At 60.9% G+C, this 256,253-nt stretch overlaps 32 protein-coding genes, 1 long non-coding RNA gene and 1 pseudogene across 62 annotated transcripts in view; 11 read left to right on the top strand and 23 right to left on the bottom strand.

Moving 5' to 3' along the window:
* Positions 1 to 13,219: 13,219 nt before the first annotated feature.
* Positions 13,220 to 33,653, bottom strand: RND2 (Rho family GTPase 2). The gene is made up of 5 exons (XM_074892254.1): positions 33,488 to 33,653; positions 33,308 to 33,395; positions 19,503 to 19,612; positions 15,570 to 15,704; positions 13,220 to 14,702 (listed from the first exon to the last, which is right to left on the bottom strand). The coding sequence occupies exons 1-5, from the start codon at positions 33,587 to 33,589 to the stop codon at positions 14,454 to 14,456; spliced, it is 684 nt and encodes a 227-aa protein (XP_074748355.1). The 5' UTR covers positions 33,590 to 33,653; the 3' UTR covers positions 13,220 to 14,453.
* Positions 33,654 to 41,616: 7,963 nt separating this feature from the next.
* VAT1 (vesicle amine transport 1) lies at positions 41,617 to 50,725 on the top strand. 2 transcript variants are annotated; one of them, XR_012631965.1, is made up of 7 exons: positions 41,617 to 41,950; positions 43,335 to 43,542; positions 43,891 to 44,061; positions 44,147 to 44,236; positions 45,169 to 45,410; positions 46,446 to 46,676; positions 48,693 to 50,725. XR_012631965.1 is itself a non-coding variant. In XM_074892464.1 (6 exons), the coding sequence occupies exons 1-6, from the start codon at positions 41,645 to 41,647 to the stop codon at positions 46,545 to 46,547; spliced, it is 1,119 nt and encodes a 372-aa protein (XP_074748565.1). In that variant the 5' UTR covers positions 41,617 to 41,644; the 3' UTR covers positions 46,548 to 50,725. The 2 variants fall into 2 exon arrangements, 1 of the variants encoding a protein (XP_074748565.1); XM_074892464.1 differs by having other exon boundaries at positions 46,446 to 50,725.
* Positions 50,726 to 51,078: 353 nt separating this feature from the next.
* LOC141953680 (uncharacterized) lies at positions 51,079 to 57,097 on the bottom strand. Its single transcript, XM_074892462.1, has 5 exons — positions 56,838 to 57,097; positions 56,604 to 56,707; positions 52,758 to 55,652; positions 52,213 to 52,421; positions 51,079 to 51,759 (listed from the first exon to the last, which is right to left on the bottom strand). Exons 1-5 carry the CDS (start codon positions 57,016 to 57,018, stop codon positions 51,690 to 51,692), a joined length of 3,459 nt encoding a protein of 1,152 aa, XP_074748563.1. The 5' UTR covers positions 57,019 to 57,097; the 3' UTR covers positions 51,079 to 51,689.
* A 271-nt stretch (positions 57,098 to 57,368) lies between these two features.
* IFI35 (interferon induced protein 35) lies at positions 57,369 to 60,491 on the bottom strand. The gene is made up of 9 exons (XM_074892463.1): positions 60,329 to 60,491; positions 60,135 to 60,245; positions 59,764 to 59,922; positions 59,317 to 59,430; positions 58,877 to 59,021; positions 58,524 to 58,657; positions 58,137 to 58,326; positions 57,787 to 57,893; positions 57,369 to 57,609 (listed from the first exon to the last, which is right to left on the bottom strand). The coding sequence occupies exons 1-9, from the start codon at positions 60,341 to 60,343 to the stop codon at positions 57,418 to 57,420; spliced, it is 1,167 nt and encodes a 388-aa protein (XP_074748564.1). The 5' UTR covers positions 60,344 to 60,491; the 3' UTR covers positions 57,369 to 57,417.
* Positions 60,492 to 60,946: 455 nt separating this feature from the next.
* Positions 60,947 to 63,051, bottom strand: RPL27 (ribosomal protein L27). Its single transcript, XM_074892264.1, has 5 exons — positions 62,960 to 63,051; positions 62,752 to 62,834; positions 62,427 to 62,596; positions 61,759 to 61,869; positions 60,947 to 61,037 (listed from the first exon to the last, which is right to left on the bottom strand). The coding sequence occupies exons 2-5, from the start codon at positions 62,830 to 62,832 to the stop codon at positions 60,989 to 60,991; spliced, it is 411 nt and encodes a 136-aa protein (XP_074748365.1). The 5' UTR covers positions 62,833 to 62,834; positions 62,960 to 63,051; the 3' UTR covers positions 60,947 to 60,988.
* A 340-nt stretch (positions 63,052 to 63,391) lies between these two features.
* Positions 63,392 to 67,644, bottom strand: RUNDC1 (RUN domain containing 1). The gene is made up of 5 exons (XM_074891765.1): positions 67,261 to 67,644; positions 66,806 to 66,964; positions 66,334 to 66,532; positions 65,964 to 66,071; positions 63,392 to 64,956 (listed from the first exon to the last, which is right to left on the bottom strand). Exons 1-5 carry the CDS (start codon positions 67,591 to 67,593, stop codon positions 64,091 to 64,093), a joined length of 1,665 nt encoding a protein of 554 aa, XP_074747866.1. The 5' UTR covers positions 67,594 to 67,644; the 3' UTR covers positions 63,392 to 64,090.
* A 122-nt stretch (positions 67,645 to 67,766) lies between these two features.
* On the top strand, positions 67,767 to 69,948 carry PTGES3L (prostaglandin E synthase 3 like). 4 transcript variants are annotated; one of them, XM_074891773.1, is made up of 7 exons: positions 67,767 to 67,908; positions 68,295 to 68,408; positions 68,491 to 68,557; positions 68,881 to 68,979; positions 69,386 to 69,475; positions 69,576 to 69,629; positions 69,784 to 69,948. In XM_074891773.1, the coding sequence occupies exons 1-7, from the start codon at positions 67,901 to 67,903 to the stop codon at positions 69,793 to 69,795; spliced, it is 444 nt and encodes a 147-aa protein (XP_074747874.1). In that variant the 5' UTR covers positions 67,767 to 67,900; the 3' UTR covers positions 69,796 to 69,948. The 4 variants fall into 4 exon arrangements, with proteins under 4 accessions (XP_074747874.1, XP_074747873.1, XP_074747872.1 ...); XM_074891772.1 differs by having other exon boundaries at positions 69,557 to 69,629; XM_074891771.1 differs by having other exon boundaries at positions 68,824 to 68,979.
* Positions 69,949 to 70,065: 117 nt separating this feature from the next.
* Positions 70,066 to 75,373, top strand: AARSD1 (alanyl-tRNA synthetase domain containing 1). 4 transcript variants are annotated; one of them, XR_012631901.1, is made up of 14 exons: positions 70,066 to 70,197; positions 70,268 to 70,390; positions 70,461 to 70,620; positions 71,022 to 71,103; positions 71,455 to 71,611; positions 71,705 to 71,821; positions 72,464 to 72,594; positions 72,770 to 72,836; positions 73,023 to 73,114; positions 73,587 to 73,641; positions 74,184 to 74,278; positions 74,434 to 74,565; positions 74,801 to 74,941; positions 75,025 to 75,373. XR_012631901.1 is itself a non-coding variant. In XM_074891767.1 (14 exons), exons 1-14 carry the CDS (start codon positions 70,078 to 70,080, stop codon positions 75,085 to 75,087), a joined length of 1,407 nt encoding a protein of 468 aa, XP_074747868.1. In that variant the 5' UTR covers positions 70,066 to 70,077; the 3' UTR covers positions 75,088 to 75,373. The 4 variants fall into 4 exon arrangements, 3 of the variants coding, with proteins under 3 accessions (XP_074747868.1, XP_074747867.1, XP_074747869.1); XM_074891767.1 differs by having other exon boundaries at positions 71,046 to 71,103; positions 74,801 to 74,837; XM_074891766.1 differs by having other exon boundaries at positions 74,801 to 74,837.
* Positions 75,374 to 76,355: 982 nt separating this feature from the next.
* On the bottom strand, positions 76,356 to 80,351 carry G6PC1 (glucose-6-phosphatase catalytic subunit 1). 3 transcript variants are annotated; one of them, XM_074892259.1, is made up of 6 exons: positions 80,084 to 80,351; positions 79,240 to 79,349; positions 78,358 to 78,466; positions 78,007 to 78,122; positions 76,991 to 77,425; positions 76,356 to 76,882 (listed from the first exon to the last, which is right to left on the bottom strand). In XM_074892259.1, exons 1-6 carry the CDS (start codon positions 80,311 to 80,313, stop codon positions 76,722 to 76,724), a joined length of 1,161 nt encoding a protein of 386 aa, XP_074748360.1. In that variant the 5' UTR covers positions 80,314 to 80,351; the 3' UTR covers positions 76,356 to 76,721. The 3 variants fall into 3 exon arrangements, with proteins under 3 accessions (XP_074748360.1, XP_074748361.1, XP_074748363.1); XM_074892262.1 differs by having other exon boundaries at positions 76,748 to 76,882; positions 76,991 to 77,516; XM_074892260.1 differs by having other exon boundaries at positions 76,741 to 77,516.
* A 3,918-nt stretch (positions 80,352 to 84,269) lies between these two features.
* On the bottom strand, positions 84,270 to 88,291 carry LOC141953557 (amine oxidase [copper-containing] 3-like). The gene is made up of 4 exons (XM_074892219.1): positions 86,717 to 88,291; positions 86,334 to 86,619; positions 85,450 to 85,579; positions 84,270 to 85,289 (listed from the first exon to the last, which is right to left on the bottom strand). Exons 1-4 carry the CDS (start codon positions 88,278 to 88,280, stop codon positions 84,987 to 84,989), a joined length of 2,283 nt encoding a protein of 760 aa, XP_074748320.1. The 5' UTR covers positions 88,281 to 88,291; the 3' UTR covers positions 84,270 to 84,986.
* A 1,131-nt stretch (positions 88,292 to 89,422) lies between these two features.
* LOC141953556 (amine oxidase [copper-containing] 2-like) lies at positions 89,423 to 94,722 on the bottom strand. Of its 2 annotated transcripts, none has more exons than XM_074892217.1 (4): positions 92,919 to 94,722; positions 90,891 to 91,176; positions 90,550 to 90,679; positions 89,423 to 90,026 (listed from the first exon to the last, which is right to left on the bottom strand). In XM_074892217.1, exons 1-4 carry the CDS (start codon positions 94,486 to 94,488, stop codon positions 89,742 to 89,744), a joined length of 2,271 nt encoding a protein of 756 aa, XP_074748318.1. In that variant the 5' UTR covers positions 94,489 to 94,722; the 3' UTR covers positions 89,423 to 89,741. The 2 variants fall into 2 exon arrangements, with proteins under 2 accessions (XP_074748318.1, XP_074748319.1); XM_074892218.1 differs by having other exon boundaries at positions 90,550 to 90,680; positions 90,973 to 91,176.
* A 2,350-nt stretch (positions 94,723 to 97,072) lies between these two features.
* LOC141953435 (amine oxidase [copper-containing] 3 pseudogene) lies at positions 97,073 to 98,719 on the bottom strand (annotated as a pseudogene).
* Positions 98,720 to 104,559: 5,840 nt separating this feature from the next.
* PSME3 (proteasome activator subunit 3) lies at positions 104,560 to 109,546 on the bottom strand. The gene is made up of 11 exons (XM_074892321.1): positions 109,384 to 109,546; positions 108,758 to 108,790; positions 108,371 to 108,433; positions 107,782 to 107,886; positions 107,425 to 107,473; positions 106,687 to 106,799; positions 106,086 to 106,154; positions 105,782 to 105,849; positions 105,573 to 105,627; positions 105,246 to 105,332; positions 104,560 to 104,779 (listed from the first exon to the last, which is right to left on the bottom strand). Exons 1-11 carry the CDS (start codon positions 109,423 to 109,425, stop codon positions 104,699 to 104,701), a joined length of 765 nt encoding a protein of 254 aa, XP_074748422.1. The 5' UTR covers positions 109,426 to 109,546; the 3' UTR covers positions 104,560 to 104,698.
* A 52-nt stretch (positions 109,547 to 109,598) lies between these two features.
* On the top strand, positions 109,599 to 114,395 carry BECN1 (beclin 1). Its single transcript, XM_074892319.1, has 11 exons — positions 109,599 to 109,898; positions 109,981 to 110,048; positions 110,133 to 110,191; positions 110,635 to 110,725; positions 110,995 to 111,131; positions 111,554 to 111,748; positions 111,964 to 112,110; positions 112,572 to 112,721; positions 112,803 to 112,863; positions 113,328 to 113,470; positions 113,790 to 114,395. The coding sequence occupies exons 1-11, from the start codon at positions 109,661 to 109,663 to the stop codon at positions 113,956 to 113,958; spliced, it is 1,458 nt and encodes a 485-aa protein (XP_074748420.1). The 5' UTR covers positions 109,599 to 109,660; the 3' UTR covers positions 113,959 to 114,395.
* Positions 114,053 to 117,842, bottom strand: CNTD1 (cyclin N-terminal domain containing 1). The gene is made up of 7 exons (XM_074892320.1): positions 117,671 to 117,842; positions 117,493 to 117,568; positions 117,077 to 117,251; positions 116,428 to 116,590; positions 115,788 to 115,932; positions 115,309 to 115,405; positions 114,053 to 114,787 (listed from the first exon to the last, which is right to left on the bottom strand). The coding sequence occupies exons 1-7, from the start codon at positions 117,840 to 117,842 to the stop codon at positions 114,626 to 114,628; spliced, it is 990 nt and encodes a 329-aa protein (XP_074748421.1). The 3' UTR covers positions 114,053 to 114,625.
* COA3 (cytochrome c oxidase assembly factor 3) lies at positions 117,841 to 118,955 on the top strand. The gene is made up of 2 exons (XM_074892322.1): positions 117,841 to 118,429; positions 118,525 to 118,955. Exons 1-2 carry the CDS (start codon positions 117,841 to 117,843, stop codon positions 118,635 to 118,637), a joined length of 702 nt encoding a protein of 233 aa, XP_074748423.1. The 3' UTR covers positions 118,638 to 118,955.
* A 180-nt stretch (positions 118,956 to 119,135) lies between these two features.
* WNK4 (WNK lysine deficient protein kinase 4) lies at positions 119,136 to 132,205 on the bottom strand. Its single transcript, XM_074892317.1, has 20 exons — positions 131,674 to 132,205; positions 126,035 to 126,207; positions 125,327 to 125,547; positions 125,083 to 125,240; positions 124,351 to 124,439; positions 124,058 to 124,277; positions 123,651 to 123,981; positions 123,322 to 123,452; positions 123,183 to 123,250; positions 122,965 to 123,106; positions 122,769 to 122,885; positions 122,541 to 122,696; positions 122,225 to 122,279; positions 121,962 to 122,114; positions 121,279 to 121,856; positions 120,955 to 121,051; positions 120,432 to 120,846; positions 120,113 to 120,315; positions 119,902 to 119,999; positions 119,136 to 119,810 (listed from the first exon to the last, which is right to left on the bottom strand). The coding sequence occupies exons 1-20, from the start codon at positions 132,091 to 132,093 to the stop codon at positions 119,793 to 119,795; spliced, it is 3,843 nt and encodes a 1,280-aa protein (XP_074748418.1). The 5' UTR covers positions 132,094 to 132,205; the 3' UTR covers positions 119,136 to 119,792.
* Positions 132,206 to 133,731: 1,526 nt separating this feature from the next.
* LOC141953382 (uncharacterized) lies at positions 133,732 to 135,474 on the bottom strand. Its single transcript, XR_012631911.1, has 2 exons — positions 134,643 to 135,474; positions 133,732 to 134,474 (listed from the first exon to the last, which is right to left on the bottom strand). It is a non-coding gene; the product is annotated as an uncharacterized LOC141953382 (long non-coding RNA).
* A 2,817-nt stretch (positions 135,475 to 138,291) lies between these two features.
* On the bottom strand, positions 138,292 to 141,144 carry VPS25 (vacuolar protein sorting 25 homolog). The gene is made up of 6 exons (XM_074891919.1): positions 141,051 to 141,144; positions 140,696 to 140,841; positions 140,563 to 140,616; positions 140,117 to 140,205; positions 139,519 to 139,594; positions 138,292 to 138,991 (listed from the first exon to the last, which is right to left on the bottom strand). The coding sequence occupies exons 1-6, from the start codon at positions 141,095 to 141,097 to the stop codon at positions 138,879 to 138,881; spliced, it is 525 nt and encodes a 174-aa protein (XP_074748020.1). The 5' UTR covers positions 141,098 to 141,144; the 3' UTR covers positions 138,292 to 138,878.
* A 306-nt stretch (positions 141,145 to 141,450) lies between these two features.
* RAMP2 (receptor activity modifying protein 2) lies at positions 141,451 to 144,785 on the bottom strand. 3 transcript variants are annotated; one of them, XM_074892258.1, is made up of 5 exons: positions 144,686 to 144,785; positions 143,840 to 143,911; positions 142,777 to 142,887; positions 142,299 to 142,401; positions 141,451 to 141,841 (listed from the first exon to the last, which is right to left on the bottom strand). In XM_074892258.1, the coding sequence occupies exons 2-5, from the start codon at positions 143,898 to 143,900 to the stop codon at positions 141,586 to 141,588; spliced, it is 531 nt and encodes a 176-aa protein (XP_074748359.1). In that variant the 5' UTR covers positions 143,901 to 143,911; positions 144,686 to 144,785; the 3' UTR covers positions 141,451 to 141,585. The 3 variants fall into 3 exon arrangements, with proteins under 3 accessions (XP_074748359.1, XP_074748357.1, XP_074748358.1); XM_074892256.1 differs by having other exon boundaries at positions 143,840 to 143,990; positions 144,134 to 144,772; XM_074892257.1 differs by having other exon boundaries at positions 144,134 to 144,772.
* Positions 144,786 to 144,984: 199 nt separating this feature from the next.
* Positions 144,985 to 147,166, bottom strand: LOC141953573 (uncharacterized). The gene is made up of 6 exons (XM_074892255.1): positions 146,939 to 147,166; positions 146,515 to 146,553; positions 146,315 to 146,341; positions 145,854 to 146,016; positions 145,653 to 145,746; positions 144,985 to 145,534 (listed from the first exon to the last, which is right to left on the bottom strand). Exons 1-6 carry the CDS (start codon positions 147,003 to 147,005, stop codon positions 145,052 to 145,054), a joined length of 873 nt encoding a protein of 290 aa, XP_074748356.1. The 5' UTR covers positions 147,006 to 147,166; the 3' UTR covers positions 144,985 to 145,051.
* Positions 147,167 to 147,585: 419 nt separating this feature from the next.
* On the top strand, positions 147,586 to 162,543 carry EZH1 (enhancer of zeste 1 polycomb repressive complex 2 subunit). Of its 3 annotated transcripts, XM_074891707.1 has the most exons (21): positions 147,803 to 147,872; positions 148,484 to 148,604; positions 149,121 to 149,249; positions 149,545 to 149,664; positions 150,705 to 150,825; positions 151,439 to 151,612; positions 152,504 to 152,606; positions 152,849 to 153,012; positions 153,849 to 153,940; positions 154,685 to 154,865; positions 155,695 to 155,891; positions 156,287 to 156,378; positions 156,915 to 156,955; positions 157,349 to 157,474; positions 158,463 to 158,641; positions 159,122 to 159,217; positions 159,588 to 159,669; positions 159,822 to 159,902; positions 160,297 to 160,381; positions 160,500 to 160,601; positions 160,688 to 162,543. In XM_074891707.1, exons 1-20 carry the CDS (start codon positions 147,862 to 147,864, stop codon positions 160,558 to 160,560), a joined length of 2,256 nt encoding a protein of 751 aa, XP_074747808.1. In that variant the 5' UTR covers positions 147,803 to 147,861; the 3' UTR covers positions 160,561 to 160,601; positions 160,688 to 162,543. The 3 variants fall into 3 exon arrangements, with proteins under 3 accessions (XP_074747809.1, XP_074747808.1, XP_074747807.1); XM_074891708.1 differs by lacking the exon at positions 147,803 to 147,872 and adding an exon at positions 147,586 to 147,604 and having other exon boundaries at positions 160,500 to 162,543; XM_074891706.1 differs by having other exon boundaries at positions 160,500 to 162,543.
* Positions 162,544 to 163,375: 832 nt separating this feature from the next.
* On the bottom strand, positions 163,376 to 171,753 carry CNTNAP1 (contactin associated protein 1). The gene is made up of 24 exons (XM_074891705.1): positions 171,624 to 171,753; positions 170,174 to 170,275; positions 169,710 to 169,903; positions 169,459 to 169,606; positions 169,031 to 169,234; positions 168,775 to 168,959; positions 168,546 to 168,689; positions 167,952 to 168,213; positions 167,723 to 167,872; positions 167,483 to 167,654; positions 167,287 to 167,393; positions 167,062 to 167,181; positions 166,721 to 166,924; positions 166,473 to 166,629; positions 166,213 to 166,340; positions 165,928 to 166,095; positions 165,642 to 165,860; positions 165,325 to 165,564; positions 164,998 to 165,234; positions 164,706 to 164,833; positions 164,529 to 164,622; positions 164,176 to 164,409; positions 164,000 to 164,047; positions 163,376 to 163,907 (listed from the first exon to the last, which is right to left on the bottom strand). The coding sequence occupies exons 1-24, from the start codon at positions 171,700 to 171,702 to the stop codon at positions 163,717 to 163,719; spliced, it is 3,915 nt and encodes a 1,304-aa protein (XP_074747806.1). The 5' UTR covers positions 171,703 to 171,753; the 3' UTR covers positions 163,376 to 163,716.
* Positions 171,754 to 174,282: 2,529 nt separating this feature from the next.
* CCR10 (C-C motif chemokine receptor 10) lies at positions 174,283 to 176,219 on the top strand. Its single transcript, XM_074891974.1, has 3 exons — positions 174,283 to 174,365; positions 174,431 to 174,677; positions 174,826 to 176,219. Exons 1-3 carry the CDS (start codon positions 174,283 to 174,285, stop codon positions 175,906 to 175,908), a joined length of 1,413 nt encoding a protein of 470 aa, XP_074748075.1. The 3' UTR covers positions 175,909 to 176,219.
* Positions 176,220 to 178,508: 2,289 nt separating this feature from the next.
* On the top strand, positions 178,509 to 185,802 carry PLEKHH3 (pleckstrin homology, MyTH4 and FERM domain containing H3). Of its 3 annotated transcripts, none has more exons than XM_074892244.1 (13): positions 178,509 to 178,777; positions 180,863 to 180,918; positions 181,583 to 181,671; positions 181,838 to 182,032; positions 182,233 to 182,390; positions 182,519 to 182,642; positions 182,822 to 183,119; positions 183,228 to 183,435; positions 183,674 to 183,801; positions 183,926 to 184,046; positions 184,168 to 184,617; positions 184,690 to 184,881; positions 184,963 to 185,802. In XM_074892244.1, exons 1-13 carry the CDS (start codon positions 178,622 to 178,624, stop codon positions 185,134 to 185,136), a joined length of 2,349 nt encoding a protein of 782 aa, XP_074748345.1. In that variant the 5' UTR covers positions 178,509 to 178,621; the 3' UTR covers positions 185,137 to 185,802. The 3 variants fall into 3 exon arrangements, with proteins under 3 accessions (XP_074748345.1, XP_074748344.1, XP_074748343.1); XM_074892243.1 differs by having other exon boundaries at positions 183,674 to 183,810; XM_074892242.1 differs by having other exon boundaries at positions 183,674 to 183,810; positions 184,168 to 184,881.
* Positions 185,803 to 186,691: 889 nt separating this feature from the next.
* Positions 186,692 to 194,073, bottom strand: TUBG1 (tubulin gamma 1). Of its 2 annotated transcripts, XM_074892310.1 has the most exons (12): positions 193,942 to 194,073; positions 193,640 to 193,752; positions 192,919 to 193,086; positions 192,604 to 192,672; positions 191,325 to 191,404; positions 190,616 to 190,742; positions 189,798 to 189,884; positions 189,419 to 189,568; positions 188,804 to 188,851; positions 188,047 to 188,199; positions 187,606 to 187,767; positions 186,692 to 187,373 (listed from the first exon to the last, which is right to left on the bottom strand). In XM_074892310.1, the coding sequence occupies exons 1-12, from the start codon at positions 193,988 to 193,990 to the stop codon at positions 187,176 to 187,178; spliced, it is 1,404 nt and encodes a 467-aa protein (XP_074748411.1). In that variant the 5' UTR covers positions 193,991 to 194,073; the 3' UTR covers positions 186,692 to 187,175. The 2 variants fall into 2 exon arrangements, with proteins under 2 accessions (XP_074748411.1, XP_074748412.1); XM_074892311.1 differs by lacking the exon at positions 188,804 to 188,851 and having other exon boundaries at positions 193,942 to 194,072.
* Positions 194,074 to 194,262: 189 nt separating this feature from the next.
* Positions 194,263 to 201,466, top strand: RETREG3 (reticulophagy regulator family member 3). The gene is made up of 9 exons (XM_074892312.1): positions 194,263 to 194,466; positions 195,285 to 195,391; positions 196,611 to 196,641; positions 197,740 to 197,866; positions 198,561 to 198,645; positions 199,073 to 199,210; positions 199,759 to 199,838; positions 200,192 to 200,324; positions 200,827 to 201,466. Exons 1-9 carry the CDS (start codon positions 194,291 to 194,293, stop codon positions 201,258 to 201,260), a joined length of 1,311 nt encoding a protein of 436 aa, XP_074748413.1. The 5' UTR covers positions 194,263 to 194,290; the 3' UTR covers positions 201,261 to 201,466.
* A 625-nt stretch (positions 201,467 to 202,091) lies between these two features.
* Positions 202,092 to 204,917, top strand: PSMC3IP (PSMC3 interacting protein). 3 transcript variants are annotated; one of them, XM_074892315.1, is made up of 8 exons: positions 202,684 to 202,829; positions 202,907 to 203,013; positions 203,090 to 203,179; positions 203,248 to 203,359; positions 203,491 to 203,636; positions 204,099 to 204,152; positions 204,375 to 204,434; positions 204,505 to 204,917. In XM_074892315.1, the coding sequence occupies exons 1-8, from the start codon at positions 202,796 to 202,798 to the stop codon at positions 204,562 to 204,564; spliced, it is 663 nt and encodes a 220-aa protein (XP_074748416.1). In that variant the 5' UTR covers positions 202,684 to 202,795; the 3' UTR covers positions 204,565 to 204,917. The 3 variants fall into 3 exon arrangements, with proteins under 3 accessions (XP_074748414.1, XP_074748415.1, XP_074748416.1); XM_074892313.1 differs by lacking the exon at positions 203,248 to 203,359 and having other exon boundaries at positions 202,092 to 202,829; XM_074892314.1 differs by lacking the exons at positions 203,248 to 203,359; positions 204,375 to 204,434; positions 204,505 to 204,917 and adding an exon at positions 204,253 to 204,365 and having other exon boundaries at positions 202,092 to 202,829.
* A 180-nt stretch (positions 204,918 to 205,097) lies between these two features.
* MLX (MAX dimerization protein MLX) lies at positions 205,098 to 209,614 on the bottom strand. Its single transcript, XM_074892316.1, has 8 exons — positions 209,186 to 209,614; positions 208,928 to 208,964; positions 208,741 to 208,830; positions 208,291 to 208,397; positions 207,944 to 208,043; positions 207,588 to 207,687; positions 206,991 to 207,192; positions 205,098 to 206,550 (listed from the first exon to the last, which is right to left on the bottom strand). The coding sequence occupies exons 1-8, from the start codon at positions 209,228 to 209,230 to the stop codon at positions 206,494 to 206,496; spliced, it is 738 nt and encodes a 245-aa protein (XP_074748417.1). The 5' UTR covers positions 209,231 to 209,614; the 3' UTR covers positions 205,098 to 206,493.
* Positions 209,615 to 209,750: 136 nt separating this feature from the next.
* On the bottom strand, positions 209,751 to 214,765 carry COASY (Coenzyme A synthase). The gene is made up of 9 exons (XM_074892309.1): positions 214,115 to 214,765; positions 213,510 to 213,724; positions 213,132 to 213,263; positions 212,702 to 212,891; positions 212,182 to 212,246; positions 211,309 to 211,393; positions 210,583 to 210,680; positions 210,346 to 210,492; positions 209,751 to 210,089 (listed from the first exon to the last, which is right to left on the bottom strand). The coding sequence occupies exons 1-9, from the start codon at positions 214,734 to 214,736 to the stop codon at positions 210,033 to 210,035; spliced, it is 1,611 nt and encodes a 536-aa protein (XP_074748410.1). The 5' UTR covers positions 214,737 to 214,765; the 3' UTR covers positions 209,751 to 210,032.
* A 153-nt stretch (positions 214,766 to 214,918) lies between these two features.
* Positions 214,919 to 217,299, bottom strand: HSD17B1 (hydroxysteroid 17-beta dehydrogenase 1). 5 transcript variants are annotated; one of them, XM_074891959.1, is made up of 6 exons: positions 216,626 to 217,299; positions 216,345 to 216,506; positions 215,876 to 216,055; positions 215,695 to 215,788; positions 215,398 to 215,581; positions 215,077 to 215,327 (listed from the first exon to the last, which is right to left on the bottom strand). In XM_074891959.1, exons 1-6 carry the CDS (start codon positions 216,720 to 216,722, stop codon positions 215,157 to 215,159), a joined length of 888 nt encoding a protein of 295 aa, XP_074748060.1. In that variant the 5' UTR covers positions 216,723 to 217,299; the 3' UTR covers positions 215,077 to 215,156. The 5 variants fall into 5 exon arrangements, with proteins under 5 accessions (XP_074748059.1, XP_074748055.1, XP_074748056.1 ...); XM_074891958.1 differs by having other exon boundaries at positions 214,919 to 215,581; XM_074891954.1 differs by having other exon boundaries at positions 214,919 to 215,327; positions 215,695 to 216,506.
* Positions 217,300 to 217,440: 141 nt separating this feature from the next.
* Positions 217,441 to 221,165, bottom strand: NAGLU (N-acetyl-alpha-glucosaminidase). Its single transcript, XM_074891953.1, has 6 exons — positions 220,768 to 221,165; positions 220,321 to 220,468; positions 220,094 to 220,240; positions 219,823 to 219,908; positions 219,325 to 219,581; positions 217,441 to 219,130 (listed from the first exon to the last, which is right to left on the bottom strand). Exons 1-6 carry the CDS (start codon positions 221,148 to 221,150, stop codon positions 217,914 to 217,916), a joined length of 2,238 nt encoding a protein of 745 aa, XP_074748054.1. The 5' UTR covers positions 221,151 to 221,165; the 3' UTR covers positions 217,441 to 217,913.
* Positions 221,166 to 222,610: 1,445 nt separating this feature from the next.
* ATP6V0A1 (ATPase H+ transporting V0 subunit a1) lies at positions 222,611 to 251,546 on the bottom strand. Of its 7 annotated transcripts, none has more exons than XM_074891946.1 (23): positions 251,442 to 251,546; positions 251,193 to 251,334; positions 250,947 to 251,025; positions 250,568 to 250,665; positions 249,879 to 250,007; positions 245,060 to 245,163; positions 244,130 to 244,256; positions 242,751 to 242,833; positions 242,006 to 242,099; positions 240,496 to 240,708; positions 239,665 to 239,815; positions 239,300 to 239,439; positions 238,894 to 239,051; positions 238,350 to 238,440; positions 237,474 to 237,592; positions 236,956 to 237,172; positions 236,231 to 236,338; positions 235,416 to 235,490; positions 232,910 to 233,017; positions 232,273 to 232,290; positions 230,314 to 230,431; positions 229,726 to 229,897; positions 222,611 to 224,004 (listed from the first exon to the last, which is right to left on the bottom strand). In XM_074891946.1, the coding sequence occupies exons 2-23, from the start codon at positions 251,307 to 251,309 to the stop codon at positions 223,911 to 223,913; spliced, it is 2,613 nt and encodes an 870-aa protein (XP_074748047.1). In that variant the 5' UTR covers positions 251,310 to 251,334; positions 251,442 to 251,546; the 3' UTR covers positions 222,611 to 223,910. The 7 variants fall into 7 exon arrangements, with proteins under 7 accessions (XP_074748047.1, XP_074748049.1, XP_074748048.1 ...); XM_074891948.1 differs by having other exon boundaries at positions 245,060 to 245,142; XM_074891947.1 differs by lacking the exon at positions 232,273 to 232,290.
* A 4,025-nt stretch (positions 251,547 to 255,571) lies between these two features.
* The window catches only part of CAVIN1 (caveolae associated protein 1), an 18,724-nt gene continuing 18,042 nt past the window's right edge, over positions 255,572 to 256,253 (top strand). The window contains exon 1 of the mRNA XM_074891945.1: positions 255,572 to 256,161. Coding sequence (XP_074748046.1) covers positions 255,742 to 256,161 — 420 coding nt within the window. The 5' untranslated portion in view covers positions 255,572 to 255,741. The remainder of the gene's footprint in view (positions 256,162 to 256,253) is intronic.

Below are 256,253 nucleotides of genomic sequence, written 5' to 3'. Positions count from 1 at the left end.
TGAGAATCCCCTTTAATACAGCTGCCAAATTATGTCAGTTTTCACTGCAGCCTGAACATTGCAGGATGGTGCCAGCACACTGCTTTTTCCACCTCTGACTCTGCATCCTGATTGGTAGACTCCTCAGTACACAGGGTAATTGGTGTTGGTGTGGCTGTTTGCTGGGGAACACCCTTTACATTCCTGATAGGTTGTGGATGGCAGCTTCTGTTCAAAAAAGAGGTGCAGGCAGGGCTTGCTCTCTGTGCTATAATGTAGAGATTTTAAATGCATCTCCTAGCAGAGCACTGTAGTCATTATGCATTGTGAATGCACTTCTTTGAGGCTTGCTCTAAAAGAATATTAAAGTGGCAAATCCATTTAGCATATGTAGGAGGCAAAGGAAGGAGGAGACAGCAGCTGGGATTCCCACGGCAGGCTCTGTTCTGATTTGGCTGTATCTCCCTTGTTCTTTCCTGCTTGGGGTTTTAGTGGGGTCAGAGCTCTTTAGCGTGCGCTTCCTGCCTTGCCACTTCACTTTGTCATTGTTTGGAAAGGGAGTTTACTGCAAAAGTGCATTTTTAATTTATTGGAAATCTAGCTTGCCCGCCTCCTTCCCTCAAAGGAGCGGTACCTCCCTGCTGATGGGACTGGTGGCAGAATTTGGGGTGTGTGTGTGTTAGTGTGGCCCAGGGCTTCCAGAAGGGAAAGCTGGATTCCAGTGGGGTCGCAGCACTGTCTGGCTAGAGTCTTTCTCTACACAGCCCCACAGCAGAGACCTCGTTGATTTACAGAGAGTGCCTGATCTCTCCGGCACTGGGGCTGGTGCAGGCTGACTGAAGGACGGTGGGGCTGGCAAGCACGTTGTGCTGGCAATGCCTGTGGGACAAGGGCCGATCGTACAGCAACCACATCAAATGGTGGATCTCAAAACACTTGACAGCCATGTTCCCCTTCTGCTTGAGGCTAGATATTACTGCCCCTACTTTGAGTTGTTTCTGGTCCTTGGTAGATCAGGAGCATTTCTGTGTACAGGCTGGAGGCATCCCAGCCCTAGATAGTGACCAGCTGCTCCTTCCCTGTGAAAGGAGACTGACAGGGGCTTGATTGTGGCTTGGGATGGAAGGGTTTTGTTCAACAAAAGTATCTTTTGCAACAACTTAGACTGGCTTTTCTGCAGGTGCCTTAAATTTGAAATAGAGTTCCTTTTGAATTCTGTACAGTTGTATGTATTTCACTACCTGACCTACTAATAGCACTGATGAGCAGCAATGACTACATGTACAGCTTTTTGCTGAAGTAGTTTACTCCTTAAAATCCTCCCTCTGCATTTGGATCCATATACAAAGAGTTACTTCCTTCCAGATCTGAAGCCATTTATACGAGAGCAGCTTATTCATGGATGCAATTAGAACACTTGTCTGACTCATTACTAGAGTTAATGGTAAATCAAAGAAATATTCAGTATGTTCCTATAATTATTCTTGGTGATTTGCTGGATTGTTTTCATCTTGGGTCTGGTGTCAGTTTTATTTTGCTGGTATTATGAATAAAAACCTTGTGCATAATCTATAATGACCCATCTTGGTAGAAAATGCCCATGAATTCACCTGGTTCGCAGGACAGATAATGCGAGCTGAGGCTCAGCAGTGAAGGTAAGGGCTTTGTCTTCCTCTCCCTACCTTGTTCTGGGTGTTTGCTGGATCTCCTTTAGAATCTTAACTATGATCCAGAGACTGCAAAAGGACTGTTCAGACTCTCCAGGTTTTGTGCAGGGATTCTTTAGTGCAAATTGCACTATGTGCCTTTCTTTGCTGGAGATGTATGTTAAGCACTTGGCTTGGATCAGAGCTGAGTCCTGAAGAAGATGAATTTGATATCATGTTAATTGGTTGCAGTATAGGTAATAGCTTTTCCTGAACAGGCAGTAAGAACAGACACCTTCCCAGAAAAGAGGTGAGAAGGGCTTTTCTGAAGGGATTTCAAGACTCATGCTTACGGAATCAATGCAGCACTTTCAGACAGGTGGGGGAATATGTGTGGGGGCTACCTGCAGGGTAAGAGCAGGAGGACTGAAGGCTGGGGTAGAGTACAGGCTGTTGTTCTGGGATGGCAGAGGCAGTTGGAGACTGTTCTGCAGTTCAGAGGTGGGTTCATAAGGTGCCATGTAGAATGCCTGAATATCAGGTCTTTGCTTTAACAAGTCATTCACCCATGAAGCACAGCTCTGTGTTTTCCAAAGGTCAAGAAATCTTGATTTCTGTGGTGACAGTGTGACTGTGTCCTGTAAAAGCTGCTGGAGCAAAGTGAAACTGTGAATTGTCCCACAACTGGGAGCAGCTGGGACAGAGGTGCTGCTGGAGTGGAGGTGGATGTGCCTGAGGAGGTGCTGGGGACATCTCTTTTGCAGACCACAGCCTGGTGCAGAGGTGACAAAGTGGGCCTGAAGAAGGTAACTGCAGCAACACAGCCTGGTTCACCAGCCCGCAGTGCAGAGCGAGCCCCGCATGCTTACAGACCCTGGCCAGACCAAAGCTCACCCTTACCTGGGGCCAGGGGCTTTGCCGTGGCTCCTCTCATCCAGGGAGCTCTGGGGCAGGGTTACAGCAGAGGGTGGGGGGGCTGTCTCAGGCAGCACGCTTCAAGCCCAGTGCTGCTGCTTTCCCTTGGGCAGGACTTCGCTTGGAAAGACTCCCTGAGGTGTATTGCAAAGAGGGCTAGAGCCTGCTCCAGCCTGCTGCTCCTAGTGCGAGGCTATAACTACCAGGCAGCAGGAGCCACTCTTCTGTCTCAGTTACCATTTCAAAGCAACATGGCAGGCTTGTTCCACTACCTGGATGTTAATAAGCTGACTCAGAAAGAAAGAGGAAATTTCATCTGTGGCGGTAAATCAAGGACCCAGTATATATTCCTGTAGCACAGGCAATAGCAAGAACTCAGGGATGAGGTTCTGTTTATGGAGCCTCCCCATGCCGGGGCCTGGCATGCTGTTACCTACCAGAATAAGCATGTTTAATTACCTGCATTAATATTCAGGCCATGAAGTCATCAGCATTTGTATTTATTCATTTATATAAATGGAACAAGCTTTTCAGAGCACTGCTGCTGACAGCACGTTCCCTCAAGGCCTTTCCTGAGAGAAGCATTTGCCATTTTGCATACATACATTTCAATTAATTAAAAGGCGTTGATTGATTAAATGAAATAAGATGATTAATTAAGTGACAGTTGTAGAAATCAGCTGGGGTTGGAGTAAACACATGTAAAAGACAAGTGGTTCACTTGCAGTTTGATTTTTTCACTCCAGATCAATGGTTTTCTGTCATTTCTTATATATGGGAGTTCTGAGCACTTTATTGGAACAGTGCGCTGATAAAAGAAGAAAGAACTTTGACTGAGACAGACACTGTTCACTGAAAAACGAAGCCATGCTCTTGCCAGGAACTTCTCTGTGCTCTCCTGGCCTCAGGTCCATGCTCTGAAGTAGGCATTTCTTTTTCACATCATCTATTTGCCATGACTCTGAATGGTTAATGGTACTGGTAAGAGCTCAGAACAATCACTGATGAGCTTTGATTTGTTACTAAAGTGACGGGTTTCCAGGGGAAGGGGGCTCATTCTGACAACACCTACAGAAGAGACAAATAACCAAGGGGCAAAAAGGCAGCACACCAGCAGCACTGAAATCACAGTAGCTGCTGGAAACCATGACTTTCAGCAAAGTTTGCAGAATTGTCTGACCGCAGCAAAGCTAAGGCAGCAGCCCCACTGCTCCTGCCCCTGGCAGCTGGCTTGGTGTCCCTGTGCTTGTCATGTTCCACATGCAGAAGGCACCGGCTGTCGGGGCTGTCAGTGAAAACCGCCCCAGCACTCAGAGCCCACGAAATTGTAGGAGTGGGAATGTCAGCACGGCCCATCTTTGCCTGCAGAGCTTTCCTACCACTAGAATGGAACAGAAACATTTTCTTTCTGAAAGAGAATTTGGCATTTTTAATGTAAATGTCAAATTACTGCTGGCTAATTAGATACCTTAACCCCAGAATTAAGACCTAGGGTAGGCTGGGTGGAAAGGTAAAAGCCCAGCTTGAGAAACTGCATAATGAGCAAACATTAACTATCAGGCACAAACCTAGAGGAAGAAAGGGCAGTGTGAGAGTCTGATAATCTCACAGATAAATATATGGGTAGACACATTAATATGTAGGTAAACATTACTCTGTTCAATATACTCAGTAATTATCTCAGAGATCGCCTAATTTATGTCAGAATTCTCTTTGATTTAGCTCACTTCCAAGCTACTGTATAAAAACAATCAGCATGTTATTCCTGATTGTCAGATCCAATACCAGATCTCTTGGTCTAATGAACTGCAGGCAACCCTCTGAGACTGTTCTACTTACTGGGGGCAGACATGCAGGTGTGTCTACACAGTCAAACATCTGTGCCGCTGGTGAGCAAAACAGGTACAAGAAAAGGCACCAGCCCTGCTTATTCCTGGGCATTTCAAATAGGCTGCTACATGCAGACTGAAGACCTGCATGGTGCTGCTGAATGTACCAGGTGTACCCAGGTGGCTCATACAAGCTGTGAGTAAAATGTGATTAGTCTTGTAAACAGCACAATTCCCTGGGATGCTATTCAGGTTGTTACACCACTCTTCACTGTTATCTCTGGGTACTTTCCAAAGGTCTCAGGCAAGTTCCTGAGCATTTATCTCATGCTGAAACCGGCTTTACCCTTGCAGGGGGTGAGCCCTTTTCTTCAATTGGAAAAAAAACAAAACAAAACAACAGTTTTGTTTCTAATTCTTATGCCAATTCTTCTTTTGACCCTGAACGCATCCTTACGTACTTCTATTCCCACTTGTAAGGCATGGAAAAAGGTATTTCCTGACCTTTAGGGTGGTTTGTAAGGATAAATTCATGGTTTTGCAATGGTCAGCAGCAGGGGTCACTGACACCTGTGAATGAATTCAGTGATTTGGATACACTCAAGAAGAAGCTGCCTCTATCAGCAGAAAGCTGGTGTTTTCCAGTCCATGGGATTTCTGCAGCCCTCCACTCTCCTTGTTCCAGTAGCTGCTCTCTCAAATGCTCCAGTGCTATTTTTTGTGTCACCCTTATAGTTAATGCTGACTAGTAATGCAGAATGCATACTGGCTTAATGATGTCAGATATGTTCATTAATTATCACCCAACTGGCTATAAGAATTATTACGAAGACCTAGGATTTTAATTTCCTTAAAACCCACTTGGCAACACCAGGAACTGAAGAAGCTTCCTCATGTAGACATTTAATGAGCTAAACCACTTCTGACAGCAATTACACAGCATCTCATACTTATATTCCTTCTTCAGACAAAGACCAAGGTCAAATCTGTAATTAAAGCTTATCAGGAAGCCCACATGAGGGGGATGTAGAGTGAAGCCTGCCTTCAGTTATATTTTCTTGCATTTTGACCAAGGCACACTATCAATGTGTTCTTGGAAACTGCTAAAAAGGCCATTCTCTTATGAACTAAAGAGATAAAGCAAACAAATCACAGGCAAATAATTCTTGAGTCCTTAGTCTGTGATTTTTTTTTTTCCTGTTTGACCACTACTGCGTATACTTGCTGTGCTAATCAACAGTAATAAATATTCACCTCTGAATCAATAACACATTTCCAGGAGCACACCTTGCAATGCAGAAAGGGTGTGTTGTGCTCTGCTGATCTGCTGGCACTTGCTCTGCATTACACCATCATCTCGCTGCAGCAGGTCTCCAGGCAGCCATCCCCCAACTCTGGTCACCTCCTCTTCCATACATGAAAGCTAAGGCGGCACACTTCTGCAACAGCAGGAAAGGTAGACTAGATGTATTCAAATAGAGTCTGAATTACATTTGGTTTATGGCTCTCTCCTAATGGTTTCTCCTTACCATATCTTATGCTAAAAAAAATCTTAAGCTAATGGAGAGGGTCAGAGTTAGATAAAATACCAGCCTAATGCTTAAATGGAGCTGCAAATTTCTTAGTAGTTTGTGGAGGTTTAGGAGCTTCTATTTTTGGAAGAAAAAACCCTTTTCTTCCTACATTCCCTGTTTTCAGTCTTTCTAGGAAGTAGAAATCCCATGGAAGCATGCAGATGTGCTTTTCTTGTGACCTGGCGAGCTTCTGAATCCAATGGGAAACTTATATAGGTGATGGGATGCTTTATCAACTCTGCACCCCCTGCAGAGGCTGGATAAGCAGAACTCATTTAGGGTAAAAGAGAAACATCTGGACAGGCTATAGCAGCCCTTCTGATGTCCGATAAGAGTTGGAGTGTCAACAGCACTGGACTGACGAAGGGAAAATAACGACTAGAGCTTCCCCTTTGCATTGCTTGCTGCAGTATGTGTTTGGGGTCAAGTGCCTGGGGAGCAGCTCTGCTGCTTTGTGATCCCCGGTCACTGGTGCACCAACAGCTTGTCCTAATCAACCTGCTTCTAGGATGCATAAGGAGCTCCTGTGTTGTATCAAGGATATAAATCCAAGAAACCCTGCACAAATGCAGAGAGAAAAGACCTTGTTCCCTGCCGGGGGCAGGCACAGCACTGGGAAGCTGCTTGCAGTGTGTCCCTCTTCCCTGGGTGACATTAGGGGTAGAGCAAGAATGATGATTTCTACATGCTAATTAGCTACAGCAGCTTGGTCTTAGGGGCTGCAGACAATAGCGCTGTTGTGAGTGAAACCAGCACACACAAATGCACTTTTCTCAGCGTGTGAGATAACGTAGTGGCCTTTGCTCATCACCCGCCCAACACCCCTCTCAGACTGGCCGCCTGTTATCAGCTGGAGGGGTGCACGCTGCTGCTCGCTGTGCAGGGACCAGAGGAGCTCTCTGCTTTCTCACATCAGACTTCCCATTACTTTCAAGAATTAACTGTTTCTATACACCTGCCAGTCTCATACCATGAGGTGAGAGAAGCAACACATGCTGCACCTGGTAAAAGTGCTTCAGTGGTGAAGTATAGATGGTGTAGATGTCCTCTCCTTTCCTACGGGCAGGGTCTTGCCTTTTCTGTAGCAGACCTAATTGGTCTGTTTTTCTGAGATGTGACTATTCCCTGTAGTAAGATCCTGATGACAAAAGTAATGAGAGAGTTATGTACATAGGGTATAAACATATTTTGTGAGGAAGGTAATTTACTCCTAGATACCATGGCTACCCAGAAATCACCCCAACAGGAGAACGGACCTGTGGAGATGGGCAGGCAGCCAATGACACAGGTTACTGATGCAGGCTGGCAAGAAGCGCCTGTTCCTCCACGGTCCTGCAATTACTGCGGTTAGTCGTGGGACTGTTGGATCCAGAAGCAACTGCTCTGCCAGTTTTTGCGCCTGTGCTTTGCCTCAGTCCCTTGAGTCAACCCCCTGCTGACCCCCAGCCCAGCGATCCATGCAGCCTTGGTGCCAGACCACATCTCTCCCAGGACGTATCCCCCCGCAGTGGGGCATTGCCTCTGGTGCGCAGACACCCGCCTCCTTCCTCAGGAGCTGCAGCTCCTATGATGGGGCACTGTCCTTTCGGAAGCAGCCGGTGCAGAGCTCTCCTGGGAGAGCTCTGAGCTTTAAGAGAATTATCAAGGTACTGCTCTCAGGAGCAGAATGGTTTCTGTCGTGATCCGGGCTGAAGAGGGTGTCTGTCCGTCACCAGCTGCTCGCCATACCCCATGGCTATGGAATGCTTTTTTAGGCAGGACACCTGCACTGGCAGTGTTGCTCATTAATTTTTCTGCAGGCACTAATTAGAGGCCTCAAGTCCTCCTCGCTTGCTACGTCTTTCATGTGTCAGTTCCACTTCTTCCATCTGCTTGTTTTTGTTTCTCTTTTCTGTGCTGACTCATCTGCCAGAGACAGCCTGTGCCTGTCAGGGGACTCCTGGGGAGGCCGGTGGCCGCTGTCCTGCAGCGAGCTCTGGAGGCGGCCGCTCCTCTTCTGCACCTGTGAGTCAAAGATCTGTGCGGTGCCGGCGCGGGCGGGCGAGGTGTGAGGTTGGAGTTCAGGCAGCCTAGAGGGTGTGGGGAGTTCACACCGTGGGAGCCAGACCAGCTGCCACAAGTACCAGCACTCCTGAGTGCTCTCTAGGCTGTCGTTTAGACCAGAAGCCGGCTTTGGTGATTTGAGTCATTCCTCTGGGGAACCTGATTCCCTCCGCTGGCGATGCAGCAGCCTCGGGTACCGTCTCCTCAGCTCACCCCCGCCCGACCGCGAGGGCGCCCAGCCTGCAGTCAATCAGTTCCTGCCCTCCCCACGCTTGCCGGACCCTCCTTCTGTGCTCAGATGATGGTGGAAGATGCATCCACCAAGGTTGGGTCCGTGCGCCTTTCTCCTGGCTGCAAAAGCTGGGAGTTGGAATCCCACGCTGTGGCACCCAGCTGCTCCTGGTGCACCAGGTTGTCCGCGCTTACTGAGTTACCTGATGCTTTTTAACAGAAACGCGGTGCCTGGCACTCTGCTAGGTAGTGAGGGACGCTACCTCCCGCACACAAATATATCGTCTTTATTTATCCAAAAATTACCTGCTATTAACTTCAGCAGCTTCCTTGGAGCTGTTCCCATGCTGAAAAGGGGAAACACCCCACCCCCGATGCTTTCATTGTCTACTTTTCCATCTACTCCCTTATATATATAAAAAAGAAATCTCCTAAACTGCTCCCAGGCAGGTTGCTGACTTGGTTTGGAGGAGTAGGGACCCAACACTGGTTTTATTTGCTCTGTTCTGTGGCTGTGGCTCTCCTCTTCTCCTTCAGATTTTTTTTTTTTGCTTTTCTCTACTTCTTTTGATTTTGCTTCCTGTTTTATCTTGTTTATTCCTCTGTAGAGAAGGAGAGCGAGGGACAGGGAGAGGAACTCCTTTGAAAAGTCTGGCTAAATGAACCACTGTGGGAGTCCAAATACTCTTTATAGTCAAGCAAGCTGGTGGAGAAGTGAGTGCCAGAATATTAAGCTGCATGCTGAATGGTGACTGCAAAGAGCAGCCCTCACAGTCCCCTTAGGAGGGGGAGAGAAGGGGCCGGGGACACTCATTTTCCCAGAATTCAATCCCACTCTGAAGTCACAAGCCCAAGCCTTCAAAGAAGGCTTCAAACAGTTGATGTCCAGGTTGTATGTGAGTGTGGCAGACGCAAGTTTTGGGTTCAGTTTAGCCACGGCAGCATCCAGATTTTGGTTTTCACTAGCTTCTAGTGGGCTGTACATTTCTGTGTCTAGCCCTGCTTCAGCAAGAGCTGCATCTGAGCTCTGCTCTTGCTCACTCTGGCAGAATGCACATTTTTTGGCTGCTGCATGTTTTTTCATTTTGGTCTTTTTCTGGCTGTTCTAGAAGCAGCTGGGCACAAACTACTTTCATTCCAATAGCTTCATTTTCATACCACAGGCTTCCAGCTAGTTAGAGCTACACTGAGGAGGGGGGAGCGGGGATAGCAATGACATTTCCCTTCGGTACGGAAAATAAACAAATTCTCAAAACCAGAACCAGAAGCTTTCAAGAAAGATCCTGTCACTTTTGTGCAACCCCGAACACCAGCTGCTTCTCTGGCACAGCAGCTTCACCTGCAGTGCTGAGCGCTGAATATGCCTGGGAGATGTCACCTGAATGTGTCTGGTGGAAAGCAGCAGGAGGACCATAAATAATACAGCTGCCTCTTCATAGAGGCAATTTTGAGTTTCATGTCCTTCTTCCCTTACTTGGGGGGATATTGTGAGAGTGGGCACTGTAGATTCCCCAGACTGTAACTAACCTTGTTCACGCAGCCCACTACTTCTGACCTGCAAGTCTTGATCAACACCTTTGTCCTGTTTTCTCTAGTCTTGACAGCAGTGTAAGCCAGCGTGCCTACACCAGCACAGCATTCAAATGGTAGAAACAGCGCTGTAAGCTGAAACAGGTGATGCTGAGGGCCCACCTCTCCACAGTTTGCTTTGGGACCTTCGGGCTGGTGTGCTGCGCAAACGCTGCGGCAATGCGCGTGGTTCAAGCCTCTGGGGAGGCGAAGCTGCCCCTCGCAGCCCCGCTCTCTCACTGTGGCCCCTCATGGCAGATCCTGGGAAGTGTCACACTGTCCCTTTGTCTGTCTCACAGCTCATGGGGGATGGCAACGCATCCTCCTCCCTGTCAGAGCCCCACCACCACTTCCAGCCTGTGAAAGTAAGCCTGTGTTTGTTCCTGCTTGGACTGTCTCGGAGCAGTGCCGTGGCAGCTGCTGCTTCCTCCTCCCCGCTCCAAGATGGGGCAAAACACAGGGGCAAGAGCTGTATGGACAACCAGCACAATCAATCCCCTCTGTCCAGTTCAATGCATTCAGGCACCTGCCCATACAACCTTTGCAGTGCTCTAAAACCACGGTGCCTGCAGCCAACAGCAGCACTGAGCGAGTTAAGGGGCTCAGGCTCCCAGACGAATGCCCTGTAAATGCTCTCTTGCCTGATTGACCCGATACAGCTCCAATTTCTCCTGTCTGATCCCTCCCGCTTAGAGGGCAAATAGGCCCTATACACTGTAGAGGTAGCAGCAGAATATTGACTGCTTGCTACTAGGTCAGGAGGACCATCAGCTTCCTTCGTTCTCTGCATTTCTCAGTGCCTGTGAAAAGACAAGCTGCAGTGTGAAAGCTGTGATTATTGCGGCTCCCACCGCCCGCTGCCCTCCCAGCCCCATCACTGATTCACAGAGGTCGGGCTCTTTCCTGCCTTGTGCTTTTGATCTGTAAAGCTTTGCTTGTCAGCAGTGACCCAGACACGTCTCTGCACATTTCCAGTATGCTGGGGCAGCCCTCCATGACTGTCAGTTTGCATGTGGTCCTGGGCCTGTTAACCTTGACCCCCTGGCCCCAGCATGGGCTATGGCCATTAAATCTGGCTGTCCGGGCTTTCGTCACCACGTGGATCGTTTCCGCTGGTGCTCGTGGCTTTTTGCCGGTGGGGGTGATGGTGGGCAGGCAGGTCTGCACTGCAGCCGTGCGCGTGCTGGACACCGCTGGCACCGCAGACCCCCGCGTGCCTTCTGCTCCCCAGGCACCATTCACCCTCGGGTGCAGCTGTCTCCTCGCAGCCTGAGCCACAGCGAGCTTTCTCTAGAGGGAAAAGCTGAGCTCAGAGCTTTCGCAGTGGCTTTGGCAGCTCCCCTCACTGAGCAGGGTGCACCTTCTCTTCCCTCGTGGCTGCCAGCGCACATGTCGCTAGGAATCCTCGGGCTGTAGTAGCCTTCTCTGGGTTTGCCAGTCGCAGCCTCCCGCCCCTTCACGTCTCTCGGCTGGGAGTGTGTCGGGCTGTCCCCTCTGAGGCAGGCAGGAGGAAAGCCTTGGTCCATGTTGAGATGCTCCCAGCAGCACAGGGCAAATGCCCCCGAGTGTTCAGAGAGATGTTGGGTACCGTGCAGAGGCAGGTGGATGCAGCAAATGCACTGACACAGCTGGACTGCAACGCTCCATCCGCCTGAAAACCCCTTCCTTAGAGGTCAGCACTCTAAAATACCTTGGGCTGCCCTGAGTACTGTTCCTGGGCCACGAAGAGCTGCAGAAATGCTCATGTGCCTGCAGGAAAGGAACCTGCTGATGGAAACCGAGGGTATAAGAGCTTAGCCCCATGGGTTTTAACATCTTTACTTCACCCCACCCAAGGATCCAGCTCAGATATTTCATGATAAATGGTCTTGGAGGCTGTTTCACTCGCCTTAGTCTCTTGCGAGGTTTTGGTTGCTGTTAATTCTGACTGGTTCTTCCAGAGCTGCTGCTGGGACGTGTGTCTTTACGCTGCCACAATCGATCCCTGAGGGCCATTTGAGCAGCAAGAGCCTGGGACACTCAGTGTACGAAATCTCCAGGAGCAGCAGCGAGGGAAGCTCTGACAGCCAGAGCGCACAGCTCTGCGGGGGCTGCCGGGCAGCTTCAGCCCGTCCCCACCGAGCACCAGCTCCACACCAAGGGGCGCACAGCACCCTCGGGAGCAGCGTCTCCTCCTGCGGTGAGGGAGGGGAGGGTGGTGCAGCCGCAGCCCCTGGCTGGGCAGGGCGGCCAGCCGGTGCCTGGCACGCGGGTCCTGCCGTGCAGGCAGGGGGGATCCTCTCTCTTGCCAAACCAGTCCGCTTAGTCTGTGACGCCTCAGCCATCGCCCCTCCTGCTTACCTCCACGCTGGCTGAACAGCCGCAGTGCCTCTGCAGGCTTTGCTGGTTTTCTTGCACGTCTCCAGACCTCTGCAGGAGTTGGAGGGGAACAGGCACCCAGCTGACGTCCCAGGGAGGCTTACAGCCACCACAGCCTGGTCCTTCATCTGCCTCTATTGGGCACAGCTCAGGTTTGGCAACTGCTACCCACTACAGGAGATTTGCTTACAGGGTGAGCTAAGAGTTAATGTAGAGCCTCTGGCAGTTTAAACTAATCAGTGGACAAGAAACTCCATTTTATAGAGACTGCCAGATTAAATTCAAAAGCCTAAAAGATGCTAGATGATAGAAAGAGAGGGATGTGCTTGCCAAATACTGCTGTGCTTACGCAGAAAGAAGGCAGACACAGTGATCGTATTACATGAGGATGATGAGAACAAATGCACACAGGGTAAGAGGACTTGGTAGTGACACTTGTGAGCCACTGGCTGCTGTTGTTCAGGCAGGGACATGGTTTTGTTCACTAATGTTTGCAAAGGCTCTGGGGACCCTGCAGAGTAAGAGAAAAGCATCGTGATGCTGAAGGCTGTTCTTGGCACAGAGCCTTGCTCAGTTCCTTTCCTCCCAGACTGCAGATGGGCATTTTCATGCTCTGGCAACCTGCACCCAGCACAACAGCATTCAGTCATTGCTTGAGCTTTTCTTGTGCTGGTAACTTGGCTGCTCCAATTCCCCAAATAGCCTTCACGATGCAGCTGAAGTCTAAGGCCTGGGTGGGAGAGTAGACACAAAATACTAAGTCAAAAGCTGTCTTCACTTGCAGCTGCTGACAGTGAGGACAGAGGCAGCTCATGTCAGCTCAGACTCGTGCCTTGGGCACAGACAACCTGCAAATGCTCCACCGTGTTTAAGGATTCAGGATGGAATGAGAGGTTATTCAAGGCAGGTGTTTCGGCTCCAAAATGAATACATGCAGCTAAGTCCTCTGCGTTTTTCACTCAAGTGTATTTCAAGAGCTAGAGAGATACATTAGGACACAAATAGAAGTTAGGCAGTAAGACATTTTGAGAGGATGCCTGGTTTGACTATTAAAAACGAACAGAGTCAAGCACTATGCATTTTCCAACAATGTTTATTTGTTTTCTGTAGCCCACTGACACAGCTGGATCTGGCAATGGAGCAGATTCTTTTTTCTTTAAAGTGTCTATGTGACATTAAGTCAAGGCTAACACTGTAGTCAAAGGCATTTAGAGAGGGCAGCAGCAGAAGCAATGAGAAGTGTTGGGAGGAGGCTGTACAGCAGGGCAAGAGGGGCAGGGAGCACCTTCCCTCCCACTGCCATGGTGGAGACAGGGTGCAGAGAGGCTTATAATCTTTTTGGTTATCTGTACCAGACAAACACAGCACCATGCAACACAATCAGCAGCTGGAAATGGGTGGAGAGGAGGATATGGATAGTTATTGCAGTCTGCTTTTTCAGAAGCTGTGTGCCTCGGAAACGCAGCTGCCCGTGGCAGGGAGCAGTCTGATGAGTAACCAGGCTGTCAGCAGCTGGGACACAACCTCCCAAGTGGCATTTGCTTGCTGAAGGGAACCACAATTCTCAGGATGCATCTACCAGGATAGACCTCTCCCTTGGAGCCAGATCCACTCTGCTGCATTTCAAATGGAGTTCAAGTATCTAAAATACCATGTAAAGAGCCACCTATGTATTTTCTTCGCAGGAGGTGAACTACCATGGTGTCTGGACAGGTTGAGGCTCCTTCCCAGGGTGCCTTCCCTCCCAGCTCTGGCCCAGACCTGCACCTTCCATGGCGATTTGCTGTCCAGCCCAGCTGAAGGCAGCACCACCTCAAACATAATTTCTCTTCTAAATGAAGATTGGTAGAATACCTTCTCCTGATCACACTCTGCTGCTAGCAACTACACCCACCTCCTGCCCTCCAGCCCAGGTCCCACAGAGCCCACCGCCCTGCGCTGTATGTGCTGTACAGCTGCACACAGGCACAGCGGCTGGGCCGTGGGTACGGGAAGGTGGCACACACTCACAGGATCTCTCCCTTTTGCTTTGTTTCACCCAGTCACAGACCTTCCAGCACCTGAACGCTCCTCTGCCAAGTGGTTCCTTCACCCCAAGCAATCCGCACAGCAGCAGCCAACCCAGAAGTCTCCATGGTGGGGGGCAACTCGTGCACCCCGATTTGCAGCTGAGACCTTTGCTCAGCCCTAGAGACTGAGAGAAAGGCTTTGGAAAGACAGGCTGGCTCCTGCAGCCAGCACCATGCCCTTGTCTCAGCCAGTTACTATACAAAATGGACAACACACACACATTATTTACAGCCTGTTTTTCACATGATGGAGCAGCTCTTGGCTCGGTCTTTCCTGATCTCTGTGTCATTCAGTAAGTCTGTCCTGCCAGGCATCTGTGATGCCCGCTTCAGTCCCCGTTTGGAGTTGCTGCGCTTCAAGTTCTTGTGCACCCTGTTGACCGAGGCAAGTGTGGTCACATGAAACACATCCCGTACGCTGTTCTCCGAGACCTTGGAGGAGCACTCTGCGTAGGCCACCGCCCCAATCTGCCGTGCCAGCGCACTGCCCTGCAGTCCAGAGAGAGTGGGAGGAAGAGGGAAGAAGGTTAAGACACCAGTGCTCTGCAAGGAGCATCCTTTCACATCACCATCAGCCCTGCCTGTGCTGGCAGCCCTGTCAGAGCACCGTCTCTCTCACAACGTTTACTCATCACCTCTATAAACAAAGTGCAAGCGTCTATGAGAGCACCAGACGTGAGGATGGCCTCCCAAGCAGCCAGTGCTGCCAGGCGCGGGACCCTGAATCAGTTGCACTTTCTCACTGACGCAGTGCCACCCCTGCGGCCGAGGGCCTGGACGGCTCCTCTCACCGGGACAGTCATCTGGGACCTGCTCTGCACACACCAAGCCAGGCACAGAGCAACCCTGCACTGTGCCACTGAGATGGGACCCCTGGGCCGTCCCGGAGGGCCTGCTGGGTCCACTGGTGGCCACAGCAGCCTGGCAGCAGACCCTCAGACCCCCCAGCTGTGGCTTGTCCCCCCCGGCAGTGTTGCCCCAGCACAGAACCTGAGCAGGAGAGTCACTTGGAGCAGAAAGAGCTGCACTGAACTAGGAGATGCAGAAGCACAACACTCCCCTTTTTCCAGTCCAACTTGTCCAATCAGGATCTCCACCGCCTTTGAGGAAAGACTTTTGAGCTACTAACCAGGGGGCTGTTCAGCAGAGCATCAGGGCAAGGTCTGCCAGAGCTGGGGAAAAGAGTGCTGTAAGCATGAGCAGCTCGGAGTCCGTGAGCCAAGATCAAACCAGCTTCAGACCAAGACCTGGGCACAGCGGGTCACTTGCTGCTGAGCTTCCTTGTACTAGTAGGTGCTGCAGAGAAGCCCCCACATCACCTCCCCAAGCCCTGCAGGGACGGCTGCTGAAACACACCTGCTCGTGCGTCACAGGGATGAGGCGCTGCTTGGAAAGCTCCCGGAGCGTGTTTAGGTCTGTCCGCATGTCCAGCTTGCAGCCAACCAGCACAATCTTCGCGTTGGGGCAGAACTCCTGAGTCTCCCCTTGCCACTGGGGAGGAGACAAGAGGGAGAAGGTGCTCAGGGGCTGCTGGTGTATGAGACACTTCAAGAGGCCCAGTGGCACCTCCAGGTCAAGTTAATTTTGGCAGCAGGCAGCCTGCAAAAGGGTCAAGGCTGGGACAACAACGGCAATCCCAGGGTCTCAGCTCATCGCTCCCCTCTAACGTGGCCAAGAGTCCCATCCAGGACTCACTGGAGGCGGGGACAGGCCAGGAGAGTCACGTCATCAGTTCCGACCGGACAGCATCACCCAGCCAAACGCCTCCGTGCCTCACCACCTCGGCAGAGCCCACCAGGCTGGCCCACAGCTTCTCCTGCTCCCACCAGCAAGCGGCAGAGGAATGACGACTGCGGCGGTTCGGGGTCCCAGCACCTCCTGACCACCAGCACGCGCTGCCAAGCTGTCCTGGCCTGGACCAGTCAGGGTACCAGGACAGCTACTGGTAGCCACTGCAATGCCACTTTTAGCACTTTTAGGTCTCTTGCCTCAAACCTATGGAGCCCAGTGCCATTACCAAGGCTGGTTTTGGCCCTGCTGCAGCCTGTACACCCATATTTCAGGATGAGGGGAAGGGGCACGGGCAATGGTGGTCACCACGGTCAGCAGGGGCTCTCAGTGGCGACACAGGCCAGGAGCAGCTCTGGAGACTGTGCTGCAGACAGGAAACATGGGGACAGGCAGCTTTTGGTGTTCTGAATATAACATGAGGCTCTGATGGGATCAGGTTTGGAAAGCAGACTTCAGAGGCCAAAACCAGGGACTTTGGTGTGTGTGGCTTTTCCAAACAGGGGTCACAGCTGTTTAGAGACTGATTAGCTCATCAGGGCACTTTAATGACTGCCACAGGCAAGGATGGGAATGCTCAGAGTGCCTCTCGGATAACCGTATGCTCACTTGTTCCAGATATGCCCTGCAAACCTGTTTAAGCTGGAGTCCCCTGCACTAGGCCATGGGAGACCACTCGTGGGTATGACCATGGAAAATTAATGACCACACAGTCTGGGGCACAGATCTGGGACTCCGAAGGTCAGCCTCGCTGGACCTTTGATCCGTGGTCAGCAGGGAGCTCTTTGCACAACATACTCATCATTTGTTTATTATTGGAAGCCACATGTTAAAGACATTAAGATATTCAGAGCATAGCTACAGCCAGGGAAATAAAGAATTGAAGGAATGGAAGGAGAAGGCCAGGGCAAGCATCCACCTCCTTTGCACTAACGGTCCCTTTCAGAGCTCCAAAAATTAATGCCCAATGTGCAGCTAAGTGTCCACAGCAGTAAATAAAACCATCACCTGTGACCTCCCCCAGGGGAGACCTGTACAGCCCCATCAGCATGTCAACACCCTTGTTACTTATCTAGTGTTTCTGAAGTTGGAGGCAGATGATAAATAGAGATTACCCAGGCAAAGATGTCACTTGGAATTAGCAATTTCCTGCTACACTAACTGATGGTTAAGCGTATACCTTAGGCAATTAGAAGGGGAAAGAAAACCAAGCCCACAGCCCTGTTCTGGGAGACTTCTGGTGTCACAGCCACACAGCGTCAAGGGCTAACACACCCACCAGAGGATGACGATGCAGCTCTTTTGGAGCTGGAACTGAAACACCCTAATTTACCTGAAGGATGAAAGATCTCGAAGGGACTGACCTATAGGGTCTGTTCTTACCAGGCAGAGGTCACGGCTATCTGTAATGACATAGGGCTCCCCTGCCTGTGGAGAGAGGTGCGACCCTCTTCTCACATGACTGATGTCTTGGGGAGCCTCAGATTTGCTCTGCTATCAAGAATTGTCAGAATGAAGGCACCACCCCACAAAAACCTGCTTTGTTTGAAACGAAGAGCTGCTTCTTTGCATTCTCTCAGATGGCTCCTTCCCTTCAACTGTACACGCTGTACAGGCAGTCCAGGCATCAGAAGGGCAGCAATAATAAAGATTTCCTTTGCTGCATTAGCATTTTTGCCTGAGGCTTGAATAGGGAGTGTTATTTTCCTTATTCGGCTGATATCAAAAGCTAAAACCCATTTCAACTTCATGGTGTCTTAGGAATTTTCCTCACCTCCATAGGCTGCAAGCCTGCACCAAAGGAAACAAGGCATCTACTTGGAGGCACTTAAGAAATCCCCTGTGATTTAAGGTTTATTTTAAGTCACCATATCAAAAAGACATTGCCTAACAGTACTCAAAGCATCTGCGAGGCTGCGCAGGGAAGACCGTGCATTGAGCAGTGAGGACTCACATGAAGAGTGTGCAGAGACACGTAAATAAATCCCAACCCCAGCTAATTATTGATGGGTTTGCATCTCATTAAGGTAGTGATTTGCTTGCATTATTATTCTGCTGACTCCCAAGCTGAGCAGAGAACTCTTTCAGTCCACATGAAACACGCCTCCCTCCACCCAGCACACTTGGTACCCGGGAGCTGCTTTGGAAATGAACACTGAGCCATTGACCAAGTTATCTGAAGGGTCTTTGTCCCCTCACCAGGACACTTCTGAGACACAGACCCACTTCTCAGCCCTCCCAGCAGCTGAGTAAGAGGCACTTGCTTCAGCACGTTTGGCAAAATGTGGAGAGGCCAAGAGGGCAGCCAGTACAATGCGACTTGTTCAGACAGTGGCCAGTCCAGCCCTGGCAGCCTGGGGCTCACTGGGGAGAACAGCTCCGGGAATCACTGCTCTGCAGAGCTTTCCACGCCTCAGTGTCTCAGAGAGCTTCACAAACGAGATGCCAGCCGAGACTTGCCTCTGGGACAGGGTGCAGCCGCCAGTGAGCTCTGCAGCTCTGCTGCACGGCGGAGAGCTCCCTGAAACCACAGCTCCCTGAATTTCACAGGAGGAGGCAGGGAACAGCCAGGACCAAGGGATGTGAGTGGCCAGGAGGCCATTTAGCCTCTCCCCTGAGCAGCATCCTGAGTTGCTGGACTTCATGGCACCTCGGAGCAAAGCCTCACATGGGAACCTCTCCCTGGGTGCCATCCAGAGCGTGGCGTGCAGAGATCTGCTGGGCGGCCAGCCAGTGTGCTCCGAGCGAATCCCCAGCCTGGTGGGGCTCTCCAGGACCTGCCAGACCTGGCAGCTGGAAATACCTGCTTTGCTGAAAGGCACTGACCTGCAGGTAGAAAACTCTCGGCTGCTAACACAGAGCGTGGCCAGCCAGCTCTGCCAGGGCAGACGGTGTTCAGGGCCCTGCGTGCTATCCAGTCCACTGGCACTGTGCCATCTCGTTTTATTCATTCACAGGCTTAAAATTCAGTGCCACAGCTCATTATTCTTGTTGTCAAGCTATGGGGAACTGATTGCTGTCTTTCTTACTGTGCAGATGCTGAACTGAGAGGACAGCCAAAAAACTGAGCTCTCTACTTGCATGGAAACAGGCACCAGGGGCCCCTTCTCAACCACTGCAAGCAATCCACAGCACACTCCCTGGTGGTTACGCTAACGAGAGATGCACAATGCTGTCCAAGGTCGTAACGAAAAATAGAAGAAATGCCCTACATTTCTCTCTGTCCCCACATTTGTATGTGTGCATACACACAGTCTCCCCACACATGCTGCAAGCTACCATGAGCTACACCATTCACTGGGCTCCTTTCAAATGGAAATATCTTGCTTTCTGCACAGACCACGTAGGGATCCGCAGCAGCCGACCACCCTCATCTGACCACGCAAACTCCAGCCAAGGCTTGGCCACAGGGTTTCAGCCCTGGTGACAGCCCCAGGGAGGAGGGGCCCCAGGGCGACTGCAGAGGACCCACCACGCCGCCGCAACGCCCCGGGCACTCACCTTCTTGAGCACACTGTCCAGGGTCTCGGGGCGGCTGATGTCAAAGCAGATGAGCACAGCATCTGAGTCTGGGTAGGCCAAGGGACGGACATTATCATAATACGCTGATCCTGCAGAGAGGGGTGGGGGGAGAGTGGTGAGCAGAAAGTCTCATCCCACTGACTCATTACCTGAAGGGGCAGGCTAGGAGCCCCAGTCCTCTCTGCCAGGCAAGGAGATCTTTAATTCCAGTAAGAACTGGAGACATTGCAACGTGATGCAAACTGTTCTGTCTGAGATAAGGGATGTTGGCCCAAGCTTCTGACCAGTGACCAGACACCATCAGATTTCAGCACAGTTTGGTTTGCAGAGGATCTGGTCCCTCTGTTTAGGGGTGGAAGTCAGAGGTTTTGTCCTTGTGCTCTTACATTTATCCCTTTGCAGAGTGGAAATAAATGCAAGTTTTGTATCCCTCTCCCTCCCTAGTAAGCATCTGGCAAGTAAGAGGCGGTGGAGCTGTGCTGCCAGGGCACGCTGGCTCACTGCAGAGAAAGGAGCTTGGCAGGACTGTGATGCTGTGGAGCAGCACATGCCTCTCTCCACCACTTGCGTATGTGTCCTGTTACTTGTCATGCAGTTGCTGTACCACTAATGGTGGAAAGGTGTGGCTGAGAGAAGACAGGGAATGCTGCTGCTGGTTTTCATCCTCTCTTGCTATCTTTATACAGGAGATCTTGCTCACACAGATTGTGAGAATTTAAGACAGGTAAAAAAAGAATTGCCTTTTCATCTGGGTTTGTGCTGGAAAAAGCCAGACAGATGCTTTTTGGCACACAAAAGATGTGACAGGATTTGGTGAACAAGCTATAAATTGGAGGGGATGATTCTGTATTCTGCAGGATTTCTCTGTGCAGGCAGAGAGCCTAGCCTGAATCCTGCACAGCTTCTGCCACACACACACACACATGCACACACACCTCCGATGCAAATTTCAGGCATTAAAGTCATTGTCCCACAATGTTTTTATTTGAAGTGTGTTCTGTGCGTGATTGTAGATGCCTCAGTAAACGGTAACGGAGCAATCCACTCATCGCTACTTTAAAACACTGTTTTGGTTTTATATTTGGCTCTACAATGGCTTAAACTTCCTGGAGGGATGAGAAGCAGATGTTTATTTATGAAAAGGGGAAGCAGAGACACCAGAGTCCTTGTTGAATCCATCTCCTCCGAAAGAAGGATCGCCCACCCCAGGGCCGAGGAAACCGGATGCGCTTCCTGCCCTGGCCCCTCGGGACGCCTGGACCCGGCACTTTCCCACCCCGGAGGAGGGTGGAGCACCCAGCCCGGGTGTCAGGTGGCTCCTTGATGAAGTTCAGCACCTGATGAATTATGGATGATGGTGGCTTGTGTTTCCGGAAGGATGGGAATCTGCCTGGGGTAAGCACAGAGGAGAATAGGCTGATTCTCTGCAGGGGCTCTGACCCTGGCTCTTGCCTGCACTGGGGCTCACAACCGACGTACGAAGTACGGCACAGAGGGAGGTACAGCGTACGAAGTACGGCACGGAGGGAGGTACAGCCCCTCCAGCACAGCTCTGCACACCAGGTGCTTTGCAAACACCCCAGATCCCTCTGCAAGACTCAGCCAGGAGAGCAGACCTGGCCACGACAGCTCCTTCCTCTGCCCAGAGCCCACCCGGGGCAGGCCAGGCGCCCACGTGCGTTGTCTTCCCCAAACCTGCCCAGCTCCAGAGACTGGCCACCCCCCTCCCCGCAACACCAGCTCACAGCAAGATGCCAACAGCAGCCACCACGGGGGCCTCCACAGCCCAGAGCTCAGGGCGTGCTCCAACCCGCGCAGCCCCGGCTGTGCCCATGCAGCCCCCACCGCCCTCACGGAGCCTGGGGCCAGCACCCTGGGATTCGACATGCACATGGATTCACAGCAAAACCAGCTACAGGTATCTCCAGCTCTCAGACCCAGCCATGCTGCTGCCAGTCCCAGGCACCTGCACCCCCGCTCCCACCACTGAGAGAAGCTGCAGCCTCGGTCTCTGCTCCTGCAAAGTCACTGGGAAGAGATTGGGATCCCGCACAGAAGAAACAGACCCTGATCTCTGCAGAGCCCAGCTCTCTTCCTAGAGGGAAAGTCATGTTCCCTGCATGGAAATGAGCCAGTCCCTGTGGTGCCTTGGTCAGCTCGGGGGACAGGGGCTGCAGGCTGGTGCACAAGGCGGCACAGTAAGCCAGGGCAACCCGCTGTTGAGGCGTGGAGATTTCTGACCTTGGTCCAGGCTCAAGCTGCTGCAGTTCACGACTGGCAGAGCTGGCACTAGCGAACCCTCCCTCCTGTGCTCCTGCAGTGCAGCAAGGTGACCCAGTTCTGCTGAGGACCAGGCTGCTTTCCAAGGCAGCACCAAGCTCAGTAGCACCGAGCTCCCCTTTGAACAGAGCTTTCAGTCTGGTGTGAGTTTACCGATGGGATGTGAGCTCCAGCACTGATCTGCATGCTTGGATTTGCTGGGTCCTTTAACTGAGCCGCATTCGCCCCCCCACACACATCAGGGCGTCTGCCTCCAGACTGGGGCCCCAGCACACACTGGAGAAAAGCGTTCCCACACACATCCTCTCCCTGCAGGTCCTCAGCTTTACATAAACACTGCAGATAAATCTGCCCTCTCCCAGCCCAGGAACGCTCCTTTTGTAAAGGTGGTTTTTGGCTCCATTCAGCACAGACATTGCCACAGCCAACCGTATCATAGCAACCCGCTGCTCCCCGCAGCACACGGCCCCTCAGTTATCCTGCAGAACCTCCACCATCCCCAAGCATGGCCCCTCCGTTATCCTGCAGAACCTCCACCATCCCCGAGCATGGCCCCTCCGTTATCCTGCAGAACCTCCACCATCCCCACCGCCATGCCAGGATTCGTGCTCTCACCACCCGGGACCACAGGAGCGAAGATCCCTGTGCTGGCGGGAAGAGCTGAGGGAAGGGATGCACTAGGTCACGAACTTAATTTGCTTAATGAGATCAAAATGGCCTTTGCATTCATTAACTTTCTGCTCCAACTCTCACGAGCAGGAGCAGCCGCTGGCACCTTCGCTGGCAGCTCCGCTCCCCAGACACTGCAGCAGCGGGTAACAGCCCGCGCTCCGGCCTCGGCTGCGGAAGCCTCTGCCCCGTCCCAGGGCCCGGACGGAGAGGGCAGGGGAGCTGTGGTAACAGCCCGTGCTCCAGCCCTAGGTCAGCTCCGGCTTTCTTTAGAGAGGTCTCTACTGAATCAGGAAATGCTGTTTGGGGGATGATTATTCTACTTTTTGCATCTCTTGCTTTTTCATTGACTACCAATTAAAAAAACCCACAAACCCTAAAGCCTCAAGCTCCCCCAACCCCAGGTCTTCAGTTTCATCGATTCTGAGCACTTGACACCTTTCAGATACTCCAGCAAGACACCCCAGAGACCCACAGTCTGACACGTCCGAACACACGTGCACCAAGGCCCGTGTCTGCAGACCCAGCCTTCCTTTGCTGCATGAGTCATTCTCCCACTTGGCACCCAGGTTTGCAAGAAACAGGACCTATGTGCATCTGTTTGTGATTAAAGAGAGAAAATTGGAGCAAGCCAAAAACCAGCTTAAAAATAAAATCCATGCGGTTGTTGTCTGCAATTCAGGGGCGGATACAGCCATGAGTAGCTCTTCTTTCATATCAGCCAGCAGCCCCTCGAAATGCCTGGCACTGTGACTCAGAGATGCCCCTCTCAGGCAGGGGGCTGAAATGTGCAGTTTCATCTATACCAACATAGTGTTAATCTTCATTTGTTCCTTATTAGCTGTTCTGAGAGATAATGAGCCTCTGCACACGGGCACCCTCCCTCCAACAACAGCACATTACAAACCAGGAAAGCACATACGCATGCAGAGCCATGATCTGCTCTGCAAGGGGCTCCCGCAACCCCAGCCAGCTCTGGCTTGAAACAGAGACGAGCACTGCCAAGACTTAAATTTTTCAGCATTGCACTTGTCTCGGAGGGCTCGCTGTAAACTCTCCCCACAGAGCCAGCAACGCTGCGGCGCATGCTGCTTTCTGCAGGGACAGCCAAGAACATCCTTCACAGAATGAAGCAGAAATTCATCCCAGCTTTCTGGAGCGCTGCATCCACAAGCCCAAAGAGCTTCGGGTTACCTCCCCGCCCAGTGGTGCCAGACGAGCAGCAGCCTTCAGAGACTGCAGAGGATCTCCTCTCTGCTAGACAAATCCCACCGCCGGTTCAGCCAAGCATTTGTCCGGTGGACAACGCTGTCAGAACAGGACCAAGGCGCAGCTGTCTCCGCATCCTCTCCCTGTGCATGGCTCGCAGCCAGCATCGGACACGAGGAGACCATCCCCTCCGCTGCCCTGGGTCCAAACCGTCCCTCACCGAGCCCCACCAGCGCGTGGCCCTCCGGCGCTTCCCGAGACGGGGGCTCAGACCCTTGGAGCTGCTGTGCACCAGCACACGTGCTCAGCATTTCCTGAGGTCAAGCAGGGCTTTCTGGAGCTAAACTCACAGCTCCAAGCGGCCTTTTGTTGCAAAGAAATTCATCAGAGCAACTGCTGACTAGAGGCCAGGCCTGCGCGCGGGGGCACGGCTCCGAGCCCCTTCCCACTCCCCGGCTCCGCGCCGCAGGCGGGTGTGGGAGCAGGACGTCACGCTCCATCACCGCGTGCGCTCCCCCGCCAGCGCTCTGGCCCGGCTGAGACTAGAGGAGTGTGACGGCTTTCAGGATGCGTTGTTCCTCTGCTAGGGCAGATGATGATGAAGGTGTTAATAATAATAATAATAATGTAATTTATTTGTATTACACCTTTAAGATGGAAAATGAAATCTCTGTACAATTGGCAGACGGTGAACAACCCCACCAGCTGCTCCCAGATCAGACCATGGCGGTGCCGAAAGCTGCGGGGAAACGAGATGGCAACAGCCAGGGCCGAGCCGGGGGGTGCCCCCCACCCTCAGCCCCATCCTGCCCCACCGGGGGGCCAAGCTCCGGGGCTCAGGGCTCTCCCGGTGCCCGCAGCCATTTGCATGAGAAAGGCACCCAGCCCTGCAACAGCCCGGCCATTGTCTCCTCCCAGGGCCCACCGAGGCGAAGACATAAAAACGCTGGGTTGAAAACCTGGCCGAGAATGAAAGGCCCGAGGTGGCAGCTGTCCCAGACACCCCGGTGCAGCGGCGAGGCCAGTCCCCATGGTGAGCCCGCAAAAATCTCGGCTGCTTTTCCGAGACATCCAGGACACTCCAGAGCTGCCATTTCCTCTGCAGATGCAAAAAGAGGGCACGGAGTCACCCTGAAATATTTCCCACTGTTAGAAAAGGGGAAATCAGCCCAGAGAAACAATGGCAGAGTTTACGGCGGAGGGCGATGAGGAATTCAGCCGCAGGGAACGCTGGAGAGCAGCAGTTAAACAGCCCCAAAGGTCGTGCCCAGTCCCTCCATCTGACTGGGGCAGACTAAGAAGGAAACTTATCTTCCGCGGTCCTTTTACTCAACACAGCTCGGCCACAGAGCAGCGTGTCCGGCACTGGGAATGGGCAGGTCATGGGCCAGGCCCGGGAGCTCCCCAACTGAGCTCACGACCAGCCCAGGTCTCTGCTCCAGAGGACGAAGCGCCTGCGCTGACACACTGCTCGTGTTCACCGCCAGCCGCCGTGCCCACGGCCACCTCCACCCCCTGCGTGGTCGCAGCAGCCTCCCGGGGGGGTCCTGGGGGTGCATCCTGCTGGCCAGACCCCCCAAGACATCTCCTCCTGCGAGGCGCCGGTGGGAGCCAGGGAGCTGGGCCCCCCCGAGCCCAGGAACAGGCGTTGCCAACAAAGGGCTTCTCAGAGACGATCTCGCACTTAGGAGGAACCACGAGCACAGTAAACTGCAGACGCAGGTCCCTGCCTTGAAGGTTTTAGTTGCCTTTATAGAAAGGCAGAAGGCAACGTTTGAAGAGCAATAGCTCAGCATGCCTGGCACAGGACAGACCAGAATATGCAAATGCCCTCCTCATTGCCTGTATCCTAAGTGCTGACCAGCTTCATAAACAGGAGACCAGGAAACGAGCCACTGCAGCCTCCCAGACTGCAATAGCTGCACATCAGGGAGACAATGATCTGAACCATCACGAGTTCAGAGGCTGACTTCATCCTCCCAGCGTGAAATCAGACCCTCTCTCCTGAAAGAAAATCAGAGGATTTTTTTGTTTGAAGATTGATAAACCGCAGCAATATTCCCAAGTACCCTGCAGGTCCCCGCTCAGCTGGGGCTCAGAGACAGGTTAAGGATCCCTGACCCTGCCTGGCTGATTATTGTCTGGAAGGGGAGGATAATGCAGATCCCACTGATACAAAAAACATGCTTCTGACACTAATACAGTGCTCATTAGCGTCCAGCCCAGAGAGTGACAAGTGGCAGAGACAGGAATTAAAGCACTGGTGACAGACTCAGAGATACTGGTAACGATGAGCTCTGGCAGTACCATGGTCTGAAGCCCAGACCCAACAACTCCAGGGTCACAATTATGAAAGAAGCAGCAATTAGTGACATTAGAGGTTAAAGTGAGTGGCACTAAGAGCAAAGCAGACCTGGTGAAATAGTCAAACTGAGCCGCCATTGTGCCAAGTTCCGCTCCGCAGCAGAGCTGGCTGTCGGCACGCGAAATGCTGGGCTGGTAAAGACGCGCTGTCGTCCCTGCCAGCACCACGGGCCCTACGCTGCTCAGGGTCCCCTGGCTCTGCCCCAGCGACAACACAACCCGGCAAAGGCTGCGGCTTCCCTTGAGGCCACCCCCGCCACAGCCCCAGGGGCAGAGCTTTCACCAGCACAGCCCCTCCGATGGCAGGCTTTGGGCAAGCGGCGATCCTGCCACCCTCCCAGGCGGGGCCTCGGGAAGGTTTGACCCAAGTGAGGGTCACAATTTGCTCTTCAGAAGTTCGGGTATGACAGCCTCACGATGGGGAGGGCCCCAACTCTCAAGACCCTGATGGGCAGCAAGGTCAGGGTCAGAGAGTTGACTTGACAGGACACAAAGCCCTGCCTGCCAGAGAGAAAGTGGGTGAAACAAGGAGAGACGAGGACCCCCCCGAAGCTGGAGGGAGGCAGGAAGCAGCGGAGGAACTGCCAGCCACTACTGCAACCACCCCTTGTCCAGCCCTCCGAGGGACGCTGAACTTTGTCCCCAGGACTTCTACAAGTTTCTCTCATGCCTGGACCATGATGTTTCTCTTGTGTGTGCAACATCACTGCAAACCCCTGAAGTGTAGGGAAGGAGTAAACCATTCCATGATATGGAACAAACAACCGTCTGGAAAGTGCATGACAGAAACAACAGCTAGTCAGCTTGGACAATTAACCTCTGCTCCTAATTCTTATGGTGCATGGACAAAAACGAGTAAAGTACTAAACAGTCCAGCTGACATACCTTCAGGACAGACATCATCAGGATTAAGAGAATGGTATTTGCGCGGGCTGAGGTGGCATTTCTGGGCCCCTCTCCAGATCTTATTACTGGAAACCTGTCACTCGGGAGGAGGCTGTTCTGCTGGATTTACCAGCAGAGGAATCCCCAGCTCAGGCAGGCACAGGGTGCTTCTGCCTCATCCCAACCCTGTGCCCCATCTCACACATGCAGCTCACAGAGGTTCAGAGGAGCTTGCTCAGATGCAAACCTCACTCTGCAATTGGGAGGCAGCTCTGGAAGCTCCTTGTCAAAGTCCCTGCTGGCATCTCTGGGGCAGCAGCACTGAGTGTCTGGGGCGGGAGGGCTGCAGAGGCGGCAGCTCATTCAGGCTCCTCCCTCACAAGCACACTGGAAATCACACCTATGGCTCTGGCAAGGGAGACAAATGGGAGCCAGAAGTCCCTTCCTGGCACTCTTGCCACATCACAAGGGCCACAACCTGCCTGTCATCCCTTCTGTGGGGTACAAGGACTAGGAGTGGCAACAGATTCCCACAGCACAACCAGCACACGCTCTGGCTTTGGGGAATGAACACAATTATCTTTATGCAATGTTGCACATTTCAGGTTTGCTGTGCATAAGCAGCAGATCCTTCCCTGACTGCTTGACTACCAGATAAGGTTCCTCCCCACAGGGAAGGCTGGGCCTGTACACTTGTGAAGCTTAATCAAGTGATTTGATTTTATCTTCAGAATCTGGTGCAAAAGGAAAGCTGCATCCATGTCCTCACCGCGCATACGGGGCCCGGGGCACAGGCTGACCGGCTCCTTCAGAGCCAACCCTCCCGCAGAGCCTCCTGCCGTCCCCATCAGCCATCCCAGGCAGTTTGGTGGGGCGAGAGGGGCACCCTGAGCACCACCCCGGGTGAGGGCTATTAGAAAGGCAAGCCACCACAGGCAGAGGATGGGGTGTGACTGCCCTGCTCCAGGGAGTTTCTGCAGGTCTGTTTACGTGACCGCCTCGACAGGAAGCTTCCACTTGCCCTAAACGTGGGTTAAATCGGCATTAAAGCAGGATCAGGAGGTGCCAGGGAGCAGCCAGACTGACAGAAGAAACGGGGAGAGCAGAGCGGTGCTGTCCTGCCCCCAGGAGAGAGCGGGTCACGTCCGTGCTGGGGGAAGGGGTCTGCGTCAGGGCCGGGAACAAACCCGCCCCACAGAAAACCCTTCCTTGCCTACAAGGTCGCAGCAGCCAACAGGGCCGGCTGGTTGTTGCCAACGTCACCGTTCCTGCCCGGCACCCCCGTGACTCCCAGGACACCCCACAGCCCCGCAGAGGCTGAGCCGCCGGGTCCACAGGGGAAAGGACAGATGCTGCTGCGGGGAGGGGCAGGAGAAGCAGCCTCCACCCCTGAGCCACACAGCATCACAACACCCCTACACCGTGCCCAGCCCAGCGAGACGGTCCTCGGGGGACTGTCATGTCATGTCATGTCTTCTCAGGTCCATCCTCCACCCACTCCAGCACAAGCATTTCTGCTGATGTTTCTGCTGCAACTCTTTAAACTTCTGTCTGACTGGTTACTGACCTGCCTGAGAATGTGACCCAGCTGCACATATTTTTAGGCTTAACTACGTATTTGTGCTGAGGCAAAACACAAGTATGCTGGTCTCAGGCTCCCAGCCTCAACGGGGAGCATGGGAGGAGTATTTTGGTATGAAAGGGCAGCTCCACATTTTTTCTCTGCCTCAGAGTGCAAGTGGCATTGAACTCTTCCCAAGACAGAACTTGCTCTTGCACTTTGGAAGAGGCAGCCATGGCAATCCTGGAGCCGCACGCTGGGAATCCAGGCACAGACAGCCTCAGCATCCATGGAGATGCCACCACTAAACCCGGCCCCTTTCAGCTCTCCAATCTCATCAACATTCCTCTGTAGTTCCCCTAAAGAAGGATCTGTTATCGCAGCCTGTAGGTTCCCACACAGGCCATACCAAGGCAGACTGTTTGCTGAGTACAGGCAAAGAGGGAGGCGGAGGGGGATTTGCAACTCACAATGTTATTCTTGTCTTGAAAGCACATCTGCTTAAGAGACAGAAGCCCCAGCAAAGGACTGGCAGCCGTGCAACTCCCCTCTTGCGAGCTGCAGCCCAGAGCTGGGCGAAGCGGCGCTGCGGGACCCACAGGCACTGATCTTCGCAGCGTCGCAGGTTGTGGCAGACACGGCGGCTCTCAGCAGCAGGGCATCCCGCTGGCCCACAACGGACAGGAGAGTCCTCTGCAGCAGCCCTCCAAGATGACAGTGATCATGCGCAACACACAGTGCCAGGCCTGGGCCTCCCCCCCAGCCACTGGCACAGATGTCCCCACCAGAAACAGGCAGCTCTGCTCTGCTCCCGGGTCTGCACCAGCGGGTCACCGAGCCACAGGCCACATGGCTGCTCTGCCCGCGCCGAGGGGCCACAGAGACAGCAGGCAGGCAGAGCCTCCCGGCGTAAGGGTGTGTGAACCAAACTCAAAGAGCTGAGCCCAGGCTGGCATGCACAGAGTAGCTTCCTCCCTATTACTACTGGAAACAAAACCAAAAACCCAGGTGGAGGGCAAAGCCTCAGACCTGCCAGCACTGAGCCCGTCTCTCCCCCCGCCAGTGCCCAGCGCCAGGGAAGGGACTCTGCGGGGTCACCGGGTGGGCAGTGAGGGGTGGGCAGTGGGTCCTGGCGATGCCCACATCACCGCAGGAACGCACTGAGAGCCAGTCCCCGAGGAGGAACCAGAACCTGAGCATGGCAGCGGCTCCACTCCAGGCACGAGACCTCCCAGAGCGGGACAGACCCACGGACACTCCCTGATCCCACAGGGAAGGCAGCTGTCGCATCGCCCAGGAAAACCCACCTGCCCGGTGCACACCCAGTGGGAACCGCACTCCCCTTCACACCTCTGAAGCACCGAAGTGAAACTCGCCCCCTCTTTGCAAAGTGTTGCTAGTGATCACAACAACACCCGCCCTCCCTCCACCTGGCTGCCAGGAAGAAAGCTCTTCCCGACAGGTCTGGGGCACCAGCACTGCGGGTCTGGGAGTCGCCCAGCCCTTCGGGAGCAGCGCTCCCAAGCCACCAGGCATCCCGTCGAACTGGAGTTTCCCCCTGCCACAAGATCCTGGCGCCATGCAGGGGAGTTGTTCCTGTGCCGAGCACATTCGGCCAACAGGCAGCAAAAAAAGAATCTGCCAGAATGAGAGCAGGAGGAGCAGCAAAGCACCATGTGCTCCATAAGACTCATGAGCAGAGGTGCCAGGGCATGGCAGCCCACCGGAGCCAGAGCCCTGTCCACCCAGGACAGCTCCGCACCCCTTCCCTCACACACAAAGATGTCAAACTGCTTTTTAACGGGGGCTTTAGAAAACAGCATGTGGCACAGGCTTTCATGGGGACGGAAGGGATGGGACATCCCACCCCTGCTGTGCTGTGAAATGGCACCTGAAGCAATTCCACTCTCATGGTGTGCCAGAGGTGGGACTAACTGAAACAGAAACAAACGTGACATGCACCCCGGCACAGGGGTCAAGTTCAACCTTGGTTCACTTTTCTCTCTGGTAGGCTCCTAAGGCACTTCAGATGGTGCAGAGTCCTCGCATTTGCCCTGAGTGGCACAGATTTCATCCTCGTGAAGGATTATCAGTGCTGGAAACTCTCCAGAGTCACCCTCCAACCTCAGAAAAACTAATCAATGGACAAAGGGTTAAAAGACATTTAAAGGAAATCAGAAGCCTCAATACAATTTGGGAGCCATTCCGCTCTCCATCACTTCTGTCCACTCTATGGCAATATTTCTCTAACTAGATTTACTGCCTGCCCGCCAGCTGCTAATGTTGTAGCCTGCATTTGCCACTTAGCAAGAGGGGCAAATTCAGCCTGAAAGGCTGCATTTTCCAACACACTTGTACCAGCCGGTACTACAAGCCCCAGGGAGCATCCCAGTCTGTACAAAGATTACCAGCAGGACTTCCAAGCGGCCAGGTAGGCTGCGGCTGCGCTCGGTCAGCAGAAAGGGAGTTTTCCAGGCAGGCTGCTCTTGCCCCACATCTGCTGCTGGATGAGGCTCAGCTCACCCTGTGCAGCTTCCAGAGCCTCCGACCACTTTCACCACTAACTACGGGGCAGGGGGGAATTGGGAAGAAAAAAAAAAAAAAAAAAAATCAGCAGTCAGCTTCTCTGCCCAGGTCTCTCTTTTGATTTCTGGAGGAGACCTTCAGTTCCAATTACTTGTCAAAGAGATGGCAAGTGTCTAAAATATAAAGGGCGCTCTTGACAGGAGCAGAGCAGTTTCCCAGCACCTCCCTTCCCGCTCTTGCTGGGATGGAATTTATCATGAACAATAAGCCCCTGCGTGCGAAGCTGCTTAAAAGAGACAGGAGGTAGCACAGAGACAAGGGAAAGTGCGCCCCAGTGCCTGTCCTTCTGCATGAGGAGGGCAATTAGCCACTCTCAATCCCTTCAGCTCAGCTTCTTTTACTGTGCAAAACTTCTTTTACCAAAGCTCCTGTTTACAACTCCCAAGGGTAGTGGAAATCAACAGCAGCTTGCAGCCCACAGCTAAAATGTATCAGCTTGATTCCTAGAGAAAATGCTGTGCATTGCTTTGCAGGACTGTTTATTGAAGAACTAGCTCCTATGTATTTCAAATCAAAGCTGCAACAGAAGGGAATGTATCTGAAAAACTATCTAGCAAATATCTACAACAAAGCTGTTAAAAGGTCTTACATTTTTCATAAGGAGAAAGGAGAAAGAATCAAAGTCCATTTGCTCTTGGCTATAGAGATAAACATGAGACAAACTTCTATCTTTTGTTGGAAAGGGTAAAAATGAATGTGTGACAGCATCAGATGCAGGCATCAGATACATATACACAGCTTTAAAGACCTTCTATTGTGTCCTTTTCTTTTAACATTTGTAAGATCAAAGACAAACATTCTGGAGAATTCCTAAAAAGCAGACAACGCATCAAGTGTGCTTCCGCACCCTCAAAAGGTGAAGTTTCTCCTGTCACATAGAGACACTCGCACAAAGCCATTCAGTGCCTAACGAAGATACCCCACCCAGTCCCCTCTCACAGGCCGCACAAGTCCACGCCCTGGGAACCCCCCCAGCCACGGGGTGATCCAGCTGCGGGTGCAGGCACACGCAGGGTCTGCCACCCCTCGCTCCCGGCGCACCCCAGCCCGGACTCACCCCGTCGGAGCAGCTCCAGGGAACCCTCTGCAGGGGAGGCCCCGGGTCGGCCAGGACGGCTTCGCTGCCCTCGTGCCTGAGGGGCTTCACGCAGACACGTCAGCCCAGCGCCGTCCACCAAGCACTGGCTCCCACCTGGCAGCCACCATTCCGTGCTTCCAGCACAGCTCCAGGCAAGCGCGGAGCCAGCGCCTCATCCCGGCTCCAGGAGCTGCCCTGGGAGCCGGCATCCTTGCAGGCAAAGCAAGAGACCCTTTTTGTCTCAGGGAGTGAAAAACAGCAAAGGTGAGGCCTCCTGAGTCAGGAAGCTCCAGAGCAGACTCAGCCAACACATTTCACATGTTAGAGCTAGTCCAAGACTCAGTAAAGCCACTGCTCTAGGTAGAGCTGTGCTGATCTTACACCTATGATGGATGTAAAAGGAATTAGAGTGTGCAAGAGCAAAGAAAGTCCTAAATCGCGTTTTAATTTACTACTGCTCTTGGACACCGAGAGGACTTCATTTGTCATAAGGACTCCAGAAATTACAGGGAAAGCGCATCAGCCTGTGATGTACGTACACCAGAGCAGAGCGCTCGGCCGCGCCATGTGTGCACAGACTCCAAAAAGGTTGTCAGAGGTAAATCAAAAGGTGCGCATTAACTTCGCTGGATGCCAATATTTTTATTAGCTCTGCATCAAGCACTTCCCTTGCCTGCACAGAACGACAGCGTGAAGTTTGGGAAGGGTCCCGGCGCGCTGGGACAGCTGTGCCCACGGATTCCTGCAGAATCACAACTGAGGACACAAAGAGGCAAAACCGAACCAAAAAAACCCACCGCAGAGAACCCCAGACGCTCCGTCGCGGAGCGCGATGAAAGGACAGCGCATTCCTCTCCAGGGCGAGTTCTCCCTCCTCAAGCTGCGCCCCGCCGCTTCCCCGGCGCCGCCCCCGCACCCCGGAGCCGGGTGGGCCGTTACCGGGCTGCCCCGGGCACCGGCACGGCCGGGGCCGCCCTGGCAGCGCCCGAAGGCAGCGGAGCCGCAGCGGGAGCCTGCGGAAGGGCCCGGAGCGGCGGGGGGGCTGCCCGGGGAGCTGGCAGGAGCCGGGGCGCAGCCTCCGGGGAAGGGGAGACCCTCGGCCGGAGGGACGAGCCCAGCGCCGCCGCCCCCCCCGCGCAGCCCCCGGCCCACCTGAGGTGTCCCACATGTTGAGCTCGGTGCGCTGCTTGTCGATCTCGAAGCTGGCCGTGTAGTTCTCGAAGACGGTGGGCACGTAGCTCTGGGGGGACGGAAGGGAGAGCAGAGGTGAGCCCAGCCCAGCCCCGCCGAGCCGAGCCCAGCCGAGCCCGGCCCCGCCGCCCCCCGCCGCACCTCGGGGTAGCAGTCCTTGGCGAAGACGTGCAGCAGTGCGGTCTTGCCGCACTGCGTGTCCCCCACCACCACGATCTTGCAGCGCGCCAGGTGCCCCTCCATGGTGCGGGGCCGCGCCGCCCGCGCCGCCGCTTTACCGGGACGGCCCCGGCCTGGCCGCGCCCCCGGCCCCGACGGCACCAACCAGGCGCGGGGCGCAGCCGGCGCTGGGCTGGGCCGCGGCCCCGGGAGCCGCCCCCCCCACCGCCCCACCGCCCGCCCCCGGCGCGTCCCCCCGGCGGCAGCCGCGGCTCGTCGCGGCCCCCCCCGGGACGGAGAGGGGACCGGAGCGGGGCCTCGACCGGGACGGGGAACGGCCGCGACCCCGCGGGGGCGGACACCGCCCGCCCGCCCCCCGGCACCTCCCACCGCATCGCGGCGAGCGGGCCCGGCCCGGAGGCCCGGGGTGGCCGGAGCCCACACCCGGCCGGTCCCCCCCAGCGCCGCGCTGCCGGGGGGTGCGGAGCTCCGCTCCGGAGCGGCCGCAGCGACCGCGACCACGACCCGTGGCGCTGCCCCTCCCCGCGCCGGAGGTGCCCCCGGCCCTGGCTCTGCGGCAGGAGCGGGGCTGTTCCCCGGGGAATTCGGCGGAAAGGGGCACACCCGGTATTTTGGGCAGCTCTACGCCCGTTTGAAAAATCCCGCATCTCTGGTGTCCGCAGCTGCGTTGCTCTAGCGAGGGCAGGAGACTTTTGTCCAGGCCGCCTTCTGCAAAGGGGGCAGCAATTTCTGCTTCCCCTTCCTCCCCGAGCACAGGCTGTGCATCTATAAATTACAGGCAGTGATTGTAATTAGCAGAATTATCGAAAAAGGAAAGGCTCCTCTACTGCTAATATTTTGCTGGCCACACTCCAGAGAGATTTACTGTAACGGCAAACTTTCATTTGTCAGAGACAAGCTGTTTGTCACAAAATGCAGCAAAAATAGAGACAATGAAGACAAAGCAAGTCTGAAGAAGTGGAAATTAAAATGTTTTGGCAGTGAAACCAGATTTATTAATGGACTGAGGGGGCAGTTTGTTTTTGCTGAAATCGCAGTCATTTTTCATACATAAATAACGGCGCTGTGCGCACAGCCGGGTGAGTACGGAACGGAGACGTGGTGCAGGGCATGGCGCCGTACGGGTGCACCCGGGCTCCCAGCGCTGCCTGGCTGCCGGCTGAGCTCCGGCTGGGACGTCCTCGGCCGGCGCTGAGGAGAGCTGGGCTGCCCGCGCTCCTCTGCGTGGTCGTGGGCCACACAGCTCCGTGTCGTGCGTGGAGTGCACTCCCGGGGCAGGGGCCAAGGGTGAGCGGGGCTGGAGGTGTGTCCTCAGCACATTCAGCTGGTCAAACGAGAATTCAGGTCCCCCCTCCTCTTACCACATGCCAGGTAAGACCTCAGCCAAGGGGATGAGGCTGTCCTGGGGCCACCGTAGCATTGCTCAGGTCCTCACCTGGTCTGACTCCCGCGTTACACGGGCCAGGGAGCTGCTGTCAGTCAGTTCCTCGTCCTGTAGCTCTGCCATGTGTGTTGCTGCAGCAGCTCTGTGCCTCCTAGTCCTGCCTTAAGCGATGTGATGAGTAACTGTCACATGCTTGTTTCCTTCCATCCTCCCCAAGGAAAGGAGCTTGTGCAGCACTGTGTCATGTTTTGTAAGCCCTGTAGGGTTTTTTTGGCCTTCTTATATATGTGCATGTTGCTCAGCTTTTATGTGGAGGAACGGACAGCAAAGCTCATTGTGCTTGCAGCTGCAGGTAAAGGAGTGCTGGGTGGCCACGGGTGTCACCTGGAGCGAGCTGTTCCCCCGGCCAACACCCTTGCTTCTGAAAGCTCTTCACTGTATTTCGTAGTAGGAATTAGTTTTTTGCTCCCAACCAACAGATTATTGTGACCCTGCTTCAGAGGAGGCAGGAACCTTCTGTAGCGAATACTCAAGACCTCTGCAAACCCGCCAGCCGCGTTCGACTTCCCCCGGGGGGCGAAGAGCAGCCGAGAGCGCCTTTTGCTCAGAGCCACTTGGGGCACTGTCACTGCCGAGCCCTGTGTCCCATTTGGTGCAATGCACCTTTTGGCAGGCAGCACTTGCGAAATATGTGAGGCAACCTACAGTCACGGTGTAAATTCTCAGAATAGGATGCAGAGAGAGACATGCTGTGACTATCACCACGTATGTGAGGCAACAGATGGCTCCCACACATTTGCTCCTGAAAATGCTTCTCCAGGGGCTAGATCCTCCCTTGCTGATCCATGCTCTCAGGGATTTTAATTGCTATTATGAATTAACTTTACTGTGTTATATTGGTGTTATTTCCCATACAAAGAAACTAGAAGACATCCTCAGGACCCGTACCGGGAGAAACCAAGCTTTACCAAAGAACCCAGAGCCTGAAACCTGGAGCCTGTGACGACTTGTTCTTGTGCCTGCACAGAGCCTCAAAGCCTGGTCCTCCACAGCCAGTCACAGCTCTGGACCTAATTTTAGACGTGACGAAGCAGATGAATGTAATGAGGGAGGAATCTCCTGTGCTCTGTTGTATGGCCGTGACCCCTGCAAGATGCAGGCACGTACCTAATGAGAGGTGCCTGAGTGTCACCCCTGAGGACACAGACAGAGCTCATGCCCATCACATTACGCAGTGACACTTTCTCTGGATTGGTGCACGCGTTGTTAACTTGGTACCTATCTTTTCTGTGCCATTTGTCTCAGTCTGCAACGTCTTGCTTCCACTGGTAAGCCTCTAACTGGGACAGAAATAGGGGACACACTTTAATTTCTCATCAGACCTACTCTTAAGTATCTTTTTGGACTTGTCAAATATGTGAAAGAGCTAGAAACGTGCTAGGCAAAACTGTACAGTATTGCTAACTGTTAACACTCAGCAGTTAAATCATTTAGTCCCCAATAGTGTGTGATTTGATAGTTTCCCCTAGAAGATGAAGAGGTGGAGCAGCAGTAGAGTTTGAGCACACACAGCAAAAAGATACAAATCAACAGCAATTAGGAAGGTTAAAAGAAAAAAATTCCAGCCAAATCCTCTTTCATGTGTCCAGTCTGTTTACATTCTGTGCTAGAATAACGCTGATCTGACTCACTGCTGGCATTAATGAAGTTTGCACCTCTGGGTGAGCAATTTAATTTATCTCAGCAAGCCAAAGCTCATTATAACAGTCCATAAATGTTATCAGATGAAAGCAGCATCCTTCAGCAATCTCAGGGATTAAAGCAAGGAGGCATTCAACTGACGAGGCTTCTGCTGGAAAGACTGCAGTCAGAGCATGGGTGTTACAGGCTGAGGAGGCACAAAACCTCAATTACTGCTGCGGATTTCTCTGTAGCGAGTAAGTGATCTGGAGCCTCTGCAACGGTCCTCTGGAGGTGAGCAGCTCCCTTTTTCCCCCCTCTCTCAGGACACCTCTCCTTAGGATTCATCAGGCCCAGCAGCAGCTGGACAGACATGTGGGGGTCGGGGGACTCCACAGGTTGGCTGCAGAGCGATCACTGTCCTGCGGGGCACACGAGGCTCCTTGGAGGGGCAGGGACTTGCAGCGCTGAGGGCACACAAAGAGGGTCAGGGTGGGAGGAGGAAAGGGGCTGATTCTCTCATTCTGTGCCTTGGGACGCACATGTGCCCTCCCACGCCAGATCCAGCTACTCGAAATGCAGCTTCCACCGCGGCGCTGGCCTCCCCGCGCCCTGCTCCGGGTGCAGGCGCTGCAGCCCGCAGCGTTGGTCCCATGGCGCCCTTGGCCGGGGCTGCCCGCGCCACCAGCACCGGCCGTGGGGTGATGGGGAGAGCCCAGCCCCACGCTCCCTGGCAGAGTGCTCGGTGGAAATGGTTTCTCTAGCAGTAGGAGTGATCCCCACCACCTTCATGTTTGAAATCACCCATCAAAATGAAACATTTTCAGTTTTGCAATTGTTGATCACGTGGAGAGTGGCAGAGATGGGGAGGGCAGGGAACAAACAGAAATGAACCCTCAAAGCTCCAGTTCCTTTTCCATTTAATTTCAGACATGAATTGCACATCCCAAACACAAACTGGGGAAAAGCGGTTTTCTTTTTAAAGTCCCTTTAAGCCAGCCCGAGGCAGCGAGGCAGCTTCCTATGGGCTGTGTGTGCCTGGGCCCGGTGGGGTCCCTCCCCTGCACCCAGCAGGGCCGCGGGAAGGTGCCTGCTGCGGTCTGAGGGATGGGGCTGCCCTCGGAGGCTGCTGCAGAAGGGTCCTGGGCTCTGCTGCCCCGCTGCTGCGCCCCGCTGGGTTTCAGCACCGCTCACTTTTCCCTGCAGAGCCGCTGATGTGCCCGGGGCGAGCCGGGGAAGGACGAGCCGCTGGCACTGTCAGTGCAGGGACTCGCCAGGAACGGTGGCCCTGAGCAGCAGCAGCGTTTTCAGTGGTGCAGAGAAAACCATCGCCCACTGCAACGCACACACTGTGCTACCCCGTCCCGCGTGTCGTACGGTTACCCAGTGCCCCGAGAGCCACGGGGAGCACACTGAAGGGATGTTTGTGCGTTTTCCATGAGGTAAGACTTGCTGACCAAATAATTGACTTCTAATGGGTGCACAGCACGTGGATGTGCTAAGCCTGTAATTCTGGGACTATAATTGTCAGTAAATTATCAGTGCTGCGGTGGAAGGTTGAATTTAAGGAGAAGGATTCCCCTTTCACAGATTTCGCTAAGGCCCGCAGTCAAGCAGGTGCCTGCCTCCAGAGGAGGACGTGGTGGGATCCTGTTCTCTGCGCACCTGGAAACTGGCCTCGCACCGGCCGTGCCGCTCATCTGTGCTGCTTCCGTGGCCTCTGCAGTTTGGGTTTGTGTGGGGAAAGACGTGGGAGCAGCCTCAGCCCAGCTAAGGCAGTGTTCTTTGTGGGAATGATACTCTGTGCTGGGAGGGTTTCTTCAGCCTGCTGTCACCATGAGGAGTGAACCGAGACGTTCGCTGAGCATCAGCTGCCGCTTGACAATCGCCTCCATTGTCTCTGTGATCAAAACAGCAGCGTAGGGGAGTGTGGCTGTGAGTGGCAGGTACATCTGAGGGGTTGTGTCAGATCTCTTCCACCCGCTGCTCTACCTGCCAAATCTAAATGCAATTTACTGTGATACAGGCACGGTGTCATCCAGGAGGCACAGCATTCCTCATACGTGTGATGCAGCTGGGAGATCTTGTCTGTGTCTGCCTCTGCGCGCATCCCAACGCTCTGCAGACACGGGTGAGGAAGAGGCAGAACAGAGGCAGGAGGCATCTTTCTTCTGAGTTCCCAACAAACCCAGGTAGATGGATCGAGGTCAACACTTGCTGTAGATCCAGGATGCCAAAATAAACAGCCCCGAAAACATCGCTGTGGGCCCCGGCACCCCGTGGGGTCCGACTGCAGCCCCACAGCCCCTTCCAGAGCCTGGAGCGGGAAACCAGCTCCGAGTGCTTCGTGCTTCGCCTGCGGCCGGGTGTGGAGATGCCCCAGGATGGGCAGTCGGCCTCTGGCCCCAGCAGGGTCTTAGGCAGCCTCGCAGGGTGAGGGAAGGCTTCTGTGGGCCTGGCCCTCCTGGGGTACATCCTGAGTGAGCCCTGCGGCCAAGGCCGAGCTCCCACAGGCAGCTGACTGCTGACCAGCAAACCGCTGCCAGGCCTTCTTATCTCCTGCCTGTTCATTGTTCCGGCGTCCTTGAGAGCAGAGCAGAGGGACTGTTAGAGCCCTGTGTGGAAATAAAGGGAGGTGGAACAAAGCGCCGGGCAGGGCGTGCTGGCAGGGCTCCTGCTGTGGGCACATCCTCCTCACGCCCTGGCAGGGGCTCAGAGGGAGCAGCTGGAGGCTGTGAAAAAGCAGGCAGGGAGCTCAGGATGAGGTGCAGGGCTGTTGGAAAGCTGAGTGTCTGGGAGAGAGATAATCAGAACAGTTTCCTCGGTGGCCTGTGCCTACCCCTGGCTGTAAATCACAAGTCAGCGCTGTTCAGAAGGCCCCAGCGTGCTGCTGCGAGCTCACATTTGGAAAGCTCGCTGAAAAATGGGCTGGTGGAGTAAGCACCAATTCCACTGGGAAATCATGTTGTTTTCTCTGGCTAACGCTTGCCCTTGCTAGCCCACGCCAGTGTCCCATCCCCAGGAGCAGCCACCAGCCACTCTGCTGTGCTGGGGATCGCAGATCTGCCAATGCCCGGCCCCAGCACCCACAGCGGCACCTCCCCGCCTGCCCCCCGCAAACGGCAGCGCTTCACCCGCACCCACGCTCTGGCAGAACTGTCCCTCTGAAACCTGCAGCTTAATCACAGTGGAAAAACTACCACAGCAGAACACAAACTGAACTGGGTAAAGTAAGATTTGCAGGGAAAGTGTTACTGAACTGAGCTGGTAAGGAAGGGTTGACTCAGGAGCACAAAAGAGACAAAGGCAGCGAGAGCAGCCTGCCCAATCAAACAGAGCTGCCACTACACAGAAGTACCCCTGCCTAATCTGCTTCAGAGCTGCATAGAGCCAGGGAAGTCTAGCAGAAGAGGAATCTGACTCCCAAAACCCAGTGCCTTCATCTCCCCCTTTCTGAGCCTTTGGGAGTCATTCCCTTATCTCAGGTGTCTATAGGGGCTCTCTCCCAGCCAGCACATTTCATCCACCACAGGAGCCCTGACAACGGTGAAGATAAATCACTCACAGGACAAATGCTAGGAAAGCTCCTCAGAAGAGCACTAGGAGATGGAGGATTATGCTTTGACTGCTTCTTCCTAATTTGGGGCGTGGGAGATGCCCAGCCATCAGGAAGGCACATCTCTATTTCTCAGAGCTGAGCAACAGCAAAGGTGTAAAGCAACTGTCCAAGCCAGACTGCGTCCTGCTGTGCAGCCGGACACGAGCCTCCTCCTCGTCCCTCTGCAGCCGTCCAAACACCCAGAAACGTGCCACGCTGCAGAGCCAGATGCTGCGCAGCCCGCCCCAGGCCTCTGCCCTCCTGGCTGTTTTCCTGCCTTTGTGCTCCGCTTCCTGAGCAGCCCCAGCCCGCCCGGCCCAGCCTGGAGCGCGGGACAAGGCCACGGTCGTGCGCAGCTCCGCTGGCCTCGGCCTGCGGGCTGCCCGCGCGTGAGGAGCGGGGCTGCGGTCACCAAGAGAGCCCCTGGAAGCGCCGGGGTTTGCTGAGCCGCGGGCCAGAGCTGACGTCGATCGCTGTCAGCAGCGCTCGCGGCCCGCCCGAGGCAGGCGTTGTGCCGCTTTGGCTTGGCCTGGGAGCTCAGAGCGCTGCGGTGGCCCAGAAACTCCCCCAGTACCTGTTTTGATTGTCCTTCGGGTGGTCTTTGCTTTCTTTTGGGGGGTGGATGTTTTTCTTTTCAGGGGCTTTGTGTGCTTGAGCAGTCACCCTGCAGCGGCTGCGGGCTATCAGGGACGAGGCGCGGTGGGGGTTGCCCAGAGCCGCAGCCTCGATGGCGGTTGTGACGCGGGAGCGGACACGAGCCGAGGAGCGAACTCCCGGGCAGGGCAGGGCTGCTGTCTGCTGGCAGACGCCTCAGAGCAGGAAGAGAGGCTGGATCCATCGATCTGTCTGCGCACTCCGCCTTATTTATTTATTTTAGTCATAGGACTCGAGCTCTGCTCCTGCCTCGTGTCCGTGAGCCGCCCGCGCCTCAGCCCCCTGCGAGCAGCAGAGACGTTCGTTAACGCTCCCTGCGAGGGGCAGCGGCTACTCACAATAACCTGCAATAACTCAGCGAGGTGAGCTCCGGCAAAACCGCCACCTCGAGCGCGTCTCCAGAAGGGACGCGCGCAGTTTCTTTGCCTGAAAGGAATCATTTAGAAAAAAAACGAGAGAAAGGTGGTGCGGAGTCAGGGACGGAAGGTGCGGGCCGGGGCGGCGGCCCCGGGAGGGTCCGTTCGTTAACGCCCCGGCTGCCGCGGCTCCGCGCGTCCCGGCGGGGGGTGTGCGGGCCCCCCGCCGCCTCCTCCCGCCGCACCGGCCCCGGAGCTGCCGGGGGGGCGGCCCCGGGGCGGGGCCTCCCCCGGGGCCCCGGGCTGCGCAGGGGCGGCCGCCGCCGGGCCCGGACCGCGACCGGGACCGCCCCGTCCCGCCCCCTCCCCGCCCCCGGCCGCGCCCCGGCTTTTCCCCGCCCGCCACCGCCCCGCGCCCGCAGCCGCTCCCGCTGCTCCGCTCCGCCATGTCCGCCGAGCCGGCCCCGGCCGCCGCCGCCCCCGAGCAGGGCCCCGGCCCCGAGCCGCCCGAGCACCGGGCGCTGGTGCTGACGGGCTTCGGCGGGTACGAGAAGGTGAAGGTGCAGGCGCGGCGCGGCGGCAGCCCCCGGCCCGGGGAGGTCTCGGTGCTCGTCCGCGCCTGCGGGCTCAACTTCGCCGACCTGATGGCGCGGCAGGGCCTGTACGACCGGCTGCCGCCGCCGCCCGTCTGCCCCGGCATGGAGTGCGCCGGCACCGTGCGCGCCCTCGGCGACGGCGTCCGCGACCGGCAGGTGAGGGGCGGCCCGGCCCGGTACGGTACGGCACGGCCCGGCACGGCTCGGTACGGCCGGGCACGGCTCGGTGCGGCCCGGTACGGCCCGGCCCCGCCGCACTGCGGTGGCCCCGCCCCGCCGCCCAGCAGGTGCGGCCCCGCCCGGGCCCCCCCGCCGCCCGTCGGGCCCGGTGCCGGCCGCCGCTGCCCCGTCCCTCGGCCGGGACCCGCTGCCCGGGGCCGCCCGCCGGGCCCCAGACAAAGCCCCTGACAAAGGGACCGCGTGGGCAGGACGTGTCCGGCCCGTCCCCGCCGCCCCCCCGAGGGCCGCGGCCGCCGGGTCCGTGGTGGGGGAGGGCTGGGAGCGGCCGCGTCCGTCGGGGCCGCCGGGTGGGTTGAACCTACAAAACCCGCCCGTTCGAGGCGGGCGCTGGGGGGTGTCGGGGCTGTTTCTGAACACCCCGACCCCTCGGCCTCGCGAGCGGGGGGCAGCGGCTCCGCAGAGCGTCCGGAGCCGTCTGGGGGTGGCAAGGGGGGCACGGGCAGGTTCGCTGGGTTTGTGCTGCTGCATTTCTGGCGACTTGGGCGACAGAGGAGTTGGCTCTGCGTATCCCAGACCTTTAGGTTTTAGGGCTGTTGCAGTTACGGTGCTCTAAGATGATTCTTGGGTGCACAGCTAGCAAAACAAAGCGTCTCAAAAAACCCCCGTGTGTCAGAGATGATTCCCCCCCTCCAGGAGAACATCTTGGTTTATTCAAGTGTAAATGCCAAACCCACAGACTAGAGCAGAGGGGCCTTGGCTCTGCCCCTTCTCTGCTGCTGATACAACTGCTTCGCGCTTTGCCGTCTCCCTCCCGTTGCGCAGCGAGCAGATGTTTCTTGCCCAGTGGAATAAGAGCAGATTTTGGGGGATGCCTCAGACTCCAGGCCTGAGGCGTAGACCTGGGATGTTTTCCTAAGGCTGGATGTGCTTTTTCCAGGGTTGATCCGGTTAAGCCCTGCCCCAAGCCTCCCGCCTGTTGGCAGAATGATCCCTACAAGGGGCAGCAGTAATGCTTCATGCTGTTCAGGCTCCTGCTCCCAGCCTGGGCAGGCACGGCAGGACATGGCCCCCATCCCTCCGGCCTCGCCGGGGGTGTGTTGGTCTGGGCAGTTGCGGGGGCAGCTGGCAGTCGGGTCCCTCCGAGGCTCCTGGCGTGGGCCAGGCCTGTGACGAGAGGCTCTGTGTAGCAGTTTGCCCGATGCGCTGGGCACAGGCCACGGGCGCCCACCCGAGCCCAGGGGCGCCGCGGTCCCTGCGGAGCACAGCGCACACCTGGCTCTGGCGTACGAGGGCGGGGGTGTCACGACTTCTGCTAGCCCGCAGCTTGTGTCAGAGCGCCTTGTCCTCGGTTTGATTTTAGGTTGGCGATAAGGTCATGGTCCTGGCGAGGTCAGGGCTCTGGCAAGAGGTGGTGAATGTGCCGGCCAGTCAGACTTTCCTGATGCCTGAGGGGATGAGCTTTGAGGAAGCGGCTGCTCTTCTCGTCAACTACATCACTGCCTACATGATCCTGTTTGACTTTGGAAACCTGAGACCCAACCAGAGTGTCCTCATCCACATGGCTGCAGGTAAATAGTTCTGGCCAGCCTGTGCTGAGACTCCTGGTCTTGACATCCAGCTTCCGAGTGGGTGGCGCAGCCGAGGAAGCAGAGCGGGGCTGGGCTGACCAGACGTGGCCTGCCAGCGATGCAGGCCTTGCGCGGACCCGGGCGCTGGCGAACGCTGAACCCATTTCCCAGTAGCTGGGCTTGGTCTCCCCCAGCGTGTCACAGGCATCACCTGCCCCAGGCAGAGCCTTTATTCCAGACCCTCCCGGCGCTGTGTGACTGGCACAGGCAGGGATAATTTACCTAACCAGGGGTTTTCTGACTGCTGGGGCTGTTTGCTTCCAAGTCTTTCTCACTGCTGGCTTTCAGGTGGTGTGGGAACTGCTGCCATTCAGCTGTGCAAGACCGTAGAGAATGTCACCATTTTTGGCACAGCATCTGCCTCCAAGCATGATTCACTCAAGGAGAGTGGGGTCGCTCACCCCATTGACTACAGAACGATGGATTACGCAGAGGAGGTCCGGAAAATCTCTCCCAAAGGTACCGTGTGGTGGGGGACTTCTAGAGCTGTCCTGTGTTTCTTTCGGGTGCAAAGAAACTTCTAGTTCCTTTCAATTCCCTCTAGGTGTTGACATTGTCCTGGACCCGCTGGGAGGATCTGATACATCCAAAGCGTTTAACCTGTTGAAGCCAATGGGCAAACTCATCACGTATGGTAAGTGTGAGCAGTGTGCCCAGCTCCTGCGCAGGAGGGACCGTGTGACGGCGGGGCGGGCGTGGATCCGCACGGGAATGCTCCGCGCGAGGGAGCATCGCTGTGTCGCTGGTCGCTGCTTGTGTTGCAGTTCTGCTACTTCATGAAGGTCTGTGGGATGCTTTGCCTGGGTGAGGCACTGAGGGGAGTGAGATCTGTGCCTTGTCCCAGGAGCTCTGGTCACGGGCTCCAAGGCTTTTCCTTCCCACCGCAAGATCTCTCTCCGAGTATGAGCTGGTGCCTGCAGGGGAAGCTGGAATGTCCTCACAGAGGAACGCTGGCACAGCTGCTTTGTCCAGGCTGACTTAATGCACAGCACTAATAGAGCCTTGCTTTTCTTCTAGAGGATGTGTGGGTGATGAGGTTTGAGGCTACTGAATACTTATCTCTTCATTCCCCAGCCCTGAAACACTGTGATTTTGTCCCGTAGACAAAGCCCTCACACAGCCCCCAGTGGGATTCCAGATCCTTGCACCAGTGTGCTGCTGCTGCTGTCCCGCTGTGGCAGAGCAGAGCGGGGCTCCGCTGCAGAGGCTCTAGGGGAAGGGCAGTGCTGTCCTGCCGGCCTGGCTGGGCAGGACCTGGAACCCTCTCGTCCTTGCCAGCGCTCCAGTCTAGCTGCGATGCTGCTGCCCTCCTGAGAGAGGAGTTGTTCCATTTTTTGCAGTATATGGGTGTGATAATCCAAATTCTGCGTATCTTGAGGCCAAGGCAGGTACCTGTTTCCATTGAAGGTCGACTGGGCAGATCCTGATGTGGTCCAGTTCCCACCTCTGTGCTCGGTCACTGTGAGCAGCTGTTACCCTGCGTGTTGTCTGAGCTGTTACGTGGGACGCCCACTGCCTCTCCTGTTGTGTTGATTCCAGCTCATCTGTGGCTTGCTTTCCTTTTAGGGGTAGCCAACCTGCTCACTGGGCAGAAGAAGAACCTCATGGCTATGGCTAAAACCTGGTGGAACCAGTTCAGCATCAATGCCTTGCAGCTCCTACACCATAACAAGGCTGTGTGTGGCTACCACCTTGGATACATGGATGAAGAATTTGAGCTTGTTGGAGGTGTTGTAGCCAAGCTGGTTAACCTGTACAGTCAAGGCAAGATCAAGCCCAAAATAGACTCTGTGTGGCCCTTTGATCAGGTGAGTCTGAGCTAACATAGAGGCTGGCAGCACTCGGAAATTACTGGGCAATTGTTTTCTGCACAGGGAGCTCTGGCTCAGTGTGAGCACCTTGTTAATGGGGGCTGAGCTGTTGCGAATGTTTAATAACCATCTGTTTGGAGGCATTCAGTGCCTTTGCCTTTTTTCTTTTAAGATATTAAGGAGGAGTAAAGTGGCTGGGTTCTTCTGCTCCAGTACACAGAGCTGGTGATGCCAGACAGTGTCCCTGTGGAACAGGGCAGGTGCTCGGCTGTGCTCTGTGGGCAGCAGCAGCCCATGGAGGGGCTGGTTATGGACGGGTGACTGCCCCGAGTCTGCACCCTGTGACTAACCAGACAGCTGGGAAGGTTGCTGCTGCCCTTCCAGGAGAGAGAGAGCCCAGGCAGTGAAGCAGAATGAGGATGTCGGAAGGGAGCAGCTCTGCTGTGCTCAGTGTTGTTGCTTCTGTGTGTCCAGGCAGAGTCAGGTTCTTTCCTTGGGAATCCTTTGCTGGGGTAGGACTTGGGGAGCAAAGGACTTTGTAACGATCCCTTGGTGTTAGTACCTGAGAACTAGGACGATGCAAATGCTTAAGGAAAACTCTGTTGATTCCAGGCCTGGCTCAGGTGCTGGTTTGCTTAAAAATAATAATAAAAATCTGGACATGTGTTGTTCTGGGGTCATGTAGATAGTAGAAGCGTTGTCCCAGCTGTGGCTGGGTTTCTGCAGTGCTCCCCTGTTTGGAAAGGAAGCTGTGGTGACACACGCTTCGCACAGCAGAGCGTCCCTGCGTACGGGACGGTTGGTCTCTGTGAATTCTTGAGGACAGTTTCCCGGGGCAGGCCGGGGTAGCTGCCCAGCTCTGTCCAAAATGTGTCTGTGCAGAGGCACCAGAATGCTTGGCACTTGCTTGGACTGCAGGAAAGCTGCCTCCTGGGTGGCCCTTAGACTAGTCTGGGGGGAGCGAGGGGTCCGGGAGGGGCAGGACTGCGCTGCCTGGGGGTGTGGGTCTCACCAGACTCCTGTTGCTTCCAGGTGGCAGATGCCATGAAGCAGATGCAAGAGAAGAAGAATGTTGGAAAGGTCATCCTGGTTCCTGAGGCACCCAAGGAAGAATCCAAAAAAGAAGAGAACTAAGAAGAAGATACGTGTGCAGATTGTGAATTCATGGTTTAACTCCCTGATCTCTTTGGGACCTGGAAATGGACAGATCAGTAGCTTCCATCTTCACCAGTGCAAGAACATCGTGGTTAAAGTTCAGATGAGGTTTGCATGCTGTCATTGTGACTGACCCTTTGCCAGATATGCCTCCTGCCCTAGCTCTCTGTTTTGAAGCCTGTTTATTTTGTATGCCTTTCTAATCACTTGTTTCTCTACCGAGTTTCCAAACTAACCTTATTTTTCTCTGGCAGCGCAGCTGAAGCTCCCAGGCAGCTGGTGGTTAACAACTGCGTAGCCTGTCACTGTAAAGTCGAGATGTGACATCCTGTATCAGCTGCCCAGTATCTCCACAGACAGTGAGCCCTGCTGAAGCGTTTGTGCTGTCACCTTTGAGAAGCTCATTCAGCAGGAGAATGAGCCAAACTTAGGATGTTTCCTCAACAGCCAGAGGAGAAGCTCGGCTGGCCTAGTTTAATTCTAGTGCGGGCTACACTTCTGCTCACACTAAGCACCCCGCGCCCTCACCTCTGCTTTCTTTGGCCTCTAACACCAGTCAGATAGTAACAGGTCATGTTGTCTTTGCCTTGTAAATAACCATCCTGGCATTTTGGAGTCTATGGCATATTGCACTTAATTTGCAGTCACTTCTCTGTGCAGCCGGCAAATAACCTGACAGGCTGGGCTGGGCTGTGACTGAATACAGAAGAAAAGTTTCAGTTGGGTAACTTGATCTTGTCCATTTTCTGATTCCAAACTGTGTAGGGAGATCTAAACTGTGTCTGATTTTTAGAGACCGTAAGGACTCAACTGTGTCTCAAACGACTGGAACAATTGATGTTGGCTCTGTGCTCTATTAATGTTGGGCTCCAAGCTGGTATTGTTAAGGCTAAACTTCACCCTCGTGTTTGTATTTCCAAGGGCTGCAGTGTTGAATTGGACTCCAGCAAGATGGGAACAAAATAAGCCCCTGTTACTGCTCGCTTTGTGCTGTGCCCTGTGCGCTGGGGAGGTGTTGCAGTTTGGGAAGCATCTTGCAAGAAGCAGTCCTGTGAGCCTGCTTCTGTGGCACGCCGCTCGGTAACGCCATCGCCACCGCACCGGTGGAGGCGGTGAACTGCCCAGCTCTCTGTCGAGCCCCTCGGCCCGGGCATCTTGAGCAGTTTAAATTGTGCATTCCATTCTCTTCTAGCTAGCTCGTCAGGTATCCACTCAAACCAGCTCTCGCCTCCTGGTTCAGTGCTGCCGTAGGGCTTGACTCTTCTTCCCCTGACACTGCAAGTCTTGGGACCTTGGGCTCTCTTCCAGCACCGAGGGTTTAGGAGCTGCCTGGGGTGCTCCTCCCAGACCAGAACTCGGTTTCTCTTCCTCTTTTCTTCCATGCATCTGGAAATGTGGCTGTGCCAGAGACCCAAGCCTAGTTCTGTGAGCACTTAACGTCCTGGGTGGTGCCCCCACTTCCTGCTGGACCCTGTTTTCAGCCCTGAGCGACTGTGGTGCCGTTTGTGCTTGCTTTAGGCTTTGTCACGGACTGTAGGTGCTGCGGGCTTTTAAGCTTCATTTTTGGATTTGAAAAGGTAAACTGGAGGGTGCCAAGAAGAGCCGCCCGTTATGGAAGAGCTCGGGCTCCAGGAGCAACACCTTGCTGCCAGGAGTGCTGCTGAACCCACCCTGGGGAGGGAAGGGTGCGAGGCCCCTCTGCTCCGAGCAGCCGAGCGCGGGGCTGGGGGTACCTGTGCTGGTGCAGAGTGTGGCCCTTCCCCTGCCAGCTCCAGCCTCCAGCAGGGCCCTGTCTGTCGGTGCAGCTTGTGCTTGGGCTCAGTCCCCAGTCCTGCCGCCTTTTAGCAATGCGTAGGCACAGCCTCTCCGGCACTTGTCCTGGCTACCTTTAAGCACCAAAACAACCCCCTTCCCTGCGACCTCCGAGGAGGGCTGGAGCCCTGTCAGATCCTTGTCAGTCCATCTCTCGCACTTGATACGTGAACTTCATAAACATGGTCTGATGAAACTCACAAGCACAACTTTGAACCTTTCTGAATCCAAAATCTTGCTGCCTCTCCTTTCAACCTGCCCTGTCGTGCTAATTTAGATTAAATCCAACCGTGTCTAATGCTGCTTTACCAGGTCTGACAACAGAAGGACTGTAAATTGCTGAAATGGGAAGTCTGGACCCGTTCCTCCAAGAAACTGGTCTTCACCTTGATGAAAGAGCAGCGTGCTCAACGGCACACGGCCCTGCACATCTTCAGTCTCTGCACACTTGTGAAGGGGAACACTATCAAATTGTGTTTCACAGTAACATCCCCTCCTTGCTTTCCTCGGCCAAGCGCGTGCTCAGTGCCTTACTCGGGCCTTGGCTCCCGGGCTCCCGCGGTCGGTCCCTCGCGGTGCAGCGCGGGGGAGGAGAGCGGGAGTCCCGCAGCTTCCCGCAGGACACCCCGACGTGCTGCCCTGCGCCACACCACGGAAAACACTATCTCAGTGCCTTCTTCTACATGCCTGTGAGGACTAGGAAGTCACTGGAGCCTTTTCCATTCTGGCCTTTCAAAGTATTGCCAAAAACCTGTTCTGCCTCCTGCTAGCTCTGTTCTGTGAACGCCGCTGATGTAGTTGACTCGCTGTGAAGGAGACGCTCCCTGTCCCTCACTGCAGCCTCTCCAGGGCCCCCTGGTCTGGAGGAGACGTGGCAGAGCCCTGGTCTCCCCCAGGGCAGCTGTTGGGCTCTGGCTGGTCCTCGAATGAGGCTTTATCTGCTGCCCCCCCCTTGGCTCTCGGGGAACAATCCCAGCTCCTGACTCTCTTCGGGAAGCTGCTCACGTATCTACCTACAACTTCCTGAAGCCCTGATCAGGGCAGGAGCGCTGAGCAGTGACTATCTGTTAGAGTTTAGCACTGACTGGTTTATCTTCCTTGGTAGCAACAATGTTTTCTACAGAAAGACCAAGATTAAACATAACTTTGCTCTCCACTGCCTCGCTGATCAGTGCTCTGCTCTGGGCGATTGTGGTTGGTTGTTTTCTGGTTTTGTTGTACTATTATTTTTTTAATGGACAAACATTTCATGGGCCAATAAGTATAGAACCAATGTAAAACAACTTCCAAGTGTCTTAATTCAATAAAGTTAACCAGCACGTTTGTATACTAAGGACCAAAGCAGAGAACAAACAAAAACCCCAGGATAAAAATCATTCCACTCAATGTTGCTTAACTGTTTAGGGTGAAGTCCTGCTATTGGGGAAGTGGGAGGTTCCTGTGCTTCAATTGCCTGTGCTGTTCCAGCTCTCAGAGTGCAATTTAATGTTTATTTTAGTGATTGTCTGACCCAAAGGTTGGGCTGTGCAGAGTCCAAGGGGGAAGCGTGAGGTGGCCCTGGCCCTGCCCGCTGCCGGGGGCTGCTCGGCACAGGGTGCCTGGGCCAGGGCCGCTCCTGTCACTCCTGCAGTCGCCTTCCCAGGCTGGTACTGCGGGGCCTGGACAAGATGCGACTCCTTTGCTATCACCAGGCAGCTTTTGTCACGTTTTTCACTCTGGTTTCTCTCGAGTTCACTTGTGTTGCGTGCTAAGGAACTGCAGAAGGGGAAGGGAGCGGAAGCAGCCCCAGCTTGCGCAGAGGAGCACGACCTCTGCCACGTACCTCGAGGTGGGGAAGGAGTTCAGCTGTACATTGCATTTCGGACACCTGTGTTAAACCAGAGTTCATCGACCAGGGAGACGTGAGAAGCACTGTGGGCCTCGGGTTTTAACTGGTGCAGGATCCTGGCCCACTTACAGCTGCTATCATAGGTGTAAAACCACTCTTGTTGCCTAATGAAGTCTCCAGCGTGCTAAGCCCTGGTGATGGCAAAGTGTGAGGGGCAAGTACATGAGCGTGATGTGAAATGCGTTAGACTCTGAGCCTCTTGCAACATACAGTCTGGTCTGTACTGTCTGAGTCGTGTTGATTTGCTGATACGTGATACGAGTGATACTCATCCTCCAGACATATGGAAAGCCTTTGTTTAAAAAATATATTCTGCTTTGTGCGTGTAACCAAGTTGGACAGAAAGCAAATGTGCCAATGCTGTTTACATGACTATAATGTGTAATGCTCCTCTGTCTAATGTTACCATATGCCTTATGTGTTTCCAATGTTAATTAAAAGCATAACAAAACCCTCAGTGATAGGCTGCTCACTCTTCTGTTGGAATGATCCCCTCTGCCTGCAGCTCAGCCTCTGGGGTGCTCTTACTGCTTCTCCAGGCAGTCAGTGGGTGGACAGGTTCAGTTTATAAATTCTAACTCTCACAGGGTGAGACGATGCCTCTGCTCTCAAGGCCAACTGTTAACTGTTGCCTTGAGTGCACTTGAACTTCCACTGCCCTGTTCTGGAGAGCAGGGATGGTGAATTTTGTTTGCAAAACCCTTAGTTGGCCTCTGCACTTTACTCTCTGGGTGTCTCTGTAGGCAGTTGAGACTGAAACGGGGGCCTGGGGTGATGGAAAGACAAGGTGCGAACAACCACGACTAGAAATGCGGGAACAAATCTTGTTTATTTGTGTTTCTCCCCTTGGAGACTGTCCCTGCCTGTACATTCTCAGTGAGGCAGCTGTCCTGGGCCCCTAATGCTCACCCCAGAGAGCAGCAGTTGCCTGCTGGCCCAGAGCAGGTGCCGGGGAGGGGCTGCAGCCAGGGGCTGTCTGCTTGGGGCCTGAAATGTCTGAGTGAGCAGCTGAGTTCAGCAACAGCTCGGCTCTGGCACAGGCTCCGGCGCTGGCTGAGCTGGAACCTGCCTGTAGTGGCTGGCGGTGGACGAGCTGGGGTACAGGCAGGCTCCTGCCCGGGTGTGGGTTGTGCTGCCGAAACCCAGGCCAGGGCTCAGCCTGGAGCTGGTGCTGGCACAAGTGGGCGAGGACCTGTGGCCAGAGGAGCTGGAGTTTCAGGGAAGCTCTGATCTATGCTGAGGCTGGCAGGGGGTGGGGATGGAGGTTGCTGCTGTCACTAATGTGCAGATTTCTGGCTGCCTCTGGGGACACGGGAGCTCCTCGGACAAACACCTGCTTTTTCCTGAGCCGTCTGTGCTAAGCTGCAGTTCTGCCAGCTGGAAAGGAAGGCGAAGCACAGGCGGGGCCATGGCGGGGAGGCTCAGGCGATGCCCAGGCTCTTCAGCACTGTGCAAACCTCGCGGAGGTACTGGGCGTCCGGGTAGCCGCTCCTGGGGGGCAGAGGGGAGCCGTGTAAACCCTGCCCAGGGGGCTGAAACCGCTGAGGGGAGCAGCCATTTATTTTCGCCCCATCCCATCACCAGGGGCTGGGGGTGGAAGTCCTGCTCCCGGGGAACTGCTGCTGCCCACAGGCACAGCCAGCGCCCAGGGCTGGCGGCAGAGCGCTGTCACGGGCAGCGCCAGGACAGCTGGAGGTGACAGGGCCCGGAATTCCTGTCCCTGGGGAACTTACGGGCATGGGATGGGCTGGAGGGTGCCAGGGCTGGGCTGCCACACCACAGCTGCCCCGAGCTGAGCAAAGGGAGGCACCAGCTCCGCCATTGTGGGAGCCTGGCAGAGCCACCCATGTGGGATTTGTTGAGCTGAAGCCCACGGTTCTCCTCCTCCCATTGCTAAAAAAAACCAAACCCATGCCTGGAAGCTTGGGACAAGCTGGGCCATACCTGGCTTTGCCTCCATCCCAGGAGGTTTTGTGGGGGATAAGGCCCCATGTCACTCTTTCCTCTCCATTGCAGGACTTGATCTGGAATGTCAGCCCATGGTCAAAAGCTTTCTTCAGCAGCATTGCCGTCTTCCGCCCTTCCCTGTTGTCAGGCAGGAAGGCATAAAAATTTCCCCCTTTGTAAGGCTGTCCTGGGCGGGGATCACCAACCTTAGAATAGGAAAAAAGCATTTTAAACAACCACCTGAGTGCTGTGCCTCAGAGCTGGCTTCTGAGGTTCTGTCCAGCTTGAAAATACACAGATGACTGTGGCCCCCACGGGCTGCTGCCAGTCACTTTGAGCTAAAAACAGAGGTCACACTCTGCAAAAGCGGCAAGCTGCTCCCAAGCCTGGTGTGGAGATTTTTGCCTTCCACACAGGTCAACACCTCTGCTGCTCTGTGCGTGGGCCACGGGGCTGTAGCTGCCCTCCCCACCCCAGCCACACTGACAGAACCCAGCGCAGGTCCTGAGCGGGACGGGGAAGCCCCCGGCGTGGGTACCTACCCCTTGCACCCCATCAGGGATGATGTAGGAAACCTGGAGCGTTGGGTCTCGATAGTAGCCAGGCAGACTCTGAGACCGGGAGGAGATGCTGAATGTCCCTGAGATCCCGCAGCTCGGGGCCGCCCTGCAGCAAGCTGGCTGCGGACTGTCGGTGGCAAAACACATCCTGCACAAGGCGTGGCCGCAGGGCGCCTGGCAGGTCACACCCGAGCCCTGGCAGGCGTCGCAGTGGCCCGGAGGGCTCCTGCCGCTCTCCTGACCGGGGCTGGGGCCTCTTGCCTGCCGTGACGGGGGGTCGGGCTCCTCCTGCCCACTGCTCCTGCCCGCTGGGTGCAGGGCCCTTCCCGGGCCCTGGGGCTCTGCTGCAGGTGCCCGCTGGGTCGCAGTTGCGGGCGGCTCAGCAGCCGCAGCCCGGTACAGCCAGGCGGGCAGGGAGTGAGGGGCAGCGTCCGCGGCAGGCACTGGTGAGTGCAGCTGTCCCATCGCTTCACTGTGGCCTCCTCTGCTCCTGTCTCTCGCAAACTGGAATCTGTCTGGCAAAACCTGCTTTAGCCGTGCAATGTCAAGCTCCCCCACAGACAGTTTTGTCTTCACCTGTTCCAGGGACTCCCTCAGACCAGCAGGACTTGGCTTGTCCACTACACTAGGGCTCAGAAGGCTGCTTCCTCCTTGCACAGTCCCAAAATCAACACGGTCATTGCCCTCCTGCTGCCCCAGTGCCTGCTGGAACGCCCAAGGACTGGGGGGTCTCTTTTCCTCAGCCTCTGGCAGCTGGAAAGCCCTGAGCACATCTGCGTGGTCTGCTTCATCGGAAATGTTCAGGTGCTGCAGGCCCACCTGCAGGGACTCCAGGCTGCCGGGAAGGGCTGCACCCAGAACCGCATCCTGGCTCCTGCTTGGCTGGATGACACTTGAGTGCCCCATGCTCTCCTGACCTGGAGACAAGGATGAAGACTTCAGGGCGCGGAGCCTCCTGGAAGAAAAGATGCGGAAGGCCTCGGTAACTCCTGGCAGCACCTCCTTGGGGCAGGCAAGATACAGGTTGTACTTGTCTTTGCTGAGTCCAACCTGGAGGGAGTTTTCTCGCAAGAGGCTGCACAGTTCGCTCAGGGCACTGTCATCGGGACCATCGACAGCGAGCTCCGAGTAGCTCATACTCTGACACACAAGGTCAGGACACTTCTGCACAAGAGCTTCCACCTTCCACTTAGCCTGGAGAAGCTCGCTCCTGTCCGCTGCCCGTAGCGTCAGCACAGTGCAGTCCCCGCTACGACGCTCCGAGATCTGCACAGCTCCATCCCTGCACAGTTCATCGATGGCAGCGCGGCAAACGTCCTTCAGGTAAGACCACTGCAGGGAGTCCAGGCTCAATTCTTCGCTCACCCTGCCACCTGCCCTGCCAGGCTCCTGGGGCTGGGCGCTCCCCGTTGGCCTCGGCAGCGAGAAGCTGTTGGAGCGTCGCAGCAGAGGCCTGGGCCCAGAGGGTTTAGAGTCCAAAGCAGAAGAGGTCCCTGTCACATCAAAGGCACTAGATGTGCTGGCGAGGGGGTGGTGCTTGACGGCACCTGAGCCTTGAGAGTCCCCAGGATGCTGCGAGGTGCCGCTCCCTTTGCCCGCAGGAGGAGACAGAGCCCTGTGTCGTGTCAGCCTGGCACCACCTTTCACATGGTCCCATTCTTTGGGGTCCTTCTGCTCAGACTCCACTGCTGGCCCCAAAACCACCTCTCCTGTAGAGACACAAGGCTGCAACTGCTGGGTCTGCGCTGCTGGGTCACTTGGACCCAGAGCATCTGCCTCCAGTACGTGTTCTCCAGAAAGCTGTGCCTGTCCCGCTGGTGGAGAATCCCGATTCCGCGAGAGGGCCCGGCTGGCCTGAGACTTGTCAGCCCTCAGAGCACTGAAGCTGGCAGCCAGCTTGAGCTCACCCTTCAGCTCCGGCCTGCCTGGGCTGAGCCTTGAGGTTGAAGCATCCATGAGTGCTTTGGGCTCGTGCAGCACAGCCTCTGCGGTGCGGGAGGTCGCTGGGCGCGAGGGCAGGCCGCTGCTGAGCATGCCGACTGCGTGTGCAGCACCTCTTCTGGTGCCAAAATCCTGAAGGTACTGCTTGGCCTGGGACACATCAACGAGGTTTCCAATGAGATAAAGCTGCTTCTCATCCTCATGGCAGAGCAACTGGGGATACAGTTTCTGCAGCTCACGTGTCAGAGCCCCAAGTGCCTGGCTGTCCATGTGCAGTCCTTCCTTGGTGATCTTCTCCTTGCGCAAGCTCACCTCCAGCTGCTGGTAAAGCTGCTGCAGGGCCAGACGGGCTTGTCGCAGGGCGTCCTTGTCCCCAGACACACCTGCAGATGGCTGCAGGTACAGTATGGCGATGCCATCACTGCTAACATCCACCACGTCCACACAATGCTGGCGTAGCACACCTCGGTACTCGGCGGTACAGAACCTCTGCATGTACAAGTAAATGTCCGAGTCCATCACTAGGGAAAAGTCCTCCAGGTCTTCCACAGCTTCCCCATCCACCGGGCCCCGAGGTGAAGGGGCTTTAGCTGCCTTTTCGCACACCTGGTCCCAGTTCGGCAGCTTTGCTGCCTCTCGCGCTGATGCAGCGGGGTCAGGCGCTTGCGGGTGACTCTGCGTTCTGGTCTCTTCGGCCACGTGGCTGGATCCTGGCAGCAGGATCTCGCCAGCTGCTTGGCTCTTGAGGTTCAGGCTGCCCAGCAGGTCTCTGCTGAAGGCCTGAAGCTCAGTGAACGGTCCCTTGACTATGCAGTGTGTGTTCTTGGAGTCGAAGTTGAACTGCACGTTGCTGTAGCCTTTATGCAAGTTCCTCAGGAGGGTTTTGCCAGCAGGAAGTTTGCCATAGTCAACTATCATGCAAGCGCGTATGAAGATCTGCAAGTAGACAGCAAGAGAGTGAGAGAGCAAGGACCAAAACCAACCCCCCTCCAAGCACAGGGGGAGGCAAATGCACCTGACACTGGCCACAGCTCCTGCATTATTATAACAGAAGAGACCACAAGATCCACCACCTCCCTCTCAGCATCCTGCTGTCAAACAAGATGGGAACGTAGCACGGGCAGGGCTGAAAGACCCAGCCAGCCCAAGCAACTCTCGGACCTTGGACACATACTCAAAAGCTTTCTGCAAACAAGGAATGCAAAGGGAAAGTTGCACAGAGATGCGGCCCCACTTCTACATGCTGGGGGCTCTGCAAACAGCCCAAGCCCAAGAAATCCACTCTCAGTTGCCCTCTTGCTCTCCCAGAGCTTTGGCTGCACACCTTCCAGCAGCCTGGCACCACAGGCTTGCAGAAAGGTCTGCGACGCCAGGCTGACTCCCGTGCCCTTGTTTTCAGTGCTCAGACATGAAAACATGAGATGTGTCTGCTGCCATACTCTCCTGAAACTGGAAGAAGAGGCAAGAACTCTCCAGTGCCTCCCAGACACCAGCATGTCTGTCTCCTAAGCTCTCCTGAGAAGGAGCGTGTCCAGCCGATGACACGGTGTCCAGCTGATGACAGGGCAGAGGCATTAACCGGATCCCCCGTGTGTCACCAGATGGGCTGGGGGAAAGTGCCCCTTCCCTCCAGTCTGACTATTCCTCCTTGCTCTGACTGGCACAAATACCAAAGAGCTGAGCACACAGCCTGCCTGGCTGTCCCTGCGTTATTAGCACAGGAAAAAAAAAATTCCTGATTTGAATAAAACCGGATTTGCTCTAAGTGTAATGAAGGTTAAAGGAGAGAGCGAGGTCTCCCTTCCCCAGCGCGTCACCAGGCCAGAGCGGGTCTGGAGCAGCCGGGGCTGCCGCGCCGCAGGGACAGGGCTGCCCGCTCCTCGCTACCTCATCGGGGCTCAGCTCCGCGCCGTGCGCCGTCACTTCCAGCGGGTATTTCTTCCCTCCGATCGACAACACGTGGCTCTTGGCCTTCAGGATCCTCTGGGCCACTGCGGGGGAACAGCCACCGGGCACCCGCGTCAGCCCAGGCCGAGGCGGGGCCGGGGGACACCGGGCGGGGGTCAGGGCCGGGCGCTCGGGCAGCGCCCACGGGCCGTCGCGGGCCCCGGCGGCCGTTACCTTCCCGCGCCTCGAAGGTGATGAGGGCGCAGGGCCCGGAGCCGCCCGGCAGCACCCGGAGCTCGGCGATCTCGCCGCCGCCGTTGCGGGAGCGCAGGAAGTGGATGGTCAGCTTGTCGGCCACCCTGTCTGGGGGCAGGTCTGCGGGGAGGCCGCCCACCCGCACCGTGCGGCCCGCCATGCCTGCGCGGGGCCCGGCAGCAGCTCCCCCCGCCCCGCACCCCCCCGGCCCGGCCCCCGCCGAGCCCCGGCCGCGCCGAGCCCCGGCCCCGCTCCCTGCGCCCCGCTCCGGCCCCGCCGCCGCCGAGGGGAAACGAAAGCGAAACCGGGGCCGCCCCGCCCCCGGCCCGGCCCCCGCTCGGCGCCGCGGGAGGGCCCGGCCAGGCCCGGCCCAGAGCAGCCCGGCCTAGGCCGACCGCGGAGCCCAGAGCGCGGCCCAGCCCGGCCCGGCCGCGGAGCCCAGAGCCCGCCCCGCCGCCCCGGAGGGCCCGGCCCTGCCCACGGCCCCCCCCATCACGACAGACACGCCGCTGCCCGCAGATGCTTTAATCCCCGCCGTGCCCGGTGCGGGTGGCCAGCACTAGCCCTCGTCCTCCATGAAGACGGCCACCCCTTGTCGTCCCGCCGGCACGTAGGCCAGCGCGTCCACCTCTCCCCCGCCGCGGCTGGTCTTCTGGAAGTGGATCTCCAGGGCGTCCCGCATCGGCTCCTCGGCCAGCACATCCGGGATCCCCGAGAGCAGGACAGTGCTGGGGCAGCGGGAGGGCTGGAGCTGGGCAGAGCCGGGGAGAGCGCGGTGGGCCCGGTGCCGCGGGGAAGGGCCCCCTCGGGGCTCTCGCCGGGCGGGGGGGGCTGCTGGGCTCAGGGACCCGTGCCCTGGGGATCCCCGGCCCGGCTGCCTCGCCCTGGGCGGGCAGGTGCTGCGTGGCACCGGGGCTCGTGCCCTCACCTGCAGGCTAGCGACGTCTCCGGTCATGCACGGAGATATTTTGACGTGGTATCTTCCTTTCCCAATAAGCACCTGGATGTGTCCTCTCTCAATGAGCGGCTCTGCCACTGCAGAGGGAGAGGGAAGCCCTGAGCGGCCGGGCCCCACTGCGCCCCAGGGGCGGTGACGTCCCACACAGACACCGAGGCTGGCGCTGCCCGGCCCCAGCTCACCCGCACGGCCTCGGGGGAGGCAGGACAGCCCGGGCTCACGCTGCCTTCCCCGCTCCCCACAGCCACCGCTCCATCAGCTCTCGGGAGACGGCCGTGCCCCCCCTTGCCGGCAGCCCGAGCCCAGCACACCCCACGCACCTCCGTCCTGCGCGAAGGTCAGCACCACCTGGCCAGTGTTGTCCAGGAACTCCCTGCTCTCCACCTCGCCGCCCCCGTTCTTCGTCTTGCTGAAGAAGAGCTCCAGCTTGTCCAGCAGTGCCTCCTGGGGCATGCCCAGGCCTGGCAGGTCAGACACCACGATACTCCTGCTGCTGCGAGTCAGCCGGATCTGTGGGCACGGGCTGGTGAGAGCCAGGGCAGGGCAGGGCCGGTCAGAGCTCGGGGAGCAGCGCGGAGCTGCAGCACTGACGCACTGAGCTGGACAGAGACCAGCCTGGGCAGAGGCGCAGTGGGGCACAGCGAAGCCGCTGCGTGCCCAGGGCAGCTCTGTGGTGCGGGGTGGGGGCCGTGGGCCTCGGGACCCACCTCCAGGGCAGACGGCAGCAGCACATCCACCGGCGCTGCCTGCACGCGCACCCTGCACCGCTCCAGCTCCTCCAGCTCCTCCCCATAGCTCAGCTCCACCACGTGCTCCTTCGCCGCCACGATCCTCTGGGCCACTGCAAGCAGGGAGAGCGCCCAGCACGGGGATGGACAGCCGGCTCCGAGCACCGCGCGGGACAGGGCGCGGGGCAGCCGATGCTTTGGGGAGGGGGCATAACTCCCCACGATGCCGCAGAGGGACAGAGCTCCGAGCCCCGCAGGGAGGGGATGCAGGGCAGGCCCCAGAGCTGCCCAACCAGGACAGCCGGCTGTGGCAGCGCTCTTCTCGCTCTTACCCTCTGCCTTCTCAAAGGTGATGAGAGCTGAGCCCCCCGGCAGAGGGTAGTGGATCAGAGGGATGAGCATCAGCTTGTTTATGTCCTCCTTGTTTGTCACAACTCCCTTAAACACCATTTTCTTCTCTGGCAAGGTGGGCAGCATCTAGGTTTGAGTACACAGATAGCACCTGGAGGAGACTGGACCCTGCACATGGCCTGTCCCTGGCAATTCAGAGTAGAAATGAGCTCATGGCTCAAAATAAACAGCTGGAGAGCCTCAGCAGAGCCTCTCCTAGGGTCTGGCTGTGCCTGGAGTCCCAAAGCCACAACTGGAGCTTCTGGCCCTGGCAGAGGAGCCACCCGCTAGCCAGTTGTCACACAGCACCCAGCTGCATTCGTCCGCAGCCTCTCCAGCCAGGCTCGCACCCCTCATCAGCAGCACCCAGACACACTGTTACCATCACTGGATCCTCACAGAGGATCCTCTTCTTCACTTCTTCCAGCTTCTCTTTCAGCATCTGCTTCTCCTGCTCCAGTCTGTTCTTCTCCGCCTTTGCTGCCAAAATGCCCGCCTGGAAGGAAAGGCAGAAGGGGCAGTAAGGCAACCGCCAGGACGCGAGGGGCTGCAGCCTGCTCTCCGTTTTAAGCACAAGCACTCTTCTTGGACATGGCTCCACCCGCGCCGTTTTCCTGCTCTTGGCTGCCTGCAGCCCTGCCCTGGCTCCCCGTGTTTGATTACGGCCCTCGCTCCACTGCCCAGCACGAGCTCACTCCTCGGCACGGGCCCGACGTGAAACCTGTGCTGGCTCCAGAGCAAAGTGCTCCCAGAGCGGGGAGCCGAGGGGTGCAGCCCCCCCACCTGCTGCTGCCTTTCCGAGCCCAAGACGAGTCCTCCGACCACCAACCTGGCAGGATTTCTCTTCATCTCTGTTTAAAGACATTTGTTGTTCAAGATTTTCATAAAGAAGGTCTCCCTCTTTCCTCAGCTCTTGTGTCCTTTGCTCTACAGCTTTCTTGGCCGTCAGGAGCTGCACGTTCTCTTGCTCCAGAGCGCTACAAAGTTCCTGGGGGAGGCACCGTCAGACAGCGGGACCCCGCAGACCCGGGCCACCCCCACGGGCTGCTCCCCGGGCCCGGTGCGGGCTCCCAGCTGCGGGACACCCCCCTCGCCACTCCCGGCTCGAGAGCCTCCAGCTCCCAGCGCGCCCGGCCGGGGGGACCCCGGGGGGGGGGGGGGGGGCGCGGATCGGGCCCGACCCCCGTCTCAGGGACGCACCTTGCAACGCTCGATCTCCCACCGGACTCGCTCGGGGGTCCCCTCCGGGGGGGTCCCCTCCGGGCCGCCCCTCTCCGGGCCGCAGTCGCGGGACAGCTGGATGAGGGAGTCCTAAAGGCAGGAGCGGTGCTGAGCCCCCCTGCGCCGAGCCCCCCGCCACCCCCGCCCGCCGCTCCCCCCGCTCGGCCCCTCACCTCCGCCGAATCCATCGCCGCGGCGGGCCGAGCGCCGGGAGAGCCGGGCCGGACGCCGGGAGAACCGGGCCGGACGCCGGGAGAACCGGGCCGAGCACCGGGAGAAGCGGGCCGGGCGCCGGGAGAACCGGGCCGAGCACCGGGGCCGCCTCCCCGCCTCCCGCTCCTCCTCCCGCTCTTCGCTTTCGCTTTCCCTTCCGCAGCCCGGCCCCGCCCCGCCCGCGGACGGTGCTACCCGAAAAGCCGCTCTTTCGGCTCATTCCTCGCAGGGACGCCACCGCCTGCGCCCGCCCCCTCCCGCACTCGCTCCCCGGAGCGCCCCATTCCTCCCCCCCACCAGGGAACCCCCTTCTCCCCGCCCGGCGAAGAACATTTGGGGTGACCAAAACCCGCAGCGAACCCTCCGGCCGCCCCCTCCCACCCCCGTTCTATCCCGGGGCCCCGATGGGATTTCGGGCAGGAGCAGGAAGGGCCCCGCGGCAGAGCGGGAGCAGCCCGGGGACAGGCCCCGGCAAGGCCACTTCACCCCACCCGCCCCCCAGCTGGCCCAGAACAAGAGCATCCACCAGCCCAGGGCAGGGGCCCAGCGCCACTGCTTTGTGAATCCAACAAACAAAATGGTTTTTAATAAACATTTATTGATGCAACCTCGTTACGCCTTCAGAATCGCAGCTTCTGGAAGAACCACTTATTCTTGCCCGTCTTGTACCTGGAAGAGGAGCACAAAGGTTGGAGAAGGCTCCGCACCCGCACGCCAGCTGCCCGCCTTCCCCCGCCGACAGGCCGGGGCGCCCGGCTCCCCCGGGGAAACCCCCCGGGAAACGTTTAAACACCCAAGGAGAGGGAACGTCAGCTTCTGGATGTTGATCACATTCAGCCGCCCCACAAAGGACACCCGCAGCCCGGGACAGACGGACGGACACCCGCAGCACCCAAGAGGCAAGAGCAGCTCCTGGCAGCCCCACGGCAGCTCTCAGCGGGGGTGAGAACTGCCCAGGTCACGGGCAGGGCACTTGGGAACAGCCCCGGCCCTGGGCTGCCGCGAGGGGGGAGTTACTAACACAAAAGGGTGGGCAGGACCCTTAACCCGAGCGCTCCCGGGCAAAGCGTCGGCGCTGCCCTGTCCCACAAGGCCCAGTGACAGAGTGCAGATGAAGCGGCAGCGAGGCACCAGGAGATCATCCCCGGGCAGGGACAGGCCCCGCTCGTGCTGGCACGAGGCCGCAGCATCACCCTCAACGCCAGCCCAGGCCCGCAGCGGCGATAAGCTGTCCCCCCTCTCCAGCCCCCAGCTCCCTGAGCAGAGCTGTGTAAACACGCACAGCAGGTGAGAAGGAACATGCTCCACCCAAAACATGTCACCAACCAAGGCGGCTGGGGCAGAGGTGTCCAGCCTGGGAATCACCGCAGGAGAGCAGCTGCCAACTCACCTTTCCTCAAACTTCACCTTGGCTTCCCGTCTCGCTTTGCGTTTCAGAGCGGGGTCCCTGAACACGTCCTTATTGACCACTGTTTTGTCCAGCGGGATATCGACAGAATACCTGGGGGAGAGAGGAGGAAGGGTCGAACGAGGCCCCATGCCTGGCACAGGGGTGGAAGCGCCGCAGGCAGCCGGAGCTGCTCTAATGCACCAACTAAGGGACTTTGGCTCTTAAAGGCTTTTCAGTCTGGGAAACACCAAAACGCTGAAGCATCCAGAGACATTTAATTCATCCTGTAAAGGACACAGGTACACCCTTGACAAGAGACAAGCAGCTGTCTGGCAGCTGGCGGGAGCTCCAAGGGGACGGGAAGGAACGTCCCTGGGCCACAACGGCTCCGCCAGCACCCCCGACCCTTAGGGTTGTCTCAAAGCCTCATCCCCTGACATCCTGTCATCAGGGGAAAGGTGACTGTGGCTAAAGGCCACCTGCCTTATTTCAGAAGCGCATTCATATCCCCCCTCAGCCTCACGCCCCCACGCCCGTTTTGGCGGAGGCTGTGCTCCGTGCTTGTCACCAGGAGCCCCAACGACCCCCAGCGCTGGCTGGCGAGAACGCCGAGAGCTGCTGAGCGCAGACGAGGCTGCTCCGGCGCTGCCAGCGGCGGCCCCGCTCACCGGGTGGGCATCAGGTGGTTGTAGTTGTAAACCTTCACGAAGGACTTGATCTTGGACCTCTTGGCGATCTTCTTCTTGCCCATGGCGGCGGTCACCTTCCGCGGGTAGCGGTCGATGCCCGCCACCAGGGCGTGGCTGTACGGCCGGTCCGAGGTGCCATCGTCGATGTTCTGAAACACACGGACGGCGGCCGGCGATAGCACCGCGGAGCGCCAGCCCCGCCGCGCCCCGCAGACCCACCGGCGCCGCGTTTGCCCGGACGCCTCCAGGAACCGCCCGCGGGGCAGCGGCGAGGGCGGCCGGGCCCGGGCAGCGCCGCGCTCACCTTCACGATGACGGCCTTGCGCCCCGAATAGCGGCCGGCCAGCACCAGCACCACCTTCCCCGGCTTCATGAACTTCCCCATCCCTGCGGAGACAGCGCGGCGTCACGGCCGGGCCCGGCCGCCCCCGATCCCGCAGATGGCGGCGGATCCCGCGGATGGCGGCGGATCCCGCGGATGGCGGCGGATCCCGCAGCCGCCCCCCACTCACCGAGGTTCCCGCGGCGATGGCGGCCGGACCGGAAAAGGAAACGGCGACGGCGCCGCCAACCTTTCACCCTGCGTCGTGCGTCACTTCCGCCCCGTCTTCCGAGAGCCGCTCTCCCGGCGCCAGGCGACGCGGCCCCGTTGCCGGGCAACAGGCGGCCGTGCGGGTGCCCGCCCACCCCGCGCCGTGGCGGCTGTGCCAGGTGCCCACCGCCCCACCCCGGGCAACACACCGGGTGCGCGGCCCTTCCCGGCGGCCGCGGCACGGCCGGTCCCGCCGCTCCCGCGGGGCTGGAGCCGGGGCTGCAGTGACCGCGGTGACCGAGGCTCCGATGACAAACCCCACAACCCGCGGGAGCCGACGCAGCCTCAGCCCAAAGGCCGGTAATGGACACGAATCAAAAGACAGTGACGGGAGAGGGGTTCTCCCCCCGCGGACACTTGCTGAAGCCGTTTAATGCCCCCGTACAACACCGGGCCGCCGCGCCGGCCGCTGCACAAAAGCTTCGAACAGGGACCTGGGGGCTGCTGGGCGAGGCAGGGGCTGTCGGCCCCCAGTGGCAGCCTGAAGGTGGCCACCGCTGGGGCTTGCCGGGCCACTGCGGCTCAGCAGCTGCCCCTTGTTTCATACGCTCACGCTGGGGAGGGCAAGTCACTCGCCCCCGGGCGACCCCTGAGGCCACAAAGCACCTGCCAGCTGGCCTCGCTCCTCCACAGGAGGCGGCTCACGGGGGCAACATTTATAGCACAAACTCTGAGAAATAAGCCCTCGGCCACAGCGCAGGGGCCAAGCTGCACGTCCCAAGGGGCATCCCCCGCCCGCAGGGCCCGTGGCCAGGCCGCTACCGCAGCCAGGGAAGCCCCCCGCGGCCAACGCTCGCCGGCACAGGCTCGCCGGCACGGTTCTGCTCCTCAGAGCTGCACGAGAGGGGCAGGTGAGGGGCTGTAAGCGCGCAGCCTCAGCAGCTTTGCAGCGGCAGCCTTGGAAAACACAGATTTCCAGCATCAAGACACCGTAAGGTTTCCCTAAAAAGTATCAATTTCAAAGAGACAAACTTGGTCTTAAAAAAGCCAGGCTTCTCGAGCCCAACAGCTGCCTACTTGTGGAAAACGGATGATCTACAACAAAAGTACATCAAAAAGCATCTTTGATGTTTTTCAGCTGCCGGACAGCCAGGTCAACCGGGAGGTTGAATTTCAAGTTGCTCAGGCGGCTCAGAACGTTGAGCGCGCTCTCGAAGCCCGTGTTTGCCATGTAGCTCCACGGCTGGTAGTGGGACTGCACCAGGGCGCCGGACTTGCAGATCAGGTTGAGCCAGGAGACCAGGCGCTGCTCGTTCAGAGCCAGACACACCAGGGCCTTCAGCTCGGAGTCCGCGCTGCGCTTGAAGGGGTCGTGCTCCATCAGGACCGTGTGAATGGCGCTCAGCAGGCTCTGCTTGGGGGTCACGGCCCCTCCTCCTGTCACAGGCAAGGCGAAGGACTGGGAGAGCTTGCGGGCCGGGGATTCCACGAAGGCTTGTCCGTTCTTAGCATTGTAATACTTGACAAAGAGCTCCCAGGGGTGCATGGTCTGCGGCGACGAGGTGAAGGCAGGGATCAAGCACGCGATGGGGGCCAACACCAGGCTCATTCCTTGAGAAGAGGCGTAGAGCCCGTGAGCCATCAGGTCTCGCAAAGCCACAGTCAGCTCCTTCCGCACAGCGAGCGTCAGCTCGTCTCTGCCTCCTAAGGGGACGTCCTGCAGGTCGGAGGAACTGATAACATGGTCTTCCTGCTGGTGCTTCAAGGCCAGCTGCCTCACCCGCTCCACCGACAACTCCAGTTTCTGAATTAAGGGGGAATAGTCCTGGTTGGCCTGGTCCTTCTGCCAGAGGGTGCGAGGGATCTGGCCAGTAGCACAACCAAACTGACTGACAGCAAATATCTGCAGCACGGCAAGCATGCGACGCATGAGCTGCAGGCCTGTTTCTCGCATCTTTCTGGCATCTTCTGGGTTCACTGATCAGGTTAGAAAAGAGAAAAAAAAATATTCTCATTAAGGAATCAACAGCTCTGCGCTTTCATACACACAAAGGGAGTGCAAATGTCTGCTCCTCCTCCGCCATGGATTCTCCTCCTCTTCAGGAGCTTTCGTTGCTAAGACTGATGATATTTTTTCCAGTTTCAAAGCATTGAAGCCAACCAGAAAAACAAACGTTTGTATGGCCTTTTGTCAACGATCAGGTCATCTTACAGAGAAGAAACCCTACAACAGCTTTCCTAGTGGGCACACACACAGTGAGGAAAGACCATTCTTTAGACACGATGATATCACACAGATAATTAGAAGATACCAAAACCTTTGCTGAAGGAGATCTCTGCCTACCTTCAAGAAGCGTCTTGTCTCAGCAGGCTAACATCTGCCACTTACTCCTGACGCCATTATTAAACTCAGTTTGCAAGAGCAGCCACACTGGGTAAGACCCAAATTCCACCTGGGCCAGCATTATTATCTCTGACTAGCAGCAGACGCCTCAGGTTACAAAGGTAAAGGTATTGTAGTATTTCCTCTAGTATACTACTCTAGCTCCAATAAATTCATGTGATAAGTAGACAAGTCTCAAATTACCAAGAACGCTGGATCGTTGCTCGCTGGATCTGATCACAGCGCTGAGAACTCAACGAGCATTAATTACAGTGCAGCCCAGTGTACAAGACAAGGCTGCCCAGGCTGTCTGCGTTTTGCACTAAGCAGCAAAGTCCCTTCTATTCCCGACCTCCACTGAGGACCAATCCCACCCTCTGTGCCACACGTTTAGGTTCTGTGACTGCGCTAACGATCCCTTGAGGAAGGGAAGAGGAACTGGACACAGGCCTCCTGTCAGCGGGAGCAGCACAGCACAGAAACCAACTGCCAGGAAGAAAGCAAAGCAGCTGACGTGGCTGGATGCTGGTTCACGGTTGCTGAGCCTCAAGTGAGCGACAGCAGGAGCAGAGCTGGGAGCTCCAAGCCAAGCAGTGCCCACCTCTGTTTCCTGAAGGCCGTGTACTGGGTTTGTAGGAGCCACCGCCATCCTTTCTGCCCGTGCATTCACAGTGTCCATCTTCCGCCTTACCAGAGCTTCCGACTTCATCTAGAAGAGGAATTTCACACTATTGTTTCACAGTTGTGGATTTAAGCTGTGTACCCCAAGTATGAAGGTCAATATTCCTTAGACCTCTCTGCACCTTTTCTGTCAGTCTCTCATTCTCCCCATCATCAGTTCAGAGATCTGCACTTCCCTGCGACCCAGAAACCCTCCCTGCATCCTCTGACACCTGTGACGTCCCTCCTCATGACTCTGTCAGGGAATTACAAAGCAATTCAACCTGCTCATCTAAAAACCCAGCACTGACCCTGAATGAAGTTGATGAACATTTCGAGGTCCCTTATCTGGGTCTTCAGTTGTTCCACCAGCTGCTCCTTCACCCTGGCTGGGTTAACAATCTGTGCTATGGCAGCATCCACACGCTGTCGCAATTCCTCTGGAGAGAGCGTTGCAATATCTTCACTCAAGTCCATGTCCAGCTTCTTTATCAGCTCATTTATAATCATCTGCAAAACACAAGTCAGTGGTGTGATCTCACGGTGTGGTGCTGCTGCCCACGAGCTTCATAATCTTCCTTTACCCACCCATCACCTTGGAAACAGGCCACTTTGCTGCACAAAGAAAACTGCAAGAGAAGACACGGGACAGGTTTTACACGTGCAGACGAACTACTGATACTCTGCTGCAGCTGCTGGCGAGAAATCAGGACTGACCAACTCGCGGAGCCTGCGAGCGGCTCACAGATGCTCAGACAGGCAGAAGGGCTTTGTAGGCCTTACCCGTTGTCTTTCCATAACCACCGACTGCGGCAGCGAGTCATAGCTGCCCTCCTGGTAAGCAAAAGTCTCCAGGTCATCCAGCTGCGTCTTGAGCTGCAGGATCAGCTCCCTCTGCTTCTCCTTCTGCACCTCAATCTGCTCCTGCTTCTCTCGCTCACTCTGAGAAAAAGTTACGAGGAAATACAGCTGAAGATTTACAGTTTTAGCCAACGTCCAGAGAACAGGGCCGCGGTACGAGGTTTCCTTCAGCTCACGCGAACCCCGAGTCAGCCCGAGAAGGAGCCGCGCCCGAACACCAAGGACCCGGCCCCGGCTCCTCCGGCGCGGGAAGCGCCTCCCCAGACCCGCACCCGACCCCGCGCCCCGGGCGCTCGCCGGCGGTTCGGATCGCGGGTTCCCGCGCGGCGGCCGCCTCGGCACGGGGCGTAACGCACCGCGGGGCTCCGCGCACTCACCGGGGCGGCGCCGGGGCCGCGGGGCGGCGGCGCGGGGCACCCGCGGAAGGCGAAATCCTCGAGGTCGCGGAGGAGGCGCCGCTGCTCGGCCGGGCCCGCGCGCGCCACCTGCCGCAGCCGGAACTGCACCTGCGCGAAGTGCGAGGCCAGCGCCAGCAGCGCCCCCTGCAGGCGGCGGCGCTCGGCCCGCAGCCGCGGCACCGACTGCGGCGACCCCCCCGCCGCCGCCGCCGCCTCCTCCTCGTCGTCCTCCTCCGCCGCCGCCGCCGCCGACACGGCGCCCACGGGCGCCCAGCGCTCCCCCGGGCCCAGCGGGCCGCCCTCCGCCTCCATGACCACCGCTACCGGCGCCGCCGCACCGCCGCCATCTTGCCGCCGCGGCGCGGGGCGGGGCGGGGCCGGGCCTGGCGGGGGAGGGGCCTGCGCGGCGCTCGCGCGTCCCCCCGCGGCCCGGCGGAACGTGTCTGGGGGGTCCGGGGGGTCCCGGCGGTCTCGGCGCGGTGACCGGGCCGCGAGTTGACTCTGCCCGCCCCCGGCCCCGGCCCCGGCCCCGGCCCGGCCGACTCCCGGCCCCCGCTCCCGGCCCCGCCGGCAGCCGCGCCCCCGGCCCGAAATAGCGCGGGGCGGGGCCGGCACGGCCATGGCGAGGTGAGCGCGGCCGGGCGGGACGGGCAGCGCCCGCTCCCCGGGGCAGGGGCCGGTCGGGGTCTGGGGCGTCCACCCGGAGCCGGGCGGCGGCGGAGGCGCCCCGGCCAGGACCCTCCGGGCCGGCGCAGCGGGGGAACGGCGCCGGGAATGAGGGGGGAGCGCGAGGGCAGGGCGGCGGGCCGGGTCCCAGCGGCTGCCGGGGCGAGGGGCCGTGAGAGCGGAGCGCTGCGTGCCCGCGGCCCAGCGCCCCGCGGCCCGGGCGGGGCACACGCTGGGGGCACCGGCCTTGCCCCCGTCCCCGCCCCGTGCCCCAGACGCGTCCCCGCGGGGCGCTGGTGGGTGCCGGTGGGTGCCAGGGCCGCCCCCGATGTCTGCGCTTTCCCAAGGCAACCTGCAAGGACGCTGTGGTACGACCGCCCGCGCTACGTCCACCTGGAGTTCTGCGTCGAGGACAGCGCGGGTGTCGAGGTCGTCTTCGAGAGCCAGCGGGTGGTGTTCAGGTGAGGGACGCGGTGGCGCGGGGGACAGGGCACGCGCGGCCTCGGCCCTCTCCTAACCCAGGCTGTTTCTGTGCTTTGGCAGTTGCAGAAATGCAGACGGTGTGGAGTTCTACAATGAGATCGACCTGTATGCCAGGATCAACTCCAAGGTGAGGCTCCCCCCAGCAAACTGTTTTCTGACAGCCTGTGTCAGGCTCAGAGTTAAACCCAGCCTGTGCAGTCTGGAGCAGCACTGCCCAGCACTGAGTCCTGCCTGTTTCCCGAGACCCCGAGTGGGGTGAGCACAAGCCTGGGAGCCCTGACCCTGGGCCTGGCACTCACAGCGCTGTGTTGGGCCAGAAACAACTCATCCCCGTGGTTCTGTGTCCGCCGCAGCCTGGACGCGGCTGAGCTTTAATCCTGTGCGTGTCTGCAGTGGGTTAGAGAGGAGTCCAGCAGACACCGAGGTGCAGCACCCCCGCTCTCTTGGCAGGACTCACGGGAGAAACGCTCCGACCGCTCCATCACATGTTTTATGAGGAAGTGGAAGGAGAAGGTGGCCTGGCCCCGCATCACTAAGGAGAACATCAAGGTGTGTGCGGCGCCCGGCAGCCGGGACCAGCCTCAGCGTGCTTGCTGTCCCCAGGCAGCGCTGCACGGCTCCCGGGGACCAACCTGCCCCCAGCACAGACACCCAGGGCCCCGCACGTGTCCCAGCACAGCTGCCAAAGGGCACAACCTCACAGTCAACCTCACAGTCACCACCAGCCCTCGGACCCCTCCCTCCAGGAGGGATGCAGCCCCTCTTTCCCTCGATGCAGGCAGGCTCAGGGTCAGCACCCGCAGACGAAGGGACGCGCTCCCCTTCCTGCCTGCCCCAGCCCGCCCGTCCCCTTGCCCGTGCAGGAGCAGCCTGCGCTCGCCCACAGAGCAATCCCGGGGCTGCCCGGTCCCCTCCATGCTGCTCCCTCCCCAGAGGTTGCTCTGTCTGCCCACAGCCAGCCTGGCTCTCCGTGGACTTTGACAACTGGCGAGACTGGGAAGGAGACGAAGAGGCGGAGAGGGCCATGGTGGAGCAGTACGCGGAGGTGAGCCGGGCCGCAGACCAGGGCGTCCCAGGGCGTTTGGGGTGCTGGGGACGGCAGGCAGCGGTGGTCGGAGTCCCCCAGCTGTTTGTTTCCCGTCCAGCTCCTGGAGAAGGTGACGGACAAAGGCCCCCCCCCAGCCATGGACGACCTGGATGTAAGTGCTGCCCGAGAGCCGCTTCCCCCAGACGCTGCGGCCGCCCCCACCGAGCCTCCGGCCCTCCGCTGGCTCCGGGACACCGGCAGCGGCTCCAGCTGCTCCCCGGGGCTGCCTGGCCGGTGCCCTGGCACCCCGCTCCTCTCTCCCGTAGGACGACCTCTGAAGCCGGGGCCGCCGCAGGAGCCCTCCCGGCGCACCGACGAGCAGCGCGGGCCGGGCTCTCCGGGGAAGCGGAGCCGCCCTGGCTGGTTCCGCGCCGAGCGCGGCGGGAGCCGTCCGGCCTCCCGGTGCCGGGCAATAAACGGGAACTGCCGCCGCCTGTCGTTGCCGTCCGCTCGGGAACCGCCCGCCCCGAGAACTCCCGCCCCGCCGCCGCCGGGAACGCGCGCGCGTCACCGTGCAGGCCCCGCCCACCCGCGGCAAAGCGGCCGCGACCGCCGGCCCCATGTCCCCCCGTGGCCGCCGTTACCGCCGGCCCCGTGTCCCCCCGCGGCCGTCGTCACCGCGCCCCTCAGCCGCCGCCGCCATGGTGTTCCATTGCCAGCGGGACAGCTGGGCCCGGCAGGTAGCGGCGGGGCGGGCGGCGGGAGGGTCTCACGGCCCTCACGGTGCTGACGCCGCCGCCTCCGTTTCAGTTCGCCACCAGGGTGGTGTCGTGCCGGGCGGCGGAGCTGCGGCCCGAGGGCGGCGGGGAGCCGGTGCGCGGGTTCCAGGTGGTACTGGAGGACACCATCCTCTTCCCCGAGGGCGGCGGGCAGGTACGGGCCGGGTGCGGGGCCGGGGCCGGGGCAGGGGCCGGGCTGGCGGCACTGACACCCCGTGTCGCAGCCGGACGACCGCGGCCTCATCGGTGACGTGCCGGTGCTGCGCGTGACCCGGCGGGGGCCCGAGGCCGTCCACTTCGTGCCGGCGGCGCTGGAGCCGGGCGCCGAGGTGCTGCTGTCGCTGGACTGGGAGCGCCGCTTCGACCACATGCAGCAACATTCAGGTCCGTGCCCGGTAACGGCTCGTGGCCCGGTGGCCAGCAGTGCCGCGGGCCCCGTCTGGGGCGGCGTCACCCTCCCGGGGCCGGGGGGTGGCCAGTGCCCAGCTTGTCCCCCGCCCCCCAGCCAGGCACAGGCCACCCTGGGGCCGCCCCTGCGGGCCCTCCTTGGCCTGGGCACAAGCCCCAGCCAACAGCTTGGGAAGGGAAAGTTCAACCGGCTTTGAAGTGTCCACCGTGCCCCGTGCTGCTCTCTGGGCCCGAGGCCCGTGGCTGCCTCTCCCTGCTCCCGAGCCGTAGTGTGAGCCCCACAGCGCCCGGGCGCTCCCAGGTGTCACGGGGAACGTCAGCAGAAGAAACGCAGTCTGGCTGAAAATCTCTTTTCCTGTGTCCGGTGGCACTCAAAGCCGTTGCTTGCACGTCCCTTCCAGGACAGCATCTCATCACTGCCATCGCAGAACAGATGTTTGGGTTCAAGACAACTTCATGGTGAGCAGGGAAAAGGCTCCTTTCGACCCCAGTTTTACGTTGTTTGGTGTGTGCCACCGTGCTGGGCCGCAGGGAGCTGAACACTGATAAAAGCAGTTTGGACACTTGTCTCGAGCTCAGAGGGCCTGGGAGGGGTGACTGAACTGGAGAGAAGCTGTGCAAAGTATTTGCTCTGTCTTGTCCTTCTGCAAGTATTTGGCATGTGTCTGGTGCTCTGGAAATAACAGGGAGAGGAAGGCAGTAGGTTTCGTTTCAGTTGCCACATTCCCAGCAGTGGGATGGCACTTAGTGCTGCGCAGAGGGACCTGGGCTGGGCTTAGCTACAGCAGCAGATGTTCTTCGTCGGTGCAGGGAGCTGGGCCGTCAGCGAAGCGTCATTGAGCTGGACACCCCCTCCGTGACAGCAGAGCAAATGGGGGCCCTGGAGAGGAGCGTGAATGAGAAAATCCGGGAGCGGGTGCCGGTGGTGGTGAGGGAACTGGCTGCAGATGACCCTGAAATCGAAACAGTGAGTGGTGGGGAGAGAACCGATGGTCTCGGTGGGACCAGAGTCGCTGCGGCACAGCTGCCACCGTGTGTGCCGTTGTCCTCCTCTTGGCAGGTGAGAAGCCGTGGTTTGCCCGATGACCACGCGGGGCCGGTGCGAGTCGTTGACATCGAAGGCGTAGACTCCAACATGTGCTGCGGGACTCACGTCTCCAACCTGAGCGACCTGCAGGTGGGGGCTGCGGCCGCACTGCGCGTTCGGGCCGGGGACAGCCCGAGGCCCTGAGCCCGGGGTCTGCTGGGAGCTGTCCAGCTTGGGGCGTGAGCCCCGGCAGGCCGCACACCCGCCGGCAGCTCCGACCCGTCCACGGGCTCCTTCCCTGCCTGTGCCGGCGCTTGGCCCCTCGCCCACAGCCGGGGTGTTTTCTGAACCGCTGCGGCCTCTGCCGAGGGCACACGCTGCATCGCCGCTGTGGCGGGGCCGTGCTGGGCCACTGGCTGTCTGTCCCCTCTGCTCAGAGCTCCGGCATTTTTGAGTGTTTGTTGTGAACGAGAAATCCTCTGTGCAGGGAGGTGGAGATAAAGTTCTGGAGTTGCCTTTTTAGTGTTTCTGTCTTTTCAGTCACTTGTTGGAGTCTGTGTCCCAGCAGAGACATCCAGATGCACTGCAGAGTGCAGGCCATGACTGGATTCATTCCACTGTATCACCATCCCTTTTTTTTTGTATGTTGACCTTATGGCTGATTTTAATCAGTTTATTTTCGCTGGCAGAGACCCAATATTCACAATAAGGCATAGTCCAGGAGGAACTGACCACCTGTGTGAGTATAAGCAAGTACGGTTCTTTTCTGACCAGGGTGATTTTCTTTTTAAGGTTATTAAACTCCTTGGCACAGAAAAAGGGAAAAAGAACAAAACGAACTTGGTTTTCCTGGCGGGAAACAGAGTGCTGAAGTCAGTCGAACAAAGTCACAGTACTGAGAAGGCTCTAACCTCACTGCTCAAGTAATACCCTTTCCACTTTATTTCATCTTTACTGTTCCTTCTGACAAATAGCACATAAGCCTCAGGGTACCTTGTGTGGTGCGTTTTATGATGCTATCTGCTTTTGCTCCTTTAAGAAGTCCTTTCTTTGTCCCTCCTTTGTCCTTGGCGATCCAAATTCTCCTTGTTCTTTCAGAAATGGGCCAGGTGAGCACGTAGAGGCTGTGAAGAGACTGCAGAGTTCTGTGAAGCTGCTTCAGAAGGTGTGAGGATGGCTGAGAAAAGCAGATTGTGGCTGCTTCCCGCAGGGCTGAGCTTTAGTCATGATAGCTGGGAACTGAATAGTAGACGTCAGCTTTTGTGGACATTATGAGAACCGCTCCCATCTCTGGGAGCACAGCTCAGTGTTCACACTGACAGTGAAAACAGTTTATTTGCTTTTCTTTCAGAATAACTTGAACCTGCTTAGAGACATTGCTGTTTTGATAGCGCGGGACTTCAAGAGCAAACCTGCTCAAAGCCAGCTGTTTGTGTTACACAGGTATGGGGGAGTTCAGGGAAGAGGGTACAGTGGTATCATCTTGCACGTTTTATGGTGGTTGCGTCTCTCTGACGCCTATTCAAGCTTGTTTCTCAAGGAAGAATATAAACAAGGTGAACAGCCTGCTGGAAGCTTGTGTAGTTAACAGAAGGTGTTAGTATTCAGTCACTGGATTCTTCTGCTTTTATAGCTAATAAATAAGTGTGTCTATCTGATTTCTCTCTGCCCTTGATATTTTCAAATAAACCTGAGGAGCTCTATTTCTTAAAGATAAATAATTTTAAATAATTGTTAATATGTCTGCAGAGATGCACAAGGAGGAGTTAGATGTATAGTTAAAAACTAATCTCCATCCTAAGAGCAAGAGGCCACAGCCCCAGGCCTGATCAGGCCTTCAGTTTCTGATTTGTATTTTGGACTCTAGAGGGGATTTTTGCTCCTTTCTGAAGTGTTTTTTTACCCGTCCATACAGGAAAGAGGGTGACTCTGAATTTATGAATATCATCGCTAATGAGATCGGGACAGAGGTGAGTCACTGACGGATGAAGACTGACCTGGCACCAGCAGCTTCTTCCTGGGGGCCGTGGCGCAGGCAGGGCCGGGCTTCTGCCGCCCCAGGCCAGGTGACGGGCCTGTTCCTCTCCGGGGTCATGGGGGTTCTTGTCCCCAGCAGCCTCAGTCTGCAGGGGAATCCTCAACAGTCAAGAAATACAACAGCAAAAATTCAGAGCCTGTCCCCCAAAGAGCTGTACGGAACCTCATCGGCTGTTTTAGACTAGACTAGACTAGGACTAGACTATTTCAGTTGGAAGGGGCCTACAGCGATTACCCAACCCCAGCCCTTCACCCTAGGGTACCCCAGTACCCCTCTGTCCCCCACAACGTACGATCGAGTGTTAAGGCTCCAGCAGCCGCCCTCCCTTTTTCTTCAAGTCGAGCCTCTGCCTCAGTAACACACACGAGCTCGCACGTTGTTTGTGTCCTTGGCTGGGTCCCGTGGCCAGTGTCTCCCTCCCCTCCCCGGCCGAGGAGGCAGCGGTGGTTCTGCATGGGGCCCATCTGTCCGCAGGAGGCCCTGCTCTTCCTGACGGTGGGGGATGAAAGAGAAGCAGGACTCTTCCTCCTGGCTGGGCCTGTTGACGCAGTTGAGCATTTAGGTCCCAGGTAATGTGTTCTCTGGTTTCCCTAGAACTGGTGAGAGCTGTCATGGGGGGCTGAGCAGCTGGGTGGCGTTGGCCGGGCACAGCCCTGGGCTCTCGCAGCGGGTCGGGCCGGGCTGCTCCCCCCTCGGCCCTCAGCCTGCGCTCCGGTCGCTGCAGGGTGGCGGAGCTGCTGGGGGGCAAAGGAGCCGGGAAACGGGGCCGCTTCCAGGGCAAGGCAGCCAAGATGAGTCGACGGGGAGAAGTAGAAGCCCTGCTCCAGGAATTCATCAGCCATCGAAGCCCTGAAGCGTAAGAGACAGTTCCCAAAGTAGCGCGGTCTCCCCCGCCTCGCGTGAGCTCCGGCAGCGTCTCTCCCAGAGAATAAAGATGTAAAACCAACTGCCCGTGTGCGTGTGCCCTGTGCGAGGTGATTCGGAGCTCGAGGATAACGGGGAGGGGATCTGCTGTCCACGCTTTGCTGCAAGGGTTCTGTCATTTCCCCAGATAAGTGGTACACAGTAATCATTATTTAACCATTTTGTAGGCTGCTTAAAACCAGGAGAGCGGCCTTCCCCTCTGCAGTACGTTGTGGCTTTTTACTTTGTACCCGTTGCTGAGGAGTAGTTGCTTTGTGAGTGTGTTTGTTTGTAATAAGCTGGATGCATTCAGAGACGTGAGAATACTGGTAAGAAGTGGAGGGTTTGGGTATGATACTTGCCAACAAGTGCAGAGAAGATGAATCAAGCTTTTGCTGCTGAAATTTTGTAGGAAGAAGAAAGATTGAGATGTGGCAGGAGTTGGAGGAATCTCAGATCAGTAAATCCCCCTTAAAAGACCAAACTAAGCTGGTCACCAGTTCCAGCTGCCTGAGGTAGAGCTGGGAGGCAGGAGGACGAGCTGCTGTTGTCCAGCCTGTGAGCAAGGAAAGGAGGCGGCACCAAAGAACAACTGCGTGAGCCCTTCTCCCGCGAGCGGGGGTTCCCCCGTTTGTAGCCGGGAAGAGCCGCGCTGCGCCCGCTGCTGCCTCTGCATGGGAGGATTAAACGCGGATGGAGGCGGCCACCGAGTGCTTTGTTTTGCAGGCAGAAAAACATTAAAGTCGTGTGTTTGAGCTGTATATTTGGCGTTTCCTTCACTGCTGCTGCCAGCAGCGCCTGTCGGACTCTGCTGCGGCTCTTCCCCCCGTGGGCTCCGGCTGCCCGTCCCCATCCTTCCAGTCGGGACAGCCGCTCCCCAGCTGGAGGAGATGGGGACAACGGGCGGCTCCGCTGGGCACCTTCTCCCGAGGGCGGTGCAGGGTCCGGGCAGGGGAGGTGACATTTCTCAGGTGTGACAGCAGAGAACGCCGCTGGCGCTTGTAGCGGGGTGTGGGGTAAATGCTGCGGGAGCTGGTGTCTGGGGAGAGCCTGCACGTGCACACGTACGGTCTGGCAGGAGGAAAGAAGCTGCACCTTCATATCTATTTCAAACTATAGCTCAGACCGAGAGAGGATGTTTACAGAGTTACTTGGCAGGCTGCACAGCCCCTATGGCTTTGAAGCAGCGGGGGAGCCTGCAGCCGGCTTCCTGCTAAGGAGCGAGGTGCTGAGGCCGGAGGGCCAGGACGGGGCTGCCGGGAGAGCCGGGGGCGCAGCGAAGCGCTGGGACCCCACGTTGACACAGCCGCTTCCCGCGCCCCGGGCAGAGCCAGCGGTCGGTGCCTGGAGGCTGAGCCAGCGCTGGCCACTGGCCCCTGACCCCGCAGCCTGGGGGCTCGGCACAGCCCCAGCCGAGCCCATCCGTCCCAAAGCTGCGCTCGTTTCTGTAACACAACTGTGTCCCTGTTCCTGGCACAAGGTGCACCCAGAAACCTGGATAACCAGCACAAAAAGCAGCTTGACACCCCCCCCCGCCCCCGCTGCTGTGCTGGCCACATCTGAACGCACCCGAGGGTGAAAGGCGATGGCGCCCAGCGGAGCCCGGCACTGTCGTTCCCGGGGGTTTGGCCGTGTCCCGCAGGAGCGACGTCCTGCCTCCAGCAGCCCCCGCCGCCACCCCTGCACCCGGGAGCCAGTCCCCATCCCACCTCACCGGCCAGCGAGACATCTGACCTCACCGGCTGAACACACCTTCAGGTTTAATAAAACACTTCTTGTGTACAGACACACCCGTACGTGTACGTGTATGTAGACATGTGTCTCGTATATACACACATACATGTACCCCATGCTGCTTCAGTGAATACTGAACACCTCGGGGCTGGGGGGGGCTCCCGCAAGCTGGAGCTTTATCTCCAAATCACAGTGTCTGCCTGTTCCTGTAACAGAGCTGCCTTGCCAGCAGAGCCCCAGCGCCCCTGGGTGAGCACCCTGCTCCCCGCGGTGCCACCCCCAGCCCTGCAGCAGGGAGGTGGCGCATCCCCGTGAGCTGCAGGGGAGCGCAGGGTCTTCCCCCCACAGCCGCTGTGTCCTTGGGGTGTGGGGGGGTCAGCAGTAGAGTCCTGGGAGCACGGGGCTCGCTGTGCCATCAGCTGGCCGCAGACCGCCCGAGCCCGCAGCACGCCTGGCGCTGTGGGTCTGTGCCGCGGGAGCTGTCGGGCAGTGCCGCCAGCCCAGCCTCTGCGGGCTGCTCCCGCCGTGGAGCCGATCTGTGCAGGTTCAGTGGGGAGCAAAGAGTGGCTGGGGTGCACCCACGGTCCGGTGACTGCTCCCAAGCCCAGCGCCGGGGCGGCTGCCTGCCCAGGGGGCACCGTTACCTGCAGGGATGCCCCTAGAGACCCTTCTTGTTCTGCCCGGCCAGGAGCTGGGAGACGCAGTACGGGATGAGGCCGACAGCGGCCAGTGGCACGGCCGCGCTCTTGCAGAAGGAGAGGACGTAGAAGAGCAGCTGCATGTGGGAGGGCGGCTTGAAGGCGTCGAAGAGGTGCAGGATGAGGAGGGAGGAGGCGATGCAGCCCAGGCGGAAGGGCAGCTGCCGGCCCTGCTTCCTCCGGCAGCTGTCCAGGTACATGTGGGAGTTGAGGGCCAGCCCCAGCCCGAAGAGGATGCCCAGGTTCCGGAGGAGGCTGGCGAAGGGGGTGGTGTCGATGTGGACCCACTCAGGGTGGGCGCACCACCTCTGCGCCTTCTCCAGTGTCCAGAGCAGGTCCACGCCAAGCACCCGCAGCAGCAGGTAGAAGCCCAGGGCAAAGCTGAAAAGGAAGAAGGTGACGCCCAGGTACTGGCGGAGGCTGGCATGGTAGATGCAGCGGACGTGCTGGAAGGTCTTGGCCACGGCCATCCCTGCCGGTAACGAAGTGGGAGAGGAGGCAACGCCCGTCAGCAAGTGCTGGAGCCGAGTGGACCCCACGGCCCCGGGCGCTCTGGCAGGAGACGTGTGCCAGGGGCTACCCCGGTGCTCCCTGCGGTGCTGACTGCCCTGGCGGCCACCACTGTGCCCCACTGCTCACAGATGGCTGATTCTGCTCCCTCGCCCAGTGACAACCCCCAGCCTGCCCTGCCCATGCCTTCAGGCCACAGTCACTGTCCCTCAGAGCCCAGCAGTGGCTGGCAGTTCCCTCCCTGCCCAACTGGAACTCAGGTCTCAAACGGGACAGGGACAAAGGTGTGTCCTGGATGACATCCTGCCCGTGATGCCGAGGGCAGAAACTGCAGAGCCACAGATGCAGCTTTGCAACACGACCCCGCGTGTGTCCGTCAGGCCAGTGCTGCAGGAGCTGCGGTCCAGCACCCGGTGCCATGGGGAAGAGGACTCGGGGTCCGATACACTCACCTGATATGACCCCTGCAATGACCTGATGGGGGAAGTGGGCAGCAATGAAGACTCGGGACAGGCAGACACAAACCTGAACTGCCCAGAATCCCGTCCAAAGCACCGTCCAGAGCACCCTGCGAGGGACAGGCAGCCACGTCGGTGCCAGGGCCGGATCGTGCTGCCCAGGGTGCTGCCATCGCGCACCCCGAGCAGTGCCCAGCCGCCCACCGAGCCTGTCCTCGTGCACACCCCTCCCGGGGTGCCGTGCCTGGCGTCTGCCCGCAGCTTGGGCCCTGATGGGCTCTGTGGTGCGTCCCTCGGCGCTGGAGCAGCCTCTGCCCAGCACGGTGGTTTTGGCACACAGCTTACCAGTACTTGAGTGTCCTTGACTGCTTCTTCCCCATGGCAGAGGAGAGGAGGGCTGTCACCATGACGTAGTACACGCCTGCTGCGCCCATGGCGTGGCCGGAGGGGCTCCCTGGGCCAGAAGAGAGCCCCAGGTCAGACCCCCCATCAGAGCGGGCTGTGCCCTCGTGTCTGCGGGGCTCCGAAGCAGCAGCCCCGGCTCTGGGGGCTGCAACACTGGGTGTGCACAGCACCCAGCACCCCTCTGCCGCTGGCCACCCCACAGCAGGCACCCAGCTCCATCCCGGGCACAGGTGAGGCTGGAGCAGGGACCAGCAGAGCAGGGGCAGGGTGGGAGCACGGCTCTGGCTCCACAGCCCATCTGCCAGGCAGGACAGGGCAGAGGGCACTGACCATCCTCAACAGCTCGTGCTGGGAGTGCCAGGGATTCCTGCAGCCTCCCCTGGCTCCCGTGGAAAGCTGCAGGCAAAGCACAGCCAGAGCTGGGCAAACCCCTTCCCCACGGCACAGCTGCCCGCGTTTGGGGCTGGAGGGCAGAGCACGGCCGGGGCCAAGGCTGAGGCCGAGCACGGGCAGGGGTTTGTGCTGAACCGCCACGTCTACGCCAAGGGTCAAGGTCTGCTCGGCGCAGGGGCTGACCTGCCTCCACCCACCGCAGGCACGGCCAGTGTCCCCGGGAGCACGGCGGGGGCCAGCGCTGTGGCTCGGGGATAACAGCCCTTCTCAAGAGCTAGCCAGGGGCGAGTGCTGCTGGTGTGCTGCCAGCCACTGCACCGACCGTGCCAGCACACCCTCCCCGTGGGGGCAGAGACCTGGAGTGGGAAGCTGTGTGTGCAGGTCCCTGGGCAGGCGCCTGCTGTCCCCGCCAGGGCTGGGGGACCCTACCTGGGCCGGTCTCGCAGGTGAGCGGGAACTGCTGGATCTCTGGGGCAGAGGTATTGCTGTAATAGTCCGTCTCATGGACCCACCAGTACGGTCTCTCCCCAAAGAGGATCCTGAAAAGGAAGGAGAAAGGGGGCTATAGAGGTCCTGGGCACCAGAGCGGGTGGGCGCAGCTGCGGCTTCAACTCTGGCCCAGGCGCTGGAGGAGGCAAAGGGCCCATGAGCTGTCCAGGGTGTCCCGGCAGACACAGCGTCCAGCTGGTGCTTGGTCCTGACAGCTAAGGCTGCCTGTACGTGTCCCCATCCCCGGCCTGGAAAGGGAAGAGCAAGAACTGCCTGGGAGGGAGTCAAAGTGTTGAGAAAGACAAGTGGTGTCTTCTCCCTCAAAGTCTTTTTCAGGTCAAGAGCAACTGTCTCACGGTGGCACCGGGGCAGACCCCACCTGTCACTGTCACATGTGGAGGCAGCGCGGGCAGATCCACGCTGCGGGGCAGGCGCAGAGCCGGGGTGGCCAGCACAGCCCCCGGCCACACCGCTGGGCCCTGCTGCAGGGACGTGGGGCACAGCCCGTGTGCGTGGGCCATGCCAGGCGTGGGGAGGGGCTCTGCGCAGCCCTGGCCGACGGCAAAGGGCTCTGCAGGAGGGTCGATCCCTCTGCCTGGCTTCTGGGGGGGGGTTCGAGCTGCTGCCGCACGGCTCGGGAAAGAGCGACCCTCACCACTGCCAGGCTGGAGGCCGGACTCTGGTCCTTGTTTCACACCCGCGTCAAGACTGAGAGTGCACATCTGGCCTGCGTTAGTCCAGCTGTGCCAACGCCTGGAGGGAGCCGTGGCACCGGGCCACTCACCACTTGAAGACGAGGTTGAGCCAGTCACCGATCACGGCCACCCAGATGAGCCTGATGCCCACGGACTCGCTGAAGTGGAACCAGATAGGGAAGAGGACAAAGAAAGCGTTCCTGAGGTCGGCAGCGAAGGAGATGAAGAGGAACCAGTCCTGGGAGCCCTGGAAGTGCTGCTGCAGCCAGCGCGTCACCTGGACGCCCGTGTCGTGCAGGAGGTTCGTGGCGGCCTCCATCCTCCTCGGCGCTGCTCGGGCTGTCCCGCGCTCCACCGCGCCGCTGGGTTTTATACGCTGCAGGCTCTTGTTTGCCGCGGGCAGGTCGCTTGTCCCAGCACTGATCTTTGGACCCAAAACCACTTTTGCCAAAGGTGCATCAGCAGGGGGTTGTAACAAACATGTTTGGAACAACTTACGTAAAAGGGGAAAACAGGCTTTGAGGGCTCCCGGCAGGGCGTGGGGGGCTCCAGCAGCAGCACCTTAACCCTTCCCCGCCCCGTCCCCGCCCCGCGCTGCGCAGGGGGCTGCCTCGCTCGGAGGGATCCGGCAGCCCCCGCTCCTCCTGCCGCCCGGTACCACAGCTCAGCGGCTCCCACCGAACCTGGTGTTCGCCCGTTATCGGGGGGAGATTCAAGCCCCCGCACTCGGGGCCAACAGCGCTGCAGAGCTGCTGCAGCTCCGCGCTGCGACATTTCTCCCCTCCCTCTGCCATCACCCCAAGCACCTCGAACATCGCAGGGATGCCCAGGAATGTGGACAGGGTCACGCGTGGCGTGGGGGCAGGCTGCTCCGCCCCCCCCACCAGCTGAAACCTCCAGCTGATGGAAGAGCACCTTCCTGCCACGGCATTCGTGATTTAACCAGGACTCTGCACAGCGGGAACCTTTCCAAGATGCTTCTGGAGCTCCCCGCAGCCTCAGACAGCGAGGTCTGGGGAGCTCCTGGCTGCCAGCGACGTTTTTCTGGTTTCTGATGTGGGGTTAAAGGACCTTTGCAGATGAGGTCCCCAGCAAGGGAAGGCTTTCCTCCCAGCCCAGCTCCCCTGGGTTGAACCCCCCCTGCACCAAACTGTCCCGCCAGACCCCGGCTGCAGGGACGGACCGCACATGCCGCTTGTCCGGCTGCTGCCAGGCCCCTGCCCGTGGCCTCTCCCCACCCCAGCCTCGCCGCGCTGTCACTGTAACACACAGAGCTGTTTCCAGGAGTCTGCGGACACAGGAGAAACCTCCTTCCCCAGCTCTGGCCGGCCACCACGGCCGCTGGTGTGCGGACACGCAGCCCCATGGCGCCCAGCCAGAGCCCGCTGCAGCAAAACAGGCAGCTGCCCATTCCTGGGGGAACAGGCAACAAGGCGTTAATGATTAGCAGCCAGTGAAAATGCATCACTTATCTCCCTAGTCGAGAAAGTTCAGGTCAAGATCCTTGAACCGCTACCCGTGTGCCGCTACCCGCGTGCCGTTTGCCACGGCGCCCAGCAGGCAGAGGCCCCGTCCAGCGCCGAGTCCTGCCTGCTGACACCTCTGGGCAGCCAGCGGGGGCAGTGGGCAGCTTCCTGTCCCCTGCCTGCACGTGGCCCGGGGAGCCGTGGGCTCTGACAGGCAAACCCATGGCAAACCGCTCTCGGAGCTGCCAGGCCCAGGGAGAGGCATTGTACCTACAAACGCCCGTGCTCTGCGGGCAGCTGGATGCTCAGAGATCTGCCTCCATCGGCCCCGCACGGCTGGGGCTGCCGGGGCAGCTCCGCGGTCACAGAGCAGCACCGTGTGTGCTCTGCGGGCAGCTCGTCCTCAGCGCCAAGGGGCTGCTGGGACCCCCCCGCGTCCTCACGTCACCCCGGGGCTGGTGCTCCCAGGCAGCGAGGGCACAGCGAAGCCTGACCCCGCGCTCAGCACCCTTGGCCCAGGCTGGCCTGGTCCAACTCTGTCCCCGGGGCCGTGCCAGGGAGCGGGAGCGGGGCCAGGGAGTGGCCAGGGCTGCACGTGGGGGGAGGCAGCACCGGCGTGAGCCTGGTCCTGCCAAGCGGCGATTTCCCAGCTGCCGCCCATGAGCTGGGGACACACATGAAGGAGAGGAAAGTGCCCGGGAGAGAAGTGGTGGAAGCGCTGCAGGATCAGCCCCGACCGCAGGCGCGTCCCTGCCCAGCGCTGCTCCTCCCGCCCCTTCCAGGCCACCCTCGCTGCGCCCGGGGGAGTGGGACCCAGGCGTCCCCGTCCCCGGACTGAGCTCCCAACCTACAAACAAAACCCAGCAAAGCAGAAGTTTGCACAGAAATGGAATTACTCTTGCAAAACAAATTCCCCAGGAGCTCATTCCAGGGTCCTCAACTGAGAATGGCTTTGGCCAGCGTGAAGGAATGCAACAGACTTGGCTTCCGTGTCAAAAATGTTTTGAAACAGTCAGCGATAATTCTCCCTGAGAGATTTCACAGCAGAAAATGGGGGCAAAAGGTGTTGGGGGATGGGGACTAGCATGCTCCAGTCTCCTTGGAAAGAGTCACTGCGGGAAAACCGGGGCTGCAGAGGGGAGAGGCCAGGAAATGGGACGGGAGCAGCCGCCTCCTCCCTCCCAGGATGGTGGGGGCCGGGGGAGTGAGCACGGAGCTGTGCCGAGGGGAGAGCTGTGCCGGTGACAGGGCTGTGCCGGTGACGGGGCTGTGCTGGTGACGGGGTTGTGCCGGTGACGGGGCTGTGCCAGTGACAGGGCTGTGCCGGTGACAGGGCTGTGCCGGTGACAGGGCTGTGCTGGTGACGGAGCGGCACAGCCCAGCATCCCCCGGTGCCGCAGCCGGGCTCCATGTGCCCCAGGGCAGGTCTGTGCTGGAGCTGCCAGCGCCCACAGGGCAGAGGTTTCCCAGCGCCGGCTCCGTGCCTTGTGCTTCGAGTAAATCGCCGGCCCCGCGCGGAGCCTAGGCAGGCCGGGGCGGCGGAGGCTGCTGACCTGGGCACCGCAGGGTTTTGCATCCTGGCCAGTTTGGCTGCAGCTCTGGGAGTGCCGTGCCAGGCTCCAGCCCATCCGCCCCCTGCACCGGGCAGCCGTGCTGGCCAGGGACGTGCATTGTGAACTGGCCGAGGCAGCTTTCCTGGGGGGTGGAACGGGGCCAGGCTGGGGGTGCTGTATTGCTGCAGTGGGGTCTGTGGGCAGTGAGCCCAGGGCCAGCTGGCAGCCTAGGAGCTGGGTCCCAGCCGTGGCAGCGGCTCACTCCGGGACACGGTGTCCCTGCAATCCCCAAGGCACCGGCTGCAGCTCCTGCAGGTGCAGCGCACGTCGGTGTTGTAACGCAACACGCCACGCACGGTGCCAGTGTTTCATCCAGAAAGTTCCCAGCCTGCCACAAGGTCTGGGGCCGGGCAACGAGCTGGGTCACTGCCAGCACGGGAGCGTGTCCGGTCTCACCTGCGTCAGCACGCGGGCAGAGTCCAGGCAGAACTCGCAAACACGTGGGGACAGAGCGGCGAGCAGGGTGCCGGCCGGCCGCGACCTTCCCCTCACAGGGAGCATCCTGCCCGCTCCCCCCAAGAAATGCCCCTGGGGCACAGCCCCTGCTGTCCCTCCAAGGGCACCCAGGGACCGCTGCAGCCTTGCACTGAGCCATGCCCACAGCTCCCGTGGGGAGGGCTCAGAGGGGACAGACGCCCACCACGGCCCCAGGGACACAGGGGCCAGCGCTTGGCATCTGCAGCCATGTGCCAGGGTCGGGCCGTGAGGCTGGAGCTGAACCGCCCTCACCAAGGCTCTTGGTGTCCCCAGCCCAGCCTGGCACAGTGGGGACGGGCTCCGGAGGCTGCGGGATGCCACAGCCCGGGGCTGTGCACACAGCTGGGAGTGCGGGAGCAAGGGTCCCCATGCCAGCAACGGTCCCCACGCCGGCAGGGGCTGAGCACGCCGGGCAGCAGCCAAGGCCAGAGCCGATTAATGTGGCTCAGAACAGCCGTTACACATTAACTCCCTTGTTTGTCCCATATTCCCCGGCGGGAGCCTCCTGCCAGCACCGGGGTCCAAGAGCACAGCTGGTGCTCGCTCGCGCAGCCGTGCCGGGTGTGGAACCGGCCCCGTGGCCCTCGGGCCCCCGTGAGCACCGTGGATCCGAGGCAGGACCGGCTGTTACAGGGCACCAGCACCCGCAGCATCAGCAGTGCCGGGGCTCTGGCCACCAGCCACACAAGTCACAGCAGCACCCACGAGCGATGCAACAGTTTGGTCAGAAAAAGCACCCAAGTGCCTGTTTATTGGGGAAGGGTGGATGTGGGGCAGCTCAGCCTGGGGAGTGCCCATCCCGCAGCCAGGCACCGTGCTGCTCCTGTGGGCTCCCAGTGCAGCCCAGTGACCTGTCCCTGTCCCAGAGCTTGGCACCCCCACAGCAGCCAGAACTCAGCGTCACTTGGGCCCCAGCAGCCCTAGAGCTGCAGCAGCTCTGGGGCCAGGGTGGAGGCCGCTGGCTCCGCGCAGCCCAATGCCCCCAGGCAGTGGCTGGGCCATAGTGGCTGCCACGGCAGCTGCTCCCGCCACCCTGGGCAAACCCTGGGCTCCAAGGGGGGCTGCAGCTTTGTGCAGTGCCTGGCCCTGGCCCTGTGTGCACCGACCTACCTTGGAGAGGTGGCAGGAGCCCCGGTCCCAGAGGAGGAGAGCGGCCATGGGCACCCCACAGCACTTTGGGTGGCATCCTGAATGGAGTCTCCAAAAATCACTCCTAGGGGCTGTTTCTCAGAGGCTTTGAGTCCACCTTCGGCGGCGTCACGGTGCCGAAATGAGAGCTGAGCTCCTCTGAAAACCTGACCCAGAGCACACGACATCCCAGGCACGGGGAGGGCAGGTTCTGGTGTGGCAGCGAAGCCCCTCCAAGGGGGCACCCGGCAGCTAGACACGGACCATCTGCACCAGCAGGGACGGGGGCAGCAGCAGCCCCGGCCCCGTCAGATCCCGCCGGGTGGCCATGCCAGGCTGAGGTTGAGGAAGCCCCCGTAGCGGAAGGGGGGCAGTTGGGGGGTGCAGGCAGTGGCGTGGGGCAGGCAGGCGAGGGGATTGGCCCCGCACGCCCCAGCGTCCTGCTCGCTGCTGAAGTAGACGCTGTCAGGCGAATCCACTGAGGGATCCTCGTCGAAGTAGTTGTAGGGCCTCAGGAAAAAGCCGACGCCGTTCCCCACGGTCACCGTGTTGGGGACGTCTTCAGCGTGGGGCACATGCAGGAACCCCACGGAGATCCAGGCCACCAGGTCCTGGGCAGGAGGGGAGCCAGGCGCCGTCAGGCTGAGCAGGGCCCTTCTGGCCCAGCAGCAGCCCAGTTTGGCTGTGAGATGGGTGAAGGCTCCGGCCAGGGCAGGAGCCAGGGGGGACCCGCAGTGCTCAGTTCCCCTCTGCCCCGGGACCCCAGCTCACCTTGTTGGTGATGGTCTCGTTGTTGATGAAGTCAGCGAAGGCAACGGTGGGCGTCCAGGGGTCGTTCTGGTTGTAGATGCTGGTGCTGGTGGGCTCCTCCTCCTTCCGCCGGGTGACAGCCAGCTGGTACCTGCCAGCGAGGGGAGCAGGGGGGCTCTGGCACGGGGCAGGGGGGCCACGGCATCACCGGCCGGGGATGCACTGGCAAACGGGGCCAGATGCTTCCCTGGTGTGTGCTGGGGGACCCGGCCCATCCCGGGTCAGGGAGGGAAGGGGCTGGCAGGGACTGTGTGGCAGGGACAGGCAGCAGCCCCGGCACCTTGGGGCTCGCAGGGAATCGCTCACTGCCCACGGCCGCTCCAGCACAGCTGGGAAACACAAACATGTCCAGGTGCAGACGCTGCTGCTCGCTGCCCAACGCCCTCACTTCAGCCACAGCCACTTTTAACTCCTACAGCCTCCCCCAGAACATGAGCCATTAAATTTCACCCCGGCACTGAGCCAGTTCTGTGTTTATCCCAAGCTTCTTCCAAGAGACATTCTGTCCTCACTTGAGGATGTCAAGACCTGGGGATGTCAATGCTTCCCTTGGGAGTTCATCCCACAGCCTGGCTGCCCTCACAGGGAAAAGCACATGTAATTGCTCTAAATTAATCTTATCTGGGGTCAGATTCCTGCCTGCGAACTACTATGAACAGATGTCATTGAGCAACTTTTCAAGGAATTTTCAGAGCCAAAAAATACACGTGTTTGCTGTTTAACCCTTCCCTGCAGCCTGACACAGGCTTGTTGGGAGGCAGCGGCCCCCCCGTGCCACGAGGCAGGAGCAGCTGAGGCCGTGGCGGGGGGGCAGGAGCCGCGCACGCCCCAGCCCTGGCACCCACCTGCCCCAGCTGATGGATCTCTCCATGGGGCTGCTGGCGGGCAGGTGCTCCCCGGCGAAGCTGGTGATCTGGATCCGGTAGCTGCGCGGATGCCCCCACTTGTTGGTGAAGGGGCTGGCAAAGCAGAGGTAGTGGGGCATGGGGGCATTGAGCGGGAACGCTGCCTCGTCCTCCCTCTCCAGCCTTTCCCTACGGAGGTACGGCCGCTCGATGGTATTCTGCATGCTCCAGGGTTCTTTCACGAGCTCGTACCCCATGTCCTGGGTCTCCAGAGAGTTCATCTGCCCTGTGCAGCAGAAGGGAAAACCCTCTCGAGCTCCGTGCCCCTGGCAGAGCCACAGCCCACAGTGAAGTGCAGCCACGCGAGAAGACCCCAAACCTACCGTTGACATCCAGGTCCACCTTGTAGTGGATGTGGTGGAGGTGCATCGTCCCCAGCGTGTGCGGCCCAACCCGGTTGCCGTAGTCAGTGCCTCGGCCATGGAGGAAGGAGGAGCTGATGTAGCCAGTGGCGTGCACGCGGACCTCCACGGCCCCGCTGCCGTGGAACATGAAGTCCCAGATGTAGTCGTAGTTGATGAGAGTGGAGATGGCACGGATGACCAGCGTGTTCTTCCGCAGCCCGCCGTAGTACAAGGACTGAGAGTCAGAGAAGTGGCGCCGCAGAGGGAGGGCAGCATCATGCTCAAAAATGCAGAGCGAGTTTTGGTTGGTTTTGGGGGTCTCTGACTCCGCCAGGTAGTGCCGGTCCACATAGGTCGCTGTGTAGGGGCAGTCGAGGCCCCGGACGAGCTCGTAGGCAAACCTGCCGATGCCGAAGCTCCCGTCGAGGTAGCGGGTCGACATGCCCCCGGGGCAGTTGGAGCCGTACAGGGCTAAGGCCTCCTGGAGACTCAGCTCATAGACGATCCTCTCTCCGCGGTACCTGATGTCAAAGAGGCGCGGGCCGGAGTTGGGGTTCATGCCGAAGGCAACGCTCCAGCCCTGGAAGGTGATGCGGTTGCCCCTGACGCTGTAGCGGGGACCCTGGGGCTCGTAGTGCAGCGGACCCGGGGAGCCGGGCGGGTGCCGGGGTCTCATCGAGCCCAGCACCGTGTCAGCCTGGGGCTTCCTGACCCTGACGACCTCCAGCAAGTTGGCCACAAATGCGTCCTCCAGATCCCCTGTGCTGGCAAAGTACCGGCCGTTGTAGAAGACTTGGCGCAGCCGCCAGCGGGAGACGTGGAGGTCCTTGTGCTCTACCAGCACCTCCAGCCCCACCGGCGAGAGGTAGTAGCCGGTGCCGGCCACGTTGTGGAAGAGGACAAACCAGGTTGTGCGGTCGCCGGACTTGAAGCCCCGTGGGGCCGTCGTGAGGATGGCCAGGTCGGTCCCATCGGACTCGCAGCATGTGGCGAGGAAGCGCGGGGCCTTTCTCAGCTCCTGCTGGATGAAGGTGTTGATATCCACGTACTCCTTACCGGTAACGGGTCTGCGATAGTACGGCACCTTCCCCCCGTACTTCTGCACCGTCACATCCCGGTGATACGCCGGCGTCGGCAGCGGACCCACCACGTACTCGGTGACGTTGGGCTCCGGCTGGTTCCCAAAGTACAGCACGGCCAGTGCCTCCCGGGGGGGGCGAGCCCCCGCCCCGTCCAGGAACTGCAGCACCTCTGCCTTGGCGGGGACCTGCAGCTCGACGGAGGCGATGCAGCTGTCGGAGGGTTCTGCCCGCGAGGCATCGACCAGCCGCACCCCGAGGCTTCCCCGCAGGTACCGCACCACTTGCACCATCTCTTCGGGCGTCAGATCGGCAAAGACCAGGCTCTGGCCGTCATCGGTGTCCTCCTGCTCCGGGGGCTGGTGCTGGCAGGTGCCAGGGGCCCTACCTCTGGTCAGCAGCACACAGACTAAAGCAAATATCGTGGCTAAAGCCAGGACCAGGACGATGAGCAGGGTTTTCATGTTCGTGTCTCCGAGAGCTCCCACAGTCTGACAGGGCAGGTTTCCAGCGGCAGAATCCTCCCAGCAACTCGTCAGCAGAAGGGGCAGGGTTTGGTTGGGTTTTTCTTCCCCGTTTTCTCAACAGGGAACAGCCCAGAGGAGCTGGCGGGGAAGGCAGAAGGGGGTGTTCTCAGACATGCCCCGGATTTGCTGGGAGCTGCAAAAGGCAGCTTTGCTCTGCTTCCCCCAGTGAGTCATAATTTTAAGTAAACTTAATGCTTCTGCATCTGTCCTTCCCCTCTCATCCCACACGCAGACCTTGGAGAGGACAGATCCGGTCACTTGGGTGAAACAAATACATCTCCCTGCACCTCCTCTTACCCCCAGTGCAGGCCACAGGGGCTGCAGGATGACACTCCTCGGTGCTGAGCACAGCACCACGGCCCCATCCTGCCGCGCCCCCCCCCCCCCCCCCCCCAACGCCTCTGCAGCCTGCGCAGACACCGCAGCACCACTCGCTGCTGCCCAGCACCCGCACCCGGGGAGGCGCCGGTCCTGCAGCTGGGAGAAATGGGGGGACAGCAGCTCATCACCCCCCAAAGGTGCCTCTCTATCCTGGGCTGCGTCCTGGCATAGACGGGACTGCGAGGGGCGGGGACGAGGGCTCTAGATCGCACCCAGGATCCTGGCAAACAGGCAGCGGCCCTGGCCGTGCCGCACCGCCAGCAGCCGCGTGGCTCCCGCGCCCTGGCTCGTGTGGGCTCTGGTGTGACCCCGGGCAGCAGCCTGAGACGGGCTGAGCTGGCCCCCGCGCTGCCCGCGGGGCTGAGGCTTGGGTGCGTCACGCAGAGGCACCATGGGGACAGCAAGGCCCGTCCCTGCAACTGCCCCTCTGCTCCCCTCACCCGCACCCAGCAGCGAGTGCCCAAGAGCTGCAGCCCAAGCAGGTCCTGGCCCCGTTCCCAGCATCACCCCGAGCACCCGCTGCGCCCGGTGCCAGCGCCCTGGGACTCCTCCAGCCCGTCCCGCCGGCTGGGCCCTCCCGTGCCCAGACGGACACCCAGAACCTCACAGGAAACTTGGCGGAGACCCAGCATCATCCCCCCACCCAGCGGACGCTGCTGTAAGTCACAAGAACAGGACACTGGAGAGCGCACTGGACCAGAACCATTTTCATTTTTTAAACCTGAGAGGCACTACACAGCACTTGCTTCTACAGCAGAGGAACACGATTTTCTCCTCGGTTTCCTCCTGCAACAGACTCAAATTCAGCAATTAACAGAGATAATGCAGACTCCCATCTGGCATTATGCCAGAGAGATTACGCTTCCCTTTTAAAGAGCACTATTTTAAAAGCAGTGATAAAAAGTTAAGTCATTGTACAGCTGCAAATTGAGACAACTTCACTAAAAAACTGAAAATCTGAGACAGAACAGTCAACCTGGTGTCTCTGACGGTGTCTCCTAACACCGTCCTGTAGCATTAAAGCCTGCTCATGTTTTGGAAACCATCATAGGTGAACGGGGGGAAGTCTGGCAGACAAGAGGCGGTTTTGGGCAGGCACGCAATCGGGTTGACGTCACAGGCCGTGAAGTCCTGCTCGCTGGTGAAAAACACACCATCGTGTGAGTATATGGAGGGGTCGAGGTCATAGTAGTTGTAGGGTCTCAGGAGAAAGCCAACCGAGTTGCCCACTGTCACAGTGTTGGGAATATCCTCAGAGTGTGGGATGTGAAGGAAACCGGCAGTTATCCAGGCAACCAGGTCCTAGACAGGGAAGAGCCACAAGACCGCAGTTATTTCAGAAGCCTGAAGTGGCCAGAATCTGCGCAGGGGCCTTGGGAAGTTACAGGAAAGCAGGAGGGGAACTCCACAGGCTCCAGCCCAGCCGCGTTCCCACGTGCCGAGCTCCCCCTTCCTGGGAAAGGTCCCCTCCCTTCCCCAAAGACCTGCCCGCAGCCACGGCCACAGACACCCACCCAGAAGAAGGGCCCTTGCCCTGACCCCCGTGGCCAAGCTCCGGCCTCGCAGAGATTTTCCCGACCTTTTGCCAGCATTTGTCCATAGGGAGAAACAAGCTCCTGCTCTGCACTCTGATCTGTGCGCTCTGACCGAAGCACCGAGCAGATACACAGAGAAGGGGATGCTCAAACCCTGGGGCTGCCACTCTCCCCCCTGAGCCCAATGTCCTGCAGGACATGCCGGGGTCGCTCGGCCCCTGGGCAGCGCTGGGGCTCCCGCTCAGCCCAGAGCTGGGTACTACACTCCAGCCCGGGGGACCCCAGCTCACTTCGTTGGTGATGGTCTCGTTGTTGATGAAGTCGGCAAAGGCGACGGTGGGCGTCCAGGGGTCGTTCTGGTTGTAGATGCTGGTGCTGGTGGACTCCTCCTCCTTCCGCCGGGTGACGGCCAGCTGGTACCTGAGGACAAGAAAAAAGCTGGGAGCAGCCCCCTGGGGCAGGGCAGCGCTAAGGGCCAGCTGCCCGCGGTGTCTGCAGAGCACAGCCTGCTCCTGCGGCGTAACCCCGGCCCAGGCGAGTGTCCGCCCTGTGCCCCCCCACCAGGGACCGTCTGTGCCAGTGGGGCTGGGGGTGTCCCTGAGCACCTGCGTCCCAGCCAGAGCAGCCTGACCTTGCCCAGCTGATGGCCCTCTCCATGGAGCTGCCCTCGGGGACATGGTCCCCCGCAGAACTGGTGATCTGGATCCTGTAGCCACGCTGGTGGCCCCACTTGTTTTTGCTGTTGGCTGCAAAGTAGATGTATCTGGGCATCTTCGACTGGAGCCGGAAGGCAGCCTGGTCCTCCGTGTCCAGCACTTTCTTGGCGAGTCGTGGCCGCTCTATCTGCTGCTCTGGGCTCCAGGGAGCCCGCGCCATCTCAAACGCCATGTCATGGGCCACCAGAGAGTTTTTCACCCCTGAGAAGCAAAAGCAAAGTCACTGAGGAGCATTGCCCCAGTCCCCTGTTCCCCACGGACATCCCTGCAGCCAGAGCTCGCTCTCCCCATCCTCCCTTCCCGCACGCCGGGCTCCGAGCAGCGGGTCCTGCCCGTGAGAGCCGCCGCCGCTCCACAGCTCCACTGCACCGTGACCAATGTCGTGTACGTTTATCCCGGCAGTGCGACTGTACGTCTGTCTGACCCAGGCAGCACCGTGTTGTGGCAGACACCACCACCACGGGGACTCTTGCCCTCTGCAAGGGAGAAGGGGGGAGCCTCGTCCCAGTGCAGAAGAACAGGTTTTCTTCCTGGTGCAAGCACAGTCTCATTAGCCCAAGCGCCTGATGGCCCAGGCACTGTGTTTATCTCATCAGCACCATCCTGCGAGCTGGAAAGCACCAGCAAGAGCCCAGGCTCTGAGCACATTTGCACATCACAGAGCTGGAGCAGAGCTGTGCAGTCAGGTTTTTCCGCAAAGAAGAGCCAGGATCCAGAGGCTCAGATCAACAGGAGGGGCACAAGAGCAAATAAATCTGGGGACAAGATGGCAAAGAGCTGGCCGAGAGCACTCAGCGCCAGCGCGGGGCTGGCACAGGGGCCGGTGCCCAGCACCCGCTGCCTGTCCCGGCCAGGGCAGGTGGCGTAACACCCTCCCATGCCCCCCTCCCTCGGCCCCACGCGAGTTTCCAGCTCGTGTAAAGGCCATTTCAGACTGAACCTCTGGCCATCCCAGAAGGTTTAAGCAGCATCTTGTGCCTGAGCCCCGGGGCTGCCGTCGAGGCACCAGAGCCCAAGCCCCACGGAAGAGGATCCACACAAAACTTCCAACCCCACACCTCCCCTTCCAGTGACAGCAGTGACAGTCTGATTTCATCTGCCTTTTCCCTGTGCTTGTGGTTTTGCAATCCCCCGTTTTTAATTAAGTACTCAAAACTCAACCTAAAACCACATGGAACAGTCTTAACATTTGTGTTTCCCAATTAAAATGAAGTTGGGAAATTTTTAGCAGCTGGCAGGAGCACGCAGCAAATGCATTTTCAGCAGGAGGGCGAGGACAGGTGTGTGGCACAAACGGTGGGGGAAGACCGAGAAACTGCAGCCGATGCTCCAGCTGCTGCTGTGAGCAAAGGAGCCCCCGTACCCTGGCAAACGCCGCGCGGCCGAAAGCTCAGAGCTGGCTGCCTGCCCAGCCCCTGCCTGCTCTGCCCGCAGCCCCGCGGAGCGGGCAGCTGCCTGTCCCACTCGCACGGGAACAGCAGAACAGTTCGACAAAGCTGCAGGAAGCAGGAATGTGAGCGGGAAACCACGGCCCAACATCCGGCTTCACCAACTCTAACCCCCACCTGGGGCTCGGCCCAGCGGCAGAGGGAAAAATCCCAACTCCCGCAGAGCCCTGAAGGCTTCGAGGCCAACGGGGCAGGGCCGGGGCTGGGTCCGTCTGCGCAGGCCGCAGCGGGTAGAGCCCTTCCCAGCAGGGGCAGGGGCCGGGCCCACGGCGGTGCTGGCGTTACCCAGCCCAGGAAGGCGCAGCTCTGCATGGTGCCCGCGGGCAACTGCACAGGACGGGGGAACCCCCCCCTGTACAACAACAGCTTGTCACTGCTCTAGGAACGGGAGGCAGCTCTGTATCAGCACACCACGCCAGCCCGCGTGGGGAAAGAAAAATCTGTATAAGGACCAAAAATGCCAAGTTTTTGGAGTCTAACAGTACCCAGACCTACCTCCCACATCCAAGTCCACTTTATAGTTGATGGAATGGGTGTGTATCGTACCCAGCGTGTGCTCCCAGACCCTATTGCCGTATCTCAGGCCATCCCCGTGGAGAAAGGACGAGGTCACGTACCCCGTGGCCTGGACCTTGCCTTCGATGGCCCCGTTCTGGTAGAAGATGAAGTCCCACACGTAGTCGTAGTTGCCCACGGTGGCAATGGAGCGAACTACCAGAGCGGAGTTGACCAGCCCCCCGTAGTAGAGCGACTGCAAGTTGGAGTAGTGGCGCCTCAGAGGGGAGCCCAGGTTCTGCTCAAAGATGCAGAGGGCACTTTTACTGACTCGAGACACCTGGGAATGAGCCAGGTAGTGCACGTCCAGGTACGTTGCTAAATAGGGGCAGTCGACCCCTCGCACCAGGGGGGAGGCGTAGCGCCCGATGCCAAAGCTCCCGTCCATGTACCGCGTCGACATCCCTCCGGGGCAGTTGGAGCCGTACACTGACAGCGCCTCTTGGACGCTGATTTCATAGGCAACCCTCTCCCCCTTGTGTCGGACGTCAAACAGGCGCAGGCCCCTGTGCACGCTCATCCCAAAGGCGAAGCTCCAGGCCTGGAAGAGGACGTGGTTGTTCCTGACGCTGTAGCGGGGGCCCTGCGGCTCGAACTGCAGCGGGAACAGCGCAGCCGCAGGCGCTCGGGGCTTCACGGACGAGAAGTCCCCGTCCCGCGGCGCCTTCCCCACCTTCTCCACACTGATGCGACCCTGCACGTAGGCGCTCTCCAGCTGCACCATGTCCCTATAGTACTGGCCGTTGTAGAAGACCCTGCTCACTGCCCACTGGGAGATGTCCAGGCTGCTGTGGTCCACCAGCACCTCCAGCCCCACCGGGTGCACAAAGAACCCGCTCACGTTCTGAAACACGATGAACCAGGACTTACGGTCTCCAGACTGGAACCCGCGAGTGGCTGTGCTCTGAAATGCCACATTGGTACCATCGTACTCAAAGACTTCTTTGAGGAAGGTCGGGGCTGCAGCAAACGCCACCGTCTTCAAAAAGGTCCCAACCTGCTCGTACTCGCTGCCCAGCATCGGTCTGCGGTGGTACGGCACCTTCCCCCCGTACTTCTGCACCGTCACATCCCGGTGATACGCCGGCGTCGGCAGCGGACCCACCACGTACTCGGTGACGTTGGGCTCCGGCTGGTTCCCAAAGTACAGCACGGCCAGCGCCTCCCGGGGGGGGCGAGCCCCCGCCCCGTCCAGGAACTGCAGCACCTCTGCCTTGGCGGGGACCTGCAGCTCGACGGAGGCGATGCAGCTGTCGGAGGGTTCTGCCCGCGAGGCGTCGACCAGCCGCACCCCGAGGCTTCCCCGCAGGTACCGCACCACTTGCGCCATCTCTTCAGGCGTCAGATCGGCAAAGACCAGGCTGTGGCTCGTGGATTCCGTCTTCTCCACGATGCGGGGCTGGGACTCACAGCTGGGTGACTGCCTCCCCCTGCTCAGTAGCACGCAGGAAAGAATGAAGATTATCACCGCAGCCCCGACCAGGAGAACGCAGGAAAGTTTGGGGTTCATCTCTGTGAGTGCCGAGACAGCGTGCGACGTTCGGCTGCAGCATCCAGAACACGTCCCTCACCTGCAGCCCAGACTCTTAACTCGTTTGCAGGCTGTGGGCGTAGAGGCGTCGCTTGCGAGGCGGGGAGGGAGCCTGGAGCTCGCATGGGGCTCGGAGCAGAGATCACAGGGCCCGGCCAGTTCAGCCTGTTTCCTCGCCACCCCAGACAGCCCGAGGAAGGCATCTGGGGACCCGGCGTCTGACTCACTGCCCAAGCTACTGATGGGTTTCTCCGCTCCAGGGTGACACCACAAAGCCCCGGCCTCGCGCTGCCCAAGGGGCCTTTGCTTCTCCCAGGACGCCCCGTCCCACCTGGTGGGAGCACAGCGATGCCGCAGGAGCGGGCTCAGCCGGCCCAGTCCGTCCGCACGCCGGTGCCCTGGGACCGGCCCCGCTCCCCACCCAGACTGCCTCTCCAGGAGAGCCCAAGACCCGCTGGCTCCCCAGCACCTCCACGTGCCACTTCTCCCTGTTGCCATTCTGTCGCCTCCAAGTCCCTCCCGACCCCGAGGGAAGCGACCTGGCAGCTCCAGCCTGGCTCCAGCTGTGGGCAGACTAGCCAAGACGGGAGGAAGCTCTCGCTGAGAAGAGGCAGTGCCCGCCGAACCGCCAAACCAGTGCCCGCTGGCAGCAACTGCAAGCGACAGGCAGGACCTGGAGCGGCCGCAGCAGGAAGAGCAGAGGCTGCAGGAAAACAAAGAGGACACACCTGTCCCCATTCGGCCATCCCAACCCCACTCCAGCAGCCACGATCCTTGGACCAGGGCTGCCACAGACAGAAACAGTTACTGTCAGGAAACTGTTTGTAGTCCTGACGGCACGACGGACCTTCCCTGGCGAGCAGAGCAGCGAGCAGGGAGCCAGGGCACTGGGGCCACCCCACCGTGGCGTAAGGCAGCTGCTCCTGTGCAGCACCAGCTCCCACACAGCCGGTCCCCCCCACGCCCAGCCCCGCGGCGAGGCCGGCTGTCCGGAGATCGTGGTCCACTTTGCACCCTTCTGTGGGGACGGTCTGAGGCACAGGCAGGAGGGGCTGGGCAGGGACCAAAACCACTCCTGCTCTGGGTCAATTTACCACTCTTGTGATCATGTTAATTTAGGAACTTATGTTCTCATCCTCACTTCCAGCCAGGGATTAATCGCCCTTTTTCCCTGCTGGGCCCACACCAGCCTCGGATCAGGATCCAAGAGACCTGTGTGGGAGATGACCCACCGTTGCTGTGCTGCAGTTCCGCCGTCCCTGCACTCAGGAGGTTGGGATCGCGCACCCCGCACGGCCCTGAGGCCGCTGCTCGGGCAGGGCTGCTCTCCCTCGCTAAGGGGAACAAGTCTGGGGTTTTACATAACTCTTCCCAAGAGCATTTTGCAGCAGCCAGAGCTCAGACTCCATAACAAGAGCAGGGAACTGAGGGGCACGGCAGGCACAGAGAAGGACCTTGCCACCACACACAACTGTATTCTGGCGTGGTTTTGAGCCTTGCTTACAGGAAGGGCACAGTATCAGCCCTGTTTTCGACCATAATGACAGCAGCAGCAGCTTTCAAGGCCACACAAACCCCTGCAGTGCAGCAGGTCCAGGAGAGGACACACACCAGGACTGAAGGCTCACACGGGAGTCAGCGGCAGCTCGACATACCCAGGTCTCCAGTTACTCCCCACAGGCCAGGACACAGCACGGGTGTCTGGAGCTGCACTCCTCCTTGGGCCAGTACAGATGCAGTCCACTGCCTACCAGCGGTCTCTTTGGTCCCGTGCAGATGTAAAACCCTTTTCCCCTGCCTTTTACAGGAGCAGGTTTCAGTAACAGACACCTACTGCTGCCAGTCTGTGCCCCCAGCACCCACTGCCCTGCACCCTCCCGGACTGCAGCTACTGGAATGGCTTTAAGGGGAAGCAAAGCCGCCCTCGGGCTGAGCATCCCGGTGCCTCCCAGGGCGGGTGCCCGCACTTCCCTGCTCAGCCTGCCAGACGGAGCAGCAAAGGGCTGCTCCTGGACTCGAGTAACCCTGGGCAGGGATCCGCCGCCAAAACCGTGGCTGTGTGCAGGCACAGGGGAATTCACTGGCTCACTGCAGCGGCTTTGCAGCCCAAGACTCAGGATCCAACTTACAAGCGTTTCCTCAAAAGAGGAGCAGGGATAGAGCTGCGCAAGCTCGGCCCTGCAGAGCCCCGGTCCAGCTTTACACCAGGCAGTCGGGACACAAAAAGGACTTCCCCAAGTTCAGACGAGTGTGGGGACCAGCGGCAGGCGCAGGCAGCGCAGGCTGACACCTTCAGTGCTCAGACAGGGCTGCGTCTCCCCGTCTGCCGGGCCATGCCTATGGCAACATGCACCGTGCCAGACATGAGGCCTCAAGGAAACACAAACATTTTTCAGCTGCTACCTTTCATACTTTCCCCGGGCTGAACACAGAGCTCCCAGACAATTCTCACTGCCTTCAACTCCCTGACCTTGACTGACTAGTTTATACTTAGAAAAATAATTTTGCAGTGAAAGAAGAGGAGAGTGAAAAAGCAGAGTTCTGATGTCAGTTATCAGGGACTCTACAGAGCGGGAGACAATCCGCCCAAAGCTCTGGGGTTTCCAGTATGAAGGCAGACATTAAAGGAAGACCCAGACCTACCTCCCACATCCAAGTCCACTTTATAGTTGATGGAATGGGTGTGTATCGTACCCAGCGTGTGCTCCCAGACCCTATTGCCGTATCTCAGGCCATCCCCGTGGAGAAAGGACGAGGTCACGTACCCCGTGGCCTGGACCTTGCCTTCGATGGCCCCGTTCTGGTAGAAGATGAAGTCCCACACGTAGTCGTAGTTGCCCACGGTGGCAATGGAGCGAACTACCAGAGCGGAGTTGACCAGCCCCCCGTAGTAGAGCGACTGCAAGTTGGAGTAGTGGCGCCTCAGAGGGGAGCCCAGGTTCTGCTCAAAGATGCAGAGGGCACTTTTACTGACTCGAGACACCTGGGAATGAGCCAGGTAGTGCACGTCCAGGTACGTTGCTAAATAGGGGCAGTCGACCCCTCGCACCAGGGGGGAGGCGTAGCGCCCGATGCCAAAGCTCCCGTCCATGTACCGCGTCGACATCCCTCCGGGGCAGTTGGAGCCGTACACTGACAGCGCCTCTTGGACGCTGATTTCATAGGCAACCCTCTCCCCCTTGTGTCGGACGTCAAACAGGCGCAGGCCCCTGTGCACGCTCATCCCAAAGGCGAAGCTCCAGGCCTGGAAGAGGACGTGGTTGTTCCTGACGCTGTAGCGGGGGCCCTGCGGCTCGAACTGCAGCGGGAACAGCGCAGCCGCAGGCGCTCGGGGCTTCACGGACGAGAAGTCCCCGTCCCGCGGCGCCTTCCCCACCTTCTCCACACTGATGCGACCCTGCACGTAGGCGCTCTCCAGCTGCACCATGTCCCTATAGTACTGGCCGTTGTAGAAGACCCTGCTCACTGCCCACTGGGAGATGTCCAGGCTGCTGTGGTCCACCAGCACCTCCAGCCCCACCGGGTGCACAAAGAACCCGCTCACGTTCTGAAACAAAACGAACCAGGTGATCCGATCTCCGGACTGGAATCCACGGGGAGCAGCTGTCAGTGCTGCTAGACTGGCTCCATCGTACTCCATGACCTGACGCATGAAAGATGGAGCCGTGGTGAACACTCGGCTCTTTAAAAACGCTGCAATCTGCTTGTACTCAACAGCCAGCGTCGGTCTGCGGTGGTACGGCACCTTCCCCCCGTACTTCTGCACCGTCACATCCCGGTGATACGCCGGCGTCGGCAGCGGACCCACCACGTACTCGGTGACGTTGGGCTCCGGCTGGTTCCCAAAGTACAGCACGGCCAGTGCCTCCCGGGGGGGGCGAGCCCCCGCCCCGTCCAGGAACTGCAGCACCTCTGCCTTGGCGGGGACCTGCAGCTCGACGGAGGCGATGCAGCTGTCGGAGGGTTCTGCCCGCGAGGCGTCGACCAGCCGCACCCCGAGGCTTCCCCGCAGGTACCGCACCACTTGCGCCATCTCTTCAGGCGTCAGATCGGCAAAGACCAGGCTCTGGCCGTCATCGGTGTCCTCCTGCTCCGGGGGCTGGTGCTGGCAGGTGCCGGGGGCCCTACCTCTGGTCAGCAGCACACAGACTAAAGCAAATATCGTGGCTAAAGCCAGGACCAGGACGATGAGCAGGGTTCTCACGTGCATGTCTGCTGCTGGTCCCGTGGCGTCCACAGCAGCTTTCAGAGCAGGGTTGTAGCTGCTGCCTCTGTCAGTTTACGCTGCACTGGATGGATTAGCACGGAAAGTACAAAGGACTGGGAGAGGCTAGGGGAGGAGATCTGAAATTCGTGGTGACCAAAAGGGCAGATCTCCTCTCCCAGCTGCAGCCTTCTCCGTCCTCCTCCACGAGCAGTGCCCTGAAAGAACTAGTGGAGATGCAGGGTCAGTGACTCAGACAAGTTTCACGTAATTCTGTTACTTTTTCAGTCCAACCTAGCTTCCTGAGCCTGCCTGTAAAAACGAAGATCTTGCAGTCAGTCTGTGGTGGCTGGGACTACTGTGAGGCTCCGACAAGCTGGGAATTGTTGCCACACTGTAGAATTTCACCTCTTTGCAACTCACCGAATTTCCTTGTTTACCAGGCTGCTTCCTTGTAAACATTCTCCCTGGCAGCATGATTCCAAGCTTGGAGTTACTTTTTATTTTATTTTTTAAAATCTTCCACATGGAAGCCTTTGCTGAAAACACATCCACCTGTGTAGTAGTAGAAAACCTCTAGCAGGTGTGGAGAGATGTAGTTCAGGATGAGATTCAGGCCCCAATGCGCTGTGAACAACTGGCTCTTCGTTTGCACCTCTGAGCAGCCAATGAGCTAATTAATCCCCCAGCATTCCACTAAAAAGATCACGCAGCTTTTGCCTCTGCCTCGAAGATAAACTGAGGTGCAGTTCCCTCAAGGACAAAACCACCCCCAACCTGCGGCACCCAAGCGCCTGCTGTCGCGGTGCTGCCAGGCCACGGCCGCCCAGGCTGCGCAGCCGCCTCCAGGGTTTCTACCTGAGGTTGAACAACTGCCTCTGCTGCCCGGGGCAGGTCTCTGCTGGTCCCACAGCCCTGGCAGAACAAGGCGGCCAGACAACAGGACTCGGGGCTCCATCCTGCCACGCTGCAGGTGCCTGGGGCAGACAAGATGCTCCCCATTAGCTGCAGTCCCTGCCTGTCCCTGGGCTGGTGCTGGGAAGCACAAGGCATCCAAGAGAACCAGGGCTGGAGATTCGACCCAACATTTCCACTCCTGCTGCCAGCCTCACCTCACCTCACCCTGCCCTTCTCTTCCTCCTCCAGTCAAAGTTTCCTGGTGGGAGGCAGCCCCCCCGCAGTGCCTCCAGCTCTCCCTCTGCAGTGGATCCTGCCCTGGCCTTGGCTCCTCCGCGGTCCCTCCGGCCGTGCCGACCAGGCACCTCGCTGGCAGGCACGAGGCCACGTTGCCAGAGGCCACGCTCCATCATCCTCACCACCACGAGTAGCCTCAGCCTTCTCCAGCCCCAGCTGCAGCTGCACAGGCCGGGGACACGCACGCCCGCTCCGTGCCAGCCCGCGTCACCTCCGCCCGCCGGCCGGCGCGCCAGCAAACCCGCAGAGCCGCGGCAGCCAAGTCACGCGGCCACTGTGCCTGGAGAGGGGCTCGCTCTGCGGCACGGGCACAAGAACGGGGAGAGACGGAGCAGATGAAGGGAGAGCCCTGGCTACGCGGGATGCGACAGCTACAGGCGTCGGAGGCACCCTGCTCCCAGCGGCCTTCGACTGGCCTCCAGTGGCACAATCAGATGCCTCCCAGTAGCCCCAAATTAAGCAAAGAAACGCCAATTTCCCAGTCAGTCCTTCAATGCACAAAGTCAACAAGGCTTTGAGGACTACTTGGGGTTAGGCTTGAAAGAAAAACTCCCATTTGGCGTGAGCCTAGGACACGGTATCCATTCCACTCTGAGCGCAGAGAAGCAGCGCTGTGCCCCCAGCTGAGGTTCAGAGCAGAGCCAAGACGCGGCTCCTGCCCCTGGGGACGTTACATGCGCCTGTTCCGCTGCAACACACACCCACACCGCCAAGGCTACAGCACGCACCTCCAGGCTCGCTCGACGCTCACACTGACATTTCCTTAAAGAAGTACAAAAAGAGCGGATCATTTGGTTTTGACTTTGCTTCTTGGTTTTGCTTCCCAAGTCCCTAAAAGTCAAGGCACAGGCTGCAATTACAGATGGTCATTTCTGAGCAGCACAGCAGTAGTTTGAGAGAACTGGATAAACTCCACAGGCCTTACTGCCCCACAAATCACAGCTCAGCCCTGCAGCTCGCCTGGGAGACGTCTGAAAATAAAGTGTGGGAACACTCTCAGTTCTGTGCATGTCGGGTGTTTGGAAAAAAAGAGAAACACTAACATGTAATGACACCCCCATGACAAACCAACCCACAGCACACGCCCCAGGCCTGCAGGATACAGACGACACAAACGAAGCCTTCTGTGCTGCCCCCGCCCCGCTACAGGATATGTGCCACGGATGCCGTGTCTCATACCACCTTATTTAGCACCGTCCATTCCTGCTGTACTTTTCAAGCTGAGGACTTTTAAAACCTATTACAAGCAACACAGGAACCAGCCTGCACTTTCTGGGAGCTCTGTTTCAGGATAAACAGAACAGCCCTAAATCCATCTCCATCTTGCAGCAGAAATTTCAGGAAACAGAGTAATTAACTGAGCCTGCCGAGCCAGGAAACCCGTGCCAGTACCCTACTGATGAAAACCAATCGGGGATCTTTAAGGGCCACACATACCACTGAAGTGCTTGCGTACCTTCTCCAAAAGAAGCCTGAAGCAGCTTAAAGCTAACCTAGAATTTAAAAAATTACATGTCTCACTAACAGCAGCGTAACTTGTTTATGACCCATTTGGTGCTCATACCTCTTCCCACCACCCAGCTCCCCAGCCCGATCAACCCACCGCTGCCCCACTCCTCATATGGAGAATTCACATCCTACCGAGGGTTATTTTGGCTACACGGTTGCTTTGAGGTACAACCCATCTGTACATCTTATATTTGCTCTATTGCCCACGTCTCCCAGACAAAGCAAGGAAGAGAGGAGTTTGCTGTTTTTCACTCACACAGAAAGGTAGAGGTGGCAAAAAATAGTCTCTGAAATTTATAGAAACCAAAACCAGAGACAGACAGCTTTTGGCTCAGGGAAGCTCCGAGTCAGTGACTGCCAGACAGCCGGGTAAAGATATGGTAAGAAAACCCCTTGCCAACGCTCCTAACACGGGCAAGTCTTCAGCAGACCCCAAGCCAGAGCCCAGACTTTGGAAAACCCCCCCTCTCCCATCTCACAGGGTCAGCTTGTGTAAAAAGGAACAGTGGAAATTGCTTGACCCTTACCCATGTTGGCTGCATTTCTGGCAGTGTTTGTGTCTGCACACGACTGCTGTGCCTTTATTCTCCTCTCAGAGTTTTAACGGTCACTGCATATAAGCTGGGATGTCTCCGGAACCTGTGAATTAGAGACCTGAGGGCACGCTGCCACTTCTCCTGGAGAGCAAAGCAGAAACCACTGAGACGGAGGGGGGAAGGTCCCGGGCAACAGACCCTCCCCGGCTCCCGCGGATGAGTCCCGCTCCCTGCTGACACCCACCGCAACGACTGTCCCGGGTGCTCCGTCCTGGGCCTCCCGGGAGCTCAGTTTCTTCCGGCTGTGGCGGGGAGGGACCCCTCGTGCGACACCATGTCGAGTCCTGCCTCTGAGCTCTGGCACCGGCCGCCTCGGCCCCCAGTGACCTGTTTCCACCCTCCCCAGAGCGGCAGCGGCGGCGGCAGCAGGACGTTCCCACGGGGCAGGAAACACCGCGGGGCAGGCGGCTGCTCCGCTCCCCAGCAGCTGCAGTGGAGGCTGGACGTGCCGCCGAGCCCCGGCCAGGCACCCAGCTCGGCCCGTTCCGGGGGCCAGGCCCTCAGAGGGGGCTGCAGCCCTGCGGCGCGTGGCCGGGGTGCTGGGGGAGCGGGAGGGCCACCGGAGAGGTCTCTGCAGCCCAGCGGACGCGGGAGGAAGCGCAACAAGAACAAGGATGATGCCCTGGGGAGCTGGGGGACCGCGGCGCACCCCGTCTTTCCTTTGGCACTGCATGCACGGAGCGGCCAAGAGTTATGGGACCATGCGCCGAGCAGACGCCCCCGGCGCAGCACCCAGGCCGGCGGCACAGAGTGGCCACGGAGCGGGCTGCAGGCCCGGAGAGAAACACCACGCAAACCTCCTGCATCTCTTTTAACCGAGACAGCCCGAGTCCCACACACTGGGTTGACATGGGACAGGTCACATTAAACCCAAGACCGTGGGCCAAACTGAAGGCATGCTAAAGGAACAGAAACAACCTACAAAGCAGCACGTAGCAGTTCACAACACAGTCAGGGAGAGGAGCGAGGAGAACGCAGGGAAGGAGCAACTGGATGTGAGAGAGGCAGGACCGGAACAGACAGGAGCACTGCACAGCCTGAGACTCAGTATCACACACAAGGGGCTACCTTAAAAGAATTCCAAGTACCTTATTTTAATTTCTTGACATGGTAAAAGTTTACATACTTTCATCTGGCAAAGCGAGCTGAACAAATGAAAAGGAATCAATACAAAGAAACACAAGGGGAAGTGCTGCTCCCAGACGGCAGCTAGAACGCAGTTGGTTTGTTACTGAATATTTATTAGCGGGAAGACTAAGAGTTGACTTACTACAAACAACAACAGAAGAGTCTATAGCAAGGGCCAGCAGCCCTCCACACTCCGGGCAAATCCCTGGGAAACCAGCAAGAGACAACATGGCTCTTAGGTGTGGAAGCAGAAGAAACAAAAACAAAGTAAAAAAAGGAGTGGAGAAAGTTCAGTCCATTTGTCACTGTTGTTACAATGAGGTTAACACAACTATTAAGGCTACTGCACAATAAGAATATACAGGTGTAACAGCGAGACCCGGGAAACAGCGAGGTTCCTGAAACAAATGATTTAACGTTCCCTGAAGAGGGGACTTAAGTAGAAATACTATAAATAAGAAAATTTTGGAGCCTGCAGCGTTATGGGCCCACTCGCCACACACAAAAACTGACGCAACACAACCAGTCATTTCCAAAGGGGTTTGTAATGGACCATGAAACGTTCCGGCGGCTTAGAGGAGTCACCAGGCACGCGAGCGCGCCCTTTGCAGGGGAAAGGCTACAAGGGCTGCCACGGCCCTGGGTGGGTGTGGGCCACCCGCACCCCCAGGCACCGGCTGCAGCAGCCAGCAGCTCTGCCCGGGCAGCGGGAGGGGGCCAGGAGACAGCAGGTCCGTCCGGCCCCGCACAGCGACCACCAGGACCCTTGCACCAGCCCCAGCCCCTCCCCTCTCTCCACCCGGGCAAAGCACCTCATGCTGAAGGGGCACCAGGTCACACGTGAAGCGACGTGGTTTTAGCCAAGGAAGTGGCTCTGGTCAAATCGCAAACGGGAGCAGGAGCCACCTGAGCTCACGACCAGCCAGGACAACCAGCCCATTTCAAGCGCCGTCTCACGCTCTGCCCCGATCCAGCCAGAACTGAGCCGGCAGAGACAGGGGACGGGCTCTGCCGAGTCGGAACGGGCAGGGAAGGAGCGCCCGGAGGGAGGCGCCACACCCGGGAGGGCGGGTTCCCCCGTCTCTGCGAGGGGTGAGCACGGCAGCAGGGCCCAGCTCCGGCCGGCACCACAGAGTGAGCTCCGGCACCGCCCCGCGGCCTGCACTCGTACTGGGCTGCCTGCCCCTCCCCAGAGAGCCCAGTGAAGCCTCCAGCCAAGAGATGGGACGGGACAAGGGCTTGGTCTCGAGTGTCATTCCTACTCGGGTAGGAAGAAAGGCATGAAGGAATGTTCCTGCCTGGCTGGTGCTCTCACTCTGCAGTAGCCTCTAGGGCACCCCAAAGCAGCACGGCCTTCTCGTTACCAGTTACTAGAGGGAGGGAGAGCTCCTGAGACCTGAACAAAACCAATCACAAAACTAGGCAAGAATTTCTTTAGAGTTTAACTAAGAATGCAATACTATTTCCAGCCAGTTTCCCATCTCGATAGTCACGTAACAAACCAAGGCAATGACGGTCTTTAGTCGACTGAACAGTTCTCAAGTTCAAACGTTGACACTTAATAGAGGGTCTCAGCATTGCTGCTCCGAGGCCTCTTGATCTTCTCAATGTTTTTAAGGATCATGTCATGCAAAGTGACCTGCAAAAAGGGAGAACAGGACTCAGATGAGAAGGGTGAAGCTGTCCAGCGTTCAGCTCCCAGGACGAGCACTGGTTAGAGCAGCAGCACCCTGGCACCACCCGCCACCCCCGCGTACAACCGCACGCCCAGTCGAGGGCTTCTTTCAGCCGGACGCATCTAACACCACAAAGAGATTTCTCTACAGCCTCCAGGAACAGCTTGTACTGCCTGAAGAGTTTAGGATCACAGGTTCCCACAGAGGTGGAAGGAACATTTTGTGCAAGAGTCCTGTGGACGCTCAGTTGGAAACATCTGCACCTCCAGGAGACGGCGGGGAGGCAGCAGTTAGCTCCTGTCGTTAGAGCCAAAGCAGCGCAGGAAGGAGACAGGCAGCGTGCTGGGGGTGAGGGGGCAGCAGCAGCGGGACTGAAGGGCTCTCTCGGCTGCTGTGCAGGGAGCCAGCACCAGCTCATTTTTCACTTACGTATTGATTCCTCAGCTCTGAAATGATCAGGCGCAGACTAATGTACTCCTTCTCGTCGATCTCTGTCACCGTGCGGCGGTAGTCCTCCTGCGGAGAGCAGACATGGGGCTGAGCAGCCCGAGCTCAGCTGCGCCTCCCGTACACCAAGCGAAGGTCCTACCTTTGGCACAGGACTCCCCCCTCCAGCTTGCTCTCCTCTAACACAGGTGTCCTGCAGCCTTGTGTGATCCCCCCTTTTCCCCCAGAATCCTCAGCTCAAAAAGGCCCAAAGAGTCCCAAAAAGCAGCAGCATATAACATGTAAATCTCCGCTTCCCCCTTTACTCACCACATGAGGGTACTTAGCTATTTTGGAAACCAACTTTGCTCTTGTGATATAGTATCTGGTAGGAAAAGGGAAAGACTAAAAGTCAGATAAATAGCACCAAGATTTTTTTTTCCAGGCCCAAGCTGCCCTGGAAAAGCTGGGGGACCTTCCCCAAGTGCTTTATTTTCCCAAGGGGATCCCAAAGAGGAGGTCTGCTCTTGCATGCCTACCTAGAAATCTGGTCCAGGTAGGATGCTGCCTCACTCTCCACAGTTCGAAGCTCAGCAACTGTTTCCTCCTGCAGGGAACATGCGGAAGCCGTGAGCTTCAGGAGGCTGCAGCTGGCCCTCAGGGCTCCGAAAGCACCAAGTCTCAGCAGCGCCACGTCAAGCTCAGGTTTGGGTTTTAAAGCCTAAACCAACCCCATGACTGCAGCTGACGGGTGCCATCAAATGTGAGATTCAGAGGAACCCAAAAGATCCGTGTCCCCGGGGCGCAGCACGGAGCCAGGGCACAGAGCTGGCGGTGCCTTACCTGAATAGAAACACCAAAGTTGTTTCCATCTTCTATCCTGGGGATGAGAAGCTGCACCCACATTTTGACCTGCGGTGGAGAGACCACACCACCGATCAGTGCCAACACCTCCACAGAGACCCCGCTCACAAGTATTACCAAAAGCCCCCCAGGGCCCCGCCCTTGCTGGGCAGTTCCTAACAGACTCCTGCAGGTCCTTCACGCTCATGCAACACTTCTGAGATCATTTCCACACAGCTGGGACGCCACAAACCAGCACAGCACAGGCGCAGCTTCCCATGGGAAGCTCTCCTGGCTGGGCCACAGAAGCTCCCAGCAGGTGTCTGACTGTGCAAAAGGAGGGCAAAGAAAAGCCTCAAGGAAGGAGCCTCTGTCACAGACATCGTCCTCCTTGAGGTGAACTACAGAGTTCCCTGAGGGCTCGCAAAAACCTGATTTCCCTACACCTGCCTCCCAGCCACTTCTGGACACTGCAGTAGGAATCCTGCCCTTCCTCATCTACGGAATACAGGGGAGCCTGCTCCCTCCACTCAGAGCAGCTTTGCCTCTCCAGGAGCAAAAGCATCCTACTGCCTCCACGAGCTGCAGTGCCCGTACCCACCGTATTACACTTCTCAATAAGCAGCCTGATTTCTGGTTTCACTTTCTCAATGATGTCCACCAGCTGCTGGTTGCTCTTCAGCATCCCGTTGGGCATCACAAACACTTTGGTACCTAGCACAGAGGAGAGGAACACCTCGCGTCAGCAGTGCGGAGGAACGGCTGCGCCGGGGGGTCAGACCAAAGTTCCACCTGCGCGTCCACCTGCACAAAGGCACTAAGTGGACACTGAGCCAGCCACAGCTAACCTGTGGGGAAGGGGAAACGTGATGTGGGATAACAGCGGTTACCACAAAGGAAGGAAAAGAGAAAACACAGAGCAGAGACAAGAGCTGAGGAGCTCTGGGCTGCTGAAGCTGGGCGCAAAGGATTTTCCTGATGCACGTGTATGAGACGTTTCTGCCTCAGCTTAATCGAAAGCCTGGTATCTTCCTCCAGACAAGGAGAGCTTTCAGCACAGAGCCAGAGAGAGATCAGCTGCCTCTGTCAGCAGGCCAAGCTCAAGCAAGTACTACTGATGTCTATCAGAGAAGTCCTGATTATGCTTCTAGGAGCTGGAACCTGACTCCTCCCTCCACAACAGAACGTCCGTAAGTCAGGCTCCGCAGGGGACAGGCCCGCGTGAGCAGCAGCTGCTGTCAGGACAGGGCAGGTGGGGTTCAGGTGATTTCATATCCCTACGGCACGGAGCACTGGTTCAGGGGGCAGGCAGCAACACAAGAGACTTGGGGACTCTTACCCTGAAAGGTCTCTTCGCGGTCTTCCAGCTTCCTCTTTTTCATATTTGGCTAAAATATACAAAATGTTTTACTCACAAACTAGTCGTAAGCTGTAACAGTGTTGCAAAGGAAATAAGGAAAACTTTAGTGCCTCTGCTACGCTCCTGGTTTCTAAGTACCCTTCTTTAAAAACAAAGGAGGACTGCGGAGCACAGCGTTACCTCTAGCAGAGCTCCCAGGCTCGAGAGACCAATTCCTAAAAGCCTTTGGGAGAGCCATAGCCGGTTATTAAATAAGAACATCCTACTCCAGCACAGAGCAAGCCATGCAGTTTTAATTAACAGAAGTAGGGATCACAGCCAAGAGAGTAACCTTACCCCGTCCAGTCCATCATGGCTGTTCGTGAGGAGAATTGGGTCAGGCACTGGGAGGTTCATGTCCGAATGGATCTGAGTGAGATCATGAATATTGAGGATAGGCTCCTGGAAAATAAAACAGATTTGTTATTTAATTATGAACTAACAAATTCTGTCACACCAAACACAATGAGAAGACAAAAGATTCAGGCCTCCCTCTTACCCAACTATAAAATAAGGATGCATGAGAAAAAAAGTCTAACAATAGGCCTGTGACGAGGCCTCCCTCCACCCAAGAACAGCGTGCCAGCTCCAGACTGCGATCAAAGCTATCAACTGTCTGCAAGGCCGGAGTCCCTGGGAGCCCTTGGCATCGCAAAGGACAGCCCGGAGTTGCGGAATGCGTAAGAAAGATAAATGTGGTGATCACACAAAGAAAACTGGAAAAGGAAGCACCCCCTCTAGAGCTAACAGCACTCCAATGCAAGCGACTGAGCCACTGCCTCGCGTCTTTGTAACGAGGCAAAACACGCAGGGCAAGAGCTGCCATGGTGCTTTCAGCGGGTGGCTTGAAAATGAAAAGGGATACAGAGGACGACGCAGGCATTACCTTAAGGAACCCATCAAGTTCTAACAGCTTCTTTGGGAAAAAGTTTGCCACCAGGTCTTCAGCCTGAGAAAGAAAGAACAGACAACGATGTGAAACAGTGCTGTGAGGTTCCCGCTCGCAGGTGAGAACACCGGGGAAGTCAACTGTCCAGAGGCAGGAACCAGGAGAGAACACAAGTCCTGCCCGTGGCCAACTGTCCCGCCAGGCCAAGGTGGAAGGTGCCAGGAGGGCCACGAGGCTGCGTAACCTCGCTCCGGCTGGCGAGCAACTCTCTGAGCACCGCCAAGGTCCTGGGAGAGGCTCAAACGACAACCGAGCCCGTCAGGTACAGCCACACGGCCTCTGTCCCGTCCTACTGCGACCCGGGGCAGCGGCAGGGATACGCACCTCGCTCGTGATCCGCTCCCGGAAGGAATCCACCTGCAGAGGAGAAAAGCAACAGTTCAGAGCTGCTCTGGCACAGCAGGGCTCAGCGCGGGCTGACCACCGGGCCCTGCAGCTGCGGAGCCGGGTGACGGCCTGGCCCCGGGATGTCTCCAGGAACAGCCTCCTCCCCGCGAGGAGCGCCCGGGAGCTGGAAGAGCCCACGAACACCAAGCGGCTGCTGCCGGGGGCTGCGGAAGCAGATCCCGGACCGCCTCGCCGGCACGGGCCGGGCTCGGGAGCACGGTCCAGCGGGAGCGGGGGCTGCTGCAAACCGAGCAGCTCCCGCCACGGCCGGCTGCGGCGCGGGGGGCGCCGAGAGGAGAATCCGCCGCGCCGCGCCCGCCCGGCCCGGGGGCGACCGGGGAACGGCCCGGGGGTGGCCGCAGTTCAGCCCCGGCCCCGTTCCGCCCTCCCGGGGAGCCGCGGCGGGGACAGAGCCGCGCGGCGGTTGGGCCGCGCTCGGCGGCCACAGGACCAAGGGCCGCGGCAAGGCGGGAGGGCGGGCGGCGCCCCCGGGGCGGCCCCGAGCCCGCCCCGCCTCGAGGCCCGGACCGGCGCCGGCCCAGCGCGGCGGGGCGGCGGCGCACCTTAAGCTTCACCTCCGGGTCCACCTTGAGCAGCGAGGCCATGGCGGCGGCGGGGCGGGTGCGGGTGCAGGTGCGGGTCCGGGTCTGGCGCGGAGCCGCGCTGCCGCCTGCCCCCACCACCGGCGTCGCCGCCACCGGAACTGACGTCACGCAGCGCGCCCGCCAATGCCGCGCGCGCCCGCCGCCCGCGTGACCCGCGCGCACGCGCCGCCGGGTCCTGGCCGCTCACACGGCCGCCCCCGGGGAGGCTGCTTGGGAGTGGGGGGGGCGAGAGAAAATGGCGGCCGCGGCCCCTTTACACCCCTGCCAGGACCGTGCCCGGCCACCTGCGTCACATCCGTCGCGCGGCGATGGCGATGGCGGGGCGGGCGCGGGGCTGAGCGGCGCTATGGAGGGCGGCCGCCCGCCCGCCTGCACCGCGCAGGTCAGCTTCGTCTGCCAGCGCTGCAGCCAGCCGCTGAAGCTCGACACCTCCTTCAAGATCCTCGACCGCCTCACAGTCCAGGAGCTCACCGGTACCGGCGGCGCGGGGCGCGGGGGGCTGGGGCGGGGGCCGGGGCCCGGTCCCGGTTCCCGGTGACGCCTCCTCTCCCGCAGCCCCGCTGCTGACGGCCGCCCCGGCCCGGCCCGGCGACGCGCACGAGGAGGAGAGCGCCGCGACGGAGGTAGGGCGACGGTGGCGGGCGGCGGCACCGGGCCCCCCCCACATCCCCCTGGCCCCGCGGTGACCGCACCCCCTCGCCCCGCAGGAAGCCTTCGCCGAGCACCGGCAGGATGGCGTGTCCCGGAGGTTCATCCCGCCGGCCAGGTACGGCCGCCGCCGCGCTGCTCCCGGCCCGCCCCAGCCCGGAGCGCGGCCGCGGGCGGGTCCCACGCACCCCCCCAGCGGCGTCCCGCGGGCAGCCCGGGAAAGGGCTCCCCCGCGAGGCGTCCCCTCGGCCGCAGGGACACCCTCAGCGTTGGGCTTAACGGCCAGTTTGGGATGACCCCCCCTTAGAGCCCCCCCCGAGGGGTCCCCGCGGCACTTGGGCTCCTCAGCAGGCAGCGCCGCAGCCGGTTGAATTACGTAAATCCACAGTATTTGGGGCTAACGCAGGCGCCGTCCCTTGTGGGAGCCTCCCCCGTCCCTTTGCAAGTGCCTCTGTGTGTTCGTCCTTTCTGACTCTTGAACTAGTCTCAGATTTCAGTCTAGCGCTAGACCCGGCTCCCCCAGACCCTCAGCACTCAGCTCTCAATAAAATTCTTTCCAAGAATGATGTCAACAGAAAGCGCCAACAGTTTCACGCTGATCGGAGAGGCGTCAGATGGCGGCACCATGGAAAACCTCAGCCGGAGACTGAAGGCAAGTCTTACACGAGCTGGTAATCTTGGATTCTTTTGAGCGGAGCATCAGTTTTTCTAGATGCTCTGCAGGATTAAACTGCAGTTTCTCATAGCATCGGCCTTCCAGTATTTTTGTTGGTGAGTAGTTCGGTAAAGCTGGCTTGTTTTAAATCAAGATTTGACCTCCAAAAAATACTTTGCCGACTGAAGAAGCGCAAGCCCGCCTGTTGAAGACCAGCCGGCAGCTGCTGTGTCTTCACCCGCAGTAACGGTGAGCTCTTCCCGCAGGTCACCGGCGACCTCTTTGACATTATGTCAGGGCAGACAGACGTGGATCACCCTCTGTGCGAGGAGTGCACGGACACGCTGCTGGACCAGCTGGACACGCAGCTTAACATCACCGAGAACGAATGCCAGAACTACAAGTGAGTGATCCGGAGGGGACCTGGACCGAGCTGCTTGAGCGGGAAGCCTAGGGAAGGGGTACAGCCTCGATCCGGCTTTCGGGATCAGTAAGAGACGTCCCTGACTTCAGCGCTTGGGGTTTCCTTTCTCTGAGGGAGACGAAAAAATTATTTCTGAGAGTCCTGTGGTGCGCAGCTTCTCCAGCCGAGGTCTGAGCCCGTTGAATGACCAGCAGCGCTCGGGCCGGCGAGGGCCATGCAGAGACGCGACTGAGGGGCAGCACCAGGCCCGTGGTCCCCGTCTCACCCCCCCCCTCCTGTGCGCGGTCCCGACTCACGGCGCAGGGTCAGCGCGGGGAGCTCGGGGTGGCGAGAGGCGCACGGGAGAGCAGAGTCCCGTCTGCGCTCTGCCCCGTGTCGGTAATCCTGTCGCTCTCCTCCAGGAGATGTCTGGAGATACTGGAACAAATGAACGAGGATGATAAGGAGAAACTGCAAATGGAACTGAAAGAACTTGCACTGGAGGAAGAGCAGCTGATTCAGGAGCTGGAGGACGTTGAGAAGAACCGCAAGATCGTGGCTGAAGACTTCGAGAGAGTCAGGGCAGAGGCAGAGCGGCTGGAGCAGGAAGAAGCTCAGTGAGTAAACGACAACTGCAGTTTATGGCAGGGATTTTAGGTAGCAGATAAATGAGATTATAACGTAGAGAAACCGTTCAATAATGCCCAAATGCAAGTGGCTTGTTCCTAGATCAAAAAAACCCAGTATGCTGTGTGAGCAGTCACTTTTCTGTAAAAGCCTGCGCTTAGCATTTCTTGTCTTGCATTTTATTATGTCTTGATTTTATTAAAAGGTATCAGAAAGAATACTGTGAATTCAAGAGGCAACAGCTGGAGCTAGATGATGAGCTGAAAAGTGTGGACAACCAAATGCGCTATGCCCAGATGCAACTGGATAAATTAAAGAAAACCAACGTGTTCAACGCCACCTTTCACATCTGGTAACAGACACCGGAACGTTGTGTTGGTTTGCTCTGACTCTGCAGTGGGGGCTGTTGAAGTAATGCTGCATTGGCCAGGGAGGGGGAGTCAGTCAGGTCATAGTTGCCCCACAGCGAGGCAACCGGTCACGGCTCCCAACAGCATCCGCCGAGGGAGGTTTGTGACCCCGCGCAGGGGTCAGAGTAAACTGAAATGGCTCCTTCACCAACCTCATTAACAAACTGGGACCTACGCGCTGTGCCAGGCTCTGTAGAGCAGGTAGCTTGGGGCTTTGGTTGGTTTTTACGAACTCTGTCATAAAAGGAGGACAAGTGGTGGTACTTCCATACGCTCTTTAACCAGAGCCCCCCAACCCTCCTCTGGCTTGCTGAGCAGCGTGTGTTCTGTAACCCTTGTTCGGTTAGCGTGCTAGGAGCTGTTCCTGCCCCGCTGCGCTTATTTATAATTCCTCTTATCACAGGCACAGCGGCCAGTTTGGCACAATAAATAACTTCAGACTTGGCCGTCTCCCCAGCGTCCCTGTAGAATGGAACGAGATCAACGCTGCCTGGGGGCAGACTGTGCTCTTGCTACACGCCCTTGCCAACAAAATGGGCCTGAAGTTCCAAAGGTATTTGCAATACAGCACACATTTCGCTCCTGAACCGAAGGCAGTTGGACGCATCTGCCTGTGAATCCTCTCTCCTTTCAGATACCGTCTTGTACCCTATGGCAACCACTCGTATTTAGAGTCCCTCACGGACAAATCAAAGGTAAGAGATCCTGCACAGGACACTGGCTGTGAACGTCACAGAGCCCTGGTCACGCGGAGGGATGCAGAGACAAACTCAGCTCTTTATGAACGTACGGTCCAGGAGAGCCCCCCCTGCTCCAGCCAGGAGCGCCGGCTGCCCCCCTGCTCCAGCACAGTCACCTCTCCCTCCGTATCCTGTACCGAGCCCCTCCTCCATCCAGCAGCGTTAGACCCGAGAGGACTCTCCCTACACCCTGCCGCTGGCCGGAGGAAGATGGCGCCATTGGGGATGGTTGCTGGTGGTTAGCAACCCAAGCCTGCACGCGGTAGGCACTTGCCACAGAACAAGTCACGCTCATGATGTGCCACACACCATTTCTAAGCATTCTGTGACAAATTTAAGCCTCGCACAAGACTAAGGAGCTGCGGTGACCACACCTACAATGGAGTGCTTGGGGTGCCTGACAGCAGTCTCTCTTCCAGGAGCTCCCCTTGTACTGCTCCGGAGGCCTCCGGTTCTTCTGGGACAATAAGTTTGACCACGCCATGGTGGCTTTCCTGGACTGCGTGCAGCAGTTTAAAGAGGAAGTGGAAAAAGGCGAAACTCGGTTTTGTTTGCCTTACAGGTGAGTGTGGCTGTGACCCCACGCGGCTCTAAGCGGGCTCTGCACCAGGCACAGCACTGCTGGCTGCTTCAGCCCTGTCGCTCTGGAAGCACCCGCTGGTCTTTGTAATGTGCACGATCACCACCTTTGCCCTTAGTTTAACTGAAATTTAAAGCCACTTCCTCAGGTGAAGAGCTGAGGCTTGCTCCATTTCCTTTAAAAAGAAAGTATTCTTACACAGAATAACACGAATGTCAGATTCAAATTTTAGTACTTGACATCATTGAGATTAAATGCTTGCAGCAGTAATAACACTAATAAAACTTTGTGTGTGACACAGGATGGACGTGGAGAAAGGGAAGATTGAAGATACAGGTGGCAGCGGTGGCTCTTACTCTATTAAAACACAATTTAACTCTGAGGAGCAATGGACAAAAGCACTGAAATTCATGTTAACTAACCTGAAGTGGGGCCTGGCCTGGGTCTCATCCCAATTCTATAACAAGTAGCCGTGTAAAGAACTCGTCCTGGCAGCTGTAGTGTTTGCGTTTTGTTGGAGAAAGTCAAATTAAGATGTCTCTTAATATTAACCAGTACAAACTGTTTACAATACCAAAAATCCACAAGACACTTTATTTAAAATACCGTTATACAAGTAGTGTGTAGAAAAGCAATATGTAAAGTTCTATCAGTGAGCTGAACCGAATAAAAAAATCAGCTATTAAATAGATGCTAAACTGGTACTTCTGGGGCTTTAGATATGTGTCTAAGTTGCTGTTGAACTTCAGAACACCCGTGAGTTTGATACTGCTCTGTTACAGCTTAACACAGGTTAGAAAAGCGAAATGTTACAAACACAGGGAAGAACACGGAAGAATTCACGGAAGCTCTGCTTGGTCATTAAAGAGTTAACTACAGTTTGAAATAAAATGTTTTCTAAGACCTATCAGCACTTCTTTGTGCCACTGAGCTTGACAGGGTTTGATAGTGTTTAAAGTAACGATGACAGTAACTTTGCAAGAGTCCCTGCAGCGGGCTCTCGCCCAGGGGCAGGGAGCAGGTGACAAACCCCGTGGGACGCGCGGGGCAGGCGCCAGGCCCGCAGCAGCCCCGGCCCTCGCCGCAGCCGCCACGCTCAGGGGGTGCTGCTGACACTCGTGCCTGGCCATCGAAGGTCTAGTTAAGAGCCATAATTCTGTTCCCTGGAGCTTTTGTTCCACAGTTGCTAGAGCGCTGCTGTGGAGTGGTGCTGCCAGTGATGTGTTTCAGCACTGCGTAAGAAAATTCTGAGATACTTTGTGAAGTGATGCCAGTGATAGAGTTTAAATGCTCCACAACCTTTAAAAAAAAAAAAAGGAAGGTACCTGCTTACACTGCCTAAGAGACATGAGTTTACAGACATACTTAACCCTCCAAATCTAACGACGATAACAGCGCTCCAAGGGCGCACTTCTCAGTCTGGTTTATTTATTTGGTTGGGTTTTTGTTTGCTTGCTTGCTTTGGGGTTTGATTTTTTAATCTAATTGCTTCTACTAACACGATAAAGCCACTGTCTGTAATTGCTGCAGTATTCAGTGGCAGTTTGGGCACAAAGCTGTCCCATGGGGTTGCGTCTGGGGGCGGTTCTGGCTGTCAGGAGGCTGCAGCCTGAGGACGTGCTCACACCAGCGCAGGCACCGGCCTCCCCGCGCACCGCCCGCGCCCTCCCAACGTTCGGGCAGGGTGCACGCGCTTCCTGCTGAAAAACCTGGAAGACGTCACCTCCCTCAAGCTGCTCCCAGTAGTTTCCCCCTCTTCTTGCTGTGCTCACACGTATAAGCAACTCACATTTTTTTATGTAGAGCTAATGCGACTCTACCTGCTTCCAGTGCCCGGGGTTTAGTATGAACACGCTTGTGCTGATGATTCCAACAGCCAAGAGCATGAAATCTTCCTTCACTGTCAAAAACTTTGCTCTGCACAAGTAAAAGTGTCTTCTGGTGTAACACGATGTGGCTTTACAGCTCAAAAGCACCCACTTCTGTAATGGCTACACAGCCCACGGACACGTTACTCCCCCCAAATAAAGCCTGATACTGTTAACTTCAACCGACAGCACTAAAGCCGGAGTTTTACATTAAGCTGAACACTTTCCTAACTCGCCCCTAAAGCGAACGCAGTGAAGCACGTTGCTTTGAACTGGTCTGTTAAGATCGATAAACAATGCTGAAAGTCCCCAAAATTAAAATCTTGTTTTAAAACATGCTCAAAAAATGGCACAATGGGAATTACGCTACTATTTCTTAGGGCTTTAGTTTCAAATAGTTATTTTAAGTAATAGTCACGTAAGCTACTTACACCTGCAGTTTGCTTGGTGTCGAATTTTCGATGGCAATCTTCAGCAAAGTGTTGTAGATGGCATCTCTTGTAAGATAGGAGAAGTCTAGTAGTTGTATACACATCTGATGTAACGGTTTTGCAGGAAGCAAGCAGCCGTTATGTCCTAGCACAGAGATCACACGAAATCAGCCACACGCTCCGAGTCATTAAGCTGAATTAGAAAGAAGTGTGAGTTACTGGAAGCGAGGGACGATGGTTTCTGGTGACAACGGCCCTTTGTTTCTGAACGCCACAGGCCTCCTCACGCCATAGGCGCTTTCAGTGTAATTTCACTCATTCTGAAATTCAGGTTGTCAGACCTGGGCAAAAAAAATGGTAAGTCATTGTAGAAAATGTGGCCTTATGGTAGGTTTTGGGGGTTTTAAACACTTAATCTTTTACTGAATGAGTCACGAGGGGCTGTCCAACAACATTCATCAGATTCTACTAAGAACAGGGTTCTCGTCTGAAAAGTAAAGCCCTGGACAATCTGAAAAGGTTCACGTGCCTTCACAGTGTGCAAAAATCCGTAACATGAGACGTTTAGTTTCAGATCAGTAATGGCTCTATTACAGTTTTAAAAAGATTCTTTCCCACTCTCTCCTATTAAAATTCTCACCTAAAACCTCTAGAAGCAATTCCACGTAAGCCAAAGGGGTTGACACGTTGATCTGGAAGTGCAGAGTTTTCAAAACAGCAAGCTCCGACTCAAGCAATTCCTGTTTAGTGTAGGAGTACTTTAAGGATTGCAGGAATTTTAAAGCTGTGTCACTGTTGACTATCTGAAGAAAAAAAAAAAAAAGACCAATTATCTTCTAGGCAATAAGGCACTTGCTAAGAACAAAGTACTTTCTGCTTTACTCCTCCCATGGAATTTAATGACGAGGATGCTGCCCGCTAACCCCCATCTCACTCATCTTTTAGGCTGGCTCAGACCTTTCCCGCAGGTTTCCTCTGCTCCGCAAACCTTCCCCAGACCGGTGTGAACCCTCCGCAGCCGTACAATTTCAACAACCACAGGCCGAGTTTTCCCACTGACTGTACTTTTTCTCCCAGTACTGGGAACATTTCCTGACAAATTGTTACTTGACGAGTGACAACTAATCTGCCCTAAACATTAGAGATTTAGGTCTCCATTTCAATATCCTTTGCATGTTACTATTGCTACTGTCTTTCAAAGAGAAAATCTATCTTTTAAGAGAGATTAATATACTACATCATTTACCACACTGCTAAAAGATGTTATAAGAAAGGTTTAGCTGGCTTACGTTATAGTGTAAGGAAACCTTGCTTGCAAGCTGAACGCACGACACAAGTCGCAGGACAAACATGTCATATATCTGATTGTTCAGAGAGCTCCAGCTGCTCCCTTCTCCTCGTTCATGACTTCTAACGTTCTCTCTGGAGGACTTACAGATTTGTTTTACTTGCTTGATCATAAACCTACAAAACCCACAATTGCTCAGAAAACAGTTCTCTTCTGGTAAGAAAAGGGAAGAAAAGCAATTCTGCATGTACTCAGAATATACAGATAGCTGTTAATTTGAATTAAATTAGTAAAGAAACAAAGCTCTAGACGTGCAAAAACCCATCATACATTGTTTGAGTGAGTGGTACAGAGCACGCACAGCGCAACCGTGTGAGGGAACCGTGACATGCGCTGAGCTTTCAGGATATCTGTTACCTTTCAAGTAACTCCACTGCTTGGTACCTCACCAAGTGGTCCAAGTGCCACTTTTCAGACAAAAGGAATATAAATTCTGAAAAAAAGCGCAACAGTCATTCACTTCAGTCAACTGAAGCCAATTACAGAGCTGTTAACTGTCTCGGGAGCAAGCTGCAGGTGAGAAAAAGCGTCTCACCCACGATCTCTGTCTCTTTGAAGCACCCGGCCTGAGCCGGCAGCTCGCTCAGGTACTGTTCGTTTTCCGTGGCCAAATGGATCAGCGTATCCTCAATAACCCCAGATGCGACCCCGCCGAAGACGGGCCCTGGCTCACGGCACCGGGACGCTGCCTGCGCCTGGGACCCCATGGGGCAGCCCACGCCCGAAGCCTCAAGGACGACACTTATTTATCTCAATGGCACCGCGGCACTTCATCGCCGCCGGCAGGAAAGAGCTCCAAGAGCCCCGCCAGGGCCGTACGGGGCCCTCGGGCTCCAGGAGGAACAACCGGGCCGCCGCCACCCCCCGGTGACAAGGCCGCTTCCGGGAGGGGCCCGGCCCCGGCCCCGCGCACGGCCCCGCCCCAGCGCCCGCCCGGTCACGGGGTCCGTCCCCGCCAATCAGAGCGCGGCCCGGCCGCGCGCCGGGCCTCAGCCAATCACTCGACGCCCCGCTCCCGCCGCACCCTTCCGATTAGCCGGGGCCCTTCCGGAAGTGACGTCACCGCGCTACGCGGAAGCGGCGGAGAGGAAGATGGCGGCGCCGCAGGAGCCCGGCGGGGAGGCGGCGTTCGCACGGCGCATCGACCCGGCGCGGGAGCCGGGGCTCAGCCCCGAGCAGCGCCTCCTCATGGCGCGGGTGGAGCGCGCCCAGCGCCAGCGCGCCTTGCAGCGGCGGCTCCGCGGCCGCAACGCGCTGCTGGCCCTCGGCATCGGCGCGGTGGCGGCTGGGATCTGTATCCTGCGGGGCGGGGCCGGGCCGGGCCGGGCCGGGCCGGGCGGGGGGGCCGCGCCGGGGCTGCGCCCGCTGCTTTCCTTAACGCCCCCCCAGACGGGTTCACCTTCTACTCGGTGTCGCAGGAGCGGTTCCTGGACGAGCTGGAGCAGGAGGCGGAGGCGGCGCGGGCGCGCGCGCAGGCGCGGGCCGAGGGCGTGGCGAGCTGAGCGCGGGGGGGCCCGGCCCTGCCCCGGGAAAGGAACCGCAGCCCCCGCGGGGCGGGACGGGCCTCCAGCGCGGGGGAACCGCCTGGTCCTGAGCACGGAGCAGCCGCCCTCGCGGGGTCTGGGCCTGCACGGTGCTCGGTGCAGTCCGGGGAAACGCACTGGGGGGGCCCCTCTGCGGGCAGGGCCGCCCCCTCTGCGGGCAGGGCCGCCTCTCCCTTCTCCTGGAGAGCAGACAGCGTCTTTGCCGGGCACGTGCTCCTGGGAAGGGCAGGGGTGCCCGGCTGCCCCTCACTTTCCACAATAAATACCCTGACTGGAGACTGTGTCAGTGCCTCTTGTTAAAGCAGCTGGTGGCCAGAGTCCAGCTCAGGATCTCACCCAGGTGGCTGCTGGGATGGGGCAATTTTCTGTTCTGCTCTTTATCATCTCACTTGCTTTGTGCTCTTACGACAAGCCAACACCCTGCCCACAATTCCCACCAGACCAGACACAGGCAGATCCCATTTGTATTTAATTCATATTTATGAAAACACTTTCCAGACATCGGTCTGTAACAGAGCGCACCCGCCGCGTTCCTGGTGCACCAGCTCCGTCGCCTTACGGGGCCGAGGGAAGCTGCTTCCTGCTCCCGACCAGCTCGTTCTCAGCTGCGCAGGATGAGCAGGGGGTGCCGTGAGCGGGGCAGCCCCAGGGCGTGGGCTCAGGCCCCACGCTCCCCCACACCGGGAGCGGGGCTGGAGGACAGTGGGGACGGGGGTGGGGGGGCAGGCTGTTCTGCTTGGGCCAGGGCGCCGGCGGGGCCCGGTTCTGCGTGCAGGGGTTCAGCTCGGAGCGAAGCCCTGAAGGACGGCGGCGCCTTGCACGGGTCCCGCAGCGGGGCCGGGGCTTGAGCGAACGGGCTGGGAACGGTGGGAGGGGGCCGGAGGGGCACAGGGAGGGGGGAGACGGGAGGCCAAGCAGGGGACGGGCCTGCCCTCGCTCTGATACAGAGGCAGCAGGGACCCAGCTGTGGGCGCGTGGCCAACGGGCGCAGGGGCCGAGGCGGGGGCCGGAGGGCACTGGCTGCCCCCAGGGCCGGCGCTGCCCTCCCAGGAGGCGCAGGGGCTCTCGCCCGCCCCCGGGGCAGCAGGCACTTGGTTGAGGTAGTTCATGGAGTCACTCCTGGCCAGCTGGCTACTGAGGAGAGAAGCAGCGGTGAGTGGCGGTCCACCGGGCACAGCGTGGGGCCACCGGCAGCGGGACCAGCCCCCCCCGCCCCCCTTACCATCCGGCCGAAGTCGTCGGCGAAGGTCACCCCCTTGCCCAGCCGCTGCTCCTGCGAGCCCGTGCTGCTGCCGCTCAGCGAGTTGCGGCGCATGATGCCTGCTGGGACAGACCGGCCCTGAGCGGGGGCACAGACCCGACACCCCCCCCAGCCCTGGGCGCTGCAGCCCGCAGGGGCGCCCGGGGGAAGCTGGGGCGGCGGGGGCCGGCACCTGGGGGCTGCGCCAGCTCCAGACGCTGGAGGCTGTTGCGGCGGGAGGGGTTGAAGCTGCCCTTGGAGAGGCGTCGCTGGCGACTGGAGAGCATGGCGGCGGGGGAGACGATGCCCAGCGGTGGCTGTTTCCCCATGCGCAGGTACAGCTCCTCGATCTCCTTCTTCTGGGCGCTCTGCAGCAGCTGCACCTCGGCCAGGTGCCTGGGGAGGAGACGGGGGCTGGCAGCCGCGCCACGTGCCACCAGGGAGGGGGCATCGTCCCCCAGCCCGCGGGGAGCCCCCCGCCCCGCTCCCCCTCGCGCTGCGGGGCCGCTCACTTCTGGCGCAGGTTCTGCAGCTCCTCCCAGATCTCCTCGTCCTCGCTCTCGGTGTCGTCGCTGCTCAGGTAGGAGAGGCTGCGGGAGTAGCTCAGCCAGACCTGGCTCAGCACCGCCTGTGGGACACTCTCCGCGCCCTCCTCCCCGGGGCCCTCCCGGTCGCTCTCCGCTGCCGCCGTGCCCTCCTTGACCAGCGCCTCATCAGCCTCGGGGTCCGGCTCTGCCGTCTCCAGCACCGAGCCCGAGTCGCTGCTTGAGCTGCGCCCCGTGTTGGGGGCCGCGGGCAGGGGGGAGCCGCTCGCCACCGGCTCTGCATCCTGCTGCTCGCCCTCGCTGCTGCCCGGCCCTGGCGGGGTCGCAGCCGGGTCCTTGGTCGGCGTCACCTGGAACCGGCCCAGGATCTGGGGCTTGGCTTCTGCTGGGGACAGGGGCCAGTTGGTGGGGTTCAGGGCACAGGGGCTGGCGGGGAGCCCTCGGCACAGGCACGGCCGTGCGGCGCAGCCTCGGCCCCTCCCCACCCCACCTTCGTTGATGGGCGAAAGCCGGGCCTTGGGCGTGCCGGGGGCTGGTGACTCCGAGATGATGAGCGGGTGGCTGGGCCTGGGGGAGCTGGGCAGCACCTGCAGGCAACCGAGAGCCGTCAGCCACCCCCCCGCGTCCCCCCACGTCTCCTGTCCCCCCCCACTGCTGCTCCCACGCCCCAGGACCCACGGTTCACTCTCCTCCCCGCACCCTGGGGAGCTCCCTGTCCCATCTCAGGCCATCATCCACAGCGACAACCCGGCCCCCCCAGTGCTGAGCCCCACCTCGAGTGGCCACAGGGAGCCCCCACGACCCCCACACTCACCATGCTGCCCTCCGGGCTCCCCGGTGTGGACGTGCTCAACGGTGGCAGGGGACTCCCCATGGCCTCACTGCCTGCGGGGCACGGTGGGGCTGGTGGTGCCAGCGGAGGGAATGGGATGGGCCCCCCGGCAATGGGGCCATCACCCCCTGCTGACTCCAGGGTCCCACCGCAGGCCGGGGCTGGCTTGGCCATGCTGGTGGGGTCAGGGTAGACAAAGCGTGGGGGCCCCAGGACAAGGCTCTGGGGCCGTGGCAGCAGCGGGGGGTAGAGGTGCCCCCCCGAGCTGGCGATGGAGGAGACGGCAGGCAGCAGTGTGTGGGCCACGCTCATCACTGCCAAGGAGAAGACATTGGCCAGGGACAGGAGGGGGGCGGTGGGGGACCAGGGCGTGCTGGTCACAGGGGGGCTCAGGGGGCTGCTGGGCTCGCTGGGGACAGGGGACGTGGGGAACATGAGGGCTTGAGGCAGGGCCGGTGGGACAGGCCCCCCTGGGGTGCCTGGGGGGGTCTGTGGGAACCCTGGCGATGCCGTCAGCCAGGAAGGAGCCATCGAGACGAGGGGCCAGGTCTGCGCAGAGCCTGTGGAGAGCGGAGCATCAGGAGTGGTGCCTGGCCCCCACGGGCCCCCTCCTCCTGCCCCAGGCAGTCGCAGCCCCAGCGGGATGGACGTGCCAGGGCCAGTACCTGCGGGGGAGCCCAGCAGTGTCGGCCGCAGCTCACCGGCCGGGGCTGCCGGCGGCTCCATGGGGCTGGCGAGGTCGTTCTCTGACGGGGAGCTGCTCAGCGATGGCAGGACGGGGGACTGGACCGAGAGGCTGGGACTGGTGCAGCCCAGGTCTGTGGCACAGGGGTGACAGCGGGCACTTAGCTGGGGCAGGACAGACCCCGCGGGACCCCTGCTCAGGGCTGGGGGGACAGGAAGGGCCCGCAGAGGGGCAGGGACGTACCGCTGAGTGAGGACGAGGAGATGGAGCGCGACAGCTCCTGCAGCTGCAGGTCCGCCTGCCGAGGGGGACACAGCTGAGCCCAGCGCGGGGGCAGAGGCCCCAGACAGGTTGGGCCAAGCCCCCACTGGCCCCCATCCCAGCCCCACTGCCTGCAGGGACGGGAGCACCGGGCGGGGGATCACCACGACCCACCACAGGAGCGGGCGAGGACTCTGCACCCCAGCCCCCTCCCCGCTGGGCTCCCCGGGGCCAGGCAGCACCTCCAGCTGCGCTCAGCGGCTGCCCCAGCGCTGGCGGGGCCGGGCTGGGCACTCACGGGGCTGCCCACGCCGCGCTCGGCCTCGGGGCTCTCGGGCAGCTCAGCGACGCTGCGCCCGTCCTTGCGGAGCAGGGTCTCCACGCGGTGGATGATGTCCCGGATGCGGTGGACGAAGCCGTCCCGCTCCGACTTGAGGATGAACTCGTTGTGGACCTGGGGGTGGAGGGGTCGGTCAGCACCTGGCGCGGCCACGCAGCCCCCGCCCTCGCCCCTGCCCGCGCTCACCATGACGGCTGCGATTTCCTCGGGGTTGTCCCCATCCAGGTCGAACTTGAAGGTCACCATCTTGTTGTTGTAGGTCTGCAGCTGGCACTCCACCACTCGGTCATTCTTGTCGGAGATCTGTGGGCGACAGGGTGGGCTCAGCCCGGGGAGCTCCCACCCAGGGAGCGCCCACCCGCCTGGCACCCACGACACCCACGTTGGTGATGCGCAGCCTGGACCGGGCTCGGCGCCGCAGCAGCTTCCCCGAGGCTCGCTTGGGCGGCAGCTTGGTGCTGCGCTCGCCGGCCGAGAGCCCCTCGCAGCCATCGCTCATGCCGGACGCCACGTCTGAGGCGTAGCTGTGGGGAGCCAGAGCATCAGCACGGCCGTTCCCACACTCCCTGTCCAGCCCCTGCCCGGCCCCCGTGGCCTCACCTGTCCACGGGGGAGGAGAAGCCGCTGGCATGGGGCAGGAGCTCCGTGGGCAGCTGCACCGCGATGCTCTGCGGGGAGAGGACGGCATGAGCTGGCGCCGCGGCCGCCCGGAGCCCCAGCCCCAGAGGGCCTCACTCACCGTGGGGAAGCAGCGCATGGGGCGGGCGGGCGGTGGGCTGGCGGGGTCCCCTGCTGAGAAGCTGCGATGGGCCAGGTCTGGGGAGTCCAGGAAGCCGGAGGAGCTCAGGTAGCCGTCTGTCTCACAGTCAGCTGCAGAGGAGCGCTTGCGTGAGCAGGGCCAGAGCGAGCCCCCTCCCTGGCCTGCGCCCCTGGGAAACGGCTGTGGGGCTGGGTGAAGGGCAGGGTGGGAGGGGGGGAGGGACCCCTCCCCGGACCCCCCCCCACCCGGCTCCCACCCCAGGTCACCCCACTGTCCCCCCTGCCGTCCTCTGCCTGGTGCCCACGCACAGGTGGCCGAGGAGTAGCTGGTGTGCCGGTAGGCGAAGTGCTGGTGCTGGTCGGCCTCGGGCTCCTCGGGCTCCGGGGGGAAGGTGCTGCTGAAGACGGAGTCCCCGGAGCCAGGGGTGGCGGGGGCAGGCGCGGCGGCGCCAGGCGGCAGCGGGGCCTTGAGCTCCTCCATCAGCCGCAGGACGCCCGGCGGCCGCTCCGGCTCCGCAGGCGACAGCACGTCCTGGGCACGCTTCAGCTTCTCCCGCTTGCGCTTGATGGCGACCACGCGGTCCCGCACTGCCTTGGCCACCAGCTTGTAGTCGGCCTCGCAGACAAAGCCCAGGACCACCTGCGCAGGAGGGTGCTCGTCACGTCAGATCGCAGGAACCCCGTGGTGCCCAGGGTCCCTCCGTCCCTGCACCCACCATCTCCTGGGCCACCTCCTCCGCCACATCCTTGTAGAGCTCGAAGAGGAACTCGATGGCATTGTTGTCCTTGTACTTGCCGTGCAGCTTCTTCGTGTCGTCCATGCGCAGCCAGAGCTTGAGCCCAGACTTGACGCCATCATCCTCCTCTGCCAGCTCCACGTGCACCCCCGTGTCCTCCTGGAAGAAGGAGTGCTCCAGCAGGTCCTGGATGGTGTACCTGCGGGGAGCGCAGCTCAGCGCAGGGCCAGGGGCTGGGGGGCTCTGCCACCCAGGCCCCCACTGCCCCCCACCTCTCATTCTTGTCCATGCGGATGCAGCCCTCGATGATCTCCTTCAGCTCCGGCACCTTCACCTTGTAGAAGCTGCTGGGCTTCAGGCCCTGGGAGCAACGGGTGTCAGCACCTCCTGCGCCAGACCCTGCCACAGTACCGGGTTTCCAGGGCCCGGGGCTGAGCCCAGGCTCTGCAGGGGCACGGCGCTGCCGGCAGCTGCGGCCCAACAGCCCCCGGTGCCCCAGGCACAGCCCCACCGGCAGCGGGGGACATGTGGGGACTGGGCTCCCCGCCTGGGCCTCCACCAGCCCAGCAACGGCTCCTGCGGCCACACATGGCTGCATGGGCAGCCGGGGCCAGGACACCCCGGGGCTCCGCGTTTCCACCCCAGCAGGCAGGAGCAGGCAGGAGCTGGTCAGGACTCGCTGGGGCAGCCACCGTGCCCCAGGCAGGGGGTGGCCGAGCAGACCCGCTCCCGTTCCACCCCATTAACACACTGGCAGTGCCTGGCTCGGGGAGAGGAACGTGGGGTTTGGCTGAGCTGCAGCCCCTGCACCCCCCACAGCCCTGTGCCCCGGCACGGCGCCCTCCCACCGCCCAGATTATTTGTAGCTGTTTGCACAACCTACATGGTGACACACTTCAGGGAGCAGCGAGGCTCCATCTGACCGCACCCCCCCAGCCCCCTCAGCCCGGCTCCTGTGCCCGCGGCACCCGCCAGCAGCATCGCCAGGGGCCGGGGCCGCTCACCGAGGTGACTTTGCGGTAGATCTGGGCAGCGTTCTGGCACTCGGAGTAGGGGTACTCCGAGGTGGCCATCTCCAGCATGCACATCCCGAAGGCGTAGACGTCCACCGCCTCGTCGTACTTCTCCTCGTACATCTCCGGCGCCATGAACTCGGGGGTGCCTGGAGGCGGCAGCAGCGCTCAGCACCCCCAGGGCACCAATGCAGCCGCGGGGTGGCCGCAAGCCCGGCGCCGCCTCGGGACCCACCTATGACGCTCTTGGCGAAGGAGGCTCGCTTGAGCGTGGCCAGGCCCAGGTCCCCGATCTTGACCGAGCCGGTGGGGCCCGTGATGAAGATGTTGTCGCACTTGAGGTCACGGTGGATGATGGGGGGCGAGCGGGTGTGCAGGAAATGCAGCCCCTTGAGGATCTGCCGGCTCCAGCGCTGCAGCACCTTCAGCTTCATCTCCTTGAACCGCTTCAGATAGCTGCCGGGGACCCACGGGGCTCAGCCCCCACCCCAGTCCCATCCCACCCCCGTCCCGCCGCCGCACTGAGCCTGCCTGGATGCAGGAGCCCGCGCAGGGCGAGCGGCAAAGAGCACCCTGGAGCCAGGGGCTCGCGGTCCCCTCCCCAGCTGGGCCCTGCAGAGGCAGCACAGAAAACGCAGCCCAGGAGGAGTCGGGAGCCAGCCGGGGCGAGTGGCCAGTGCTGCCGCCCTTCACAGCTCCGGGGTTCCCAGGCCACACTGTCCCCACGCAGGATGGTGCCAGAGAAGCTCCTGGGTCTCCAAACATCCAGCAGCAACCCCCGATTTCTGTGTCCAGCTCCCAGCCCTGCCCCGTCATCTGCCCAGATCCCACCTGAGCCCACCACGGCCTGTCGTCCCCACCCAAACGCCCACATCAGGTGCCCAGCGATGGGGTGCAGACCCGTCCCTCCCCTCCCCTCCCCGACCTGGTGGTCCCTGCTCACGTTTTCAGGGTGCCGGACGTCATGAGCTCAGTGACCAGCACGATGCAGATCTGGCCTTTGACGGACGACTTCCAGGAGTCATAGAAGCGGACGATGTTGGGATGCTGCAGCCCCTTCAGCATCTCCACCTCCTCGCTGAACCGCTGCCGCTCCGTCTTCGACAGCTTCCGCATCTGCAGGAGCCGGTGGGGAGGTGAGGGGGGCACGCGGGGTGCCCTGCGAGCGCAGGGGGATGCCCTGGCTTACAAGAGACCCTCACGTCCTCGTCCCTACGTACGGGGCAGCGTGGGCTGCTGTGGCCCCAGTGCAGGGCTGGGGTCAGACCTGCTGTCCCCCAGTGCAGGGGCTCATGCAGGGCTGGGGCCATCCCCGACCACGGTCCCAGCCCACCCAGCCGGTCCCCACACCCCAGCCCTCCACGGCGCTGCTCTGCATGGCACCGCTCTCCCCTGGTTTGGGGAGGGGTGGCCAAGGTCTCCCATGACAGACGGCGCGTCGAGAAGCCCATGGGCTTCCCTGACACAAAAGCTGCCCCGTGCCGGGGCTGCCTGTCCCCACTCTCATCGCTCTGAGCCCCCAGCCGGTGCCCAGCACCCCACCGCAGGATGGGGAGACCCAGCCTGCGGTCACCCCGCCAAGGGGACGCACAGGGACTGCAGCGGCCGCTGCCCGTCAGCGTGCCCCATGCAGACCCGCCGGCTGCGGCCCCTCTGCCCCCCAGGACAGCCCTGGCCCCCGCCGGGGCACCAGCAGCTCCCAGAGCCAGGCACCAGCGTGGCAGGGTGCCGGGCCAGCCTCAATGAGGCCTTTGTTGGGGAAAGCGGTCAGGGGAGGCTCCAGCCCAGGTTTTTCCATGTTCCTCCTGCTCAAGTTAATTAAAGTGGAAATCGAAGCCGAGCGCTGACACGGGCACTGAGCGGAGCTGGGGCTGGGGCTGGGGCCAGCGGGGAGGACGCGGACCCCTCGTCCTTGAGGGACAGAGCCGCGGAGCGCACAGAGGGGGGAGCCGGCCAGGTCCTGCCCTGGGCAGGAGCAGGAGAGGAGCAGCGACGACTCCACCACGGCCTGGGATCCCGAAGGGCCCAGCCGCCGCAGAGCCTGAGGGCCCCCAGCCCGGACCCCCGTCCAGCCCACGCTCGCGGGCTGAGGAAACTGGAGCTGCCACAGGCGGCCACCGCGCTCCCACTGCCAGAGCCGAGCTCGGCTCCTTGGCCGGCGGCCGCCAGCCATCAGCCTGGGCAGCTTTCGTAATATTTTCATTGCATCACAGCCGGCCCCACGGCCAGGCTGGAGCCGCTCCATAATCCCCTCTGCTTTTAACACACGCTCAGGGACCCGGCTCAGCCCAGATGAGAACCTGAGCCCTGCTGCAGCGGGATGAATGGGACCTTTCATACTGGGGAGGAAAACAGCAACCGAAGCCCCTGAGCGGCACAGCAGCTGCCCTGCCCAGCGCCACGGCCGCCTGCAGGCCCCCTGGCCCCCCACTCCCCACCAAGGAGACCAGAGGCTTCATTGCACCCCGCAAACCTGCAAGGGCATGGGGGAAGCTGACACAGGCTACGAACAGGGGCAGGGAGGGAGTCACGAGTGGCCACGGCTCTCCCAGTTCAGCGGGAGGGGACACAGCTTGAGGCAGTTGTGCCAGCGCTACCCCAACCATGCCACCCCCAACCCCAGGCAGAACCCCTGGCATGAGGCCACCTCTCCCTGGAGCAAGGCCTGGGGGAGACAAGCTGGGCTGGGCTCGCCCGGCAGCTCCTCGCACAGGACTGAAGCAGCAGCCGGTCCCGTGGCCGAACGCCCCAGCACTCGCCCCACCGAGCGCTGGCAGTGGGGAGCGGAGCCCAGTCCGGCCCCAGCCTGGCCAGAGGAGCTGCTCACCCAGGGACGGGGCACCGGGGAGGGCAGGGCGGGCAGGGCAGGCAGGGCAAGCAGCAGAGCCCTGCCGCCCCGCGCAGCACACAGGGACACCGTGTCCTTCCCCAGCAGCACCTCGCGCAGGGCAGAGGAGGACGCTGGGGCTGGCGGCACGGTGCCGGGTGAGGAGCTGGCTGGCAGAGATCCAGCCCCATCCCACGAGCCGGGAGCTGGCTGCCGGCGAGCCCGGCACGGCCAGCAATGGGAGCCAGGCCCAGCACGGGAGGAGGCAGGGCCGGGCACGGTGGCCAAGGATGGCTCTCGCCTCTGCGGCGGGAGGCTCTCCCCAGTGCAAGGAAGCGTCGGCGCTCGGCGCAGAGTCCACAGCCCTGCAGGGCTCTCCCGCTCCCGCAGCCCCCGCAGGGCCCTGCCTCTGTGATGCCCCGGGTGGGGGATCCCGGCGGCCTGCGGAAGCCCCGTGTGCCGAGAGTCGCACCCAGGAAGGGGCTACTCACGCACCAGAGACCACCCAGCGCCTGAGCCCGCGGGACCCCCACTGAGCAAATCCCCCCAAATCTCCTCAGTTCATGTCCTGGACAGACAGAGCTCCCGTGTGGGGCTGGGTCCCGGGTGCTGCCCCAGGGCCTCGCCAGGCTCAGCCGCAGCACGACTCCCAGGCACAGCGCAGGCAGGAGGGCCCGGCATGCCACGGACAGGATTTTGCGAAGATGCAGGAATTTGGGAAGAAAGCCCCCGGGGCAGCTGGCCGAGGGTACCTGTCCGACCCCGGCACAGGTGCTGGGGGAGGCACAGCAGCACCCCCTGCCCAGGCTGCTCCCACCTGCAGGGAGCCCAGGGCACCCACAGGAAAACCGCTCAGAGCCAGGTATTTACAGCTCCATCCCACTCCGGGCCTCCGGTTTCCTCCCTGCTTCCTCCTTCCCTGCTGCCCGCGGCACCTATCAACAGAAATAGTCCCCAGGCTAAAGCTGGAAAGCACAAACAGGTCACGGAGGGGCTGCGGGACACAGGCAGGAGGCAAAGACAGACGCTGCGTTCAGGACTGGGGGGCAGCGGCACTGGGGGATGGGGACGGGCAGGTCCCCAGAGGGGTCCCACAGGAAGGCAGGGGACAGGCAAAAACAGCCTCCAGGTCGCCAGGCACCGGGGAGGGGGAGGGCACAGAGAGCTGCGATTTGGGATCAGGAGCCATCACAGCAGCTGGACGAGGCTCCCGGAGCGGAACAGGTCAGGGCTGAGGTTAGGTATTCATTTAGAATTGAAAGGCAATAAAAGGAGAACTGTGAAAGACACGGGACAAAGCTATTTTTAAAAGGGCAGAACCACAACCATTTTTATTTGCGGTTCCAAATCCCGTATTTGTGTCACAGTGTCTGATTCTTTGCATGATTGCTGAAAAAAACAAACTTTTAAAAGTCTGCTTCTGTGCTTTCAGCCCCTCATGGGACGTGGATTTTGGGACAAGAGACACTGGATAAAGGGCAGTCGGATGGAGCCGAACACTGGGTGGGGGAGGGAGAGGTCTGGGGGGGAGAGATACGGGGGCTGCCAGGGCTGCGCGGGACAGGAGTGGGGCCGGGGCTGCCCGTGCCCGCCAGCCCTCGAGGGCCAACTCCCACGGGCCAAGCGAGCGGCTCCCGCAGCTCCAGCCGCACTGGCCCGCAGGCTCGCCGGGCAGGCAGCGGGCCCGGCCGGTGCCTGCGGGACTCGAGGCGCAGGAGCGGTTTTGCTTCCCAACTCCCCTTCCTCCACCTGGGACGGTGCAGCCTCGTTCCCCCGGCAGCCACCTCGCAAGACACCAGAGCTGCCCGCGCAGCCGCAGGCACGCCCTGCCTGCACCGCTGCCAGACCGCGGCCAGCTCTTTGCCAAACAGACCCCCTGACCCGGGCTGTAGGATGGGCACCGGGGGCCACATCCAGCCCCAGCAGACACACGGGAGCTGCTCCAACACCGCCGGGGAGGGGACAGGGGCCCCGCAGGGCAGCGCAGCCCGGTTACGGGGACGGGCAGGAGGGCAGGCAGCGAGCCGTGCTGCCAGCCCCGCTACGCGTGCCGGGTGCCAGCGCAGGGGAGCTGGGGCACGTCGGCAAGGAGGGGCTGGGACCCGCAGGGAGGGATGCGGAGCCAGCCGGGCGGGAAGCACCGGGCATGGCTGACTCACGGACCCGGGCTGGCCAAGGAGAGCCCTCCCCTGCCAGCGCAGGCTGGCACTTCCCGAAGGGATGCGGGACTCCAGGAGAGCTCAGGAGTGTTTGGATGGAGCCATGGGGCTGCAGGAGGGAGGGAGAGAGCGCTGAGCCAGCTCTCGGCAGCCAGCTGAAGCAATTGTGCAACCCACGAAGGCAGGCGGAGGCCCAGACCTCACCTTCCTCGCTAAGAGGCCACAGTCAGCTCCTCCAGAAATCACCCACCGCTATCTCAGGATCTCTTGTGCTGACGGGCTGCAGCCACCCCAAGGACCCAGCCCGGGCAGCCACCTACAGCCACACCATGGTTTTAGGAACAAGACAACAAACTCGCAAGACACGTTTTTCTGTGTAAACAAGGACTTGGACCTTCCAGCCACAGCAGCCACCCGAGGGTCAGGAGCCTGTTGGGAGACTTTGGACTTCACGGAAGCCCCTCCCCAGGGGCTCCAAGGAGAGAAGGGAGCCCCACGGCACGGCTCTCCCTGCGCGCCTCCACGGACGGGATTGGGGCCGTCAAAAGCAACGAGCAGGAGATGGTGTCATGGAGCCAACACTTCCACCGCTGCCCCCAGCGTCCCGCTGCTGGCATCCCGCTGCCAGGCCGCAGAGCAGCGAAGGGGACAGAGGAGCGAGGCAGCAGAGGGGAGACGGGGACACTGCTCAGAGACCTGGAAAACCACAGGTCCAGATGCTCCCAGCAGAGAGCCCCTGGCAGCATCGCAGAAACCACACGCAGGTGCCCGCAGACACGGCTTCAGCCAAGGACAAGCAGCCGGAGCGCCCCAAGGTCGCGCCGTACCCTGCTCCCGAGTGACGCCCAGCCCCAGGCTCGCAGCTGGCACGTGCCCCCGCGCACGCCGAGGGCTGTCGGAGCAAACCCTGGAGCCAGCTCCAGCTCCAGCACCGGTGCAGGCGCGCGTGCGGAGGCCGGCACAGGACAGAGCACCCCTGCCCTTGCTCCCCTTCCCGAGGGAAAGCTGCGAGCTGGGGGGGGTTAGAAAGCAGCGTGGCGCTCGGCACCGGCAGCCGGGCCCGGATCCACCCGTGAACCTCTGGAGCGGGGACTGGCACCGGGAGCGCGGGCACCCCGGTGCGTTCCGTGGTGCGGGCAGCGGGAAGGCAGATGGAAAACAGCACGTGTTGGGCAGGAGGGCCGGGAGCTGCAGCGCTGAGCAGGAGCCTGGGCCCAGGCCGAGAGACCCGCACGGTGCCAGGGCACCGGCAGCGACAGGCGCAGTGCGGGGAGGCGAGGGGAGCCCCAGCCCGGCTGCAGGCACCCTGCCCTGCCCTGCCCTGCCCCGCCGACGTGCCTGGCAGAAACGGGGGATCTCGGGTCCCTGCGCGCTCCGGGACGGGCCCCGGCCCAGCGGAGATGCCCCGCGGCTCCCGCACGGCAGCCCGGGCAGGCAGTGGCGGGCAGAGGGCTCAGGGCCGGGGGGCGGCTGCCCACGCCAGGGAAACTGGACGGAGAAGGGTCCAACTGCCCCTGCCGACGCCCCCTCCCCCGGGGCGGGGGTCTGTGGGGACAGGCAGGGCGCGGGCAGGGGCAGAGGCGCGGGCGGCCGTACCTGGAGCTCGCACCAGGCCACCTCCACCGTGGTCTCCGTGTCCAGCCCCTTGTAGACGGTCTTGAAGGAGCCGCGGCCGATCTCGATGTCGAACTTGAGGAACCGGCCGTCGGGGGAGGTGGCGACCGCGCGCGTCTCCACCTCCTCGCTCTCCGTCTCCTCCGGCTCCCGGCGACCGGCGGCGACCGGCGGCGGCGACCCCCCGCGCCCCCCGCCCGGCGCCGGGTAGCCCAGCAGCTCCAGCTCGGCCGAGCTCCGCCGGTTGAAGCGGGAGGAGGCGCGGCGGGAGTCGCGCCCCGAGGGCCGCCGGCCGCGGCTGCGGTGCGGGGCCCGCCCGGGGAGCCCCAGCCCCGGCCCCGGCTCCGGCTCCGGCTCCGGCGCGGAGCCGCCGCCCGCCCGCTCCGCCTCGGGCTGGGACATGGCTCCGCCGGGCTCAGCCGCCAGCACCGGCTCAGCCCGGCCCGGGCGGCCGCTCCCGCGCAGCGTCGCACCCGGTGCCGCCGCGGCCCCACAGCCAGGAGCGACCGCCGAGCCCCGGCCCCGGGTACCGGCACCGGCCCCGGCCCCGCCCGGCGGCACCTCCCCCGCCCCGCCCGGGCCCGCCCCCGCGCGGCCGCCGCCCCCCGCCTGCGCTGCGCCACCGGCCCCGCCACCGGGCCCCGGGATGCGGCGGGCACCCTCCCCCCTGGCCCTAGGCGGGGGTCGCCGCCCAGCTCCCACCCGCAGCTCCGGGGCCGGGGGCTCCGAGCCCTCCCTGCCCCCGAGGGGCCTCGGGCCTCGGGGCCGCGGTGGCCGAAGCCCCCGGCGAGGTGACGCAGCCCAAGCGGAGCCGCGGGGAAGCTCCTGGTCCGGACATTCCCTGGGAGCTTCTGACTCGGGGCTGCGGGGCAGCGCGCCCGGGAGAAGCCCCGTCCCACTCCCCGGGCTGCGGGGGGGGGCATCCCCGTTCCCCACCGGGTTTACCGCGGTCTGAAACCCTGAAATTGGGGTCACGCAAGTAGGAGGATACGAACGTGTCAGCCCTGCGCGAGCCAAGGGCCGGGACAAGAGCTTCTTGTCTGGCCAGGTTAAAGGAGGAGGCTGTTCTCCCCGGTGAGGCTGTTTACGCAAAACAAAGTGATCGAGGCCGGCGCTAATTTCTTTTCCCTAAGGACAGATTGTTTCTACTCAACGATACCGGAAACATGAAGGAGAGGATCGACACGGAGCGCAGCCGCGTCCGGGGCACGCCGGGCGATCCGGGGCTGCTGCGGCCCCACGAACCCACTGTCCGGCGGGAGGAGGGAGAAGCATTTGACGAAACGTTGCTCCTGGAGCAGCCCTGGCGAGGCTGCATGTCGCAGTGCTGACCCCCCGCGCAGGCAGGCGCTGCTCCCCCCCACGACCCCGCTTGTCCAGCCCCGCTCTCCAGCTCACGGGGGGGCCCGGTACCACCTCCCCGGGAAGGCCTTTGACCAGCGTCTCCCCGGGGAGAGCCGCTCGCCCGCAGCACGGGCTGGTGAGCAGGGAGCAGTGACCCCGTCCTCCCCATCCTGGGGGAACAACCACCACTGAGGGACGGGTGTTCAGCACTGACCCCCCTCGGCCGGAGCACTGGGTGTCCACAGTGGCCAGAGACAAAAGTCCGGGACAGACGGGCCCGTGGATGCGGTGCTCGCGCTGGCCCTGGCGTGGGACTCTCGTGCTGTGAGATGTGACATGGTTTGACTTGACTCTGCCAACCAGCTGCTTCCTTCGGACAGACCCTGCCCCACCAGATCCAGTGCCAGAAAGGGGGGCATCCTGCTCCCCTCATAGCTGCCTCTGACGCTGCATCTCTTGGGCTTTCCTGCTCCTGTGGAACTCTCTCCTTGAGCACCGCACAGGCTGCACAGGGTCAGGAGCCCGCCCAGGAGCCGGGCGATCACTGTCCCAGCTCGGGGGGCAGGAGGAGGCCTGCAAAGAGCCGCCCATCCTTCAGGCCCCCGCAGCCTCTGCCTCTCCTCTGGAGCCTCTCACAGGACACGAGGCTGCAGCTTTTACTCACGTAGCATATGTCAGGTTTAAAAACCTCGCTGCTTAAGAAGTGATTGCTTTTATTTTTATCCTGTCCCGACTACAGCCTCCAGCAGAGGTGGAGATTTCAGTCCTTCCCAGCTGAAAACCCTCAGCCTGATCCGCAGGACTGGCAGCGCCGCGTCTCATCCTGCAGCTGCCGGAACAGGCGAATCTGGCAGCCGAGGCAGCGGCGGGGCCTGCGGGGATCGATCCCAGCACCGGCCAGCACCGGCTGACGGCTTCCGAAATTAAAAGCTGAAATTAAACAGGCCAACAGATCCGTCCTCAGGGGGAAAGGGCGCTGGGTGGGGGGAGCTCCCACCGCACCGGGACAGGCGCGTGCTCCAGGCGTGTCCAGCCCGGCTGTCCCCAGCCTGGGAAGCCCAAAGAGAGAAACCCAGCCCCAGCTGCCCACCCTCCCCGCACAGCACGGAGCAGGGCAGCCGCAGGACGGGCCCGGCCTGTCCACGACGGGGCCCAAGGGCGGCCAGCGCCGAGCTGGGCAGGGAGAACAAGCCCACACAGCTCCGAGCAGCAGCATGGCTCACGGGTCCCTGACAGGGCCCCTGCGCTGCCCAGGCACGGGGACAAGGCCCAGGCTGGCAGGGAGCCCCAGCTCTCCAGCGAGAGACACGGAGCCAGGCAGGGATCTCGGCTTGGTCCCTGGTAGGCTCATGTCCCCTTATCAAGTGTTTTCATCGTGAAACGAGATGCCTCAGAAGATCCCAGAGGAGCAGAGGAGTGTCCCAGTCCTGGTGAGGCCCCTGCAGATGGGAGAGGAAATTAGGGGTGAAGTTTGCTCTGACTGCTGCCCCCCCATCTCCCTGGTAAATGGCCCAAGACGTTCCCCGACTGCCCCCCCAGATGCCGTCCCACACCGCAAGCTTGGCAGGGGCAGGCAGCTCGGGCAGGGGTACGGGTCCCCTCCTGACCTGGCCCGGGACGCCAAGCTGGAGCCAGCTTGGCCTGAAATCAGAAGGTTCCTGCTCCACCGTCCTGCCCACGGCAGCTCCCTGGCCATTATCAGGGTGACATTTCTGGGCTGCGGGTGCCAGCGCCAGCCCTCCGCTTTGAGGAACCGCTGCAATCTGGCAACGTAACCCATTTCTCACTTGCATTTGGCTGCCAGAAGGAGAACAGGGACTGTGTAATCGCTCTCCTCAGGATTAGATCATGAATCAAAGCCCTGCTCAGCTCCTTGCTCCAGCAAGTCCTGCCAGGAATTGTCCGTTCTGATCCCAGAGCTCGGGGCAGGATCACGGAGGTGCCAGGACGGGTCCAAACGCAGGAGTCTGCCGCGATGGGGGATGCGCAGCTCGGGCTGCGAGGCACGGGGAGCCCGTCCCGGGAAGGGTCAGAGCCGAGGAGGGCTCCGCAGCGACCCGGGGCTTGTTCCATGGTTGGCGTCAGCCCCCCGAGCGCCCAGCCTCCTCCTGCATCCTCCCTCCTTGCCCTAACGCACAAGAGCTCAGGTCAGAGATGTCACCCAAACCTCAGCTGTGGCCTTAACCCCAGGCAGATAACCGTGGAGGATTTCCTTAGCCCAGAGTTACAGATGTAAGTAACCCGCCTGCAAGTTTATCCCGACATATGAATTAATCAAACTGCAACAAACTCTTGCTCCTAACCAGCCACATTAAATAAAAACCCTCTCGGCGTTTTCCCTTCCCTGAACAGCAGGATCCGAGTGTGTGCGGCCCGATAGCGCCTTATCTCAGCACCAGCCCCTCGAGCTCTGCCTCGCCCTGGCCAGCGGGCCCTAATCACCGTAGCCAGACGTGGCAATGGGCACAGAGTGGCCACGGGCTGGAGGCAGGGGGCTGTGCCAGCCCCCCCAGACACGCCACCTTCCAGCCAGCCCCCCGGGGGGGCTGCGTGGCCGGGCTTGAAAGCACCTCTGGGTGCTGGAGCCTGAACCCTGCCTGTGATGTGCCTGGGAGCGCGGAGAGGTTTGGGGTCGGGTTTTAAACTTTCCAAGGCCAAACCCCCCCGCGAAGGGGTCGGCCCTGCTGCAGCGACGGGGCGGGTGGTCCCTGGCCGCAGGCAGCGCAGTGCAGGCAGAGAGGCAGCAGGCAAGGGAGGCACCCGGCCGGGTTTCTGCCACGCTCCTGCCTGAACACAGACCTCCCCGGCCCTTCGCTTCGCTCGGCGGCGCCTGCAGCTCTCAGGCTGCGCCTGGAGCGCCGGGAAGAGGCGTGACTGTTCCCATTCATGGAACGTCATGGCTGGAGGCTGCCACGCTCTCTCCCTCTGAGCAGAGCAATTACATCTCCTCCATCCCTGCCCAGCACCGAGGGCTTCCACACCAGAGCAGCCTCACAGCGTCTCTGGGCTGGCGCTGGCGTCCCAGTCCCATGATTACATCATCAAATGCTACGAAGCACTGAATAAAGATAAGGAAGCCAGTTTCCGAGGACAGCTAAAAGGCTCCATTCTACCTGCCAACAGGCGCTTTCATCACCACAAGCTACAAACTGGCACCGTCCCCACAGAGGGAGCAGCCGGGGAGCACCTGCTCCCCCCAGGGTGGCAGTCCCAGGCCCCATCCCGCAGCCGAGTGATCGCCGGCGGGGTCTGAGCACCGCGCTGCCGCGGCCCTGCTGTAGTGCCCGGCCCAGGGAGCCGGTCCCACAAGGACCTCACAGGAACGGCTCAATGTGACCTTTCGTAACCGGCTGGGAGGGTGCAGAAAAAGGAATTTTACACCATGTCCATTCTGAAGGGGGAACGTACTCTTCCTCCTCCCCTCACTAAGTAAGCAACTAAGTAGGAAGCTGAAAACGAGCAGTGAATCGCTGCCAGGAGCGCCTTGGAAAGAAAAAGGCTGGTTTTAGGCTTATCTAATGTCACATCAGCCATTTCCTAAGAAGGGAGCAAATTTAATTAAGAACACAGACTCACTCAAGGACAGCCAGGTTACATACAGCACATGCAAGTCGGAACACAACGCTGAGAGGTCGCATCACCCACGTGGAGAGCAAGAAGTGCAGATGTCCTGGGCCTGGCTGCTCAAGGCTCGTTATTGGGGATCAAAGGCACAGGAACCCGGCTCGCGGCAGGGGTACGAGAGCAGCAGGAGGAGCGAGGGAAGGAGTCATGTGGGTGGAGTGAAGCAGGAGGAAGAGGCAGATCTCAGACATCGAAACAAGACCAGGGCAGACTCTGGTAGCGGACGATTCCTACGCAGAGACTTTTCTGGCTGCGCACACAGAGGGGGCACCCCCGTCCGACCAGTGAGCCCCAGTTTGGGCAGAGCCCCTGCCAGCTGTGGGGACACACGCGCTGCCCCTGCCGGGACACACTGCGGGGCTCCGGGCACATGGCGCGGCCTTTGCTCCCGCAGGGCGCTGGGTTTGCTCGGCCGCCGTCAGACGCTCCCCGGCGACGGCCGCACCAAGGCAGCTCTGTGTCCCGGCGTGTCCATCCCCGGGGGCTGCCACGTCCAGCCTCTGCCCCAGCCCTCCCGGCGCTGGGGCCTCGGCCCAGGCTGCCAGAACAGGCGCTGGACATGGGAAACCAGCCTGGGCCGCTGCGGCACGGCGGGGGGGCCGGGCACCATCCCAGCCGCTCCCCTGCGTCGCCTCAGTGCTTGCAGGGATGATGCTCTCCGGAAAGGGTCGGGGATGTTATCCCGGTGTCAGTGATCTCACTGGCACTGGCACACGGGAATTCCGGCACAGGGGGAACCCCGGGCACCGGCCTCCCGCCGCAGCTCCAGAGCGATGCGCCCACATCGGGCCAGCACATCCCGCCGGGCTCAGGCCAATGGGCTCCCACTACAAAAGGGAAATTTTGAAATCTCACAGCCCCGCAAACTCAGCCTGGACTCCAGCATCTTGTCAACACTGAAAATTGCCTGCTGTCAACGAGGGCTGTCAGCAGCTGAGCCAGTGCCAGCCGTCCTCCCCGGGCAGGGCAGGCAGGGCAGGCAGGCAGGGAGGGCAGGGCAGGCAGGGCAGGCAGGGCAGCCCCAGCTGGGGACAGACGGCTGAAGCGCCCCGGGAGCAGCCGCCATCGGCTCTGCCGCATCCCGGGAATGACCACGCTGGGTCTGGCTCTGGCACAGCACCACTCCTCTGCGGTAGCCGGCACCGAGCGCTCAGGCAGCGAACAGGAAAGGCGAGCGCGACCCTCCCGGCACAGCGTCCAGCTCCCCGACACCGGTTAAGGACTTACTGGGTCAAAGACTGTCCCTGGGCCATGGCTTCTGACAAGCAGAGTACTTTGTTATCAGCACCAAGAATTTAAACCTGTCATACCCTCTACCAGCGGCTGCTGCACAGAGCAACACCCCTGCAAGGAGCCCATCAGCTCTCGGTGGATCGCACGTGGAAAATGACAGTAAACGCTGCCCTGAAGACAGGCAGCAAGGGCCCACGGGGTCCGCAGCTCTGGTGTGGGGAAAAACACCCTGGTGCAGCCTGTTCCTCCACGGGCGGGGGGCTCGGCAGGGCCACGCTCTCCCCAGCACACTGCTGCGTTCACGGTGCAGCAAGGAAACGCGGCCAAAGGGCAGGACCCTGGTACGCTGCTCTGGTTTGTTTCTAATGGAAAAACAGAGACAGACGAAAACACCCAGGCTGCTCTACAAATACCTGTCATTTTAATTACTTCAAATTAGTTCCTTGGCACCCACCCCGGCCCCGTGGCATTGCCTGCTTTGCAGCAAGCACATACCACCCTGCCATGGAGATCTTCCACACCACGGCACGGCAGCGACAGCCAGTTCCTTGTGGTTGCTCTACCCCGCGCGGCCGCGCAGGGACCGCAGCGCCCCGGCGCACGGGTGGCCGTGGGCAAGGAGGGGCCCTTCGAGGCCAGGCGCGACCAGCCAGGCGAAGGGACCGCTCTGCTCCGCGGCCTTCGTGGGAACGGGGAGCAGCCACAGCAGCAGCCCCGTTATTTCACTTCTGGGTGGTTCCTCTCAGAACTGCCCAGAGCAGCTTTGGCCTCTCAAACACAATCAACGGGGAGAAAAGACAGACAGAGGATCTCTGAATATTTCTAAGTAGTCACGTCTTTGGAAAGCTTCGCAGATTCTCCTTGCCCCAAGAAATCCCCAGGATGCAGCTGCTCGCAGTCACGGATTGAAACCAGGCCCGGAGAGCGAACCTCCAGAGCGAGAGCCGCTCCGGCAGCCAGGGAAGAGCGGAGGGGAGGGGGCTCCATCAGAAGAACTTGACGCCTCGGCCATCGTCCAGCGTGATGATTTCAGCCTTGTGCTCTTGCTGCAAGGCTTGCAGGGCACGGAGCAGCATAGTCTCATCTAGGCCGTGGAACTCTAGGGAAGGACAGAGACCCCCATCAAACGGGGGAAGAAAAAACCACATCAGGAAACAAAGAGGCTTACAAAGCCCAGGGACTGGCAGCGGCGAAGCAGAGGGCTCCGAGGAGCACCCTGCACACTCCAGCATCACAACACTGCAGCAAATCCAGAGCCACGGCTGCACCGACAGACTCCCGAGAGCGCTGCTGTGCCAGGAGCAAAGCCTGGAGGTCACCAGAGGGCAACGAGTCACCGCAGCCTCAAAGGAGCCGGGAATGAACCAACCCCCCCGCACCTCGCACCAGGCCGAGCTGGGCCCTGGGGAGGGCTTAAAATGCAAACGGTGATAACTGAGGGAGATGCTCACGCAAAGTGGTAAAAAACCTTCAGAGCGGCATTTGCCAGCGGCGATCAGCGTGAGCTCGCATGAGCGACGTTAAAATATTTGATCTACAAAACTACAATCTGACAATCAGCTGTTTACGGGCTCAAATCAAAGTGTGCTCTGAAAACCTGCTCCGGAACGTGACCCGTGCCGTTACCTTCGTTCTCTGTATCATCTCCACTGGCTAATTCATACAGCGTGAACACGGAGTTGGTTAAGCCATTCTTGGACACCTGGAAACATAAAAGCAGTAAAGCAAATCTCACCCCCGTCATTTAACACCCTCGGCACGACCTCTCGTACATCTCAGTGCAAGCGAAATGGAACGTGGACAGCGCTCGATGAGCAAAAATACCCTGGAAACGCTCCAGGGCCCTGGAGAGTCAAGAAATGACACCTGAGGAAGCCAAGAGGGTTCCTTCCCCGCCCTCTGCTCTTCCTGCCCACGTGTTTCGCAATAAGGACTCGTGCCCCATGAAGGCACCGCAGCAGCGCTGCTCCGTCCTCACTACGGGGCAGCCAGCAGGAGCGGCGACTGCATCCGCTGCTCAACCCGCATCTCACAGCAAGTGAAGGGCTGTTAACACCCCTACGCTTCTCTCTGACAGAGAGGAATGGAAGAAGAAAGGTAAAAGCAGTGAGGAAGCAAAAGAAAAATATTACAGTGGTGTTGTTCACAAATGGCAGCCAATGCCACCCGTCCTCTGGGGACAGAGAGCCCAGTCCGTGGGACGAGACAGCCTCTGTGTTCTCACCCACTGATAGATGAGCTTTCCCCATTCTTCGGGTCTCCTCCACATGATCAGAAAACTGGTTTTGTTCTTATCCAACCACTCCAGGTTCCCTAAAATCAACAGGGAAAAGGTATTTAAGCAGAGCACGAGCCCACAGTAACGGCCGAGCCCGCAGACGTCGCAACACGCGCTGGACGTGACGCCCACCGGTAGCTCCGGGGACCTGCCCCGCCCCTCCCCGGGACCGCTCACAACCTCCTCAACACCCCCCCGCTCGGTGAACCCCCTCGGAGCCCCCGAGCCCTCCCGCAGACGGTTCGCTCCCGGGGCAGGGTCCCACGGGCTCCCGGCGGCGAGACCGACACTGCCCAGCGGCTCCCGCCCTCCCCGCCCCCCCGTCTAGCTGCGGGGCGGGCACCGGCCGCGGGCGGGACGGACGGACGGACGGACGGACAAGCGGCACCCACCGTTCTTGCGGAGCTCCTCCAGCACCACCTGGATGGACTCCAGCGGGAGCTTCCCTGGGCGGGGGTTAAGGAGGCGCTCACCGACCGGCGGAGGCGGGGGGGGGGGTGGGGGGCACCGGCGCCCAAAGGATACGCTGCAGGCGGCGGTTGGCGAAGAGGGGGCTGTCCTGGGCCTCCCGCACCGTCATGGCCGGCAGCCGGTGCCGCTGGCTGTAGGCGAGCGCCAGCGCGCACCAGGCCGAGAGCTGCTTCTGCCGCGTCTCGCCGTTGGGCTGCAGCCTGCGGGGCTCCGCTCAGCACCGGCACCGGCACCGGGCGGGACCCGGCACACCCGGCCCGGCCTCGCCCCGGGCCCCGCTCCCCCGGTCCCGCCGCCCCCCCCGCCCCGCCCCGCTCCGCTCCGCTCCCCGCGGCCCCTCCCCGCTCCCCCGGTCCCGGTCCCGGTCCCGGTCCCGGTCCCGGTCCCGGTCCCGGTGCCGGCCGCTCACGTGAAGAAGGGGGGGAAGCTGTACTGCCAGGGCCACGCGAAGCTCATCGCCGCCACCGGAACCGCCGCCGCCGCCTTCCGGCCCGCGCCGGGACCCGCCCCCCGCCCCGCCGGGACCCGCCCCGCCGGGACCCCGCCCCCCGGCCCGCCCCCACGAGGCCCCGCCCCGCCCGGTCGGTGCCCGGTGCCCGCCGAGGGCCGCGATCACCCGCCGGGCCCGAGCGGCGGAAGAACCAGCGACACGGGTGGGGGAAGAAGCGTTTAATCCCCGGCGACGGCGACGGCGCCGGGAGGGGAGCGGGGGGGGGCGCCGGCGGCGGCGCAGCGGGAACCGGCTGCCCCAGCAGCGTGTGCCGGTAACGCCGGGAGCCCCCCTCGGGGCTGCGCGAGCGGCCGGTGGCCCCGCAGCCGGGGGGGGTGCGTGGGGCAGCGCCCGGGTGCGGGACCCGCATGGCTGCCGCTGCCCGCTGGCTGCCCGCCGCGGGCGGGGGGCGGCAGGGGGCGACGGGGGCGCCCGGGGGTGCCCGGCAGCGGCGCTAGGGCTGGGCTTTGCCGTCCTTGCTGCGCCAGATGACCAGGGTGACCAGGAAGGGGATGAGGCAGATGGGGGCGATGATCATGGCCAGCAGCACGTCCTCGGGCGGGTCCAGGTAGACCTGGTGCTCCCGGGTGCAGTTGTGGAAGTAGCGGTGGTGGCTCTGGAAGATGAACCGCTCGGCCAGCGCGTTGGGGTACCCGTAGTGCAGGTGGTCGGCCCCGTCCTCCAGGCAGGCCTGCAGCATGCTGTAGGGCCTGGGGGGAGACCGCGGGGAGCTGGGAGGGGACGGTGACACGGGGGGGCACAGGGTGGCTGCGGGATGCCAGAGGCACGGATCCCTCCAGGCGGCCCCAAGCCCCCCCTGGCCCAGCAGCATCCCCCGGACCGCCCAGGGCTCGCCCTGCGCCCCACTGCTGCACCAGCCGGCCCTGCGCAGGCAGGAGCTGCCAGAGGGGAAGGTGGCCCTGGGCCCCTCGGGCCAGGAGCTGGTGGCCAGTCGGCACAGCCCGGGGGCTCTGCCCTGATCAAACCCTTTCCGCAGTCTCAGGAGCTGCTCCACTCGTGCAGCCCTGGGGACAGAGGGGCCACGGGCGATGCCCCCACCCAAGGGTCCCCATGTGCGGCCTCCCCAGCCAGGGACGTCCCTGGAGGCAGTCAGAGCCCCCCACACCCCACAGCGCTGCCCAGGAGGGGGCTGCGGCCGGCCCGGACCTGCTGATGACTTTCCACTCGCACAGCTCTGACGCCGTCACGTTCCTCATCAGGTCGACGAACATCTCCCAGCAGTACTGTGTGATGTTGGTGTACCTCTCCTCTGCAGGGGAAAGGTGCTGAGCGCAGGCAACACACCCCTGCCAGAGCCCGTCCCTGCCCGCGGCTGCTGGCTGGGGACACCCGGCACCTGGACCCGTGCCCAGGCTGGCGGGGAAGACACGGGCACAGTGGGGGGCCAGACCCCGCAGCAGCCCCGGGGTGATGCCCGGGACTGTGGCGGGAGGGCAGGCTGCTGCCAGGGGGCTTTAGCCAACGCCGAGGAGGGCTCCACGGCACAGCCCGGCTGTTTCGGGGATGGACAGAAAGCGTGTGGCCAGGGGAAAGGAGGGGTGACCCCCCGGGGCAGAGCTGGCCCCAGCCAGGGCACTGTCGGCCCCGCAGCGCTGCCCGGCCCTCACGGAGCCCCAGCACTCACCCAAGAGCTGGGCCAGCTGGTTGAACATGGCGATGGGTGGGCGCGTCCTGGCGTCCTGGCCGAAGCCCTCCGCCTCGGTGCCCACGTGGCAGAGCCCGGTCCCCAGGAGCGCTGCGGAGGGAGGGGACAGGGTCAGCGGGGGACGGGCACGGGCAGGGCTCCACGCACGGGACCCCGGCACGGGCTGGGGCATCCAGCCCCCCATAATGGGGGGGCTGTGGGGAGGGGGCCGGCCAGGCTGCAGGCAGCTGCCCAAGGGCTCGGAGGGGCTGTCTGGGGGCTGTGGGCCACAGCATGGGGGCAAGCCGTGCCCCCTGCCCATGGGGGGCCGGCACGGGGACCGCCCCGTCACCCCGGGTGGCTGCACTGCAGCTGGACGAGGCAGGGGCAGGAAGAGGAAGTGCTGGCCTCGGCGCAGCACTGCCGGAGAGCCCCTCCGCCCGCCATCTGCCCCACACCCGCCACGGCTCACCATGGGCGGGGGGCACAGCCCGCCTGGCCCGCCGCAGCCCCACGGCCCGAGGAAACCGCCCCGTCCATCTTCCGCCCTCAGCTGAGCGCCCGCAGTGCTGGTTGCGTGTTGAACCGCCCCAGCGGGACCTGCCTGGGCCGCTCGTGGGGAGCTCCAGCACGGCCGGGCACTGGCCGCAGGGCACTGCTGGGCTGGCACAGCGGCTGCGGCAAGGGCAGCCCACCCCGTCCCGGCCTCTGCCCCGACCGCCCCGTCCAGCCCCTCTCTGCCCGGGCACGTGTGGTGCCGTGGCTCCCGTCCCACCCGGGGCTTCGCAGAGCTCCGCAGCCGCTCTCGTGGGGCATTTGCAAAAAGGTGAGGGAAAGCGTGGTGGGGGCTGCCCCGCCGTGCCCGCTGCCCGCCCACCGCCGGCCACGGCTGCCCTTGGCCCTGCCAGGCTGGCCCCGTGCCGGGGCGGCGGTGGGCCAGGCTGAGCCGAGACCCCGGCCGCAGGCCCCACGCGCGGGAGGGCGGCTGCGTGCGGGGTGGTGCGAGGCGCAGAGCTCCCACCGCCGGCAGCCGCGGCCCCGGGGCCAGCCCCCTCACACTTACCCCAGAGCAGCAGGAGCCCTCGGGAAAGCTGGCCGGAGCCCGTCTGTGCGTGCGGTGCCATCCTGCAAAAGCCTGCCGGCCAACGACCGGGACAAGTATTTAAATGGAAATAACAGGAAGCAACTCCTTTCCTCTGACAGGGGCAGTTTGACTACAGGAGACGTGTGAAAAATGAGATTGCTCAGCGCTGCTTTACAGCGGCTCTCCCGGCGGGACCCCGCTGCCGTGCAGCACGGTGCCGGCCCCCGCGGGCATCGCTCCCACGCCCCGGCACCCAGGCAGCCCGCGCCTCACCCGCTGGCCCAGAGGCTCCGCTCCCCGCGCAGCACGTCCAGTTTTACGAGGCCGCTATTTGTTTACTTGTGTATTTCTCTTTAATCCTGTCTGGGCTGGGTTGTGAAATCCCTCGTCTCCTGCGTGGAGGGCAGGCAGCCCGGCAGCCGGGGGGAGTGGACAGGGAAGCGTAATGTCCCCGAACAGGCGCTGCCGCCCGGGCGCGGGAGGGGGACCCACGGCCCTGACACTGCGGCTTCTGGCTCAGCCGGGCACCTGCCCCACAGCCAGCATCGCCAGGGCAGCCCGGCCCTGCCTGCAGCTGGGGACGGAAGGGAGGGAAGGGCGGTGGCACCACCGTGGGTGCGAGGCCGATGCAGGCAGAGAGGTGGGGAGAGGGCAGAGACTTGACGGACTTTGCCAGCCCTCAGCCCCGACGCCTTCCTCCCGCGCTGCCCAGCCCGGCTCTGCCGGAGCCCCTCGCTTCTCCCGCCCGCGGGACCCGCCACCCCCCGCAGAGCAGCGCCAAGGACGACCCCGGCCTCTGGCTGAGGCCAGGTGAGCTCATTTCACCTCTGGCCTGGGGCAGAGCGTGAGCCCAGAGCTTCCCCTTTAACAGCCCGCCCGGGCCACGCAGAGCGTGAGTCGGAGCTTGATGAAGCGCAGCTCGGAGGGACCCTCCCTGCTGCCGAAGGATGAGCTCGCCAGGCTTCGCGCTCCCCAGCAAACGTCCTGGCAGAGCCGGCCGGCCCTTCCCGGGCCACAGCTGCTGCCCCCCCAGGGCACCGCGGGACCTTTCGCGGGTGCAGTCTGGAAGCCGTCAGGCCCTGGCACGCTGGGGGCCGCAGGTTGGAGCCCCCCTGGTCCTGCTCTTTGTTGGAGCCGCTGGAGCCTCTGGCCGGGTGGCGGGAGCCTCTGCCAGGGAGACACCCAATGATCTCAGAGTGGCCCCGGGGCCAGGCCAGCCGCCCCCTCCGGGGCATCCGGCGGGGACGGGCAGGGACCTGATGGTGGCCGCCAGCCAAGGCCGGGGCTCCCCTCCCCCAGCCCGGCATCCCTGGTGCTCCCAGCCAGCCCCCACCCCGGGGTGCCAAGGAAGGGGCTCGGCCCGTGCAGGGTCAGGACTCCGCTGCCCAGGACCCTTCTCCCGGTGCCCCCCCACCCCCAGGGCAGACGCAGGTACCTGGACCCCCAGGCCCAGCCTCCCCCCGTGCCACGGGTCCTGCTTCCTCCCCAGGGATGCCCAGATCCCCCTCCCCACTCTGCCCTGTCCCCCTCACCCTCATCCCACTCCTCAGTTCCCGGGGCTGGGAGGGAAGGGGGCTGTTGCCAGCCCCTCGCAGGCGCAGGGGCAGCCAGGGGCTGGGCAGCTGCCTGCTGGGGTTTGAGCCCCTCTCCGGGCTCTGCTGAGCGTGAGGGCGGCTGCAAGGGGCACGAGGCAACTGAGCCCCACGGCCACAGCCACGGCCACCGTGGGGGGCGGCCTGCCCAGCCCGGGGGGCCCAGCCCCCGTGCAGTTGGTGAAGTATTCGGCGTGGACCTGCAGGAAGAAGGCGTCGAGGCCGGCGCTGGGCCAGGGGCAGGAGAGCAGCTGGGCCAGCAGCTGGGTGCAGCCGGAAAGCTCGCTGTAGGCGCTGCAGAGGGGGCAGCGTGAGGCCGGCCTGACGCCACGGGCACACGTCCACCGCGGCGGCCCTGCTCCCAGTGCGCGTCCGGCACCGCGGGGCCGACACGGACCCACCTGCTGATCTGGTCCCAGCGGCAGCGGCTGCCCTCGGGGGTGGCCATGAGTGTGGCGTGGAAGGGGGCCCAGCAGTACAGGGAGATCCAGTCCGGGTAGGTGTCCTGGCAGCGGGCCGGCCCCCCCAGCACCTCCAGCGGTCCTGCAGAGCCCCAGCCAGACCCTGGGATGCCGCCCCGTTTCGGGGGGGGGGGGTGTGTTTGGGGTCATCCCTGGGGAACACTCCTAGCTCTGCCCAGCGTGGGCCAGGTGCCCCATTTGTCGTGTGGGGGTTCAACGCGCAGCCCTGGGGGTCCCACGCTGGGGCTGCCTGTGGCCGCGGGGGCCCCGTGGGCTCAGCCAAGCCGGGACCTGGGCTCTTGTGAGCCCCAGCACAGACCGCGTGGGGCCCACCCAGGTCTGTGGGTGGACAGGGAGGACGGGGAGGACAGCCAGGACCGCAGCAGGGCGGCTCTACTCACCATCCTCGTCCAGGTACAGGTAGTGACCTGGAAGGACAGGAGGTGCCGTCAGCGTTGGGACCCGCGGGACCACGAGAGGGCTGGGCCCCATCCCCCAGGGGTGTGGACGCGGCCCTCGCCAGCAGCAGAGCCTGCAGCCGTGGCGATGCTGCGGCCGCCGGGGCCAGAGCCATGCTGGGATGATGGCACCAGTGTCCTACCTTCATCCCGTAGGTCCCCGTAGTCAGCGTCCCCACACCCTGCAGCAGGGAGACACGGGGTGCCAGGGTTGCACAGCCAGGGACACCCCAGTGCCCAGCCGGCTTTGGGGCACCTGCCGGGGTGGTCCCAGCACACCGGAGCCCCCTCCTCCTCCCAGGCCGAGCCCAGCACAGCAGAGGGGACTGGCCGAGGAGCGGGCAGGGGAGCAAGAGGCTCCTGGCTCTGCCCTGGCAGCGGGGGCAGAGCAGCTCCTGGGCAAACACCGGCCCCGCGGGCAGGGAAGCGTGGGGCAAACCCTGCCCGGAGCATCCCCCGCGGGGAGGCCGGGGGAGCGGGATGCGTGGGGACGGAGGGGAGAAGCGGGCCGGGGACCCTGTGGGGACCTCCCGGCTGCCGGCAGCCGCGGGCCCGGGCTGCCCTTACCCCGCTGGAGCAGAGGAAGGAGCAGGCAGCAGAGGAGGAGGAGGAGCAGCCGCACCCCGGGGAGCATCCTCCCGCCGCCGGGACCACCGCGCCCGGGCGGGGCTGCGCCCGGGGATTTATCCCGGTGCCCGGCCCGGCCCGGCTGCTCCCGGCCAATGCCCGGGAAGGTCGGGGGGACACCGGGCCCCCGCCCCGCCTGACTCAGCGAAGCTGCAAGGGCATCAGATGCGGGCGGGATGCGGGGCCGCGGGACGAGCCGGTCCCGCCCGCCCCCCGCTCCCCCCCCGCTCCCCGCGGCCCCGGGGCAGGAAGAGCCGCCGCCAACAGCCGCTTCCTGGCGCCGCTCAGGAAACGCGGGGCCCGCCCGGCCGCGGGGACCGGCCCCGCCACCGTCCCGCAGCGGGGCGGCACCCGCGTCCCCGGGGGCACCGGGCCCGTCCCTGCCCGCTCCGCCGCCCCGTCGGGGAGCGCGGCCCTGCCGGCCCAGGCTGCCCCGGGCCCGGAGAGGGCAGAGCCGGGGGGGGCGGGCGCTGCCCCGCCAAGCGCTTCCCGCGGGACTGGGCCGGGCCCGCAGCAGGGTCGGGTCGGGGAGAGCCCGCGGGGAGACGGAACCGGGCGGGCACCGGGCTCGGAGCCGCGGGGCGAGGCCCGTTCCCCGCAGCCAGTGTGTGTGTGTGTGGAGGGGGGGGGGTGTCTGTGGGCTGAAACGGGCCCCGCGGGACTCCGCCCGGGCCCTACCGGTCCGGGCCCCGCCGCCCGCAGTGTCCGCCCCTCCCGGAGACACCGGGGCCGGGGCCGGGGCCGGGACCGGCGGCGGGGGCGGGGCCGCAGCCCGGGGCGGGGTCCGGGGCGGGGGCGGGTCTGTCCCGGGGCGGGGCCGGGCGCGGCGCAGGCGCAGGGGAGCGCGGCCTCCCCCCGGCGCGATGGCCGAGGAGTGAGTGCGGGGGGCCCGGGGGGGCCGGGGGGCGGCGGGGCCCGGGGAGGGGCCGGGGAACCGGCGGGGGCCTGGCGGGGGCAGCGGCCGCGCGGGGTGGCGGGACCCGGACCCGCTCCCCCGCTCCAGCGGCGCCCGCCGGCCTTGGCCCGCCCCGGTGCGTGTCACCGGCTCGGCCGGGCTCCCCGCGGGCGGGCGCTGGGCCCGGCGGAGCGGCGACGGCGGCGGGGGGGGCCGTTGGGAGCCCCCGGTGTCGTCGCGGTCCGAGGCCGGGCGGGGGGAGCAACGCCCGGCGCGGGGGGCCGAGCCCGGCCGGGGGCCGGCGAGCGTGTGCCCGGGGGAGGCCGGGGAGCCCGGCGACCCCCCGGGGCCTCTCGGGGAGCAGCGGGGGCTGCCCCGGGGCAGGCGGGAAGGTTCTGCCCGCGGGGGGGCGGCGCGGCCGGACCCCCCCCGACGTTGCGGCTCTGCCGGTCCCTCGGCGGGGCTGGGGCGGCTCCGCGCGGTCGGTCCCTCCCGGGGAAAGGTGCCGCGGGGATTTGCTTTGTAACAGCGCTGGTGTGGGGGCCTAAGCTCTCCGTTAGGTGATATTTATTCTTTCTGTACTTCTACAGAAAAATGGAAATCGCCACTCCTCCGACATCGAAGTGTATCATATACTGGAAAAGGAAAGTCAAGTCTGAATACATGCGCCTGCGGCAGCTGAAGAGGTTTCAGGCGAACATGGGAGCGAAGGTAAATGGCCCAGGCTGGGGGGGCTCCTGCCCGCTTCACCTCGGCCCGAGGCGCTGGACGGGCGCTGAGGGGCCGAGCGGCTGCACCGGGTGAGGGGGCAGAGGGGCTGCTCCTCCCGGCTGCCGTCAGCCCCCAGCCCCGCGCCCGGCGCTGCCCTGCTGGAGGCCGAGGGCTCGCAGCCGCCGCAGGACAACTCGTTGCCACCTCTCGTTAAAGCACCTCCCTGCTCGAACCCCCGGTGCCGGGGGGGTTTGTGACTTGCTCTGGGGCTGCTCTCCTTGGCAGGCAGGAGGTCGGTGTGGTCAGGAGTTACCAAAAGCTGCCGGCTCTTGGGTAGAGTCTCAGCGCAGCCCTGTACCGGTGCTGAGTTTAATTAGAATTCCTTCTAATGAGTATCATCGATTTGAAGTGCTCTGCCTTGCATACGTTTTGATACTTGAAACAAAATCTCAGGAGGGGTTTTGGTGTTCTCAACTCGATTTCTTAAATTTTGAGGGCTGCGTTCTCTCATTTCAGGCTCTGTTTGTGGCCAACTTTGCAAAGGTTCATGAAAAGACCCAAATTCTGAACGAGGACTGGAAGAAGCTTCGAGTCCAGCCGGTGCAGCTGATGAAGCCAGTCAGCGGGCACCCGTTCCTCAAACAGGTGTGGGGAGGCAAAGGGCCCAGCGGCAGCAAGTCTGGACTAGAGCCAGGGCTTTGCAGGGAGCCGTAAGGATACGGGATCGGTTTTTGTGTGTGCTGTCCTACGTCGGTGTCAGGCTGCGCCTCGCGCTCTTACGGGGCGCAGAAACGGGCAAAAAACCCCACCAAAGGCTTTTCCTGTGAAGGAGTCCCAAAGAGTGGACGTGGGGCTTCACTGTGTTTGTCCCGAGGTGGGGTTTCCCTCCGGCTGTGGCTGCGGTTTCCTCACCTTTCCCTTTGCCCTGTGTCGGTTCCAGTGCACTGTCGAGAGCATTTTCCCGGGGTTCCCGAGCCAGACGCTGTACATGAGGACCCTGAACACGGTGGCACTGGTGCCCATCATGTACTCCTGGTCCCCTCTTCAGCAGAATTTCATGGTACGTAGGAAGGCTCTGGGGGGCAAGGTCTTGGAGGGGTTAGTGTGTAATTGTTACGTGGTTGTGGAGTGATTATGCCGCCTTCAGGCCACTTGTTTCAAGCGATGTCTGCTCCAGAGGTGACAGAAAGTGTTGGTTTAGGTGCTTGTTTTGTCGAATCCCACAAAGCATCACTGTATCCACGCTGTCTTACCCAGCTAATCTCTCCTTTACGCCTGACTCCTTGATAGAGTCACTGTTATTTCACAGGATTCAAGGACTGAATATATTTTTGGGGTTGTTTTGTTTTTCTTTTAAGATTTTTCTTCCCTTCTAGATGAAGCGTTTTATTTCTTAGGCAGGTCCTTTCCTTTGTGACCGGATCACTCTGCTGGTCTCGTCGTAAGGCTGCTACCGAGGGTTCCTCTGGTGGCAGTGAGGGGAGTGATTTAAATGCAGATTTTGGTGTGGCGTAGTTCAGATTATTTGTTAAACAAACAGGTGGTCTGCGGCCAGCCTGGCTCTTTGCCGGGGTGGGTGGGGGGTGTTCTTGCAGGGCCCTCTGAAGCTCCGGTAGCAGATGGGGGTAGTGTGACACTGGTAGCGCCGAGTCTGTTGGTGGTGCCATGGCAGCGCGGGCCCGGTGGCCCTGCTGCCCGGTGCCCCTGCTGCCGTGGTTGACGCGAGAATGCTCCGCTCTGGCTGTTCCTCTGGGAGCGAGTTACCCCTTTGCCTTTCACTGCTCCAGTTCTACTCTGCCTTGAACACGATCTCTCTGGCGTTTTTTTGCTGTTTATTCTTGGCAGTGTGTGTGTTTCTGAGTTTCTATAAGCCTTGGAGGCACTGCTCTTCTTTTTTAAAGCAAATTGCGCTTTCAGGGGTTGCGCTGCTGGCGTGGGAACAGCGAAACGTCGGTGATGAGACACCTGAAGCTGCAGGGGGGGGCTGAACCTTTGCCCTGTGCTGTCTGCGGGTCTGAGCGGGGAGGAGCAGCCTCGGACGCAGCCGGGCGGGGGATCAGCAAGCGCTGGTCTTCGGAATTGTGTCGGATCTCTTTTCAGGTGGAGGATGAAACTGTTCTGTGCAATATCCCTTACATGGGAGACGAGGTGAAGGAAGAAGATGAAACTTTCATTGAAGAACTTATTAATAACTATGACGGGAAGGTCCATGGAGAGGAAGGTAACCTGGGAGCAGTCAGCATTGTCCATTCAGTCTCTTGCAAATAACATATCAAAGCAGTTAAGAAGTCAAAAGGTGGCAGCAGTAACCGGCTTTCCTGTGGGAGCTGTTAGAGCAGAAAACCAGGACCATGCCTGCTGTTGTAGTTCACAAGGACACAGCCCTGCCTGGTGATGTCCCGCTCCGTTCTAGGCCTGGGGTGCTCTGGAGCCGATGCTCTTGCGCACAGGGGTTCACAGGCGTGCTCTGGGATGCTGAAAAATGTGCCAGAGGTTAGGAAGAGCTCAGCAACTTCGTTTCGCTTGTGACCTTAGCTAAGACTTTAATCGATCATTTCAGAAATGAAAAGCCAGTGTGTTTCCCTACAGTGCTGCCTACCCCATCATAAAATGCTGGCTGGAGGGAGGAAGGCAGTGGAAAACTCTCTGGCCTGGCCTCAGATGGCTAAAAGTGGTACAAAACTCTGTGACTCTCTAGCATTAAAATCCCTGCAAAATTGAGAGAAGGGTTCTGGTTGCGAACGATGTCGTGTGGCTGGCTTGTGATTTACCACCGTGAGCAGCGTGAAGGGTGATGGCACTCCCACAGACTGGCTGACACTTCTGTGTTTCAGAAATGATTTCAGGGTCAGTCCTCATCAGCGATGCTGTGTTCCTGGAGCTAGTGAATGCCCTGAATCAGTACTCGGACGAGGAGGAGGAAGGACACAATGATTCTGAGGTTAAGCAGGAAGATGGGAAGGAGGAGCTGCCAGTCACAAGGAAAAGAAAGCGAATTGCAGTGGAAGGTGGGTTTGGCCACAGAAATTGGGGTTATCGTGGTCGCGTTTCCATCCCGCCCTGCCTGAGCAGTGGCCGCTGCTCTCCTGCCTTCGCACTGGGCTGTGAATGTGTCGCTAAGGGCAGTGGCCAGCTGGGCAAGTGCTGGTACCGTAGGCGAAAGCAGAAGGGAGGTTGGTCGTTCTCGCTGTCCCCTGTGGGCAGGGTAAGAAGGCACCAGCTTAAAGTGTGGTGAGGAGGAATTTAGATGACTCATCTGGAAAAACATTTCATGGTAAGATTAGCGGAGCAGTGGGGCGTTGTCCGAGGCTGCAGGATCTCTGCTTTCGGAGGTTTTGAGGTGCTGGTCTGGCAAGCACCTGCCCATACGTCCGTAGGAAGATCTGGTCCCGCTGTAGGCCGGGGAGCTGGAGCTTTCCAAATCCCTTCCAGGCCCATTTTCCATGTATTCGTGTTCCTCTTCCCTCTCCTGTGCCACCTGGAGCTCTTCTTGCGTAGAGGAATCTCTGATTTATGGGACTTTCATGTGTCCTGCATGACCTTAGGAATGCTGACTGGTGGTTTTGTCTTTGTCTTTGGCTTATGGTGCTACGGGTAGCGCAAATACCAGGACCTTTTGTGGATGTAGAAAAGCATTGTCTGCAAATCCTGTCTTGGGAAAAATAAACAGTAATAGTGCTTCAGATACCGTCAGTACTTCCATCGCTCTGAACGTGGCAGAGTGCTGCATCTGGAGATGCCTTAGCCTAGTTGCAGGACAAAAGGTTTATCCATTTTATATGGGATTACATTTCTGTCTCTTCAAATACAGTCCTGAGCACCGGCTGGAGTCGCCCTCTGTGAGGGAAAGACACGTTCGCATCCAGCTTAACCGAGGAATTGTCTCTTCCTTTTCTCAGGTAACAAGAAGTGTTCAAAGAAGCGGTTCCCAAATGACATGATATTCACTGCTATTTCTTCTATGTTTCCTGAATACGGCTTCCCAGATGATATGAAAGAGAGGTAGAAGATCTCTACTTACGTTGTCTGTTACTTTCCTGGCAGCAATCTGAGTCTGTATTTCAGAGAAGAGCTCAGGGGGCTGCAGGCACGGGGGCAGGGCGGTTCCTGAGCGCTGGAAACTTTGGTTTAGCCTCAGGGTATCTGGGCCGGAGTCCTGCTGGCCCGGGTAGTCACGTAGTCGTGTGAAATGTCCGGAATGAGGAAAGCGTGCGCTTCCCTGGGCGTTTCTGTTTGTCGAGCAGGTACCGGGAGCTGACGGAAGTGTCGGACCCCAACGTGCTGCCGCCGCAGTGCACCCCCAACATCGACGGGCCGTGCGCCAAGTCGGTCCAGCGGGAACAGTCCCTGCACTCCTTCCACACCCTCTTCTGCCGCCGCTGCTTCAAATACGACTGTTTCCTGCATCGTAAGTGCAGTCTCGGCCGGACGCTTCCCTAGAGCCCTTTACTCCTCATTTTTCCTCGGTGCTTCGTACCTCTGTGCGCCTTGCTTAGTGTCTGTGCCGCAGTCTGTAGAGGGTGGTGCCTCCCCGGAGCTTGCGGTGGAGCCTTAGGAGCTGACAGTTGCCCAGAAGCTCCACTCGTTTCCTCAAACGGATGGTAAACCGACCTGCGGGGCCGTCCCCTCTCTCTCACCATTGTTCAGCACGCCGCGTTCGAGCCTCCTGGCAGTTGGTGCCAGAAATACTGCCGCGACTAGACTTTACTCTTGCTTTGCAGAAGCTCATCAGGGAAAGGCATGAATGTTTCACTTCCAAAGTCTGGACATGCCCCTGTGTTGTGTTGCCTCACTGGAACTTACAGCTTCATCTTAGTCATGTTCCTGCGGTTTGTGCTGCCAAAGCCGTTTGGATGCTGGTTTTAGCTGTTGGACCTGCTGTTTCCCAGGTCCGAGGGCTTCTTTGGAAAGTCACAGGACTCCTTCCAGTGAATTATTTATTAAAAGATATAATATTAAGATCATGTGGTCTTTTTGTTTCAGTCTGAAAGCAGATCTTTTTCCTATGGCCTCTCCTTCCCAGGTGTTCCCCCCGTGCTGCGGGTCCCCGCCGTGGGTTGGAGCGGGGCTGGCGGGGGGGTCCTGTGCCCCGTCCCCCGCTGCCGAGAGCTGCTCGGCCACTTGCTGACGGCGTCCGGCTCCCCCTTCCCTGCCCTTCGCTGAGCTCCTGCTGCCCCGTCCCTTGCAGCGTGCGGGGAGACTTTTGGAGGATGCTAATAGTAAAGACAACTATTATTTTTTCAGCTTTTCATGCTACTCCTAATGTGTACAAACGAAAGAATAGAGAGACCAAGATCGAGCCAGACCCTTGTGGAGCAGACTGTTTCCTCTGGCTGGTACGTTTCTGCGTTGCTGCTTTTGAAACCACAAGAGAAGTGGCCTGGGCAGCCCTGCTCTGCAGAACTCTGGGGGTCCTTTTCACAACTTTGATGATTTTTCAGAATTAGTTCTAGTCCTCATTGGGTTCAGGGGAGTGTACATCCAGACGCATATTTTAGCAAATCTCTAACAAGGACTGATTTCATAGCTAGCGGATGGGGAATTGTGACAAATGATTTCTCTGGACTCAGTGCAGCGTTTGAAAAATGAAGCCCAGGTTAAAAATGATGCTGGGGAAGGAATCTAGGAAGGCTTGAACTATTTTACAGTGATCTTTTGGAAATGCAGCCTGGCTGTTACCGGGGTGAGAGCTGCAGATCGGAAGGGCTGGCTGCTGGGAGGGGGGTGTGCTGGTGGTGTCGGAGCTGGTCCCGAGATACGGGGTGTCCCGGGGAGCTGCGGGGCTGGAGCAGGGGGAGAGGCCAGGACTTCACTGCCGGGGGAGGAGGCCGGGGAGCAGCCTGGGGGGCCAGGGCCGGGAAGCTTCTTCCGACCGGGCAGCGATGCTGAAGGAAGCAAAGCAGGAAGGTGCAGCACGGGGAGCTGGCAGGGCCTCGGCGATCGCCGAAGGGGCCGCGCGTGGCGAGTCTCCCGCCTTCTCTTGGTGGTGGCAGGGCAGGGCTTGTCCCAGGGCCTGCGGAAAAGCCTTTCTGTGTTCCCTGGTCATCTGCCACCTGCCTTGTCTTCTGCTCTGGTTGCAGGAAGGAGCCAAGGAGTTTGCTGCACTGCACAACCCTAGGTCCAAGTGCTCGGGCCGGCGCCGCCGGAGGCACCACGTGGTGGGTGCTTCCTGCTCAAACACCCCGGCTTCTGCTGTCACCGAGACCAGGGAGGGCGACAGCGACCGGGACACGGGCAACGAGTGGGCCTCTAGCTCCTCGGGTATGATGCCAGCCCAGAGACACCCCGCTCCCCAGGGTGCTGTGAGCAGCCAGGCCAGGGGGCCCCTCGCAGCCGGGGCTCTCCCTGGCGTGTGCCTGCGTCCCGCACAGGGCCGCGGGGTTTGGAGGGAGCAGCCAGCCCACGTTTCCAGCTGGGCTTCAACGAGCACGAGGGACAGCAGGCCCTGCCCTTGCTGCGGTGGGATCTGCTGTGCTCTCCCAGGAAGGGGGAATGTTGCCAGGCAAAGCAAGAGCTTTGCTGGGACCTGCAAAGCCAAGAGCCCTTGGCTCTGAGCCCCTCTCCTGGCTGTGTGTGAGGGGAGTGTCCCTGGCAGTGCCAGGCTCACGCTCGTCCCCGCTGTGGCACCGGGCAGTGGATGGGGAGCTGTCGGGGTGGGGGCTGGTCCGTGGGCCTGCCGGGCTGAGCGGCTCCTCGGTGCCGCAGACAAGCACCGAGCTGCACCTGCCACGCCAGGGAGGTGGTGGTGGCTGGGGCAGAATGAGCTCCCGAGAGGAAAAGGGCTCCCATACGTCTGGGTGCCATCTCGGGTGGGAGAGGAGAGAGCGGCTTCCTTGTCCTCAGGGCTCTGGTGCTGCTGCCGTGGCCAGGGGCCCTGTCCTGGGCCAGGCCTGGAAGGGGAGGCTGGCACGGTGGCTCTGGTGCTGCCGGGGGGCCGGGCTGCCCGTAGAGGCAGGAGGTTGCAGCAGGGACCGCGGTGCAGGGCTGCCGCGGGGTGCAGAGGCCGGGGGAGCGCTGCCCTCGGGAGCTGTGATGGCGAGGGAGCGTCGTCCCGTGTTGTCTTTGGCCTAACGTCTGCCTTCCCCGCCAGAGGCGAACTCCCGCTGCCAGACCCCCACCAAGCAGAAGCTGAGCCCAGCCTCCTCCCAGCTGTTTGCGGTGGAGACGCCGCAGGAGCCCGTCGAGTGGACGGGAGCCGAGGAGTCGCTGTTCCGCGTCTTCCACGGGACCTACTTCAACAACTTCTGCTCCATCGCCCGGCTGCTGGGAACGAAGACGTGCAAGCAGGTGGGTGCCGGGGAGGGCCGGCATCGCAGCGCCTGGCCCGGCAGCGGCAGGGAGGCCCTGGCCGCTGCTTGCCTGTTGTTTTTCCTTCGCTGCCACAAATCGTCTCGAGGAATGTGTTGCATCAACACTCTGTGGAGTTGGATGTTGTTATTTTGCAGTAGTGCTGCTGGTTGCAGGACGAGCCCCGCGCATGCCCGGTGTCGGTGCCGTGCCTGCGGCCAGGCGCTCGTGTTTCCCGGTGGGCAGTGGAACGGGAGGCAGAGCTGCCCGCGGGCTGGCCAGGACTGGGAGCACCCCTGGGTGTGCTCGCTTGCTCTCTCTCTGTTTATGCTTTAGATAAGAACAACTTGAGAACACTGAACTTTGTTCTTCTTTTTGCTTCTCTTCTTTGGTAGGTCTTCCAGTTTGCAGTGAAAGAATCGCTTATAACAAAACTGCCAACAAACGAATTAATGAATCCATCTCAGAAGAAGAAAAGGAAGCACAGGCAAGTGTTGGACAAGCTTGTTTTGTTCTTAAAATGCAACCAGATCTGCTGCTTTTTGTGCCAACGCATTCCTGGTAATCCCCATCTGGCTCCCATCTGCAGGCACATCCTGCTGTGGCCTGGGGCTGCTGGCCGGGCGCTGGCCCCTGGCCCGTCTCCCCTGCGCTGCTGCCCTGGCTGGGAGGCTCCACGGCTCTGTGGCCCCGGGCTCTGGGAGGGGCCGGCACAGGGCCGGCTGCTGCGGGGGGGCCGGTACCACCGTCCCAACAGCAACCTCAGCCTCGGCTCCCTGCCTTGTAACCTTTTTGTGTGCTGATCCCAGTGTGCCCAGTATTGCTCTGGCTCCAGCATTTGCCTTAAGTAACTCGTGCTGTGGCTGCATCGCTCGCATCTTTCCCTGCCTTACGGCCGGCCGGGGGTTGTTAACGCACGAGGCTGCTTCGCTGGAATCACGCGTCTCCCTCCCGCGCGGCCGTGCCCGGCTCTTCCCGGTGGGGGCTGGCGCATCCCCTCAGACCCCCTCCGTTCCCTTCCAGGCTGTGGGCTGCGCACTGCAGGAAGATCCAGCTGAAGAAAGGTAGCGTTCGCTGCGGCTGCCCCGCGCCAGGGCTGCGAGGCCGCTCGCCCGTGGGGCCGAGGTCTCGGCAGCAGGACGGCCGCGGCCCCTCTGCAGCCCTGCCCTGGCACTGGCCGCCGTGCCGGTGCTCGCTCTGGGGCCGTACGTGCGGCGGGCAGAGGGGAGGTGGGGGTTCGGTGTGCGGCCCCGCTGGCGGGTGGGCTGTTCGGGCAGGGGGACGTGTGCCGTGCGTGGGCAATCGCGGGCGAGCGTCTGCGGGTGCTGCTGGGCTCCCTGTCCTCCGCAGGCCAACGGGGACCTTTCACCTTCCTGCTCCAGAGCCCTGGGCCTGCTGCTTTCAGAGGCTTCTGCAATGTGTAGCTTCTAATCCGGGTGTTTCTACTCTTGTTCTAGATAATTCACCTACCCAGGTGTACAACTACCAGCCCTGTGACCACCCCGAGCATCCCTGTGACAGCTCCTGCCCCTGCATCATGACTCAGAATTTCTGTGAGAAGTTCTGCCAGTGCAACCCTGACTGTAAGGAGAACCCTGGGACTCTCGGGCAGCTCCTGACACAGGCCGGGGGGAGGGTGCGGAGCTGGGGCTTGCTGCTTTGTTCCTGCACTCGCTGCTCTGTCCACCTGCAGCAGTCTGACTAGCATCTGCCCAGGTCCAAAGGGAAACTGTTCCGTGCTGCCCCGTGACTCTCAGCAGCTGCAGTAGGTGCTCTTGTTTGAGGAGCTCGTCCGCGTGTCTGTCCGGCCTCCACAGCCCGCGGGCGGTGCTGGTTCCCTGAGAGCAGCGCGTGTGCCCAGCAGTTAGGGTGGGAGTTGGGTCACGGCTCTGCCAGGGCTGTTTGTCCTCCCTGGGCTCCTGTTCCCAGCTCTGCAGGGGGCGTGACCGCACTCGCCCGCATCAGTGGGGATTCTGAGGGTGGGTGTGTGAAGGGTTATGACACAGCTTGGGGCTGGAAGAGCTACGGGGTGACTGGGAGCCGAGTCGGGCTCCACGATTCTCTGTACTGATCTGTGGTGTTTATACTATCCAAGTGGTTTATTTTCAAACTGCACTTAATTAGTCCCAAGAGGCAGATTGGCATCTCCAGCCATGCAGAGGGGAGGGCCCCTGTGCCCGGCCCGTGCTCTGCCAGCTGTGAGCGGTGCTCGAAGCTCCCGAGCCCACGGGGTGTCTCAGTGACTCACCACCAGCTCCTGTGTCGCGGCTGCCTCACGTTCACTGTGTCTCTCGTGTTCTTCGTGAGCGCTGTCCTGGTGACTCGGGGGGGCGGGAGGCGGGCTGGGGGCGCCTGTCTCTGCTGCCCAGAGCAGGGGGGGTGCAGAGCTCTTTATCAGCACAAAGGCACCTTCCTTACGTTGGCGGGGTGGCCCTTGGTCATGGACAGGCTTAGTCCTGTGCCAGCCAGGTGAGACCTGGCTCATGAGGAGCTTGGGTGGGGCAGGACGCTCGTGGCCCCCCTGCTCTCTGAAAAACCTCACGGCACAAACCCTGGGCTGTGTCGCTGCAGGTCAGAACCGCTTCCCGGGCTGCCGCTGTAAAACCCAGTGCAACACCAAGCAGTGCCCCTGCTACCTGGCAGTGCGGGAGTGCGACCCCGACCTCTGCCTGACCTGCGGGGCCTCGGAGCACTGGGACTGCAAGGTGGTCTCCTGCAAGAACTGCAGCATCCAGCGAGGTCTCAAAAAGGTATCGAGGGCAGCAGGGCTCTGGCTGCCTCGGACAGAGCTCTGCTGCCTGGCGAGGGAGACGGGTGTTACCTGGGGAAGGGTGCGAGCAAGAGGGTGTAAAAGGCGGCTCCAGACAGATGTTTAGTCTGAATTCTGCTGGTCAGGGCAAGGATTGCACATAAAAAAGACAAAAATTCAGAGAAAGATGCAAATTAGTGGGTGTCAGGTGACGTGCAGCTCCCGCCTGATGGTGCCATGGCACGTCAGTCTGTAGGGACCCGCGTCACCGTGAGCCGGGGGACGCTGGGTGGACACGGGCTGCCCTGTGCTCCCCGGCGCTGGGGCTTGGGGCGCGGCAGCCGGCGCATGCGGCTGTCCCGGGGCTGCCCTGACCCCGGGCTGTGCCGGGGCGTGGAGAGCTCGGCCTGACGCACTGATCTGAGGGCCGGGAGGCGGTGGCCTGCCGACCATAACCGATTCCTTTTTGCCTCGGCCCCAGCATTTGCTGCTGGCACCGTCGGATGTCGCCGGCTGGGGGACTTTCATCAAGGAATCTGTGCAGAAGAATGAGTTCATCTCCGAGTACTGCGGAGAGGTCAGTGCTGCTGCCTGCGCTGGGGCAGCTGTGCTGCGTGCTTGGGGGCTGCCTCAGCGGAGGCGCTTCCTTCGGCTGCTGTCAGCATCCCTTCCCCAGCTTGGCCACGGGCTCGCTCTGGCCAGGTTTAGAGATTGAATCTCGTACGGTTTTGGGACCCACCTCAGCACCTCCAGGCCCTCCACTGTGGACGAGCATGTTGCGTACGTGCTGCTCCTGGGCAGCCCAGCTCTTGTCCCTGCTCCCTCATGGGTGCCCCGGCAAGCTCCTGCCCCTGGGGTGGGCCGGCAGGGGGGTGTTCCAGGAGGTGGGTGAGTGCAGCTCCTCACTGCGATCCTGGCTGTGCCCTCAAGGCGTTCCCCTTCTGCAGCTTATTTCACAGGATGAGGCTGACCGGCGAGGGAAGGTCTATGACAAGTACATGTCCAGCTTCCTCTTCAACCTCAACAACGGTAACTCGCCAGGGGGCTTCGAGGGGTGGAGGAGACTTGGGCTTCCTGGCAGGGGGCTGGTGGCTGGGCGGGCAGTCTCGGCCCATCTCTCACCTGAGCGGTAGGCCTGTCTCTACACTACAGTTTTGGTTTTCTTTTCTTTCTTTTCTTAGATTTTGTTGTTGATGCCACCCGCAAAGGAAATAAAATCCGCTTTGCCAATCACTCGGTGAACCCCAACTGCTATGCCAAAGGTGAGATAACCCTGCCCAGTCAGACCTCAGGGGATGGCTCTCTGGGGTCCTGCTCAGCCCCGGGGTTGCAGCAGATTCTCCAGGGTCCCAAGTCACCCCGAGCGGGTGGGAGCAGGAGGACTTCGGGGCGGGGGGGGGGGGGCGAAGTCTCCTTCCCTCGGCAGCAAATCGCGTTGCTGCCATCGAGGGCCCCGCTGAGCTCTGCGGTGGCCCTGGCCAAGGAGATCACTGCTGGAGGGCGGCTGCAGGGCCCCGGGGAGCGCCCGGTTCCTGCTGGCCAGGAGCTGGGGTACCACGGCCCTGGGGGCCAGCAGTGGCCAGCGGGGCAAGTGTCCTGCGAGACCTCCTGGCCTGAGCTGGAGCTGTGCGTCTGATGTCATCCCTCTGGTTGCAGTTGTGATGGTGAACGGAGACCACCGGATAGGGATCTTTGCCAAGAGAGCCATCCAGGCCGGGGAGGAGCTCTTCTTCGATTACAGGTGCCCTGGGCAGCGGCCGGCTGGGGACTGGGGTGCAGGGTTGGCCCCGCTTTCTGCGCGCATGTTTGTGGGGAGCGCGGGAGGTCGTTACAGCAGCCGTGGCCTTCGTGTCCCGTAGGTACAGCCAGGCAGACGCCCTCAAGTACGTCGGCATAGAGAGGGAGACAGACATCATCTAGGCGCTGCGGGCGGCCCCCGGCACACCTCGCTGCCGCACCTTGTAAGCGATGCCATGTTTGCTTCACGCTGACATGACTGCTGCTGTCCCCGTCGCCGTGTGTGTCACCAGTGCTGCTTTCCACCCAGACGCCCAGAGGGAGGCTCGGGGCAGGAGTGTGAGCCCCGGGCTGGGGCAGGCTCGAGCCTGGCCCCATGGGTGGCCTCCTGGGCTGGAGGGAGCCCGCAGACCAAGGCAGCTGTGGAGCAGGAGGAGGGACAGCCGCCGGTTCTCGGTCTCTTTCCATTTTCTGCTGACTGCTGGGAGAACAAGAGCGAGTGAGGTACCGCCTGCACCGAGACCCGGGCACAGAGGGGCTGGTCCTCCCCTCCGGCCCCGGCCCCTGGGGTCCGGTCTCGGGTGCTACCTCGTGCTGCCTGTTTTGTCCCTTGACGAGGACAGTGACTGGGTTGGAAGCCATAGAGCTGTGGCCGCAGCGGTGCCTGGGCCCGTGGCCGCTGTTGCTGAGGCCGTTTCCCTTCTGCCCCAGCTGGCTGGGGGACAGAGCCTGCCCGCGCCTGGGGCTGGGGAGAGCAGCACTATGCAAAAAGTCACTTTGGGTGGGGATGACACCGAGCTGCTTAGAGACTGTCACGGGATGCTTCTGCAGGCACAGGAGGAGGCCGGAGGCAGCAGCGACCCGGGAGCGCTCCCAGCCTGCGGCCATTTCTCCTGGCTGGGGGGGGCTGGTTGGCCCCTGCCCGTCCCCAGTGGCTCTGCGTGCGGACGCTTCCCCCGGGCAGCTCTGGGGCTGCGGGGGGGCTCCTGCCCACCGGCTGCGGCTGCGCCCGGAGCAGGGGATGGGTCTCGGCTACTCCCACTCTGGGCAGGCGCTTCCTGGCCAGGCGCTACCGGAGCTGGTTCCTTCACCCCCCTCTGCCAGGACAGTCCCTCTGGAGCGGCGCAGGCGCTGGGGGAGGCTCAGCAGAGCGGGTCCCCTCGGGCCGGAGCCTTTCCTTGCACAGGACTCGCGGAATGTTGCTGTGCCGAGGTTTGAATGGGGCATAGCAAACCTGCTCCTGCCTGGGGGGACCCGGGGACGGCTCCTCAGGAACCTGCCTGGGGGTTTCTGACACTGGTCCTGGCCCTGGGGATGAAGGGGAGTTGTTCTCTGGCAGGGTGAGGTTTGGCCTTAGCACCCCATGCAAAAAGAAAAAAGCACTTTAATCCTCCTCAGCTGGCAGCTGGGCCCCATGTACTGCTCTGGGGGTGGGGGGACATTGTCCCTCATCAGCTCTGGGGCTGGGACGGGGTGGTCTGGATGCGGGCTCTTCCCTGAGCGGGGCCTGGGGTGACCTGAAGGATGGGGCTGTCCCCTGGGAGCCACTGGCCTCACGCTGGGTGCTGGAGGGTGCTGGAGGGTGCTGGGCCGCAGTCCAGCGCTGAGCAAGGAGCCCGGCTGAGCCCTGACATGGCACCGAGGGGCCCAGAGCCCCTCACCCCTCTGGGGGGCTGTTTGTCCGGGGGCACTGCGCAGCGGGGAGCAGTGCTGGGGCCCTTGCCCTGCTCCTTCGGGGTGCCATGGGGCTCCCAAGGCACAGCCCCGTCCCGGCCCCCGGGGGCCAGAAATGCAGAGAGGTGCTGGGTCTGCCCCGGGAGCTGAGCCCTCCCCAGCACGGCCCTGCACGATGCCCTTCCCAGCCTCCCGCCACGGGGGCAAGGCCGTCCGTCCGTCCGTCCTTCCTGCTGCCGCGATGCCCTCCCGAGGCGCGGGGGGGTTTGGGTCTGTCTGGAGCAGCGCTTGTACCCTGGCACCTGCCTGAGCCCCGCTCCCCGCCGTCCGCCCGGCCCCCCCCAGCCCCGCTCTCAGCTCAGCCTCTGCCACTTTGGCCGTATCTGCACTACGCCAGGCTTGTGTCTGTGGTTTGTTGACGGTGAATAATAATGCACTTTAAAAATAACGTGGCTTGTAGCCTTTGTCATAATAAAGTGGTAGCGAACATCCTCCGGCGGCTTGCTGGCCTCTGTTACCCGAGGGAGCAGCTGGCAGCGGCCCATTCCCTGCCTGTCCTCTGCCTGCTGGGGGCTCAGCCCGGCTGCCCCCTCCCACCGCCTGCCCGCGTCGGCCGCGGCTCGGGTGCGTGGTGGGGAGAGCAGGACCTGCTCGTGTGTGCCAGGGCAGCAGCGGGCTGAGCTGCACCCAGCCCCGCTCCGGGAGGGGGAACTGCCGTGGGCCGCGCCATGTCCCCCCCCCGGCTGCCGCCTGAGCCGTGGAGGGGGGAGAGGAGCTGCTGCCGCGGTGAAGTCTGGGGAGCGTCAAACGCCGTCATTCTGCCTTTATTTGAGTATCTTCACATCTCATTCAACAAAACAGGTTTTTTTTAAAAATAAAGTGCCCAGTGGAGCCAGGCCTTTGGGTAGATAAATGCGTTTCTGTAACATTGTCTTACCACAATACAGCGAGTGAACAGGAGCTTTCCCTGGGCTGGAGGTAACCGGCAGGACCGGCGCTTCGTACAGAGAAGGAGCAAACTACAGACCACGTACCACGACACGCGGAACGTAACACCCGACAGGAGCTTCCGTTTGGTTTTTTATACAAACCGATAGAATAAAAAAATCAGAGTGTAGTAGAATATTCAGCAACAAAAATGGTAGAAAGGATCTGTACCTGATCGTATGAAAGCAGCATCTCAGCGAAGTGCAGCGGCGTCATGCGCGGCAGCGGCGGCCGTTGCCCACAGGGGCAGGGTATTGCTGGGTGCCCCGGGCTGTGCCCGGGTGTCGCGTGGCTTCCGTCGTGGCTCTGGCTAAGCGGCAAAGCAGCGGGGCATCTACGCGCGGGCATCGCTAACGGGGCAGCGGGCGCCCCCCGCGCACTCCCTGGCCAAGGGGAGGGTGGGCTGCCCGGCCCGGGGGTCCCCGCCGGAGGAAGGGCAGGGTCTGGTGGCGTGCCCGGGGCGAGCGGGGCCGGGGCTTGGCGGGTGGCGGCCGCGCTCCAGGGCCGGGTCGGTGATGGCCGCGGGGAGGGGCTGGCGGTCGGTGCAGTGCGATCCGGGCCAGAGGCGGGTGTTGGCAGTTGAGGTGTGCTCGGCCCTTTGGTCCCGCGACGCTCGCTCGTCCCCAGGCGGCTCCCAGGGCTGCGGGGGCTGCGAGCCCGTCCCACCCCCCGGCCCCACTAGTCCCCTTTCGCCTCCTCCAGGATCTGGGGCAGGTTCTGGTCCTTGCGCACCGACAGCGGTTTGGCCGCGCTGCCATAGTCCTGGACGGCCTTGGGCTCATTGGTGTGGTAGGAGCCCTTGTAGCGGTGGTAGTAGAAGTACAGCAGCACCAGCAGCCCCCCGAGCAGCAGGAGCAGGAAGGTCACAACTGCGGGGGAGAGGCGGCGGTGAGGGGAAGGGGCTGGGGGGCGCAGGGCCAGGGCAGAGGTGGGGGGGACACGGGCCGGGGGCTCCACTTACACCCGATGATGAACCCGATCCAGCCGTCGTCGTGCACGTGGGGGAACTCTGCGGAGACAGAGCGGGCAGCTGGGGCCGGGCTGCAGCGGGGCCTTGTGCTGGGGCATCCCCCTGCAGCTGATGCTTGCTGGGGGGGGGGGGGACCCTCCCCACGGGGGTCCCACCACAGCACCTACCTGTGCCCATGTACCAGGGGTCCATCTCGGGAGGGATGAGGATGGTGGTGAGGGGGAGCATGGAGGCACAGCTCGACTCCACCAGCTCCCCGCGGATGCTGTAGGGCCGCACGACGCTGGTGGGACGGAAGATGGCTTTGAGGGGGACGAGGCTGTTAAACTTCACCCCCGAGAGGCAGCCTGAGAAGCCGGGCGTGTTGTAGCGCTGGATCTCGGGGTCGATCACGCCGGTCTCTGAGGGGGCACAGAAGGAGAAGGCTCATCCCCCGTGGAGGGCAAGGACCGTGCTGGGCAGAGGAGACCCCCCAGATCCCAGCATGGGAGGGGGCGGCTGAGGGCAGGACCCAGCTCACCCATCACACGCCCCAGGTACAGGTTTTTGGGCGAGTCCAGCTTGCTGTCCACAAACAGGGAGAACTGCTGCTCCATGACGGGGAGATAGTCCACCTGGGAGGCAGGCGCATGGTGTTGGCACCCGCTGAGCCTCCTCTGCCTGCCTGTGCCCCCTCCCAGCCCTCCCCGCCCCGTACCTGGGTGTACAGCGTGCGGTGCAGGCGGGTGATGTTGACGCGGTGGGGCCTCCCATCCGTCACTGGTTTGGTGGTGAGGGCAAAGACGTAGGGGCTGGTGCCCAGCTGGTAGCGCAGCTGCAGGCTCCCTGCGGCAGAGCGGGGCCGTCAGCGGCACCGGGGCTCTCGGCGGGCGAGTCCAGCCCCTCCACGGGGGGGCATCAGCGGGGAGGAGGGTCCTGTGCGGCCCCAGAGCCCAGGCGCGTCCCCGCAGGCTCTGGGTGAGCCCCGGGGCAGGGAGCCCTGCCCTCACCATCATCCTTGATGAGCACGGCCATGTAGTCCTTGACGAAGGAGCTGACGTAGAGCAGCACGGCAGGCGCCGAGGTGGTGCTGAAGCTGAAGCTGACCTCCTCGCTGGTGAGGTTGTAGCCGGGCAGGGGCTGCCAGGGGCTGCTGACGATGCTGGCGAACTCGCGGGCGGCGTACAGAGACACGGGCAGGATGTTGTACCGCACCCAGGTGCCCTCCTCGAAGTACCCGCCGATGTCTGCGGGGGGACCCACAGGGTGACGGGTGCGCCGGCTCCTCTCCCCGCTCCCCGCCCCGGCAGGGCCCCAGCCCCAGCGCGGCCGCTCACCGTGGTTGCAGAAGGGCCCGTCGAAGGCAGAGACGCTGCAGTTGCAGCTGTAGTGGCTGTAGCGCTCGACGCAGAGCCCGCTGTTCTGGCAGGGCACGGGCGGGTCCTGGCAGTGGCCGGTGCAGTTGACCCGCACGCCCTCTGTCTCATTGGCTTTGCCCTCCAGGTTGAGCGTCACCCCATTCATCCGCAGCGCCCGCAGGCACCCCAGGAACGGGCGCATCTTGTGCTCCGCCGAGCCTGCAGCAGGGCCGAGGCTCAGCGCCCTGCGGCACGCGGGGACCTGGGGATACGGGGACACGGCTGGGGGCTCTCACCCACGTAGAGGGGCCTGTCGAAGTTCAGGCGGACGAAGCTCTGCGGGGGGGCCGGTCGCACCACCCAGGGCAGCTTGTCCACCCGCAGCCGCGCCAGCTTGACGTTGAGCTCAGCCTTCACCTGGTGCCACTCGTCATCGTTCCAGGGCACCACTGACCGCACCGTCAGGTTCTCGTCCCCGTTCCCAATGTCGTAGGCAAACACCACATCCCTGGTGGCTGCAGGGACACGGTGTCGGGAGGAGCCCCCGGCCCCGCCACCCCCCACCCCCCTGCCCACCCGTACTGTTGAGCTCGATGCGGATGTAGTTTCGGGAGCCGGGATTCTCCAGGAAAACACCGGATAAGGCGGTGGTCTTGAAGTAGAAGGAGATGTCGAGGCTGTGGTTGGCCTGGAAGGTGGGGAAGAGCAGGGCTGCGCCCCTGTTGAAGGAGACAGTGTTCCAGGTGTTGCCTGCGGGGAGCAGGAGGGGTGGTGAGGGATGGGCACGGACCCTCCACGGGCGCAATACCCTGCGGGCATGGGACCCCCCCACGGAGCAGGGGCCCCTCCACAGATCCGGTCACTCACGGTCTCCGTAGCACCGCAGGGGCCCCAGCAGGAACTGGGCTTCGGAGCCAGAGCGGTTGGTGTCTCCAACCACGACCTGGGTGACGGGCAGGTGGTCCACGAAGGTCAGCAGACCCTTGTCCGTCCTCCTGCAAACGGAGGGGCCATGAGGGGCTTCTGCCCCTTCGCCAGCCCGCGCCCCTGCTGAACCCCTGCCCGACCCGCCCCGAGTCCTGCCCCTTGTGCCGGCAGCCCCCGTCCCGCAGCCCCCGCCCGCTCACCACAGCGCGTGGTCGGCGTCGCAGTTGCAGAAGTACTTGGGGTCGGCGCAGTTCTTGTCCAGCCCGCAGGCGCAGCGCTGGATGCCCGGCCGCGAGCCCCCCCAGTAGTAGTGCCGCTCGTCGTGCCGGCCCATCCAGAAGCTGAAGGGCAGCCCGGCTGCGGGCACAGGGGCGGGTGAGGACACAGTCCCACGGCCTGGCCCCGTGGCACAGCCCTGCGGCACAGCCCCGCTCCCCCCAGCGCTCACAGGGGGTGTTGAGCAGGCGGGAGCTGTAGCAGTGGAGCTCGATGCGCTGCTCGCAGTACTCGGAGGCGTTTGCCAGCGCGGAGACCTCGGCCCAGGAGGCGTTCCAGTACTCCACAGCCCCCAGGTAGGGCTGGTCCACGCTGGAGCCCGTCACCCGTGTGGCGTAGTGGCGGTTGTGCCGGATGATGGTCCACGCTCGGTCCTCTGCAGAGGGGGGGGCTGTTGGGACCAGCCCTCCAGGACACCCCCACTCCCTCCATCCTATTCTGGCCCTGACACACAGGCTCTAGTCCCCGGGGGCACTGGGCAGAGTGACCCCCAGGCCCTCCTGCCGCCCCCACCTCGGATATCGCAATACACCGTGAAGGGCTTGAGCGGACCGCTGCCATCCGGGTCGATGGTGTAGTTCCCCGAGGTTTTCCCGCTGACCCGGTAAGCATCACACGATTCCTTGTAAAGGGCTGGAAGAGCGAAATGGGGCTGGGGTCAGGGCGAGGGGGGCGCTGAGCAGCGGGGGCAGTCGCAGGTGCCCGTCCTGCCCCCAGCCCGCGAGGCCCCAGGCTCACATTTGTGGCAGGTCTCCCCCTTGTACCCCGTCAGGTCGCAGATGCACATGAAGTCGTCCCAGGACTGGACGCAGCGGCTGTCGTGCTCGCACAGGTTGGGGGTGCACCTGAGGGCGCAGAGGGCTCCTGTCCTGGCACCGGCGCAGCCCCCCGGCCCCCGCCCGCTCCCAGCCGGCACCCCTCTCCCGAGTGATACCTGTCCGTGATGCCGCAGACGTTGAAGAGCACGTTGAAGTACTGCGCCAGCCGGTGCTGCACCAGCAGCTCCACGTCCACGGGCTGCAGGTCCACGTTCAGCATCTGCAGGCAGCCGTGGAAGGCCGTCTGGTTCGACCGGCAGCCGGTGACCGAGGCTGGCTTGGGGCAGCCTGCAAGGCACAGGGGGGTGAGCGGCCCCTGGGCACCCATCGCCCCCGGCCCCCGCCCCGCCGCCCACCTCCAAAGAAGTACTGGCTGCCGGTGCGGAGCTGGAAGGGATGCGCCACCCGGAACTCAGCACCATCGTCGTCGTCGATGGTCACCACAGCCGAGCCGTCCCGCGCCACCAGCTGCACCGAGTGCCAGAAGCCGTCGTTCAGGCGATGCCCTGCGCGGGGAGAGGAGCGTGCGTGGAGAGGCACCGCCACCAGACCGGCCCCTGGCCCTGCGCCGCCTCCCCAGCCCACCTGCGGCAAACTCCAGCTTCTTCTTGCCAGGCTGGGCGATGGAGACGTTAAGCTGCCCCTCGCTCAGCACCACCTCGAGGGAGCCCAGGCGGTCGGCAAAGCTGGTGTAGAGCAGGAGCCCGGCCGTGTCCCAGGAGCGGAAGCGGAAGCTGACGGCCAGGCGGTTCCTCCGCGGGATTCCCGGCACCCGCACGTAGTTGTTGATGCCGGCAAAGGTGATGGGGGTGGTCAGCTGGTCCTGGCAGTAGCGGCCCACGCTGCCCTGGGGGTGGCCGTGGGAGGTGGTGAGGAAGGGGCGGGGAGGCCTCCCTGTCCCCACAGCCACAGCCCCGACTGCCCCCCCTCTATCCCCCCGCCTGGCAGCGCCAGCCAGGCGCCCCGGGCCAGGGACGACCTCGCATGGTCGATGCGGCGCCGCTCGGCTGAGCACGGCCACTGCCTGGCCTCGTGTCACCCCACAGCGGCGGGGGAACCTGGCCCTGGGGAAGGGGCCACCCCACAGCGGGGCCGAGGACCTGGCCCTCCTCCAGGAAGGGCGTCCCCCCACGGCAAGAACAGGACCCCCAGGGAAGGGGCCACCCCCCAGGGCTGGACCTCGAAGCGGATGTTGGGTTTCCGGTGCCGGGCCAGGTCGGCGATGTTGACCCCGTTGAAGATGATGTTCTCCACGCAGCCCCGGAAGTTTTGCCGGTAGGTGAGGTGCTGCTTGTCCTGGTCGATCACCCCCCCGAAGAAGAGCTGGGAGGCAGAGTGGGGGGGTCAGCCCCTCACTGGGGGATGCCGCAGGTCAGCATCCCGGCAGCTCCGTGCCCACCGCACCCACCTCGGTGTCGAGGTCGAGCTGGTCGAAGGTGCCATGGCAGCGGAAGCGCTTGACCTCCCCGTCCAGCGTCAGGTTGATGTGGTGGCCGTAGCGCTCGATGTGCAGCGAGTGCCAGTGCTGGTCGTCCAGGAGGCTGCCCACCCCCACCGTCGTGTGGCCCTCGCTGGCGTGCAGCGGGCTGCTGCCTGGGGAGGGGCAGCCTCAGCCCCCCGGCCCCACGCCCCCCGGCCCCCCGGCCCCCCCGGCCCTGGCTCACCTAAGCTGATGTGCAGGAAGAGCTGGGCCTGCTTGAGCTCCACTGTGATGTAGTCGCCCTGCGAGCCCTCCCCGTGCATCAGCACCCCATCCTGCTCCAGCGTCTTGAAGTTGAAGGAGATGTCATCCTCGCGGGTGCTGATCCTCTTGGCCCGGAAGCGGTAGGAGATGGCGTCATCCCCGTCAAAGTAGAGCACGTGGGACCCTGGGGAGAGCAGAGCGGCCGTGGCCGCGTCACTCCCGCAGCAGCAGGCGCCCTGGCACGGGGAACGCTCCTCTCTGCCACGGTTTACACCAGAGCTAATGACTGCAGATCACTTGGACACAATCCACTCTGGGAAAGGGTTTTCCAGACGCACCGGAGCCAGGGGCTGGTCCCCTGCGATGCGGACAGCCGGGCCAGGGTCCCCCCCTGCGCTGGGTACTCACGGTAGGGGCAGCCGTAGAGGCCCAGGCGCAGCCCGATCTTCCCACGCGGGTTCCAGGCCACCGGGATGATGCGGATGTAGCGCGCCAGGATGGGGTAGTGCAGGTCGTGCCGCACCACCCCGCTCTCGTTCACGTTCCCGAAGAATGTCTGGGGACGAAGGGCCACCATCAGCACCTCACTGCGGGCCAGGGGGTGTCTCCGCTCCCCCCAGGGGACCCCGTCCCGCAGGGACCCCCGGGCACCCCCCTACCCAGTTGCTGCCCTGCTGGAAGAAGGGTTTCCAGCTGGTGGGGTGGTCTCCGAAGAGCACGATGTAGCGGGTCAGCCAGTCGTAGGTGTTGAAGGTTCCCTGCGTGGCCACTGCGTTGATCCGGTGCTTTTGCATCAGGTCGATCTGGAGCCAGGGCTGCTTGTCCCGGGGGTCGGGGGACCAGCCGCTGGTGCCTGCGGGGGGAGCGGCTCAGCCGGGCTCATCACCCAGCACCCAGCACCCCCCGCCTGAGCGGGGGCTGCCTGCTCGGCCCCGCCGCAGCATCCGACTGCGGGCGGGCGCTGGAGGGCTGCGGGGCTGCCCCCCACCGCCGGGGGATGCTGAGGGCTCTGCCACGGGCACCCGAGGGCCCCTCAGCCCCACGCGAGGCAAGACGTTGCTGGGAACGCCCCCCGCCCCGGCCCCCAGCCCCGCCCGCGCCCCGGCGCCGCAGGGGGACTCACTGTGCAGCCGCGCAAAGCTGGCCGAGTAGAAGATGTTGTATCTGGAGGAGGCACCGATGGACGAGGAGTAGAGGGGAGCGACCAGCTCATCGTAGCAGGGTCCTGCGGGGAGAGGGGCGCTGGGGGCCGGGCTCGGAGCGCTGAACTGGGCCGTGTCCCCTCGGCAGCCCCCCCGGCCCGGCCCTGCGGACCCCGCGGGCTCTGCAGGCTCTGGAGACCCTCAGAGATCCGGGGACCCCGCGGACCCCGCGGGCTCTGGGGACCCTGAGGGCTCTAGGGACCCCGAGGGATCCGGGGACCCCGCGGGCTGGCGGCGCGGCGGGTCCGTCCCTGCTCTCCCCTCCCACTGCAGCGGAGCTGACACACCTCTGCGGGCCCCGACGGCCGCACCAGCCGCCTCCGCACTGACGTGGGCGCCGGGACCCCCCCCCGCCCCGCCCCGCCCCGCCCCGTCGGGACAGGGTCTTCCGTGGGAGGCCGGGGGGGCCCGTGCAAACCCTCCGGGATCTGCAGAGGCGGCTCCGGCGGGGCCGAGGTCCCGGGCCCCTCGCAGGGCCCCCCCGGACGGGTCGGACGGAGCCCGGGGAGCCCCAGGAGCGTTTGCTGCACCCCCAGCCCTCACTGCAGGGCCAAGGGCAGCCGCGCTGAGCCCATGCTGCATCAGCCCCTGCCTGCATCCCCCCTGCCTGCGTCCCCCCTGCCTGCGTCCCCCCTGCCTGCATCCCCCCCTGCCTGCATCCCCCCCTGCCTGCGTCGTCCCCTGCCTGCATCGTTCCCTGCCTGCGTCGTCCCCCTCTTCCCTCCCCCGCAGCCAGCGGGTCGCCGGGCCACCCCGGCCCTGGGGGAAGGGGGCCCCGGGCCCCGGTTCAGAGGGGCCGCAGAGAGGCCAGGGCCCTGTCGGTCCCCGTGCCCGGGCACTCGCCCCCAGCCCCTCCCGCCCCGGGGCTCGGGACCAGCCCGGTGCAGCCCCGCGGCTCTGGCCGAGGTGCTGGCGGAGCCCGGCCGGGTCCTGCGGGGCTGCCCCCGCCCGCCGGGGTGCCCGGACACGGGGCCGGGCCGGGCCGGGGGGGCCGGGCCGGGGGGATGCGGCGCAGTGGGGCGGGTGCCCGGGACACCCCTGGGCATCCCCGGGCATCCCGGGTCCACCCCGGAGGCTCCGGGCGGGTGCGGTGCCGCCGGCGGGGGGGCTGCGGCGGGGCGGCCCCGGCCAGGGCGCGGGGGGGGGCGCTCGGACGCCCGTGTCCGGCCGTGACCTTGGGGACGACGCGGACCGGGGCGCTGGGGGGTGCCGGGGGGTGCCCGGGGGAGAACGAGGGATGCCCGGGAGAACCGGTGAGGGGCGGGTGCGGGCGGAGGCGGCTCGGGGGAGTGCGGGGATGCGGGGCCGGGGCGGCGGGGCCGCGGTCCCGCAGTGCGGAGCGGCTGCTCCCGGGGCTGCGGCCCCACTTACGTGCGAGGCAGCCGGGGCCGGGGCACAGGAGGGCGGCGGAGGCGGCGAGCAGGAGCCCGAGGAGGCGGCGAGCGCCCATGATGGAGCGCCCCGAGCGCCGCCGCTCCCGGTGCTGCAGCCGCGCGGCGGAGCGGGGCCGGCGGCGGCTCCGCCCACGGGGCGGTGGCGGCGGCGGGGCGGGTGGGCTGGCCCCGGGACCGGGAGGGGGCCGCGGGGACCGGGCTGGGCGCAGCGCAGAGCCCCGGCCCCCCCCGCCCAGCCTCCCCCGCTGCCGCGCCCCCGAGGGATGCTCCCGCCGGGCACCCCGTTCCCCCGGTCCCCGGCCCCGGGGTGGGGATGCGTGGGCAGAGCGGGGCACGGGCGGGAGCTCCGCCCGGGATCACCGGGTCCCGCGCAGCCCCCGGGCCCCGCCGTGCCCAGCCCCCCCGGGCCCCCCCAGACCCGGGCCAGGCCCACGGGGGCGGGGGGGAGTTGGAGCGGTGCCCTCCCGCAGCAGATGTGGCGGCAGTTTGTAATCAAGCCGCAGATTAAGGCCGGGGGTTTGGGGGTCGCCTGGCTCCCCAGCGGTGCAGAAAAGGAGATTTAGGCTGCGTCTGTTCCCCAACATCCCCAGACACCCACGGTGGGGGGGGCTGGCGGCCCCGTGGCCTACATACGCCTCCTGACCACGCGGTGCCCCGTGTCCCTCCGCGCAGCCCCCCAAGCCCAGCCCCGAGGGGTGGGGGTGCACCGGGGGCCGCTGGGGCCCCTCGGACACACCAGGCCTGGCACGTGGCTGTCACCTGCGGGCAGCGGGGGCCGGGGTCGCTTCCTGCGCAGGCAGGGCTGAGGCCGCAGCAGGCAGGAGAAAGAGGGAACAGAAAGCCCCAGGTGCAGCGGGGCCGCGGGGCAGCCGGTGGCACACCAGGCGTTCTGGTGCCTCCCGACCCCCAGAGCCTCCCAGCACCTGCAAGCCCGTCCCCAGGAGAGGCACAGCCTCCCCTGGCCTCATCCGGACACCCCAGGGGTGCTGCCTGCTCCGGCCACAGCCCCGCGTCCCGTCCTTGTGCTGGGACAAGTCTGTGACGGCTCCAGCGGGGGCACGAAGGGTCCCTGCTCTGCACCCACAGCTGGCCATAGGGCCAGCATTTGCCCCAGGACCCCCTCCCTCCCCTTTCCCCTGGATGCAGGGTGTGGGATGGCACCCCCAGAGCTGGCACAGAGCGGAGGTCTGCAGGCAGTGTCCTCGCTGTGCAGAAAGAGCAGGGGAGGGGGAGAGACCCCCCCAGCAAAGAGCCCTGGGGACGCTCCAGCTGCCTCTGCCCAGCTGCTCTCTGGCCAGAGAGCAGCAGGTCCTGGCCCCGCTGCACCGTGGGCACTGGCAGCGAGTTCCTGGGGCCGGCGGGGACCCTGCCCGCACCCCACACACGGCTGAAGGCAGCAGGAGGGCTGAGGGCAGAGCTGGGATAAGCCTCGGCAAAGACGGCTGCAGCAGTGAGAAAGGGGGATTGAGGGATTACGGCGGCAAACGGCAGAAAGCCGGTTAAAGCCGGGATCAATTTGCTCCCCCCTGGGGAGAGGAAAGTGGGGCCTCTGCCCCCCAGGAACTAATCTGCCCCTCAATGAGGAGTTGGGGATTTTATTGTCAACAACCAGCAACACGCCTGCCCAGCGCTGTGGGGGTGCAGGGGTGTGGGGCAGGGCTGGGACCCCCACATTTCCCATTGGGATGAGACATTCCTGGACTGGACATGCCTCTGATGGTCCTGCCAGACCAGTGTCCTGCCTGCGCCCGGCCCAGCACCAGCCCAGAGCAGCCCACGCTCGGCTCCTTGGCCTCCCCTCCAGCCCCGCAGGCGGGCCGGTGTCCCCCACACGCAGTGAGTGCCCTTGGCCAGACCCCGCTCCCCCGGCCCAGGTGCTCCCAGGCTTGTCCCCAGCCTCGCGTGACAGAGGCTGAGCTGCTATTTCTGTCCCCGGTGTGCAGATGCTAGCCACAAACTCAGAGATACAGGACGGGCTCCAGAGCAGGGTCCCATCTGCCCCCTCGCCTTCCCCCCCCGGGGCTGGGCCCGTGCTCTGTGCCGCTCTCGGTATCGGGAGCAGCACGTGGTCAAACCACAGGTTGCAGAGCGCTGAGACGCCGACGGCTCCAGACCTGCCAGCCAGGGGAACGGTCCTGCTGTGCCATGCAGGGGCAGGTGAGGGGCCATGGAGCGAGGGGTTCACTGGGGGCTGGACGGGGACCCCCCTCTCTGTCTCTTCTTGTGGCTTTCAAATGCTTCTCGTGAGCCGTGTGGGTTTGGGCGGAAAGGCAAAGCCCAGGGCGTGCAGGGCAGCACCTGGTGCTCCAGGTCCAGGTCCCCAGAGCAGGGAAGGGGCTGGGGGAGATGCTGGGGAGTCATCCTGCCCCGGCATGAGGTTCAGATCCCACCTGCATCCCCGGAGCGGGTGGGGGGATCGGACCCAGCCACCTGAGCTCGCTGATGGGAGCCAGAGCAAATCTGCTGTCCTGAGGCTGCTCAGAGTCAGCGGTGCCAGAGCCTGAGCTCAGCGGCAATGGGGTCCCAGCCCTCTGGTCCCAGGCTGCAGCGCTGCCCCTCCGCCGCCGAGCAGGACTGGGAGGCCGGGAGCTGGGAGCACCGTGCCCAGCTGCCTGCAGCCTCTGTGAGGCCGCGGGATGCCCCGGGACCTCCCCGGCCAGGAGCAGGGCCAGGCAGTGCGGGGCTGTGCCGGCACCGGGATCCCTAAGGCCGTGCATGGGTGGGTGGGTGCTTTGGACAGGTCCCCACATGCACCCTCAGCTGTGTGTGGGCACCTGCCCGCAGCACTTGCCCCGGGGATGACGGCACGGAGCCCCGAGGCCCGGCTGCACGGGGCGACGGGGGCCGTGGGCTGGGTGCTGAGCCCCAGGGGACATCAGCCCCCCCGCGGCAGGCGCACGGTTATTTTGTGGGACGCCGTGGCCGGGGTCACGTCTCCCCACCGGCTCTGCGCCGCAGGCGGCTGCTCGGGAAGCGCGTGGTTGCTCTCGCAATGACTGAGCGAGGCGAACGTCCCGCTGCCTCGGGGAGGGTGTGAGACAGAAACCGCCCCGCGTGGGGCCGGGGGCTGCGGCACACCCGGGCTCCCCGCAGCAGGGCCGGGTGGGGCAGGGCTGCGCTGCACCCTGCGGTCAGGCCCTCGCCTCCGAGCACCCCCCGCCCAGCCTCCCTCTGCGCAGGCAACCCCCAGCCCCGCCACGACGGAGCCGACCAGCGCCACCGACTTCTACCCCTGGGAGGACGCGTACCCGTGGGAGGACAGCGCGCTGCCCGAGCTCTGCGAGAAGCAGGCGGTGCAGGGCTTCGCCCGCGCCTACCAGCCCGCTGTCTACCTGCTGCTCTCGCTGCTGGGCACGGTGGGGAACGGGCTGGTGCTGCTCACGCACACCCGCTACCGCCAGGCACGCAGCATCACCGACGTTTGCCTCCTGCACCTCGCCCTCTCTGACCTCCTGCTCCTTCTGACGCTGCCCTTCGCCGTCACTGACACGCTGCAGGGCTGGTCCCCGGGCACGGCCGCCTGCAAGGTGCTGCAGGGCCTCTACGCCCTCAACTTCTACAGCGGCTTCCTCTTCCTCACCTGCATCAGCGTGGACCGCTACGTGGCCATCGTGCGGGTGCCGGCCGCCTGCCGCCTGCGCCCGCGGGCTCGCCGCCGGGGCTGGCTGACGGCAGGGCTGGCCTGGCTACTGGCCATGCTGCTGGCGCTGCCCCAGTTCGTCTACGGCCGAGCAGAGCAGCACCAGGACCTCCGGCTCTGCCGTGTCGTCTTCCCCCAGGAGGTCTCACGGGTGGCCCGGGGCGCCACCAACCTGGTGCAGGTTGTGCTGGGCTTCGCAGTGCCCTTCCTGGTGATGGCAAGCTGCTACGCGGCCGTGGCTCGGACGCTGCTGGCGGCCCGTGGGGCCCAGCCCCATCGGGCACTGCGGGTGCTGCTGGCCCTTGTGCTGGTGTTCGTGGCCCTGCAGCTGCCCCACAGCCTGATGGTGCTGCTGGATGCGGCCGAGCTGCTGGCCAGCTGGGAGATGAGCTGTGCCCAGAGCCGCCGCAAGGACCTGGCGCTGCTGGTCACCGGCGGGTTGGCATACCTGCGCTGCTGCCTCAACCCCCTGCTTTACGCCTTCCTGGGCCAGCGCTTCCGCCGCGAGCTGTGGCTACTGGCCAGTGACGCCGGGTGCGTGGGGCCCCTCGAGCCGCGCTGCCCCAGCTGCCCCAGTCCCCTCCGGCGGACGTCGCTCTCCACCTGCCAGGACGTGGTGTAGGGACGTGGTGCCCGTGGCCGGGGCAGGGACTGGCCCCCCGGGGGCTTGGCCCCTTCGTAGCCCCCTGGGAGCCCCTCGCTGGCGCCTGGCAGAGCGGCCTGGCACGGCAGCGCCGGGACAACCCGCACGGCGCCCGCACACGCGTGGGCAGAGGGAAGAGCAGCCCCGCGCGTCCTGCGAGTGCCTCTGCTGCCCAGCGCTCGGCCGGGCCGGGGGGACCCCACAATGCCACGCATGCTCAGGGGGCCGTGTGATGTCACCAGTGCTCTGGGGCAGTCGTGTGATGTCACACGTGCTGTGGGGGACCACGCAATGGCACGCGTGCTGCAGGGAACCGTGTGATGTCATGTGTGCTGTGGGGAACACGCAATGTCACACGTGCTCAGGGGACCGCGCAATGTCCCGCGTGCTGCAGGGGCTGCGCGGGGGCTGCGCACCGCGGGGCCGCTGGTTCCCGCCCTCACAATAAACCCCAGTCGAGCCCCGATGGGCCGGAGCCGTCTCGGTGCGGGCCGGGGGGGCCGGGGGGGGGTTGGCCGGGCCGGGCCGGGGGCTGCCTGCAGGCGGCAGCAGAACCTCGCGCTGCCTGTGCGCTGCCTGTGCCCTGCCTGTCCCCTGCACGGGCGGGCGCCCCGCCGGGGCTGCGACAGCCGGGGACCGGACCGGGGAGCGGCGGCTCGGCGGGGGCGTGCGGAGGGCGACGGTCCAGGGACCGGCACCGGCTCCACGGCGGCTCCGGGGCGGGGTGGGGGAATGTCCAGGCGCGGGCCCGGCCCCCCCCAGCCCCGCGGTACCGCCGGGGCAGTCCGAGGGGGCAGCGGGGGGCAGGAGCGGGGTCCCCCCCCAGCACAGCCCACGCCACCGGCCCCACGGGCAGGGTGTCGGAGGGGCCGGGAGTCCCTGGGCTCGCGACAGCAGAGGCCCCCCCGGAAAAACCTGCCCTGGGTCTGGCTGGAAACTCCCTCCCGGGGCGGGGGGGCAGAGAGGCCAGAGGGACTTTCCTCTCCCCTCCTCACTTCCCCCACGGGCTCCTCTGCTCTGGCACATCCTGGCCCAGCAGCTACTGCGGGGCCAGCGTGCTGCGGCTGGGGCTGGAGCAGTCAGGACGCCCTTGCCCCGACAGGGCTGGCACCATGGCCATGGGCCACCAGGGCCACGGGCCAGCAAGGCCTGGGCCATGCGACAGCCCCACGCGCTGGGCCCGGGGTGCCGGGAGCAGGATGGGGCCTGGCTGGGGCGCAGCGGCTGCTCGTGGGGCTCCGCGGCGGAGCCGGGCACGCAGGGAAGCACCTCCTGGTCCTGCTGGGGCTGGAGGCTGCTTCCTGCTTGCTCCCAGGCTCCCACGCGGGATTAGCCCAGCACTCAGACTGGGAGGACTGGGAGCAGCCTTCCTAGCCCCTTCACCTACTGCTGGGCCGGAAATGTGATTCCTGCTGACTCAGCAGCCGCAGCTGCAGCCCCGCACAGCAGCCCCAGAGCCGGGTGATGGGCCCCCATCCCCCGCAGCCTCCGCTGGCCCACGGGCCGGGCTCAGGCAGTAACTGGCCCAGCTCCGCTCAGCCTGCAGCCCCGGGCGGCCCCGCTCCTTTCCACCGCTGGCCCCGTGGCCGTGGCGGTGTTGGCCCCACCGCCGGGCCACCGTCTCCCCCCATCACCTGGCCCCACACCGGCTCCATTCCCGCCGTGGCTGGGGGGCTCTGCCCGGTGCCCCGGCCTGTCCCAGCCGCCCAGCTGGCCCCGCAGCGGGGCTCAGCCCCGGCACAGCCCGGTGCAGGCCCGGCGCCGGCTGCGTGGGAGGGGAGCTGGCAGCCGGCGCTTCCTGCGTGCGCATCCCAGCACCGCTCTGGGCTCCCAGCGATGGTGTTGACCCAAGAGCTGTAGCAAAGCCAGGGCCGCGGCTGATGTGCTTAACCCTTCCCGGGGCTCCAGGAGCGGGGCCAGGGCCCGGGCGCTGCCACAGCACCCACGGCTCGAGGGCACCGCAGCCCCTCGGCTGCCGGGCAGGGCCCAGGGCTGAGCCGAGCCGCGGTGCTTTGCTGCGGCGCCGGGTGCGACCCCACCACGAACCCCTTCCACCCGCTCCTCGGCGGGAAGGTGCCACCGGGGCTGGCAGGCCCAAGCACTGAGCCCTCCTGCCCACGGTGGCCCTGCCTGCGGTGCCCTCCTGCCCGTGCCGGCAGCGCACGGTGCTGCCCGCTGGCACCACACCGGTGGAGCCTCCTCCCCGGGACGGGCCTCGGCGCTGCGGCGTGGAGGAGCTGGGGCAGCACATGGCGCCGGTGCCGCGGGGCAGCTCGACACCGCGGCCGGTGAAACCCCCGGTGCTGCCGGAACCAGCGCGCTCCGCCCGTCCCGGTGCCGGTGCCGGTGCCGGTGCCCAGGCCGGGCGCAGGCCGTGCCCGGTGCACCGTGCCGGCTCCGGGAGCACCGGCCCCGCCGTGCGGCGCCCCCGGATCTCGCTCGCCCCCCCGACCCGGTTCGGCGCGCGCCCCCGCCCGGCAGATGACGCCAGCAGCGGCCCCGCCGCCCCGGGCGCGCTGGCTCCGCCCCGGGCCGCGCGCGGCGATTGGCGGGGGCCGGTGACGCGCCCGGCCCGGCCCGCCCGGGGCGGCGGCGGCGGGGCCGGTCCCGGTGGCGGCGGCCGGTGCGCGGCGCGGGCGGGCGGCGGGGCCGGTCCCGTCCCGTCCCGGTGCCGTCCGGTGCCGTCGGGGCGATGCCGTTCCCGGGCGGGCTGTGGTGGCTGCTGTGCTGCCGGCAAGGCTTCACGCTGCTGCGGCGGGACTACGGCGAGGCGGACCGGGAGGCGGACGGCGAGGCCGAGGAGGAGGAGGAGGCGTCGTCCTTCGAGCTCCGCGCCCAGGGAGACCAGGTGGGGCCGACACCGGCTGCGGGACGGGCGCTGGAGCCGCGGCTGGGCACCGGGGCGGCGGGACCGGCGGTGCGCGGCTCCTCCCGCCCGGCTCGGCGCTGCCCCGGCCCGTCCCGGTCCCCGCCGCCGCGGCGAGCACGGTCGCCGCCTGCCCGGGCCTGTCCCCGCCGGTCCCGCCGCCCGGGCTGCCCTTGGGGCGGCCCCGCCGCCGGTCGGGGGGTCCCCGCGGGGCGCCCCGGGGGGTCCCGGGGCAGAGCCGAGGCGTGCGGGGGCCGCCGCCCGTTCGGATCCCGGCGCGGGGCCGTTGCTGGTGCCGCGGCGGCGGGACTCGGGCGCCCGTCGGGTGTTGGGGCGCTGCCCCCCTGCCCGGCCCTTGCCCGCTCCCCGGGGCAGAGCCGCGGGGCTGCCGGTGCCGGTTCTCGCACCGGGGCCGTACCTGCCCTGTGCCGGGGCCGGGGCGCGCAGGGCCCCCGCGGGCCGGGTGCCCCGGGACCGGCCGCGGCTCCGCACAGACCTGCCGGGGCCGGTGCCCGGGAGCACGTGCCGGGCGCGGGGAACGGGCCTGGATCTCCCCGCTCCGGCCGCTTCCTCTGTTTAGGGAAGCGGAGCGGCGGAAACCGGCGCTTCCTCCGGCCGGGCTGCGTGGGGGCCGGCTGATAGCGCGGGGGCGGGGGGAACCCCGGCTCCCGAGGGCTCCTCCTGCCCCTCCCGGGGGCTCCTCCTGCCCCTCCCGGCTGCCTCCCGCAGCCGCGGGGCCGTGTCCCGGCGCGGAGGGGACACGGCGGGTGGTGACAGCCCGGTCCCCCTTGCTGCAGCCCCTCTCCCCCTGCCCAACTGCTGCTGCCGGGAGCTGCCCTGAGCCCCCCACACCGGCCGTCCCCCGGCAGCGGGTCCCCTTCCCCAGCGGGGACCGCGGCGGGGCGGGAGCTGGGCCCTCTGGGCACCGCTGGCAGCGCCAAGGGCACGGCAATGGCAGGAGCCTGCTTTGGGCTTCCCGCGTCCCGCGGGCCGCGCTGGCTCCGGAGGTCGGGGCTGGCGTGGGCGGCTGTGACGCCAGGTCCCCCGGGAGCCCTTTGCTGTGGCCGGGGGCTCCTTGGAAACCCGCAGGGCCGGCCGCCCCTTCCTGGGAGCGTGGGAGCAGCTCCCCCGGCCCCGCTGCCGCGGCTCCTCTCCGGTTTATTTATATCCCTGAGAAGGAGCCGGCCGCCGCCGCCTCCTCCCGCAGCCGAGGAGCTGGGCACCGTCTCGGTGCCCGCAGCCGTGCAGGAGCGCGCGGGGCCCTCCCTGGCCTCGGCAGCGGGACGGTCACCGGAGGAGCTGGCCCCGTGCACGGCGCCGGGGCTGCACAACAGGTGCCCTTAATGCCACGGGTCAGCAGCGCCTGGCCCTGCCCCGCGGCGCAGCCGTACCTGCGGTGCCTCCCCCCTCCCCGCCACTATTTTTAGCAGCCCTCTCTTTTTCCCGGCGTTCCGTGGCGCGCTCTGGCCTGTCGTGCCTCTGGCCGCCCCGTTGGGACGCAGCTGGCAGCGGCGCCCGCGCATCTCCCGGGGCAACATCCGCCGGTGCTGCCGCGGCCCTGCTCTGCCAGGGCGCCCTGCCCGACCCGGTGCCTGCCCGTGCCTGGGCTCTGCCTCGTGTCCCAGCACGTGTGCCGGGGTCGTCACGTGAGCGGCACCGGCCACGTCAAGTTGTGCTGCGCGAGGAGGAACCAGCCCCTGTCCTGCTGCGGGGCCAGGGACTTCCCTGCGCCGCGTCCCACCGCCGCGGGCAGGAAGTCAGCGGCCCCATTACAATGGGACTTTGTGCCGTAAGCGTATTACTCAGCACTGACCTTGTGCAATTCTGCACGGTATCCAGCCTGCTGGGTCAACCGAGGACACGCAGCCAGCGTGCCCGGAGGCTGCCCCCGCGCCCCCGGGGTGCCCCAGCTGCAGCCCGGGCTCCTGCCGCAGCTGTGGGGGCACTGGGGCTCCCTGCCTGCCCCTTTGGGCCTAGAGCGGGGCTGGCGAGGCGAGCAGTCGTCGGGGGGACGTTCGGGGGTGCCGGGCAGTGACTGTGGGGCTGAGACGTCTCCTTCCTCCCCAGGGGTCCCTGGAGGTGAGCCTGAGCCAGCCCACCCGCAGCAGCAGCGGCTCGGAGCGGTGAGTGACCCCCGCTGCGCATCCCGTTGCGTCCCTCGTGTGGTACTGGGGGGGCTGGGGGCCTGGCACGCCTTGGCAGGACGTGCCGGTGCCGGCGTGTCCCGTGCCATCGTGCCCATGGGGCCGGCACCACGCTGTGCCGGCCTGTCGGCTAGAGCAGAGGATGGCAGAGCCAGGGCTGCTGCGCTCCGTCCCTGTCCTCAGTGCATCCTTGGGCACTCTCCATCCCTCTGCCACGCCGGATGGCTCAGCTGCTGCAGGCTTCGTCGACGGGGGCCGTGTGCGGCTCCTCCGTGCCAGGAGGCTCTGCCGGGCCATGTCCACCAGTGGAGGCCGTGCCCTGGGACAGTGTGTGCCTGGGGAGACGGGGTGCTGGGGCACAGGGGCCTGCTCGCTCCCTGTCCTCCCAGTGCCGACGCCACTGCCAACATTCCTTCCTGGTTGTTCATTTTCCGAATTCCTTGGCAGGGCCGCGACTGCAAACAGCTTATTTTTAGCCAGGGTCATCTGCACCCGATGGCTCTGCCGTGCTCCCACCGTGGGGTTGCGGGGTGCCCGGAGCCCCTCAGGACCCCGGCTGACCCCAGCCCCTGGGCCAGCTCCCTGCCCGGGGGCTGTGGGAGGCACCCGCGGGCACCCAGACTCAGCCCTGTGTCGTCCCCAGGTCCCTGCTCGTCGCGGAAGAGATGCGCAGCCTCATCGTGGAGAAGGGCCCGGGGCCAGTGGAGGATGACCCCGACGCTCTCGTGAAAGGTGGGCACAGCCCGGCTGGGGCACAGGGGCCTTTGCCTCCGCAGTAGCCGGGGTGGGATTGTGCCCCGACTGCGGCTGGATCCCGTCCCCGAGGGCCGGGGGCGCCAGCTGGGCTGGTGCCAGGCAGACCCTGCCCTGCGCCGGGGCTGAGGCTTCCCCTCCCCAGGCTGGCTGCAGCGGGAGGTGCGGGGTGGCGTGAAGACCCCCTGGATCCGGCCTCGGAAGTACTGGTTCGTGCTGACGCCCGACTCCCTGGACTACTACAGCAGCAACGAGAAGGGGGCCCGGCGGCTGGGCTCCCTCGTGCTCACCAGCCTCTGCTCCGTGCTCTGGCCGGACAGGCGGACCTACAAGGAGACAGGTGAGGTGCCCGCACCCCTCGCTCGGGCCGCGCCTTCGCAGCCCCTCGTGCCCTGAGTCGCCCTCCCAGCCCCGGGGGGCCTCTGTCCCCCAGAGCACGGGCTACGCTGAGCCCCGGGGTGTGGAGCCGGCCTGGCTGGGGTGGGGGTCCTTGGGGCGAGGGTGCTGGCGGGCAGCGGGTGAGCGGTCTGTCCCTCGCAGGCTACTGGAGCGTGACGGTGTTTGGCAGGAAGCATTGCTACCGCCTGTTCACGGAGCACCTGAACGAGGCCGTGCACTGGGTGTGTGCCGTGCAGAAGGTCATCGACAGCAAAGCGCCCGTCCAGACGCCCACCCAGCTGCTCATGCGCGACGTCGAGGTGAGCCCGTGGCACGGGGTTGCCAGCAGGGCCGGGATGGGCGCTCGGGGCCTCACGTGCCCCCTGGGGCGGCGGTGGGGGCCTGTGCCGGGCCCTCTGCAGCTGCGGCCGTCGCTTCGCCCTCGCAGGAGCACTGCGGCAGCCCCGAGGTCCTGGAGCAGATCTACCGCTGCAACCCCATCCTGCGCTACACCAGCAGCCCCCTCTACGCTCCCCTGCTGCCCTTCCCCTACGGCAGCCTGGACCAAAGTGGTGAGGGGGGGCCCAAAGCCTGGTCCCATGCCCCGGGCTGGCGGCAGTGATGGCTGGGCCGGGTGCTGCGCGGGTGCTGGGCTGGGGCTGGCCCGGCTGCGGGTGCGGTGCCTGGCTGCTGGTGGAGGGGGGGGCCTGGGGAAGCCCACGGGGCTGTTAACCCCCGTCTCATCCCGCAGCCCCCGGGCCCCGCAGCTACACCACACTGCGCGACGAGGCTGTGAAGCTCTTCAACTCGCTGCAGCAGCTGGAGTCGGAGCGGGACCCGGTGCCGCTGATGCAGGGCGTCCTGCAGACCTGCCTGGACCTGCCGCCGCTGGTGGACGAGATCTACTGCCAGCTGGTGAAGCAGACCACGGAGCCGCCGGCGCCGGGCGGGCAGGGCGACCTGCACTACTGGCAGCTGCTCACCTGCATGAGCTGCACCTTCCTGCCCTCCCCGCCCATCCTGCGCTTCCTGCGCTTCCACCTCGACAGGCGAGTGCTGGCGGAGCTGCCGGGCGCTGGCGGCGGGCAGGGGGCTCACCAGGTGCTGGGGTCCCCATCGGGTCAGTGCTGCTGTGACACTCCTGGTGCCTCTTGCAGGACAGAGAGCCGGTTCCCCACCTCGGAGATGGCCAAGTACGCCTGCTTCATCAGGGAGGCGCTGGGGAAGACGAAGGGGCGGGAGTGCGTGCCCTCGCTGGAGGAGATCCTGGTGCTGATGCGGCGGCAGGAGATGATCTGCACCGTGCACTGCCCAGGGGCACCCGCCTGCAGTGTGGCCATCAGCTCCCACACCACGGCCGAGGAGGTGAGGGGCCGCAGCCGTGCCAAGCAGGGGACCCGGGACGTTTCGGCACATGGGGCTGGGTGGGCAGCGTGCCGTGGGAGGCGGGGGGCTCCTGGGGGCTCTCCCAGCTGAGCCGCCGCAGAGAGGGACCAGGGGCCGCCTGTCTTTGCCCGCCGTGACCTGTCTGTGTCCCTTTGCAGCCCTGAGCGCCGCGGCCAGGGACACGCAGTCACCGTCGGTTGCCTTTGTCTCGCCCCAGGTGGCCCGGGAGCTGGTGTCGCGCCTGGGGCTGTCCCAGAGCCCCAACCTCTTCGCGCTCTACGAGCAGTCCCGGCGGCGGGAGCAGCCCGTGGGCAGCGCCACGCTGCTGGCCGACGTCCTCACCAGGTTTGAAAAGTAAATGTCCCGCTCTGCTGCCTACGGGGGAGGGCGCGGGGGGGGCCGTGACCGGGAGGGGACAGTGTGGGGGTTCCTGCCCCCACGCTGATGGGGCTGGTCCCTTCTGCCACAGCCTGGCTGGGGAGGAGCGGGAGCAGGACCCGCCGTGCCGACTCTGCTTCAAGCACTACGGCTTCCTGGACACGGACAACGTCCCGCGCGACAGCTTGGAGTTCGCCCTCCTCTTTGAGCAGGTGAGAGCCGTGCCGGGGTGGCCAGGCTGTGCCGTGCCAGGGTGGCCAGGCCGTGCCACAATGGCCATGCCGTGCCGTGCCGGGGTGGCCGTGCAGCGCTGTCTCACCCCCCCTCCCGCAGGCGCACGAGATGGTGCTGCGGGGCTACGTGCCCACGTCGGAGGAGACGCTGCAGACGCTGGCAGCGCTGCGCCTGCAGAGCCTCAACAGCGACTTCTCCACCCACGCCCCGTTCCCGCGCCTGGAGGAGCTCTTCCCGCCCCATGTGCTGCACGCCCGCCTGCCGGCCCCCCGCCGCCGGCCCCCCACCAAGTGCCGGGGGGCCCGGTTGCGCGCGGGGCTGCTGGCCGGTGGGCTCTGGGGGCAAGCGCTGGCCAAGCAGCGGGCGGAGCGGGACCAGCGCCTGCGGGGCCGCCTGCGGGAGGAGGGGGCCAGCACCATGGCGGCCATCGTGGAGAAGTGGAAGCTGCTGCAGGGCATGGGCCGGCCCGAGGCCATGGCTGCCTACATGGCGCTGGTGCGGGAGTGGCCTGGCTTTGGCTCCACGCTCTTCGACGTTGACCTGCGCGCGGTGAGGCCCCGGCAGGGCAGGGGCAGGGGCCGGGGGGCAGCCCTGGCACCCCTGACACCCCTCTCCTCGCAGAGTCCGGTGGGGGCCGGGCCCCAGCGGCTGTGGCTGGGCATCGGGGCCAAGGCCGTCTCGCTCTACAAGCCGGGGGAGCCCGAGCCCTTGGACAGCTTCTGCTACGGCCGCATCTCCTCCTTCGGCGCCTCCGACAGTGGCACCTTCCGCCTCTCGGTGGAGGACCGGGACCTGCTCTTCGAGACCTCCCAGGTACAGGGCAGCTGCCCCTCCACCCCTCCTCGCCCCCGGGGCTGCCCCGGGCTGACCCGGCCTCTCCCCTCCGCCCCGCAGGTGGACGAGATCGCGCAGCTCCTCAACACGTACCTCGCCTCCACGGGCGCCCAGCGGCCCCAGGAGCCGGCCGCCAGCCCCCCCGCCTCGGACCCCCCCGCGCTGCCACAGGGGCTCTGCCCCACGGCTGGGCCCTGGCAGCATCGGCCGCCGGCGGGCTCCTTCCCCAGCTAGCCCAGTCCTTCCCCGGCTAGTCCCGTGGCTGGTGCAGCCGCGCAGGGTGCTCCCGACATGGCGCGGGGAGGGCAGCCGGCCCGGCAGCGAGCGGCAGGTCTGTGCTGGTCCCCAGCCGCTCCCCGGAGCAGGGGGACGGGGGCTCGCGCTCCCCACGCCACCGTTGCCTTTCTGGTTATTTCCTTAATTTATTTTGAGACGCCCGCGCCCCCCACGTCTCCCAGCACTTTCCCTGGAGGGCAGCGGCGCCGCCGTCCCCCACCGCTGCCCCCAGGCCTGTCCCCGTCCCTCGTATCCTGGTGCCTTCGCCTCCAGGTGCTGCCTGGCAGCTCTGCCCGCGCCCCGGCTCCCGCGCCCCGGGGGGGCTTGACCCGGGGCAGGGGGGTGCTGGGCAGCGGTGCCGTGCCATCATCTGTCTGTCCATCCGCTGAACCCACCCCTCCCGGAAAGCTGCGGGCGGCTTTTGGCCGAGCCGCCTCGGGGACCAGGGGGCTCCTCCTGGCCGCGTGGCCGGGCCCCGCTGCTGCGCGGTGGCCCCGTGGCCGGGCTCGTGGTGCAGGGGTGGCCGCTGGGGTGGCGGCTGGTACGGCCGGGGCTCGGCCCCTCTATGTTGCCTCTGTAAAGTTTGTCGGTTCTGTCTTGGGGTGGGATGGGGGGGGGGGGGGGAGTGCTGTTTGTTTTTCTAAATAAATACACAAAGGAACGGCTGGGCCTCCCGTCCTGCGCTCCGGCGGGGGGAGGCGAGCGCAGCAGGGCCCGGGCCAGCCCGCGGCGGCGGGGAGGAGCAGCACGGCCTGTCCTTGGGGGCAGGGACCGTCCCTCCGGCCAGCCGGGTGCTCGCTGCGCCCCTTGGCACGGCCCCAGCAGCGCGGCCGCTCGCTGCCAGCTCCCCGGCACCCCCTGGCACTGCCCGCCCGCGGGGGGGGAACTGCCCCAGCCGTGGGCGCCGCTGCGGGGCAGCTGCCAAAGAGGGCGTGGGAGCCCGGCGCTGCCATGGCCCGCCGGTATTTTTAGCCTCCTGCTCTGTGCCGCAGGGTCAGCGGAAAAGGCTCATTCTCACCTTGGGCTGCCCCGGCTTGGGCCGATGCCAGCGCGCCCCCGTCCCTGTCCCTTCCAGCCTGACCTGCCCGAGCCGCCATGTCCGTCTGTCTCCCCCCCGCCGCCATCGAGCCCGCGTCCTTCCCGGCAGCGCTGGCCCCTGCCCCGACCCAGAGCCGTGAGGGCACCCCCGGGCCCCCCCCGCCCACGCAGGGCCTCGCCCTGGTGCAAGGTGAAGGCAGGAGCCGCGTGCTGTGTGGGCAGGGCGGTGCCGGCTCCCGGCCCTGGTCAGCCGCGCCGGCAGGTCCTTCCCGTATTTCTGGCTCTGCCGCAGCCGGCGCCGGGCCCGGGGCCAGCCCCGCACACGGCCGGGCCATGCAGGCCAGTGGTGGCCCCGGCCCCCTCGGGCTGCGGCTGCGCAGCAGGACTGGCCAGCTGGGCGAGGCAAGCGCTGGCCCCGGCAGGCTGCCGCTGCCTCCCTTGCCCGCGGCTCGCTCCAGGAGCCGTGCAGGCAGCGTCAGTGCAGGAACAGCCTTTATTAAAGCAAAATAACCTACAAAAATATAGATACAGCCTCTGTGCCCCAGGCCTGATCTGGCGGAGGAGGAACAAGGCTCCCGCCCAGGGCAAGGACTAGCTCAGCCACACAGAGCCTTTGGCACAGCGCGCGCCTGCACCTGGCTCTTGGGGCCAGGCCTGCTCCGAGCCCCCGGCCTCCCTCTCCTTCTCCTCCTCCTCCGAGCGAGCGTTGCTCCCACGGGCAGAGGTTCCCACCAGCGCAGCTGCCCCAGTGCCGCTCCTGGGCCGGGGGTGGAGGCTGCCCCCCGCCAAGGGTCTGCAGGGGCGGCGCCGCTCCCCCCGCAGCTTCCGCCCAGGAGCGCGGCGTGTGCGCGCGGGCGCTGCGACGGCTGCGTGGCGCCGAGGGTGCGAAACATGGGCAGGGCCGAGACGAGCCCTGCCCGGCGTGCATGGAGGCGGCTGCGGGACCCTCCCGGCCCCGCTCACTGCTCCTGCGTGCCCCAGGAGATGTAGTCAGGGCGTGTGGCCGCGTGGTACTCATCGATCAGCTGCTGCACGATCTCCCGGGAGTTGTCCAGCTCATCGAAGTTGTCCTTGAAGATGTCCTCCTTGCGGAACTGCTCCAGGAAGGCCTCCCGCTTGCGCAGCTTGTCATACTGCCGGCACGTCCGCTCGAACAGCTGCAGAGCAGCACGGGGGTCAGGGGGGCCGGAGCTCCCCAGGATCCCGCAGCTGCACCCCACGCCCGGGAGAACGGCACCGGGGGCGCGGCAGGACAGACGGGACCCCAGCGCAGACCCGAGCCCTGCCGCGCCCCCGCCCGGAGCCACGCGCAGGCCGTGGCTTTCCAAAGCTCCCAAGAAGACGCGTTGGGACGGAAGGACAGCAGCGGCGCAGAGGGAAGGCACTCACCGAGGAGATGTTGGTGTGGTTTGCCATCATGAGGCCGCTGACGCGGTGCGCGGATGGCAGGTACGGGGACTTGCGGGACAAAGCCACCTGGATGCTGGCAGGGCCCCAGGGGATGAAGTTGGCCAGCTTCCGCTCCCGGATCCGCTGCAGGCTCTTGTGAACCTGGCGGGACGAGAACAGCGGGGTGAGGGCCCCAGCAGACCCAGGAGCTGCCCCTTGCACACAGGAAGGCGGGTGTCAGCCAACAGCACGCGGGGAGGCTCCTTACAGCAAGGGACCAGCGGCCTTGCCACGAGGGCAGGGCCACGCAGGGGCAACTCAGAGCCAGTTGTCAGGCACGGCTGCCTCGCCCCGGGATCCCCGCGCAGGAACACAGTGACCATGCCCTCACCTCAGGCCACGCCACTGCCATCAGCATCGGAAAGGGCCATGGGGGCTCACCTGTGTGGGGTCCACCTCCCCCTGGATGATGTTGAGGATGGCGATGTAGCAGTGGTTGGTCTGCCTGTCTCGCCCTGTGGACACCATCACGTTTTTAGGCTGCAGCAATCTCCTCATCACGTCCAGGACTGTGGTTTTCCGCACGCTGGCCACCTGCAAACGCCAGCCAGGGGTCAGAGGGAGCGGGTGTGCGGCTCCCGCGCCCTCCCGCCGCCCTGCACGCCCCGGAGCGGGGGGCAGCCGGGCAGAGGGGCCCTGCCCCGGGGATGCAGCCCCATGCAAAGCCACATGCAGGACAGGGGAACCCCAAAGCCACACAGCAGGCACAGCCAGGCTGAGAACTGGAGCGCTGGTAGAAGCCCCAACACAAGGGTGCTGAGCTGCCCCCCCAGCGTCACAGCAGGGCTGGGGGCGAAGTTCAGCTGAAACTAGAGCGACGGGGACACGTTTCATGTTGTTGCTGTCAAACTTCCGTCCTGTTCCACCGCCAAGGCAAGGAGCAGGGCTGGAGAGCAGGGGAGGGGTCGTTTCACACTGCACCCCCTCCCCACCTCGCCCTGCCACCGCAGTCCCCGAGGGCTGCCATGGGCTTTGCCCAGCTGCTGCCTGCCAAGAGGGCCACGGCCTGGGTCAGCACCCAAAGGAATTGGCCACCGACAGCTCGGCGATGCGGCAGCCCTGCTCCAGGCACCATCTGAGCTGCTGGCTGAGCCCTCCCCACACTCCTCCCTGGGAGGACAGATCACACACTCGATACCCTTTTCAGAGCCAGCAGTTTTTCAGATTTGCTTCTCTGAGTAACATCCTGAGGAAATGCACACGAGAGAACAGCAGCTGTTAGCTCCCTGCAGAACTGAGACGCGGCCAACGCAGGTGAGTGCCTCAAAACAGAACTGTCCCGTGCTCCCAGGGGAGCTGGCGACGAGCGAAACGCAAGCGGGAGTGTTTGATGCAGCTGAGGGGTGGCAACGCCCTCCCAGGAGCCTGGAGCCCACCATCAGTCTTGGCATAATGATTGGCAGCGTTCTGACCCCAGCGGCCTGGGCCAGTGGCCCGTGGGTGGCAGGACCGCTTTGCTGGGCTGGCTCTGACCCTTTCCAAGGGTGGCTTTGTCAGATCAGAGCCCGTCGCTCTCCCATGGCTGCCGCAGCCATCCTGGCCCAGCAGCAGGTAGCCCCGCACAAGCGCAATCGCCTGCTCGTCTGATTGACCCCACACGCGGCTGTCACGTGGTGCGGGCACGCAGGCCAGGGCTGCGGAACAGGCAGCTGCGGCTCAGGCCGAGCCTGCGGGGCTGTGGGATGTTACGGGGTGAGCGTGGCAGCTCCTCCGGCCCTGCGGCAGCGGAGCAGGGCCTGGCGGGCCGCCTTACCGACTGGTCGGTGGTGAGCGGCGTGTAGCCCGTCATGAGGAAGTGCAGCCGCGGGGTGGGGATCAGCGAGGCGATCAGCCCGATGAGGTCGTTGTTCATGTACCCGGGGTACCTGAGCGTGGTGGTGCTGGCGGACATGATGGTGGAGACCTGGGGGCGAGGATGGGGTCATCCTCTGCGCCGCCGCACGCACGCAGGGCACGTTCCCACCCACTTCGCACAGCCCGGCCGGGGGGAGGCTGGAGCCCCTGCGAAGGGCAGAGGACCCTCGCTCCCAGCTGCCCACCACCGTGCCCAGCCCACGGGGCAGGTTCAGACCGAGCTGAACGCAGCGGGGAAGCCCCGCGCCAGCTTCTCCGGAGGGAAGAGCCCTTCTCACCAGCTGGTTGATCTGAGAGAACGACGGGTTCTGAATGTGCAGCCGGTCCGTCGCGATTCGATTCAAGGCCGTGTTGTCCAGAACCACCTGCAAGAGGGAAACCAGCTCCGTGAAGAGCCTCGGAGGCAGCCTGAGGAAGGGCAGCCCCGGCCACGCGTCCAAGGGCACCAGACGGCCCCACACAGGCCCCGAGCGCCGTGGCCCGGCGGAGGTGGCAGACGCGCGGCAGGTGGCAGACACTTGAAACCACAAGCTGACTCATCTGCAGAGCGTAACCGACACTGTCAATGGAAGCTCTTCCCTCCCATCTTGGCCGTGGTCCCCAGCGCTCTCCCGAAGAGCACTGCCTCTGGGCCAGCACCTCACAGCAACCTTCAGCCCAGCAGCTCTGGCCCTGCCCCACGCAGAGGGAAGCGGGGAGGGACGGGCCGTGTCTTGGTTAGGACCCGGCCACAGACCCTGGTGCCGGCTGAAGGCGCTGCCCAGCGGGGGCCTGCGGGTGCCGAAAGCCGCGCTGGCATCGAGTGAAGCGGAAGGCTGCAGCGCGGCTATGCAGAGGCGGCACGGCCAGTCTCGCTGCCACGGGAGGGACCTGCTGGGTCCCGGAGGCAGAAATGCCACCACGCCGGGCAGCTCAGCGGGGGTGAGCGCAGGGCCCTTGTCCCTGGCACTGCATTGGCTCCGTCCTCCGGGACGGGGGTGCTCTGCAAGCGCGTCGCAGGCTGCTGCGGCGCTGGCCCCCGCCAAGGCCGCGGTTTTGAGCGGTTCCGTGCGGGAGCTGGCCGCGCCGCGGGCCCGAGGGGCAGCGGGACTCTTACCACGCAGTCAGCGTTCTGAGTCAGCCTCTTCAGCGTCAGCAGAGAGTTGTAGGGCTGGACGACCACATCGCTCATCTCATCCTGGTTGGGGAAAACCGAGTAGGTCTCCACCAGCTTCTTGGGATACCTGGAGAGAAAGCCCAGCCGCCTCAAGGGTTAACACCACCGAGCCAGCGCTCTGCCTCCCACCAGCTCCCTTTGCAGTCTCCAGGGCTCAGGACCGCCATGAGTCACCAGCGCCACATGCCAGAGTCGGCTCCCAGGGAGGGAATTTGTCCCAGCAGTACGGGAGCAAGCTGCCAGACAGAGCTACAGGCGAGGCTGAGCCATCCGCAGGCTGATTAAGCAGCTGCTTACAAGCCTTTTCAAGAGGCTGCAAGCTGAAACAAGCAGGGAGGGCAGCTCAGAGCCCACAGCTAGAGCCTCCCACCCTCCTCTGCACCGTCAGGGTGTCAGAAGGCAACTGCCTGATAAGAGTGGCTGAGGGCAGGCAGGGGTAGGACAGCATAAGTCCAGTTTCAGAGCCTCTGAAGTCCCCAGGCCTATCAGAAGCCGTCCCTTCCCCGGGCAGCGTGCCAGGGATTGCACAAGACAGTGTTTGGGTGGGGGCGGCGGCTCTGAGTCAGCGCTCTCCAGCTCCCCGCTTTGGCAGGGTGCCCAGCTGGGCCAGACGCTGCGGTGAGGGAAGGGGACGAGGCTGAAGGCTCACCTGTCATTCAGCCTCTCCAGGAGGTAGGAGCCCAGCCCTGAGCCCGTCCCACCAGCAATGGAGTGGCAAAGCACAAACCCCTGGAAGGAAGCAGAACGCGGGCGGCTCAGGGTCCAGCTCAGCCCCCGGCGCAGGCGCGCTGTGCCCCCGCCACCACCTCAGCAGAGACTCGCCAGCCAGGGCGAGAACTCCCCCCGTCAGGACTGAGAGGACGGAGCGGAGGTTTGCTGGGCTCCTCCCGACCACAGCGACAGCCACAGGCTCATCAGGCCCCTCCTGCCAGCGGGGCAGGAATCCACATCTCCACACACACCACAGAGCGCAACTGCTGCTCAGGAGCCTCCTGGATTCCTCCTGCCCCAGAACAGCTTCAGAATAGCTCCAACCTCACCCTCAGGGTCCAGTTGGCCACACAAAATGGAGGTTCACATTCTCAGCCCCTTCCCCGGGCCCTCCACACTGTTCCCCTCCTTCTAGAGAACCCAAGGCCAACCTCCCTCTACCTGACTTCAAGGCAGTTCCCAGCTGCTGCAGGTCCCACAAGAGGCTCTTGGATCTTCTGCCAGACTATTTTACGATGCCGTTTTCCCCTCCCCTGTTGCCATGTGACAGCCCGACACAAACACCAGGGAGCCCTGTCTGTCTGCACACAGGAAACGGGTTTACACGGACCAAAGTCCTGCCAGAGGCACACGGCGAAGCAGCCGAAGAGCTGCGGTACCCCTGGTGCCCCTTTAACCCAGCTGCAGACAAAATGAAGCTGCGGCTGCCTGCGCTCGTTCTGTGGATTTCAAAGCTCTCAGCAGCTTGGGGTCTAAACACCTTCCTGCTGGCAACCTGAGCCTTGTCCCAGCAGAGCCCTCCCTGCCCACGAGGGCCTTCACTGGAGGACAAGCAGTGTGTGTCCTGCTTTGGCTGACACGGGGCAGAACCATGGGAGGGAGGTGGAACAGGGGAAGGAAAAGGCACCATAATGCCTGGAGCTCTTCCTGCAGGCTGTATCCTGCGGGAATGCTCATTGCAAGCAGTATGTGGGGCAGAAAAATGCCCCACTGTGCAAGGAGTGAGAAGATTTCTCAGGGAGCCTGGCAGATGTAGCAGTGACGGGAAAGGCCTCCTTTCCCTAGTTCCCCTCTCTGCGTGTTCTCTGCTCAGCACCCAGAAGCAAGTTGAGGAAATCTGTGTAAGCCAGAGGGCTGAGCTCGACCTTATAGAAGAGCAGTCTGGCTTGGAAAACACCAAGCAGGGCAACCGGATCCAAATCCCCTGGTTTACTTACTTCCAAACTGTCGCTCCCATCAGCCTCTCTGTCTATTATGTCAAAAATATCTTCGTGGATTTTTTCTCCCTGCAAGAGAGACCAGACCAAGATTTGTTCCTTTCCCACAGAAAACGGGGAAGAGCTCCTCAAGCCTGGTGCGAAGCCAAGTCAGACTGGCAATGTGACTCTCGCCCAGGGTGCCACAAAGTCCCTGCTGAATGACCAGGCATTCTTCAGGAATCACGTACTGAGCCTGATGTGACCCAGCCACGATGGAGCCTCACGCCTAACGGGCTGGCCTGTGCTCGCACGCAGGAGCACTGGGGCTGTTACCTGTGAGAAGCCACTGGCCCAGTTGTTCCCAGCTCCCCCTCCGTGCTCAGACAGGTAGATGTTTTCCGGGTTGTAGAGGTTGGCGTACGGGGAGTTCAGGATCGAGTGGATAACTCGGGGCTCCAGGTCCAGCAGCACGGCTCGCGGGATGTAGTGCTCATCGTCTGCCTTTAACAAGGAGCAGTGAGATCACGATGCAGCCGCAGCTCAGCGCCGCTTCCGCGAGTGCGTGTGCCACCCCCTGGCCACGGGCGAGCGTGGCAGAGCCAGTGAGGGACAGAAACTTGTTCTGTGCAGCCTGTCTGCGACACAGCATCGTGATGAGCCGCAGAGCAGATCCTGGACGCCGGGCAGGTGGAGGGGGGGCGGCTCTCCCCAGCGAGCTCGTGCTTGCTGCGGTTACGTAAGGTGGGATCTGCGGCAGCCTCAGCCTCGTGCTGCTGCCTCCACAACACAGCCCCTGCCAGGCGCAGGCGGGAGCGCTGGCAGCGTGCGGCCCCGCGGCAGCCCTCGGCTGAGGCTGCCCCTCAAACCGGCCGGGGTCCGCGCCAGCCCCCCGGTCCCTGAGCGCGGGGGGCTGCTGGGTGGAGCAGAAGGAGCCACAGACGGCCCTGCCCGCCCTCACCGGGCCCGGCTCAACCCGCGGACGAGGGCAGACGCATCCCGCAGCGCTGCGGGCCCGCTCCGCGGCCCGGGGCGGGCGGGGGCGGCCCGGCGGTACCTGGTAGAAGAAGACGTCCTTGCGGTCGGTGCCCTCGGTGGCGAACTCCTCCACGATGCCCTCGGGGCTGATGCCGTGCTCGGCGCAGAGCTGCTTCCAGAACTCGAACCCGACTGCGAAGGGGGGGCGCGCTCAGCCGGGCCGGGGCCGGGGCCGGAGCATCCCCAGGCCGCCGGGCCCCGCCCCCGCCCCCGCCCCCGCCCCGGGCCGACGGGCCCCGCCCCCCGCAGCATCCCGGCCCCGCCCGGGGCGCGCTCCCCCGGCCCTGCCGCCGCCGCCGCCGGCCCCGGGCGCCCGCTCACTCTGGTTGCCGCACTGGCCCAGCTGCAGGGTGATGATCTCCCGCGGCATGGCTCAGCTCGGCTCGGCTCGGCTCGGCTCGGCCCCTCCGTGCCGCTCCCGCCGCCTCTCCCGCTCGGCGCCAACCGCCCTGCGCGTGCGCGGGACGCACTTCCGGGAGAGCGCGCCCGGCCCCGCCCCCCCGCGCGCCGGCAACGCGCGTGCGCCCTGGCCGGCGGCGGCGGCCGCGCCTGCGCCAAGATGGCGGCGCCCAGCGGGGCCCCGCTTCCGGTGGCGGGGGGGCCGCCATGTCGGCGGCGGCCGGCCGTGCGCGCGCGCGGGGCGGCCGGACGGTGATGCCGTGAGGGAGCCATGGCGGCGGCGGCGCGGCCCGGCGAGCGGCAGCGGCGGGTGCAGGCGCTGAGCGCTGCGCTGCGGGGCCGCCTGGGGCCCTACGAGCCGCTGCTGAGCGCTGCGCAGGCCGCGCTGGTGTGGGAGCGGCCGGGCCGCAGCGCGCTGTGGTGGGCAGCGGCGCACGGCCTCTTCTGGTGAGCGGGGGGCGGCGGCGGCGGGCTGAGGCGCAGGCCGTCCCGGCGGGGCCCGGGCCCGCTCCCCTGCGGGGGCGCCGGGGTGCGGAGCGGTGCCTGTGTCGGGGAGCGCGTCCCGGCGAGGCCTCTTGCTGCGGCGGAGGGGCCGCGGGTGCGCTCGGTGCCTCCGCTCGGGTTCGCGGGGCCGCCCTGGGCGGCCGGAGGTTTTTGTGTCGCGCCTGACGGGCTGTTCCCCCCGCGGCAGCGGGTCTCGGGCGGGCGAAGGCCGGCGCTCGGGGACGGCACCAGCGACCGGTCACGGCCGCCTCGTACCCCTCATCCCGGGGCCCGGTGAGCAAGTCCCCCGGCGGGAAACGGTTCCTCCCCTTCGTGCGGGGCAGCCGCGTCCCCCCGCGCTGGCTGCGAACGGATCGTGGCTGGAGGTGGGACCCGAGCGGCTCCTCTGCGAGCTTGAGTCTGCCACCTGTGTCACAGCGGGAGGGAGCCGGCAAGGGCTGAGCTCCGCTTCAGCTCTGTCCCTCTCGGCGAGTTCTCCCGTTACTGGAAAGTGCAGCTACCTGCAACCCCCAGCCCGGTGCGTGAACAGCGGAGGAGGCAGCGAACCGGGGCTGTCGCGATAGAAATGCCACGAGCAGAGAAGGGTCCCTGGAGCAGCCTGAGGGCAGCTCCTGCTCGGTCCCCGCCAGGGCAGGGTGCTCGCTCTTCTCTGGCTACAACTGTTAGTGGCGACCGATGGGTTTGGAGTCGGTTTGTGTTACCCCGTTTGTGCGTGTCGCGCAGATCGGGGCGGTACTGACTTGCTTGTTTCTTCCCCGTAGGTTTTTTGCTCTGACTTCTCTCCGCTTGCTGTTCCTGGTTGCATTTACCCTTATAATAGTAGTTTGTCTAGATCAGTGGAAGAACAGAATCTGGCCTGAAATTGGAGGTAAGTTGTAACATTTGAGTTGATACCGACAAGTCAAGCGCTGGTTTTAGCCCCAGGGGTATACTGGCTCTGCGTCATTTGGAGTTAAATAGTTAAAATTCTGGGTCTTTTGCTTTATGAATCTAGAAGCAGGCAAGAACGCTGTAGGCAGGTTCTTCTGGAGCTAGAAAATCCTAACCTATAGAAACATAAGATCTTCTCGTGCCTGTGACGCTGGTATTTGTCTCAAAACATCTGGTGTATGTGAACTGGTGCAGGTTTTGAAGCAGTGATTCACCCTTCGAGCATTCGGTACAAGAACAAGAAACTGAAGCATACATGGAATATGTCTGGATTTTTCCTCAGAATTTGTAATAAACCAGCTCCATGTTTTAGGACAAAGATGAGTCCCAGCCTTGCTGCTGAGTAGAGATTTTTTTGAAAGGAGAGGCATCTCAACAGCTGTTAATGAAGTTAGTCTTAAGCTCTCAGGAAGCAAAGCAGTTCTATCTCTTGTTCGTGGTATTAACATACTAATGAATACTACCACTCTCAGCAGCTCAGGATGGGGTTGGCTTTGCATGGACAGGCTGGCTTTGAAGCTGTGTGGATGGTTTGCATGCTCCCAGAGGTGGTTCCCTAACTAACTAGCCAGTACAGTTCCCAGCTTTCTGCTTCAACTTGTGTGCTCAGTTGTTCTTGGGAGGACATTAAAGCTTTCTGTGGTTTCTGGCAGCAGCTGGGCTCAGGCTCTGCAGCTGAAGTTTCCTACTTAGGAGGAAGTGTCTGTCCAGCTCCCTCATAACCTTGATTTTGGTTTGTCAGGGCAACTGGTATGTCACTGGGTCCCTTTTCAAATCCCAGCCTGGGTGGGGAAGTATCAAAAGACTGAGATCTCTGATGCCTCTCAGAAGCAAGCAGTTCTTCCTTCACCGGCTGGTGTGTGCGGGGGAAGGGAGGGAGGCGAAAGTGGTGGTTTTGCTCTTACCTGTCAGTGGAACCAGAGCTCCAGACAGCGTCCAGCAGGTATTGAGGAGCAACAGGGAGACTCTTGTCCTGTGCTGTCACACATACACGTTCAGAATGGGGTATGGAGTGAGGCATCTCTGGTTCTTAATTGCAGCTAATCCCTTTTTCAGGTATTCCCCAGCTCATTAAAGCTTTCCTTAAATCCCAAGAGCTGAGCGTTCTCATGGCAAATTCCTTGCAACTAATGTAGTGTCTGTTCTTAATATTTTAGTGGCGAGACCTGACGAATTAGACAATGAGAGGTAGGAAACTAATTGAATCCTCTGCTGTTTGGTACTTTGCTGTGATACCGTGTAATTATTACCTGCACGTGCTTGTAAAGTTGGCTCCTTTGAGCGGGGAAGGAGGGGGGGAAGGCGGACGGAGCCCCGGACTCTGTCAAGCTGTTGTGACAACTTTTTGACTGGCCCCAAACCATTACGTTATACTTAATCTCTGCCTTGTACTGGCCTCCAAGAACGCTTGCTTCCCCTGCCACTTCCCCTTGCACCCTTAAGGTAGAGGTGCTGCCTTAAAAGCAATTCCTTTTGTATGGGCCTCCAATAGCAAGAAAACAGCATTTCTTCTGGAAATAATGAAGTTTTCTGAGACTTGACAAGGAACGTTTAACAAGCTTGTTCCAGAAGTTGTTCCTGCATAGTTACGATCTGACTGCAGCATTAATAATGGGTTGAGAAATGCTGGGGTGTTGTCTTACTAATAACACCTTCCTCTCTCTGGACACACCTTTCTGCTCGCCTGTGCTGCCGAGCCGCGCTGGGTGCTCAGCTCCTGATTAAATCACTTGAACTGTTGCCAAACGACAGTTGCTTGGGTTGGGTTGTTTTTTTTTTTTTTTTTTTGTAAGAGGCCCAAGTAGAAAAGGAATTGCTTTTCCTAACCTTCGAGTACTTGTGACTAGCAGTTAAGAAGCACTAATAGAACTTGACAGAGACAATGCCTCTGGAGTAGCTGAATATATTAAGTAAGGTACAAGGCTGCTTGTAGACCTCGTGCTGAATTCTTGGAGGTTGCAGTTGACCAAATAAATGCAGAAAAAGCAAATGGATTCTCTTGATTTGCTTCTGCACTGCCCTTTCCCTCCAGTGGTGTGGAAACTAGTCTAAGGCAAAAGACTGAATGACTGAAATTACTGCTCCTTAGCTGCTATGGGAGAACTGGGACGGCCGTAGAACGGTGCGTAGAAGCGCTGCTTTTGGAAAGGCAGCTGAGCCTCACCTCTAGAGCTCAGCGGCTGGGGGAGAGGAGAAGGTGGTACAGAGACAAGTGTTGGTAACAGCTGATTCTGCACTGGTGTCGACGCAGTAATATCTGTTCCTGAATTCTCCCTTTCGCTGCAGCTGGGGATACGTTCACCCTCGGCTGCTCGGAGTGCCAGAACTCTGTCACCATTTGGCTGAAGGATGGGTGGCTGGGACCAACTTCTTAAGTAATCTCTTCATTTTCAAGAGGCAAAACCCCGGAAAGGTAAGAACGTACAGAGCTCAGCAGATGATGTGTTTGACGTGGAGCCTCTGCTGACCGCCAGTATCCTCTTGTGGTGGTGTCCAGCGTTGGCTGCAGGCGCTCAGGCGTGGGAGGTCTCCCACAGCTCCGTGGCTGTTAAGTGGTGGAGAGGAATAGAAAGCACAGGCAGAAAAATCAGGTTGCGGAGGAGGGAGGAGAAGGCGAGTGTCAGCATGTTGACTGCACTAGTGAAGTGAACACGTAGCTGCTCCTTCTGTAGGTTTCTGGCTTTTTAAGTGTCTGTCAAACTCCTCTCCCTCATTGGACTTTAACAGTTTGAGAAAGTATGTCAAGCTTTTTTTTTTCCTTCTTTTTTTGAGGCTTATGCAAAGAGGAACCTGTAACACGGCGGTACTGTCCTTGTCCTTTTCACCTCACAGAGTCCCGTCTTCTTTAGCCTCTTCCTTGCTTTTAGCATACCTGCTTTGGAAGCTCCTCGTGTGCTGAGGCAGAGGCCTTGTCTGGCTTCAGAGCAACAGGCAGCGTGCCACCTCCTGTCTCTGCACTAGCCCTAGAGCGGGGTAGCTGGATGTTAGGAAGGCTTTGCTGCTGTTAGAATTACATCTTGACCTAGAATTGGCAGAGAACAAGACGGCAAAGAACTGCGTGAATGCGCTGCTTAACCTCGGAAACTCACTGTCTCCCATGTCTTCAGTTCTGCCTTCTAGTGTGTGGAGTCTTTACTTTCCTGGCTGTCCTGGGCCGGTACATCCCTGGACTCGTGCTCTCGTACTTGCTGTGTAAGTAGATCTCTGTGCCAAATACAGACTTCCGAGACAAAAGGGGTGGAGGCGAGTGGGAGCTGAATGTCCGAGGGATGGGGCTCTTCTGCTCGAAAGGGAAGCTTGTGTGAATGGCTTTAAAATATACGATAATACATTCTGCTTGGAATGTGGTGGTTCTTGTCCGGGACTCTAAGGTCTCTGGTCCAGAGAGAACATGTTTGAGTGCTTAGTAACCACAGATCTGAGCGCTAATAGGTTGGCCTCTCAATTTTGTTAAATTGGCAGAGGTGATTGTGCCAATCCGAACCCCCTCCCACAGCATTGCCTTCAGCACTCAGATCTTGCATGCCATGTGTGTGTTGTACTGCAGCAGAAAATGGGCAAGATATTTGCCAAGTAGCGTCCTGAACAAACTTCTAATCAGAGTTCCCACTTACCTCAGTGCTCTTCATCCTGCTGTGGCCCCTTGCTGTGTACCACAGACTGGGGCAGCGCATGTACATGAAGCTGGAGCCAGCTCTGCAGCGGCTGGATTTCAGTGTTCGAGGCTACATGATATCAAAGCAGCGGGAGAAGCAATGTAAGTTTCTGTACTGTGTTTCTGACCCTCGGTACGTGAAACAGCTGCGAGCTGAGCCCGGCCTCGGGGAGGGCCAGGGCTGCGTGTGGCACGGCGCTCCCACCAACGCCCCGGCGGGTCCTTGAAGCCACGCTGGGAAGGAAGCGAGGCCGCTCTGCCTCCGCAGGCAGCTCCCAGCGAGCAGCTGGCGTGGGCTCTTCACAGCGCCGAGCCGCTCTGCTTCTGAGCTGCCAGAACTGCGTGTTCCATATCGCACTTGCACTGAAAAAAGAGGAGGGACTCGGTGCAAGGGAGCTGCTAAACATGTTCATCTCCGCAAAAGATCTTGCAGCAGCCCAAGTCAGAAACGATCCCGTTGCTCTACTGTGGAACGAAGTGTGTTGAGTTGTGTCACGTCGTGTCCCTCCTGGGTTGTGTCACGTCGTGTCCCTGCTGGGTTGTGTCATGTCCACGCTTGGCAGTTGAGGGTTTTTCTGCTCTGCTAAGGCTGGCCCTGTACAGACCCCATCCTAGCACCAATAACAAGCTTTGTCTCTGGTTTCTGGCAGTGCGTCACCGATCCGTCAGTCAGGAGGCTGTGGATGATGGGAGTGACAGTGAAGAGGAGCTCGCTGCGTTCTGTCCCAAGGTAACGAAAAGTCTCAGAAGCAGAAAGGCTCAGCTGACTAGAACAAACTCACTGCAGTGCATGGACACGCGGTCCGTAGCCCAGTATCCAGCACATTGTGATGGGAGATCAGATGAGGATATTCTCCTTTTAGAGAGGCCTTTCCTATTCTGTCTCACTCAAGTATGTCCAGAGCTGCTTGTACCAACCACAGTCTCCTAGGCAGGGCACTAACGTATGAGATGAGCCTCAGGTGCCAGCCTCCCACGAGCACTGGGTTTCACTGGCAGCCACTGGATCACGTGTTTTGTCTTGAGGCACAGGAATCAGCTTTCCAGTATTTGATGTTTCCAATTTTATCTGCAATTTCAAAGCTGGATGACTCCGTGGTTGCCAAGGAACTAACCATCTCTGACTCGGAGCATTCGGATGCGGAGGTCTCCTACACGGAAAACGGGATGTTTAACCTTTCGAGGGGCCAGACTCCCCTGACAGAGGGGTCAGAAGGTGAGGGGGAGTGGGCAGCCTCTGGCAGGCGCCGGTGTGACGGCTTGGAGGGAGGGTGTGTTGCCTTCTGTCCTCGAGGCCTAGCTGTTTGATGTCTGTCTTGCTGGCTAAGATGAGATGCCACCACCTGTTTTGTCAGAACTGAGCTTCCTTCTTCATTCCTGTGGTGCTTTAGTGGAGCACTGGCAGCTGCTCTTCAAAGGCAGATCCAGCTCTGCCCGTCTCCGGCTGCAGGGATGCAGGTTGCAGCCCCCTCTGTGATGGGTGTTTCCTCTGGCAGAGGGTGTCTGCTCCAGCATCTGCCTTCCTCAGGCGTGCCCGGGGAGGCCAGCAGGCACCCTGAATAGCTGTGCCAGGGGGACATTAAAGTGTGTTTGGTCTGTGAGATGGCAGGAGATGGTCTGTCTCGGGGAGGTGGTGGCCCAGCAGTCGCGTGTGCGCTGCCCGTGCCTCAGAGGGTTTGGCGTGTGCTGTGTATTCAAAGCACTTTCTCCTCTTCTAGACCTGGACGGTCACAGCGACCCAGAAGAATCTTTTGCCCGGGATCTCCCCGACTTCCCTTCCATAAACCCAGAAGCAACTGGCATAGATGACGAAGATGACACCAGCATTGGGATCCCCAGCCTGGCTTACCGCCCACAGCTGACAGAAGACCTGCATCTCCCTTACGAGCAGGAGGAATCGGGTGGGCTGCCATCTGTACAGAACCTCACCCACAACATAGCCGGCTTCGTCACCAGAGGCATGATACAGCTTGCGCTGTCAGGAGCCCCTCAGCCAGGCTCCTCACGCAGCGACAATCCCCAGAGAGGCGCAAAGACTTACCTCAGAACGGCCAGCTCGGACTTGGACACGGATGCGGAAGGGGATGACTTTGAACTGCTGGATCAGTCCGAGCTGAACCAGCTGGATCCTGCCGGCTCGCGGGGCCAGTAAGCGACCCCACACTTCCCTCTGGTTTTCTATCGCACGTCATGGAGGGAATCCTGGAAGGAAAAGCCTTGCACAGTTACCTAGGCCGTCTCCTGTGTGAGTATGAGTGACGCGACAGCCAGTCCTGGCTGGGAACACCACTGTGACTTGTGACTCTGTAGCCTCGCTTGGATTTTAAAATAAACTACACAGGTAATTCATAGGGAAAAGGCGTTGATGTGATAGCTCCACAATCACCCGTGCGTTGCCCTGCACTGTCTGCCAGGACGCTGCTTGTTCCACACTTCCTCACCTAAGACAATAACTCCGGTGTCTGCAGCTCCGGAGGCCGCCGGTCAGACCGACAGCACCGCCGAGGACAATCCTGGAGCCGCCCTCCCGGGGCTGAGGCGGAGCCGGGTGAACGGGATTGGTTTCCCCTCAGACTTCGTGTCTGGGACTTAATGCTGTTCTGTCTTTAAGACAACCGTTCCCCACTCCTAGATCGTGCACAGAATCCAAGTCTTCTCTCCCAGCAATACCCAGCTCCGGGCAGGGACAACCCCCGGCTCCTGCTGGGGACACGGCGGTGTGCGGCCGCGATGTTTGTCCCTGCTGTGACCGCTCAGCTCCAGCTCCCGAGTGACGCTGGTTTGTAAGAGACGTGTTGGCAATAAGACCCCTCCTGTGATGACGAGTCCCGCAAAGAACATCTACGTGTGGCAGCTGCTCTCGTGTCGCTTTCCTAAAATAACGGACTAACACTTTGCTCGAGCTCCCCCGCGCGCCTCCGGTGCCCATTGGCCGGGGACAGGGGCAAAGCCACGTCCCCCGGTGCTGGCTCCGGGGCTCTGGTTTTCCGGAGCAGGGCGAGGTGGGGCTGCCCTGCCCGGCCGGTTTGGCTCCGGCGCTGGGGCCGGCCCGCTGCTTCCCAGCTGCGTGTGCCGAGAGCCCGGCACGGGCTGGGAGCCACCGGCGGCCGAAGAGCTTCCGCCCGCTGTGGTCACGTAAAGAACCAGCAGCCGGCGGGCAGAGCCGCGGGGCACCGGCTGGCCCGAGCCCCCCGCCCCGGTGGCCCCTCGGTCGAAGCCACCGACCCTGGTTGTGCAGAAGAACGCACCGGTCAGGGAGACCCGCTCCGCTCCTTGGCTCGGTCCAAGCGCCGCAAAGCGTCGCTCGTGCCGCTGCTTGTGCCGGCCGTGGGGGGGCGGTCGCGAGGGGCGGCGGGTCGGTAACGGTTAACGAAGGCTCGGCGCTGGCCCCGCAGGGCCCGGCTGTCCCGGGGCGCGGCGGGCGGGGAATGGTGGCGGCTCCTTCCCACCCCCCCCCCGCGCCCAGCGCTCTCCGGCCGTCGCTTCGCCCCGCGGGCCCGGCCGGCACCGGGGAACGGGCGGAACCAGCCCCGCCTCCGGCTCCCGCGTCCCGCCCCTCGGCGCCGCCTCCCCCCGCTACTCGGAGGCCGCGTCCCTTACCTCCCTCTGATTGGCTGGGGCGGCGGCGTGCCGGAAGTGCGCCATCGCCGGTGGCCGGAAGCGGAGCGGGGCGAGCGCCGGCCGAGGATGAGCAAAGGCCGCGAGGGCCCCGCGGCGGGCGGTGAGCGGGTTCCGTCCCCCGCCGCTGCGGTCCCGGGGGACGGTGGCGGCCGCGGTGACCGGAGCGTTGTCCCGCAGGAGGCGCCGCCGCTGTCCTGTTGCGGTACCTGCGGGAGCAGAACCGGCCCTACAGCGCCCAGGACGCCTTCGGGAACCTGCAGCGGGAGCACGGGCTGGGCAAGGCGGTGAGCGGGGCCGGGGCCGGGGCCGGGGCCGGGGCCGGGGCGGGCCGGGGCGCGGCTGACGGCGCTCGTCCGGCAGGCCGTGGTGAAGGCGCTGGAGCAGCTGGCGCAGCAGGGCCGCGTCCGCGAGAAGGCCTACGGGAAGCAGAAGATCTACTTTGCCGACCAGGTGAGCCCCGGCCCCGGGCGCGGCCCCCGCCCGCCCCCCCCCGCCGCTGACCCACCGCCTCGCTGCAGGAGCAGCTCCCGGCCGCCAGTGATGCGGAGCTCCGCGGCCTGGACGGGGAGATCGCTGCCCTCGCCGCCAAGGTGCAGGCGCTGCAGCAGAGCTGCCGGCAGATGGAGGCGGGTGAGTGCGCCCTGCCCGCCCCGCCGGGCCCCCACGGCACCGGGAGCGGCTGCGCTGGCTGGGGGGGCCGTGGGCACGGGGGGCTGTCCCTGGGCTGTTGGCCCTGCCGGTGACCGGTACCTCCCTTCCAGAGCTGAAGGACCTGAGCAGCTCCATGACAACCCCCGAGATGGCCAGAGAGCTTGAGGAGTTGAGGAAGGACTGTGCCACTTACACAGAGAAACTGGAGAGGATGAAGTCTGCCACCAACCACGTCACTCCGGAAGAAAAAGAGAAGGTAAAGAGCTGCCAGGGGCTGAGCCCGGTCCAGGGCCGGGCCGACTGTACCAAACCACCCCGCCAGTTACCCGGTCCCAGTACGACTGATGCCGGCACAACAGAGGCAGGGGGTTGTGTGGGGCCTGAGCAGCGCCTGTGCACGAGCCTCGGCCGCGTGTGCCGCGGGGACAACGCTCGGGGTGTCTGTAGGAAACAGCCTGAGCTGCCATTTCCTTGCAAACCTTTGCTTCACGCAGTCACCCGCCACGCAGTGAATTCGTCTTTCCCTGTCTCGGGTGATCTGTTTCACAGGTTCACGTCCCCGCAGGGGCTTCGTGAGCCGCTCGTGTGTTAAATAATCCTCTGGCTGTAGCTGGGACGTCTGGTGGGGCCTTGGCACCAGGCACGTCCCGGCCCCGGGCTCCCAGCAGCTGCGGGGGGCGGCTGCTCGCTTTGTTCTCGCTTTGTCTTGCTTTCGCAGGTCTGCAGCGAGCAGAAGCTGTACTGCAAGGAGTGGCGGAGGAGGAAGCGAATGGTGAGGGTCGTGCCGTCGCGCGGGGAGGGAGCGGTGACAGCCCTGCGGGGACATGGGGCGACGCTGGCGCCCTGACGGGGACACGGGGTCTGCTGGGCAGCTTGGGGAGCAGCCCCCGTTCAAGCGGAGCTTCCTCCCGCTGCTGTGGGGCTGAGGAGACCTCGGGCCAACGCTGTAGCTGTGGAGGAGGGAGCGGCCCCCACAGCCCCCCTGTCTCGCCAGGCGACCGAGCTGCTGGAGGCCATCCTGGAGGGGTACCCCAAGAGCAAGAAGCAATTCTTCGTAAGTACCGCGGCGGCGGCTCTGCTGGGCCGGGGCGGCTGCGACACTGAGACACTCCGTGCCGGTGCAGGAGGAGGTGGGGATCGAGACGGACGAGGACCACAACGCCACGCTGCCGGCGGCTGTCTGAGGCGCCGAGGGAGCCCCGGGGAGCAGGAGCTGCTGCTGGAACTCGGCTGTTGGGTTGATTGTTCTCCTCTTTTTGCAGGGCTCGGGTTTGTCCTGCTTATTTGTATGTTTGTTTTAAAATACTTTGCAGCTGGGAGGGCGGTTGGAGGGGGCGACTCGGCACCGAGCCCCCTCCCTGGCAGAGGGAACGTTTCTTTCTTCCTGCCCGTCAGTGCCAGGAGCGGGCTGAGAAGGGAAGCGAGGGGACGAGGCCCGCGCTGGCTGCAGCGCTCGAGCTGTGGTTCAGCCACTTTCCGCCCTGGGACTGAGGGGTGCACGAGACTCCGACCCATTAAACAGCAGGTTTTTGGTTCAGTTCTGCATCGCTGTGGTGTTTCTCTGGTCAAAGGGGGACCCTGGGGGAGGCAAGAGCCAGGAGGGGCAACCTGAGCCAGGGCGGGTGCTCTGGGCTTCCAGAAACACCGAGTCCATCTCCGCCCCGCTCTAGGGGGAGGCTCCAGGAACTCAGCAACAGAAATAAAAGCAGAAAAATCATTAAAACATTCAGCAAAATTTATTTAATTACTTTTCACAATAGAAAAATATGTCGCTTTCACATGTGAGGTCTGTAAAACTCCACGTCCTCCTCCCAAGGCAGCTTCTGGCAGAGCAGCTCCCAGGGCTTTGTCTGTGCCCCACGTCCAGTGCAGAGCCCTCACCCCCCGCTCGCCCCTGAGAGGATTTTCTTCCTCCCAGAGCAACAGGTGAGACGCAGCTGGTGGGCGGGGAAAGGGCACCCAGATTTGAGGAAAAAATTTTGTATAAAAATCAACCACCCGAAGGGGGGCTCCGCTACGAAACACGGGTAGAAGCGGTCGCTTAAACATTCTCACGCTGCAGCATTCAAAGCCCTGGACCTGGAGCCGAGCGCTGCCTCGGTGACAGTGGAAAAACAAATAAATATCCACTGCCCGGAGCGGGAGCACGAACTGATGCCAGAACAAACCCTGCTGCCGCTGTCACCGCGCCGGGGGGCCCCCAGGACAGTCGCTGGGTGCGGTGAACAACCCTCGCTGGGGCAGCGGCTGTGCCGCCCAGCGCTGGGTGTTGGCCAGAGCCAGGACCCACTGGCGGCAGCGGGTGACGGGGGAAAGAGGGGCCCAGAGAGCGTCTGTCTGCAAAGCTGACACCGAGAACGCTGCAGGGTGAGTTCAGTGATTCAGAAACACAACAATCAGATCAAATCAAGACTGGTTACGTGTATGTGCGTGTATGTAGAAGTTCTAAGGGGGAGCAGCGGCAGCTGCTGAGCACCCGGCCTGGTCGCTGCGGCCCCATCGAACCCCGAAGGGGGAAGGAGCCAGAACAGACACTCGCTCCCTCCCCCGGGGACGGCGCCCGCAGCAGCACCGGGCAGGTTTTAGCTCCGCGCAGGGGAGGTCGCGGCTGCCTGAGCGAGCATTCCCGGGGCTCGTCCTTCTGCCAAAGCATCCACACACCCCCCCCAACCCCCCACGGGGAGGCATCAGAAAGCCGCGGTTATGGGAGAAGCCTATTCCGAGTCTGTTCTAACAGAAACCAACAGCTTTTAGTGTCTGTTCTTGTCTCATCCCCCTCCCCGGGAGCAGAGGGGTTAGAGATCTGCCCCGCGGCACAGAGGCAGGAGCAGAGGCAACCCCCCCCCGCCCGCCTGCCCTGAGCACTGGCACAAGATCTCTGCTCAATACACACGTTTCCCCCCTTTGCCAAGTCCCTACAAATATTTGGTAGTCTCAACTGAGGCTGTGCCCGTGGGGCAGAGGTGTCTGCACAGCCTCGTTTTGGTTTGGTAGTTAATACAATAAATAATTAATTCGAAGAAGCTCTAAAAACAGCCCCGAGGGAGACAGCCCAGCCCTTCCTGGCGCCCAGGCCCCCGGGCAGGAGGGGCCGCGGCGCCGCAGGGGAAGGCTCAGTAGAGTTGGCTCTTCAGTTGGTGCAGGACCCCCACCACGATGTCCCGCAGCGTCTGGGGCAGAGAGGGGACGCGACAGTCGCTCCGGCGGGGGAACAGCCCTGCCCCGGTGAGCGGCTCCCACCAGGGCCTGGGGCCGGTGCCACGGGCAGCGCTGCAGTCATGGCCCCACAGGCACTGCCCAGCCCACGGGAGACGTTCCCATCCCCCTTCCCGGGCCGCAGCAGCGCAGGGGCTCGGCCCTGCCCCAACCCCCCGCCTCCCTCAGGGGTTTAACTCCCAGAAAACCTCAAGGTGTCCCAAGGGTGAGATGGGGACGCAGCAGGACCCACCCTCTGAGCTCTGGCTCACCCTGGCCAGCTTTGAGCCTCATAACAGGCCGGCAGCTGGTTTGCAGGGGGAGAGGCTGGAGCTCGGGCACCATCTCGTGTCCGCCCAGGCCCCCGCCCTGCCCCAGGCCAGCACAAGGGCCCACGCGCGGCTCCCGCGCTCACCTGGGGCTTGCAGTGCTCCTCAATCCAGCTGAAGACGCACGCCGAGAGCTCCTGGAAACTCGTTACCGAGATGGAGGCGTTAAAGGACTGGAACAGGGAATCCATAATGCCTTGGAAAACATTGAACTTCATCTCGTCAGAGACCCGGTCCTTCCCCTCGTTCGGGTTGTCCTGATGAGCCTTCACAATCTGCTCGTAGTTCCTGCAACAAACCGAGCGCCCCGTGTGCGGCAGCAGAGCGAGGCCCCGCACCCCCGCGGGCAGCACTCGCTGCCTGCCCCCGGCCACTGAGACCCGCAGGGACGGGGAGGACCAAGAGTTTGCGGAAAATCCTGCAAGTAAATAAACACTGTGAAGCTGCAGCTGCTCCCGACACTGGGAGCAGATTAATTTTCTGACTCGGATCCACCTTCATGCTAAACTCCACCAACTGACCCGAGAGACCCACACGAAGGAGCCGCCAGAGGAGAAAGGACAAGAGGAGGCAGGGACGGGTTTGGCTGCCTGCGGGGCACTGGGTGCACCCAGGGAGCCTGGCAAGGACAGGGGGGAAAGGGCAGGAAGAAGAGGGCAGCACCCCGGCAGCTCTGCCCTTACACTTTCATGATCTTCAAGGCCATCACGTCTTTCCTGAGGGTAGAAACTTCCTCCTCTTGCTTCTTCTTTTCCTTGTGCAGGAACTGGATGTAGTCGATGGCTGAGCACAAAAACACAGAGTGAGGATTTGAGCGCGCACACGAGCCCCCGAGATCCCCGCAGAAGGTGCCTGAGCCTGGGCAGCGCCAGCTCCCGGCTGCCCTGACTCCTCGGGGGGGAGGGTGGGTGGAGGCGGCCAGCGCCTGGGCTCCCCCAGAGCAGCGTCACACCAGAAGGTCCCAGGTGCTGCATGGCTCTAGCGAAGCGTTTTGGGGGTTGACAGCACCCCCTTCCCTGTCCCCACCCTCAAGACTCACTTTTCTGGAGGACGATGGCCTTGCTCAGCTTCTGGGAGCCTATGCAGAAATCCTGCTGCTCACAGGTAGGAACGATGGCCTGCAAGTCATCGTAGCCTTTCTGCGGGGAAGCAGAGCCACAGCGCGTGTGTTTGGGGTTCAGCAGCGTGAGACTGGTTGTTTCAAAAGGCGTCAAATCCAGCTCCCAGCAGGCAGCAGCCAGAGCCAAGGTGGCTCCCGGCACATGCTGCATCTCGGGGGGGGGGGGAGATCCAGCAGCAAAACAAAGGGGAAGGTGCCGAAGCCGGCGGGGTGCTGGGTGCCGCAGGGCGCCGGGCTCCGACGGCACCCGCAGCCTCCGGCGTTACCTTGATGGCGTCTCGTCTCTTCTGCTCCGCCTGGGTGTGCGCCCGCCTGCGCCGGTCCTTGTACGACTCCTTGTAGGACTCCTGGTGGTAATCGCTGTCCTCGTCATCTGCGCCGACAGGACTTGCGTGAGGGGAAGAAGCCTGAGCGGTGAGCGCCCGAGGCACGGCTCGGGGTGCCGGCAGCCAGGCCCGGGACAGCCCCGGGGCAGCCAGCGCCGGCAGCCCGGGCCGAGGGGCCCTGCCAACCCCCTCCCTGTCCCTGGGGAGCCGCGCAGGGGGGAGGCGCCTGCAGCTCCCTCGGGAAGGCATCAAAACCCGACCCCAGACCCTGCTGGAAACCACCACGCCCTGACGCTGCTCCCCACCACCCTCCGCCGGCGGGGGGGCGGCCGCGCTCGGCGCAGCGGGGAGGGCGGAGGCGCCGGCAGGGCCGCGGCCGCGGGGTCGCACCTGTGTTGGGGACGGAAGAGGCGCTGGTGGAGCCGATGCTGTTGGCTCGCGACACGACGCTGCCTTTCCGCGCGTTCTCCACGAAAAGCGCTGCGAGAGGTGTCGCGGGGTCAGTGACGGGCCCGGGGCGCGTCCCCGCCGCGGCGGGATGGGGCACGGGGGTCCCCGGGCAGCCGCCGGCACCTACCCGAGTCCAGGCCATTGTCGCTGTAGGCGGCGTCCACCTTGCGCGGGGCCGGCGGGAGGAGAGACGTCAGACGGAGCCCCGGAGCCCCGGCCCCGCCTCCCCGGGAGCCCGGGCCGCCCCCGCGGCTCCCCCCGCCCCTCGAGCTCCGGTCCCCGCGGCTCAGCGACCCCTGACCCCGCCCCTCCCCCCTCCCCCCGGCGCGGCCCCGCCGCCGCTAGCCGGCCCGGTGCCGCTCCCGAGCCCGGCGAACGGACCCACCTTCCCCCACGAGTCCTCGGCCGCGGCGCCGGGCGGCTCCGCCATCTTCCGCCAGCCCCGGTCATGTGACCTGCCGCGGGGGCCGACGGGAAACGCAGTCCGCCCCGCGCCGCCAGGGGGCGCCGCCGTCACCGCGCTGACGTCAGCGTGACGCGGGGTCAGAGGTCACCGGGAGCGGCGGCTGCGTCCGGGCCAGGCCGCGCCCCGGGGGCTCCGTGCCGGGACATCGCGAACGAACGCCCCCCGAGCAGCGCGGAACAGAGACAGGGGCAGAAAATAAATGATCCCAGTTGACGTCTGCTGGCAGCCGGTTAACGGGAGAGGCGGAGGCTGCAGTCACCGTCTGGGAACAACAGCGAGGCCCAGCGAGAACGAGCTGCGGCCTCCAAATCTCAGGAGTAGTCCTGGACCATAAAGACCCCCCTGGACCCCGAGCCACGGGCGATGCCCTGCGGCAGGGGCAGGCAGGGCGGGGGACACCCGAGCCAGTGGCTGGGGGGGGTTCAGCCCCCTGCGGGGACAGGCTGGGGGCACAGGGGACAGTCCCAGCACTCGGACACGCACAGAGGGAGAAGCCTCTTTACTGTCACCCAGGGAGACCCTGGCACCAGCGCAGGCCCGGCCCGGGGAGCCGCTGCAGTGTCCCCCCTCTTGCCAGGGGACAGTGGGACCCCCGCAGCCCCTCCGCAGGGCTGGACGTGGTGGGGGGCTTCAGCCTCTGCGCTGCGCCCCGCCCCCCCGGCCCGGCCGACGGCACATGATGCCAGGACACGGCTCCTCGCCTCCCGCCCCGCCCGTGTGGGATCCGTGGGGTCGGGCCGTGACGGTGAAGGGGAGCGCGACCCCCTCACAGGCTGCACTTCTGGCTCAGGCGCTGCTGCAGGAGGTCCCAGGCCTTCTCCACCTGCCAGAGAACCCACGCGGGGCGGCACCTCAGAGCCCGCGGCCAGGCCAGGGACAAGGCGAGCGGCACCACGGCACGGGCATGAGCGCCACACCGGGGTCCCACGTTTCCTGTCCCCTCCCTGCTGCACTGACGCCCCCGGATCCAGCCCTCATGGCTGTGCCCAGGGGCAGCCTCGATGCCGACCATCGCGGTCGCCCGCCTCCCCTTGGCCACCCGAGACAGTCGCCAGCGCTGTGGCCAGCCCGGGGCTCACCTGCCTGCGGGTGACGTCCGGCTCCCAGAGCGTGCACAGCACCACCTGCGACTGCTGCACCCTTTGGCTGTTGGTCATCTGGCTCCGCAGCCGGCTGCAAGCAGCCTCCTCGCTCAGCCCGTCCCTGGCCACGACGCGCTGCACGGCCTGGCAGGACGAGAGGGGACCCTCAGGCGCTGGGGGGGGAGCTGAGACCCAGCCCCCGCAGCAAGCGCCGGGCCGAGGGGCATCGCCCACCTCCTCCTCGGGGATGACGGCCGTCCACACCTCATGGACCATGTCCTGCCAGCCAGCCTCCAGCAGCACGGCAGCGTCCAGCACGCACACGGCTTTTCCTAGGGGACACGGCCATTCCTCACCCCCTGGCAATCGCCAGACAGCGCGACAGCTCCTCGGGGTCCAACCCAGCCCGGCCGTGCACTCTCGTGGAGTTACACCTTCGTGCAGACTGGCAGCACAGACGCTTTACTGCTGAGCCAGAGAACCCAACATGGACGAGAGAGCAGCAGGCAGGGGCTGGGTTTGCTTAAAGGGCACACCCGGGACAGCAGGTCTGCTGGGCATGGCAAGCCACTGCCTTCAGCCAAATGCCTATCGAGCCACCAACAGCGTCTCCCAACAGCTGGAAAAATTTTGCTCCCGGGAGGAATAAACACCAGGCTCACTGCTGGAGCATACACCAAAAGTGAACTTGAAGTCACGTGGGAAAGAGAATGCAGCCTCCACCCTCCCTCCGCGCCTGAGGTCAACCTGTCCCAGCTGCCGGCCCAGCTGAGTGGAGGAGTTTGCTCAGAGACATGCTAGTGAAAACGCCCAGCAGAGAAGGGGGGGGTCTGAGCGTGGAAAATACTCACGGTGCTGCCAAGAGCAGCAGCTTCCCAGGGGCCCTGGGTCCTGGTGTGCTGCACAAGACCAGGCTCCCAACTCCCACCTCTGCGCTGCCAGGGGAGCCACCCCAGTTACCTTGGGCACCCGCCTCCCCGATCTGCTCCTTGACCATCCGGGCCATCTCGGGCCACACAATGTCCGTGAGACTCTTCAGCCGCTCCTAGGAGGGACCGTGACAGGATTTGGCTACTTGCCCTCAGAACCCCGGGGCAGCCAAACAAGGGGATGGCTGGTGGCAGCAGCAGTCACAGAGGGCACCCAGCACGGGGCACGGGCCCAGCCCATCGCTGGCTCGCTAAGCGAAGGAAAGGAAAGGAAATCTTCCACGCTGGCCAGGGGCTCCCACGCCTGCTACCGGCGTCAAGGCTCTTTTTTCCCTGTTATTTTCCTTCCTTGGCCAGGCACAGCACAACCTCTGTCTCTGCTGCAAGAGGCAGTTTGCAAAGACGCGCCTGCAGCACACGAGCTCCCCACGCAGCAGCACCCACGCGAGACCCGCGGAACCCCTCGAGCTGCCTTCACATGGGGCCTGGGTCAGCCTGCAGCAGCTCCGAGCGCTGGCCCGGCCAACAAAGCCGGGCACACAGGGTCAGGTTCGGCTGCCGCGTCACCGAGCCCGGCTGGGTACAAGCCCAAACCGCGCCAGGGTCAGAGAGCACCGGCTCCACGTACATCGGGGCTGCGGCTCTGCGCTGGGTGAAGGACAAGCGCGGGACAGAGGGGACGGGGACAGGGATGGGGAGGCAGCAGCAGCTGCTGGGGCGAGAGGAGCGTGGCCAGCACAGCCGCTGACTCGGCTACAGAGACGGGATCGCTGCGTCCTGCCCTGTCGGTACGCCACTGCCAGAACGGACGGTCAGGAAGGCGTCATCAGCTCAAAGGCCTCAGCACAGATGGAGGGCTCCCGCTCACGAGGTTAAATATTGACAGTCTCTGTGCTGCTCTTACCTGGTTTCCAAACACTTTGGCCCCAAGGACTTTCCTGTTAATTGTCCCATCTTCATTCAAGATTTCTGCAAGACAGAAGCAGAACAGGCTCGGGAGGAATGAACCCAACTCACCCCCTGCGGCAAGCCGAGGCCAGAGTGGCAGGATTTCAGCACGGTGCTCTTGAAGGGACCCAGAAAGGAGCTGCAGGACCTGACCTGGCAGCTCTTCTCCTTGCTCCAGAAGGGACAGGGAAGAGCTTTTCCTAGACAAAGGGCAGCCCGGTTTGGCCTTCCACACCGGCCAATTTACAGCGGCTCTGACACGGGACACGCAGGACAGGGGAAGCGGCGGTTTGTCACGCCCAGGCCCAACCGCCACTGAATCAACCACAGAGCCCCATCTGGGCGCTGCGGGGCCCAAAACCCACGGGAGGGAGGGGAGCGCAGGCCCAGATGGCTCCCTGGGACACTGGGATGATGGCACACCCCTCCCGCCTCTTCCTCTTCCCAGTCTTCCCCGCAGCCTTCGGTGGCTCTACCTGCCCCAAAGGTGGCCACCACCTGCTCGTAGGCAGGGCCACCAGGGACATAGACGGCATGGCCCAGCTTGTCAGCGTCGATGAGGAAGGCTCCCAGGTGCCCCAGGAGTTTGGCAATGGAGGTTTTCCCACTCCCGGTTCCTCCAGTCAGGCCGATCACGTACGGGCGCGAAGGCAAGGCAGGGTCTGGCTAAGGGCAGAAGGAAAGCTGTTGCCAGCAGACGGAGGACGCGGGCTCTGCTGGAGAAGGATCCCGACCACCCGCCCGGAGGCAGGTGAGAAAGGGCCTGGCCCTGCAGAGCAGGGGCCTGCTCCCGCCGGGGGCCAGTGCAGGCAGCAGGCAGGTGGTCCCCTGAAACTTGTCCCCCTGCACCCCTCCCAGACACGCCGCTCCCCTCGCAGCCCGTGGCTCTCCAGTCACCCCCCTCACCCGCGGGGGCCGCAGCAGCGTCCCCAGCAGCCTCTGCCGGAGGCTGGAGGAGCTGATCTTCTCCTCCTCGTTCTGATGGTGGTCGGGGTCCTTCATCAACAGGATCTCATGTAGAGCCAGCTCGGGGAGCCCCTGCCGAGAGAAGAGAGCCCCGAGGGCCATCAGCAGAGAGGGGAAGGGAGCCCAGAGCCGCCCGCCTGACCCCGACCCTCGGCTGCAGCTCAGCATGAAGCGCCCGTCTGCGGGGAGTCGGCAGACGCCTGCGCTGGCGTCCTGCCCTCGAGCCTGGGCGGCAGCTGCTCCCCGAGACCCGGTTTGCCCAGAGCCAGCGGCGGGCAGGGGCGGGAGGGGGAGGGCAGGCTCCTGCGTCCACATTACATTTTCACGTCTCTTCTTGTTGACGGCCTCCCCTCCCCTGCGGGTCTCCTCACTGACCACCAGGCACTGCAGGTCGGGGTCCGTGACCGAGGGGCCGTAGGGGTCAGCCAGAGGCACGATGTCGTAACGCAGCGAGGGCTTCACGTCCTCCAGGAACTCGCGCAGCTTTGCCGCTCGCAGCTCGTAGGGCTCGATCAGCTCCATCAGGACCTTGTCTGCTGGGCGCCAGGAGGGAGGAGAAGAGCGAGAGGGGCGGTTTAACAACGGGCAGCTCCCGGAGCGGTGGCAAGACGGGGAGACAGAGACAAAACCCGTCGGTGGCTGTGGGAGGCTGCCTCCTCCGGCCCCCCTCGCCTCCGCTGCACCCTCACTCTGTGCCTCGCTCGCGGGCACCGGCGGGTCCCCACCGTCCCCCTGCCCGGGCGCTGCAGGAGCACGGCTGCCGGGACCCCACGGGACCCCCAGGCCGCAGCCCCGGCCCCTCTCACCGCCCTGTCCCGGCCAGCCCCGGGCTGAGCCCTCGGCCGCGGACCGGCCGCCCCCGTCTCCCCCCCTTCACCCCCCGCCCGGTCCCCGCACGGTGCCGGCCGGCCCCCGGGACTCACGGCGGAGCAGGTCGCCGTCGGCCACCCCGGCCAGGAGCCGCCGCCGGGCCAGGAGGCAGCAGGCGCTGAGCAGGAGGCGGTGGGCGCCGTGGAGGCGGTCGAAGGTGCCGCCGACCGCCACGTCGGAGAAGTCGGGAAGCGCCGCGCCGGGGCCGCCCTCGGGGTCGTCCTCGTCCTCCTCCTCGGGGCCCCCCCCGGGCTCCGCGGGGCCGCCCAGCAGCAGCGCGGGCAGGCGCGGGGGGCAGCCGTAGGCGGCGGCGGCCAGGCGCTGCAGGCCGAGCTGCACCGGCCCCGGCGGCCCCGGCGCCTCGGCAGCGGCGGCGAGCAGGACGCGGGGCGGGCGGGCCAGGCGGCGGCCGGGGGCCAGCAGGACGCGCAGGTCCAGGCCCCGCTCGGCCGCCGCCGCCGCGTAGAGCGCGGCCAAGGCGCGGAGCAGCGCGGGGCAGGCGGGGGGCGCGGCGGGGCGCGGCTGGGGGGCGGCCAGCGACAGCCCCGGCTGCAGGTGCACGTAGAGCGGCCCCGCCACCACCCCCGCCGCCGCCGCCACCGCCGCCGCCGCCCGCCGCGGCAACGCGCCCAGCGGCGCCGTCAGCACCAGCAGCCCCGAGGCGAAGGGCGGCATGGCCCCGCCGGGAACCCCCGGGAGCCCCCGGAACCCCCCGGAACCCCCCCGGAACGCCCGGCCGCGGCGCCCGGCAGCGGGGGGAGGGAGGTCGCGGGGTGCCCCGGTGCGGGCGGAGCGTCGGGACCCGGCTCCGCCCGCGGAGGGAGGAGACGGACAGACCCGCCCCGCCGCCCCGGGCACGGACGGCCCCGTCGCGGTGCCCGCCAGCCCCGCGGAAGCGCGGCCGGATCCCGAGGACACACCCCCCCCCCCCCCCCCGCTACCCCGCGGGAGCCCGGGGCGGAGGCGGGGGGACCCCCAGGGTGCTCAGCGAGAGGGACGGAGCCGGGAGCCGGGCGGCTGCAAAGGGCTTTATTGGCGACACGGCGGGCCCGAGCCCCCCCGCCGGGACGGACGCGGCTGCCCCGCCGGCTCCGCTCAGGGCCGGTCCCCGCCGGCCTCGCCGCGGCCGAACACGAAGTCGTGCATCGCGCCCACGTACGCGGAGCCGTCGGGGCTGGCCAGCCTCAGGCGCCAGAGCGGGGCGAAGCGCTGGGTGGTGACGCAGCGCAGCGGCGGGCAGGGGGTGCCGATGGCCTCCAGGAACACCTGGCACCGCAGAGGGGTCAGACACGGCCCGGCAGCGCCCCGCGGCCACCCCCGTCCCGCGGGCACTGACCTGCAGGACCTCGTCCACCTCCTGGGCCGCGTCGCAGAAGAGGCTCTGGCAGTGCCGCAGGTACCGGCGGTAGAGGCCCCGCGTCTCGGCGTCCAGCCCCTGCAGCTCGCTGCCCTCGGGGTCCGGGCGCTGCAGGTTGGCCAGGAAGCTGGTGTTGACGGGTCCGCACTCCACCAGCGTCAGGCTGCGGGAGGGAGCGGGGTGACAGCCCTGAGCCGCCGGGTACCCCTCGTCCCGCGTCCCTCCAGCCCGGTCCTGGCGGGCAGAGGCGCAGCCCCGCGGCGCGGCGGCACTCACTGGATGTTGAAGGGCCGCAGGACGATGGCCAGGCTCTCGCACAGCCCTTCCACCGCGAACTTGCTGGCGCAGTACACGGAGTTGAAGGGCAGCCCTGGGGCAGAGCCGCACCCTCAGCGCCGGGTCCCTTCCCCGTGCCACAGGGTGCCGGGGGTCCCGCCGCGGCACGGCCCGGACCCACCTTGCAGCCCCCCGATGCTGCCGGAGACGATGATCCGCCCGGCCCTGCGGCGCTTCATGGCGGGCAGGAAGGCCTGGATGGTGCGGACGGCCCCAAAGAGGTTCACGTCGAAGAGGCTCTTCATGGCCTGGTCGGAGCAGGTCTCCAGGGGGCCCATCAGTCCCACCCCCGCGTTGCAGACTGCTGGGCACAGCCCGTGAGCGGCACCGCGGCCCCTCGTGCTCCCTGGCACTGTTGAGGTGCCGCAAGACAGGAACGGGGGGGCCCCTTCCCTGCTGATGGGCCAGCGACCCTCGGCACCCCCAAACCCAGCTCCTGCACCCCTGCCCCGCTGAATGCGTCCCGTCCCAGCCCCAGGACCGCCGGCACCTCCCAGGATTTGGCATCTGCTCCCGGGGCCCTGGGGAGGGTCGGCGACCCCGCAGACGTCCCCCCCCAGCCACCCCGGGGGCACTGGGCAGAGCCGTACCCAGCACGTCCAGCCGCTGCCCCTGCACCCGCTGCGCAGCAGCGGCCAGCGAGCGCGGGTCGGTGACGTCGAGCTGCAGCACCTCCAGCGTGTCGGGGCAGCGGCCGCCGAGGCGCTCCAGCAGCCGCTCGCCCTTGGCCAGGTCGCGCATGGTGGCGAACACTGTGGGAGAGAGCACGGCGCGGGCAGCGCTGTCGGCCCCAGCCCGCCCCCCCGCGCCAGCCTGGCCGGGCGAGACCCCCGGGGGTGCTGCCCCCCCCAGCGCCGCGTCGCCCCGTTACCTTTGAACCTGCGAGCGGCATCGGCTGCCAGGCGCACGGCCAGCCCCAGGCCAATGCCCGAGGAGCAGCCCGTGATCAGCACCGTGGTTCTCTCCATGGGCAGGCGGTGCCGGCCGAGGCGGCCGCGCTGTTTAAGAGGGCTGGGAGGGGGGACCCCCGCCCCCCGCCCCGGGTGTTGTGTCTGCCGCCTTATCTCAAGGCCCCTCCACCCGCCTCCCGCCCACGCTCGGAGCTCCCTGCGCCTTTGATGCTCGCGCAGCTGCCGTGATAAAGACCCCGCGGAGCCAGGACCCCCCCGCGGGGGGAGGCTCCGGGGCACAAGGGGAGCCGCAGCCCCGGGGGTTGGCACCAGCCGGGGCCAGCACCAGCCGCGCCGTGTCAGGCACCCTGGCACGCGGCTGGCGGCGTTGTTCCTGCTGTGCCAGCTCGGGGGCCAAGTGCCGCTCCCCTGCCCCCCATTTTGCACAAGTCCTGCGCTGGGGAGAGGGGACAGACACACGTGGGAGAAAAGAACGCTCAGCGGCCCGGCCTTTAATGGCTCTGCAGGCTGGCAGCACCCAGCCGGGCTCTGCCCGAGCCCCAGCTGGGGGGAAACGCCTAGAAAACCCCGTCCCAGGGAGCGCGGCCCCAGCGACGCTGCCCAACGCTCCGCCAAGTCTCTTTCGGTACAAAAGGCACCAAGCGTGGCCGGAGCCGTGCAGTGGCGGGTCCCTGCCGGGGTCCATGGGGCAGGGAGCGCCCGGCACAGGGAGCCCCAGGACCACAACAGGGGTGAGGCTGGTTCCCCGCTTCCCCTGGGGCAGGGGATGCTCTGTCCCCCTCACCACTGCCACCCCCCCCCCCCGCCGCTTCTCCGCCCCCACCAGCCAGTCAGGGGCCCTGGCAGGGACACACCTGCCCCATCCCCCTGCACGGTCCCAGCTCCCACTGAGCTTCCAGCTGGGAGCACTGGGGCAGCAGAGCCCTCGCCTCCGGGCCTGGGGCAGCCCAGCTTTCCCAGGAACAGGCTCAGGACAGCCCGAGCACAGAGCTCGGCACAGGACGGGGCCCCGGGGCAGAGCCTGCCCCCCCCCGCCCCCCATCCAGCTGCCAGCCCTGCCTCGGGGCACGTCCTGCCCATGCCGGGGAACCGCGAGTCCGGGCTGGCTGGGGGCCACCTGGGCTCTGCGCCTTCATTCCACCATGGCCAGGACGCGGCGCCAGGCCTGGAGTGGTGGAGCCTGGAGGCAGGAGGGCGTGGGGTCTCTGCCCTCCCTCCCGGGGGAGGCTCCGGTGGCACAGCCCGAAGTCACGCCCGCGCAGCCAGGCGGCGCTGCAGGGCGCTGGGGTAGTACTTGAGGAACAGCTTCCTCGAGATCTCCAGCGTGTCCCCAGCCGGCACGGCCGGGTAGCGCTTCTTGTTGTAGACAAAGCCTCTCTCCACCTGGAAGACGGCCTGGTTGAACTGGTCCTGGTGGAAGGGGCTGCCTGAGTTGAGGCTCTGCACCAGCGCGGAGACAAAGAGACTCCAGCGCACGCTGTAGTAGTCCAGCACCAGCCCCCCCAGCTGCTTGTTGGCGTAGTCCAGGATGTTCCCGCTGGGCCCCCAGAGTGTCACCTGGTTCCGGGCATTCAGCTCGTACTGCTCGGCCTCCTGGTCGCTGGTGGCCACGGCGCGGGCGCTCTCCAGCCAGCGGCCCAGCAGGAAGAGGCTGTGGCTGGAGAGGAGCCTGTCCAGCTCCGGCAGCAGGTCGTAGACCAGCACGCCGCCGGCTGTCAGCAGCTCCAGCAGCGCGTGGCCCTGGAAGGCCCGGCGGATGCTCAGGTAGTAGTCGCTCACCAGCTGCTGAGCCGCTTGCCGCGTGACGTCCACCAGGTCGTAGCGGAAGGTGGGGCTGGAGCCCAGTGTGGCGCCGGCGCTCAGCAGCAGCCGCCAGGCCTCGTAGACGTCGCTGGCGTTGTACCACAGCTCCGTGTCCATGTGCAGCGAGGGCCGGCGCACCAGCGGGCTGTGGTTGTGGCTGACGCAGACGCCGGTGCAGTTGTAGACACTGCGGAGGAGCAGCCGCCAGGCGCTGGCAGCGGCGGCATTCGGGGCGCCGTAGCGGCGCTCGGCGTAGCGGGTCACCCAGCCGGGGAGGTCGAGGGGCTCGTGGCGCCAGCCCAGCTCGTTCATCAGCTCGTACACCATGTCGTTCTGCTCGATGCCCTCGGGCACCAGCCCCGTGCCCACCATGGTGGAGTTGGGGAAGCGGCGAGCCGCGAAGGGGCCGTGGTTGATGGCCTCCACGGTGCCGAAGAGGCCGTGATTGCCCCCGAAGTTGTGCAGCATGCACCAGATAAAGGGCTGCCCGTAGAAGGACTCCGTCCACTGGTAGACGGGCTTGGACTCAGCAAAGAGGTCGAGAACGATCATCCTGCCGAGGGGCACGCCGCGCAGCAGGGCCCGCACCTGCACCGGCTGCCAGAAGTCCGGCTGGTGCTGGAAGAGCCAGCCCTGCATCAGCCACAGCGCCTCGGGGTCGGCTGGGGACAGAGGGGCAGGGGGTGAGGTCCCCTCCAGGCAGGGGCCGTCCTGCCGGGCCCCAGGGCCACCAACCACCCCTCTCAGAGGGGGCTTTGAGGGCCTGGCACCAGCAGGTGCTCAGCGCTGGCACAGGGCCCCCAGCCACCGCCCCCCCGTCCCAGCTACGGCCACCGAGGGCCCCATGCTGACCCACCTCCTGTCATCGACCTGAAGACGGCGTTGCTGACCCCCGAGAGATAGGCAGGGTCAGAGGACAGGGGGGTCATCTCGTTGAAGGTGTCGGCGCTATAGACGTGGTCTGTGCCGAACTCCTTGATCAGCTCCTTCAGGAAGAGGGTCCCGATCACCTGGAACATGGGGTCTCCCGGGTCCAGCAGGTAGGTACACGAGTAGGTGCAGTCGAAGTGGCTCCAGCCCCCAAGGCGAGTGGCATTGATGTGCGGGAAGACCCTGCACCGGAGGGCAGAGATGGGGGTCGGGAGCTGGAACTGCGCGGCTGCGGGGACGGGGCAGCCTCCCGGGGACGCCGGCACGGGCACAGGAGGGCCGGGAACCCCAGGAGCGCCCCGAGCAGTTGGCGCAGGCTGGAGGTGGGACCCCGGGAAGGGCCCAGGGCTGAGACCCTGGGGAGGGGGCTGCGGCCAGGGCTGGTCGGCCCTGGGGGTCTGTGAGCACGTGGGGCTGCACCTACCGAAGGAGCCCCTGGGGCACGTGGCCCGCGAAGGCCGGCAGCACCGTGACCATCCCCAGCGAGCGCATCCTCTCCACGATCCGGTACTGGGAGAGAGAAGGAGGGAGGGAGCTGGGGGAGAGGAGCCCCCACCTCCCTGCGAGGGGCCCCTGCGCGCTGCTGGAGCTCGGGGAAGGGAGCAGCGGCCCCCAAGGCTCTCCGAGCGTGGCCTCGGTCTGGAGGGCCAGGGCAGGGGGTGGCACGGGGCGGGCAGCCCCGGGGCCCCCGGTACCTGCAGGTAGAGCTGTTTGAGGTGCCAGGCCGGCGGCAGCGGCCCCGCCCAGCCGTGGAGGTTCCCCATGCGGTTCCAGGCCAGGAACGCCGGCCCCGTGAAGTGCGCGTCGATCTCCGACTGGTTCAGGCCCAGCGACCGGTACACCTGCGCGGGGCGGTGGGGGCTCAGCTGGCCCCGCGGCCGCCCCCCTGCCCTGCCCGGTCCCGCGGGCCCCGATACTCAACCCGCTGCCAGGTCGCCTCCTGCCCCACGAAGGCCAGCGCCAGGTTGATGCCGCTGAGCGCCATCCAGTCGATCTCCCGCTCCCAGCGCTCCCAGTCCCACCAGGCGTAGGAGTAGCTCTGGGTGCAGGTGTTCTGGTAGTAGCGGTACCTGGGAGGGGGAGCGGGCGGGAGGCTGCGGGCTGGGCCCCCCGTTCCCGTTCCTGTTTCTGCTCCTGTTCCCATTCCTGCTCTCGCTCCCATTCCCGTTCCCGTTCCTGTTTCCGTTCCCGTTTCCATTCCCATTCCCGTTCCCATTACCACTCCCATCTCTGCTCCCACTCCCGTTGCAGCTCCTGCTCCCGTTCCCATTCCCGTTACATAAGGGCGCCTTGTCCCGGGGTAACGAGGCGTGAGCCGCTCCCGGCCCCGCGCCCGGCGCCCCCGCCCGCCCCCCCGCGGCGCCGGTACCTGCCGGGGGCCGAGGCGCGGATCTCCGCCGGCAGTCGCGGCAGCGGGTCGGGCAGGCGGAGCTGCGCCCCGGACCACGAGAGGTGGCAGCCGCAGAAGTCGCGCAGGTACCGGTAGAGCCCGGCGGCCGCCGCCACGCCGCTGGAGCCCGTCACGGCCACGGCCACGGCGGCGCCGGGCGGCGAGTGCAGCCGGTACGTGTCGGGGCCGCCCGGCGCCAGCGCCGCCTCCACCGACAGCGCCACGGCGGCGGCGCTCGGGCCCAGCAGCCGCCGCGCCAGCGCCCGCACCGCCGCCTCCTGCCGCGCGCCCCCCGCCGCCCCCCGCAGCGGCGGCAGCACCGGCAGCAGCAGCGCCAGCACCAGCCCCCAGCGCGCCGCCATCGCCGCTCCCGGCCCGGCGCTGGGCGGGGACGAGCGCGGCCGCTCCCGCCGGCGGGACGGGCCGGGGCGGTCCCTTCCCCGCCCGCTCCGGGTGCCCGGGCAGCGCCGGGGCTGCGGCTCCCCCCCCCCGGGGAGCGGAGCCGCAGGGACCGGGCAGCGCCGGGGCTGGCACCGGTGGCTCTGGGCCGTTTTCGGGTCTCGGTTTTCCACTCGGGGCCAACCGGGACGCGGCGGGGCCGGAGCATCCGTCCGCCCATGGGGGGGCGGCGCTGCCCGGTTCCGGGCTCCCGAGATCGACCGAGACCCGCTGCCGGGGCCCCGCAGCCCCCGCGCCTGGAGAGGGCGCTGCGAGACCGGGCGGCGGGGCCGGGGCCGGTACCGGGGGAGAGGCCTGGCTGCCCCCCGCGGCCGTCCGGGCCCCGCTCCGGCCGCCCCCTCGCCCCGGGGAGGGGGGGGGCTGCGCCCCCGCCCCACTGCGCGGCCCTCGGTGTGCGCCCCCCGCGCTGTCCCGGCAGACGGGCCCTGCGCCCGCCCCCCCTCACCGACGGCGGGTGGGGTACGGGCAGGGCAGAGCTGTGGGAGGGGGGGCACAGGCGTGAACGGGGGTTCAGGGTGTCCAGGAGGGGCTTCGCGGGCCCTTCCCGGGCCCGAGCCCGGCGCGGGGGGGACGGTCCTGCCCCGGGGGGAAGGGCGAGCCGGGGCTGCTCCGCAGCGGGGCCGGGCCCCCCCCAACCTCCCCGGGGGGGCCCGGGGCTCCTGCCCTGCCCGCTCGGCCCCGAGCCGTGACCCGGCCGAGCCGAACCATGGAAACGGGCAGAAATATTGTGATTGCGGCCGGGAGCGCTGTGAGAGGGGAGGGGGTGAAAGGGGGGAGCAGCCCCCGGGCACGGCTGGCACCGGCGGGGGGGCCCGGCTGACCACTGCGGGGCGCGGGAGGCCCCGGGGCAGCACAGAGCCGCTCCTCGCCCTCCCGGAGTCCCGGGGAGACGGGAAACAACCTCAGAAACAATCGCCAACCAACCCCCCCCCCCCCCCCCGTGGACAAACCCCCGGAGGCAGCTCCAGCCCCCGCAGGAAAGGCCTGAACAAACCCGGCCCTGCGGGGGGGGGTGGGAACAGGGCGCAGCCCCGCCGGAGGGACCCCCAGCCCCGGCGTCCCCCAGGGCTGTTCTCCTGCCTCCCCTCCGCCGAGGGGCTCATCGGGGGGGCTGCAGGCTCCGGCCGGGCTGCGCTCAGGACACAGCGGAGACGTTTCAGCCCCGGCACGGTCCTGCCGGTCCCGTTTTACAAACCCCCTCGTACCGGCGTCGGGGTGACAGGAGCCCGGGGCAGGGAAGGGGCAGGGAAGCGGCAGGTCCCAGCTGCCCCCCCCCGGCAGGTTTCGGGGCTCGGACAGGGCCGAGGGGCCGCCCCAGAGCCCCCTTCAGAGCGCGGGGGAAGCAGAAAAGGGGCCACGGCGCTCGTGGTGCAGTTGGTTTAATTTATACAGCGACTGTCTGCAAGGCGCTCCCCGGGCAGGGGGAGCGGAGTCCCTGCTCCCCCCAGACAGGCCCCGATTCCATCTTTAGTGCCACCCCCCTTGTGAACAGAGCCAAGGGCACCTGGAGACTCAGCCCTCCCCGGGGCTGCCCCCGCACTGCTCCGCGGGGCAGTTCCTCCTCCATTCCCGTTATTGTTCTAATCTGTTTATACACAAACACTTCAGACCCACTGTGAGAATTAAACACGAGTTACACAGCACTAACACCCCCCCCATCCCCCCCACTGCTGCTACAGCTACATCCAGCTGAGGGCAAGAAATTATTCACATCTTGCACAGGAGAAAAAGCAACAACTACCCCAGGGAAACGCCGCCGGGACTCCGCTGCCACGGGAATATTTCGGCAAGACTCGGCCTCTGCTCTCCCCTAAAGGGCTCCTTAGCCCCAAGCACCCAGAAGGTGCCTCCACCTTCGCAAAAGCTGCCCCCAGGGCCACGGGGGCAGTGTCAGGCTGCGCCTCGAGGGCTCTGCAGCCCCCGGGCTCCGTTTTTAAACAAGAAACCCAAGAAGTTCCACTGCCCCAGAGGACTGTTTGCACCCTGGCTCGTCCCTCCTCCATCTCGCCCCAGGCCGCAGCTGGGCAGCCAAACCCTGCCCCCACCACTGCCCCCAGAAACGAGAGGAAGGGGCTGGCGGGGGGACGCGGGGCTTTGCGGGGGACAGGAGCCTGCAGGTGCCCAGTTAAAGGAGCGTCTCTTCTCCAGGGAGGAACGGAACAGCCTTTCTTGCTCGCCCTGGATTGTCAACTGCCCACTGCTCATAATTTGAGGCAGACATATGTAGGATCCACATGTAAAACTTTCTTTTAAAAAAAAAAAAAAAAAAATCTCTCCCTGAGCAGCTCTGTGCAAGCTGAAGTTGTTACGCCTTTTCTCCACGTGCTCGTGTGCCCCCTCAGCCACAGCCGCATCTCTCACGGCGCCCCGCTAAGCCCGCCAGGGAATTCACAACACGAGAATACACGATTACACACCAAACCCGAGACACTTCATGCACTTAGTATCTGCGGTGGTAAACTTAAGGAACAAAAAGTTTCTTTGATCCAGTGTCACTCCTTACCCAAGAATGTCAAAGCTCTCGGCTTTGAAACGCCACGGTAACACTCGAGGGTGCTGCAATAAGTTATTTCCACTATGGGAGGGTCACATGCAACTCAGACACAGGGGAGAGGACTAGTCATAAACACAGGAGGTTGAACACTGCCTGAGCGGAGGGGTCGTCAGTCGTCGAACCTCCCCTCACGGATGGTATCGAAGGAGAAGGGGAGAAACTTGAACCCGGTGCCAGTGTAGAACTTGTTCTGGAACTCAATCCTGCAAGAGAGGGAAGAGCCGTTGTTCATGAATCAGCGAGAACTCCATTAAAAGTATGAGTATTGACTACAAAAAATATAAAGCTTTAAAGAGAAGAAGTGGTATTATAATGTAGCGTGTCTCTTGGCACAAACCCCCCATTCTGTTTGACGTTTCTGCAGGGGAGCAGAGAACTCTCCCGGTACCTTGATCCCGCCCCCACGGGCAATGAAAGGGCAACCAAAGCAGGATGAACTCCCTAGCTGCGGTGACACGGAGAAGCACCTGGGAGCATGGAGCACTTCCGATAAAATCTCATTACTGAAGTTCACTTTAGCCAGAGCAAACCTCAACCGTGTGATGCTGTGCTCAGACTTCCTCCCTCAGCTACTTCTGTTTATTTACTTCAGCAGTTGGTTCATCCCCACGTGACTACTGCTGAGCTCGAGCTGTGCCTGTTGTCTCCAGCTGAACGTTAACTTAGCCTTGTTTGCCTACTTCCCCTAATAAACCCAGTTTAAAAAAAGAATTAGAGAACTGTCCAGTGGTCAGCAACAGCCAAATAGGGGAAGAAAAAAATAATCCCATGATTCACAGTGAAAACAAGCACCGTGTTTCATGAGCCTCATGAGAAACACTTTCCGTTGCGTGATCCACTAAAAAAACCCAAAGTCTCTGAAGGAATCAAGCGACAGCAAGTTGTAGAGCAGTTTAACACAATTCAAGTATTTTTGCGAGGCACAATAAGGCAGACGTGAATTATTTTTTTTCCAAATCAGGAATCACAGCGAACTCCAGAGATGCCGCTGGTTCAGCTGGCAAAAAAAGTGATTTCCCAACAGAGCTCAGGAGGGAAACGTCCAGAAAAACAGCTTTCTGCTCCTGCCTTCTGCTGCCTGTTCATGCAGATACGCAGAGTTCCCTGCAGAGGAATCCCTGGGATGAGCAGGATTTTCCGTGTGGGAGGAAGGGCTCCTTGCCAGCATGCTCCAGTTTTTCAGGAACCCTGATAATCTCCATAAGTATCCTGTGACTAAGTAACTATTCTGTAAGCAAAGGGAAATAAGAGGTGGAGGGTTGGGTATGAGTCACACAGAACCCACTGTAAATGAAATTTTAACCCTGATGATTAACTGTTCCAGCTGGCCCTGACATCTGAAAGCTCCTTTTGGACACACTCAGTTACAACTGGCCACAACTGGATGCCTGAAGCTCGAGCAGAGGCTGCTGCAAGGTTAAGGAACTAGTGAAGAAGTTTATTTAACCAAACAGTCGTGTCTTCAATGTTCTGGGTGCTGCTTCTGCAATTGTCTACAGTAACACCCAGAGTCCAAGGTCCTTCTTTAGCGCGAGGCGCTGCTGTTCCCAGGATCACTGGCCGCCAGCCCTATTGCTAAACTTTGCGCTGCTTCTCCCATCAGTGCTCAAGTTCTGCAGAAGAATTTACTAGGCAGTTAGCACTACCCTAAATAAACAGACTAGAAAGCTTTTTGGCAGTCAGCGATAAAGAAAACCCACTCTTCAGATTTTTTGTATTAATAATTAGCTGAAGTGATTGTTGGACTGTAGTTACGTGGATAGTCCAACCCAAGAGTCACCGAGTACCCGCGCTGGAGAACCGGGCAGTTCACGGTCCCGTGGGGAGCAGCTGCAGGGACAGTTGTTGACCAGGAGCCCTGAGTTTCACTCGGTATCTGTGTTCTCCACGGCCAGCGCCGGGGCGGGCTGTGAGCCGGAGCGCACCTCGCAGCCAGGCAGCGGTGGGGGGTTTGTGCAGATTGTGGCAGCGACTCTTTCCCAAAAAGGACCGTTTTGTACGTGGCACCCGGGGTCACCCTGTCCTGCGCTCGCAGCAGGCTGCCTTTTACAGCAGTAGCCTGCTCTTCTGGTGGCGCCAGGGACAAGCGCTGGCTCCTGACCTTTACAAAGAAAAATAAAATTTTGACAAGCAGGTGGGAGCTGGGCTTCCCCCCTCGCGATGCGGCGGGATGCCAGGCCAGCGCGCCCACGCCGTGGGGCGGCAGCTCTGCCCCCTCCTCGGGCGGCAGCGGGCCAGGAGCTCTGCCCGGGCAGGGGGCTCTGCCTGCCCGCTCTCAGGTTACAGCCGGGAACGGCCACCCACGGCCACCAGCGCCGCGTAATCGCTGCTGTTTGTTTGTTCCCCACGGCTGTTGAGGTTGACCACTCTTGTGTCTGACCCCTATTCTGTCCCTGCGCGGCCCGCAGCACTCTCCAGCCTCGGCATCCACAACGACACGGACACCTCGCGAGCTCCGTGCCCCCAGCGGCCCCTCCCCGCGCACCACGGGCACCGCTTCGACCCTCTGCTGCCTCTGAGGGGCTGAGCTCATTCTGGGGACGTTTATGGGCCGGTGGCAAACAGCTCAGGCAACTCACAGCCAAGAAAAATCCCGTCGATGTCCGACTCGGGTATGGCCCGATGAGTGCACATGCCTGCCAGGGAACTGCTGGTGCTACGCCCCGAGGGAGAGAACGGACCGGAACCTTCAGCAAGAGCTGACGAGCAGCTCCCGCGTCTGCCAGGCCTACAGGCACGGCCGGGGCCCACGGACCCACGCGCGCCACGCTGACGGACACGGGCTGAGACACGCTCGGGTAACCAGAGCCAAGGCTGCACAGCGCGCTCGGATGCTCCAGACTCTGGAGCTGAACCCCCTGTGCCACTGTGCTGGTCTGGCACCAGCCTCTCTCCTACAGAGCACTGCAAACCCCACTCTCCACCGCGCTGAATTAACCCGATTTGCTTTGTGTTACGCCCACGGCCATCCACGCGTTCCAGCTGTGGCCTGGTCTTGGGACATGTTCTAGAGAATAGCTTTCGGTTCCAAATCAGGCCTAAAACTGAGCCTAAAATACTGCTTCACACAGGAAAACAGCTCCACTGAAGACCGTATTCCTGCGATGTTGGGACCCTACTTTGAATCCAGTTACAAACCTCTCCTTTTGGGCAAAGTCTGTTTGTTCACACTAGAAGAGCTGACTAGATTAAAAAAAGGTAAGCTACTTTAATCTAAACGTTCATGTCAAATTACATTACTGAAAAGCAAGTAGAATATTTCAGAACAGCGACGTTACGGTAGAAGGCGTTAACACACAAGGGGGGTGCAGCTCAGCCAGGCACCGAGCTCCAGCAGATACACACGCCTGCAATCCTGGCAGCACTCAGAGTGCTTCCTCCGCCCCAGAAAAACCCAGAAAAACCCAGCCTGCTGAAAGAATGCATACTTTCTGAAAAAGCACAAAATAAATCTTCCCCATTTGGGACTGATAGGCAGAGCACATGGAACAAGCTGTGCTTTCCCCCCCCCACCAGAAAGACACATGCTAATTCCTCCTCCTTCCCAGGAAGGCTGAACCACCCACACCTTCAGAATTCCTGGTAGGTGACTCTTCTCCCACAGTCAGAAAATCCAATCTGCTCCTCCCAGGACAGCTATATTTGACCCTCCGTCCCCCCCTAAAAACAGGAACACCTACCATCAGAAACATCCTGATTTTGTGTTCAGAACCAAAAAGGAATGTTAACAGTGTGTTCTTTTGAACAACTGGAGGTGCCTTCCTCTCCACTGTGATAATGAAAATCCAACAAACCCCAAATAATTTGAGCAGATTACTTACAGTCTGAAATAATTGCCTTAAACTTGCTTTTCAGGCTCTAAGCTTGAACAGATTTTCTCTTAGAGAATATGTATTAAAGTTTTACAGGTTTGAAGCAGATGTGTAGGGAAAACATGACGTCATGAAGAGCTCCAGTTCCGCAGCTCCCCAGCACGTGCCCTGCACCGCTCTGCACGGCAGCAGCGAGCCACGTGCTTGCTGCTGTGGCCCAGCTGGATCCTCGGTTCGCTTGCTGCTTCCCCCCAACACATTTCCAGACAATTTTTTAATCAAGCTTCAGAAACAGCCTGGCAAGGTGAAAAGCCAGCTCTTGGCTGAACTGCAGCCTCTGGCTCCCACTTGTTCCAAGTGCTCTGTGAGTGGCATCTCTGAGCACAGTTCGTGGTCATTAACACAAGACAGGTCTCTCCAGAAGAACGCGCTTTCTTATCTGAGCCCATCCCTTCGGCTAAGAAAGAAAACACAGAGCCTGCCAAGAAGAAAAACTGTTCAGAACCGTTCATCTGCTGTTGTTCAGATACCTGCCACGCAGCACTGCAGTCCCGAGCAGCAAGACTCTGAAAATCCACTAATTCACAAGGAATTGGAGCTCGAAGCCACCAGATATGGAGTTAGAGACCTGCTCACCCCCCCCCACCTCCGGGCTGCCAGGGCAGCACCAGGCCCAGTTCGTGGGGCTCCTCCTCCCGCACTGACGCAACGGTGCGGTGCAGCGACAGCAGGATGAGGAAACACCAGCCAGTCAGCACGACGTTCTCGAGTGACTGGTACGAAGGTTTCTAGGCTGGATGCCAGGAAAAACAGAAGCACCATCCAGCAGCCATTTTCAGCAGCGCCCCCCCCCCCCGCCCCGCGCTCCCTCGGCACAAGATGGCTTCAGCTCCCAGCCCGGGGGAAGCCGCTCGCGAAGGGCCCTGCACCCCGCAGGCTGCCAACGCAGAGGGCACAAGGACAAAGTTTTCCTTCCCCAGAAGCAGGGGAGAAGTGCAGAATGACTGATTATATTTTAAAATTTTTTTTTAAAGGCACTGTCTTCCTTTTTCACTTACAGAACTACTTTCTAAAAGGGCTCACAACCTTTTCTTCCCATTTAAACAAGACAGAATATTCCTTGTGAAGCTCGTGGGCCTTCACTTTGTTCTCCCGACCTGCCAGGGAGGCACCACCTTAAGAGATGGCAGCGACCCGGACTCTGCAGAGGCACAGATGTACTCTCCTACACTTCAGGCTGAAGAGAACCCTCGGCGAGCCAAACCCATTGCCACATTGCTCCTGTGATCCCACCAGTGCACTAACCAGAGAGCCTGAAGAGGAACAGTGGGCGCTCTTAAACACGGAATAGAAAAAGCTCTTGAATACTTTCTGTACTCGGTGCAGAGGAAGTGATGAGCACTCTAGTGAGTAATTCCTTCTTGTTTACTGGCTGGCTGCATACAGGGGAGCTTAATAATCACGGGAAAGGGGCTACAACAGCATCTGCCAGTCAGCGAGTCCAGCAAGACACAGCGACCGCTCGGCAGCACGGGCACAGCTGCCCCTGTTCAGGGCAAGGTCTTACAAAGACCAACAAGAGCACGTGAAGGAAACTGCAATCAGTAGCTATTGCACACGAAGGAAAACAAACATCAGAACCAGGCAAAAGACCAAAAGACAGAACGAGAAAGTCCAGCTGGAAACCACAAGCACGCTCATCCACCTCGCACAACCTTCCCACCGCACTGTTCACAAAGCTTTAGTCTAACTTATTTCTAAGCGGAGATCAGTCACTCTCCACAATTTCTAAGCAACGTTTATGGAAACATCAGGAGAGAGTGGTGTATCACTAGAAACAAGACTGAAATCTCTGACCCTTCTGAAGACTTCCTGCTGCCAGAGCACATCTGCTGTAGGACATTTAGTGTTTGGGTAGATTTGTGGTACTCCAGCACTTCTGAGCATTGCTGATCTTGGCTTCGTTATCCACTACCCCAATTTTACAGCCTTAGCTTTCCTGTGTACGGGTCAATACAGTTTTCTAGAAGATGGCATTTCTGCATAGTCCAGGTGACATTAATTTTCTTGCTATAAGGAGCTCTGAAGTTTCTGCATGTTCCAGTGACTCACCAGTGCAAGCGAAGAGCATGGAGAAAAGCCGACAGCCCCTCCATGACCAGGAGAATTGCTACTGTCAGGGTAGCGAAAGCAGCAAATATGAAGAAGAGGCCAAAGCCTCCACCCAGGCTCCTCACGCTGAGGCCGATGTGGATCACCATGGTCCAGAGCACCTCCGAGAGCTCTGCCGGGAGAAAGGGGAGAAGAGGGCTCGTTTCAGAGCATTCAGCAAGAGTGGAGGGTTGTCACAGCTTACAGAGCAAAAACTGAAGTCAAGCAAACTCCCACTACAACGAGGTGGGAAACTGAAGAGGGACAAGAGCTTTGGCAGCCTCCCACTGTGGCACAGAGCGCAGGGCAGAGCCCTGGCTCAGCAGCTCTTTGCTCTATTCAGTGCTTTCAGCTCCATCCCTCCCTTCCAGCAGAGCGCTGTGCGACGGGACACGGGTGCTTAGACCCAGTTACTCCCCACACAGCTCTGGCACCTGCAGCAGCGCCCGGCAGCTGAGCTCCCAGAGGCCACCTCCTGCCTTTCACCAGCGCCTGCCCAGGGCCATCAGACAGACGGGTCCAAACCTCAGCTCCGTAAGGAATACTCACGGGCGTGGGCTAGGCTGAGCGCCCAGAGCCTCAGGTAGGACGCCGTGTTGGAGATGCAGCCCAGGCAGTACTCGATGGTGTGGATAGCCTGGTACACCACGGTGTCGCCGAAGTCGAACTGCCAAGAGAACAGAGGAGAGGAGGGAGCTGCGAGCCGCGCAGGCGGCAGGGCTTGGCCGACGGCAGAGGAGCCCTGCCCGGTGCTGTGACCAGGGACACCGTGTCTGAAGGTAGACACTGATACCGTCTTCTCCTGGGTTACCATGTCAGCTTTATAAATGAAAAACGAATTCTCGTCTCGCTAGGTTTTGTAGAATGATAGTTCATTGCTGCAGCTTGAATCTTAGTGTTTTCACATTCAAGCACACGAAAGTAAAATATTTCAAATTCAGCCATGGACTTTGCCAGGAAAAGACTGTTCAGCAACAAGATGGTATTCATATGAGTTCACCAGTAAATTGTATGTATCACCACAAAAAAGGAGACAGTATTCCAAATCGATACTGCGTCTGTACCTTTGCTACAGGATCAACAAGAGCACTTTCCAAGCTGCGAACTTGCCCTTTTGGAAAGCAAAAATAATGCATAAAGCAGTCTTGAAAAAGTCACATCTGTGCACCATTCATTGGCAAAGTCTCTGTGTCTTGGTAATTTTCTGAAGTAATAAAAAGAAGAACTTATAAGGAGGTCTGTCATGTAGGACAGTTTCTTATTTTGCACTAGGGAAAGCATTCCCCACATTTTGGATTTAATCCATGCTTCAGAAACTGCTCGTATTTAAGTTAAGTGAACGTGATGTTTTAAATGCATCAAGTGACTAATGCTTTAAGCATGCACAGAAAGCTATTTATATTCGTATTTCTCCCCTAGTATATCCAGGGTAATAAATATTTCAAACAATTAAGTTAAATTAGCTGTCAAAAGCCTAATTCCTTCTCCACAGCATGTGAACTGTGAAGTTCTTTAATAAAGCCTGCCCCAGTGAACAGTACCACCTCCCAGCACCACGGCAAGTCAGCCTGCAGTAAATGGAATGTGATAAATATTTAAACAATGACAATTTACAGCCTTGTGCAACTGCTGGAGAGTTACCACTACGCTGGGGAGTGGGAGAACCAGCAGGATTGCTATGGCACAGTATTTGTAGTTTTACACATTTTTCAGGGGTTCAGCGAGATACAGAATGAACAGGAACACCAGCACACTGGTCCCACACCCCCTCAGTTCTCGGTGGGCCCATGTGAAACAGATCTCTAAGCAAAACCACTTTCAGCACTGTTTACAACAGCGTCACTGTCGTGAAGCTACTCTAATTTCATGGCATTTGTATTTTTTGTAATAAAATTGGTTACCTGATAGTGCTGAAACCTACAATCAATCCTGCACAAGTATCCCTAAAACATCCTTCCTCTGATACTGGGACTTGTTACAAGTGTTTGTGACTGAGCAGTTTCTCAGAACAGAGCTTCTCTTTTACAGAAAGACACTGGTTAGTTCAGGTGTTGAACTGTATGAAACTGGACTGGTTTCGCTGTACTTGCTGACTGGAAACAGCCAGTATCATCTTTAAAATTGCATATAATTTGGGAAAAAATATCTTTAAACACTTTGTTTCAGTGCAGAATTACCAAAGACACAACGTAAGGCAAAGGAGGCTACTTCTTCAGAAGTTTAAAAGCAAAACGTTTCAGATTCAGACTTCCAGCTTAACAGCTTTCCAGGTAAACTAAGAAAGATCTGCAGACAGGGGATAAGACAAACAAGCTGTAGAGATGAAGTAATTAAAGGCCTGTTAATGGGCATGTATGCATGAAGAATTAAAAATGGCCAGTGACACGTAAGTAGCCAGATCTTTTGGAAAACAAGATGTCGTGACGTAACATGTTCAACTCAGCGTGTGCTGTACACGATGGGAAATGGTCCGGGTACACGGGAACGCAAAGCTGGCTGTACTCTTACCACCTCGTCCTCCGTAGGCTTGAAAACATAAGTTTACATTTAGTGCACGTCTCGATCACAACATTAATCATGAACACATTCAAGAATTCCCTCCTAAACACGACACCGTAGAGCAGTAACAGGCCACATGCACTACAGAGGGCAGATGCCACCGGAGAGTTGTTAAGAGGCATCGGAATACTCCCAAACTACCTGGACCGACTCCTTTTTCTTCTCTAGCAGAGGTGAGGCAAAGCAATTAACGTCACCCCCAACACTCGACGTGAACACGTAGGCAAGGTTTCGCTGCTGCAGAAATACAGCCCTTGGACTCTGGCGGCACCGCAGCAGCGGGGAGCACAAGCGCCCTGCGCGTCGGCCAGAGCTCCACGTGCCACCCTCCCTGCACAGCCCCACAGACGATGGCTCTTTCTAATGGGGGCAAACAGAGCCACGTTTCCCCTTATATGCAAATTATCCTGCTTTTTCTGGAGTCCTGGGAATGACCAAGGGAGAGTCTGTATGGAAACTGCTATGAAAACACTTCACTGAAAATGTTGCTATTTAAACAGCTTAGAAATCACTACATAGAGCCCAAACGCAGCCCGTTCTGCCACCAGGCGCCTTGCCCTGAGAGCCGGGACGGCCGGGTGCTTACCTCCTCCCCCTCCTCGGAATGGGTGGATAACTGGTCGTGTTGAATGATCTCAGCATCCTCCTCAGTTGGTCCATTGCCCACCCGGATCCCACCAAAGTTGTGTGTTCCCTAACGTGCAGAAAAAGAAGAAGCAAAGTGTTGTTTGTGTTTTACTGCAAAAGCACATGGTTCTTATGACTCCACATGCAGCAGCAGCTCACAGAAGAAAACAAAATGTTAAGTATTAAGGCCCAGGTTAAGCCAGCTGCACAATTCTATTTCCCAGCTTGGATGGGAAAGATGCTGATTCCTGCTAGGGCTGGGAAAAAAAAGTCTGTCTGAATGAATAATTGGTACATTTCTACAAAACAGTCGTAACCCTAAGTAAAATAAAAGGCACATCTCTCAAGAGGACATTTGCTGGCACTGACGTGGAACAGACCAACGTTTGCCCGGCAGCTCTGGGACAGGCACTGAAACACCAACTCGGCTGGAAACGAGGGAGTCACACAGGGGGACCGCGAAGCAGCACGGACGGACACGAACACACACCGCGCTCCCAGCAGCCTCAGGCACACCAACACCACACGTGGGAGATCAGACCTTCCCCTACTTGGAAATGCTGCCTTGTGCAAGCAGTCCCTTTTACAGCCGTTTGTTCTGACACTCAACATCTGACCCTCGGCCGTAGCTCCACTGCGCTCCGCAGAGAGGAATAATCTACAAACTGAGTGGAAACTTTGGAAGGGTCACGAGTTCCTCTCGCTTGACAACTGCACTCGCTGCAGAGTTAAGATCTGATTTACGGCTGCTTCCCCCCCACACCGCCCCACCACCAAGGGGTGAACACCCCGGGGATCATCCGACAGTGCCCTCAAGCAGAGCTTTTACGCATCATAAACGCACGTTGGACAACGAGGGCACAACGTGCACGTCGCTCCGCAAGCGGCTCTGAGCCCTGCGCAGCAGGATTTCTATCTCCCTCCAAGTGCTCCCAAGACAGAAAACGCTCACCACTGACCCGAGGGACTATAAAATAAGACCTGTGAGTCTGACCCCCCTGGAGAGGCAAACTGAAGTGCTGCCAGTGGAGACAAAAGCCCCACGTTCAGCTGTCGCAGGGTGCTGGGGCCACCCGTGACACGGAGCCCATTCAGAAGTCGAGGGGTGACTGTGCCAACCGAGGGGCCGGGGATCCCCCGCAGCCGGGGCTCGGGCACACCAGCCGAGTGGCTGCTGATGCTCTTTTCACTGATTGGTTCTTAGGAGCTACTTTTATTTTTGGCTGAACTACAAATTTGCCCAAAATACCAGATGTGAATTAAAGATTTTGTTAGGTTTCTAAAAACAAATTAGGTAGACATTTATGCTCTGAAAATAGAGATAAAATGAAAAAAAATATAATACCTTTAAGACAATGCTTCTATTAGGATTTTCAGCATCTTTGAAGCATTACAAGTTACTGATGACTGGAATTCTGCTCATGTACTTCTACCCTGTGTGAATCTGCACTTTTGCAGCTTCTCCCTCACACTCAGCTGGTATTTGTTCTCTGCAAACCATCCAATCTAAACACGGCTCCAGAAGCTCTGATTGTTTACTTTATACTTCTAACCACGGCTCATACAAAGGCCTTCTTCCCTCACAGCTCCTGGTGTTGGGATGCACTTCACACACTGCCTGGCTTATGCACAAACGCTCCGTTTTCATTTCTGACATTTCTGTGGGGCTACTTCAAACGTCAGGATAGAAGCACTGGCCAACAGCTAAGAAGTGCCTCAAAGCACCTGAGACCCGTGCAGCGCACTGTGCTTCACACAGCTGGAGAGGTTCACGCTCCCCCGTCCGCCAGGCAGCACTCACAGCTAAAACTGAAATACGCAGCTGGGGAAGGGACCGAGTTCAGGAGCTGCTGCAGCCGTCACTGCGCCCAAAAGCTTTGGCAGTAAAGGGCCGTCTGTAGGTTTAGACACAAATAAATAGAAACAGCTGCTACCGAGAGGCTTATTTGTGCACAACCATTTCATAATAGTTTCAAGTCAAAGTGTCTACAAGGGCACAGGTGTCAAAAATCCAGTAATTGCTGATATGAAGTTGTTGGGAGGCCATCACATAAACATGATGTTTGGGAACACGTAATGCAAACAGAAATGCTTCACTGAGAAGAGTCCTAATCTATCTTAAACAAATATGCAAGAAAAGGAAAAAAAAGGGGAACTTAACCTGGGGGGATGTGGTAGCAAGGTATTCTTGTGCTGCTCTGCAGGTTCTGATTTCAGCAGCACTCCTGCAGAGAAGGGGCTCTGCATTCTGTGCACACATAACTATTATCCTTCAGCCTGGTAGTTCTTCCAGAATGTATCAATTTTGCTGAACTTTGCTCTTTCCAAGAGAAAGTGTTTTTCACCCTAAAGGTGCAGTTGTCATTCACTTATGAAATTCAGATACATTCCATGATCTCTTGATAATTAGATAGAAAGCCAACTCCCATCTTTAAGTCCATCAGGCGAGTTTTAAATCCACTCACTGTTGCAGCCGCTGCTGCCTCTAGTGCCTGCTCGTTCGGGACTGTGCTGACCTGGGCCTCCACGGGCTGCCCTTCCTGATAGTGAATGGAAGAAAAGAAAGGGAGGAGGAAGAAAACAAAAAGAGAAAGGGAGACGAATGGAGGGGACATGGGAGGATGAAAGATGGTCAGAGAAGGGAGAGGGAGTGTCTTTAACTGAACTGATCTTTGACTCACTTAACATCCTAAAGGCTGTCTGCCATACATGCAGGGAGAATTTTCAAGTATCCTCAGTGCACGTGTGCCAGGTTCCTGCATTTTACATAAAGATACTTTACAGTACAGCTGGAAACCTAGAGAGTACCCCAGAAGACAGCCTCGCACATAATGACTGCATAAGTCTATTTTTTTTGCCTTTTAATTGTTATTTTTTACCATCCAAACTGCTTTAACAAAGATAGCTGATAAGTCTGCCAGCCAATTAAGCTCACATCTCTTTTATGCTGTCAGCCTAGCGAAGGCACAGACGTGCATCCAGCAACCAGTAAGACACTGTTCCTAAACCAGCTGACAAAGCCCAAGCCAGAGACATTGTTTTTATCATTGCCAACACAAAGGGTTTTAAAAGCAAGTTTGATACTGGATCCAGATCTGAGAAGCGGGCAGGCGATACTCTGGCTCCAGTAAAACACACCTGCCTTTGCGCCTAGGAACATGCAAAAACGTTTTACGGGTCACAATGCAGCGGGAACCTACGTATTCAAGATCAAGATGGAGAACAGAGCTTTTCAACCATAATGAGTTTTCATATTGAAAATATAAGAGGAGTCACCCACCAAGTGCTTTCTCCTTAAATACTGATGGCGAAGGACCAGGGGTTTAGCTACCAGCATCCACGGCACACACAGTAACGCCACCACCACAAGGAAACACTGGAGCCCTTGCTGTAAAAGAAACAGGTCTCAGACGGTTTAGGGGCAGTTCATGCTCAAACAACACACAAAACCCAGCACGAGGTCTCTGCAACACCGAGTGACTGAGCTCGCAGAGCACATGGACGCCTCACTGCGTCCCTCTCTTCGGGAACAGCAAGACGTGCTGTGCTGAACGCCTGCCTGCAGCTGCCCATCTGACCGTGCACAGCAGGTGATGCTGATGCTGGGTTAGATTAGGGAAAAATCCAAAAGATTCTGCAGGGAAGGAGAATTTGGCAGATGTCTGATAGTGCCGGGAGGAAACGGCGTTAGTGCCTTGGCTGAGCTTAGAGGCACCACACTGCAGATGCAGGACAATATTCCTCATCACTTCCCACTGCGAATCTGGCTCCAAACGTTCTGGAGCCACAGCTGATTTATGTTCCAGACTGATAGAAATTCCCAATATGGGGGTTATTCCTTCCTTCTTCAATGTTACATGGTGCCAGGCTTTGGAAATGATGCCACATTTCCTCTTATCACAGAAAAAAAAATGTTTTACGGGTGATTTCACAATTATTATAAGGTCAGCAAAAGACTCTAGTACCATGAAGCGTCTCTGATCTTATTCTAGCAAGAGCACGCACCTGCCCTTTATAAAGCATCTTGTTACTGGTATCACCATAGGAGAACAAAAACATGTTGATAAAATGTATTAAAAGGCTCGGTGCATCCTTTGACGTGTGAGCATCATAGGCTGTCCATTTGTAGAAAATGAGAATAACAAGGTATCCAAATAGGGATGACATGAAAATAATTTCTGGAATAAATCCAAGGTATATGTTCAGTGGCTTCTTAAAATAGCTACAGGAAGAAAGAGAAGAGTTTCATATTACATTTGGTTAGCATTAGGCATATACAGAGCAAAAACTTTTAAAGAGAACGTGAAGAGTGTCTTTGGAACAGAACTGCAGGGGCTCAGCTGGGCTGGGACTCACGGAAGCACGTGCCAGGCACGGTTCCGCCGATGCGGAGAGGAGCAGCCGCCTCACGTCCCCCAGCAACCAGGAGGGTGAAGCCCCACAGGCCCCTGCACCGTGAACTAACGCACATCACACCCGGAGGAGCTTCCCCCACCACGAGAAAAACAGAGCAAAGCACTTACATATGGTTGAGAAGACTCAGTGTGACACCAAAGAGCATGTGGATAATGCCAAGAATCACAGACATTTTCATCTTAAACGAATTGAGGAAGGCCAGCTTATTGCTGGCAATATTCCAAATCTGTGAAAAACAAGACTGAGTCAGCCAAACACCGACTAAAAGAAAAACAGAGGAGAATGAAAATGTTCCCTGTAAGCTAAATGGTGTTAACCCTCCAGGAAGCATTAGGCTGGGAGAGCAGGTTCTGTTAAAGATGCGTCTGTCACATGGATCTTTCAGGGAAACGAGCAGACAACCCTTCCTGCTCGGAACCCTGTCCTGCAGCAACTGACCCCACCGCCCAGCAGGAACCGAACCTCGCTGGTTTTTATGGCAGGCAAAGGTTGCAGCAAGAAGGGCACCGTCTCCTTGACAGAAAAAAAAAAAAATTATCCATTTACATGAATACACGTAGTTCTGATTTTCTGCACTTCCTCTTCAATGTGGAACACACCTACAGTTTTGTACCAAACATTCCAAGCAGCGTTATTGATGTAGGCAGATACAAAATGACAGGATTACTGGAAACCTACATTTCCAAAACTGACTGAAAAAAAGAGAAAAAACTCTTCCCAAAGTAAAAAAGTAACTTCATAAAGTGCTTGGCAAGTCTAACCAGACTTGATTAAAATGTTGGGGGTTAGAAAGGGTGAGAAAGAAGTCTTTAACAGACCTGAGGACAAGTCTCTACCCTGCATCTGGCGTCTCAATAGGAACCGAATTGATTTTATCGTTCAGGAGCATTTCCTACATTGCTGGAGTTTGCTAAGGGAATGCTGGGCGGTGGAAACCTTTCACAGAGAACCGGCCAGCCCAGGCGGGAGGGAAGAGCTCTTACCGGGTCAATGCCGAAGGGGTAGGGCCCACCGAACACCCCTGGGATGGCGGGGTTCAGCTGGAGCAGAGGGGTGCTCTCTAGCAAGGCGTCTCTGTTCGGGTGTAAGCAGATTACACAGACGTTAACACAAGCAATGTTGTCCTTGTTCTGTAAAAACTAACAACATTCTTCCCTTGTGAGAGCAAGGAATATCTCAAATTGAGAGATCTTTAAGGTTCCTGCATGGTCCTGACCATTATCTCGAAAGAATAATAAACCTGTTTCTTGACCTACTACTGGGTGTTACAAGGAAGAAAGATGCAGGGGACAGGAATCTTGCTATGTCTGTGAGGAGAAAGGTGCTAAACTGCACCTTTACAAGTCTTCTGGAAAAAACAAAAAGCTGTTTTGAAACTTGATAGACACCACATTTACACCCCTCTTCCAATTCCACTTGAGGCTGAGCTCAGAAGTTTTTGTTTTCCTGCCTGGGAGGACAATGGGGAAAGGCAAGTCATCTGCTTATCACCCTCACTCTTTATCTGGTCACCAAGCGTCTACTCACGACCAATTGCCTTTTGAGAACATGGGCCGGACGCTCCAGGAGGAACCGAACATGTTAAGAGACTTGGAGAAGCAGTCATTGTAGATGAGGCCGGTGTAAGTGGAGAACAGTCCCATCAGCAGAATGATGTATCGACCACTAAAAACCATGTTGAACATCTAGTACAAAAAAACCAAAAAGGAATAATTTCCTATAAACATCCGGAAGGAAAACCAAAGCAACTCACTACTATTATGAAATGATGCTACTCAGTCTGTGGCCTGCAGCCTCCCAGCCTGCCTGCGCGCTTCACAGCTGCGGACGTGAGCAGGAACGGGCACTGCCAGCTCCGGGGGGAAGGGTGTGAGTAAACCAGGCTGCAGCTCTTTGCTTTAAAGGCAAAGCTCAGCGTGACCGGCCACTTTACCTCGTTGTCACTCTTCTGCGACAGAATACGACTTTCCCTAAGCACCATCCAGACGGCAATCAGAGTCATCAGGATTCCGTGGCCAAAGTCTCCAAACATCACAGCAAACAGGAAGGGGAAGGTGATGATCGTGTACGGTGCTGCAAGGGAAGAGGTGGCACTCCTAGGGCCCCGTACTCGAGTAAGCCCGGATTTACTACAGTGCAATTTATGCAGTTTAGCAACATAATTCCCAGGCTTCCCCTTTGCTTCTGCAAGGTGTTAAGTGTCTATTAGAAATTTTCACACAGGACAGACAATACAGAAAAGCACCATGACTAGAAAATTGAGATATGTGTCTTGGACTTTTATAAGTATGAATTTACCTGGATTTATTTCCCGATATGTTCCAATGCCATAAGCATCAACAATGTTTTGAAAGCCAGAAGTAAACTTGTTAGTTTTGTTGTACGTTGGTGGGGTCTGATTGGTTTGCATCCTGTTTAGAATAGACGGGACAGTGGATCCGCTGTGCTCCTGTTTTTTTTTTTTTTAAAAAAAAAAAAAAAAGGAATATTAGAAAACCCACCCTGAGAGCACTGGATGACAGAGTGAAACACTACTTTCTCAGTAGCCTGTGGAAAGCTACAAGCTCGCATTCTGTAGTGTGCTTGCACGGTGAGGAATACTCGAGCAGCTGAGGACGGCTGCCAAGTTTCCACTGCTCCGCACTTTGTACAGCGGGAGGAGAAGCACTTGGAAGGACGAACACTGTCTGATTAGGACAGACAAGAACACTCATGCAAGAGTGAGTTTGGTTTTTTAAAACAGCAAATGAAAGGACTTAAAGAAATGCAACTCTATTACCTGTCTGCGTGAGCAGAGGGTGAGCTCGTTCCACCTCACAGCCCAAGAGCAGGGCTACAAAGCCCAGCCAGGTTAACTAAGTGCACCCAAGGGCTCACACACAGGAAAAGGCCTCACCATGACGGCATCGTCCCAAACGTAAAGCCTTACACAATGGATTTGTTACAAAGTTTATCTATAAGCCATGATTGCTGCACGTTAAATGACCTGTCCCCTGTGATTCAAACAGCCCAAAGGGATGGTTTTCGGAGACTCGCAATTCGGAAAAATCAATTAGTCCATATGCTGGGTTTGGCCCCGGCGGACAGTCTGCTCAGCCAGCAGGCAGGGGCAGCACAGCAGTTACTCACAGTGCCTCTCCTGAGAGCAAACTGGATGGAGTCAAGGTCAGCAACAGGGCACCAGACTTCAGCGATCAAGCACTTCTGTGTCACATCGATATTGCAGAGGTTCAGGGTATGGTAGATCGCCTTCATCTTGCGCACTTTGATGAACCAGACACGGATATTTTTAGCAGCTGCCTGCAAAACCCTTTGGCGATGATCCTCTGTTTGGTTCAGCACCTTTCACAGAGAAGTAGGATACAGATGAGGCAAAATCACCGACCCAAACTCAAAGCATCAGAGTGCACAGAGAAATCGGGCTGACCGAGGAGACGAGCTGTGCCCACCCGAGGCTGGACAGACAGACGGATGAGCCCTCTGCCCCATCCCATGCCTGCAATATGTGCTTTTAGTCTCCATGTTAGTTCCACTAAAAGGTTTTAAGGCTTCTTTCCAGGGATACTTTTTGACTACTTTCCTCCTCCAACTCCAGGGTCAGGTATCTCAAACAATGAACTGTTCAGAGATCACAGAGAACATTTTTTCCTCCACCCAGGTTAAAAGAGCAGAGAGGAGTTCTACAAGTGAGGTGTATATTGCCCTAAGACAACACAAAGATTGCAACAAAAGATGTTTTTACTGAAGGCAAAAGGAGAAAGTGTTTTCTACTGAGGGTGTTTTCCAACTGGAACATAACTAACTCGTGCCAAGTCATTTCCAGACTGGAAAGTCTTAGACTCAAGGGAAAGTGAGGACACAGGGCACATGCAGTTTTGAACCCTACTAGTTAAATTGCTTCTGAGTTCTCGTCTACTTCAAAATTGCTAAACAGCTGCACGACAAGCTCCCAGCTGTATCAAATAAACAGTCCAAATTCAACTGGTTTTCCTTTTAGTTTCTGAACCTTTTCTTCTTTTTTGATTCCAATTCCTCAAATTTTTCTAAATTATAACAAATTGCCTTTCTTCCTTGAAGCAAGCATCGAGTATTTCAGAGCTGGCACCCACTAGATTTGCGTGCTGATTACTTTTTACCAATGCTCAGGCTGCTGCACAAGAGATTAGTTGTAAAGCAGAGGGCTCTTCAGGACAGCACAACGTGAAAATAGGAAGACAGGCAGAAAAAAGAACAGCATTGTTATCTCAACTTGGAAATAAGTTTAAACGTTTTCAAAGTTCTTGCAGATGAAACAGGCAATTATACAAGCATGCTTTCAGAGCTGGAAAACATGGTATCTCCTTACACAGGCATATTCCTCTCTGCTCCCTGGCATGCAGTTCAGTCGACGCTGTACTTACATGTATATAATTAACTGCTCAGCCCTCCAGAAAGATCAAACCACCTCACCATCCTAAACCCTGACAAAGGAAACAACTGAGCAGCCGCCAAACATCCTGCACTGCTGAGCTGCTGTCTCAAGCCCCCTGGAGCTGAAAATATGGTCATCTAATAGGGCCAAAAATTCTCCTGTTTTAATAGGATCCAACTATATTATTAAAGAAAAAAGAAAAAAGGGCATTGATCCCGGTTATTTTACCATCTGAAGATCATCAATTCTGGTATTGACACCAGAAGCCATTTCCTTCCGTTCCTGGGGGGTTTCTGGGCATGGGTAGAGGGAGGCACGGAATCTGAAAGACATGCAAGCCACCTTAGTAACAAAGATGGAAAGAAGGTCAATCAGCCAGGGAAACAGATGGCTGAGCCTGAACACAGAAATAAAGCAAGAAGCACCTTAAGAGAAGTATCTGATCAGCAAAGACTGCCAAGCAGAGTTCAGTCTTTAGATCAAGGGGGTACAGAAGTTTGCTTCAGGCCAAAACAGAAGCTGAATGCTTAGGAAAATGGAAGTGGGAGAAAATCCTCTGTTCCCTGTACTGACAGTGTCCCAAAGGCACCACCCCAGAGCTGATCAGCCATCCCAGATCAGGGTGCTGCTATCAGGCCAAGGCAGCTGCTGCCAGAAGCCGTCCCTGGTGGTGCCCCCTGTGAGACTATCGCCCGCTGACACCCCACCGGGTCTGTCCGAGAGTTCAACACTTCAACTCCCTTGTTTGTAGGCATTCTCCAGCAAAGCAGTCATCTCCTTTGAGCATTACAGGCTTGGGGAGTGGCTAGTTTGACTGCAAAATGTTTCAGCTACTTATGGTACGTTTTATTTGCTGTCAAAATACGTACTGCTACAGTCACTGTGAAATAAGGAGCTGAAAAATATTGGTATTAAGTCACATCAATGTGTTTCAAACATTTGAGAGAGCTGCCCAGCTGTACGACTTTCATACCCTTCACATATCTTCTTGACTCTGTTCTTCAGCTGGTCGCCTTGGAAAAAGATGATGAACACAGACTTATGCACATAATCCCCCTAGAACAGAAGAAAGAGTGCGCTGTAATAGCTCAGCTATTTACAGAAATCAGCAGTACAGCAAATTACAGAGTTCTACTTTTCCTTCCTCTGAACCTGTACATACAGAGCCCGTATCTGCACCGTGAGTCAAGAACGCACCTTAACGCCACTCAATGGTCAGAAGGAAAGCCACCCCTCAGCCTCGTGGTCAGTACTGGTGTTCACTGAAGCAAAAGGCTCTAGACTATCTCTTACCTATTCTACGTAACGATAAACAGGAAAGCCTGGGCAGATCTCCAAAAGAACAGAGATGCAATGAAATATTTATCAGCACATACTGCAGTGAGCTCACCTACAGATTCAAGCAAAAAGCTAAAGAGTGAATGAAAATAAGGTGAAGTGGAGTTTCACAACTTCCATTCTCCAGGGAGGCCAACGGCACATTCTTTGTACGGCTGTTTTCACGTTGGCAGCCAGGTCCCCTTTCCTGCATTTGTCGACAAGTTATTGTTCTACCTTACTTAGGAAATTTTAACATAATGTTTCAAGAATAACTACATTAGGTGTAACCTCAATTTAAGGAAGTGTTGCACAATAAGAACAAAGCCTCTCCTAGCAGACAGATAATTCAACAGGTCAACTACCAGCAGTCGGTGGGACAAGAGAACAAGTGAGAAACAGAGAGGTGGTTACTGAGTTCCAGCTCTGCGGTCTCTGTTCCGGGGCAGCCTCCACCCAGCCTCTCCCTTGACTGCTTCAGAGCAAGAGCTCCCCAAGTTTGGGCACTGTCCGTTCATTTGTGGACACTGAATGTAAAAACAGGCCCAATGACAACATTTACGATTTATACCTGTAATAAAGCCAACAATTCTCAGGTGGAGGTTTAAATTGTTGATCAGCAAATTCAGACAAAATGGAAGGTCCAAGTTCAGAGTAAATGAGCTACAGATGTCACACGCTGCGCACGCCCAGAAGAGCCTCCTTCAAGGAGGGTGACTGCTTACTCAGAGCTGCATGCAGGAGCTGCACTCGTAGTTTGGGCCAGAGAAGCAACTACGCCCTGCTGCAGTCCAAATTTTGAGTTGTTTTTCCGCCTTTCAACAGCATTCACCATCCAGCCTGCTACGTTTGTTTTAATAAAACGGGAAGACATTTGTCACTAAAGCCTCTGAGACCGCGAGCAGGTACATGAAGGGACACAATCAAACGTTCGTCTGCACGGAGCTCACTGAGGGATAGGGGCTCAGGTCTATAGACCCGGGATCCTTTCACACATCTGAGACTTTTGCTGCTGTAAACAACAGTCCCTTTTACCGTTACGGGATCCTCCAGGGGGTTTTCAATTTCCGCTTGACGCAGGAACACATTCCCTCGGCACACCCGCCACAGCATGCGCTCAAACATGGGGATTCGCTCGCGGTTGATCACACCAGCCACAAACCTGCCAAGGGAACAGCACAAATGGAGGTTCTGCACCTCAAAGAATGCACTGCCTGACACCCAGACACTGATGGCAACGGGAGTTTAGCGTCGGATGGAAAGCTACAAGAATCTTGTTTTAAAATTAGTTCTTTAAGCAAAATGGAAAGTCCTCTAAACGGAGCGAGATAAAACCACAGCAAAACCAACGGCACTGCAGCACCAGCCGGGCCTTTGAACAGAGTGAAATCATCTATTGAAAAAAACCAAGTCACTGGCTAAAGGAGAAATAAATGCATTTGGACATCCAGTTTCCACGCCTGCTAGTCGTCATTTCAGTAGGTCCCTGGTACACCACGTGGCAAGGGTTACAGCGGTATGGCTACCCCGACTGTGCTCTAGCCATGGGCTTCAGAAGGCCCCACCGGGTCAAACCCCAACGCCCGGACAAAGAGTCACACACGTACAACGACAGCCTGGAGGCAGCTAATAAAGAGGATACAGAGCAACACAGCTTTTTCTGAGAACTGCGTGCCCACAGTAGTTACCACTTTCAACAAAGCAGCGGGGGCTCAGAACGTCTGAAAAAGCAACAGATGTACATGGAACAAAGTAGCATCACTTTTTGTGCAGAGAGAAATGTGTGAAGCACAACTATGTCCATAGGACAAGAAGAGACCAACAGCTCGCTTTAGGTCAGCCTTCCTCTGCTTGACATGCCAGTCTGGAAGGTTCCACAACCACGCTGAAACCATTGTGGATTCCACAGGCTGAGCAAGCCAGCAATCCCACCGCCAGGGAAAGGGAAGCACAAACTGCCATTACCCGAGTCGGAGCGGGGCACCTCTTCCCATCTCGCTGGGCTCCAGGAGCGAAGAGGATTCCTCCAACAGGTCTGGATCCGCCATCTGCTGATGATGCAATTCAGCCTGAATTCACAAATCAATTAATATCTAATGAAACTAGTTAGTGGCATGCAGGGAACGAGGAACCAGGAGATAGTTTGGGGAGACAAAAAAAGAAAAAAAAAAAAGAAAAAACAAACATAAGACAGCAGAAAGAGGAACTAGATGATAGAAAAGACAGCAAGAGTCACACAAGGAAGGAGAAAAACAAGAGGAAAAGTGGAATGGCTCAGCAAAGCTTCCATACAAGAAAGGTCTGAAGATTGCTGCCACAGAACAAATGGGCTGTGGGATATATAAGTCTGAAGAAAGGCAGAATTCAAAAAATTTATCAAGTTTTAAATACAAGTGATGTTCCCAAGAACCATTTTTTAATGGCAGAAAACAGTGACACACTTTACTCTCATCTTTCCCTAGTTCTTAAATGGAGAAAAACATGAAGGTAGATGCTGATCCCTCTCGCACTACTTCTGCGCTTTCTGCACATTAATAAAGATGCGAAGGATGTTTCTGAGAGGTGCCTGGAAACGACATTTGCACGTAAAGCAGCTGGGAGTCTCGATCTACGGAACAGGAGAGCGATGCTGGGGTGATCCCCTCAGCTGAGCCCAGGGCAGCCTGTGGCTTCTGCAGCCCTACAATCAGCGGTGCGAGACCTGCGGGTCCCACAGGCGTCAGCCCCCCGCCGTGCTCCGCGGCAACGCCTGGGTCACTCGGGATTAGGTGACACTGGATTGGTTCCTGTCACCACCCCCTCGGCGCAGGGACATCACAATCAGCAACAAAACCTGGAAGTACTGGATGGACATTTTTTTTACTGGCTTTACGAAGTTCTCCCTCTGGGAAAACCACACAATACTTCCAGCTTAAAAACATGCCTTCTGATTAAATCTTTTCATTCTCCAAGGTATTTATCCCCAATCACTGTACGTGTTATTGCCAGACACATAAGATGCATCGCTCAGCGCAGTCTGACGATGTCGCTCATTTTTTGACTGGCCAGGCATTAAAATAGGAGCCGTTTTATGCTGTCCTTCACCGCAACTAATTTGCAGGCTAAAATTCTTGGGAATACAGCTTGTAAGTGTCAGCAATTCAGGTCAGGAAGGATGCTCAAATCACACCCTCTTCACACTTCATCCAACCCCACGTCATAGTTATTTCTACCTCTGCAGCTTATATAATGAAATGACGAAAATTACAGCCCCTCAGCACAAACAGAGGGTCAAATTCTACCCTCTGTGGAATGCAGGAGGCCTTCCCCACAGAGCTGTCAAGGGAACTTGCTAAAATACACTTGAAGGTAGAGTTTGACCCTGGAAGACGTAAAACGCATGCACACACACAGCGCAGCCTTGCAAAAGTGTATCGTAGGTTTAATAGCTCGGCCATAGTTTATTTGTGCAATAGCTGCATCATAACTTTAGTGAAAAACTCCACATTTTACTTGCATGTCAAATAAAAGTATTTACCATGTACCAGAGAAGTCTTTGCAAGGCTGACATCAAATGCAGCTCAGCTGCTCGCACACACACTGCCTTGAGCTTACAGATGTTACAAAAGTAAGGGAGCCCTTAATTTAGTTTGAGAAGCCAACAAGAAGAATTTCTGATCCTTTCAACCTTAAGGCAACTTGTTGCAACATCAAAAACTGAATGAAAATTTTGCTTCGTAGAGAACACAACCAAAATAAGAAAGCTTGGTACCCCAAAACAAAACATACAGACCAAACATACCAGCGATTACTTGACATCTAGATTTCAGGGTGTTGAAAAACAGTAAGTTACAATTTTGAGAGGCTTGTATTGTATTTATCAGTAATCAAGATATTAATTTTTGTGAGGTGCACCACGTTTTAGCATGTGAAACAAAAGAAAGAAGGATAGCACACGTCAAAACTTTGGATCCGCCTCCCTTGAGAAAATAATTCTTATAAATGTTTAATGTTCCCTCCGACCCTCTGGGGCTACGCAGCCTTTATTCAGGACACTCTAAAGCAAAGGCAAGTCCTACTTAGAGGGGTTGAAGTTACCAAACAAAGCAGCTTAGAATAAATTTGGCTTAGACCAGTTTTACTAAACAAGAGCTTTCTTACACAAGGATTATTGGCGTAACAAACCCCGATGTTCTTTAAATTAATCCCTCAACTGCTTCGATTTGCTGCTCACACCCTTTCTAGAAAGGAAGCGGCGCAGCAGCATCGGCTCTGGTTCTGGAAGGGTAACTAAAGCAGCCTGAAAAGATTTAGCAGAAATAAAAAAACTAAGAGACTACGTGGAAATGAAAGAGCTATCCAGCTACAATGCAGAAAAACAAGACTCCAGGAAATCTACTTCGAGTAAGAGTTTTCACCAGCAGCAAGTGAAACGTCACAGGCATGGTGAAGCAGTTCTTGCTACAGCAGCTCATTCGGGACTGGAAAAACCCAAGTGTTTGCACGCCAGTAATTAGAATGCAGACTTCTCATTACCAAACATTTTAAAATTGCTTATTGTTCACCCAGATCAGCACCTTTAATCTCAAGGCCTGAAAAAAAGGTTAATTTTCTCTGCTCTTGATTAGAGTTCCGCTCTGTGACGGCTCGGGCTCACTGCACCCAACACCATACAATTCAAGCCCCTTCCAGTTCACGAACAGAACAAAAATCAATTTTTACAAGAACTAAAAGGGATTCATTTCACCATCTAACTTATTAACCCGGGGCCCAGACAGAAATGACAGATGCAAAACAAACAGAAAAAAGCAGATGGTGAGAAGAGTTAGAGGAAAGAGAGACAGGGGACTGCATGCCATTAACCATTACTTTTCCAGTCTTCTTTTACGCTCACACTCTAGGCAAAACTTTCAGAGAAATCTCTCCAGCTCATACTGTTCTTCATAAGCAAAGACAAGAAGACTGAGAAAAGGAGCATAATCATCAACATGGTACGTTGAAACAAGAAATGGCTGCTTTGGCTAGAACGGTCATACGAAGAACAAGTGAGAAATGTCGCCCTCCTCCCTCCCCCAGCGCCCAAACTGGACAGCAGAGCAAATGCCAAGTGTGAGGGAATTTGGGTAGTAAGCCATTCCTTGTGCAACTCATTACTATGAATAACACAATCTTAATTACAGGTTATTGAAGTCTTCAAGTGTTGAAGGTACTGTGCAAATGGCAGCACGGGGAACCGAAGCCCTCGCCACCAGGGCTGCACGAGGCTGGAACCCCCGACCTGGGGCTGTCCCACGCGCAGCCCCGCGTGCTCACCGCGTGCACTGGGACCGTGCGACGCTTCCAGCGCTTGTGTTTTACTGAACCTCACACGTGAGCTGTTCAGTTTGCTCTTACGTATAGCAGTACATTTTATTCGTTGTACTTTGCGTTATTATTACAGAAAACAGTTATCAAACAGGAGCAGGAACGAATCTGAACTTTGTGGCCAGTTCGTTTAAGTCTGACGTGAGCTCCCCGTTGTGGGTGACCTGACACAGACTGTTGAGAAAACTGGTTTTGATCTTTAAATTTAGCACAATCATACTGTCCTTGAAGCAGAGCAGCAGGCAGCTCTCACCAGAGGACACAGTTAATAGAAAAGCGCAGAGCACCAGCTGTACTTGGTTCTGCTCACTGCTCAGAGCAGGCAGGCAGCGGCACCTCAGTGCAGCCGAGTACCAGATCATCAGGTTAACGCTGTTTGTCCAAGGAGACACTTGTAAGTGAACATTCAACACTCGAAGACGAGGTTTTTTGTACTGAAACCAACCCCATGACCAATCAGCTGATCACACCAGCAGCAGTAACTATGTCAGCAGTGACTAAGACTTGTGTTGGCACAGGAACAACCTGAACCAAAACCCAAACTGTTAGATAAACGGTCCGAAGCTTGCAGGAGCCCAGCTCTACTTTATCCCAGCCTTTGTAAATACCAGAAGCCGTATCTGTTAGGAACGCTTTGATCAAATCCTTGGATTAGAGGGAACAGGACATGTACCCAGCAAAAACACGTCTCACTGTTCTAAAAACCATACAGGAGCTCTTTGAGGAAACACTCCCTAGACTTTGGGAAAGTTAAGCTTTACAACGGAGGATTATGTCTTGTCCCACGCAGGTTTCTGTCTGAACCACGGATGAGATCAGAGAAGCCAATCTGAGGAGCAGTGAAAGAGCTGCCAGTCGCCAGCCCAGCGGGTGCTTGACGAAAGGTTCAAGATTTTAAATGGCAGCTTTGCTCCAGAACTTCCCTCTGAAACCTTTAGGGTTTGATCAAAGGCTCAATTAATTAATTAAATAAATAATCTATTACTTCAGTAGACTTTGTATTATGACCCTAATGAGTCATCTCCACCTAACATTTCAAAGGCCGAAGAGAAATTAAGCTTGACTGTGGTTCCTCAGCGTAGGCGAGGCACGACGGTTTATCTGCAGCTCTCAGCCACTGAAGAAAGTGCTCACTGCAGCACCAAATTTTTGGTCTGTTGATGTACTTCAAAAACTACTAGCATCTTAATTATTTTACACAATTTTTAGACAAACCATTGGTTAACTAAAACAAACCCAAACCAACATCAGACGAGGTAAGTCATGGATAGCTAGGCGCACTGCATGAAAAATGGAAAATAATTTGAGAAGCTTTCTTAAACAAAGCATAAAAATGACCCTGCTGCCCAAAACAGCAACTAAAAATACATTTGAGAATAAAAATGATAATTTGTTGGAGAAGAACCAACTCCCCAAGTTGACCCGCGCCCGGTATTCTGACCTCATCAAAAAACTGCTGAGTTTTACGCAGTATAAATTTTAATTCCGTCAGCTCCAAGAAGTTTCTCTTCAGAGCTTCCTGGTTTGTGTTGATTTCTTTAAGTTCATTTTCAATTTTCTCAAAGTTTGCCTGCAAGATGTGAAAAGAAGGAAAAAAGCACTTAAAGCAATTCCATGAATAAGTGCTGTTAAATGTATTAAAACAAGGAAGCAGGCAAGATGCGTTACGTCCCCACGCAATTTGCACGCGACTACAGATGCGTCTCCAGTCTGCTATGGCACACAGACCCGGAGTTGTGACATTCTTTTCGTGCAACTCAGAACTTTTCATACTCAGGCAGCCTTTTACAGACTGCATTTATATAGTGTTCTTCAAAGCATTAAAAACCCTCACAAACTTTAACACAGACCCACCATAAACCAGGCAGTTCCAGCAGGTTTTGACTCATTTAAATGGGTGAAGTTCCTGTGAAGTGCTTCCACTTCTAATTGTATTTGGATAAACGCACAAGCAAAACAATGCTCGTGAATCAAAATCAAGCCAGTGTCAGCCGGCAGAGCCGGCGTGTCCAGTGACACCCGGGGACTACAGTCACTGCAGCTCTGCCACTAAATTCTACCAATGGGGCTCATTTCCCCTGTTTCTGTCGAGGGTCAAATACTACTTTGAGTCTTAACACACATCATTACCTCCAAGTCAATCATGTCACGTGGAAAAGGCACCTCTGGGTTTTCACCAGTGTCCATGATAGGAATATTTGCTTTTTTAATCTCCTTCTCAACAAACCCTGCGGAGACAGCATTTGATGTTAACTGAAAAGATACTTCAATGTCAAAGTGTCCCCATAACCCCCACCAGGCCCGCCCGGCAGCTGTGAGTTCTTCCACCTCCCTCCCAAGCCCATCTTCCCTGGGCAGGAGGCGAGTGCCGAGGCCGGGGGGACTGGCCGAGGGAGGGGGGACTGGCAGGCACAGAGGAGCACCAGTGGCCCCTTCGTGTCCGCCCCCGCCGGTTCTTCTCTGTAGAAGCTCCAGCGTTTGGGCCCCGTCAGGACCCAGAGAGACGTACTGAGCTTTCGGTCCATCTCCTCGCACCTCCGGACTTCATTCACGAATTTGCGCTGGAACACGTTCACGTCCGGGTTCAGCTGCAGAGACAGAGACGTTTCCTCAGCGACACCCCCCGGCGCGGCCGCGGCCAACCGGGCCCCAGCGCCCCCGGGAGCGCGGGGCGGGCGGCGCCGGGACCCCCCCGAGGAGCCGCCCGAGCAGCCGCGGCCCCCGGCGCTCCCCGCGGGGGGCGGCGGACACTCACGTCGCGGAACTGGACCTTGCCCAGCTCGCCCAGCTCGCTGACACAGCAGTACGCGGCCTCGGACTGCAGGAAGAGCTGCGCCAGGGTCATCTCCTCGCTGCGGAACAGCTCCCCCATGGCGGCGCCGGCCCCGCCGCGGGCTCTGCAGAGAAGGGCCGTGAGGACGGAGCCCGGGCGGGCGCGGGGCCGGGGCAGGGCCCGCCCAGGCCTCCCCGCCGCCGCCGCCGCCCCCCGGCCCCGCCATGTTACCTGCCGCAGTCCCCGCGAAGCCCGGACCCGCAGCGGCCGCCGCCAGCTGATCCGTGGCGGCTCCCGTCGCTGACGTCACCGCGCGCGGGGGGCGGGGCCACGTCGCCTAGCGACGGCGCGCGGCTGCGGGACCCGCCCCGGAAGTGACTTCACCGGCGTCACGCGGCGGCCGGTGGCACCGGGCCCGCCCCTGCGGAGGGGCTGGTGACGTCACCCGCGCGCCCCTGACGCCGTCGGTGACGCAAGCGGCGGCGTCACGGGCAGCGTGGCCGAGGCGCGAAGGCGCGGCCTGTCCTCGTCTCCGTGAGGCGGCGGCGCAGAGCGGCGGGGGCGGCCTGGGCAGCCCGGGCAGCCCGCGGCCGCCGGCGGCTTCTCCGCACCGCGGGGCGGGAGGGGGCGGCCCTGGGCTCCGCCGGTTCCCGCCGCGCGGGGGCTGGACCGGGGGGGGCGGCCGAACCCTGTGCCCGGCACCTGGGCACAGCTGGGCGCTGCCACCTCGCTGCTGCCCCGGCGCCGCCCCGCGCCCCCGGGAGTGCCCCCGCCGGAGGCAGCAGCGGTGCAGCAGAGCCCTGCGGGGTTAAATCCCGGCGCTGGACACGCACCGTCAGTGCCGAGGCCCGGCCCGGGGGCGCGGCGCTGCCTAACGCAGAAATTCAGCCGAACGCGAGAAACCTCCCTGCGCACCCGGGCCCTGCCGCGCCCGGCTGTGAACAGGAGCGTGGTGCTTTGGGCAGGAAGCCAAACCCACAGGTACTTGAGCTGAAATACACCGAACTCCGAGTGCTTCTACTTACGGACCGTCTGAGTAAATGCTTGGCCTTGGTGCGATTGGAAGAGGAGCTTCTGCCGTAGCGAGAGCAGGGTTTAACCAGAGACCCCTGGTCAGGTGACGGTCTGTGCTTCGACAGCCCCTGGCGGGGTCTGGGTGGGCGTTCGCCTCCTTCCGAGTGGAGGGTCCGAGTTCCTGCTGTGGGCTTGTTCGTGATGCTCTGACACGGGCACCGACAGGGGTGGGTGCTGCTCAGCCGCAGAGGAACAAATCCCAAGTGCTGCTCCTGAGGGCTCCTGTGACGCAAAGACCCGTCAGGAAATAAGGAAATAATGACATCGTGGGGGCTGGCGCGGAGGGCTGCGGTCGCGGCGGGTGACACGCTGCGCCAGCGGAGTCAGGCCATGTTAGCGAGGCTGGTGGTGCTGCGTGATGGAAATGGCAGTGGCAGGGCTGCTGACACCCGGCTCTTGCTTTTATTCCAGTATTTGACATCTCTCAACTTGCTTGTGAAAAGGTGAGCAAGTTAGAAGGTTAAATAACACGTATCTTAATTTGTCATTGGAGTTTGGTGCCTGCGGAATGCACTGCAGGTGAAGCTGAGTTCTCCTCGTCTGTGGGAGGCATCCAACAGTACGGAAAGTTGGGCACATACTGCACCTTTCCTCCCCCTGTACTTATCCCCAGGTCCTTGGAAAACAGAGGAACATTTTCTTTCTTTTTGTCTATCCAGGCCATGTCCTTTGTATTTCAGCTACAGGTGAAGGGACAAATTGTATCAGCTGCACTTGGTGAAATTTAAGTCTGTCCCCTGGAAGCCAAGGCTGGTCCTTATTTCTGACAGGCCCCAGGCAGCTCTATCTTGCTATTTGAGACATTAGTGAGCTGAGCCATTTCCTGTAGTCACAGGAACTTTCAGGGACTGATGTGGAAGCAGATGCTGCACATTGTTGTCCTTTGTTGTCCTGCATACGGCTGACAGAGCTTTTCTTTGAAGCTGAAATACGCTGGTTTTTGTTTGGACTGTCTGTTCCATGTCTCTGTAATGAATTCTGTAGCGGTGCTGTAAAAGCTCTGGGATATTGGAATGATCAGTAATATCTAAGGCATAGTGCAAGCGTGGAAGAGCCAAAGGTCAAACTGTATCTACTGTGCAACAAGAGCAGCAAGAGATTGTTCGCACTAGAAGAGACTGAGACAGATGTCACAGTCCTGTGCTCGAGGCAGAGCGAAGGCTCCGAAGGGGAGGCTGCAGTTTGCCACCTATTGGCTTTTCCCAGTACGTCTCCACGGCAGAAAATGGCCGAAATGAAGTTAGTCCTAACATAGAAAATTACTCATCGCATTTGATCGTGGGGTGTGTTTGCTGCGTGCACAGTGAGCACTGAGCGTGGCGTCGCATCTCTCCTACCGAGTATCAAGAACAAATATAAACTCCTGTTCTGTTGTTGATTCTGATTCTGTCTAGACTGACCTGCTCGGTCGGGTTTTTTTAATTATTCCCAAATGGGGAAGCCACCGTGGAATGGACGGCAGGCCTAGGCAGAGAGCACTGCTCTGCTTGCACCCCGCCCCGTACGTGGAACCTGATGGAGGTGTTTGGGAAATCCGCTCGGGAGCAGAAACCCCCAGTGAGAAACAACTGCGGAGCCTCTGCCCTGGCTGGCTGCAGGGAGGGTTTTTTCATGGAACTGACTCATCAGCAGTAAACACTGGAAATAAATCCTCAGGAAAAAGGTCCCTCCAGGAAAAAACAGGGTATAGAAAAGCAACCTATTTTAAATACATGACATAATACCTATTGTGGAAGCCGCCCAGCACAATTTACTGATGCACAGTGAGAGCAGATCGAGATCAATGGTGCAGCGTGGCCGCGGCAGGAGCAGAAAGCGGAGCTGTCACACGGGGCAGGGAAAGCGCTGGCTGCCGTGAGCACTCACGGCTGAACAACGTCCCTGTGCTCTCTTTGTGCGTCGCGGGGCTCCCAGCCTGTGTGCTCGGGTGGAGCGTTTCCTCCGGCGCTGTCGTGAGGGGGGCTCTGAGCCTGCAGAAGCCCTGTTGCAGAGCTCTTACTTCATCTGCCAGCCACTGGCGAATTGCAAGGGCAGGCTTGGCCCTGGCGGGAGGCAAGATGTGCCAGTAGGAATTGCTGTTGTCAGGGTTACAGGACAAGAGGGAAACTGCAGCCTTCCAGCCTGCCCACAGCCCCTGGGCTGAGCCAGGACCGGCCTCCAGCTGCCCCAGCCAGCGGAGCCTTCACCCCAGTTCTGTCCGGGGGAGCCTGATTTCCTTTGGCAGAGCCCAGACCAGCGAGAGTGTCACTCCCGAGATCTGCATTTTCCTTCTTCACATCCCTGTAGAGTCTTGGGCAGCACCTCCGAGTGTCTTCTAGGGCAGGAGGCTGGTGTGGGTGCCACGAGGCAGAAACTTCTGCCAGTGCCATAGAGGAGTCTGTGAATTACTTTGTGCAATACTGGGGTTAAAGTCAGCAAAATAAGGATTATTTCTTCTCCATGTTTTCTAAAGCAGTATGTACTCCAAAGTTCTGAAACAATTAGTATCTTTTTTACCAATAAAGCCTCGTGTAACACGATGTGTTTGGGCATGGCTTACAAGTACGTTTTTGTGTGGTGTATGCTGAAGCTTGTCCTGCCTTTAGAAGCCCAGTGACTAGATTTGTCGATGACAGAGGATTGAAGAGCTGAGATCGCTGCTTTTGAGGGGAGTGGCCGGCTGCTTCACTTCAGGAGTGAATGATAATTCTTCTTTCTGTGTAAAATCTGCACAGATACGTGGTGCACATATATCATGTGTGTGCCTGCTGTGTACATTCCCACGCATGGGAGCGTGCATTTTTATGATCCAGAAGTTCTGTGCTGTAACTTCTGAATCCAAATGGTGGCATTTATTTAAGGTATTGAAAATCAACTCTCATAGTCCTGGAAAAAAACCCTAAGTATTGGCCAAAGATCTGAATTTTCCAGCTGAACTTTAACGTGTGCAGTTGTTTAAAGCAGCCTTCCTTTAATGTACACAGCTGTGCCCAGATGGGCTTGCTTGCTTTCCAGCAGCTTCCCGAGCCTTTTACTCAAGGTTTGTGTTTTTTCCTCTCGTTACCTACAGTGCTTTAGACTTACGGTAAAGAAGAGGCGGTTGTAGTTGCAGAGCTTTGCATTCCTCGCTGAGCTGTGCCTGTGTTTGCATGCAAAGCCATCGCCTCCCCTCTAACTATTTTAAACGTTTCAGAAAGGGTGGGTCATCAGGCATTTGGCAGCGGGCTCCTTTTATACAGCCGAGGTGGAGTCAGCCAATGACCTGCAAGCCTGGAAAATTTTGCAGGGCAGTTTCACTGGCCGGCTCTGCAGAGCTGTGCCATTTGAATTTCAGCACAGACTCCACACACTGTGCTCTCCATTTCTGGCGCGTCTCCCAGCGCAGAGTTTAGCTGAGGCTCGGGTTTAGTTTTCGCTCCTCTCTCTCCCTGCAGTGACAGCTTCCCCCGGCTCCGCTAGCCAGGACTCCCGAGCGATCATGGAGGATACGACTCTGCAAATTATCGAACCACCAACTGCCTCCGAGGCCTCAGAGGAGCCAGTGCCCGAGGAACCCATCAAAGCAGACCAGATCAACGGCGTGATGGTGCTGACCCTTCTGGACAAGATCATTGGAGCCGTGGATCAGATCCAGCTGACCCAAACACAGCTGGAGGAGAGACAGCAAGAGATGGACAGCGCAGTGACCAGCATCCAGGGAGAACTCACCAAGCTGACAAAGGCGCACACCACCACCAGCAACACCGTGAACAAGATGCTGGAAAAAGTGCGCAAGGTGAGCGTCAACGTGAAAACCGTTCGGCAGAACCTGGAGAAGCAAGCTGGGCAGATAAAGAAGCTGGAGGCCAACGAAGCGGAGCTCCTGAAACGCAAAAACTTCAAAGTCATGATCTACCAGGTAAGGAGCTATTTCACGAGGTCTTTGTGTCCTGCTAGGGGGTGTTCTCCCCGCTAAGGGTTCTGTCCCGCTGCGTGGCGGGTCCCAACCTC

This window comes from Strix uralensis, chromosome 22, assembly GCF_047716275.1.
Source record: "Strix uralensis isolate ZFMK-TIS-50842 chromosome 22, bStrUra1, whole genome shotgun sequence".
NCBI lineage: Eukaryota > Metazoa > Chordata > Aves > Strigiformes > Strigidae > Strix > Strix uralensis.
The sequence above is the reverse complement of the archived record's forward strand: the minus strand, read 5'-3'. Positions and strand labels throughout refer to the sequence as shown.

What these genes read in the sequence shown, in the direction of transcription:
- RND2 (XM_074892254.1), bottom strand. Translation starts at nt 33,589, where the DNA reads ATGGAGGGGCACCTGGCGCGCTGCAAGATCGTGGTGGTGGGGGACACG. An exon ending in CAACATGTGGGACACCTCAG is followed by an intron (nt 19,613 to 33,307) that starts GTGGGCCGGGGG and finishes CCCTCTCTGCAG; the next exon opens with GATCAGCGTATTATGATAAT. An exon ending in TCCCTGTGACGCACGAGCAG is followed by an intron (nt 14,703 to 15,569) that starts GTGTGTTTCAGC and finishes TCTGGACTGCAG; the next exon opens with GGCAGTGCGCTGGCACGGCA.
- VAT1 (XM_074892464.1), top strand. Translation starts at nt 41,645, where the DNA reads ATGTCCGCCGAGCCGGCCCCGGCCGCCGCCGCCCCCGAGCAGGGCCCC. An exon ending in ACGGCGTCCGCGACCGGCAG is followed by an intron (nt 41,951 to 43,334) that starts GTGAGGGGCGGC and finishes GTTTGATTTTAG; the next exon opens with GTTGGCGATAAGGTCATGGT. An exon ending in GGGCAAACTCATCACGTATG is followed by an intron (nt 44,237 to 45,168) that starts GTAAGTGTGAGC and finishes CTTTCCTTTTAG; the next exon opens with GGGTAGCCAACCTGCTCACT.
- LOC141953680 (XM_074892462.1), bottom strand. Translation starts at nt 57,018, where the DNA reads ATGGCGGGCCGCACGGTGCGGGTGGGCGGCCTCCCCGCAGACCTGCCC. An exon ending in CACCTTCGAGGCGCGGGAAG is followed by an intron (nt 56,708 to 56,837) that starts GTAACGGCCGCC and finishes GTTCCCCCGCAG; the next exon opens with TGGCCCAGAGGATCCTGAAG. An exon ending in CGGAGCTGAGCCCCGATGAG is followed by an intron (nt 55,653 to 56,603) that starts GTAGCGAGGAGC and finishes GTCTACTTGCAG; the next exon opens with ATCTTCATACGCGCTTGCAT.
- IFI35 (XM_074892463.1), bottom strand. An exon ending in GGGAGATCGAGCGTTGCAAG is followed by an intron (nt 59,923 to 60,134) that starts GTGCGTCCCTGA and finishes TGCCTCCCCCAG; the next exon opens with GAACTTTGTAGCGCTCTGGA. An exon ending in TCTGTGAGGATCCAGTGATG is followed by an intron (nt 59,022 to 59,316) that starts GTAACAGTGTGT and finishes ACTCAAACCTAG; the next exon opens with ATGCTGCCCACCTTGCCAGA.
- RPL27 (XM_074892264.1), bottom strand. Translation starts at nt 62,832, where the DNA reads ATGGGGAAGTTCATGAAGCCGGGGAAGGTGGTGCTGGTGCTGGCCGGC. An exon ending in GCAAGGCCGTCATCGTGAAG is followed by an intron (nt 62,597 to 62,751) that starts GTGAGCGCGGCG and finishes CGTGTGTTTCAG; the next exon opens with AACATCGACGATGGCACCTC. An exon ending in AACCACCTGATGCCCACCCG is followed by an intron (nt 61,870 to 62,426) that starts GTGAGCGGGGCC and finishes TCTCTCCCCCAG; the next exon opens with GTATTCTGTCGATATCCCGC.
- RUNDC1 (XM_074891765.1), bottom strand. Translation starts at nt 67,593, where the DNA reads ATGGAGGCGGAGGGCGGCCCGCTGGGCCCGGGGGAGCGCTGGGCGCCC. An exon ending in GCGGCCCCGGCGCCGCCCCG is followed by an intron (nt 66,965 to 67,260) that starts GTGAGTGCGCGG and finishes ACTTTTTCTCAG; the next exon opens with AGTGAGCGAGAGAAGCAGGA. An exon ending in TGGTTATGGAAAGACAACGG is followed by an intron (nt 66,533 to 66,805) that starts GTAAGGCCTACA and finishes TGTGTTTTGCAG; the next exon opens with ATGATTATAAATGAGCTGAT.
- PTGES3L (XM_074891769.1), top strand. An exon ending in ATGCCAGGATCAACTCCAAG is followed by an intron (nt 68,558 to 68,823) that starts GTGAGGCTCCCC and finishes GCGTGTCTGCAG; the next exon opens with TGGGTTAGAGAGGAGTCCAG. An exon ending in TCACTAAGGAGAACATCAAG is followed by an intron (nt 68,980 to 69,385) that starts GTGTGTGCGGCG and finishes GTCTGCCCACAG; the next exon opens with CCAGCCTGGCTCTCCGTGGA.
- AARSD1 (XM_074891766.1), top strand. Translation starts at nt 70,078, where the DNA reads ATGTCCCCCCGTGGCCGCCGTTACCGCCGGCCCCGTGTCCCCCCGCGG. An exon ending in GGGTTCAAGACAACTTCATG is followed by an intron (nt 71,104 to 71,454) that starts GTGAGCAGGGAA and finishes TCGTCGGTGCAG; the next exon opens with GGAGCTGGGCCGTCAGCGAA. An exon ending in CTAATGAGATCGGGACAGAG is followed by an intron (nt 73,642 to 74,183) that starts GTGAGTCACTGA and finishes ATCTGTCCGCAG; the next exon opens with GAGGCCCTGCTCTTCCTGAC.
- G6PC1 (XM_074892259.1), bottom strand. Translation starts at nt 80,313, where the DNA reads ATGGAGGCCGCCACGAACCTCCTGCACGACACGGGCGTCCAGGTGACG. An exon ending in CACCTGCGAGACCGGCCCAG is followed by an intron (nt 78,467 to 79,239) that starts GTAGGGTCCCCC and finishes CTTCTGGCCCAG; the next exon opens with GGAGCCCCTCCGGCCACGCC. An exon ending in CATTGCAGGGGTCATATCAG is followed by an intron (nt 77,426 to 78,006) that starts GTGAGTGTATCG and finishes CTTCCTTTTCAG; the next exon opens with CTTTGCCCTGGGCTTCTACC.
- LOC141953557 (XM_074892219.1), bottom strand. Translation starts at nt 88,280, where the DNA reads ATGAAAACCCTGCTCATCGTCCTGGTCCTGGCTTTAGCCACGATATTT. An exon ending in GGTGGACCTGGATGTCAACG is followed by an intron (nt 86,620 to 86,716) that starts GTAGGTTTGGGG and finishes TCTGCTGCACAG; the next exon opens with GGCAGATGAACTCTCTGGAG. An exon ending in ACGAGACCATCACCAACAAG is followed by an intron (nt 85,290 to 85,449) that starts GTGAGCTGGGGT and finishes CCTCCTGCCCAG; the next exon opens with GACCTGGTGGCCTGGATCTC.
- LOC141953556 (XM_074892217.1), bottom strand. Translation starts at nt 94,488, where the DNA reads ATGAACCCCAAACTTTCCTGCGTTCTCCTGGTCGGGGCTGCGGTGATA. An exon ending in AGTGGACTTGGATGTGGGAG is followed by an intron (nt 91,177 to 92,918) that starts GTAGGTCTGGGT and finishes TTTGCTTCTCAG; the next exon opens with GGGTGAAAAACTCTCTGGTG. An exon ending in ACGAGACCATCACCAACGAA is followed by an intron (nt 90,027 to 90,549) that starts GTGAGCTGGGGT and finishes TTCCCTGTCTAG; the next exon opens with GACCTGGTTGCCTGGATAAC.
- PSME3 (XM_074892321.1), bottom strand. Translation starts at nt 109,425, where the DNA reads ATGGCCTCGCTGCTCAAGGTGGACCCGGAGGTGAAGCTTAAG. An exon ending in ACCCGGAGGTGAAGCTTAAG is followed by an intron (nt 108,791 to 109,383) that starts GTGCGCCGCCGC and finishes TCTCCTCTGCAG; the next exon opens with GTGGATTCCTTCCGGGAGCG. An exon ending in CCGCGAAGAGACCTTTCAGG is followed by an intron (nt 106,800 to 107,424) that starts GTAAGAGTCCCC and finishes CCTCTGTGCTAG; the next exon opens with GTACCAAAGTGTTTGTGATG.
- BECN1 (XM_074892319.1), top strand. Translation starts at nt 109,661, where the DNA reads ATGGCGGCCGCGGCCCCTTTACACCCCTGCCAGGACCGTGCCCGGCCA. An exon ending in ATGGGCCTGAAGTTCCAAAG is followed by an intron (nt 112,722 to 112,802) that starts GTATTTGCAATA and finishes CTCTCCTTTCAG; the next exon opens with ATACCGTCTTGTACCCTATG. An exon ending in CCCTCACGGACAAATCAAAG is followed by an intron (nt 112,864 to 113,327) that starts GTAAGAGATCCT and finishes TCTCTCTTCCAG; the next exon opens with GAGCTCCCCTTGTACTGCTC.
- COA3 (XM_074892322.1), top strand. Translation starts at nt 117,841, where the DNA reads ATGGGGCAGCCCACGCCCGAAGCCTCAAGGACGACACTTATTTATCTC. An exon ending in CGCGGTGGCGGCTGGGATCT is followed by an intron (nt 118,430 to 118,524) that starts GTATCCTGCGGG and finishes ACGCCCCCCCAG; the next exon opens with ACGGGTTCACCTTCTACTCG.
- CNTD1 (XM_074892320.1), bottom strand. Translation starts at nt 117,842, where the DNA reads ATGGGGTCCCAGGCGCAGGCAGCGTCCCGGTGCCGTGAGCCAGGGCCC. An exon ending in ACACCAAGCAAACTGCAGGT is followed by an intron (nt 115,406 to 115,787) that starts GTAAGTAGCTTA and finishes TTACTTGTGCAG; the next exon opens with AGCAAAGTTTTTGACAGTGA. An exon ending in ACCCCGGGCACTGGAAGCAG is followed by an intron (nt 114,788 to 115,308) that starts GTAGAGTCGCAT and finishes TTTTTTTTAAAG; the next exon opens with GTTGTGGAGCATTTAAACTC.
- WNK4 (XM_074892317.1), bottom strand. Translation starts at nt 132,093, where the DNA reads ATGTCCCAGCCCGAGGCGGAGCGGGCGGGCGGCGGCTCCGCGCCGGAG. An exon ending in TGGCCTGGTGCGAGCTCCAG is followed by an intron (nt 126,208 to 131,673) that starts GTACGGCCGCCC and finishes CGGCTCCTGCAG; the next exon opens with ATGCGGAAGCTGTCGAAGAC. An exon ending in CTTCGCCAAGAGCGTCATAG is followed by an intron (nt 125,241 to 125,326) that starts GTGGGTCCCGAG and finishes TGCCGCCTCCAG; the next exon opens with GCACCCCCGAGTTCATGGCG.
- VPS25 (XM_074891919.1), bottom strand. Translation starts at nt 141,097, where the DNA reads ATGAGCTTCGCGTGGCCCTGGCAGTACAGCTTCCCCCCCTTCTTCAC. An exon ending in AGCTTCCCCCCCTTCTTCAC is followed by an intron (nt 140,842 to 141,050) that starts GTGAGCGGCCGG and finishes GGAGCCCCGCAG; the next exon opens with GCTGCAGCCCAACGGCGAGA. An exon ending in GGAGGAGCTCCGCAAGAACG is followed by an intron (nt 140,206 to 140,562) that starts GTGGGTGCCGCT and finishes TGTTGATTTTAG; the next exon opens with GGAACCTGGAGTGGTTGGAT.
- RAMP2 (XM_074892258.1), bottom strand. Translation starts at nt 143,900, where the DNA reads ATGGCACCGCACGCACAGACGGGCTCCGGCCAGCTTTCCCGAGGGCTC. An exon ending in AGGGCTCCTGCTGCTCTGGG is followed by an intron (nt 142,888 to 143,839) that starts GTAAGTGTGAGG and finishes CTCCCTCCGCAG; the next exon opens with CGCTCCTGGGGACCGGGCTC. An exon ending in CCAGCTGGCCCAGCTCTTGG is followed by an intron (nt 142,402 to 142,776) that starts GTGAGTGCTGGG and finishes TTTCCCCTGCAG; the next exon opens with AGGAGAGGTACACCAACATC.
- LOC141953573 (XM_074892255.1), bottom strand. Translation starts at nt 147,005, where the DNA reads ATGCTCCCCGGGGTGCGGCTGCTCCTCCTCCTCCTCTGCTGCCTGCTC. An exon ending in CCTGTACCTGGACGAGGATG is followed by an intron (nt 146,017 to 146,314) that starts GTGAGTAGAGCC and finishes GCGGCATCCCAG; the next exon opens with GGTCTGGCTGGGGCTCTGCA. An exon ending in TCGACGCCTTCTTCCTGCAG is followed by an intron (nt 145,535 to 145,652) that starts GTCCACGCCGAA and finishes TGCCCCTTGCAG; the next exon opens with CCGCCCTCACGCTCAGCAGA.
- EZH1 (XM_074891707.1), top strand. An exon ending in AAAGCGAATTGCAGTGGAAG is followed by an intron (nt 151,613 to 152,503) that starts GTGGGTTTGGCC and finishes TCCTTTTCTCAG; the next exon opens with GTAACAAGAAGTGTTCAAAG. An exon ending in TCTCCGAGTACTGCGGAGAG is followed by an intron (nt 159,218 to 159,587) that starts GTCAGTGCTGCT and finishes CCCCTTCTGCAG; the next exon opens with CTTATTTCACAGGATGAGGC.
- CNTNAP1 (XM_074891705.1), bottom strand. Translation starts at nt 171,702, where the DNA reads ATGGGCGCTCGCCGCCTCCTCGGGCTCCTGCTCGCCGCCTCCGCCGCC. An exon ending in GAAGCTGGAGTTTGCCGCAG is followed by an intron (nt 167,873 to 167,951) that starts GTGGGCTGGGGA and finishes CTCCCCGCGCAG; the next exon opens with GGCATCGCCTGAACGACGGC. An exon ending in CCTGCGGTGCTACGGAGACC is followed by an intron (nt 166,096 to 166,212) that starts GTGAGTGACCGG and finishes TGCTCCCCGCAG; the next exon opens with GCAACACCTGGAACACTGTC.
- CCR10 (XM_074891974.1), top strand. Translation starts at nt 174,283, where the DNA reads ATGCCCCGGGACCTCCCCGGCCAGGAGCAGGGCCAGGCAGTGCGGGGC. An exon ending in ATCCCTAAGGCCGTGCATGG is followed by an intron (nt 174,366 to 174,430) that starts GTGGGTGGGTGC and finishes ACCTGCCCGCAG; the next exon opens with CACTTGCCCCGGGGATGACG. An exon ending in GTCCCGCTGCCTCGGGGAGG is followed by an intron (nt 174,678 to 174,825) that starts GTGTGAGACAGA and finishes CCCTCTGCGCAG; the next exon opens with GCAACCCCCAGCCCCGCCAC.
- PLEKHH3 (XM_074892242.1), top strand. Translation starts at nt 178,622, where the DNA reads ATGCCGTTCCCGGGCGGGCTGTGGTGGCTGCTGTGCTGCCGGCAAGGC. An exon ending in AGCAGCAGCGGCTCGGAGCG is followed by an intron (nt 180,919 to 181,582) that starts GTGAGTGACCCC and finishes TGTCGTCCCCAG; the next exon opens with GTCCCTGCTCGTCGCGGAAG. An exon ending in TGCTCATGCGCGACGTCGAG is followed by an intron (nt 182,391 to 182,518) that starts GTGAGCCCGTGG and finishes TCGCCCTCGCAG; the next exon opens with GAGCACTGCGGCAGCCCCGA.
- TUBG1 (XM_074892310.1), bottom strand. Translation starts at nt 193,990, where the DNA reads ATGCCGCGGGAGATCATCACCCTGCAGCTGGGCCAGTGCGGCAACCAG. An exon ending in CTGGAGAGGCTGAATGACAG is followed by an intron (nt 190,743 to 191,324) that starts GTGAGCCTTCAG and finishes CTTTCTCTCCAG; the next exon opens with GTATCCCAAGAAGCTGGTGG. An exon ending in ACCACACCAACATCTCCTCG is followed by an intron (nt 187,374 to 187,605) that starts GTGAGTGCCTTC and finishes GCTGCTCTGCAG; the next exon opens with CTGTTCGAGCGGACGTGCCG.
- RETREG3 (XM_074892312.1), top strand. Translation starts at nt 194,291, where the DNA reads ATGGCGGCGGCGGCGCGGCCCGGCGAGCGGCAGCGGCGGGTGCAGGCG. An exon ending in AATCTGGCCTGAAATTGGAG is followed by an intron (nt 195,392 to 196,610) that starts GTAAGTTGTAAC and finishes TTAATATTTTAG; the next exon opens with TGGCGAGACCTGACGAATTA. An exon ending in GACGAATTAGACAATGAGAG is followed by an intron (nt 196,642 to 197,739) that starts GTAGGAAACTAA and finishes CTTTCGCTGCAG; the next exon opens with CTGGGGATACGTTCACCCTC.
- PSMC3IP (XM_074892313.1), top strand. Translation starts at nt 202,537, where the DNA reads ATGGTGGCGGCTCCTTCCCACCCCCCCCCCGCGCCCAGCGCTCTCCGG. An exon ending in CGAGGGCCCCGCGGCGGGCG is followed by an intron (nt 202,830 to 202,906) that starts GTGAGCGGGTTC and finishes GTTGTCCCGCAG; the next exon opens with GAGGCGCCGCCGCTGTCCTG. An exon ending in CTCCGGAAGAAAAAGAGAAG is followed by an intron (nt 203,637 to 204,098) that starts GTAAAGAGCTGC and finishes TTGCTTTCGCAG; the next exon opens with GTCTGCAGCGAGCAGAAGCT.
- MLX (XM_074892316.1), bottom strand. Translation starts at nt 209,230, where the DNA reads ATGGCGGAGCCGCCCGGCGCCGCGGCCGAGGACTCGTGGGGGAAG. An exon ending in GCCTTGAAGATCATGAAAGT is followed by an intron (nt 207,193 to 207,587) that starts GTAAGGGCAGAG and finishes GGTTTGTTGCAG; the next exon opens with GAACTACGAGCAGATTGTGA. An exon ending in AGGAGCACTGCAAGCCCCAG is followed by an intron (nt 206,551 to 206,990) that starts GTGAGCGCGGGA and finishes TCTCTGCCCCAG; the next exon opens with ACGCTGCGGGACATCGTGGT.
- COASY (XM_074892309.1), bottom strand. Translation starts at nt 214,736, where the DNA reads ATGCCGCCCTTCGCCTCGGGGCTGCTGGTGCTGACGGCGCCGCTGGGC. An exon ending in CGCTGCTGCGGCCCCCGCGG is followed by an intron (nt 212,892 to 213,131) that starts GTGAGGGGGGTG and finishes TTCTGCCCTTAG; the next exon opens with CCAGACCCTGCCTTGCCTTC. An exon ending in CGGGGAGGCGGGTGCCCAAG is followed by an intron (nt 210,681 to 211,308) that starts GTAACTGGGGTG and finishes CGTGTCCCCTAG; the next exon opens with GAAAAGCCGTGTGCGTGCTG.
- HSD17B1 (XM_074891954.1), bottom strand. Translation starts at nt 216,722, where the DNA reads ATGGAGAGAACCACGGTGCTGATCACGGGCTGCTCCTCGGGCATTGGC. An exon ending in CTGCGGCCCTTCAACATCCA is followed by an intron (nt 215,582 to 215,694) that starts GTGAGTGCCGCC and finishes TCCCTCCCGCAG; the next exon opens with CCTGACGCTGGTGGAGTGCG. An exon ending in AGGTGGACGAGGTCCTGCAG is followed by an intron (nt 215,328 to 215,397) that starts GTCAGTGCCCGC and finishes CTGCGGTGCCAG; the next exon opens with GTGTTCCTGGAGGCCATCGG.
- NAGLU (XM_074891953.1), bottom strand. Translation starts at nt 221,150, where the DNA reads ATGGCGGCGCGCTGGGGGCTGGTGCTGGCGCTGCTGCTGCCGGTGCTG. An exon ending in GTGCCCCAGGGGCTCCTTCG is followed by an intron (nt 219,582 to 219,822) that starts GTAGGTGCAGCC and finishes CCTCCGGTGCAG; the next exon opens with GGTCTTCCCGCACATCAATG. An exon ending in CTTCAGGTCGATGACAGGAG is followed by an intron (nt 219,131 to 219,324) that starts GTGGGTCAGCAT and finishes CTCTGTCCCCAG; the next exon opens with CCGACCCCGAGGCGCTGTGG.
- ATP6V0A1 (XM_074891946.1), bottom strand. Translation starts at nt 251,309, where the DNA reads ATGGGGGAGCTGTTCCGCAGCGAGGAGATGACCCTGGCGCAGCTCTTC. An exon ending in GGTGCCCCGCTCCGACTCGG is followed by an intron (nt 244,257 to 245,059) that starts GTAATGGCAGTT and finishes TTCCCTTGGCAG; the next exon opens with GTTTGTGGCTGGTGTGATCA. An exon ending in ACCCCTTCGGCATTGACCCG is followed by an intron (nt 237,593 to 238,349) that starts GTAAGAGCTCTT and finishes TGTTTTTCACAG; the next exon opens with ATTTGGAATATTGCCAGCAA.